We start from the raw sequence: 288,358 nt of genomic DNA, 5'->3' as shown, positions 1-288,358 counted from the left end.
AACCCTATTACAATTATAACCAATACCTAACAGATGACAATTAACCCTAAGAAAACAAAACCTTTTGGGAGAGGGGGTGTCATTTTCTTAAAATTCCTTCCTGCTGTCTAGGGAGCATCGGTATTTCTATGGGATCCTGTAAGAAAACTAAGATAATAAGGTTAAGTTTCATAAGAACTAGCTGTAATGTTTGTAGCCAGTCTTGGAGTAATGGATAAAGCTTATCTGAAGTTCTGGCTAGAGGTGTAAAATGATGGATTACCTTAGTTAGCCACCTTGGAACTGTTCTGAATAGTTTGTAGTCCAGAGCCAATCTTTAAATGGTGTTTATTAGCTCAATAGTATCATTATCAACCATATAGAATCGTTGTTGTGGGGCCCCATCTTCCTTCTGGAGACTTCAGAAATAGCTGTTAGGAAATTTATTGTTCACTGTGAAAAACTTAAACATTATTAATAGTAAAATGGAAAGTTTAAATTTTAGGATAGCACTAAATCTAAAAAAAGGTTCCAAAGAGTCAAGAATAAGTATGGGAAGAAATAGAATTTTGACAACAATAGTCCTAGATTTTTGGTTACCTTCTGTCCCACACCATGTGGCTCTTCTGATATGAGACAGAAACTCTTAATATTTTCTTTTAACAACATGCTTGGACTTAGAGAAGGAGAAAGCCACGCACCAACTCCAAAGTCAGCTTTGATTATAATTGAGTCAGGACTACAACTTTTCTTGGAAGTAAAGAGATATACATGTTTGGTTAGGTAGTGAGATTTTTACCCTGTAGATAATATAGGTACCATTAGGTCAGATTTTTCTTTGCTTTGTAATTTTTTCTAGAAGTTTTTCCTTCTTTAGATGTCTAGATGTCCAAAGTCTTTTGATTTCTAGAAGATGGGTATTTCTATTTTCCTGTAAAGACAACAAGACAAAAACAAAACCCTGCCCCAACCCTTGTGCATTGGTTCACCAAACTAGACTTGAGTTGGTTCTCTGTGTGTGTGTGTGTGTGTGTGTGTGTGTGTGTGTGTGTGTGTGTGTGTGATGTCAGAGTCTTATCTGGCGTATTTAAATGGTTGTTCATATATGCCCAGGGAAAGTCACAAAATAATGAAGGGTCAGTCAAAAACAGTGACCCTGCAGAGCAAACTAGCACTCTTAGATTAGGAGAGGCTGGTGAACTCAGAAGGATGGGGCCAAGATCTGATTAACTGGGTTCAAAGCAGCTGATGCCATAAACTCTAAGGAACAAACTGTGATGAAAACGATCTTCCAGAGGATGGACATGGGCTAGGCTGAGAGTTCCAAACTCCTTGCAGTTGCACATTCTTCTGACTTTTACCCCAAGAACACAACTGCATTCTCACAGTGAAGATCTAAGAAAGACCAGCTCTTCATTCTGGCAGGTGCAGGGGAAACAAAATCATCATGAAATATATCCAAAGCACACTCTGCAAGAACAGAAAGAAAACATCTCTAGAACCACATCCCAGTTAGGAGGAGTGCATTGACCCTGTCTGATCACCTCTACCTTGACTCTATTGCTTAGTGAGACATGAACTCTTCAAAGAACTACCTTATAACACCAAATCCAGGGGGGAAGATATGGGGGGGAAAGACAAAAATTATGTCACTAGATAAGCACTTGCAAAGTCACAGCCCCAAGACACAATGCCACTAAAACATTGGGATTTAATGAGATTAGGGAACACTCTTCCTGCCTTGAGAAGGTATCTGAAAAACACACTTTTGAAGGAGCATACTGAGGAGAAAACAAATTTTCAGAAACAAAAGAGGAAGCATCACTACAGCTCTATACACATTGAAGTCTGGGGATATTTACAAAATTATATGCCAAGAAATATGACATTTTAAATAAAATTTCAAATTCTTTGGTAAAAACTTAGCTTCTATAATTAAAATTACTCAGGGTTGGTGGAAGATATTACAGACATTTGAAGATGGAATAACCTTTCAGGTTCATGAACTACACTAAAATGTCTGTACTACAAAGAACTACAGACTGAACAAAACTCTTGTTAAAATACTAATGGCATTCTTCAAAGAAACAGGGGAATGTGCTTAGGATTCATATGGAAGCACAAAGACCCTTAATAGCCAATCCAGAAAAAAAGGAAAAGGTAGAGACCTCATAATACCAAATGAAATCAAAGCAGTGCACAGAGAGCCATGTGCTTCTAGGCTTGTTATAGCACTATTCACCTTAGCACAGATTTAGTTTCAATCAAAAATAGAAGCCTATCAATGAATGTATGGGTAGAGTAAATATAGTATATGTCCAAATAGTATTTAGCATTAAAAATAAAACTAAGTCATTTGCAACAAAATAAATGGAACTGTAAGACAATGTCTTATTTTCCTTTCTATTGCTGTGATAGATATCATGACCCAAAACAACTTGGAGAGGATTTATTTGGCTTACATATCCTGATCACACTCCATCTTGAAGGGAAGTCAGTGTGAGAACTCAAGAAAGATTCTGGAGGCAGAAACTGAGGCAGAAACCATGGAGAAGTACTGCTTACTGGCTTGCTCAGCCTGCTTTCTTGTACACCCCAAGAGCATTAGCCTAGGGATGTCACCATGCACAGTAGGGTGTGCCCTTCCACATCAATCATCAATCAAAAAATTCCTCACTGGCTTACCCACAAGCATATTTGATGGGGGCATTTTCTCAATTGAGATTCCTTCTTCTCAGATGACTTCAGTTTGTGTCAAGTTGACAAAAAATTAACTAGCACAGACATGACCTAAGTGACATGACCAAAACACAGAATGATAGATGCTACATGTGTTCCCTATTATATCGAAACTAAAAATGTCTACCTAAAAGTAGTATATTAATTACTACTGGCTGGGGAGTGCATATAGGGAGGCCAGAATACAGGAATGAAAACAGCTGGACAGAAGGAATAAATTCTAGTGCTCTGAGCACAGTAGGATGACTACAGTTATAATAACGTACATTTTATGAAGATGTAGAAGAAAGGATCTCAAAGGTCCTAAACAGAAAGAATTGATAAGGATCTGTAAATACTCATAACCTGTATTTGAAAGGTATACATTTTATGCTTGTACAAAAATATCATACTATGCCTTAGAAATGTATGTAATTATTATCAATCAAAGATTAAGTATAAAAGGAAATACTTCAACCTACTTTAAAAATCTTATGTAGCTATCAACAGAATTTGAGAAAATCTTTAACTTTCCCCCAATGGTATTATCTCTCTTGTGCATACACGTAACATATTAAGAAAAAAACAACAGATTGCTGACTCTCTTATCATGTGGAAATCATCAGGATCTTCATCCTTATCCCAGGAATAAAAGATCTAGAAACCAGTCAGTGTCATTTACTATATTTACCTAGTTGGAGAAGTACTATAATCATTTCAAAGGACTGTCAAGGCACTTTTAAGAACTTCAACACCCTGCCACAAAAAAAGCAAAACTTACCTCAGAAAACTAGTTCTAGACACAAAATTCCTTATGATGATGAAGCCTGAAGCCAATGTCACACTTAATGGTAAGGAAGGGGAGATTTCCTCTAGACAATGAGGGAAAGTCAAGAATACCCGTCAGCCACATCTACTCAGCATAATGTTAGAGACCTATAAATGGAAGGCACAAATATCCAAAAGGAAAAGGTAAAATGATCTCTAAAAATGCAAGTTTCCTTACAGCAAAAATACTAATAAATTCACAAAATACCCCAAATCAAAAATGAAAATGAAACAAGGTCAGATGTGAAACAAGTGAATATGAGTCAATTGCATTTTTACAAACTAGGAATAAACAACTGAAAGTATGTTAGTAAACATTATTTTTAACAGCATCGAAAGCATACAATGCTGAGAAATAAATGTACCTAGGAAACTGAAATGCACTATTAAGGAATTAAAGAAGTAAATGAATGGATACATGAAACAAGATTAAACTGTCAATGTTCTTTAATTGATATATGGACTGAATGTGATCTGTTATGGTTTCGAGATAAAGTACCTTTCCAAATGGCTTACCTTATGAAGGTTTGATCTCATACTGGTGGTTCTATTAAGAGATATTTTAATTATGAGGGCATTGACTAATAAATGGATTGAGCTATTGATAGATTCATAATTTCATGGCATTGTCAGAGTATGCTAGAAACAAAGAGATAGGACCTGGTTAGAGGCCATAGGTCAAAAGGAGATGTTCTTTAAAGAATCAATCTCTCTCTCTCTCTCTCTCTCTCTCTCTCTCTCTCTCTCTCTCTCTCTCTCTCTCTCTCCTTTAGGTGTCATGAAATCATCTCCACTCTTTCTACCATGAGATTCTACCACATCTGGAGATCAAAACAAAGAAGCCAGACAACCATGGACTCAATAGAAGACATCACAGATAAACTTTACTATCTTTAAAAGAAAAAACAATGTTTACATACCTATCACAGTAACGAGAAGCTGGCTGATATGCAGTTTCAAGAATGCCAGTACTCTTCTTTTGAAGAATTTGAATTCAATAAGCAGTTTCATTTTCTTTTGCTTTTTGAGATAGTATCTTGGGAAGTTGCCCAGTGTGGCCTCCAACATACTATATTCCTGCCTTGGCCTCCCAAGCAGGTGAGATTTCAGGTGTATGCTACCATGTCCAATTAATGTTCATCTGGTTTTTATCAAAGTCTCCTGACCAATCTAATCAGAAAAAGGAAACTGGTTTTTAATAAGTATTCAAAGAACTGATTAATCTGTGTGATAAAAAGAAAAAGTGAATACTGAGAGGAGAAGAGCTGAAAGCATGAACATAGCCTCAGTAACAAAGGGAAGAAGTTGAAGCCTTTATTGTATACATCATTGTATGTTACTTGGTAAAATACAACTTACTTCTTTTTAAAGATTAAAAAACTTACATTGATTTATTTTATGTGTATGGGTGTTTTCCTTGCATACTATGTATTGCATAATTTGCATTCAGTGCCCATGAATGCCAGAAGAGAGTGTCAAATTCCCTGGAACTGGAGTTACAGACAGTTATGAGCCACCAGCTGGGTGTCTGGCCAAACCCTGGTCCTCTGCAAGAGCAGCCAGTGCTCTGAATCACTGAGCAGCCTCTCCAGCCCCAAATATAACTTTCTTGGCAATTTCTGATATATTTTACAGAAGTACCAGATTGCTACAAATTGATGATTAACAAAGTAGTCTAGAGTCAAGAACAATGCTTCTGAATTTTGCTTCTCAACTACTCATGACATGAATGCTTCAGTCAGTCAGTATGAAAAATGTCACTAATGTCCCACTAATCACAAAGGTTCCATTACTTTCCTTGATCATAACAAACCATTCTATAACATTCAATAGATTTTACTTATTGACTGCTCATTATTTTCCAGGAAATATTTTAGATGTTGAATATTACATGATTAAATAGATCTAGAGAGATATGATAAAATAAATTAAATAAAGGATAAAAATGTACAAAAGCTTGGTTGTAAATATACAGTGGACAAAATAAAACAAAGATGTGACAATTTTCGGGTCATGCAGAGAGCTACAATTATATAGAATTGCTATGGGAGGTTTCTCTTAGAAGACAACACCAAGTAAATTTTTCTAGTTCTTCCTAGACTTTCACAACATCTTGATTTTCTTCATCATGGTTTCCCTCACATATTTCATATTGTTCTTACATAATTTCCTTTGCTGGATCATATTTTTCTTGTTACCATTTTGCCTTAGTTACTTTTCTATTGCCATTACAAGACACCATGACCAAGACAACTTAGAAAGAAAGTATGTAATTTGGGGGCCTAGGGTTCCAGTGGATTAGCCCACAACCATCACGGTGGGGATTGTGGCAGTTGGCAGGAAGGCGTGGCACTGGAGCAACAGCTAAGAGCTTGCATCTGATCCACAGGATGAAGCAGGGATAGAGAGAGAAAGCTTGCTAGTAATGGTATGGGATTTTGAAACTTCAAAGTCAACCCCAATGTGACACACCTCCTCCAACAAGGCCATACTTCCTCATCCTCAAACAGTTCCACTAACTGCAGACCAAGCTTTCAAATATGTAAGCCTATGGGGGCCATTGTCATTAAAACTACCAAATCTTTAGAAGTAGTATTCTTCACATTCGACCTTCAGATTTTCTGTGTACTCTGCATGCTCTCCCTTGAAGAGTGCTCACATTATCATGGCTTCATATTCACATATACTCCCCAAATAAGACCACTTTTCCACTTTCCTTTGTCACTATCCCATACCCTCGGACTAGTGGCCAGTTCTTATAAACCTTATAGACTCTTTGAGCTCAATATATGTGGAAATAACTTTAATATTGGACCTTCTAAGTCTTTTCCTTTCTTGGTACCAATATGCTTGAAAATCTTTCTAAATTCTCTTCATTTCCAAGATTGACTGGAGTTAAGGAGAACTCTAGTTGTATGCAGCATCACAGATATGATGAGGACCTGAATACAGACAGAAGTAAGTTTGAAGAAAAAAAAAAGCATGGATTTGAAAAATGTTCTCAGAACTCAGACAGAACTTATCACAATTTTATCTATCTCTGAAGAATAGAATGTGGACTTTGATAACTTGGAAGACTGAGCATAGAGGAGGAAACACAGATTAAAGATGGTTTTTGAAGTAATGAGATTGTTGTGGAGTTATTCTTGAGGTAGCTGTGTATGAACTATCTGTCCAAGTTAGCATTAGTAATTAACTCCAAGTTAGCATTAACTGTCAACTCCACACAGCTTAGACTCACCTGAAAAAAATTCTCATTTGAGTGATTGAGTTTATTAGGTTGGTGTGCAGGCATGTTTGTAAGGGATTCCCTTGTTTGTTAATTAATAGAGAAGGGTACACAGTTACATAGTGACCAGGAAGCCAAGGAACTATCCCTTGTAGGATGGAAAATTGTGATTCAAGGCCAGAATCTAAGGAGGATGGAAAACTTTGAAAATAGGCAATACAGTCTCACCACCACCCTGCTACCCACACAGCAGAGAATGGAGTTTCCGACACCTAGAGGAGACGGAAGACTTGCCAGGGGAGTTGGGTGGTGTCTGGAAGGACGGTTTGTACCCAATGAGAGACAGCATATGCTGCATTCACTGAGCAGAAGAGCACTGAGAGAAACAAATAGTGATGCTCAGACCATCACATACACAGAAAGCATGCATAGGTTAAGATCTTCCTCCAAATGCCATGAGCTACACAGTAATCAGAACCACAGTATTCCATTAGACCTGCAAATGTCCAGGAACTGGGTGACTCAGAAGACGTATCGTTTCTGTCCTTGAATTATATTAGCTTTCTTGTGTCTGTGATAAAATACAATGACAAAAACAACTTAAAGAACATAGTTTGGGGGGACTCACAGTCTGAGTGTATGGTTCACCATGCCAGGTAAGCCAAAGCAGCAGGAGCTGAGGCAGCTAGTAATGTTGTCTGCATTCAGGAAACAAAGAGCTGTGAATTGACTCTCAGTCAGAATCGTGCAACTTGAATCTATGTGGGTCGGGATCCAAGCCTAGCAAATGGTGCTGATCTTCTTCATGGTGATTGTCCGCTCAGTTACCCTAATCAGGGTATCCCTCACAGGCATGACCAGAAGCTGAAATCCTAGAAGAGTCTACACAAGGTCAAGCTGACAATAGTTATCATCACAGTCCTCAACAACAGACTCTAGAGGGTCAAGTCTCCCATGTAAGGATGGATTGGGTCACTGGTTTACCCATGCTCTTCTTTCCTCTGGATGGAATTCCTCTTCTGTGATGTTCATATATGGCTCAAAGTATATTCAATAACATGTGTATATTTCAGGTTTCTGAGAAGCATGAGCAAGAATATATTTGGGCCAACCTAAAATATAATCCAGGTCCCAGATTCCATGGCTGTTTATGATGAAAATGTATCTTGACTATCCAGAACTGAATATGGCTTTTCAGTCAAGCCAAGAATTATTTTAAAGATTTATTTATTATTTGTGTGTGCATGTGCATGCATGCATGTGTGTGTGTGTGTGTGTGTGAGAGAGAGAGAGAGAGAGAGAGAGAGAGAGAGAGAGAGAGAGAGAGAGAGAGAGTTTATGTGTTCCATATGCATGCAGTTGCCAGTTGCCCATAGACACTAGACCTTCTGGAATTGGAGTTACAAGAAGTCGTGAGCCACCTGAAGTGGGTGCTGTGACACTAATCCAGGCACTCTGAAAAAGCAGTAACACTCTTAACCACTGAGCCACCTTTCCAGCCAAGTTCAGTATTTTTCCCAGAAAAAAAAATTAACCTTGGCTTTCATTTTGGAGTCCTCCAAAAAATTTCTATTGCCACTTCACACACACCCAAGTATTTCACATCAAGCAGGACTTTGTCTTGCTAAAGACACAAGTTCAGGTCCCATATGTCTTCCAGTTGTGCTCAAATTCAGGCATACTGAGAAGCTAGCTGCAGCTATGGTAAAGGTACACAGTTTAGACGGATATTAATCCTCATCCAATTTAAATCTTAAAAATCTTAGGCTTCAGTCTTTACAGCTTTTATTCCTTCCATCCAGTTCTTCAAAAATAAGAAGTCTTTCTAAGCTTAGTGTCAATTGGAAAGTATTTGTGTATTCTGGCTGTTAAAATGGAAAGTGTGAATTTACAGAAACCCTCTATGTAGAGATGGTGGGAAACTTAACAGAGTAATGGAGGGCCAGTAGATGGTTGCGGGGTGCTTGCGAGACAAAGCCAAGAAAATGAGACTCACAGACTCAGAGTCGATTATGCTCAGGTTTCACTGCCTCGCCACTTTTGTGCCAAAGACAACGTGTTAGATGCTGGGTGAAAATGTTTTCATCTTAGCCAGAGATGAAAGACTACCAGAACACTAGTCTGCGTAGTGATGTAGCTGGAGCATTGGCCTCCACTGAGTCTTGGTGGCACTATCAAATGACACCATACTACATCTAAATGTTGTTCTAAAAATAATCTTTTGTGAGCTTTTTACAAGCATTCCTAGGAAGAATGCAAACAGAAAAAAAAATGAAATTAAAGCAACAATAATGAATTTCTTCTCCAGATGCCTAGATTCCCAAGATACCTAAGAAACTCTAGATCTCTACTCTCCAAAAATATGACCCAACAACCTGGATAAATATAAATAAGAATGGAGAAAATTAAGTTAACAACTTGGTTTTCTCAGATTCAAGTTTGGAGACAAAAGCCATTATCTAATAATCAGTGTCTTAAAGTTTGATTTTCCTTCTTAGTCTCAGACCCTTAGACAGTTTTTAAGATTCAGAAAGAGAAGTAGGCAATTAAAACAACAAGTGACTGTTTGCTTGAGGTCCGGGCCAACTGGCTCAAACTGCCCTCTTTGTGACCGAAAAATTAGTCTAGCTGCTTCATGTTTTAAGTACATGTATAGGCTTTATTTGACCATTTTTATCCAGTGGAATTTAATAAGCTTCAGAATTCAGCAATGGCTTTAATTGACTGTACTCATGTTCACAGAACCTATCTATTCCTTCTCACATTGACCATCCTCATCCATCCATCCCAGCATCCATGCCATTGTTATACCACCCCCAGCTCCAGAGCCACCCGATTGCCAATTCTGTGAGCTCACCCCACTCCAGGTTCTCACACAGAGGTCCTTCCAGGTCCTCTGCCAAGTCTAGAGCAATCTGGGTTGCTTTGGGGATCTACCTTACTGGGGTCACTGCTTTTCTAAAAATCCAAGTCCATAATGAAACATGAAGAGAAGGTAAGAAATAATATCCTAGAGTTCCCAAAGCACATACCAGTGCTATTACACAACATTTATTTATGAAATCCCTTTTGAACAGTTATGAGATGGAGCCAAGGTAGGAGCTGGTGGAGGGAGCATTCTGGGAGCAAACATTGGCAGTTTCACTTAAATCCACAAAACAATCTGCAACAACAGCAGTGAGTGCAATCATTGAACGTTCCTTCGAGCCAAGCTGTTTTTTCTTCTATGTCTCTTATATGTTAAATAGAAGCATGCTCGTTCTCGTTGTCATGCTGCAATATTGCAGTCATTAGATTAAGCAATATTGGTTTTTATTAAGCATTTTAGCATGTTTGATTAGTAGGAAAACAAAATAATAAAATTTCTTAAAGCTTACTATGGAGTTGTTTCTTTGGTATCAAATGACTGAAACCAGCACTGTCTACTGAAGTCACCCATAAATGGATGACCGAGAACTTCCCAGATGTTTGTGTTTTGTGTTCTAAATACGATAACCTATATAGAACCAGGTAAATATCTGTCTACTGTTATCTGAAGCCAATTCTCATCAACTATACTCTGTGCCTTGTGTGATGAGAAATGAAGGTACCAACAGGGGAGTGGTGGTCGCAGGAAGCTAACTAAAGCAGCAAGGAGCAAGGCTCAGTTTTGTTCTGCACATCTTTACCTCTGCAGTCAGGAGAAAGGTCTCCACACAGTCTGAACAAAGGACACCAATATCCATTCCTTTCATTTGGCTATCCTATGTAGTGTGCAGGTAGATGGCACCAGTCATTAGAGCTTCCAAATACTCAATTAATTTATTTTTTATTTTTATTTGATTATTGCTGCACATCAATTGTTTAAAAGATTGTTTCATTGTGATATTTTCATGCACATATGTAAGGCATTTGAATTATTCACTCTTTTATTAATTTCCCATGTCCACTTGCCTGTAATGTTGTTCTGCTACCCATATAATACGTTCAGGACATTTCACTCCAGATTCTATATGTAAGTTAAAGTGTGCTATGCTTCCCTTTCTATGTTTGCATCATTTCACTGAACATATCCATTTAAAAATCTCTGTCTTTGGGGCTCCAAGCTGATCCCATAAGTATTGTGAATAGTAGCACAGCAAACATGGCTAAGTAGCTATCTCCATAATATTCTGCCTTTATTTCACTTAGGTATGTCCCCAGGTGTGGCACATCTGGATCATAGGGTCAAATTATTTTCAGGTTTTTTGTTTTGTTTTGTTTTTCTTGAGGATCTGATTTTTAAGGTGGTTTTGCTTGTTTATACTTCTACCATTAGTAAATAAAGGTTCCTTTACCCTGCATCCTTAGCAGACTTTATTGCTGCTTGTTTTCTTGATCATAGGTAGACTGACTGAAGTGAGATGTAATCTCACTGTACTTTCCTATGATTTATATTTTATTTGTTGTTAAAGTCCCTACATTTTTATTTAATATCTTGCTTTATTCTTAATATCTAAAAAGATTTTTTTATTTTTAAATAAATACCCATCTTAATATTGAGATTTGTTTGTCTATTTTCATTGGATTGTTGTTTTGCTTTTTGAGAAAGGGTTTTTTTGTGTAGCCCTGGCTGTCCTGGATTTTGCTCTGTAGATCAGGCTGCCTGACTCTGCCTCCTGAGTGCTGGGATTAAAGGTATGCACTACCACCACCCAATTTTTTTTATTCTCTGTCATATCTTACATCCTGGCCACAATTTTCCCTCCCTCCACTCCTCTCTGTTCCCCTATACACACCTCCCCTCTCTCCATTCTTCCTCCATTTCCTTTCAGAAAAGAGCAGACCTTCCAGAGACATCAACCAAACACGGCGTAACAAGTTACAATAAGACTAGGTACAAACCCTCTCTGAGACTGTGGATTATAGCATGATTATCCTTTACTTAACAGCTAATATCCACATATAAATCAATACATATCATATTTGTCTTTCTAAATCTGGTTATCTCACTTAGGATGTTTTTTTTCCAGTACCATACATTTGCCTAAAAATTTCATGACGTCTTTGTTTTTAACAGCTGAGTAATACTCCATTGTGTAAATGTGCCACATTCTCTTCATCTGTTCTTTGGTTGAGGGGCATCTAGGTTGTTTCCAGGTTCTGCCTATTATGAATAAAGCTACTGACGACTAAAGTTATTAGACATTTCTCATGTGTTTATTAGTCATTTGTGCCACTTCTTTTAAAAAGTGCTTAATTCACTTTCCATTTATTTAATGGATTATTTGTAATTTTGTTATTACATTTTTGAGTACTTCAAATGTTCTGGACATAATCCACTTGTCAGAGGTATAGGTAACCCAACCCAAGAGTCAGATGGGTAGCTTTGGGGTTTATTTCTAGGTCATCTATGGTACTAAATTGGTTTGGATATCTTTCATGGTAGCACCATTATTTTGTTGTAAGGTTATAGATTATAATTTGAGGATTACATTTGAATTTTAATGAGGGTAACATTAAATTTATGATCATTTTTTGTAATACGGCCATTTTAACAACATAAATTTTGCCAACACATGAACATGGGGGATCTAATCACCCTCCAGTGTCTTTGATTTATTTCTTTAGTGTTTTATAGTTTTTATTGTAAGTCTTCTGATTCAATCATTAAGACAATGATGCTGATTTTTTGAGTGGATGTTTGAGCCTTTCTTAATTAGTTTTGTTCACCTGTTCTCACAATATTCATTCTTTCCTGAACTCTTGGGATCATATATATTTTGCTTTGTATTGATTTCCTTTACAATCTTCCACAATGTTGACTCAATGACATAAATTGTTTTAGTTTATGTTATCTGGGAGAACCTTCATTTTTTCCTGCAATTTTAAGTGATAGCTTTGATTGGTATAGTGATCTATTTTAATAGTTATTTTCTTACAGGACTTAAATAAATAATTTCAAACTTTCTTGGAATTTAGAATTTGTTCTGAGAAGTCTGATCTTACTAAAGTGATACATTTAGAGGAAATGTGTCACTCACTGTGTGGGTGGACTTTGAGGTTTCCTATGCTCAGTATGCCACCCAGTGTGACAGTCCACTTCATTTTGCCTTCTGATCAAGATGTAACCAGCACTATGTCTGCCTGCATGCCACCATGCTCCCCACTATGATGGTAATAAACTGAACCTCTGAACTATAAACTGCCACCTCAACTAAGTGTTTTCTTTTATAAGAGTTGTTGTGGTCATGGTGTCTCTTCACAGCAATAGAAACTCTAACTAAGATAACCACCAACTACTTAGCCACTCTGGACAAAGTCATCCATAACAACTTCAGGACTATCAAGGAACTCATGACCATAATTTATGTCACTACCATGACCCAGTAGAACACAGATAGCCTCTCTGGGAAATTATGGCCATAGGTATGCCCAAAACATCATCTTCACATCCACTGGTACTGCTAAGACTGTGGGGCAAGATCATCCCAGAGCTGACTCCAGTGTATCCATTGTGGATCTGCCCCTTGAGAAAGCTACCAAATATGAAGATGTCAAAAAGGTGATGAAGCAGGAGACAGATCATTTTTTCTCCTAAGATTTTACCCACTCTTCTACCTTTGGTGCTGAAGGTGGAATTATGTTCAGTGACTACTTTGCCAAGTTCATTTTTCTAGTATAAAAATAAATTTGGCTACAGCAACAGGATGGGAAACTTCATCATCTACATGGCCTCCAAGGAGTAATAAGCTCAGGAACAATAATCCAAACAAGAATATAAGAGGAAGAGTGAGGCTCTCAGCTTCTGGGAAGTCCCCACCCCAACTAAGTACTCAATACACACTTTTTCTTTATAGTTTCCATGACCAAGGGGTTGGATTTATGGAGCCCTACTTTATTGTATGCCATCAATAAAGTTCACTGCACCCAGAAAAAAAGCTAAAATTAAGATAACCAGCTATACCACTCTTAGTATATACCCAAAGAAATAATCAACACAGGTGGCCACCAGTGAATAAATATATAAAGTATTATATATACAGAATGAAGTATTATTTATCCATAAAGAAACATGAATTTTTATGTGAAGAAAAAAATGTATAGAATGGGAGTAGTAAATCATCCTCAGAAAGACAAATTTTGTATGTTTTCTTTCATAAGTGGAGTTTAGATTTGAGAGAGAGAGAGAGAGAGAGAGAGAGAGAGAGAGAGAGAGAGAGAGAGAGAGAGATCATAAAGTAGGGGGGGATTATTTGGAATGATGAAGATAACTAGAAAGAAGGGAAGGGAAGGAAAGAGACAGCAATAGGAAGGCTGGATCTGATAATTACATCAGTGGACAAGAATGTCTTAATGAAACCTATTGTCTTGTACGATTAATACAGGCCAATAAAAAAAAGCAAACCTTTTAAGACTATATACACAAAACCTTATTTCAGGATAGTGCATGTGGTGGCTGAATGAGAATGCCTCTCATAAATTGATATATTCAAATACTCGGCCCCCAGTTGGTAGAAATGTTTAGGAGGGATTGGGAAATGTGGCCGTTAGAGGAGGTGTGTCATTGGGGTCAGGCTTAAAGGCTTCAAAAGCCCATGTCATTCCCAGTTATCTCTGTCTCTCTTCCCCCCTTTGCCTTGTGCTTGGGAGTTAGATGTAAGCTCCAGTACCATTCCTGCCTGTCTGTTGCCATACTCCCCACCAGAATGTCATGGACTCTAGCCCCCTGGAACTGTCAGCCCTCTATAAATGTTTTCTTTTAGAAGTTGCCTTGGTTATCTCTTCACACCAGTAGAAAAGCCACTAAGACAGTGAATACACTTTCTAACACATTTTCTTTTAAATCATAGTCTTTTTCTTGCATTTTCATTGCCATTTTTTTTTTTTTTCGTTTTTCGAGACAGGGTTTCTCTGTGTAGCTTTGCGCCTTTCCTGGAACTCACTCGGTAGTCCAGGCTGGCCTCGAACTCACAGAGATCCGCCTGGCTCTGCCTCCCGAGTGCTGGGATTAAAGGCATGCGCCACCACCGCCCGGCCATTTTTAAAGCTAGAACTCACTTCTTCACACAGATTACTCCAGTGATGTATGTCCTGGTTAGCTTTGTGTCAACTGGATGCAAGCTAGAGTCCCATTGCAGTCCATCACTGGTGGAAGTCAGGCTACAGTGGTTGAGAAAATGCACCCATAATATCTGCCTATAAGTAAGTCTGTAGTGCAGTTTCTTCATTAATGATTGGTGTGGGTGGATGACTACATTAATCATTAATTAATGATTAATAATTGTGTGGTCCTGGGTGGTATAAGGAAGCAGGCTGAACAGGCCAAGGGAAGCAAGTCAGTAAGCAGCGTTCTTCTATGGCATCTGCATCAGCCCCTGCCTTCAGGTTTCTGCCTCAAGTTCCCACCCTGACTTCCCTCAGAGACGGACTGTAATATGGAACTGTAGGCTAAAGTATACCCCAAGTTTATTTTGGTCATCGTGTTTCATCACAGCAATAGAAACCCTAATCTAGCAGGGCAGTGGTGGCGCACGCCTTTAATCCCAGCACTCAGGAGACAGAGGCAGGTGGATCTCTGTGAGTTCGAGGCCAGCCTGGTCTACACAGTGAGTTCTAGGACAGTCAAAACTATACAAATAAACCCTGTCTTAAACAACCAAAACACAAAGAGAGAGAGAGAGAGAGAGAGAGAGAGAGAGAGAGAGAGAGAGAGAGAGAGAGAAACCCTAATCTAGACGCTCTACTGTTAAAGCCCATTCCTCATTTCAGAGAAAGCTCCTTTCCCTGAAAACACAGTTGTAATGACCACAACTCTGTGTAATAGCCCCATTAGCAGGAATTGTTGATTCATCTCATCACTTCAGTACTTAAACAAAAGCTGACCAGTCCTTCTAGTCCCCAGAGTTAGGTTTCAATATTTAATCACTGTATTAGTTACTTTCTCATTGCTATGTCTGAATACTTGATAGGAACAAAGAGAAAGAATTTATTTGGCTCATGTTTCAGGGGATATAGTCCATAAGGATGATGAAAGCATGTTTCTAGAATACTTTGCCTTGTTGTGGCAATAGCTTACAATGGGTTGTCAACATTTTGATAGATCAGGGAGCAGAGAGCAGCACCAGAAACATAGGTTGGTTTTAACCTTCAAATTCTAAGCCCCATAGTCCAATATATTAGCTAGTCCTCAAGCCCCAAATGCTTCAAAACCACTCAAACTTGTGGCACCAGCTGGGGGACAAAGTAGTCAAACTCCTAAACCTATAGAAGACACTACACATTCAAACACTAATATTTCATGCCCATCACCCATAGGCTCAAGGTCATCTCATAGTACAAATACCTTTAGTCCAACTTCAAGAATCTCCACAATCTTAATGGTCCAAACACTATTCTGAAGTTCAAAGTCAAAAGTGTTTTTTGAGATTCACGGCAAACGCTTAGTCATAACAAACACATTAGACACTTCTCATATGAATGGCAGAGTGAAAACCACCATTCCAAAAGAGAGAAATGAAACATAAAAAGAAAAGGTTTCACAAAATCAAAACCATAATCAAACAAGGCACACATCAAACCCTATTGCTCTATGTCCAGTATCCTGGGCCTCTGGTGGCATAATGTAGGTCCTGACAGGTTCAGGAAGCCCACTTTATAACCCTGCCATCTGGGGTACATGTGGCCTCTCTCTTGGACTGACTCTACATGGTACTTGAGCACTTGAGCTATTATCAGAAGATGTCACCTGTTTCTAACAACTCCTACTGTGACGTAGGTTCTAGGCTTCATACATTAGTCCCTCAAAAATCTCCCTTAGGGACTATAACCCTCTTACATATGGCCTGGCTTCATTAATTTCTCTCTGGAACCTTGGAACAAGCTTTGACGACCCCACAACACATTCACTATGGGTACCTAAAAATACAGCACTATGAGGAAAACACCAAGTTATACTGCCAGCTCAAGATGTAGCCTGTTCCTCTTTGGATCAAAGTTATAGCTGAGTCCTAGTGCCTGCCTAGTAAAAACAAGGAAGATATTTTCTTAGGTTGCCCTGTTTGACCAAGCCCTACCAGTTCAATTATTCTGTTTTCATGCATTCTTTTTATAAATAAATTTTTGATTTTAAATCCCCCTACACATACACACACACACACACACACACACACACACACACACACACACACACACACACAGAAGCACATTGTACAATAGTTAAAAAAGAAAGGATAACAAATTTGAGAGAGAGTGGTGGAAAACACAGAAGGAGCAGATCTGGGAGAGGTCAGGAGGGCTAGCAATTATGTAAATACACTACTCATGTATGAAACTCTCAAAACAATAAAATATAAATTGACCAAAAAAATATGAAACTGAAAGAGATATTCATCCCAGAAGATGTGCAAAATACAATGTAGAAACAAGAAATATCTAAAAATAAAAATATAAATAAATAAAGGCAAGAAAATGGGACTCCTCTAAATGCTCATAACTCTTTAATAACTGAATCTAAGTTTATGGAAGTAGTGTTAAGGCCAAACAAAAATTTCAAATTTTAAATTTTAAAAATTGTCCATGGCTCGAGATACAACCTGAACTGACCTACTCTGGTGATGGGATGGCCAAACACGTCGTGCTAGAAAACCCATCCAACTACTGAGGGATCTGGATGCAGAGATCCATTGCTAGGCCCTGGGTGGGTCTCTGGGAGTTCAATTAGTGAGAATGAAGAGGGTTTATATGAGCGAGAATTGTTGAGACCAAGACTGGAAAAAGCACAGGGACAAATAGCCAAACGAATGGAAGCACGTGAACTATGAACCAATGGCTGAGGGGTCACCAACTGGATCAGGCCCTCTGAATGGGTGAGACAGTTGATTGGCTTGATCTGTTTGGGAGGCATCCAGGCAGTGGGACCAGGTCCTGCACTCATTGCATGAGTCGGCTGTTTGAAACCTGGGGCCTATGCAGGGTCGCTTGGCTCGGCCTGGGAGGAGGGGACTGGACCTACCTGGACTGAGTCTACCAGGTTGATCTCAGTCCTTCGGGGAGGCTTTGCCCTGGAGGAGGTGGTAATGGGGGGTGGGCTGAGGGGAAGGTGAGGGGGGCCGGAGGGGGGAGAACAAGGGAATCCGTGGCTGATATGTAGAACTGAATTATATTGCAAAATAAAAATTAAAAAAAAAAAAGAAAAAAAATTATCCATGGCCAATGAGGAGACATAAGAGAGGTAAGTAAGTGTAATGAAGTAAAAAGGTCATTCCAAGAGTGGGGTGAGAAATTCAACAGAAAGGTAGACTCTGAAAATAAAAAGAAATTACAAGCTGAATAAGCCAAATAAAATTCAATAGAAATTATGACCATTAGACTACATAAAGGAGAATAAATGGTATTAGCTATTGAAGAAAAAGTTAATCACTACATTTAAGTACAATAAAGAATAAAAGCTATGGTGAGGAAAATATTCAAAAACACATTTAGGAGAACAAACTCTGTAGATATTGATTATAAAGGAGAGAGCTGGGATCCAAATTACAAATGAAAGAAGATTTTTAGTTAGTTCACTGCAGAACATTCTCCAAATCTGGAGAATGAAATGCAAATCTAAGCAGAGGAGGTATTTATAACCCGAATAGACATAGCCAGGACAAGTCATACCATACATAAAGCTCCAAGAGTATAGAACAAATGATAGTGAAAGCTGAGGAAAGTGCCCACTTGGCAACAGTAGAGTAATCAGAAGTATGCACATCTCTAATTAATGCTCTAGGGTCCGGAGAGCATGTATTCAAGCCCTGAGAGTGGAGACTGCCAACACAGATCCCTACTCTAGCAGAGGTACCCTTAAACTAAGTGGAGAAATAAAGACCTTTAGTCAGGATTACAGTGAGAAACTGGAAGGAGAGAGAGGGGTGAGAGGAGGAGGAGGAAGAGGAGGAGGAAGAAGAGAAAGAGGAAGAGGAAGAAGAAGAAGAAGAAGAAGAAGAAGAAGAAGAAGAAGAAGAAGAAGAAGAAGAAGAAGAAGAAGAAGGAGAAGGAGAAGAAGAAGAAGAAGAAGAAGAAGAAGAAGAAGAAGAAGAAGAAGAAGAAGAAGAAGAAGAAGAAGAAGAAGAAGAAGAAATTGAAAGTCATTATGGACAGGAGAGGTAATTGAGCTTGTTAAAGAGATTAGTGTCATTGTAGGTAACAATAAGAAGACTGCCTGGAGGGCATTTCCAGAATTAGTAGGACACTCCTCTCCATTCTGATTTCAAAATATAAAGCTACAATCTCATTTGATAGACTTTCTCTTAAGACAAAAGAACCCCTTAGGCAGTCTGCTTGTGTTGGGCTGACTAGAGAATTGTTTGTACTGGTTTTAGCTCCCTAGGTACTAAGTGGGTTACACTGTTGGCTCAAGATGGCCTATCTATGCTTGAGTTGGTAGCAAACCTTGCATCATCCATATGGTATTCAATATATAATGTAATAGTTACAGGATCATAAGGATTATAGCCAGGCATTTATGAAAGGCTCAGAAGCCCAGGCAATGTGTAGTGTAGCCACCTTTTCTGAGAGGGTGATGAAGCTGTGAGGGTCAAATGAAAGCTGAAAGAGAGACTCAGCAATGTTGGAGATGCTCAAACCATGGAATATCTGCTAAGAAAAGTTTCAGGAAATGAAGAAAGTTAGTCCATAAGAAAGGCCTTCTGAACCCACAGAACCACCTAACCTGAGCTCATAGAGGCTCACAGACAGAGACTGAACCAACAACCTGGGATCTTGCATGAAACTGACCGAGGCCTTCTGCATATATGTTATAGTTGTGTAATTTGGTCTTCTTGTGGGACTCCTAACAGTGGGAGCAGGGGCTGTCTCTGACTCTGTTACTTGCTTTGCTTTTGGGACCCTTTCCTCCTACCTGATTGCCTCTTCCAGCCTTAATAGAAGAGGAGATGCCTAGTCTCACTGAAACTTGATATACCACGGCTGGCTGATATCCATAGGAAGCATGCCCTTTTCTGAAGAGAAACTGAGGAGGAGGAGTGGATGGGGAGAGGGGGAATGGATTGGAAGGAGAAGAGGGAGGGGAAATAGTTGGGATGTAATGAACAAAAAAATAAATTTATAGAAAAAGAGAAAAAAACAGAAAAGGAAAGAAAACATCAAAAAAAGGAAAAAGAAGAAAGGCCCCTGGGTTGCAAGTTTCCAGTCTACAGAGACAGCGCTGCCCAAGCACTTTAGCACTCATATCATGATATCATGTGCAGCAGATATAAGACCTGGAGCTAGAAGGTTTGTTTGCCTTGCTGGGTCTCAGTTTTGCTTTGGTCTTGTTCTTCCTCTCTTGGTTCCCTGCCTACCTTTGGAGTGGGGATGTTTAGCTTATACCATTGTATATTGAGAGTATGCCATTTTCTCTTAGATTTTTGCTAAGCTTGTCTTGAGTTTCAGCAAAGACTTTGAAGCTTGGACTTCTAAGCAGTGTAGAAATATTTCTAAGACATTGTAGACTCTAGAAGTTGAGCTAAATCCATTTTTCATTAAGAAATGTCCATGAGAATTTGAGCCCCAGCATGGAATGCTGTGGTTTCCATATACAAGGTCCCCTATAGGCTCTTGATTTGAATGTTTAGTTCCCAGGTGTTAGCACTATTTAGAGAGGCTGTGGAAACTTGGGCTGAGGGGCTCTCTTGGAGGAAGTACATCAATGAATGTAGATTATTGGGGCTATGTTATCCCTGGCTTCTTCCTATCTTGTTCTGTGCTTCCTGGTCAACCTGCAGCATGATGCTGTTCCCAAACACTGGCTGAACTCACTGAAAGCTTGAGCTGAAATAAGTAAATTGGATCACAGTTACAAAACAGCTATCCATCAGGTCTCAAAGAAATCCAGGACAAATGGCTAGCTTTGGCATCTATTAGTATATCAAAGCACAAGTTTGGCCTCTAGGCTCACTCAGTACCTATGGCTCCTCTCAGTTCTTCTCATTTCACCCTCTACTCTCACCCTCTCCAGCCCAGGGGCTTCACTTACCTCTCCCCAGCTTCTCATTCCTACATAAACCTGCCATTTCAGCCACGCATTCTCTTGCCTTCCCTATGGCTCCTCTCTCAGCTTGTTCTCGGCCTCTTTATCCTGTTCTCTCTCTCTCTCTCTCTCTCTCTCTCTCTCTCTCTCTCTCTCTCTCTCTCTCTCTCTCTCTCCTCTCCTCTCCTCTCCTCTCCTCTCCTCTCCTCTCCTCTCCTCTCCTCTCCTCTCCACCCCCTCCTCTCATGGCTTGGTTCAGTCTGGACTCTTCCAGATGCCTCTGGCTATAGTCACCCTCATATCTACAATAAAATACATTAAAATCCTTCTCTTCAACCATACCTTGAAGCAGCATTTTCTTGTTTTCATTCATTAATACAAATTTCAACTTATAAATTAAATAGAAAAAAATCCTGCTAAAAGAAGGAAAGTCAAAAGCCTCAAACAATAAAGAATATTAATTTTCTTTTCTATGTTGGAGTAATTTTTCACCCATGTGAGTTTTGGTGCTAGTGGGAATTATTTCTCACTATAGAAGCTATACAATCCAAATGTTTTCTATTACAGCTTTTACTTAGGTATGATACAGGTATATTTATCCCAAGCCATATTTAGGGATCAGATCTTTCTGACTCAGACTTTGGGTATGTGTTCTGGTGACATACAGAAGTACGGTAGTAGTGATCCCTTCTGGAAACCCTGTGGGAATAATGGCTTCACTGCAGGAATCGGGGAGCAAGCTACAAACCACCATCTTTGAGCTCCCTAGAGGTAGCAGTGAAAGCTTTGTATACAGTGTATATCATGCTTCAGCTGCATGACCAACTTCATGCCTGCCTATCTGCCCACCACAGTCTTCTAGCTTCCTAAAGATCCTGTAAACCAAATAAGCCTTACTTTTCTGCCAAAATCTGCTTAAGTCAGCCGGATACATTTATTTGCTTGCAGTTATGAGCCCCAAATGACAGAGATGTATGGTGGTCTGCATTAATAGCTAAATAACACAGGACCAGTTTTCCCTGGCAGGAAATGTTGGGTGGTATTCCCTCTAAGTTAGGATATAGTCAATTTTGAAAATGACATTATGAAATGAAAAACCTTATGAAACAATGATTTGGATCAATTTATTCCTTTTCTTGCTATCATGATCACAATATTTTACACATTTATCTTTATACTTCATAAACACACACTTGTGTTCTGAAATTATGTACTTTTCTTCCCCTGACATTTTTCTCATTCTTCAGTTCTGACCCTGTGTGCAGGACAGCCAACACAGACCAGCAGTTTCCAAATGGGGTTTCCATCAGGGCTCCCCTGTGTAACAGCTCTTTAAAAGTGTAGAGTTACATTTTTATCTCCAGATCTGTTAAAAATGGAGCATTCAGAGGTAGGGTAGGGCAAAGAAAAAACCCATATAACCCCACTCCCATTCTGAAACACAGAAACACACACCCTCCTATAATTTCAACACATATTTGTGGTTTTTCTCTTCTATTTTTTAATTGAAAATAGATTTTTTTCATATAATATATTCTGATCCTTCTGCACTCATCCAAGTCCATACCCTTTCTTTCTCTTTCTCATTAGTCTACAAACAGGCATCAAAAAAAATAAATAAATGAAACAAATACAAACAAATCAGAATAGGACAAAAGAAATAAACAAGCTAAACAAAAAAGCCAAAGGAAAATCACAAGAAACACACACAAACACTGAGACACAAAACATTTGCTCACACAGGAAAAACAAAATCAGAAACCGTAACACACGAACAAAGACCTATAAGAAAAAAGAAAACAGCCCAGAGAAAGCACTGTGAAACAAAAAATCCTCCAAAAACACCATGGAGTTTGTTTTGTGTTGGCTATCTACTGCTGGGCATGGGGCCTGTCCTTAAGTGTGATTTGTATACCCAGGGAGATTCTGCTTGGGAAAACTAATTTTTCTGTTGCAAGTGGTTAGAAATTGGAGACAGCCTCTGAGTTAGCAGTGGAGACTTGTGTCTACTTTCCCTTTTAGTGCTGGGACTCCATTTTGCATAGATTGCGTAGGCCCTGTGCATGCTGCCACAGTCTGTGTGAATCCATATCTGCTTCAGTCCTGTTGGAGTCTAGGTCTCGTTTCCTTGTTGTCTTCCATGACCATTTTTAAATTGGGTTGTTTGTTTACCTGATGTCCAGGTTTTTTTTAGTTTTTTATATATTTTAAATATTAGCCCTCTATTAAAAGTGTAGTTGGCAAAAGTCTATTCCTATTCTGTAGGTTTCCATTATGTCCTAATGATGGTGTTCTTTGCCATACAGAAAGAAGCTTTTCATTTTAATGAGGTCGCATTTATTAACTGTTGTTCTGAGTGCCTGGGGGCTTGCTTACAGTTTCAGAGGATGAGTACATGTCCATCATGGCAGCGAACACGGCAGCAAGTGGATAGGCACGGTGCTGGAGTATAAGCTAAAATCTTACATCTGATCCACAAGCAAGAGGCAGATGGGGAGAAACTGGGTCCCCACGGGGTTTTGAAACCTCAAAGCCCACCCCCAGTTATACACTTCTTCCAACAAGGCCACACCTCCTAATTCTTCTAAACAGCCTGAAAAACAAATATCCAAATGTATGAGCCTATGGTGGCCATTCTCACTCAAACCACCACATTCTATGACTTTGTCCTGAAGGTTTTCAACTTTAGAAGATTGGAAAAACAAAAACAAAAAACAGATTTTTTTTTTGTAGAGCTTTCAAGTGTTCGAGGCAACCTCAGGAACTAAAGTACTGCCATTTCTTAAGCCAAAGTAATAAAAGTTGTAGAATATTATCCTCACTGAAGAGTGAAATGACAGTATTCTTAGACCAATCTGTTTAATGCAGAGTGTCTACAGAGGCCAAAGAGCTCCAAAAAAGCCATTTTTTTAGGGTAAAGAAAAGAAAGGAGGTCTTTGGAGAGGGCAGTTGTAGTGGCAATACTGGGAATTAGAAGGCTTAAGCAGAGAGACAGGTGGGAATAAAGGAGCAGGGAAGGCAGAAGGAAGAGACCAAAACTAAGGATGCAACTTGTGAGTATACACAGAAGTATTTAGAAAGTAGTTTAACAACACATCCATTTATCAAAACAGTCATAATAAATTTTCTAGGGCCTATGACCTCCACAGCAAGAGTCTTGACCTGATCTAGAAAAATCCCTGTGAAAACCTATAATTTTGTAAGTCTATTTAAAACCACAGTCAATTCTAGCAGGTGTATTCCTGAAGCTAAATGGAGAAATAAAGACTGGGTTGGAAGTTTCCCTTCTGCCAGCTAGCTTTCATGGTGCTGGAAGATGCTCTGTAGTCTGAGAGAGATAGGTGAAACATCTTTGATGGTCCTACCCAGCTGTGGATCCTGTGAGCTACAATAACAACCTGCCTAGCAAGATATTCCCATTGGTGCAATAGTGGCTTGATTATTATAGTGGTCACTAACCACTTTCTGGTTGGTTTTGTGAGGCCCACTCCACAAGGGATGACTTATGCCTGATACTGTAAACTTGATCAAGAGTCTATGGCTGAAGAATCATAAGCCCTAGAGGGAACCTACTACTATTGTTTTATGAAATGGACACATCATCAAATTGCCTTCTAAATATGGGTACACCCACAGATTAGTGCTGCTCTTGGTCTTCGTCAGAGAAGCAACTTTTTGTAGTGAGTGGTGGTTAATGCAGAGAGTTGTGACTAGTCAAAGTGCCAAGAATAAATGACTTTGAGTGCTCATCCCCAAGGGAAACATCTATATCAGCCCTCTCAAGCAGATTGTGGAAAGGGTGGATGGAGGTGAAGAGAATATAAGAGCTGGGGGATGGAGAGAAGTACTGTTATATGGTGTCTTCTGAATATGGCATGACCGTTGCATGCAAGAACTCATTGAAGCTTGTGGCTACAACACAAGATGTGTACAATGGTGTGCCTCTTAGCATTTCGTCATGCCCAAGGTAGATGATCCTGAAGATCCACTCCTCTTTGAAGAACATGGGCATTCTACTGTTTCTGGAGTATGGAGTCTCATTTTCTTCCACAGTATACACAGCGAGTAGTTCCCATGCCCTAGTAAATAACCACACACTTATGAAGCAAACACAATTAAACACAGTGGGTAACAAAAATGAAAAGAGACCAAAGTAGGAGGACATCTTTGAGGAAGAAGAAGGGTTTTAGTGTGAGAAGGAGGAGGATAAGTGAGATAATGGATTGAAAATGACCAGAATTCATAATATACATGAATGAAGTTGTCAGCAAATAAAATAATTAATTATAAAAAAGAATTACATCATCAGTACCATATGAGGTCTTTATATTACATTGCAAGATTCTAGTAAGTCTAAAGTGGCTTCTTCCACTGAAGGCAAGGCCACTTTGTGTCCTAAGAGTAACCTTCATGAAGCCTAGTAAATGTCATGGCCCTCACAAGGCAAACACACCCTTCCTCTTGCCTGACATGTACATTTCAGCCATGTTTCATACTATATTAACTCTCTCCAGAAAAGAAACTTTTCTCATAATAGTTGGGGCTCATGACCTGCCTATTTTTTACTGCTTCCTTCTGAGTGTAAAGTATTCCAATCTCATCCAACCATATGCCAACTGCAGTAAAGGATATGGTGATAAATATTTTCACTCTCTGGTGTTAGTTGTACATTGGTGTATTACACCACATCATAATACTTATTTTGAATAACTTATGTTATTGAATACTTATTTTTGAATAACTTATGCTATGGATATCGTTCTGTATAAATAAAACACTGATTGGCCAGTGGCCAGGCAGGAAGTAGGCAGGACAATGAGAGAGGAGAATTCTGGGAAGTGGAAGGCTGAGTGAGGGAGACACTGCCAGCTGCCGCCATGACAAGCAGCATGTGAAGATGCCGGTAAGCCACGAGCCACATGGCAAGGTATAGATTTATAGAAATGAGTTAATTTAAGATATAAGAACAGTTAGCAAGAAGCCTGCCACGGCCAGGCCATACAGTTTGTAAATAATATAAGCGTCTGTGTGTTTATTTTATAAGTGGGCTGTCAGACTGCTGGGGCTTGGCGGCACCCGGAGAGAAGCTCTCCAGCAACAGGGTGAGTTAAAAATTTATTACCATGTTTTTTTTTCTTTTTAAAAAATTTCAATAATATATGGACTCAACAGGCTATATTTAGAAACATATGTATATACAAATACATATATGCATGCAATAACTATTAATGAAAAAGGTCATGTATTTGAAAGAGAGAGAGAGGTGTATATGAGAGGGTTTGAATGGGGGAAATGGAAAGGAGAAATGTAATTAAATTACAAACTCAAAAATAAATTTTCAGCCAACATAAAAATTATTCTCACTGAGTACTTTCACATAAGGGCATTTTCATGCAAATATATAATGGATATTGTACATACCCCCTGCTCTACTCTTCCCCATCCTGTTCCCATTAATCCTCTTGTTCCGTAAACTGCTTTACTTTCATGCCATGTATACAGGCATTGTTTTATGATTCTATAAAAATTTAGGAATTGCAAATTAAAAAAAACATATATTTGTGTTTAGAAAACAGACTTAATTCACTTGATTTGATGGTCTTCAGTTGCCTCCAGTTTCTGAGAAAGAGTATAATTCATTCTTTATGCCTGAAAACATGCCATTGTGTAGACATACCGCATATCTTTTACCCATTTCTCTGTCATTAAACACCTAGGCTGGTTCTATAAGTTGACTATTATGCACAATAAATATGAATGTGCAGGTATATATTGTGATATATTGACTTGGATTCTTTCGGGTAAATGCCCAGGAGTGACATAGCTGGGTTATATGGTAGATCTATTTTTGAGAAACTTCTGTACTGACTTCTCTAATGGCTTAACTAAGACACATTTCCATCAGCAGTATATTAGCATTCTCTCTGGTACTAATCTTCATCAGCATTTGTTGTACTCTTGATAGTTGCTGTGATGAGACTGAATCTCAATGTAGTTTCAATTTACAATTCTCTAAGGGCCAGGGAAGTTGCACATTTTCTCATATGCTTCTTGGCCATTAGTGTTTCATCTTTTTGGAGCTATTTCTTCATTTTATGACCCATTTATTGACTGTTTTGCTTGATTTCTTGTTTAGTTTTTTAACTATTTGTATGCTTTGGATATGAATCCTCTGTCAGATGTATAGGTATCTGTCTTGGCTAGTTTTATGTCAACTTAACATAAGGTGGAGTTATCAGAGAGAGGGGAGAAAATGTCTGAGAAAATGTCTCTATAAGATTGAGCTATAGGCAAGCCTATAGGGCATTTTCTTAATTAGTGCTTGATGGGTGAGGGCTCAGCCCATTGTGAGTGATGTCACCCCTGTTCTTAGTCCTGGGTTCTATAAGAAAGCAGTCTGAACAAGCCATGAGGAGCAAGCCAGTAAGCAGCACCGCTCCATGGCCTCTGCATCAGTTCCTGCTTCTAGGTTCCTGCCCTGTTTGAGTTCCTGTCCTGACTTCCTTCTGTGATGGACTATGATGTGGAAGTGTAAGCCAAATAAACCCTTTCCTCCTCAGATTGCCTTGGGTCATAGGAAAAAATAAATGTTTTTGCAATTTCTTTAATACAGAATTATATACATTTTTTGAAATCCTGAGAATAATTATAAATTAGATACTGTGGAAAATTGGCAAAGAGAGAAAGGGAATGGTGAGAGTAACAAACAGGATTACATACCTTTGTGAAAGAGAAGCCACAGAGCATGGCATTATCCCAGGAATTACATGTGAACATCAATAGCCATTCACATTAGGGGGCTGGGACTTTTAGAGGCACTAAAGCCAGGCATGTATATAAAAGCAGAGAATACACTACACAATAGTCTTGGTATGGAAGCATCACAGTAAGGGTACATGTCTATAACTGTTGTGTGAGGTTGTGGAGGCCATTTGCCTTTGTGAATGTAGTGCTGAGTTGTGGAATCAAAGGTCGCCTTTTTAGAGAGATATATAAGTCCAGCCACACCTCAGGAGACACAGCAGACACGTGTGTACACATTTGGACATTTGATTTCAACTTCATTGCCCCGTGAGTTATTTTTATCCTCAGTACTAATTATACAAGCATGTGTAATTAAAGTTCTAAACAGAGAACTGTAGAGTTCTGAGTACAGCAGGCTAAAATCATTATAACCTTCAGTGATATCACACGATGACTTTGGACCTGTGGGCACAGAATACCGATTCACTGGAATTGCAATTAATTTGTGGTCACTGTAAATTTTTCATCAACTTATTCTTCATCAATTTATCTTTCATGAGATAAATAACCTTTTACTTTTTTCCATTGAGCTTATTATTTCACTACCAAGCTAGCTCTTTCTGTCTGCTATGCAATCTGTTTTAAAACTTTCCTACTTCAGATGTCTTCAAACATGCCCCAGCAGCCTCCAGATAACCCTGAAGTATTACCTAGAATCTCACTCATTCACTCACTCATTCAACACATCTAAGGACCTAAATGTTAAGTGAGGTACGTGGCTCAGTTTCACAAAGACAAGTTCAACATGGTTGCCTCGAGAGCATCTAGGTGGCTGAAGGTGGTGGGGTTAAATAAGAAAGTAATTCCAAAATTTAGAAGACAATCACAACATCAACAAAAACCTAAAACCACCTCCAGTATCTTACAATAGATATATTCAAAAGCTTGGGGTGATTTGGTAACCCTGAAGTAAGAAATCTAGGTAGAAGTGCGGGGAGCAAAGAACGCACTTAGGAAATGGGCGTACTAAGTGAAGATACTCGAAGAATAAGGATTCAGCCAGAAACATGAAGGATGGGAAAAACAAGTTACTGAGAGCAGAGGATCCACAGCACAGCAGGTTAGAAGAAGAAGAAGAAGAAGAAGAAGAAGAAGAAGAAGAAGAAGAAGAAGAAGAAGAAGAAGAAGAAGAAGAAGAAGAAGAAGAAGCAGCTGTGTGGAATGGGGCTGGAAGGACAGAACAGGCACAGGAGTGCTGGGTAGGGTTTCTTGTGCCAAACTAGGTGTTGGTCTTTAGCCTGAAATGTAGGAAAAGAGACTGAAGGATTTTAAGTAGGGGCTATCATGAAAATAAAGAAAGGAAGAGCGCTGGAGGGATAGCTCAGCCATTAAAGGCTAGGCTCACAATCAAAAATAAAGAAGAGAAGATACACAGGAGTAGGAAGGGTAGCAGGGTGAAGGCCTAAACAAACCCCTACCCAGACACTAGACAGTCTAAGAAGGAAGGAGGTCTGTTCAGGGTCAAGAGAGAGTAGGACCACAGAGTGTCCAGTAGTCGGGGTTTGGGGAAGCAGCACAAATTCCCCTTTCTGTTCTAACCGTGGGATAAGTTAGAAAGTAGGAGTGGTATTTCTTTATTCTATATCAAGTCTGACGATAGATATCTCCAGCAGAAAAACAATAATATGGACTTTCCATCACCAACAGTGTCTCACTGCATGGCTTTCCCCCACTCACAAGGTACCGCCAAAAAAAAAAAAAAATCCCTACTAATGTGGACGTGTTGCCTTCTCCTCAGGTATAGTATAATCGGCTTGTTTGCTTGTTTTGTTTTGTTTTGTTTTAATCCCCCTGAATTCAAGTCACTTCATGAGTTTACTACTGTAATCATAGTAAAAGCTTGAGTGTTATGGCTTGAGAACAAAAGTTAAAGAATGGAAGGAATCATGTCCCACAAAGCGAAAAGAAATAGCCTGATGCCTTGCTAAGAAATTCCTTTATTCTGTACATTACAGACTATGTGAGTCCCTGACAAGTTCAAAGGAAAGCAAAGCAGATTGACTTAAAGATTTGTTTATTTTATTTTATGAGGATGAGTGGTTTGCCTGCATGTATGTATGTATACCACCTGCATGCCCTCTGCTTAAGAGGCCAGAAGAAGGTGTCAGATCCCCCTGGAACTACAGTTACAGATGGTTATGAGCTTTCATATGGGTTTTGGAAGCCAAACCCAGGTCGTCTGTGAGAGCAATGTGTACTGTGTACTCTTATCCACTGAACCACCTGTCTGGTCTGAGCAACTTGATTTAAATAGCATGTAAGGGTCTGGACAGATGGTTCAACAGCGAATAGCTCCTATGGAGGACTGGAGCTCAATTTCCAACACCCATACTACACAGTTCACAACTGCCTGTAACACATCAACTCTAGGGTGAATGGCTGCCCTCCTCTGGCCTCCAAAGGCATATGCAAACACACACACACACACACACACACACACACACACACACACACACACACACACCACAAACCAAGTTTTAAAAAAATAATAAAGTAAAAATTAAACAACATTTGAGAAGGCCAATGCAGTTAAATGTTAGAAGAGAAAAATGGGTGTAATTAGAATTACTTGATCTGCTGTGGTGGTGTTAGCACACACCTTTAATCCCAGCACTCAGGAGGCAGAGGCAGGCGAATCTCTGAGTTCAAGACCAGCCTGGTCGATAGGGCAAATTCTAGGACTACTGTATTTGATCTGGATGAAATTTATTTATTTAATATTTATTATATTATAAATGATCAGGAAAAACATTGATTAAATAATAACTTTGAATTTTTTAAATATATACTTGTGGGTCATTGCCCTGCTGGATTAGTAGAGCTGGGTTTGTTTTTATATAGCTTGTATCACTGGACACATCTACTTATCAGAGTGACCTCTGATTGGGACCTCTCAGACCCAGAGGGAACTCAGGAGATTCAGTGAATCTTGATCCTAAAGGTGAGGCTGCAAGGTTCTGCCTAATGGTCACCGAGTTCACATGGGGCAACACTCCCAGGAGCCACACAACACTAGTTGATAGGTAAACACAGGCAGGGGACTCCCACTCCAGTCATTTACAGTGATGATGGCATTTACAATTTTCCTTTCACCAGGCGGGAGACATCAAATGTCCTGGCAGGACGGAGATGAAGTATTAGACTCAAATGAAAAACAATTAGCCAGCAGCCTCTAAGGTTCCTCTACAAGGGTCGCTATGACTACTAACAGCCAAGGGCTCATGAGTTTAAGTTTTATAATTTCTTAAGCGACACAGAAAGAAGACTTCGTCCATAGGTTAGCATTCAGAAGTGAAAAACTTGCCATTCCATAATTTGTACTGCCAACCCTTTCCTTAAGCTTGACCAACACCATTGACGACATTGGAAAATGTACACAAAGTCTCCTAGAATTTCTTCTACAATCCCTTCCTAAATAAAGTCATACTTGTTTTATTTGGCTTTATTTTCAATCTCATCTACATAAAAATATAGTCAAGAGATTTGGCAGCTCTAGTCTTTACCATGAAGCTCTTGATTTCCGTTTTCTCTGTGTTTGCACAAACACTAACTCAAATTTTAATGCTAAATACGGTGTGGTTTTGCCCTGATGCAGTAAGCTAACCCCGCTCCTTAACACAACTAGGAACTATTCCTGGCTATTATTGAGAAACAGGAAACGAACGGAGTAAGGGCAGCAGATGAGGTATTTCAGTGTTCTGAAAATGTCAAAACAATTTCATGTTTGTAGCAAGTACAGTGACTTGGCGTCTATTAGCTTCAGAGTGTGCCTTCTATTCTAGGGGCGCCTTTGAGTTTCTCTCCTGTCCCCCTCTCCTTTAGGATCCAGGCCCTTTGTGGTTACTGTGTCTCTCATCTGGAAATTTCCACTCATCTATGCAGCTGTGGCTGTTACTAATTCCTAAACATTGCTCAGAGCTCCACTCATGCATTGTCTCCCCGCAGTCACCTCCTTGAGGGATACTGCGTCCTTTCTTCCTCCGGTCACAGGCCCTGCTGAGCACCCTTCCAGCATCCCATGGTTCCTCTACACTGTAGTAAACAAAATAAATCATTTCATAAATAACTGTGTATTTCTTTCTCCTCGTGAAAGTGAGAACACCGTGGGGAGTGAGGCTTGGATTTTCCTCTCAGCTGCATCTTCGGGAGGAGAAATCGGCACTCTGCCAACCTTCCTGAGAATGTCCCGGAAGCCCAATCTAGAAGACCATCCTTCCCATGAAGGCGGAGCTTTCAGATCCTGAAGCTGCCTGTGCCCCCAGCTGCCCTAGTTTCTCTAGTTCTGTCCTTTGCAGCCCCATCCTCGCCGACACAGCCCCGCCCTCACATTTCAAGTCAACCTCTTCCTCCTTGTCTCCCATAGTTTGCTTTCACTCATACTGTGTTTTGCCTGTTACAAAATATTCCCAGAAATCTGAGTTTCTGTAGGATGTGTAGGTTAGGAGCATGTCCAGCTTCCGGAACCCAGAAACCATAACATGCCTGGGCTCCATCCACAACTCCCTTTCCTCCCATACCGTGAGACCCTTATGGACGACCATAGACTGCTACTGTTAAGATTGTGTGAGGCCTTTTCAACTCTGCTTATACTCCCCACATCTGCTACACAGGCCTTTGCGTCCTTTGATTCATGAGCTAAGAAGAGGTCCAACTTAAAGCCACTGGCTCAACTAATGAGAATGTGGACACTTGTACTTGAAAGATGTTGACTAAGAAGATTGAAGGTATACAATATAAATTTAAGAACATATATATCCAGATATAAGTTGCAGTGCAACCAGTGCTTAAGAAAATTATTATTATTATAAACTTTCTAATTGTTTTTTATCACACACATAGTGACATATTGTTGAATGCTACAGAAACAGAATGAAATGCAGTAAATAATCACACACACACACACACACACACACACACACACACACACACAAGAACTGTTCATGGCTGTTCAACTAGCAAAAAAAAAGGTTTTCTAAGGATTGCTATAACTTTGCACATTTGTTTTGTATAGTATAATTATAATGATTTGGGGGGTTGCCAATATGGACTTTATCTACAAAAAGTAATCTTTTCATCAACTGATATATCTTATGAGTACTAAGTTTTGCTTTTTATACAATAGGTCTTTCCCCCTAGTTCGAAGGTTTACAACCAAAATAACACTATGCATGTGTTCTAGTTTTAGTCTGTTGCTTCAATAAACACCATAACCAAAACAACTTGGAGAGGAAAAGGATTTATTTCATTTTATACTCCCAAGTCACAATCTATCACTGAGGGAAATCAGGGCAGGAACTCTAAAAGTAGGAACCAAAGGAGAATTCTGCTTGCTGACTCATTCTCTCTCTGGCTTTCTTGGCTTGCTTTTTTTTTTTTTTTTTTTTTTTTTTTTTAATACAGCCCAGGCCCACCTGCCAAGGAGCTACTCACAGTGGTCTAGGTCCCTATAGATCAATCATCAATCAAGACAATTTCCCACAGACATGCCTGTAGGCCAGTCTAATGGGGACAGTTCTTCACTTGAGGATCCCTCTTCCCAAGTGATTCTAGTATATGTCAAGTTGACAGTAAGAGCTACCCAGTATAACATGTGATCTGGAGACATGGATCATGAATAAGTGAAAATCACCTGATTGTTATGGCAACTATCACAATTGGATATCCATCTGGTGAGTCTGAATGACTGAAGGCCACAGCCACGGTCTATCCTGCACAAGTGTAATGGAGTATAAATTGTCAGCGTAAGGTGTGTGTGACTGTTCAGCACAAGAAAGTTAGGGGAGCTTCCTGTTGGACAGGTAGAGGAGCAGGACATAAATTTGCATTTTGAAATAAGGTGTGCTACTCTCTCTGTTACATATTTGAATACAGGAAAAAATAATGTGATATGAAGGATCTTCATACCCCAGTCTCATTAAAGCACCTAACAGTTATATATGAATGAGATGGGATCAATGCATCATGACTCCCAACGATTAATGTGGGAGTTATTAAATTGTCACCTTCAGCACTGGAGAAACATTTTAGGTCAAAAGATAAAGTCCAATGAAGGGCTACAGTGGTATAAATTATAAAGGAGATAGATTTTTCAACTGGGATACATCAGGCACTAACTCCAAAGCATCCATGTTATGATGCATTACTGACCAGCACAACACCGCAATTACAGGCATCCCTATTAGAGTAGAACTTTACAACCCAGAATCCTTAGGGAAGGAGCCAATACCATAGTAATGGTAATGGTCAGACATTTGGCAATAGTTGACTTTTTTGTTGTTCACATGATATTAGAGAAGTGAGAAATGGCCCCTTATGGGAAAGGGTTGTAAAGTATGCTCCTGTGGCCATTGATGCATGGTGATACTTAATTTGTGTGTCTTCCAGAAAAACCTATCAAAAACGCTATGCCACAAGAAACAACTTTGTAAATGTGACATCTTTCTATGAATGCTCTGGAAATGGAAGAAGCTGTGTAGTTTACTGCCTGGGAATCCTATGATCTCTTTCCTCATCAGGCCAATCATTATAGTCACTTTTCACAAAATAACTTTTAACACACACACACACACACACACACACACACACACACACACACACCATGTATCACAAGAGTAGAGACATGGTTCAGGCCAGCAAGCATGAGGTCTGATTTGAATCCCCTGAATCCATGTAAAGGGAAACACAACAGCACACATCTGTAATCCCAGTGCTACTCCAGCAAGTGGCAGGTGGAGACAAGAGCATCCCTATGAGCTCCTGGGCCAGCTAACCTGATATTTGTAGTGACCAAAACAAGAGACCCTGCCTCAAAAAAGGTGATAGAAGAGCTAACCAGTGCAACATGTAATCTGGAGACATATATCATGAATAAGTGAAAAGTTACCTGATTGTTGTGGCAACTCTCTCTCTCTCTCTCTCTCTCTCTCTCTCTCTCTCTCTCTCTCTCTCTCTCTCTCTCTCAGACTTTTTAAGTCATGTGGAAAACACAACTAAAATTAGTTTTGTTTTTTTTTATTTTACATACCTCTGGGTATTTTGTCTACATGTGTGTCTATTCCCTTAAAGGCCAGAAAAGGGTGTTGGATCTCCTGGAATGGAGGCATAGATGGTTGTGAGCTGCCATGAGGGTGCTGGAAGTTGAACCTGGCTCCTCTGTGAAAGTTCTCAGTGCTCTTAATCACTGAGCCATCTCTCCAGCTACCCCCAAATTAAATTTTTTTAAAAGTAAAAATTGTTTTCTAATTCTTCTCTCATACATTATTTCCTAACCACAGTTCTCCCCCCACACTCCTCCCAGTTCCCTCCCCCACTTCTCCTCTCCCTCAGATCCATTCCTTCTCCATATCCCTTCAGAAAAGATCAACCATCCCAGAGATATCAACTGAATGTGGCATAACAACTTACAATAAGGCTAGGCACAAACCCTCATGAGACTATAGATTTTTCTAATCTTAAAAACACACATGTTATTTATGAACAGAAAAGTTAATATATTCAAGTAACTGAAATAACACACATTCAATTTATTAAGCAGAACTTGAAACTTGCCTTTAAACTCCCATTTATGGTATTTATACAAATACCAAAACAAATCAAAACTATTCCTTAATGGAGAAAGAAAACCTCTTCCACAGACTTGACTTCTTTAAACCAAAAAACTGTCACTTCCTAATAGAACTAAAGGGAATCTGAGAGAATCCTGTTCTGTAATCTACCTGCTCACAAAACATGAAACCGTGGATCAAGGTGACCTATGTCAACAGTCAGATCACTGAACAAAACTTGTCTATGGAGCTTGTGTAAATAAATACATAAGCAAAACTCAATTTACCCTTAGGAAGAAATGAGCCTGTCTATATTTCAGTCTCCCAAGAGAACCCTAATACTGTATATACAGAAATAACAAAGTTCCAAATTCCATGTTGTAATAAGTAGTTTGGCATGCAGATGGTTACACTGTCCAAAGTTACTATTAGTTTTAAAAGAAAATAGTAAACACCTAACTGTAAACATGATAATCTCTCACTGAAAATTTCTCCTATTTTATAAGCTTGAGGTTTATATAAACTTCTCCTTAGCCAATAAGTTTCTTGTCATATTTATAGTTTCACCAACTTCAGAGTGTAAAAGTGTATCAGCAATACCTTAATTAGGGAGTGACATCAAAATTTTGAAGAAAGATGTCCCAAACTTGATTCCATCATAAAAGCAGTGATATAATATCAAGTTTTAGCCTGAAATATTCTTCTGAGAAATCAAGACTTTGACCCAGAAGTTGAGGTAGCCCTGAGGCGGAGAAAAATCACACCCATACAGGGAAGCAAACAAACTCCCATTACTCACGTCAGCCCTAAGATGCTTCCACACTAAGCTAAGATCCAAGAAGGTGTTCTTATCAAGGACTTCTCCTACAGGGCAAAAGTGAGTATTCCACTTGCTCTTTGGTGTTCTCCTTAAGGGGCTGAACCCTAAGAGTATATCCAATTAATTCTCATTCATTTATTTTTAAATTTTATGCTGAAATATTCATCCTCAAAATGATGGCACTAGGTAGTAGAGTCTTTGGGGAGGGAAGATAAGGTTATGGTGGCAGAGCCCTCGTGAATGGGATTAGTGTCATTATGAGAGAAAGAGAGACCTCTCACTGCTTCTAGCAATAGAAGTTGGGTGTATAGAGTTAGTTTTCTATGAGGAAATGGATTCTCAACAGATACTGAATATATCAACAGCTTTGGGATTTCCCAGCCTCCCAAATCATGAGAAATAATTTTTTGTTGCTTGTAAGTCACTCTGCCTATTGCGTTTTGTTAGAATAATAGAAGCAGTCCAAGACAATGAATATAAAGTTTTTCATTTTGGCTGTGCAACAAAATATCTAGTGTTAGCAGTATGGTGTGCTTTCAAGTATGTAAAGGGGATAGATTTCATGCTTAGTGTCCTTATCTCACATCCACACGGAAGAGCACAAAGGAGAACTTTAAGGTGATCAAGTGTTCACTGTGTCTTGATTGAGATGATGGCACATCTCGGTATCCAAATTTATCACTCATCTGCATGGAAACACTCGGTATATGTAGTGTTGTGTCAATGATGTCTAGCAAAGCTTTAAGAAGTCTAAAATTAAGACAGAAAGGATTGAAAAGGAAGAGAATTAGTACTCACAAATGGTGACTGTGACAGAAGGAAAGGGAGGCAGAAAGACAGACAGCTGTGTTACCAGTGTAGTCTCTGTTCATTATACAACCTGGGATTATTTGCATTCTTTTGTTGGTTTTGTTAAGTTTTCATTTCTCAGGTTACATTTGATTGGCAGTGCTGCATAGACTTGATGTGGGAATAACACAAAGAAGGATTCCTAGCTGGGATCTCCCGCTCACCCAAGCTCTCTTTCCCTCGACCCTCGCCCTTCACTACCCCCACTCATGTCCAGGCTGTTCATGTAGATCTCATTCCATTTCTCTGTCATTGGGCGGTTCCCGTGTCTTTCTTGGGGTCCTGTTTTCCAGGTAGCCTCCCTGGTGATGTGAGTAGCAGTCCAGTCATCCTTGTTCCACATCTAGTATCCTGCTATGAGTGAGTACATACCATGTTTGTCTTTCTGAGTCTGGGATACCTCACTCAGGATGATTTTTTCTAGATCCATCCATTTCTCTGCAAACCTCATGATGTCATTGTTTTTCTCTGCTGAGTAGTATTCCATTGTGTATATGTACCACATTTTGTTTATCCATTCTTCAGTTGAAGGGCATCTAGGTTGTTTCCATGTTCTGGCTATTACAAACAATGCTGATATGAACATCGCTGAACAAGTGCTCTTGTGGTGTGGTTGAGCATTCCTTGGGTATATGCCCAAGAGAGGGAGAACAAGGAATAGGAGACCATGGTAAATGAAGACCACATGAGAATAGGAAGAAGCAAAGTGCTAGAGAGGCCCACAGAAATCCACAAAGATACCTCCACAACAGACTGCTGGCAATGGTCAAGAGACAGTCCAAACTGACCTACTCTGGTGATGGGATGGCCAAACACCCTAATTGTCGTGCTAGAAAACTCATCCAACTACTGAGGGATCTGGATGCAGAGATCCATGACTAGGCCCCAAGTGGATCTCTGGGAGTCCAATTAGCGAGAATGAGAAGGGTTTATATGAGCGAGAATTGTTGAGACCAAGGTTAGATAAAGCACAGAGACAAATAGCCAAACGAATGGAAACACATGAACTATGAACCAATGGCTGAGGGGTCACCAACTGGATCAGGCCCTCTGAATGGGTGAGACAGTTGATTGGCCTGATCTGTTTGGGAAGCATCCAGGCAGTGGGACCGGGTCCTGTGCTCATTGCATGAGTGGGCTGTTTGAAACCTGGGGCCTATGCAGGGTCCCTTGGCTCGGCCTGGGAGGAGGGGACTGGACCTACCTGGACTAAGTCTACCAGGTTGATCTCAGTCTGTGGGGAAGGCTTTGCCCTGGAGGAGATGGGAATGGGGGGTGGGCTGGGGGGAAGGTGAGGGGGGTGGGAAGGGGGAGAAGAAGGAAATCTGTGGCTGATATGTAGAACTGAATTGTATTGCAAAATAAAAATTTAAAAAAAAAAGAAAGAAAAAAAAAGAAGGATTCCTAAGGAAGAAATAGTCCTCAAAAAGAAAATCCTAAATTTCAAGCCTGTTAGAATTCACAAAAAAAAAAAATGTATCTCATGGTGGATTTCATAACTAATGTATTTATTACAACTGAGGCCGACTTAAGCCTACACCAACAATAAAGTTACACTCTTACATAGTTATACTCTGCCAAATAGAACTTATTGGGTCAGACAAAGGTGTAGATCTAGATATTATCTGAAGATTATGAGGAAGTCATAGTACTGCTGTGTACATTACAAAAATAGTATGCAATGTGTAAACAATCAGCTGTTATGTGTTTGAACAGAAAATGTTTGACAAATACTGTTAATGTGCATGTTTGCTCTGATAAAAGTAATTCTGAACCCAGTAAAGAATCCAACAATCAAAGCTGTGTCTGTGCCATCAAAAGACTTTAGCTGCATCACTGCAGCCACATCTGCCAAGCTTTACCTCTTCTCCTCGTCCAACACTGATGCTACAGATCATCTGAAATCCTCAGGTCAGTCAGGAAAGTTTAAACTTTCTTTCACGGATTAAAGGGAATCTGAAAACTCAATAGTATTAATGACAGTGAGGTGGGTGTTCAAAAATCTAATCATCAAATTAATAAATAAATCTTAAAAAATTAAAATCCCTCTTGAGATCCTATTGTGGAGACCCACAGAGGTTTCCTAGTGAGAACTTACTCAGGGTCAGAGAATCTGAGCTTGCTTTACCCAGCAGGGCTGCATAAGGAGGTGATTCAGTCATGGGCTTGTTTACCAGGTGTTTGGAAGGGTCTACACTTGGCTGCACAGTGTGCTTTGATCCTGCAAATGGGAGGTCTTATGCCCCACCCCTTGGCATTGTTATAAAAAGCCCTTTTGAATAAACAGAAGGGGAGGTTGGGTAGTGATCCAGGCCCTCCTGAAGCTATCCTGTGTTTCTGTCTTTCTTCTTGTCAACTAGGTCTCTCTTTCTATCTAATACTTTCTTATCCCTCTCTCATAAGAACCCTTCAAAAGGAGGGAGCTGGTCTCCCACATTCTATCAAATACATGTATATCCAGAAATTTGGACAATCAATTTTAGAAGGCAAGGTAACACACAAATTATCCTTGAGCCTCTTGTCCTCATCTGCAGGGTCACAAAATGGGTAAGACATACAAAATGTTGTTATTGGCACAAAGCACCCAGGCAATAATTTAATACTTAACACCACAGTTATTACTATTACTCAACAGACAAAATCTATACTTAGGATCAAGGTATTGGTACCTACTAATGCTTGTTAGTCTATGAAGCTGATGCTCAGATGAAACCAACAGGTTAAATTTGATTCTAACACAACAGAAGACTATAAAATTTCACTGCGCTAAGTAGACTTCTGTTCTGTCTTGTTACCTTTCACCAACAATGTCAATATTTTAATTTGATATTGCAGTCTGTTGATAGGTGTTGCTCTATCTGGTGTTGATCATCAAGTTTCAACATTACCATCTTAGTTAATTTTTTTTTTTTATTGCTGTGAAGAGACTCCAGGCCCAAGGCAAGTTATAGAAGAAAGTATTTAATCTGGTGTTCTCAGGACTCCAGGGGATTAGCATCCATGACTGTCATGACAGGAAGCATGGCAACAGGCAGGCAGGCATGGCTCTGGCACAGTAACTAAGAGCTTACATCTGATACACAAGCAAGAAGCAGGAAGAGGGCTAACTGAGAATGGCAAGGTGTTTTTGAAACCTCTGAGTCCACCCCTAGTGACACACCTTCTCCAACATGGCCACACCTCCCAATTCTTCTAAAACAGTTCTACCAACTGGGGAACAAACATTCAGATATATGAGCCTATGGGGCCATTCTCATGCAAACCACCACAATTGCATTTCATATAGAGTCAATCTTGAGTGATAATTGCTAGAATTTTCTAGTTGCAACAAAAATGACCTTTATCCCACTCCCCAACTTACATGTAAACTTCAATGGTTCAGGAACAGTATCCACGGGCCCTCCCATCCCTAAATGAAACCAATAAAGAAAAAAGAATATGTGTAATTCAATTTATAAAAACAATTATGTTTTTAGCACTTTGCAGTACAGATCTTGGTAACTTTCCAACATTAATCATTTAGAAAAACAAAGTTTATACCATGCTTAAGCCATGGTGCTAAAGTATGAATTCATACCAACACTAGGAATACAGAAGATCTTTCTGTGATTGACAAGTACATTTATATGGTTCAATCCTTGGGGAGAAAATCGTAGGAGGTGTCAGGTCTATTTTCCTAAGAATCTAGCACTTGTAGCTAGAATTTAAAAAAAAAAATGTAAAGGGTGTGTATATGTCAGAAACTGTGGGAGAGGGTGAAGCATGGTGCTTAAGATATGGCAGAGAAATATCAAGTGCACAGCACTCAGGAAGGCATAGGAAATTATTACTCTTAAATTTATAAGTGAGACTCCATTATAAGATATCCAGTGGGGCTGGAGAGACAGTTCTGCTCCTGTAGAGGACCCGGATTTAGTGTCCACCACCCATGTCAGGAGGCTCATGGCCACCAGTAACTCTATCTCTAGGGGGATCTAAGGCCTCTAGACATATACATAATTAAAAGTAATAAAAATAACTCTTAAAAACCGTCATAATAAAGTCAGTCTGTATTTAAAAAAATACAACCCAAGGGCTCAAGGCAGATGAAGCTAAAAATTAAAAGTGATCTTTGTGCTCTGGGTTACTCATCAACCTCATAGTAATTTGGAGTGCAACAGCCATATATGGACAGAAAATAATACTTTGGACAAAAACTGAGGAAAGGGAACCCAGGGGATTATAGGAAGCTGGGTTTCCAGAAAAGACAATCATGCAAAGGGAGGGACTGGCAGCAAAGTCTACCCACTGTGTAAGAGAGATGGAAATTAATAGTGTGTGCTCCAGCCAGTGTCGCTCACCAGGGCTGATTGCTCTCATTCAGACTCGGATCCTAACCAAGGACAACAAGAAGAAAAGGACATGCTGCAGAAAATGCAGATGCACAACAAGTACAGGAAATCTAAAGAAATGCTAGCAGGACAGAGCAATGAGACCTGGCCGTAAGACCATCACTTAAAACACAGGGGAGTGTGAAGAAAATGGAGACAAGGGAACATAAACCATACGCCATGCAGTGCTGGGTAAAACAAAGCTGCAGTGAACAGATTGGCAGTAGACAGAATGTGCTTTAAGTCATGCATGGGACAGTTTCAGAAGTACAGGAAGTCAGGATGACAAGAGGAGAGCTCCCCAGGAAACTCCGTCAACCCTCTCACATGCAGATGATAACACAGTCCAGTTTTTAGCATGGGCAGCCATAGGGAGGAAAATGACAGGGCCAGATTCTCAGGGTGAGTGGCTTAAGCATGTCTCTGTCAGAAATGACAGGTTAGGCACGAAACTTGTTTGGGGACACAGGCTGTTTGAAGAGTGTGCTGAGTCATGTTAAATAAATGCACAGATCTAAAAATACCAAGTCGGCAGATGAAAGAAGTCATGAGGGAAATTAGAAAATATTTAGAAAGGAATGATAATGGAACTATTCATATGGAAACCTGTACGAGGCAGCTAAAATGAGAAATGCAGCACTCTGTAGTTACATGGGAGTGTTAAAATTAATTTTTTTAAAAATAAAATTAAAATACTTTAAACCAAATATAATTAAAATAACTATATATTATTTATATGTTATATATAATATACAATATGTATCTTAATATATATTACTTATAATATATGCTATATCACATATAATTGTGTATGATATAATTAAAAATAATTATATCAGAGAAAAGTAAATGTTAGCCAAAAAAAAATCTCAAAAAGAAATCAGTTAAGAGTCTATGATAATTTAAAAAATTGTATCAATGACGTGGTATTAATAAATGGCATTACTTCTTCAAAAATTCATGCTGGGTGTTTTTTCACCAAACTCCCTAGGGGATGGAGCCTACTTCCTCATGCTGACCTCAGGCTTGACCACATGACTCCTCTCGCTCAATGGATGTAAACAGAAGTAACAAAAAACCTTTCCTTCACCTTGTCTTTCTGTGCTTTTCCTTTTTCTCATCTAAGTGTGCTTGGTGCTCAGAAATAAAGATGGATCTGACTTTCTTCCCATGAGTCTGTAGAAAGATCCTTTCAATCAAGGTGTCTCCAATCTCAACCTTCCTTTGCCAGGAGTATTCTAGTTTCTCTGTCTTGCTACAACTACTGCTGTACCTACTTCCCATTATCACATAAATATTTCCATTTGAAAAACAACTACATATCAGAGAAAGCCACTTACTCTCAGGCAAATGCTCAGGTATTTCTCTCTACTGACGTTCCCAAGTCAAATCCACTCTTACCGTGGATCTGTCTCCTTTTACAGCAGTTAATTCCCCAGCAATTCACAATATAGCTTTCTTCTCGTCAGTTGGGCAGCTGCGTGACACACCCTGCCATTAATTTTTACGAGTCGTAGATGTTAGTTTTCCATTTGTTCTTCCACGTGGCTTTCCAATGCCGACTGGTTTTCTCATGCTGGTTAGTTTATTTTCCCACTTTGTAGAAACAGGTCAAAAATCATTCAAGGGGAAAATCATAGAAGGTTATAATTTCAGTTTTAGTCACACACACACAAATGAAAAGTTAAGGCTCCAAAGGCACACACTCCATTTTTCCTGGAGATTTACTTCTCAAATCAAAGCCAGAATTCAGATCATGAGGGTTTCAGCTCATCTCTAACGAAGGAGGTTTTCCATGATGAAGCTGAACCCGAGCCAGAAAGCATCTTATGGTCTTGAGTAGAAAGAAACTTATGGTGGCACACATCATCTGGCGCCGAGCATCTGCTATTGCTGTGAAAGGGGAAAGGAAGCTGCTGCCAGGGTTGGAGTGAGCCACAGACTCTGGCTGTCTGAGGACCATGGAGAACACGCTCAGAACTGTCTGTACACATTCTTTATGGCCCTTGCCACAACTAACTGGTTAACTAACACACATTCAAATTTGAGCCTCAACTACAAGTAACTCTTTGCTCTGCATTCTGGTTAAACATGGGAAAATATACTTCAAAATAATTATATTAGGCCAGACGGTGGAGGTGCATGCCTTTAATCCCAGCACTCAGGAGGCAGAGGCAGGTGGATCACTGTGAGTTCGAGGCCAGCCTGAGCTACAGAGTGAGTTCTAGGATAGGCTCCAAAGCTACACAGAGAAACCCTGTCTCAAACAAACAAACAAACAAACAAAAACAAATAATAATAATAATAATTGTATAGTATACATTCTTGGTCTTGAAATGGGAAAATAAAACGCACACATCCTAAAAGCCAAAGATTCTACATATTTTTAAAGAAAGCTAAATTTTGGAATGGCCTCTGCTACCAGGAAGCTAGGCTCTGTGTCTCTTTCCATCCCTTCTGTGGTGATTTCCACCTCAGCTTTATTAATTGAACCCAGCCTTTCCATTGCCATGAACCAGCATGTAAACTTCTGGTCACTATTTTCCGACTGCCAAGGCAAGTATCAGTCCATAATGGAAATCATCTCACTGAATAAGGCATGCATTGACAACAGGCAGCTGTAGAGTTAGCAAAGCATACGTGAGTACTAAACCTCCTTGACTACCAAACTCTGCGAACTGAACTCGTCAGATAAGAGCCAAATACATGTTAAAGGAACTACAAGTCTGGTTAATTATATCATCCTCATTATGGAGAGTTGAAATGCTGCAGATCCAGAACTGAATTATCTTGGGCTATCTTCAGGTCTTTACTAGGCATTCATTGCTCAACCCCTGTGTCTGACCTTATGACCTTGCCATTATCATATAAAACCTTTACAGATTTATTAGCCTAACAGGCGACTAGCCGAGAAAGATATCAACAGAGTCTTGGCTGCAACTCAGCCACCCGCTGTTTCCAGTAATGGTTTGAAAAAATGTCTTGATTACAACTTTCCTTCATCATATAACTACAAAAACTTCACTGGTGCTGGGGAGATCATACAACAGCTAAGAGCACTTGCCACTCTTGCTAAGGACTTGTTTGGTTCTCGGCACCCACATGGTAACTCACAGCCACCTGTACCTCTAGTTCCAAGGCATCTGATACCATTTTATTGATTCCATAGGCACCAGGCACACACATGGTGCACATATCCATATCCATATACATATGAAGACAAAACTCAGACATATAAAGTGAAAATAAATAAATCTTAAAAACACAAACGTCTCAGAGTTTAGGGAAATGGCTCAGGGGGTAAGAGCTAAAAGTATGAAGACTTGAGTTCAAGTCTCCATCACCTCACGTAGTAAAAAGCCAGTGTGGCTGCTTGTGCCTGTACCCCAAGCATGAGAGAACAGACCCAGACACATCCCAAAAGTGGGTAGGAGGCACGTGGTTGGCTTCTCATTCACTAAGAGACCCTATCTCAGGGCAGTAAGGTGGAGAGTGATAGAAGAAGGCATTTAGCATACTGTTTTGGCTTCTACATGTGTGCAAATGAACACATGTACCCACACACTTACATGTGTGCAACACTTGTACACACACATACGTCTTCTATTCAGACTGCCAAGGCAAGCATCAGTCCATAACAGAAGTCATCTCACCAAGCCAGGCATAAGTTGATAATTAAGTTGCTATTGGAGGCAACCTGAATCCATGTTCCTGGACCACAGTCACTCATATGTGGCTACAGAACAATTTCCTCTTCTTCTCCATTGAGACATAAACTGTGTTTTGCATTGACAACTTCATAGGTCAGAGAAAAGATACTTAACACATCCTTCTCTCCTTCATTTACACATTAGTAAAATGCTAGCATGCCTGCTCAGCTTCCATCACATTCCTCTTCTTGTGACAGTCACAGCTTTCCCTTCCCCATCCCCCTGGCCTTGCCAAGGGATGGGGACATTAAGAAAACAAAGCCAATTGATTGCCTTTACTTTCCCTCTAGAACCTAAATGGAGAACTGTCAAGTCACCTGCAGGGCAGCATTCCACAAGGACAGCTCATCTCATCGGTTCTTTTCCCAAAGACCACTGGAGCTGCTGAGTCCTCTAGTCTATTTGCCCAACTTTCCCCTTGTCTCTGGGAGCTCTCATGTGGTTTTCCCAGAAGCTTGCTGCACCTCATCCTGTAAAGCTTCATTTTCTCTTCAGATAACCAGCTCCTTCTAGTTCACAATGGTCAGGGAGGAAAAACTCATTTGTTTCCTCTGACCATACTGGCGGCCTCGCCAGGCTGGCTTTATGAGCAGGCAGAGCAGGTATCTAGAACATGGATAGTACCCTTACTGAGCCCGAAAGTGTGCTTTTAACTGAATATGCTACCTGGTTGTCTTAATTTAGTATTAAACTTGGGCCTTTTAACATGAAGTTATCAACAAATTCACCCTTAATGTCAAATTGGTTGCTTGCTCCAATGTCTAATAAAGACAGGCTTTGCTGGATAGAAACATGAGGAGAGGAGGAAGGGCAGGCCTGAAATACAGGCAGAATGAGACAAATGAAATAAATGGCTGGAGGTAACACAGGTGTATCTAGTACAAAAGGGAGTGGCACCATGTCCCTGTAGTCTAGGTATAACTTCTATCTACCTAAGGATCTCTTCCAGCCTCACTGAGATGTTTCTGATGCTTCCAGACCTATGAATGGGAGCCTCTGTCTTCAGTCCAACACTCCTTCCCAAAACCACCTTTCCTCTAGAAGTCTGTAATATATTTTGAAGACAAATGTTATCACGACTCAGTCCACTTGATCAATGAATCCTCATCTCAGCCACAAAATAAACCCCAAATTCCTTAGCATGACCTAGGATGTCCTTCATTGGCCTACTTTTCAACCTGCTCCTTGCCATTACTCTGTGTTCACCTCACACTCCAGCTATCCCTAAGCACTTGTGTTTCCCCACACCTGCCTCCACCCTCTGCTTGTCCTGTCTGTATGCCTTTGTATGGGTTTTCCCTCTATATAGAATAGCCCTTCCTTTCATCTCTCTGCACTCACAGTGTTCCCACTGTAAGCTTAGTATTGCTACAGCCTGCAGGAGTCCTGAGACCCTTCACCACAATCAGAGTCTTTGTCCCCCGTCTTATGCATCAGTGCATAATCTACCTAAAGCTTATGCAACATACTTTGATTGTCCGTGTATAGCTCTAGACGTTGTATCTTCAAGACTAGGACTGTGATATTTCTGTAATGACCTCCTAGGACCCAGAATACAGTGAACTTTCAGGAAATGAAACCCATTGCTCACAATTGAGATTAATTTACTTATTTCTTTTATTAAAAGAGGAACAAATCATTATTCCTAAGTATATAATTGTTCATGCCATTGATCATGATGAGAGTTCTTAGATCTGACTCTTCTGCATCTATCACTACTTGTAAGTATGGGCTAAACATTCTAACAAAAGAATTTTGAATGTTCATATGATAAAAAACGATTCTCCTCTTGGATATTTCCACACAAGTTCACCACCAATCTGTGACATCAATGTGCTCATCCTTGGAATCTTGCGATTTGAGCTTAGGTTTATTAAAAATAGTAAGTTACGATGGCATCCATCTGTTAAGGGGACCATGAAATCCCAGGGTTAGTGATAAAGGCTTTAAATGGAAACATGCACCTCAAAGCTGAGAACATCCGCTGCAATAAAATTATCACCTCAGACTCGAGGAAGGGGCAATGCCTAAATTGGAGCTGGTAAGGATTACCCCAGGGGAAGGCAGCAGCAGCTGGCCCACATTCTACCTCAAGCATTCGGAGTTTAAGATTAGCATGTCGGGGACCTTCCTGAAAACCACAAGTCCCTTTTCACTTCTTTCAACAGCTGAGACTTCCCGCTGAGAAACAGAACTCATGCATGTCTTAGACATCTTCCTGCATGGAGGCAGGGGGTGGGGGGGCAGGGGGGGAATATGTTTTCTGCTACTGGGATGAGGGACAAAATGAGTACTTTTATACATCACTAGAAAAAGTGTATTACTACAGTCTTTTTGGACAACTACTGGTGATTTCTTTTAAAATTAGAAAAGCACACGCTGTTGAACACAGCAATCATTCACTGAGGAATCTATCCTGCAGCGGCAAACACATGGGGTATGTAAGGAAATGGCATAGCCAATACTCAATGAGCACATACTGGCACCCTGTACCAGCCAGTGCCTGTTCTGATTGCTCTGCAGCTGGGCCATACCAAACATTAAATATTTTTAATGGCACCTCTAGATGCATAGATAAAATTCTACGTAAGTGAGATGTTTTTGTTATGAATACTTTTCTCCTTACTCACTGTATGTGTACCTTGCACCATTGCATTTATCTGCATCCATAGCTCTTCAAGTGATGGTGTTCTGCAGTTTTTGTGATTAGGTAGTTTACATATAAATACCCACATTTCTTAAAGATGTACTCATTTCTATTTTGCATATATGTGTGAATGTCTGTCTGTATGTGTGTGTGCCACAGGAGTGTCTGGTGCCCACTGAGGCCAGAAGAAGGTACCAGATCTCTGGAACTGGAGTTAGAAACACTTGTGAGCCACGAGATGGGTCTTAGGAACCTAACTCTAGTCCAATACAAAAGCAGCAAGTGCTCTTAACTGATGAGTCTCCCCCACCCCAGCACATCTCCTTTCTTCATATCAGACTTTCAGAACTGTTATATTTACAAACAGTTAATTTTTTTAAAAAAATGTATTCCTCTATGGATAAATAAAGTCATTATTTTAAAAATTAAATACCAATTCAAAAGTAAATAAAACTAATAAGTAACAAAAATATTCTGGTGGATTTAAAACTACTTGTTATTGGTACTCTGTTTTCTAATCTTGTTCCCTTTCCATATCCATAAACAAAATAGCTAAGTTTCATTTTCCCAAGTAAATTCAGACAAAATATAACTCAAGTCAAACACTAAACACTGAATATCTTATGATCTGATTTTGAAGCATAAAACTGAAAAATAAAAATCTATCACCTTCAAAATAGAAATGATCTCTGGGCTTTTTCTTCAGTTGTGCTGAACTTTTTTATTTTTAAAAAGAAACTATTCCTACGCAGTTGCATTTCCAGTTAATCTCTGCTCGTTTTCACTCTATTATAGACATTGTATTTGTATGTTGTCAATTTATTTTTTTACCTAGTGATATGGTATGTTATGTCAGTCCTTAAAATCAGGAGTCAGCAACCTAGAATTTATGGATCAAATTTGGTCATGCCCCATCACTGACATATGGCCTGAGGCTGTGGTTCACTGTGGGGGAGATGGACCGACATGACAGACACTATGTGTTACAAAGTCCAAAGGATCCACTCTCTGGACCTTAAAGAAAGTTTTGTCTTTTTAAAAGTGTGTGTGAGAGAGCGTGCATGTGCTTGTGCCATGCACAAGCATTAAAGTGAGAGGACAGCTTGCAGGAGTCAGCTCTCTCCTTCCACCATGTGGGTCCCAGAGATCAAACTCAGGCCATCAGGCTTGGCAGCAAGTGCCTTTACCCACTGAGCCGTCTAATCTCATCAGCCCCAGAAAAGGATTGTGACAAATGATTAAATAAACAATTGATACCCCTTAATAAAATGTTATGGTTCTAATTTAAACATCTTTCAGTCAAATGTGGTTCTAAGTATTGTACTCTCTGTCACAATAGTGTTGTTTAAATAGAAAAATTCCCTGTGTTTATTTCTGATTGTTATCATGTATGATAATAAGAATACATTATTTTGTTTATAATGGGTTCATCCAGTTCCAAGTTTTAGTTAATCCAGTTTCTAATGTTTTAGCATATATTGATTATATAGAATCAATATATGTATTTTTTCATATTTGAATATGAACACATATTCTGTTTCTCTTCCTTGTCCTCTTCTGTTCCCATTTTCTTCTGTATCCCCAGTATTTAACTTTCCTATTTCATATTTTTTTCTTTTCCACCTAGCTCCCACATATGAGAAAAATACCATGTGATATCTGCTGTTTATAGAGATGGCCCAAGTGTTTTTTATATAGGAAAGCTCATTCAATCCTCACAGTGAGGCCCACCAGCAATCAGGAGCATCAGCATCCACAGGCTATAGCAGCTTCCCTCTTGGTACTGTTCATGCTTCTCTCTGATCCTTCATTTTCCTGTCTGAAGTCCATCCCCCCAACTTTTCCCACATTCTGCATGGCCTCGTGTGTCCCAGCTGCACTGCTTTCATAGTCAGAGGCTGAGTGTTGAATATGTCTCCATTTGTCTTCTTGGACTCTTTCTGGAATTTTGTGTGCCTAGCTCATTTATTCAACCCTTCTTGTATCCTAATAAATAGTTTAAGGCTATTTAATTCCTCAGGCACACTAAAGCAGTGTCTCAGATATTTGGAGATGTGTGGCTTACATTTTTCTTTAGTTATAATTATTGCTTGTAGATAAAGTACAACTGGGTTTTATTTTTTTAACTAAAATAGATTATTTCTGTCTTTGAATAAGATGATCCACCTTTTTCCATTTAGTAAAACAACTGCTGTATGTATTGGCTTTGTTTCCCATAATGTATTATGTATGATATTTATTTTACTTTGCAGTTTCATCTTGAGTAGCTGTTTTAAAGAAAATATATATACTTAATTTTAACTAGGGTGGAACTTAGAACCTACAAAATAAAGACCCCAAACTCCTGAGATCTGGCAGAGACACAGACTCCTGAAGTTCACTGGCTTCTTCTGCCTCTTTCCTGCACTCCTCAACTCTGTTGGCCTCTGCCAAACAGCAAAACCATTATAGTTCACTTGCTCTAGAATCTGAGTACTTAACCATTTGAAGATGGGCACTTGCTTTAAAGAGACAGAGCCAACTATAACACATTATCAGGGCCTCTTTCCCAAAGTTAGACAACTGTGACAATTAAAGATTCTTCTTTACTGTTATTTCATACTTCATATAATAGTAATGGTGCTTACTCACTTGGCACTTATACACATTGGCTAATTGTCTAAGCACTTTACATCTGTTAACTCATCTGATTTTTACAGTGACCCTGTGAGGTAGGCATTGCTAGCTCCATTTAACACATGCAGAAACTAAGGCCCAATTAGATTAAAGAATGTGCCCCATATTTTTATTCCTAATATGAGAATTCAAGAAAGGAATTACAGAGAAAGATGGATTCGGGTCATGGTCATACAAAAAAGAAAATGAGACTTGCTACCATGTAACTTGTGGATTCTGGCTCACAAATATTAATTTGAGACCTCTGCTCTCTCCTTACAACCTATGAAGTCAGAAGTGTCTCCATTTGTCCTCTGTGTATTTTCTTGAGAGATCTGATGGAAAGTACACAATGACCAAAGACCAAAAATAGAGTTTCTGAGTCTCTTGGACAAGTGTTAGATGAAAAAGTTAAATTTTCAAATGTTCACAGAACAGGAGATGATGGTTAGTAATGGACAGAGGTAAATACAGCAGTAGGAGAAAACCATCTAGTCAGACAGCATCTCAACAAAACACTTTTCCTGTCTATCTGTCTTCAACTTTGTGTTAGGAAAACTTGCAAAGCTAACATTCAGTTTCTTGTCTTTTCAGAGTTCACAAAACAAGAAATGCATGCACATCAGCACTACATATGAGAATGAAGCAAATAACAGATGCCAAGAGAAAATAGCTAACACATATTGTATTTCTCTTACGCCAGCACTTTGCTTGAGTGGAATGAGGGAGGGATTCTCTGACTGGATATTCCAATGGAAATCAAGTGGTTGCTGGCCTACTTTATCATCCTTAACAGTATTTTGCTTATTTTGAAAGCACCTTCATTCAAGAGCACTGTACAGCAATAGCTGTTTGCAATCACTCTGAATCTTACTGGTTTAATAAAACTTTAACAATGGGAATACCAATTTCCTTACTGTTCTGTTTCCTCTGGCAAGGGGACACTGGGAGGCTCATAAAAGCTTCTCTTGTAATACTCACTGCCCTTCCTTGTGGAAGGCAGCTTAAGCAGTTATCTTGAAGCAAGGAAATAAAAAGGGAGAAACTTCCAGGCTCTTGAGAGCATTAAATGCAGGACTAGGACAGTGATGAGGTACTACAGAAATTTGCCTACAATTAATGGAGAGAAGGGAAGCAGTAGACACTCTAATGTGATGATTTGAAAGACATCATAAAGTAATAAAGTTTGATTTTTCTGTCAACTCAATGATGAATCCTAATCCTCAGCCTAAACAGTGTTCTTTGAGTAACAGCCATGAAGTAAATATCTATTGTGATGGTGGTGGTGGTGGTGGTGGTGGTGGTGGTGGTGGTGGTGGTGGTGGATGACGATGATGAATTTAAAGAAATCAGAATGATGTGCCCTAGTGATAAATGTGCCTTTTCCTTTAGAGTCCATTAAAGAAACAAATCTAGAGCCCATTAAGGAAACAAACATTTATTACAAAGCATTTTTAACGCAAGCATGTAGGTCTTTAAAAATGTAAAGCAGAACTGGTTCAGAAATAGACAGGACTAAAGGTTGTGGTATCGGGTGTGAGTTCACATGGGTCCATGGAAAGAAGACACAGAGGCACTCTTGGATGAATTTTTAGCCTTTCCAGTTGCACTGGGGTCAGTCTTTGGCAAACTGACTCACTGTAGCTAAGCAAAGGGCTTTTTTAATGTTATACAAGTCAATTTCCATATACTAAAGCCCCTTATCTAAGGTCCCCAAAGAGACAAGGGCAATATAAATTCTCAGTTAAGAGACATCTCAGTGCTGTGGGATGTTCTGTATGGCAAATGTGTTGCTAATTAGTCGATAAGTAAAACACTGATTGGCCATTGGCTAGGCAGGAAGTGTAGGCGGGACAAGGAGGAGAATAAAGCTGGGAAGTGGAAGGCTGAGTCAGAGAGACACTGCCAGCCACCACAATGACAAACAGCATGTGAAGATGCTGGTAAGCCACAAGCCATGTGGCAAGGTATAGATTAATGAAAATGGATTAATTTAAGCTGTAAGAACAGTTAGCAAGAAGCCTGCCACGGCCATACAGTTTGTAAGCAATATAAGTCTCTGTGTTTTCTTGGTCGGGTCTGAGTGGCTGTGGGACTGGCAGGTGAGAGAGATTTGCCCTGACCGTGGGCCAGGCAGGAAAACTTTAGCTACATCTCAGTTTGCTGAATCCTCCACAACCAAGTTTTACAGAGCCTTTGAAACCTTTGTAAACTCTCAAATACGATTTACATACTTTTTTATTAAGAAAAAAATTTTTTTCATTTTATACACCCATCAAAGATCCCCCTCTTCCCTCCTCCCACCCCCCCAGCCTCCTCCCAACCCACCTCCCACTCCCCCTCACAAGAAGACAAGGCCTCACAGAAGGTACCAGACACAAAAGGTAGCAATCACAAAAGGCAGATCAAAGCTAGGTGCTAACACTCTGGAATCAAACCAACTACAGAATTCTGCAGGAACTCTTGCCACAAATCCCCCTTTTGTTTATGTTGAAATTAATTACGCTGAAGATTGCTGGGGGATATCTTTCTGTACACTGTGTATATAAGTTGTTCCCATTGGTTAATAAATAAGCTGCTTTGGCCTATGTCAAGGCAGCTTGGAGGCAGATGAGAAATGCAAGCAAAGATACAGGAAAGAGAAAGGTGGGATGAGAGAGATACCACCAGCTGCCCAAGGAGTAACATGTCAGCAGACAGATAGTGCCACAGCACTGTGGCAAAACAGATTAATAGAAATGGGTTGATTTAAGATAAAAGAGCTAGCTAGCAAGAAGTCTGAGCCATAGACCAAACAGTTTGCAATTAATATAAGTCTCTGTGTGCTTATTTTATAAGCTGTTACAGGCCAGGCAGGACATAGGAAAACTTCCATCTACAGAAGATTATGTAGCTTTACAGCAAATGCAGCTTTATCTCTATCTTTCTGTTTTACAATCTTAAGTAAGTAAGCCAAAACACATTTTAAAGCCAAAAAGGTTACTATTGCTAGCACAAGAGTAATAATTGCTAAAACAGAAAATCTGTTCCTTCAATATTTCTAACTGATCTCCCTACAGTATAACAGCTTGTCTCAAATCAGCTATTTCATTTACTATCTATTTTACCTTGTTGAGTCTAAAGTTCTGTAGAATGTTTAAGCTAGTCTCTAACAAACTCAGCAGTTTGAATTTCTTTATGAAGTGCCACTCTGGCCATTGCAGTCACAGAAGTCAATGCAATAATTCCCATTAATAACTGCAATAATCACTCCAAGCATTTGATGTAATCTTCTTAATATTCTTTCAGTGAGCTTCTGTACCAGGATCATCACAGGTGAGTCTTGTCATGGCCTTGACAATGTCACCAGTATCCAGATTGCTGGCCTTGCTCTAAGAACATATAAACTTTCAGAAGTTACATTTAAAGACATACTAGAATTAACACAGGTGTGAAAGTTACAGCATTTACAAGTAATGCTATAATTATTAGGGTGCCATTGTACAAGTTCCTTCAGTAGCAGGTAAGGTAATGGTACACATGCCATAAAAGAAAGGCTTTGATTTAGTCTAAAAGACAAAGTATATTTATCACCCTTAATGTTTAATGCTTTAAGAGGGTAGAAGGCACTTCTTAATTTCCACAAGTTAGTCTGAATTGAATTGTCATATTGTAGAAGAGGACTTGACATTCCAACTCCATACCATTGGATGGGTCCAATGAAATTAATTTCTACAGTTCCATTCAAACTATACCATTATCATTTTAATTCTGAATGAGAATATTTTCCTTGAGAGGAGTCAAAAGGGCTCCAATCAATGATGTCTTCATGGGAGATATTAATTAACACTTGAGGTGTCTCACTCTTATATTATTGCCAGTGTACCCAGTCAGATTCCTTGTTGGTAATCCATATCGCTCAGAACGGTAGATTTATAGAACTAGTACCGTTAATCTCTTGTCCTGTAAAACCAGATGCATGAAGCATATAAAACTTATTATGATAATCTTGGGTAGTATTGATTATAGATAGCCACATTTGAAAGGTTGTATTTAGACATTGAATTCCATTTCCCATACAAATAGGAATTCCTTGTACTCCCACGGTATAATTTTTAATCTCTTTACCCTCCTCCATTGGCTGAGTAGGATCTCAGTTATTGTAAGGACCAGGTAGCCCAGAAGGGCACCATTAACCACCACAAGAATATCCATGTCTTCCAAACTTACTGCTAAGGTCATTAGAGGATTAGAAATATAGGCCCTGTATGAACAGTTGGCCCCTGTTACCTGTATGGTTACCACAGACAGCATGGCAAGGAACAAATTTGTAGCATTCAGAGGTTTCTGATTCATTCAAATTATTGCCTCCCCTTTGTCATACCAATTCTTAAACTGTCCCAGGTGAGAGGCTCAGCTGTCTGCTCCAAAGGCCTTCTGTATCTTTTTTTTCCCAGAGGCAACTTAGCAGTGGAAGCATCCAAGAGATTCCTCTTGCTCATGCCAGAATTATACCAATTTTGATGGGATCCATAACTTCTTGTCTCCTGTAGAAAAATAAGCATTTTAACACTTTCCCTGGACTCCATAAAGATGTTAAGACATCTTTATAATATACTGGCTGACTCAATTCAGCAATTTTTTCCACAATCCAATGTCTTTCAGCAGCTGTTGTCCCTGTTTCATTAGTGTTTAAAAAATTTAAAGTTGGTAAAGCAGTATGTAGTCTGTCCCTGGGGTCTTCATATCCCCATTCTGTTTAACAAGCATCTCCTTTACAACGCTATTAGATCTTTCAACAATTATTTGTCCTGTAGGATTACATAGTATCTATATAATGTGTTTTATGTTGTAATATGCAAACAAATTGTTTCATTTTATTGGAAATATAAGCTGGGATATTATCAGTTTTAATTTGTATCAGTATACCCATTATAGCCATTGTTTCTGTAAATGTGTAATTATAGAATCAGCCTTTTCATATCTTAAGGCAGATGTCCATTGAAATCCAGAGTATGTATCAATGGTATGATGACTATATTTTAATTTTCCAAAGTCTTCTACATGAAATACATCCATTTGACAAATTTAATTTTTTTATATACCTTTAGGACTAGTTTCTGCAGGTAAAGAAATTTGATTATATAAAGAACAAGTGGGACAGTTTTTTATAATTTTCTTAGCTTTTTGTGAAGTAATGGAATTTTTTTCTTAAGCCCCTATTACTAATATCATGTTTCTTATGAAATTCTGAAGCTTCCAACACATTCCCTATCAGTAACTGATCAATTTCTCCATTTCCTTTTGCTAATTGCCCAGACTATCCAGTGTGAGACCTAATATGAGTGATATATAGTGGGTAATTTCTGTCCTGGATTGCTTGTGGCAGTTGCATGAATAGCAAGGTCAATTCTGAATTTGTTATCAGTAATAAATTCGGAAGTTTCTATAGGCAATACAACCCTTTCTACATATTGAGAATCAGTAATTATATTAAGAGATTCATTAAAGTCTAATAAAACCATCAGAATGGCATATACCACTGATTTTTTAATTGAATCATAAGGACTTTGAACTACTTTACAGATGTTTCCTGCTTTATAACCAGTCATTGTTAATTTATTTGCATCAGTATAAAATGTAAGAGCCCCAGAAATAGGGGCTCTTACATTTGCATATTTTTTCACTATGCAGGAAAGAATCCGTTCAGTTCTTTCTATAAACTGAAGTCGCTTACTTTTTGGATATTTGTTGTTAATTTCTCCTAAGAAATTACTACAAACTCTTTGCCAATTTTCATTAATCATGCATAACTGCACAATTTCAACATTAGTATAGGGTACTATAATCACAGCTGGATCCATTTCTGACAATTGATGGAGTCTTATTCTTCCCTTTATAATTAATGCAGAAACCCTTTTTATATAGGTCTCTAACTTTTTACTCTGTTTGTGAGTTAGGAAAATCCATTCTAAAATATTATTCTTTGTCTGCATAATGAATCCAGTAGGGGAATGATTGGAAGGAATAATTATGGAAATACATTTAGTTGTGAGATCTAATAGATCCACATAGGCATTCTGTATGTTTTGTTCTACTTGGGCTAATTCCCTTTCAGCTTCAGCTGTTAATTGTCTTGGACTGTTTAAATCCGAGCCATCTTCAAAATTTGAAACAAATTACTTAATTCTTAAGTGGACAATCCAATGGCAGGCTGTAACCAATAAATGTCATCCAATAATTTTTGAAAATCATTAAGAGTATGTAACTAATCTCTTCTAATCTGTACCTTTTGTGGCTGGACTCTCTGTTTACTCAATTTAAATCTTAAATAATTAAGAGAATCTCCTCTTTGTATTTTTAGGAGAAATTTGTAACCCCAACAGAGTAAAATTTTTGTACCACATTAAATATTTTTTCTAAGGTATCTATATCAGAAGAAGCCAATAAAATATCATCCATATAATGATATGTAATAGATTGAGGAAACTGTTTACAAATCGTTTCTAGTAGTTGGTGTACAAAACATTGACACAAGGTTGGACTAGTTAACATTCCTTGTAGGAGGACCTTCCAGTGATATCTCTTTACAGGCTGGGCATTATTATATGTAGGCATTGTAAAGGCAAGTTTTTCTCTATCTTGTTCTTATAAATAGATAGTGAAGAAATAATCTTGTAAATCGGTAACTATAATAGGCCAATCTTTAAGTAATAAAGAAGGTAAAGGAATTTTAGGTTGTAAAGATCCCATAGGTTGAATTATCTTATAGCTCTCAAATCAGTTAACATTCTCCATTTTCCAGATTTCTTTATTTTTTATTACAAATATAGGAGAATTCCAAGGACTAGTAGTTTATTCAATGTGCTCAGCATCTAATTGTTCTTTTACTAGTTGTTCCAGTGCCTGTAATTTTTTTTTTTTAGACAAGGGCCATTGCTCCATCCATACAGGCTTATTAGTTAGCCATTTTAAAGGCAGAGCAGTTGGGTTACCAGCAGTAGCCCCTACTCCAAATTTGGATAGCTAATTTCTATTTTGTCGTGCTGTTGGACAACCTGTATAGCCCGTGATTTTTCTTGATAATTTTTTCCAATACTTTTTCCAGGAAAATCTCCCATTTTTAAAATCATTTTATGAGTTGTTTCTGAAATTGTAGAAATATTAACTTGAGTATTGTTGTAACAAATCTCTCCCCCATAAGTTCATGGCTGTATCAGCTATGTAAGGCTTTAATATCTCTATTTGTCCTTCGGTCCCTGTACATTTTATCCATTATACATTCTGTTTTACCTGAGATAAGATTCCAATACATACAAATTGAATGGAAACTTCTTTTAAAGGCCAATTGGGATTTTAAGGTTCTTGAGAAATTATAGATTTATCAGCTTTACTGTCTAGTAGATCTGAAATCTCAGTGTCACTTATTTGTAATTTTAGCTTTGGCCTCTCATCATTAATAACAGCTTGTCAAAATACTTTCTTTCCAGTACTTTTAAAACCTCCTGCCTACAATTGGAGCTCTTTACCTTTAAAATATGAGAGTAATAACAATTGAGCAACTTTACCACCAGCATTTATTTGCACAGTCCTTTTCATATAAGCCATCTATAAAAGCATTGAAAACAATCTCTAGAGGATTTTAAGAAGTAACTTTAGGCAATACTCTGGAGTATTTTTATAAATATTTAGAAAAAGGATTCCTTTTTATAAATCCCATGTAAGATGTTAATGCAACTTGTCAATTATTTATAATGTGGATCAAACAATTTACCTATATTTTATTTAGCGGAGAAAAACAATTTTTGTAAGCTCTTTATCAGAAAGAGATTTTTTTATGAGTTTACCTTAGTAGCCATATTATTTAATAAGCTAACAACTTGTTCTGTTTCAGATATTACGTTTTTTATAGAATTTAACCAAGAATTTTGAGAAAGCAACTTAAAGAGCAGAGTCAAATTTTCAGTAATGATAAACAAACAACAGCATAATATATAGTTTAAAATCATGAATTTTGTTCTTTTAGTTCATTTACTATGAAAATTAAACCTTTATTTAAATATTAATTAGACAATCAAAAGAAGAGAACATCCTCTATACAATGAATGACTAATATCTCTGGAAATTTAAACAGCATTGACTTAGTACTTTATGCCCTGACTGCAATTGTTTTTTACTAGAAGTTGGGTGTGTTTAAAATTTTCTCTTCCACCCTTGAAGGGACTATTAGTGAATTATTCCCACTATTAGGGAAAATAAAAAAAAAATTCTCATGATGGGACCTTTAATATTGAGTTATCCCTGTTCTGAGGTATGGTACTAGTGTCTAAGAAATAGAAGCCCAAGACACAGCTAAGCACACAACAATGTGCAAGATAACTGTGGACAAACAGCTACCCAGCTCGAAATGCCACAGTGTTGACATGGAGAAACCCTAGTTTAAAGTTATTCTCTTCTCCCTGGTTTTCATAAACTGGCACTGAAGACTAGATTTGCTTCACACAAGAAGAACTGTTTTTTTTTTTTTTTTTTTTTTTTTTTTTTTTTTTAAGAAAAGAACATTCCCCCCAAAAGAGAAAGGTTAAACACGAAAGTCTAAGGCAGGGATTGGTCTTGTTGCAATAACTGAGAAGATATCCGTATCTTTCGAGAACTGTGCCCCCACTTACTTTGATTACATTCTGTCATTGAAATAACCTACTAGATAAATAATCTTCCTTCAGGAACAGATTCTCTACAGTAATTAACATGCACCTTGGAACTTGTAGACAGCTCTATAGAGAGGGCAGACCTGAGTGATAAGGGTGAAAGACTTACTAAGGTCCTATAAGAAAATAAGTCCATCCAGTTAGAAGAGAAAGCCACCAAGACATGAATTTCCACACACAGTCCTCAGCCTGGTGGTATGGCTTAATTTTCTTCTTGTTGTTTTGACTTTGTGTTTGGTTTGTTGTTGTTTTCCCCTGCTGCCTTTTTTGTTGTTGTAGTGGTGGTCACGGTGCTCAGGGTCAAACCCAGCGCCTACTGCAAGCACTCTACCTATGAGGCCACACACACACCACCTTTAAAATAGGCTCTTTCCTCATGCAACTAAAGTCCTTTTTTTGCTTAATCACAAGAGCAGCTGACTTCTCAGACTGCCATATGTCTCTAAGCCAGTGGCACACCCATTCTGAGAGCTGTCCTTATTTCTGACCTGTGGCCTAAAGAAGACCATGAGAGGGGAATTAAAAACACATTTGTTAGTGCATATGACATTAGTCTTAACCACCCTGCAAGAGAACAAAGACTGTTGGTGCCAGGCATCTGCAAACCCACAACCACCAGGCTGCCAGGACACTTTTCCTGGCTAATGAGGAAGCTCTACATTTTTCAAGTTTATATGTAAAATGTGTCCAGCAGTGACGTTGCCTCTAGCGATGCTCTATGAAAATCATGGTACCATACTTGCTAATTAGACTTGCACACTGAGCCTAAGAGCTGTAAGCCTTGCTCTGTTACCACTGTCTCCCTAATTCTTGAGCTGCCTGGAAGAGAACAGTCTGTGATTTGTGAATCTAAGTCCAACATCCTAGCAATGTGTGAAGCAGAGGAGAAAACTCAATGGTCGCATTATTTTTTATAAAGTTACTACTGTTCAAGTGATTCTTCATAACTGACTGTGAGAAAGCAAATGCCACCCGGTTGTATTCCACTGCCTGCTCTCAGTCTTAGCCTCTAGTTGATAATTTTAGCTTCCTCCTCACCCTCTCTCAGGGACACATTCTCTATATACCTGATGCCTTATCTTCCCGGCTTTCTGCACTTCTTTGGGTGATATTTTGCTGTAGGATGAAGACAGAGTGAAGTTATAGAAGTTCACCAGTTTAAGCCCATGTTTTCACACCCGTGATGCCTTGCTTCCATCTCTTCTTTGGCTGAACTTGATAGCTTTTCCTGTGTTCCAGGCTGTGCTTGCTCTCTGAATGCTACCACTCACTTTTTGGGTCAGAAACCTGCTCAGTTCTCCTCTCCACATTCAGTCCTCACTCATCTTTAGTGGAGCAGACCCAGACCTCAAGCACAGGGAAATCTTATTGGAGGCAGGTGGATCGCATACCTGTCAGTGGAGCTTCCTCCCAGAAGGTGGCGGGCTTATTGACATTCCAAAATCTCTGCTCCTGGTGACTCTTCACCCTCATACTCAGAGCTAGCCTGTGCTTGCTCTACTTCTTTTTCCATATATATACAGAGAGAGAGAGAGAACTCTCCATTCCCACAGTCTAAAATACAAATTCTTTTTTCCTTTTCAGCAACCTGCTAAATTAAAGTGTGAAGGGGAAATTAGGTAATTTAAGCTGTTGCAAGTTCCTTTTCAATTGAATCCACAGGAAAAAGTAAATGACTCATGAGCAGGGTTGATTTTTACCTCTGCACAAAATGGGGGCCTGCCAACAGAAGTGTGATTTGAGAGTTTCCAGAAGGTTACTTACCTAAAATCCAAATCTCCCTCAGTAATCTGCTGGAGCGCTCTTAACACTGGCATGAGGGCTTGAATTTTTCTTTAAAGAAAACATTATGAAGTGTAAGATGCCTCTTAAAACGTCAATGGCCCTGAAAGATGAATGCATTGAAAACCTCTGAGCATTAATATATATAAACAGACCTGAGGAGCAGGTTGTAACTCAAAGACAGGGCACTAAAGCAATGAGATATTTGATAAGCAGCAGTGGAGCTAAAAATCTAAATACAGATGAAGGGAACCATGCTGGCTCTGGAGAGTGAGGAGGGTGGGGGCACTATAAAAAGCCTGGCTGAGGAGGCAAAGATGTGATAAAAGAGGTAGCAGGAAGAGGAAGTAAGGAAAAACACAGAGATGAAAATACACACTTTATTATTTTCCAGACTCTGGAAAAGGATTATTCTCCACAGCTTTCTTCCTCTTCTGTCATTGAGCCTCTGAAACCTTCTAGGCGAAGAGCAACTTTTCCTTAGATTCCTCCTAATGCTCCAATTAAATCCAGATTAGCACACTGCCTGGCACATAGTAAGCACTCAATAAATATTTGATTGATTGATACTCACTTTCCTGTTGGCTTGCATGTCCTGTACCCGACACGACACCTCAAAGGGCTCTGCAGATGAAGGAAACTGTTCATGTTGAGTGTAAAGGCACAGTTGTTACCCCAGAGTTAATACAGCAGCTAGATATAGTAGACCCATATGCCTGAAGTTTATTGAGATGGATAAGAAATGAATATAGCCTTACCTGTCTTGAGAATAATTATCAAGAGAATATCCTGGCATAGGTGTTTGTGCTCAGGAAAAAACAACTTAATAATTCTATGCCACAGATGTAAGACACCAGTTAACAGAGAGTTACAATGTTCTAGGAATGTAAGTGAGTCAAACAGGTGAGCAACCAAGCCTGGACTCTTAAAATTGTCCACCCATTCCATAGTCTAGCTTCAGTGAACTGGATCAAGAATTAGTCAATGCCAGTTGGTCATTATGGAAGTCCTAGAAAGAATGCTGCAATCCTTCCATATGCAAGAGTATTATGATGCCTGTGCCATTCTGGACATTTTCCTCCAATGATGCAAATGAATCCATAAGCTGCTGTTAGTGAGTAAAACCAGACTGTTCGGCACACAGAGCCACCCAATCCAGACCTAATGTCTCAACCAGAACTGAGTATGGTGGGTCACTTCTGCAGGGCTACTGAGATGCCCACAGCATCCCTCTATATGGGCAACTCACTCTGCCTATGAGTTATCCAAGAGTATGGGTGGGGAAGAAACATGGAGGCCCATAAGGAGTGGCACTGACCGGAGCCGGGAAAGACATGATGATGGCTTCAAGTCAAATGGTGCAGCAGAACTGGAAAGAATTCCAGATTCAGTTCAAACCGGAACCGAAGACTGTGCCAGACCATTTAAAGTGACGTAGACACAGAGGAGGTAATGACGATGGTATTTTTTGTCTTGTGTGCTGGCCAAGTGATAAATGATTTAAAAAAAAGATATTTATTGAAATGCAAGGTTTGTTTGGAGAGCTGAGCTTGTCACACTTGAAATACCTTATACTTATCTCAGAGATGTCAAGGAAACAAAGGGACATGTACATTTGGTTTTTGTTTAGAGTGGTGGTATAAATTTAGGCACTGACAGCATTTAAATATTGTTGAAAATCATGGTCAGATGAGAGTCCTTAGGAGGCAAATGTTGGGAGAAATGGTGATAGACAGAAACCCTAGCCCAGGGAGGCTTCAGTAAAGGTCTTGGTTGTGTTGAAGGAGCTGCTATAAGGTGGTTACAAGAAGCAATGTGAGCCTCCTCATCCACAAAGGGCCAGGTTGACATGAGGATATCCAAAGACAGAAAGTCTGATTCAAATTACTTCTATATCCAAATATTCTGTTATTTAAAGTTGAAGAAAATCAATTACTCTATAAAAACTGGGCCAGCTTTACTCACTCTATTCCCCACACTTCCAGTGTATTGATTTGTTCTGTTCTGTTTTGACTTGTTTGAGACAGGGTCTCGTTATATAGCTCAGACTGGCCTCAAAATAGTGATCCTCCTGTCTCAGCCTCCCAAGTGCCAGGATCACGAGAAAAAGCCACAATGCCTGACTTTCCAACTTTTTAAAATTCCTACTTTTTTTTTTGAAAGGGGGACTTTGAGAGCTAAATTGAATTAATTCTCGTGGTATAGATTCAGACTTGCCAATATCCAAATGTTAGGCTGTTCATTATAAGATTAATTTAACTAGTTTAAGTAAAGAAAACTTTTTTAAAAAAATTATTATTTTGTGCAAATGATGTAAGGGGAGGCATGCATGTTGAGATCAGAGTGTAACTTTTGGTGATTGGGTTTTTTTTTTCTATCTTTATGTGGATTCTAGGGATCCAACTTAGATTGTGGAACTGAACTCTAGTTATCAAGCTTACTTAGTGAGCATTTTACTACTGAGCTATCTTGCCAGGCCCCAAACTTCTAACTAGATATTTTATTTTTACCTGAAGCTTAATCATAATAATCAGTTCCTATTTTTCTCTATATAAAAATGCATTGCACTCATATGTCCGCTTTTATTATTACTTTATGCTTATGAATGTTTAGCCTATGTGTATGTCTGTGTATCACGAGTATGCTTGCTGCCCACAGAGGCCAAAAGAGGGAGTTAATTCCCTGGTACTGGAGGTACAGAAGTTTGTGAACCTCCATGTGGGTGCTGGGAATTGAATCTGAATCCTCTGGACAAGTTACCAGTGTTCTTATCTGCTGACATGTCACTCCAGCCCTCTACATATCCATTTTTGAGGACGGATTGGTTGTGTTGGATACATGGAAAAACATTAACTTCCATGAGACAAGTTTCACATGGATGAATATAGATGCGTGAGTGCTGTGGGATATTCTGTATGGCAAATGTGTTGCTAATAAGTCAATAAATAAAACACTGATTGGCCATTGGCTAGGCAGGAAGTGTAGGTGGGACAAGGAGGAGAATAAAGCTGGGAAGTGGAAGGCTGAGTCAGAGAGACAATGCCAGCCACCAAGATGACAAACAGCATGTGAAGATGCCAGTAAGCCACGAGCCATGTGGCAAGGTATAGATTAATGGAAATGGATTAATTTAAGCTGTAAGAACAATTAGCAAGAAGCCTGCCACGGCCATACAGTTTGTAACCAATATAAGTCTCTGTGTTTACTTGGTCGGGTTTGAGCGGCTGTGGGACTGGCAGGGGAGAGAGATTTGTCCTGACTGTGGGCCAGGCAGGAAAACTTAAGCTACACGTGAATGTATAGATGTATGATTACATGTGAGAAGGATGAAAGAGTTAAGTACATTACACAAACTATGATTCCTAGTAATGAAATTGAGGCTTTCCTTGACCTTATCTATGATCTTATCTTAATGGAAAGAATGAAAAGCTTTGGTGCCCATACTGAAGCAGTTGGTTAGTGGAAGTCATCTACTGTCTCAGGAGAAGTTCCTGTCTGCCCTCCTCCAAGAATGAAGTGGGCAGACAGCACAGATAAAAACAAAAATAACTCTATTTGCCTCATGAGAATAATTATTTGAATGGAAACTAACTCAGAGTCTTCAGTGGCAAAAGGATGTCAATTGAGAGATCACAAGTGTTCCATCTCTAAGCCCTGGGCAAGCTTTGGGGTGCCAGTTGGGAGAAGTTCCTTGTAGAACAAGTCTGCAAGTCACCAACAAAAGTAGAAGGAGCCAGTCTCAAAGGCAGGAGGAATAGGTCTCTTAGGCTGAGGCAGGAATGAGTCTCTCTACCTGTAATCACTGGTTGTGCCCTAAAGGCTGACTCCAAAGAACAACCTGGCCAGGGAAGAAGCCTTAGATGTGGGGAACCTTCTCCATCTCAGGTGAACTCTCTGCCCGAGGCAAAAGCCTCAGGCTCTAGAAACTGGTGAGTACCCATCTCCAGAGAACTCCCTGTCCTGTCTGGAAGTCTCAAGTTAGAACCTAAATGTACTGCAAAATCAGCTGAGTTTTGGTTGGCTGAATGTGGTCATGCATACACCCCTACTCTACACACATACACATAATTTTAAAAATAAAATAAATCTTTAAAAAAAGAATTAGCACACTATGCACACCCAGCAGGGGTTCAGTAGGAGTAAAGACAGTGGTTTGTAGGAGAGAGATTTTAGAGGCCACAGACTGATCAGTGTAGGTCATCCTCTGTATGTAACTGATCTCTGAAGACTGAAAGAAGTGACAGGGATTTGTTTTCTTTTGCTGATGTTTATAGCTCAACACAAAAGAATGGAGGAAATGAAGAAACAAGAAATATATGTAAACCAAAGAAGAAAATAAAACTATGCAAAGCAGCCCTAAAGAGACCGGAGATACATAAATCACATGGCAAAACATTCAAGATAGTTTTTTATTGAAAACAAAAAGTGAGTTCATGAGGATATTCTATAAACAAAGAATTTCCCCCCAAAAAAAGATTTTTTAAAGCTTTTAAAGAATTAAGATAGGTACTGGGAAGATGGCTCAGTGGTGAAGTGCTTGCCTCACAAGCGTGAGGACTTGAGTGTGTATCCCCAACACACACACAGAGAGCCAGATGTGAGTGGATGCTTCTGTGTTAGAGAGGAAGACACAGGTGGCAAGCTCAGTAAAGAGAAGGTGGTGGAATGTTATTCAACGATTCAACAACTGAAAATTTCAAAATGAAGAAGGAAATGGACATTCAGATACAGGACTCCTAAAGACCTTAAATAAAATAAACCTAAAGGTTCATTTTTGAGACAGACCAGAAGCAAATTGTCAAAACTTCAAAAAAAAAAAAAAAACCCAAGAGTTTCAAAAGCAGCAATAGAAAGCATATGTTCAGGGGAATCTGATTAGAATACCAGTGAATTTTTCAGCAGAAACCTTGCAGGGTAGAAGAGAGTGAAATGACTGAAGGCATTCAAAGAAAAAGATTTCAACCTACCATGTGGTACCTAGGAAATGATCCTTCCGGAAGGAAAATGAGATGAAGGCTTACCTATGCAAACAAAAGTTGAAGAAGATTCTGGCAAGATGGTGGAATAAGAAGCATGAGGAATCATGTCCCCACCTCCATAACAACTGACTGAAAGAATGGGTCAAGGGTTAAACACAACAGTCTATAGGGGAGGATAGTAAGGTGCAGTTGAATTCTGTAAATTTAATCTTAGTATAGTCATAGCAACTTGCCTTCTACTGCCAGCTCCAGGATGGTAGCTGTTTAAGAGAAGACCATAGACAGCATGCAGGAAGTAGAGTGAGCAAAGAACTCCTTGTCCTACCAATGTTGGTGGTCTGTGCTCTGGCTGTCAGTTGCTGCTTCTGACCACAGAGAAATTATCAAGCAGATGGACATTCGTTGTCACTACACCTCTCTCCGTTGTTTCAAGTTCATATCCCCAGAGGTGAGTAAAAGGCAATCTATGAGATGGTAGAGCATATTTGCAAACTATATGCCTGATTAGAGATTAATCTCTAAATTCTATGAGAAAATATAATTAGATAGTAAAATAGTTCTACATATTTTAAAATAATCCCATTCAACTGGGCTAAGAACATGATATTTTTTTCAAAAGTGGGAGTATAGGTGAGTAATATTTATACAAAACAATGCACAACATCACTAATCATCAGGGATATGTAACCAATTAATCACACTTATTAAGATAGCTACTATTAAGAAACAAAAGTCAAGTGTTTGTGGTGATTGTGGAGAAAATGGGATTCTGCCATGCTGTTAGTGAGAGTAGACATTGACAGACCCATTATGAAAAGCAATGTGGAGGTTCCCCTGAAGATTGGAATCAGAACAGTCCCCCACCACAAACACACACACACACACACACACACACACACACACACACACATACACACACACACAAGATCTAGCAATTTCACTTTGAATTTTTTGTTTAAGATGAAAATCAGGTTCTCATACTATTGTGAGGCAACATTCAAATAACCAAGAAAGAGAAACCATGTAAAGGTCAGCAAAAAGGGTAGGGACAAGATGGTGGGAACATACACTCAGACACTGTATATGTCCTTTACAAGGAGGGAAATTCCACCACTCCCAACAATGTAGATGAACTTTCAGAGCTTTCTACTAAGTGAAGTAAGCCAACAACAAAGCAAGATCTGCATATGTCTACTAATGTGTAACATCGAAAACAGCCACGGTCAGGCTGGGGAGAGAGTCCCACTAGTAAACTACTTGTCCTGCGAGCAGGAGTGCCTCAGTTTGATCCCCAGAACCCATGTTTAAAAACAAAAAGCTAGGCATAGTGGTGCATATTTATAGTCCTAGTGCTGCAAAGGCAAAGACAGGCATATCCCTGGGACTCTCTGGCAAGCTAGTCTAGGCTACTTGGCAAGCCCCAGACCAGTGGCAGACCCAGTTTCAAAACTAAATGAAAAAGTTCCTTAAGCAGTGCATAAGGAAGAATATCAGAAGCTGGTCTCTGGCCTCTATCTATACCCATGCACACGTGTGGATACACACACACACACACACACACACACACACACACACACACACACGAAATTAAGTAAGTCAAAACAGAAAGTGGAAGGATGTTCACTGGGTAACTGGGGCAGAAGGAAGCAGAGTTATTTAAACCAAGGTTATAAAACTTTAGATACACAAAACTAGCAATACTCAGAAATCTGCTATATAAAATGTGCCTTGAGTAACTATATTAAATGGAGAAAGACTGATTAACAATAGATGCCAAGATATTCTTACATCATAAAATAAAAATACGGTCATATTTTCTTACATACAGTGTGAACACATATATGTCCATTGACTTTTCCTATTTGTCTGAACACAAGATCAAAATCCTGTGACCTTACTATTCAAGGTCTTCCTCATCTTACCGATATCCTTAGCTCCCACCCTGGACATTCCTCCTCTGCTGTCATTGTCTATTCATTGTCACAGACACCATCTCAGTCTGTGCTTCTCTGACACGAATTTCCTACTGAGCTCTCATCGACACATATTTAGAATTTTTTTAATAACAAACTAAGGTATTTCTTTATCCACAAAACTACTTCTGAACACCACAAATGAAATGAAACTTCTTTTATCTGATGTTGCAGAGTAGCCATATTTAAAGGTATTCATCACTTCCTGTCCTGATCTATACTTATTTTTTTTATTAGACACCAAGTGCCTTGAAAGCAAAATCTAACTGCCATACTTATTCATGGCATCTTAAGTGGCAAGGGTAGTCCTGAAATATTCTGGATACTCAGGAAGAATTTTTTAAGCGAATGAAGCCATCCTAGAAAAATACACACAATAAAAGCACGGAAAAAAAAAATAGCCGGGCGGTGGTGGCGCACACCTTTAATCCCAGCACTCGGGAGGCAGAGCCAGGCAGATCTCTGTGAGTTTGAGGCCAGCCTGGGCTACCAAGTGAGTCCCAGGAAAAGCACAAAGCTACACAGAGAAACCCTGTCTCGAAAAACCAAAAAAAAAAAAAAAAAAAAAAAAGAAAAAAAGCACGGAAAAAAAAAAAAAACCAATTGCTGACAGAAATGACTTTATGCCTGGCTTGGCAAGCGTAGGTAGGCATAAAGGACATGAAAAAATTTGACCAATTTTTTTTTCACCATAGAAACTTCTTTAATTATCAGTGATTTTTCACTGTCCCCCCACACAAAAAGGCAATTGTGTATCATATATTTATAGCAATCATGATAGCAAAAAGAGTAGATAACTATTTTAGATTCTATATTTGCTTTTGAATATACATAACCTATACATCATAAACTACAAGCTTAAACTTATAGACACCTCTTCCTTGGGGTATGCCCCACGTTTCTTCACCTCTGTTGGCTACCTCACACAGAGAAAGGAAGCTTCAGTTCTCCAGCATAATTAGCCCAGTACAAATCAGTCCTACAGGAAGGAATACTCAGCAATTCTGCCCTTCAACACTGTAGTCAAACCATCACAGATCACACAAAGCCTTGATGTAGTGAAATGTTATAGCCACTGGTGCCAGGCTCTGCTCTACCCTCCTCCACTTTTCCCTGGCCCTGCACTTTTGCCTGCCAACGAGATTTGCAGAAGGGTTTTTCTTACTCCCATTGTATTTGTTATTTTTCCATCTTCTCACTTGGAACAGAGGCTTTCTACGGTCTTTTTTAAATTTTGTGTTGGACCAAGGTGGCCATTGCTCAAAGTGGAACAAAGTGAAATTCAATCTGGAAAATGATAACGATGCTTTCCAACTTCTCATCACTGCATATTCTGCCTGCCTTGGCTCCAGAAAATGCTCCAGTTATTTCCTTTTGGCAGCATCTTTTAGTGCACTTAATAAATTTGAACTTATGAGGGTGGGGAGTACTGGGTAGCAGTGGCCAGCCCAGCATTTTTTAATATTATGGACATTGCTGTGTCCCTTTGAGAGAGCTAAGGGAAGCACTGCCTACTCTCAGTCGTTTGTGCCTCTGGTTTAACCACTCCCTATGTGGCTTCGAAGCAGGCAAAGCAAGACTTTCATCTTTGGGAGAGCTTCCTAGAGTCCAGGGGAATCCTAAGGCCCAGAACTCTTGCCCATCCCAGACACTGCCATGTCTCTTTCTTCAAATGCATTGTATGTTTACATGTCCCATTATTATTACCTTGCTAGACCATTTGACTCAGATGCCACTTTCCTCATGAAGCTTCTGATTTCCTCCACTTTATTTAGTCTTTCGGTCCATGTGAACTAAATCAGCAGATCACCTCGATTCTGTGACTGAAATTTATCATGATCTAATTATACAGTTGCTTTTATATGTTTCTCCTCTCGTGTGAAATAGTGACCATCTCAAAATCTAGGGAAATTGCTTACCAATGTTCACTTCTCTAACAACAAAGACATAGCAGAGCATCCATCGACATTCAACAAATGAGCATAATGTCTTAGCTTCTACGTGCAAATGTGTTTAAATTCCTTTAGTAAGAAGCACTTCCAATGGAAATTCTCTCTGATGGAAAATCATGCGATAACCAGCAATTATTACTGATAAACTATTAAAATGTGTCTTTAAAGAGGGATGCAGATCAGAATTAAAATATTGGAGACTGAAGAATATGCTGAGGAATTATATTAAGATGGGAGAAATAACTCAAAAAGCTAGATAATACAAATTATGTAGTTGAGGACTGATCTTAAGGCCATCTCTCCCTCAACTCAGTCTGTCCACTGAAGATCTTGAGTCTTTCAGAAGTCCTGCAGAGAGGGTGGAGGAGTTGATTGTCATGCTGAATCCAAACATGTGCAGCCTAACAGGGGACATGAAACCTTGCCCACAGCCAGTACGACTTTGCTGGAACTCCATAATGATGCGCCTATAAAAATGTTCCAGCTATTACAGAAAATCCTGGCAAGCTGAGGGGTACATTCACAGCCAGCCCTCTGGGGTTCTCCAGTGACTCAGTGTGCCTCTCTCTGCTGCACCCCACCTCATTAAGCCGCTGAGTTATTCAGACAGACATTAATTACTCAGAATTAAGTGCCTGTGTGTAAATGCTTATTTTGGATAATTCAGAAGTGCCATTAACTCCCTCATAATTTTTACTTATGCTCAAAACACTTGCCTCAGGAAGTCTAGTAACTCCAATTGGAGGACAATTTATTAAAAGTATGTCATACTTGACTGAGCCGGTTTCCTTCCCACTCTACAAGATCCTCGGCATCTACCAACAACTCTAGGAGCACCCCTGAAAAGTCTTGATAAATATCTGGATTTCCTCCAACTGGCTATTGTGTTGCTGGTATGACCCTTCTGAGCAACCACAGAGAGCTCAAGTTAGAAGCAGGACAAGTGGATGTGGAGATGGGAAGGATGGAGGAGGAGCTCAAGGAGGGGAACCATAATCAGAATATATTGTTTGAAAAAAGTCTATTTTGAATAAAAAAGAAAAAGCAAGACAAGTGGTGAGATAGTGTGCTCAATATATGACAGGGAAGCTGTACTCATGCAATTGCAACAATATGATTGCCTATACAAGACCTAGATTGATAACACCAATTGATGTCAATATGAATGGGGAGATCTCACAAGGCCCCATGCCCAGGTGATGAGCTACAGGTCACTGAGCTGCTGAGAGAGGGGAAATCAGTTTGCTCCAGAGAAGAGCCCCATGATAGGTTAGCCAATCCCGAGTTGTCAGCCCTAAATCTATAAGCATATAGACAACACTAAATGAACTCAGCATGTTAAATTTGCAAACAAATATGTAACAATAACTATTAAAGAATAAAAGGCCACGAATTTGAAAAGGGGGGCATGGGAGACATTGGAGGGAGGAGAGGGAGGGTTAAGTAAACGTGTACTCATATATTAGATTCTCAAAATTTAATAGAATAGTTTTTAAAAGAAGCATGGCAAGGGTGCTGAGCACACTTCTATTCTCACCATAATGATCTCGGCCAAGCAGCAGGCTTCCTGGGCTGAGAGACTTAGAGGTTTAAACAAAATTATTTTAAATACTAACTCCATCATTTGTACACACACACACACACACACACACACACACACACACACACACACCCCTGAGGTAAAGAGAGGTTTTCATTGAAACCTACATCAAATTTAAAGTTTTCTTATAAACATTACCCTTCAATCCCACCCCTTACTAAGATATTGACTTTAAGATTAGTGTCTAAGAATTAAAATGTCAAAGTCGTGTCAAAAAAGGCTCTGAAGATTACAATGGTAAGATGAGGGTCGCCGAGCTTGTGACACTTACTGCTGTAAATCTGACTTACCTGGATGTGGTCTGCAATCAGAAAGCTCTTGCCTTCTTCTTTATCTGACTTTGTTTTCATACCTCAGTTTCCTCCTCCCTAAAATGATGACTATAGCAGAATCTATCTCAGGATCATGTCAGAGAAATGGCCTCTGATTCATAACAATTACATCATTCAATAAAATTTATGAATTATTATCTATATCTCTAGGTAGAGTATGTGTCTAAACAGAGACACCACCATTCCCTGGACTATAAATGAGATTTTGACATAATATGAAATTACAGAATATACAGAGGAGAAATCCAGATTATGTACTAATACTGGAAATCCAAACAGTATCACACTTCTCACTAATAACCACAATGAAATATTGCTTTAAAATTTCTGGAAGAAAGTGAATTCAACAGGGAATTCTGTGTAGAAACAATCTAGCCATTAAATGGATAGGAGAATAATCACTATCATAAATATCCTAAAAAGCTCAAAGATTCTGATAATTCATCTTAATGCTGTGAAAGGGGTGACTGAGAAAACAAACAGAGATTCAAAATAAATCATTTTTAAAATATTGAATAAATATAATGCCATAATTTAAATAAAATTAGCACAATACTAAGCTAAGTTATCCTTAGAAAATAGGAGAAATTTTATGTTAAAATAGAATATAAAAAATTAATCTAAGAATGGCATTTAACTAATAATAGCTTGAGAGAAAAGACTCAAAATTAGGAATGTGAAACAGTTAAATAAAAGGTAGACATCCTGATAAATGAAAATCATGATTATCTAAAGTAGAATGCTCCCATCTTATACTTTATGGCTGGAAAAAAACAAACAAACAAAATCCCAGTGCTGTAAAATGGCATATCATCAAGGGAAACCCACAGATGACATACAATAGGAAACGGAGTGACTACTCAGTGGTAGCCACTGGAATGAAAGAAATAACAATATGTTCTTTTTCTGGCTCACAGTTCCAGGGTATCGTCCAGGATTGTGATGAAGTCATGGCCACAAAAGCTTGAAACTGCCAGTCATACTGCATCAGCAAGAAAGAAGCAGGGGAAGACAATTGCTGGTGCACATCCAGCTTGCTCCTTTCCGTGTGGTCCAGTACCCAATCAAGACATTCTAGATCCTGTCAAGATAGCATTCAACGTTAACCATCGCAAGTCCACTCCTTGTCAACTTGACACCCAAACAATCATTTCCAAACAACAACTTTTCATCCTTTACCCCCATAAGCTTATGACCATCTCATAGTGCAAAATAAACTCAGTCCAATATTAAAAGCCCCCACAGTCTTTAACAATTCTAGCACTACTTAAAAGGTTAAAGTCTCTTCTGACGCTCAACACAGATTTTCCTCCTCCTCCTCCCCCCTCCTTCTCCCCCTCCTCCTCCTTCTCCTCATCCTCCTTCTCCCCCTGCTCCTTCTTCTTCTTTTTGTTTTTCAAGACAGGGTTTTTCATAGCCCTGTCTTTCCTGGAACTCACTCTCTAGACCAGATTGGCCTCGAACTCGGAGATCCACCTGCCTCTGCCTCCTGAGCTCTGGGATTAAAGGCATGCGCCACCACCGCCCAGTCCAAAACAGTTTCTTAACTGTGAGTTCTTTAAAATAAAATTCACATGTTAAAAAGTTTCTAATGTACAACATTGTGAAGTAAGGATTCTATGCCAAGTGGGAAGGATGGGGAATAGTAAGGAATAATTAAACTGAAATCCAGCAGGGAAGATACCAAATCCTGCAGTTCCAGGCTGGGCATCTAGAGCTCAGATGGAAACATCCAGGCTCCTAAGGAATTGGGTAGCCCCACTCTTCCAACTCTGATGCCTGCAGCACAGATGGCTTCTCTCAGACAAGCTCCATTGCATGCCTTCAGCTTTCATCAGCCGTGTCCTGTAGTCCTGTCCTGGCATCTCCAATATCATGGCATTTCCACTGTTTCACTGCCACCGCTTTACACAGTGGGCTCTCAAGATTTCCATATAGGACCACACATTTTCTGGCCCTAGTGGCTCTTGGCAATTTTCGTATAATACTCTGGGACTGACTCTAATCTTCATCTTTTATGATGATAAAACCAGTACCACAAGGAGGAGGATACCGAATTCTGCCAGTGGGATAGAGCCTAGCCCAATACGACCATCATTAGCTTCTGTGTGGTAAACCTGGAGAAACACTTCCCTAGAGAATTTCTTTCGAGGAGAGGAAACCCCTTCAGTTGCAAGCTTAGTTCAGCTTGTTTCCTTTCAAATAAGTTTAGATTTGATGAAAGTAAGAATTTTGATGGAGGGTTCTTGCCCATAAGGCACCTTTCCTACTGTCCCAGTACAGAGCCACATGTTGCCATTTAAATTTGTAGCCTATGTTCCAGCACGAACCTTGGCTGCAACTTTTAACTTGCTTGAGATTTTTGCCTCCATAACAAACTGAACATTTTTCATCTTTCTGCATACATTTTTGCTCTTTCTCACTGTGGACCTGAATACATGTAGTAAAAGGTAGCCATGACACACCTGGGATTCTCTCCTGTATAGAAATTTCCTCTGCCAAGTAAATTAGTTCATCACCTTTAAACTCAACTTTGCTGAAATTCTCAGGTCATGGGCAGAATAAAGTTAGATTCTTTGCCAAAATATCTTAGATCCAATCCAGTTCCTGATAGAGTGCCCATTCCCCTCTGAAAATTCATGAGCCAGATGGCCATAGTCTGCATTTCTCTTGGCCTTCTGGTCTACCAAACTTCCATCATAGTAGCTCACTAAGCTCAGATTACAGCATCTAAGAGTATTTCTTGCCCAAAGTTCCAAATTCTTTCACATTTCTCCTGCAAACTATTTTCTAAGTCCTAAGAGCCATGTGGTCAGATTTATCATACAACTACTTCTTAACATCATTAGTTACTCATCTTGTTGCTGTGATAATATACTCATACAGAAGCAGCTTAAAGGAGAGAGGGGGTTTTTGATTGTATGTTTGTTTGTTTGTTTGGGCTCATAGTTCTAAAGGACAGTACATCATGTTAGGAAAGTCACTATAGCATGAGCTGGAGGTAGCTGGTCACATTGTATCCACAATCTAGAAATAGGAGAAGATGAATGCTGATGCTCAACATCTTTCTCCATGGTATTTAGTCCAGATTCCAAATCCAGGAAATGGTACTGTCCACTTCTGGGATGGACATAGGTGTACCAACCTCAGTTAACCTAATCAAGATAATCCTTCAGAAACATGCCCAAAGCCATGTCTTTACACTGTCAACATTGATTGATTTTCATGTATGAAAACAATTTGGTTCCATGAGTAAATCCTGCGTGTTCTGATGTGTTATTGGCTTCTCTTTGCTAATATTTCATTAAAGATCTGATCCTCCTTGCTTCTTGCTTGAGTCTTGAATAAGCTTCATCACTCAACTCTCTGACTCCTGTCTTTTACCAGATTTGATTGATTTGAATTCTCAGACAATTCTTCCTGGGATGTATAATTAGATTATGTTACTTTTTAGCTCAGAAGTCTTTTTTCAAGAAACCTTTCCTACCTTTAGCACCCAGCCTAAATATACAACTTCTTTTTTTCTTAAACATTTACAACATAACTCACCTAAACCCTGTATCCCACCACTTTCAAGGATTTGATAAGCAGATCATTTTATATGATACTCTTTCCCCCATATCCACTCACTGACATAAATGCCAGCTCAAAGACCACTTTCTCCTTGAATCCTTTATTTCACCCGTACATCCTATCAATGAATTTCATTGAATACTTCTCACATATTAGCTACTATCCTATTGCCGAGCCTCATTAGAATAGTTGGTCATGCAGCAATCCCATACTGAAGAGTCAAGATCTACTTGGGCTGTGGGAGTCATTTAAAAGTTTTTAACAGGGGTAGTAAAATTAGTTTAGTTTTAAAAACATACTGTTTTCTGGCAATAGGACAAAGGACAAACTGGAAAGGACATCATGGCTAAGGTGGATGGAATCATTAGGGTTCTGTTTCTACTGTTCAGTGAGAGATAAGAAAGACCAAGATAAAGTAATGCCCAAGGGTACAGAACATGGTCAGCAAACTGGAGAATAACAGAAGGAGAGCTAGACATGGCTTCATTTGGATACCAAAGAGTAATAGAACCAGGTGTGGCAGTGCACACACACATACATAATTGCAGCACTTGAGACCACGAGTTTGAGGTCAGCCTGAACCACATGGCACCCTGTCTACAAAGGTCTATCTTCTAAGTGAGGAGAGAAGTATTTGATAAATCCTAAGAAGTAACATAGAAAGGGAAAGGCAGCAGGTTCGTATCAGTGTTATGCTTTTATAATTAAGAAGAGCAACTTCAGCGACCTCTTCAACCCAGGCCAAGGTCAGCATAACCTTCTAAGTTTATACAAGGCTAAGGTTTAAGTCTCCTTGAAGTTCAAGGGCTACCTCTTCAAATATCCTGTTAAAATATCCATTCCTTAATGAAGACAGCTGTGTCCTGTCCACTTTAGCTCCTTCATGCTATTTCATCCATGAATTTAACTTTTTTCAAATCAAATTGGCAAGAAAATATATAAAGTCATAGATTTAATTATTTACACATGTCAAATGCATTACTTTACAAAAATTTTGACTGTTGTTTAGTTTTATCAATTACAACAACTTGTGTTGGTAAGTCTAAGGAAAGCCCAGCATAATGTGTCACCAGCACATGTAACATGCATCATGAATTGAATCTTCACTAGCTCCCATACACAGCATCATGGTACCACATCCCTCTAAGATGAATTTAATGGCATGTGAGGTTCATGTTATAAGCTTGTCTGAGATTCAATAACAAGGAATGGATGATAGATTATGAATTCAAACCCATCTATTATTTTAGTTCCAAAGTGTATATTCTGCTGGGGGCCTATGGTTTCTGAAGTGCCAGTACCATGAAAGTGAAGGCACATGGATGTTCTTGAAGAACAGGCCATGTAAATCAGGTGGCAGATCAGAAAGCAGGAACAGGCTAATCCCTGTAGGGAGCAAATGTTTACCACTCTAGAGATGGTGGGACCTGAGAGAATGGAGCTGATAAATGAGGCAGACTAATGTCTCACACAATAGCCAACTTTATTCAGAGCATCAGACTTGGGAGTTTCTATATTAACTGCTGTCGGTTACACAAAGATGTTTCTCTGATCTGATGGAGACTGGAAACTGCATTTATCTATGGATACAACACTGCTAATTTTGATGGCAGTTTGATACTGTGTCCACTTAGCAGAACAGTAGCAGTAGGTTCAGTCCTAGGTCCTATGAGATTCCCCAACTGTGGGTTCTTGAACATAATTACAGTATCATGTAATTGATTCACTCCCATAATTTTTGTGACTATGGCACCCATGTGCATATCTTGTCAGCCTGGTTATTATTGTAGCTCATAGGTGTCGTGGAGTATTATTTTAAGATGTGTTACATTCATTTATACTGTGGAACATTTGTTTAATGATGCAAAGATATGTTGCATTCTTTTATGTTGCATTTGTTTAACTCTGTGAAGCTGTGTTACTTTGCCTGTCTAAAACACCTGATTAGTCTAATAAAGATCTGAATGGCCAATAGCTAGGCAGGAGAAAGAATAGTTGAGGCTGGCAGGCAGAGAGAATAAATAGGAGGGGAAATCTTAGAGAAGAGACTGGGGAATGAGAAAAAAAGGAGGAGAGGAGGACATCAGGGGCCAGCCACCCAGCTATATAACAAGCCACAAAATAAGAAACAAAGAAAGATATATAGAATAAACAAAGATAAAATCCCAGAGGCAAAAGGTAGATGGGATAATTTAAGTTAAGGAAAGCTGGCAAGAAACAAGCCAAGCTAAGGCTGGGAATTTATAAGTAAGAACTCTGTATATTTATTTGGGAGCTGAGTGTTGGGCCTCTCTAAAGAGCAAAAGAGTAAAATGACCAACAACACAGGGGTAAGGCTGTTGATGACTTTTCTCCCTCAGCAGCCTTCATAGCACTTTTATGAATGCTAGCTAAAAGGAAGGAAGCTTCCAGGTAAGTATCAGCTTGATTTTTTTTTCTAAGTCCTGTGACAGAAGTGTGTGGTATCCTCACAATAAGGACTTACAATCAAGTTCTGACGGACAACCAAGAGTGATGGCAGTACCCTACATTGTGTCTGAGGTCTCTGGAAACTTTCTGATAAACAACTTAAGAGGAGATAGCCCACACATGGCCTTGGATTTTTTTTATTTGTCAGCTTGTGGCTTGGTTGGGAGGAGTAGTAGCTCTCAGATAGAGTAATTGCATTGAAACTCCTAGATTGGGGGCAGGCATGGAGAATAATGGGAGAGTAAGTTTAGATGGGCAGGAAGATGGTAGGGTAGGAAAGAAGAAAGGTCAGGGAAGGATAACTAACATGAAGGATGTTTGACAAATCAATATGGAAACCTAGTATTTTATAACTTCCTAATAAAAGTACATTAGAAATTTAAGTGGTACACATTTCTTTATAAATATATGATAAAGGAATTTGTAGATCTGGACTGGTGAGAGAAGCCTCCAATCCCAGATACTTGGAATGATACAAAAAGATTATAAATTTAAGGCCTATCTGGGCAACAAAGTAATTCCATTTCATTTCCTTTCTCTTTTTCCATAATATGAAGTTTTTAATATAACAATCATCTAAATGAAACAGATATTAGCTTATTTTGGTCAATATCAACAAAATCCATGTATCCTAAACTCTTTATGCTATTGACTATATAAGACCCAATGAATAAAATAAAAATTAAGTAGGTAGAAATATTGGCCGTACTGCTCCACTGCTCAGTGCTTCAAGAGGGCTTTTCTACTGTAGCAGAGATATGTAGATGAGAGTTAATGTGGGATGAGCAGAATTGGCCTTTGCCATTCACATGGAATTATCATATCTATGCCAATTGTGTTCTAGCAAGGTCATCACTGAATTCTTATTTGGGGTAACATATTGGCAATTTACAATTATCCATCTTTAAAGTTTTGACCAAAAAGTAATAGAATAGCACTTATGAGCGAGGTATTATTTGTAGTACTAAAGTTACAAAAAGCTCAAGTGAATCAGACCCTCCTACCTCCTGCCTTGTACCCTCTCTCCTTCCCTGCTTCCCTCCCTCCCTTATGCTATTTCTCTCTGTATTTCTGCTCATCTCCTTTTCTTTGTCCAAATGGCTGAGTAATATTGATTTCTCACTGCTTGGATTGGGATCTAGACCTTCTGCTGTTTTGAGTTTCTTTCACTGAGGAAGATATGTTGGTCATTTTTTGCTCTTTAGTCATGGTCTTTTGGGGGTCCACCACCCAGCTCCCAAATAAATCACACACAGAGACTTATTCTTAACTTTATAATTAATTTTGTATTCTATATGCCTGGCCTTAGCTTGGCTTACTGCTAGCCAGCTTTTCTTAACTTAAACTATCACATCTACCTTTTGCCTCTAGGCTTTTAGCTTTCTCTTACTTCTGTATATCTTACTTTCACTCTAACTCTCTGGCTAGCTGAGTGGCTGGGTGGCTGGCCCATGATGTCCTCTCTTTGTTCTCTTGCTCTTTCCTCTTTTCCTCCCAGAGTTCTCCTTCTATTTATTCTCTCTGCCTGCCAGCACCAACTATTCTTTCTCCTGCCTCACTATTGGCTGTTCAGCTCTTTATTAGACCGATCGGGTGTTTCAAACAGGCAAAGTAACACAGCTTCACAGAGTTAAACAAATGCAACATAAAAGAATGCAGCACATCTGTGCATCATTAAACAAATGTTCCACAGCATTCTACAACAAAGATATATAAATAAAAATAAGTACTGTGAGAGAAATCTGATCTCTCATGAGGCTAATGTACTGATTTCTATTGTGGGTGTTTACAAAAGCTGTACTCTGAATGAGTCTTCATGCTTTGAGAGGAAAAACAAACAAAACTCCCCCAAAATCTACCCCAGTTGTTTGTAGATGAATGAGCTTCAAGAAGAAATGGAACTGATTGGGGCAATGTTTGACAATCCCCAAATTTCAAGATAAATGCAGTTTTAATGAGGATAATTGGATGCCATGGACACCTGGCTGACAAACAGGGGCTCTAGGCAGGAAGAATTAGGCAGGATCTCAGAACATTACGCTTGCTCAGCAGCAACGGCATCTTTTCTTCAAAGATTATTTGAGCTGTAGATAGAAATATTTGAGTTCACTTCGAACTTTGTGTTGTGTTTGAGAAACACAACATGAGCCTCCCCCAAAACTTTCTTAAAAATACAAGATTGATGTGATCTTAAAGCAGGCCATGTGGTTTGAAATGTTAATGCATCTATAGATGATCGCAAAGAACAAAATCTGATTCAGAAGCTAGGTGTTGACTCTAAACATGGCACAGGGGCTTAATCAGACTGGCAGGTCAAAGCCATCAATCGGGCATGTTTGTGTTCTGTATTTGTACTCCTACTGAAGAACTGTACAAAATATTAGAAATTCAACGTTATGAATTCATCATAAAAAGTATGAGACATTTTAAATATGGTTCAAATACTAAGGTCTGAGATGGTTCAGGATTAAGGACACTAGCTGTTCTTCCAAAGGACACAAGTTCAGTTCCTATCACCCACATGGCAGCTCACAACTGTTTGTAACTCCAGTTCCAGGAAATCTGAACCCTCTTCTGGTCTCTATGAGTATCAGGTAGGCATATGGTGTGCAAACATACATTCAGGCAAAATAGTTGTACACATAAAATTGAAGAGTAAAAATTAAAAAATTAATCCAAATACTGTGTAAATCAGACCTGGATTTTTATCAAATCATATACAATGGGAAAGATAAAGCACACACAAAAAAAATAATAATGAGCATGATGCAAAACAATGAAAATGCTGTGACTGGGTTCTCCAGGAGCTCAGGATGAGAATTTCCTTACTGTGCAAGAGTAGATGAGCCACCAAGGAAAAAGCCTTTGATCTGGCCCTTGAAGACTAGCATTATTTAATACATGGAAAGAGGAGTAAAGAGGAAAAGGCAAGCAAAGGACGAGGGAAGCCATGAGCTACATAGAGAGAAGGTTCTTTGACCAGATTGGAAGGTGTATGAAGAAGATTACGGGGACTTGGTACAAGTCATTGGGCTGAAATAAATCCCACAGGAATCACAGCCTGGTCTCAGCAGAGCCCACAGTGGCGCCCTCCCGGTTCCTCGGTGCCTCTACTCTTCTTCTGCGCCTGTCAGAATTCCTTCCAGAAAGTTACCATTTAGGGCTCCCCCATTCAATGCAGCACCCTTATTTAAATCAGATCTGACACCGCATGCATTTCTCTCTCTTTTTCTCTTTTTTTTTTTCCTTTCCCAAGATATTTCTCTTCCAGCTTTGACAAAATCTACAGCCCTAAGTACCAAGTTCTCACTATTGTGTATCTTTTGGAGAAATGTGTGGTATGGCAGCATTCCAGCCCCTGATCATTGAGCCAGGGGAGCCCACCACAGGGAGTTAATCTGACAGGCAGAATCAGGAGCAACCCTCCCTCTCCAAAGGTACTGCTAGACCATCAGTGTTAAATTGTATCTGACATTTAATTCCAGCTTTGGGCAGTTTTGTGTGAAACCTGACTTCAGTGAGACATTGATCAGCCCACAGCTCTTCATGAGTTTTGACAAAATCAATTTTCTCCAGTTGATTGGGCGATCATTAGCTGACTTACAGAAAGGCCTGGGTCATTCACAGCTTTCTGCAGGCCTTGAAGCTACATGCATTGAAAAAATGATGAAAAATTGCTGCTGCCAGTCAGTGCCCCTTTCCCCACAGAAAGGATCCAACCCAAATCTACAAAGAACACACCCATCTTTAATCTCATTGCCTCAGAAACATGGGCCTTTGAGAGAATTATCTAGTCAGTTCAGGAAATCATATATTCAACTTAAGAAAAGGAGACAAAGCTGGATGAGATTGATTACTGGAGCTTCCTTGAGAACTGTGTCTTACCTTTATATGCCTTTACCTCATGACCATATCTTTATTTACCTAGAGATGCTTTGAAGGAGAAACACCTGCCAAATGTGGGGCCATATGACTTATTGGGAAATTTTGTTCAGTGAATCAGTTCAAAATATTCTAAAAGAAAAACAGGATTTCAATTCACTGAAGCCACTTTTACATACAGAACTACCCTGTAACAATCATTAGTTTCTTACATGATTTGTAACATTCAAAAAACCTTTTGCTCTCAAAACATGAACTAAACTATAAGACTACATTTGTTCCCAGCAGCCAGCTCAACACTAGCCACATAGTCAGTGCTTGTTAACACACTGTTGAATATACTAATGAATAATTCATCTATCATATTTTCGCATTGGAGTATTTTTCTGTGGGGAATGTGTTACTAAAAGTGTGTCTTAAATATCCCCATTTTACAAAAGTATCTAAGTACTGATTTATTTATACACCTGCATGTGTTCGCACAGCATAGCATGCATTAAATATTTCTGGACCAATTGGACTTTGTTCATTCAGTCATTTTGGAATGTGAAGTAGAATTTTTCAGGTGAGAGCAGTGTTAGCTGTGTCTCTAGAGACACAGTTTCAATTATCAAAAAGCTGGGTCATCTAGCTGTGGTATTCTCCAGGGAACTTGTGTACCACCATCACTCCCTGGGCAACAGTGAGCTTTGTAACCACACAAACAGTCCCTACCCATGGCGTGAATGACTGATAACAGGCCTGTGGCCTTAGCCTGCCTTTCTTCTCCTCTTCTGAAACCTGCATCTTCATGAAGAGAGACGCTCTTTAATCTTCACTGAGAAGTATAAACTAAGTGGGCTTTGCACGAACCTCTCAAGGAAATCTGGAATCTGCCTAAAGAGGCATTAACCTTCCACAAACTGGCAAGATACCTTAGGGTAGCTCTGTCATATAATAGGCACTTAGGAGAAAGACATACATTTAATAGATACTCAATAAAATCTGACAATAGGATTATATTAAGTTTGTTGACTTTTATTCGATTTTAGTCTGTGTTGCCGTGGTGTGAAAGTGTGTCCTTCCTTCCCACACTTCATCTGTTGAAATCCCCACACCCATAGTGTTGATATTGGGAACTTTTGGAGGTGTTCTAGTTTGTTCTCTGTTACTGTGCTAGGACACTGGCCAAAAGCAACTTAGGGGAGGAAAAGATGTGTTTGGTTTAGCTTCCAGGTCACAATTCCCTTGGAGGGACATTCCCAGGGAATCTAAAACATCTCACTAGACTCCCTCATTAACCATGCCTCACTTGTAACAGGTGAAAACTGATAGAGGCAGCCAGCCATTGACCATAACTCCTCCAAGTGTGAGCTAACACAAATCTTTTCTCTTATTGATCAATTGCCTTAGGCATTTTGTTATAATAAAGAATCGCAGGCTCACACAGAAAATTGGTACCAAGAAGCAGAATCATTAGCAAGCTACAAGATGATGTAGTTCGAAAGCCCTGGGAATTGATTTACAGGCAAGGTTTGGGTTTTCAAGCTAGAGAAAGCCTAGAATGTTAAGTCAAGCGTAAAGGACAACCTCAGCCAGCAAGAGGTCAGAACATAATGTTAATAGAAATCCATACAGTAAAAGCCCAAGGCTTTGGGGGTTAAATCAGACTAAAAGCTGTGTGAAATCCTGACTAAAGATTTATCTAGACTTTTGTCTACACCCTGAAACTTTGTGGGATAGTAAATGATAGTCTAGAGTAGCAGAGACATGAAACTTCAGGGCAAGGAAGCATCGGGGCAACATGGAAGCATCAGGGCAACATGACTGCTGCTGTCTTATTTTAGCAAATTTTATAGTGAGAAACAGAAACAAAGCACAGAAAGCAAAATTTTGAGCAATTTATAGCTTGGCAGAAAATGGAGTTGTTTAAAGATGCTGTCAGGAAGGGTGCAATTGCCAGAGAGATGGGCACCATCAAAAAAGCCAAGTAGCTTGCACTGGGATAATGGGAATGATGCCATCAGGACATATCAGAATTGGACAATTCCCAACCTATAGCAAGATCAAGGGTGCAGGGGGTGTGAATTTGCTTCATTCACTTTAATAAGAAGGACTCAGAATGGACCACACACCCTGAACCAGATCAGGTGTCATTTCCTTAGAACTCAACAAAGCAAGGTCCTCAAAACACTACCATTATGGTCCAAGCAGGTCCAGGTACAGCTCACATTGGCAGCAGACCTTTGTGGAATCCATGTGATGTTGCTTTCTCAAGTATGCACAACACAAGAGTTACAGCTTTATAGTGGTTTCCACCAAGAAAAAGAATAGGGGACCAGTCAGGAGCTCTGCAAGCAGCCTGTGATAGAGTGGTATGTGGAGCTGTGAAAAATGATGCCAAAGTTGACATGGAGACAAGAGGGGGGTGGAGATATCAGGAATATGAATGCTGGCAAGGAAGCTCCAGGTACTGTGCAGAGCTAGCACAAGAGAATACGAATATAAGCTGCAACCAGGAAAGTTGTAGAAGAGGCCCTGATGGTCTACACCTACACTACCCAATATGATAGCCAACAATTGACCTCTTGCCATTAAGCACTGGAATTATGACCAGTCAGAATAGAGATATGTTAGTTTAAAACACAGGTTAGGTTTTAAAGACTTAATGAAACTGACATAAAATATTTTAATAATTTCTGTTCTCGTTCTATGCTGAAATGATAATGGTTTGATTAGATTGAGTTAGGTAAGATATATTAAAATTAAATGAAAACTTTTTCCTTATTAATTTATTCTTCTTAAAGGAGTATGTATAGTACATAAAATAGAATATAGGTCTTTGGTCTATGTAACAGTGTTTTCACGTATCACAGCACTACTTACTTTGCTTTATCCATCTGTCTCTTGCATGTTGGCTTGTTTGAACATTATGATGCTTCATTTCAAATGTCAACTGATAAGACCTAGAACTGCCTGGGAGGCAGGTCTCTGGGCACACCTGTGGGTACTATCTTTAATTGGGTTAACTGGAATAGGAAGACCCACTCACTGTGGATGACACCACTCCCTTCCTAAAATCCTGAACTATGCATACGAAGATGGAGAATTGAGACACAGCTGTCAGTCATTTATACTCTCTGTTTCTTTCGGGGGTGATGGGAATAGAGGTGTTTATTTCAGCTTACAGCTCTCAGCTCACACTCTATTACTGAGGAAAGTCAAGGCAGGAACCTGGAACCAGGAGCTGCTGCAGAGGCCATAGAGGAGTGCTGCTTACTGGCTTGCTCCACACAGCTTGCCTAAGCTGCTCCCTTCTTCTTCTTCTCCTTCTTCTTCTTCCTATTATTATTATTATTATTATTATTATTAAAAATAGACTTTTTATTTAGTATATTTTGATTACAGTTTCCCCTCCCCATACTTTTTCCAGTTCTTCCCCCTCCCATCTGGATCCACATCCTAAACAGGCATGCAAGGAATAATAATAAAATAAGATAAAACAAAAACAAACAAATCTGAATAGGACAAAACAATCAAACAAGAAAAAATCACAAGAAACACATATAGATACAGAGTCACACATGTTCACATATATAAGAATCCCATAAAAACACTAAACTGGAAGCCTTAATATAAATGCAAAGGCTCTGTAAAGTTAAAAAAGTTGCCTGATATAACATTATGAGACAAAGAACCTACAAAGATGTGATTGAGTTCACTTTGTGTTGGCCATCTACTGTTGGGCAAGAGGCCTATCCTTAAGAGTCATTTGTTTCCCCAGTGAGACTCCATTGAAGAAAATGCTGTGGAACAATCTTTTTCTACAGAATGAATATGTATTACTCTCACTGGCTAATAAAAAGCTGATTGGCTGATAGCTGGGCAGGAAGAGATTTAGCTTGAGAGTCAGACTAGGAGAATTCTGGGAAGGGGAAGGGTAGAATAGGAGAGTCTCCTGCAGATGCAGAAAAGCAAGATGAGAATGCCATCCTGAGAAAAGGTACCAAGCCACATGGCTAAACATGGATAAGAATTATGGGTTAATTTAAATGTAAGAGTTAGCTAGTAACAAGCCTGAGCTATCAGCCAATCATTTATAAGTAATATTAAGCCTCTGAATTAATCATTGGGGAAGCAAAGGTATTTGGGAACAGGTGAGTGGGAGAGAAACATCTGATTACAAGAAAACTAATTTTTCTATTGCAAGTAGCTAGTAAGCTAGCAAGAGATAGCTTCTGGGTTAGGGGTGAGGACTAGTGTCCACTTTCAGCTCTAGAACCCCATGTGATGCAGACCTATGCAGAGCCTGTGCATGCTGCCACAGTGTCTGTGAGTTCATATATGTGCTGCTCTGTTTAGTCTAGAAAGACTTAATTTCTTGGTATCCTCCTTCTCTTCTGGCTCTTTAATACTCTTTATGCCTTCTTTTTTCCTGGATGGGAGGGATTTGATGGAGGTATCCTTTTTTGGGCTGATACTCTGTTTATCAATTATGGAAACAATGTGACCAGAAGCTTCAAGTTCCTGTTGCCATGACTGCACCACCATGGTGGACCTCATCCTAAACTATGAGTTGAAGTAAACCCTTTCTCCCTTAAATTGCTTTTGTCAAGACATTTTATGACAGCAATGGGGGGGGGGAACAAAGACAAACATTTTCTCAAGTACCGACTGAAGCCCAGTCAGGACCTTTTCTCTTTTGTTAGTCTTTAATCAGAAGAAATGGAAGTTTCTTCTCTGCAGAGACATCATTCCTGTGTACCCTATAGCATTCTCATTTTGTCCACTGAGGTGTAGATGGCCAGAGAGCAGAAGCTTCATCTTTTTTTTTTTTTTTTTTTTTTTTTTTGGTTTTTTCGAGACAGGGTTTCTCTGTGTAGCTTTGCGCCTTTCCTGGATCTCACTTGGTAGCCCAGGCTGGCCTCGAACTCACAGAGATCCACCTGGCTCTGCCTCCCGAGTGCTGGGATTAAAGGCGTGTGCCACCACCGCCCAGCAGAAGCTTCATCTTTTAAGCATCCATATATGTCAGTATAAGGCCAGGTCAAGTATGGACTAACTCAGTGATGGCTCCAGTATAGGTCAGGACTCTAGCAAATGCCAAGGCTGTCAATCGCCCCCATTAAAAAACAAAAAATAAAACAAAACAAAACAAAAAAACAGCTTTATGAATTGCGTTATAGGTACCTTTTGAGTTTTCCTTTTTTCCACTCTTTAATGACTCTTTTATTTCTGCATTGAGTTCAAATGAGAAAGTTTTTCTTGAGATGCATTCTAAAACTTGTGCAAGAAGCCAGGGCATGATTACCAAAGAAAAATTTTCTTCTTCTTGAGGATTCATTCAGTGAAAACACAAAGGCTGTTCATTTAACAACTATTTCTACCTTTGACCCAAGAAGTTAGGAACAGAGTTGAATCTAGTAGAAGAAAGAGAACCAGCCCTTTTTCATGTCTTGTTGCTTATCCAAAGTCTACACCCTAAGAATAAATTTAAATCCTGTCCTTAAGACATTGTCAGAAAATACAGGCTATCAAAATCATAGCTGTCATCTGACCTCCTACTTTCAACCTCCCTCCGCCGACCCCAGGTTCTATATACCATCTTGGGTGGTCATAGGACACCTATCTGGTTCAAAGGGTTCCCCAAAAACATCCCCCTGGAAATTCTGTCACATCTGCCTCAAGTGCATTTGTGGTAGTTTGAATGTAATTGGCCCCCATAAGCTCACAGGCAGTGGCACTATTAGGAGGTGTGGCTTTGTTGGAGTGGGTATGGCCTTGTTGGGGGGAAATGTGTCACTATGGGGGCAGGTTTTGAGGTTTCCTATGCTCAGGATACTGCCCAGCAAGTCAGTTGACTTCCTGCTGCCTTCTGGTCAAGATGTAGCCTGCGCCATACCTGCCTGCATGCCACCATGCTCCCCACCATGATGATAATGGACTGAATCTATGAAACTGTAAGCAAGCACCTCAATTAAATGTTTTCATTTATAAGACTTGCCATGGTCATGGTGTCTCTTCACAGTAATAAGAACTTAACTAAGACAGCATCTATTTGGGGGTGTAGGGAGTTCACTTAAATTCCAACCAATTTCCTCCATCATTACACCAAATGAGAACAAAGATGGAAAAAGAAGAGATGAAAAGACAGGTTTGTAGCAGAAAGCAGAGACAATCATATGCATACATTAAGGTATATCTGTCTCAAAGAGGGTAAGAAGGATAAGTTGGGGGCTGGTATGGAACCCCAGTTAGCTGCTTTGCTGTTACCATTCAGAGGAAGGCCAGGAGTCCATCTTTGAGGATACTATTTAGGAAATAAATTCTCTTATCATCTATATTAGTTTTGTTACTATAAAACAATTTTTTGCAAAACTTGAGGCTTAAAATAGCCAACTTGTATCACATCATAATCTCTGTAAACTGGGTGGGCACAGATGAGTCCAGCTCACACAGGCTCTCTCAGGGGTGGTGGTGCAACGCTGTCTCATCCAGGACTCTGGTTCTATCTTGGTGTTTAACTTAGAGCGATGACTTGCAGATTCATTCATGTGCTTGTGAGCAGCATGTAATTTCCCTCACTAAGGATTGTGCTGGACCTGGTATCTGTTGACTAAAGAAAAACTTATTTTCAGGTCAAAACAGCAGTGGAAATGGGAATTCCTACTAAGAAACTGTGACTGCAAAGACTGATTGACTGATTATAACTGCAGTGATATGGAAAGGTTGGAACATTGCAGGTTACGAGGCTGTTCACCTGGTCTTGGGCTAGCTTTAGCTCCCTGAATAGTCATTCCCTGCGCAGCTCTGTGTCAGAACTAACACACTGTGACTAATAGATTAAAAACCTCTTGAAATCTGTTAACTTAGCAGAATAGTAGCTTCCACCAACCTCAAAGCTAAGAATGTCAGTAGATAATATCTGAGGCCTATAGAAAAGTTTCAACCATCTTGCAGTACCCCCTTCCCTGATGGACCTACTATTGTAATTTAAAATTACCTTGATTTATGATTTTTTTATTCTATAAAACTGTAAAACTGCCTCCACATAAATATGGAATTTGAGGTAACCTAAATCTGTGTTCCCAGGCCGTGGTCAATCAAATTTGTCTCTAGAATAAACGCTTGTTTCCATTTTAAGGTGAGAGCTGTGGGATTTGTTTTTTGTTTGATTTGGTTTGGGGTTTTTTTTTTCACCAATACCAGCAAACACCAAGGCTTCCACAGATCCTCAGAAGACCTGGCATGACCATGATTTTATTGTTAAAACAGAGAAACACTGATAACCAGTTGCTATGTCTACTTTCCTGTCTAAATTTGAGTTTTATATGAACTTAATTGTAGGGAGGCCTTTCCATAGTGCTTCCTACATAACAGGACAGCTTGCTCTCCCAGCAGTGTGTATTCCCAAATAAGAACATTACTATCTTCCCAAAAATTGAAGCCACATTGTTCTCATATCCTAATTTTAGATAGTTATAAAAGACCAAGGTAATTTAAGAGTTATATCCCAACATTTCCACCATATTTTCTTCAGAACTAGATCAGTTACTCCAGGATTCATTCAGCAACATAAGGTAGTGCAAGAGCATAAAGAGCAGAAATGACCACACTCACCTTGGGGGCTGCCCATGCTTTTCCCCATTGTGGATTCACCTCAGTGCAGCAATGTGTTGTGTTTTTAATAGTGTTACAGAATATGTTTCTTAATGTTTTATAGATCAATTAGAGGTGAGGAATAAAAAAAATACTACCACATGATGAATTATTTTGCCAGAAACAATTTGACTGAAAGCAATTTTGTGGAAACAAGAATGATCCAAAATCAATTTGGTCAAAACATATCCTAGTCACCAGAGGAATAGAAATATAAAAACAAAATACAAGTAAAAGTTCCCCCAAATCCTGAAAGGCAGATGAAAATTACTAAAGACTCATAAAAAGTTACAAAAGCACTTTCTGTCATGAACCAAAATAAACAATGTCATGAAACTGGAGACAGACTATTAATATTCCACAAATTATCATATTGGTCAGCTTGTTTTATAAGAAATTGTATTGAGCCAAATTGCTCTCAGCTGAATTGCCCTACCCAATTAGAAAACACAACAGCTTCTAACAACGTGGTAGTAAGGCTATGGCCAGCTTTCATATTGATTTCTAAGAGAAGCGATTAGTGCTAGGAGGCCAAGGGATGGTTTTAAATGATCGATTACCCTGGAACTTAGTGTTTTAAGATAACAATAATTTATCTTTTTATAGTTTCTTTGAGTCAGGAATTAATGAATATCTTAACTGAAAATGGTTAGAATCTATCATGAAACTAATCAAATGCCAGCTGAGGCTATAATCAATTGAAGGCTTGACCTACTGGAGCCACTTCCTAAGTGATCCAATAGCATGGCTGTCAGGTTAGTCTCTTCACATGAACCTCCCCAGACAGGCATCTGGTGTGGATCATTATTGGCATGTCAAAGAGCATCCCCCAAAGTGAAAGACCCAGGAGAGGAAGATGGGAACTGAGATGCCTTAAGGCCTTAGCATAGGAAGCCACATACTCTCACTCCACCACAGTCTATTAGTGACATAGATCCATCTGATCTAAAGAGACAGCACACTACAGAGGTGCAAATTCTACAAAGCATTGGCCATTGGATGTCTTCTTGGAATTTAGCTATCATATAAACAAAAAAGATAAACCACTTGCAGTCTGGTTTCCACAGCATTTTCTCTCTAAACCTTCTTTCTTATTTTAAAGATGATGGCTGATCTCCCCATGGTCCATAAAAACCCTGAATCAAAGAAAGTTCAGGTGTCAACTTCATCCAAGATGGATAGTTTAAGCACCGTGTATGGAAAGAGCCAGCCCTCTATACTAGAGCTGCCTTGCTCAGTCAAATACTGAGTCTACTGCTTTGTAACTAGAACTTAAATTCCTCTAGAATTCTGCAGGGGAAAGTGCTGTTGTGTATTTAAAGGAGGAAAATCATCAAACGCAAATACCCTGGGGAGAGGTAACATGCTAGCCTAAATTTGAATTGAGGTGTGAATGATGTGTGACAGATCATTTCCTGAGCCACTTTCATAAAGGCTGGGCAACAAATAGAAAGTGGAAAGAGCCCTACGAGAAACATGGGCGAGGCATCCAGGGAAGTGGAAGTAAGAGCTATGACATCATCATTTTTCCAGAGCCCACACTTATCCTACAGCAGTTCAAAGAGAGAATTATAGAAAGTTAGACCCACTAGCCAAAGCATAGTAATGAACCCTAAAATAGAGTACAGTTAGGAATCAGCAATTGAAAGAAACGTCATTTTTAGAGTGGGGTCCAAAGCCTATATTTTATACTGTAATCTATTTGTGCCTTTGGATTAATGACCTCTCCATATGTGTAACTCTGCACATTAGGGCTTTAACAACTTACTTAGGGCAGTATCAATAGGAGAGGGTTAGGGACTAAAGCAATGGCACAGAATGAAGACACACTCGTAAAAGCACACTTGGACCAGGAATGAATCACCACTGCCATGCTTGTGCTGTTCCTTTACACCACCTGGCATTGCCCCAAATAGACAGAAGAAAAAAAAGTCTGTCAATGTGGATTTGTATTTCCAGGAATGACTAAGAGCTGGCTATGTAAAGAGTGCTTTAGGCCAAATTGCATGACAATGACCTTCAAAAAGCAAGAAGGGGTGTTCAAATGTCTCCATGACCTGCAATTTGATTACACCAAATTGTTCAGGGTCTCTCCCAAATATCTGAAAATCATTCCAAAAAAATAGTTTTATTCAAGTCAATTATGACTTAAGCACATGGGTTAGAATTTTGGGGAAAAAAATCAGGGGCACTACAATTCATAATTCTCTTGCTGAGACCACTTTCTATTCTATCAGACCCAGCTATGCTATCACATTCTCTCTCTCTACTAAGAAAGTTCTGCTGCTTCCCTCTCCTTCCCCTTGAACATCCACAACCTCAAGGTAGCAGTGCTCCCATTACTACTAATGCTCCTACAGTCCATTGCTTTCCTACCATACTAGGCAATCTATATGCTTTGTATTTTGACTTTAGAGGGAAATCCATTAGTTCAACAACAAATGCTACACACACACACAGAGAGAGAGAGAGAGAGAGAGAGAGAGAGAGAGAGAGAGAGAGAGAGAGAAGAATGCCCATATGCATAAAGGTACTTTTAGCAAAGCCTTTCACAGATGAGACCCAGCTTATGAACTATTGTCTCCAGCAAGAGTATGAAATGACTAGTTGATGTAGGAACCAAAGACTCTAAAATGGCATCTGCCTACTTTCTTTCTGGTTACCTCAAAGGATTATGTGTATCTTGCTCAGTGTTGTGAGTGATGTGTTAACTAATATATAATAGACACTCAACAAATACTCATAAAATGTAATTAATAATAAATTGTTCAAGGGGTAAAGGAAGTATATTATGATTCTTCCCCTAATGATTAGGGCCTAAAGGGCCTAACCTATGACCTAACATCCCATAAATATTGTGTATTTTTTAAGCCCTAAATCTAATTCTGTTCTTCAGATTCATCTGAATTCCCTGTACTCTTTTCTTACTAGCTGGTCATGATGTACAAATGCCTAGATACCTACTCTCTATCAATGCCTCTCCAGCCCTTACTGGTTGCCATGATTTAGACAGATAGTTTTCTATTTCTAATCACAAAACAAAATTAAAATCTCATCTAAAAGAAATGAAAGTTTAGAGAAAAAAGTATCTTATCTTACTATACCCACTCAAACACTGATCTCAATTGTTCATACATTCATGGATTAACCCATTTACTATTGCACCAAAATAAATGAGTGACTTCTGATACAAAGATACATTCAACACAGTCTCTAGGAGTTGCAATTCAGTAATCTCCATTTGGAGAGAGAGAGAGAGAGAGAGAGAGAGAGAGAGAGAGAGAGAGAGAGAGAGAGAGAGAGAAAGAGAGAGAGAAATTCCTGATGCTGAAGTGCCAAGTTCCTGCTATGGCCAAAGCCGATTTTAGTGATGATGATTATAGGCAAACCAACATTAGAAGTCTGTCCTGTGTGCCAGGCACTGTACTGGACACTTTCCATGTGTCATGAAGAATCGTCACTACGGAGCTTGAGTGATGTCCTCAGGTTCTGTTTTATTACACTGGAGCGGGAGAGCAACCCACACTTCCAGGATCCCCTGGCTGCTGTTAGGCCAACAACAGAGTCCCAGGTAACACAAGCAACTGTAACTGTCAAGTCTCAGATCTTGCCTCTGTTTATAGAGCTATAATCCCACCAGAGGGAACTTGGACTTTGGGTGTTATTAAGTGTCGGGTTAAACTTGTATCATTACCAAACTTCTCAAAAACTTTACTTCAAGTTAGTCAAAAAGGATGTGACTAAGTCTCTGAGAATAAACATTAAGGAAACCAAGAATGGACCACTGGGAAAGGTTTTGGGCCTTATTAAACTTTGATCAAAATAATATATTCTTGTCTTTATTTTTTCTATCATGAGATCTGCTTTCTTCTCCACTATCTGGTCCTCAGTCTCATCTCTCCCTGCTCAGATATAATTTTTTTACATGCATTGGCTTTGGGCATTTTACAACAGCAGACCCTCCAAAATACTTCTGAGTTTAAAGACGTCCTGAGCATCAGCAGAACAGAGATAACTTGCCATGTGTGTGAGTTCTCAGTATGAGTCAAAAGTAGTCTGCCAGATCATTGGGGACAGGCTATAAGACTTTGCAGCATCCCGATGAGCCAACGGACTATGGTTTAAATGGCTGAAATATAAATTGACTCCGTTTTGTGAAAAGATTCTCTGTTATAACTGAAACCTGGCAGGAGGGCCAGCAAACTGAGGAAACTTTCTCCTCTCTCTAAGTCGAAACCCCCAGGGATATGGAGTTTCACTTTTAAGCAGGTTTGGTTGCCAATGAATTCAGTATTATTGAACTTTACATTTTATATTCCAGAAAATGTCCACTGGAAAGAGACTTGAGCATTTATGTTTTTAAAATTCCATGCCATTTAGTGCATTTACTAGTACGTGGAGTGACGAGTGAACATCTTGATTCAGTTTAGCATAGTAAGCGTCTGATAAAGCAGCGTCCTTAGGAGCACTTCTGGGGTTTCATAATTAAGCATGAATTGTCATAATTGTTCTAGCAAATCTACTGTGGGTAAAATGGTGGAAAAGGAAATATCTGCATATCCCTTTGGATAGTTAAAGAGAATTAAAAAGGGCACCTAACATCGTTGTAATGATTGCCAACTTGAAAGGATCTAGATCATCTAGGAGTCAGTCTTCTGCGCATGTCTGTCAGAGAGTTTACAGGTTGGATGATTGAAGTGGAAAGACCCACCCTAAACGTGAGTGGCACCATCCGATGGCCTGAGGTCTCAGACTGAATGCAAAGGTAAAGGCAAGCCACGCATCGGCATTTATCCCTCTCTGCTTCCTGACTGTGGACACTGTGAGACCACCTGCCTCAGGCCCCTGCCACTATCACTTCTCTCATGAGGACTGTACCCTCAACTAAAACAAATCTTTAAAACAAAATGCCAGGCATTTTGTCACAGCAGTTGTAAAACTAGTTATAAAACCAGCAGTCGAGAGGCAGAGGTGGGCAGATCTCTATGAGTTCAAGGCCAGCCTCCTGTACACAGTGAGTTCCAGGACATACAGAGCTACATAGTGAGACCCTGAACTGAAACAAACAAACAAGAAGAGTGACTAGTACAGTGGATAAAATTTAAATAATAAATTTAGATGACTAGAACCACCCTCCATGATATTCTGTTTCATTTGAAAAAACAAAAAAACAAAAACAAAAACAAAACTATTCCATATCATCTTCTGTTCCAAAAGGGCAAAATGTCAAAAAGGAAGTCAGACTAAAAGAGTGATGGATCGGGAAATTTAGTAATTATGCTGATGTTTATTTGCGCTAAATAAAAACAGTAATTTACCAAATATTTCAGAGTTTCAAAATAGTCTAGTCTTATTTTTCTCCCAATCCCTAATCCGTAAATTTTTATCATTAGAGAGGTCTATTACATGGAACTGAGGAACTGAGGAAATTCTCCAGAAACTCACTGTGGCTTGTTATCATCAATAACATGTTCTAACGTCCCATACTGTCTTCTCCAAAGGAGCATGTTGTAATGCAGGAATGGCGATGAACCACACAACCCCAACTGCATTCTGTTCTTAGTGCCTGGGAAGATCACAAATAGCAAAGATTTTTCTTGTCCCTTCTTTTCCTCATCTATAAATAAGTCCTATAAGAACATTCATCCAAAGAGCAGTTATGGATGGTGGAATAGGGATACATTTTAAATTTTTTATTTTTGGCTAGAATAATCCATGAACTATCAAATAAGAGGTGACTAGTGACAAAAGACATAATAAGGAAAAGGAGAAGAAATAACAAGAAGTTTAAGGGGATGTTGTAGGTCCCAATTCCCACTGGAATGGATTTTCACCATAAAATGGACAGGACTCAATTCCTTGAGTTCTGCTACAGTGCTTCATTTATGTTGCATTGGACAAAGTACTCCCAAATCCTTGTATGCACAACTGACATTCTTTTGGGGGTCTTTTCTCTACTAGTGCTTGCATGTTGAGTACATGGAATTTGCTTCTGAATTGCTTCTGGATCCCACATGCTTCCTCAGTAGAGATATAGGTAAGTAGCTACCACCCCCTTCCAAGATGGAGAGCAAGACCCTGACTATAAGATCTTTCTTGTTTGTGTTTACACAGCTCCTCCTGATGGGGTCAGACTAACGTAAAGGGCTTGGTAGACACTAATCTGATTACATTACTCTAACTCTGCTTCTTGGTACCAAAGAGAGTAGAATACACGTTCCTTCACTCCCTGTCTTCAAGTTCTAGTGAGCCTCTCAGGTTATGCAGCTGCTAGACTCTACACTGAATATAGTCACATGTCATAGGACATAAAATGAGCCTAATTATTTTGATAAATATGGTTCTTTATATGCCTAGTAGGCATTTATAAATCCTGTTCTGTTTTGGTTTTCTTTTCCTTCACTCTTCTCTTCCCATCTCTGTCTGAATTGTCTTTACTCCCACCAAAGAAAGCCATTTTCCTAGTTAATGTTACTATTGCTGTGATGAAACACCATGATCTAAACAAGTTGAGGAGGAAAGGGTTTATTTGACTTATAGTTCCACATCACTATTCAGCATTGAAGGAAGTCAGGACAGGAACTCCAACAAGTCAAGAACTGGAGGCAGGAGATGATGCAGAGACCATGGAAGGATGATGCTTACTGGCTTGCTTCCCATGGCTAGCTCAGCCTGCTTTCTTGTAGAACCTAGGATCCCCAGCTCAGGCGTGGCCCCACTCACAATTGGTTCGACACTCCCCCATCAATCACTAATTAATAAAATTTTATAAAGGCTTCTGTACAGACTGATTTCATGAAGGTGTTGTCTTATTTCATGTTCCTTCCTTTCAGATGATTTTAGCTTGTGTCAAATGGACATAAAACTATCCAGCACAGCCATATTTTTAACATTTTTTAGGCTTGTATAATTTGATGAGGCATACGTAGACATATGCATGCACATCCACAAGGAATCTTTTAAACATTTCTTTTTCTTTATGGTACTAAATATTGAACCCAGGGCCTTAACCATGGTAGTCAAGTGCTCCACCACAAGTGACAGTCCAGCCTCTATCTATTTTGTAAATAAAGATGGGATTCAAGATTTTTCCTGTATCTTGTTTTCATTCTCACACATTCATTTACTAAGATTTGTTTTTTATTATATGTATGTACATGTACGTGTATATGTACACATATTTGTGATGTGCTTGGAAGCCAGAAAAAGATGTAGGATCCCCTGAAGCTAGAGTTGCAGGTATTTGTGACCCACCCAACCATGGGTACTGAGAACTGAACTTTGGTCCCCTGGAAGAATAGCAAATGCTCTAAACTACTGAGCTAACTCTTCAGTTCCAATCAAATGGTACTCAGCATTGCTAATAGAGTTTTAGTTCATTTTGTTATTGTACAATATGCCAGCATGTAAATATACAACTCATTTTAAAATACCTCTAAGAGTAATTATTTGTCTTGTTTCCATATTTTTCTTGTGTTGACATTGTTGCTCTGCTCACAATAGCTAGAAAATGGAACCAACCCTAGACGTTCATCAACAGATGAATGAATAATGAAGATGTGGTACATTTATCCAGTGGAATTCTACTCAGCATTAAAGAAAAGGGAAATCATGGGATTTATGGGAAAATATATATGGAACTGGAAAATATGATACTGAACAAGATAGTCTAGGCCCAGAAAGACAAATGTCTTATATTCTTTCTCATATGCGGATCTTAGCTTTGAATTTTAGATTTCTCTGTTTAAATTTCAATGTGTCTATAGAAAGCAGAGAGGGAAAAAAAAGGAGCCCTAAGAGATGGGTGAGAACTTGGGGTTAGCCAATCACATGTGATATGAAAGTACAAGGGAGGAATAACATTGCAGTTGGGAAGGTTTAAACATGGATGATTAATTCAGAGATGCATAACTTGTAACATGAATTACTAAACAGTCTTATTAATAAAAAAAAAATTCAGAGCCAGATATTGGGTAATTTCTGAAAGACCCAAGAAACTGAACAAGTCACAGCCAACCTCACCTCGACAACTCCTCAATTGATCTTGTTTCCTCAGGCTGAAAGCCTATGAGTCCTCATCCTAATGGATCTCAGTTGAACTGCTTAAAAGCCTCTAGTTCCTCGTCCTCATGCCTTATATACTTTTCTGCTTCCTGCCATGACTTCCTGGGATTAAAGGTGTGTGCCACCATGCCTGGCTCTGTTCCCAGTGTGGCCTTGAACTCACAGAGATCCAGATGGATAGCTGTCTCCCAAGTGATAAGATTAAAGGTGTGTGTGCCATCATTTTCTGGCCTGTATGTCTAATCTGTTCTGTTCTCTGATGGCCAGATAAGTTTATTAGGGTACACAATATATCAACCACAATAACTGGTCAAACTTCTGAAAATAAAAGACTGTCAAGTGCTCAGCCCTAAAGAAGACATCTACAGCACCCTACCCAAGACTGGGAGAGCATCACAAGAAAGGGAACAGGAATACTGCAAAGAGGGTGGGGAGAAGTCTTAGGAAACTTTGTCTTCTGGATGCAACATGGCTGTTGTAATCAGGAATGCACAGTAGCTATGGCCACCTGCACAAGCAGACATAAAAGTAAGAGGGATACAGATGTGGGCGGTGCATACTTTTAATGCCAGCATTCTGAAGGCACAGACAGGGGGATCCCTGTGAAATCTAGTCCAGCCTGATCTACACAACAAGTTCCAGGGCAGCCAGGGCTACATAATGAGACCCTGTCTCAAAAACAAACAAATAAATAAATGTAGGAAGAGGAATGTCTATGAAGGCAATCTCCAGGAAAGGGAGGGACATGAGAGACAGTGGTGGGGGTTGAATATGTTCACCTCAGGGTATGTGAGTATGCAATTGTCAACAATTAATTTAAAGAATAGATAGAATACAGCAGGTGTGGTTGATAGTCCTCTCTCCAACCATTTTGCTTTCTTCTAGAGGGTTACCAGTAACCTGAAATTGATACATGTTCTTTCTATTTTTCTTTATCCTTTTAACAAACACATATTGATTCTAATTTACATTTTAAGTGTTTTACTGGTTTGGGAATTATGCCTTCTGCCACTATTCTTTTAATAGATATTTTTTATTTTCAATTTACCTATTTGACATGAAATGTAAAATTGATCATTATTTACTCCCTCCAGAAATATACAGGACCTTCTGAACACCTCTTATATTGTCCTCCCTTACTTCATGATGTTTTTAAATTAGTGTTTACTTAAATTCATCTACTTTTAAAAGTCTTTACACTAGGACTGGAAAGATGGCTCAGCAGCTAAGAGCACTTACTGCTCTTCCACGGGGTTTAAGTTAGGTTCCCAGCACCCACATTGGGCAGCTGATAACCACTAATCCAGGGCATCCAATGCCCTCATCTGACCTCCCAGGTCACCCACATACATGTCACACACACACAAAGAGAGAGAGAGAGAGAGAGAGAGAGAGAGAGAGAGAGAGAGAGAGAGAGAGAGAGAGAGAGAGAGAGAAAGAGAGAGAGAAGGGAGGAGAAAGGGGGAGGGAGATCTCTGAATAAAAATAAATTTTAAATTTTGCTTTAAACATCTAAACACATACTGACACCTTTGTATTCTAGTCCTTTATAGCATTTCCCTCATTTGGGTCCCTTCCTTCTGAAAAGCGACCTCCAAGTGTTTTCTCCATGAGATTTGTGAATGGTCAGCATTCACCCTTGGAAAAAACTTGGAAATTCTAGTTTGTTAGGACTTAGATTTTTGTCCCTGGTTGCATTTGTCTTTTTCTTCTACTCTTTATGAAACAGTTTAGCTAAAAGTTACAAACATATTTTTCTTAGTGTTGTTTGGGTCTCACTGTGTTTCTTCAAATAAGTATTTACATCTGAAATTTTTGTTCTAAAATACTATATACCTTGACTATTACCTTTGTTTTAATCTTTTCATTTTCCCATTATAACTCCTATTGCTTATATGTTAGCTTTTTACCTTGTGTTTGTTTGTGTGTCCATCTTCATGGGTGTGCTTAATGTGTGCCTGTGCACGCAGTAGGCCCCAGGGGATAATCTCAGGCGTAGTCCACCTTTTAATTTTAATTCCTATTGAGATACCCTATCACAATTGCCTAGAACTCACCAAACAAGCCAGGTTGGTTGGCCAGAGAGCTCCGGAAATCTGTCTATCTCACCTCCCCAGTCCTGGAATTACAAGTGCATGCCTCCCACCTAGATTTCTGTTTCTTTTTAACTTGGGTTCTGGAGAATTCAGGTTCTCATGCTTGCAAACACTTTATCAACCAAACTATCTCTCCTGCCCTTAGCCCTTTACTTTTAGCTTTCCAATTTCTTAACCTTCACTGTATAACCTGTGTATAGCTACAATGCCTACTTACACCTCATCTCTGCTATTCCGAGCACTTGCCTTGCATGAAATTCACATTCCAGATCTTCCTCCTCTGGAGTCTATAGCTGGTGTTTCCTGGTGTTCTAATAGCACTCAGTTTTCATTTTCCAGTTTCTTTGTTCTCTAATATGTAAGACTTGGGAGCATCCTTATATTTCTAGTGACCTTTGCGTGTAGATATATAATATAAATGATGGGAGTGTTCAAGATAGGCCAGAGTATAGAGAAGCCTCAAAGGCATGTCCAGTGGGGGATTTGTCTACAGATGCCTTTATCTCATTCTGACTCTTGTTAGTAAGTTAATAATTGAGTAAAGGATCCTAGATTTGTATCTAGGAGAGGCTTGGAGTTCTGGGGAGTTTGGCATAAGAAGTGAGCCTAATGTGCATAATATATATTTTTTTAAATACCTGAAGAGATTTCCTATGGAATAATAAAACTTTCTGCATCACCTTGTGACACACAACTAGAGCTACTATGTGCCTTCCCCAGGGAATGGCTTCATACTCACATAGAGAAGAATCTTCCAGCATTCAGAACTGCTAAGAATGCTATAGTCACTCTCAAAACATACTGAGTTCCACATAAATAGAAAGATTTTCAAGTCTAGAGAGATTCATCACATAATTGTAGAAGTTACTGGGCTTCTGGGTTTCCAGGCCTGAGACTCACATGATTCTTCTGTCTCATCTAGAGATTATTTCACCAACATGTCTGTGCACAAACAATTGTGCAGTGTTTATTGATTGAATGAAATAAGATCCAGATCCTAAAGCCTCAGCACCTTCTAACAACAAACTTTGACTGCTCTTGGTGCACAGTCCATGAGACTTGTCAATTGACTATGGCTTTGCCACACTACACTGAAAACAGCTACATTTAGGAAGTTCCATGTGTCCTTTCATTGTGTCACCCAGGATAAAGGATTAACCACTAACTAGAGCATGTTGTTCAAAAAGTAGGGCAAAGAAACTCAGAAGCTCAGAGAGGGTAGGGAAAACAGAGCCAAACCATCAGGCACATAAACCTTTGCTTGGAAATAGTCTGTGCCATTTACTCATATCCCAAAAGGCAACACAACCTACACAGCCCATTATAAAGGCAATGGAACAGGGAAGCAAGTCCCTTCTATAGATAAAGCTTGATGTGGACAGGAAAATCCCAAGGGAATGCTAGAATCAGCTCACAGGGGCTTCCAACAGACAATTCTTTGAAGTTCATGGAATGGCCAGTCAGTCATTAAACCAACGATATTGTGAACTGGAAATACATCATAGAAGTTGGAATAAGACCAAACTTTCTTAGCTCACCTGCCTCCCCCCTGGCTAGTTTTAACATTAACCAGCACACCACTAGAGGGAACCAGTAGCTGTAAACAAATACAACTGGCTACCATTGTTTCCTAGGCAACCAGAACCTCAAGGAGTCCAGCAGTAATAACAGATTAATAGCACTTAGAAGGGAGGGGGGTAGTTGGGAGGAGTGGAGAGGTGGGGGGTGAACTGTGGTTGGGATGTACTGTATAAGAGAAGAATCGTGTGTGTGTGTGTGTGTGTGTGTGTGTGTGTGTCCTTCAAGATGAATCTCTTCTCTGTACCCTAAAGGACTCTGTACTTATTTTAGCTCAGAGGAAAGAATCAGCATCTGTTACACCTTCTTGACTCACCTTCTGGCACAGCAAGATGAAGTAAAACCAAGGAGGTAGTGCTGTCATCCTCCCTCTTATATGAGCTCCATTTAGGGTCTTGTTTCCTTGGCAACACACCTGACACTAAAACTACTTCCAGTTCCCTCTCCTCTCACCTACTTTGAGTATTCAATGAAACATTCCCTCTTGGCACCCCACATGAGCCCATGGGATGGTTTCCAGACGAGGCCCCTACTTTAGCACGAAGTCCCTTCCTTAAACCAAGCTTTAATTGAGTCCAACATTTTCTTTCCTGCAGTGTGGGCTGGATAGTGCAAAGTGCTGTCACTTAAGGAACCCCAGGTGCAAAAGCTGGGCTTCCCCTAGCCCCATGCTGTCATCCGCCCACCTCCCACATTAGCCAATTGACCTCTACTGTCAAGATTTTCCTCCTAAGCCAGTGGTGAAATCAGGGGTATTTGCAGATTCCTCCTGGACACTGTCCCATTTGAAAGGACGATGAAAGGATTAAGGAGAAACCAACTTGAAAGGATACCAATAGGTTTCTGTGGAACTGCCTCTGGAAAGCACAGGGCTGTGTTTCTTCAGAAAACCATGGCCATTCCCACCCTTTGTCCTTCCCTTATTGCTACCAATTTTCCTCCCTCACCCTCCACTTCCACCTCCCACCCTCCTCCCTTCCACCCCCTCCTATGCTCAGATCCACTACTTCAGAGGGCTGGTTCCAATTGCAAGGCTATTCCTGCACCAGTCTCTGGCAACCAGAGTGAAAGGTGCCGACAAAGAGGCCCTCTCCACAGCTCCCTTTTCACAAGAAGCATGTATCCAATTAAAGGATTTTAATTAAAATGCTTTCTGTAGCATCCTGTTTCTACTCACTATTATAAATTCAACTTGACATTCTCTGATTTAACAGGTGGGTGAGATTATTCTGAAAGCTGCCAGATGAGAGGAAATAGAAGCTAGGCTAAAGGAAGCTGTGTGCTGGTGTTGAGTGTGTGTGTGTGTGTGTGTGTGTGTGTGTGTGTGTGTGTGTGTGTTCATGTACATATGCACTCACATGCTGATGTGAGTGCACAGTTATGTATGCATATGGTTGTTTTTAAATGAGTTTTTTAAACATTTGGCTTTAAATAAAGAAATCATGATACAGCCAAGGGGCCACAAGAAGAAAATACAACTGCAATCTTCAAAAACTAGAATCTCATGCAAATTCTCTTAAAATCCAAGCCCATGGCCTCTATTTCTTTAAATGTGTGTACATGTGTGCATGTATTTCTAATGTTATAAATATTCCTAAATATATAAATACAACCTGTTCAGTCTGCAAAATGCATAAAACTTGTATGATGAATAATGAACTTGTATTAAAAAACAAAAACAAAAAAAAAACAAGTCCAGCAGTTCCATTTGTGCATTTTTCATTAGTGTGGTTTTATTTCTAAAATATCAGCTGAAAAATAGCTGTACCCTCATTTTTTATGAAGGATATTTTACTTGCTACTTACACAAGGGAATAAGGGGGAGGTTTCAGTGTTGGTGTTGCCAATGACAGGTTTTACATCTTAAATACTGGGAAATTCTGTCAGTTTAATGTCTCAAGAAGTTCTTATAGAACCATGTCTTATGCCTTCAGGTATGAGTTGACCAGTTGTTGAATGCTCCCTTTGTTCCCAAACAGACAGTTTATTTACAAAGCCAGTACTCACAGGGCTTTATCTGGATTCTGTGCGGGAGTGATGCTATCCTCCAAGCCTGGACCTCTGCTCTCTCAAGCCTCTTCCTTCTAGATTCTGCTTCTATCTCTCCTCCCCACAACACTCTTTACCACTCTAACACAAACTCCCACTTTAAATGTCTTCCATATTTGCAATTCATTCACTTTGTCAACAAGACCAACCAGGGTTGTAGCTATTAAAGGTTCATCAATGAACAATAAGAAAATAAACAAATATGCAAAATACATTTAATAATGAGAACATGTTGGAAAGAAAAGGTTGAGGTAGGCAGTGTTGTTTGCATTTATCTACAACAATCATAATCTTAAATTTTATGTTTATACTCCTTTTTCTCATTTGAGCTGCTAGTCCCTGTGGGTAAGGATTGTGTCTTAATACCTTTAGATAGTAATCAAAGTATTTAACAGCTAATGCAGCAGAAGGGCCAGCTAGTGAAAGCAGAACTAGGCAATCCTCACATGCCCCAATTGGATATTACCTCTGCAAAACCTCACTGCACCCTCCAGATTTCAATGTAACTGAATTTGATCCAATGCTGATTTCATAAAACAACTGTTTCCTTATACTATATTAATATTACTATAGTGGCCTGAAAGAGTAAATGTCCTTCAAAGGGTCTAATTTAACGTTAAAGAGTGTACATGTATTCAGCTGCAAAGCCAGCATTTGGGAGGCTGAGTTCAAGGCCATTCACAGCCACAGGACAGTTAGGGATCACTCTTGTTTACTAGGAATCTGACTGGCTGAGGGTGGGGTGTGGAGGAGAGGGAGAGAGAGGAGGAGAAGGAGGAGAGAAAGGAGAAATGAGGGGGGAAAGAAAGGGGAGAAAGGGAATATGTTAGGGGATTTTTAATTGGGGCCAGACAGCCACCATGAAACATTAGGGTGAATGTCCTTGCCACTCCTAGCAATGCATTAGCTCTCTTACCCATGTAGGAAAGACTTTACAGGACAAACTAGCTCTTTAGAAGTTTGCTTCTTCTACAGGAAAAGTCCTAAGACTTCAGCTTCATTGTTTAAGTTCTGAAGCTCAACAAAGTTAGAAAAGTACATGATACCCACCTGCCGCCTTCTCTGTGCTCTGTGAACAAGAGCTGTTCCATCATGGTTATCTGTGGTATCTATAATGTCTAATCCCACTTGAACACAGGTTATATAGTGTACAGATAGACTCACCTCATCTGCTGTGGACACCTAGTGAATAGCTTATTCCACAAAGGCTTGAAGACCCACTTTTGCCTTCAACCCACCACTCAATGTTCAGGAAGGAGAAGGAGACACATTTCAAGTGCAGGAAGCATCTTCACAAAATGACTAGCCTCTTCAGGGTATGCCTGTCAACTTCCCTTTCTTCTGAGTCTTTCCTTCCTTTATTTCCAAGGCTCCATTCATAAAATAACACAAAAAGAATTGAAGAGAAGTCATCTCTGTGGTTCAAATAACTAGTGGGCTTTGGGAACTGGGTAGTAGTTAAACCTGCAGCCAGACTGTAAGGGGCATGTTAGAAGTCTACCATCTCTCAAGCCCATCTGTGGATACATTATCTCACTAGAAGACAGCTGCCTCAAGCTGAAAGAGGAAAGCCTAGAAGGAAAAAAGAAACATGTCATTTTCCACTATGGATTTCACAATTATGGAATTCATTACCCAAGTAGAGTGATGCAAGCTGAAACTATAAATGGTTGCAAGTCTGAGTAAGAAAAACACATCACAGAGTTCATTAGAAGACTGAAGAGCACTTGGCATGAAGTGTGAACAATCAAAAGTCACTGATGTATCCCCATGTCCAGGATTGTGTTAAGTACAGATGGGAAGGGAAAAAAGAAAGGACCTTGGTACCAGGCCTGAAGGACTTTACACAGCAGGGGAGTGAGATTCACCTACAAGTGGCTGCATGTAGAAGCTGATTGTGGACAGCAATGAAATGCTCTGGAAAATGAGAGCCCTATGCCTTCTCTGCCTTCTTCAGCATGTGTCCCAAATGTTCCATAACCCTTGGCACCTTCAAGCTTCAAGAATTTTGGTAGTGGGAACTAGAACTGATGCCACTGTAGGAAATGTAGCCCCTGAGTGAAGATGGTTGAGTTGACATGGGTTGCTGGGGTCAAAGATTCCTTTCCACCTCCTATACTACAGGTGAGCAGGGAAGGAGAATAGTAGAAAAGTTAAGCAAAGACATGAAAGATAAATGACAAAATGGTCATCTGTCTATCAAATAACAGAGAGAGGAAGTTACAAAATCAGACAACTGAAATCTCTGCCAGCTCCAGAAATTCCTTGATTTATACCCGACTTGATCTAAGTGGAGTCAGTACCCAATACATTTGCCCTTCTGAGATGCTTAGGATACGGCCCCACCAGTGGAAAGGCACTAGAGAAGGATTTCCCACATTATAAAGCACACAGGAACTGACAGGATACAAAGGCGAAACTGAACATTAGACAGATGTGTTTCTGATGATCCAGGTATGGGCAGGACGTCTCCAGGTTCATGTTTCCAGGCTCTTGGCCTCTTTTCTAGGATCTGAAACCGAGTCTTTTTCTTTTTTAATTGCTTCATTTATTTTAATTATTGAATTTATATTTTTTTAAATTTAACTTTTTATTTTTATTTTGCAATATAATTCAGTTCTACATATCAGCCACGGATTCCCTTGTACTCCCCCCTCCCGCCCCCCTCATCTTCTCCCCAGCCCATCCCCCATTCCCACCTCCTCCAGGGCAAAGCCTTCCCCGAGGACTGAAATCAACCTGGTAGACTCAGTCCAGGCAGGTCCAGTCCCCTCCTCCCAGGCCGAGCCAAGCGATCCTGCATAGGCCCCAGGTTTCAAACAGCCAACTCATGCAATGAGCACAGGACCTGGTCCCACTGCCTGGATGCCTCCCAAACAGATCAAGCCAATCCACTGTCTCACCCACTCAGTGGGCCTGATCCAGTTGGTGACCCCTCAGCCATTGGTTCATAGTTCATGTGTTTCCATTCGTTTGGCTATTTGTCCCTGTGCTTTATCCATCCTTGGTCTCAAAACCCTCCTCATTCTTGCTAACTGGACTCCCAGAGATCCACCCGGGGCCTAGCCATGGATGTCTGCATCCAGATCCCTCAGTAGTTGGATGAGGCTGAAACCGAGTCTTACACAAATTACGAGAGTAACAAGAAGACATTTCAGAGACTAGCAGGTGAAGGTGAGAAAGAAAATGCACTGCCGAGATTGACAGGGAGCACAGAAATGAGGTCACTCAGAGGCCCCAATTTTTATAGGGCCTTCCCTTTATAGGGTTCAAGAAAAGGAGTTTGGTTGCTAAGGGGTGTAGCACAAGTGTTTCTCTGTTTTGATAGACAGTTTCAAGTTACAGAATCTCTTTCCTATTGTATGTATCCATTCCCAAATTGCATATGATTTCAAGCATTTGCATTCTCAGTTATATGTAAAATTCTCCCTACCAAAAAAAAAAAGAACTCAGAAGATCTGCTTGTCTTGTTGCATATGTACCCCCAAACCAGTTCACAGTAGATCAGCCCCATTTCTCTTGGTTTCACAAACTGTTCTAGGACATATTTGAATAGAAATAGGGTGTTGCCAAGGGGTTGCTAAGCAGAGTAACTTATTCCCATCACTTAAATCCGATATACATGCAGGCTTAAGCAGCGAGATCCCAGAGTACTAGGTAGGTTATTAGGGAATGGGTACATACCTAGCCAAGCCAAGGAAAATCCGAAGTTGCTAAGCTCTTCCCGATGCTTTCCTACCTCAATTACTATTTACAACTGAATCCACAGGAAGAGATCATAGTACAATAAATGAGAAAAGTATGATGCCTGACATGTGAAACAGATTCTCTTTGTTCCTGAGAGATGTCTAATTTACCTCAAACATCACACTTGGATTCTCAGATGATTTCCTGGCACTTTACTATTTTTAAAATGCTGTATGGATTTATGTATAGATACAATTTAAAAACATATAAAAGAATGTAGGGAATATATAGAAATGCAGCTTAGAAAACTATTGTTGTAAAACTGAAAACCAAATTTAAACACACAAATGGTCACTTTCTGTCTAAGCAGTCACCCTTTATGTCCCTAGGGTGAAATCGATACATGGGTCAAATCATTTTCCTTCAAAACACCCAATGAAATGAACTTTCCCAAGAACTCTCCCCAGATGTAACATGTTTTTTTATTTTGGAAGGAGCCTACTTATGAGAGTCTGTGCCTGCTCTGTTAGAAAAAGATGAATTTGTCAAGTCTTTTGGCATTGAATAAGGCCATAAAATATGTCCATATTTCCTCAAGTGATTGAGTTATTACACATCAAATTCTTGCTATGAAAACACTGGCAGCAAAAGAAAAAAAATCTAGTTCCTGAGTATCGGGACCAAGCAGAATAGTTCAAACCTCAACTAAAGCTTTTACCCAGTGGCTCTGCAGTTAAAACACATGCAGCACTGTGGGAAAGTCCTGAAATCAAAATAGAAAGTGGTTACTTATGACCTTCATACAGAGATACACTGAGAAACTTGGTTTTAGTCCTCGGTTGAAGAGGAGAAGAGGTTCCATTCAGGCCCACTTGTCTGCCTACACATGCAAGCCAGTCAGGCTGAAAATGCAAAGCTATCCTTCCTCGATAGAACCTGGCGACAGCATCTGAGGAAGAGGAAGAGGATAGCATTTCTGCTGGTCCTCTGGGTAAATCTCGGGTACAGTGGCTAACATCCTCAGTTCTGACTCAGTCTTATCACAAGAAACTCCACACCCACAAAGCCCTAGATCCCAGGTGGAACACAAAGTTCGGTCCCCAAACGGGAACCAACCACATTAAACCTCAGGTTCCTAGGGGTCAGGCATGGACTGGGAGCGACAGTGAAGTGTGTAGCGGAGTCATCAACAGGCCAACCAAGAAAGATAGAAAACACAAACAATATCCAAACCTTTCCCATATTTTCTACATAAATGAGAATGCTTTTGGCAAGAAAATCTAGGGCTGAAAAACCACATCATTTAGTTTGTTCCAAATAGTAATGACTGACTTCGGTGGTGTAACATTAGATTTTTTTCCACTGGGTTTGGCTCTATTTTGCAGTACAGAAATCAGCCCCGCCTTGTAGGCGTGACCGTTATCGAAGCCCGGATGGGGGTTGGAACTTCCAGGTCAAGGCTGGAATGGCTACCCACTACAAGACATCACTGAAATCGAGGCTCTGTCAAATCAATACTGCATTGCAGCAGGTCAATACCTGGGATAAAAGATATTTCTCTATTTTACCTGCTTTGCCGGAGGGCTCCTTTCCCCTTCTCAGCAATTGTAGTAGGTTAAAATACCGCACACAGGCTTCCTTCAAACAACTCCTTAAGTCTGAAATTTGGGTAGAAGTTCACATACACATAAACAAAATATATGACTGTACTGTGTGGGCCCTACTGGAAAACTTTGAACGTTTTTCTAAACCAAGGGTGATTCAGTTTAGACTCCTGATACAGAATGACACAAACTGTATAGATCCGGCTCTTGAGCAGAGGCCCACAATCACAGGGGCTACACTGATTAAAAGATGCAAACACTGTATCAAGTTCTCTGTATCAATATCAATATTTGTTTAAAACAACTCCTTCACTAGAAAAAAAAAAGCCAGTCTGACTAACTTGAATAGAACCCAAGCAATTCTGACTCGCCATTCCATGAAAACCTGTTAATGTATGGTATTAAAAAAGTGAAGGAAAGAAATATTCACTGGTATAGCACTCTTCAATCTCCATTTTGACCATAAAATAGGGCTTACAATTTTTGTTTCACACAATATACATTGGTTGCCAAATTTTAAGTTTGTCCTAATTGCATATATACTGCTGTTAATCTGCTGTTAATCTGCTCCATAAATGTCTTCCTTCTTGTGCTTCATTTCTTCAAAGTCAAACTCAGATCCTGTAATCCTCTTATAGATATCTTTAATGTCATCACAGATTGTCTTGGAGTGAGTGATAGCAGAGGGGAAATAAAGATCTGGCTATATGTTCCCGAATCTTTAGGTACAAAGAGGTCACTGATGTTGGTATATTTTTGTTCCATTAGTTACAAGAGCTCCAAAGTTGGTTCATTTTCTTTCTCAGGTTCCTTGGTCTCCACAGTTGTATTTAACAATGGCAATATATTTGCCCTGGTGTTGCCCACATTATGTGCAAGAGAGATCATGCAAACACAGATGTCTGACTTCCTGTTGGATGATAATCCGGCAGGAGTTGGCATCATTGGTGGTCTTGATAGGGCGGCTAAAGACACAGGTCACTATGATTGCCTGGACCACTTTTTCAACCCTAACTTTTACATGGCCATGGTCACAGATGAGGTGATTTCAGCAAGTAATCTCTCAGATTTTACATTAACCACTTTTCCATTTTGCACAATGATTTCTTCAATTGGTTTATTCAACATGTAAGCACCTCCATATATAGCACTTAATCTTGCAAATCTTTGTGGCGATCTTCCAAAATCATAGAGCAGATAAAGGTATGGACTTTTACCATGGCTTAAGGAAAACTTGCTGTAAAGTTTAATTCTGTTAATGGTATCACAACATGGCTGATCCAAGTCGTCATCTGTTCTGTGCCATGCAAAAGAATGACCAGTAAAACGTATAACATCTTGGCTCAACTTCTTATCCACATCTCTCACTGAGGTCTTCTCAGGGTCAAGGCCCTCAAAAGCTCCAGGGTCTTTTTCCTCAATGTTGGCAACATAAACAATGAACTTCTGGAAGTAGCATTTTTCAAACAGCCCCATTAAGCTGGGTGCCACGGCTTCTGCTTCAGTGGAAGGAACCTTGTAGATCTTTCATACCATATAGAACACAGCTCCCTTCAATCACTTGAAATCCATATAGCAGGTGACCTCTGTGTAAAGCCTCATCTTCATCAACTGACTATTGAACATAAGGAACTTGGGGATTAAATCAACATTCCAGATGACTTAAGTCATCTCCCCATTGAGGCCAGTGGTTGACCTGGTAATTTAAATCGTTTGTGTAAGTCTTCCAGTGGCATTATAGATGTGTTTTCTCCTGTTTAGCATGGGTTTTGGTCCACATGAAGAACCTACTTTCCGTTCACTGACATTATTCCTGACAGATACATTCCATTGGGCTGGTGCCCAAGCACATCACATAGTATGCCTCTTTCGTGGCAAGGGTGGGGAAAGTGCACACAAGGGGCTTTGGGGCCACCATAGAGAAGGGAGCAAGAAGTTTGGCAGCTCTCTGCCCCCCCCACCCCACCCCAGCTGTTGTGTGTAGAGGGGGAAGTAGACCTGAGGAAAGGAAAAACGGAGCCAACTAGGAAGTGAGGCCGGCCACCACCTCAGCAACATTAGATTTTCAGGTTTAAAAAAATCTTAGTGATTTTATGAAACTTGTGAAGGATAACGGGTTTTCCTGACCTCAGTCCTGCCACCTGTTAATGTGAATGGATCAGGGAATGATATTTTAGTGAGCTATCTAGGTGATTATGATGTGCAGTTAGCTTTGGGAATGTTAATTTAGACAGTTAAAACTCATCATTAGCAAATTCACGTGGATTGTTCTCCAACCATTTCCAAGAGGCGATAAGACTGAACAGTCAAGATATTATGTTCGTGTGTGTGTGTGTGTGTGTGTGTGTGTGTGTGTGTGTAGACTAGAGGATGATATTTGGGGTCTTCCTCTGTTACTATCCACCTTATATTTTTGAAATAAGGTCTCTTGCTGAAGCAGGAGCTCGTTGATCTGGCTAGACTGACTGGCCAAGAATCTGCCAGTTCCCAACAACAGCCTTAGCTCTGGGCTTATAGGCAAGCTACAATGTGCAGCTTTTAGGTGCATGTTGAGGATCTGACTGTGTTCTTTTAGCATCTAGCAGATGTTGACAATTTACAATATAATACTTATTCTGTCTTTCTGTTCTAAGAAAAATGAACTCTTGTTCTCAGTTTTTCCATATAAAATGGAACTCATAAAAGTAACATCCAAGAGGTGCTATGAGGATTAAATAAATAAATTCATTCCTGCTCTTAAAAATGGGCATGCTGCATACGTGCTCAGTACAGGGGCATCATCCTCACTAATGTTAAAGAGACTGATTGAGAGCAACCAGAATCACCATAATGATTTCATATACTTAAAAATGTGAGAAAGGAGGCAGAAAGCGACACAACTACACTAACTCACAAAAAGAGCAAAACTGCCTTATAAAGAAACTTCCTTGATTTCTTACATAATCATTCTTGTGAGTACTCAGTGAAAACAGAGTCATTGGAATCCAGTGCATAATGCATAGTGTGTGTACACCTGAGTTCAAACACTTTGGTTCTCACTCATAGCTGTTCCTTTTCTGTCAGACAGAGCTGCTCCTAACATACTTGAGGACTTGATGACAGGAGCTCACAGCAGCAGTAACTCAAGATAAACATACTTAGAATATAACTCTTAATCCATCCTACTTAATTTTACCCAACTCTCCTCATTTCAGAAACAGAGCCACCATCTATGCAGACACCTGGGGATCACAATGACCTCCAGTCTCACATAGACATGCATGCAACTGATCAGACAAGTCTCATAAAATTTGCCTCCAAAGAGTATCTTGAATCTGTCCACCTGTCTTCATAACCTTCTCCCATCTAGAATCTCTTGGCCTCTTCTAAATCCCTATGGGTATTCCCCATACAGCAGCCATTGCAATACTATAAAACTCAGCTTCATGCTTCTCCCAAAAAATAAACTACTATGATAATGAATTTCATGACTTAACATGATTGAGCCTCTGGAAACTCAATTATTTGATTACACATTATTTCTCGGTACATCTGTGAGAGTCTTTCTAGATGAGATTGACATTTGAATGGGTATAACCAAGTGTTGCCTTATATGTTTTATGCTGCTATAGTAAAATACAATGGACAGTTGGTTAAGGACAAAGAAATTTGTTATTCTTATGCTAGATGATGGCCTTAGACATTCAAGATCAAGGTAGCAGTAGGTTTAAATGAGAACTAATTCTTCACAAATGTCTATAGGGTTGGTTTTCTTTGTTGTTTGTTTGTTTGTTTGGTTGGTTGGTTGGTTGGTTGGTTGGTTGGTTGGTTGGTTGTTTGGTTGGTTGGTTGTTTGGTTGGTTGGTTGATTGGTTGGTTGGTTAGTTGGTTACTTGGTTGGTTGATTGAATTTTTCCCTATGTCCTAAGTGGCTGAAAAGGCTTATAAGTTCTCTTGGTTCCATTTTTAATATCATTATTTAATTACTCTTCCTTTATTGTAATAAGGAGTTGAGACATCCTACTGAAAGAGAGAAGCTTTATGTTTCCTCTCATAGCTCAGGAGTCCAAGCTTGGTTGGCCTGATTGCTTTGGGGAAATAATGAAACAGCGCACCATGGGAGGAACGTGTAATAGAACAAAATTACTCACTCCATAGGGAAGGAGGGAGGAAGAAACATTCAAGGAGACTGAAGTCTCACAAACCTCTTCCTGGGAACACTCCAGTGTCCTAAACACTTATCCCACAAGTGGATTTCTGAAAGGTTCCGCCACCTTCCATAGTTCCCATGCTGGGGACCAACCCTTTTCTAAATGTCAATCCTGGCATGGCAGCATAAATCTATGAGCCCAGGTACTGGGGTAACTTAAGTAGGAGAATCATTTAAATACCTGAATTAGAGACTAGCCTAAGTAACATGCTGAGACCCTAAACCAAAAAGTAAAAAGAGAAAGAAAAAACTTTAATTAGAAGATCTAACAATATTAGCTGCAATCCCATTTGTAAGGAAAGATTCCCTCAAATCTAGTAACTTATCAAAAGCACAACTTCGCCCAGGACCAATCCTGCAAGAAATGCTCAACTTTTCTATTCACTCTGATCCTGGGCAGTACTTGGGAAGACACACAAATAGTGTTGACTAAATTGGCCACCAGTGGAATGTATAAAAGTGAATAAAACAACTGTGGAGCAGGAGAGGCATTAATGCAACTAACGATTCATGATTTGTGGCATCAGATCATGTGGGGTGTGTTGGGAGTGGTTGAGACTAACAGCAAGTAACAGAGCTGAATAAAGCCCCCATGTGCCAGGGGTCCACTTGTCTTGTTTCTAGGTTTCTCCTCCCAACAAAATCCACACAAGAGTTCTTGGCCTGAAGCCAGAGGGGCTGATGAGACTTCCACACCCATTCACTCCTTTCTAAGCTAGGTCCCTGGACAAGGTGCTAATGAGCAGTAAAGGGCCAGAAGGTAATGAGGAGGAGGAGGAGGGAGAAACAGGGTCTGGATTATCCATGACCTGTATAATCGGCCCCTTAAGATCTGGATTAATAGAATTAATTATTAGAATTATTAATTAATTAGAACTATTAATTAATAGAATTAATAGATTCACAGAATCCCCTTTCCACCCAAGAGTGTGAGGGAGATTTGGAAGAGATGCTAAGGTACCAGGAAATGAAATGTGGTCTTGTTAGGAATCTGCAGGCATTGATACAGCCTCCACTAAAAGTGCCTTTGAGGGCACTGAGAGTGGTTTTGAGTGCTTGTCAGTGGGCTCTCAGCCTGTGGGGGGTTTTTATAGCTCATTCAGGCACAAAACTATTATATTTCAGAAAAGTTTCTGAAAACCATTTCCTTTCATCACTCCCATGGCTTTAGTCTGTGCATTTCCCCTACAGAGAAGCCATTGATCAAAGTCCAACCCAGGGAGGGTGGAAGCCAGGTTCCCCAAAGTGACACACATTCTGATTTGTACAATCTGTGCATTCTAAGTAATGAAATGACTTCACTGAAGGTTGAGTTAGGAAGAGATGTGCAAATTCATGGTCGTGTGTTGGCTTCAGGGTCTGAGGGATTCGCACATGGATCCTGGGAGTCAAACACATTAGGTTAAATCAAGGTTCAGCTTTTACCAGCTAATGTTGCCTTGGAAAAGTCAATATCTCTAGGCCTCATGTCTCTCGGCTTTTAAACAAGAATAGTTTAGATAAATGCTTTGGTATAGATAAAACACGTGGCAGGTGTGTGTCAAATGATAAAAGATGGTGATGGAGTATTGTTGATAATGATTGACTGCTACTGAAATAGCCATGACTACCATAGGGAGTTGATTGGTATCCAAAGGTTCCTGCATCAAAGGACTCACCTAGATTCCATGTTGAGTCATAAAAGTCACAACTCCAAGTCACTTACATAGAAGGACTTAAAAACAAAATATACACTATAATTTCTTATTAGAAATATAAGGTGAGTTGATACAGCAAACTTTAACTTATATCTTTTGTTTGTTTGTTTGTTTGTTTTTCGAGACAGAGTTTCTTTGTGTAGCTTTGCACCTTTCCCGGAACTCACTTTGTAGACCAGGCTGGCCTCGAACTCACACAGATCTGCCTGCCTCTGCCTCTCGAGTGCTAGGATTAAAAGCATGCGCCACCGCCACCACCGACAACTTATATCTTATATGTATAATTGTTTTTAAGCTCAAGAAAACTTAAAGATCTCAGAGTGGTGGCACACTTTAGTCTCTGCACTCAGGAGGCAGAGATGGATCTCTATGAGTTCAAGGCCAGTCTGTTCTACATAGCAAGCTCCAGACCAGTCAGGGCTGTATAGTGAGAGACTGTCTTAAAAATAAGGCTATAGAGAAAAGGTTTAGAGGAGTAGAGATAGTTTAAACTTTAAAATTATCCACATCTTATATATTGGAGGTTCATGTATAGACCCAGAGATAATATTAGAGAAAATCTTATTAGAGCTGGTGGAATCAGAGAGCAGGGTATGACACAGATGCCCCATACTAAGGACTGGGCTTGCATAAAAATAACTAGGGACAGGTAGGATTAAGAAAATGAATGTAAGGAATTTAAATTTTAATTTAAATTTAAATCTAAATCTATTTAAAAGATAAACTGGTTAAACTATTATTGTCAAAAGCAGAATCTTTAATATTCAGATTATAATCATTTTTACATACTCCACTCTTGGTTGCTAAGACTAATTCACAAAACTTTGTCTAGTTACCTTTCATTGACCGTAGTTTTGCATGAGTATGATAGCTGAATTTAATGAATGAAACATGAGTTTAGTTCATGTTCTGTTTGGGTAACACTGATACAGTGCTTCAAGAATTCTCATGTATAAATTCTAATTCAGACTGACTATTTAGTAGTGTTTTCCTTTCTTAGGTAAAATATCTAGGTTTTTAGAGGTTCCTTGTTTTTGTAAAAGGGGCTTCACTGAAAATTGCAGGAAAAATTATAACTGATTTTGGCTTTGAGTTCTGCAGTTCAGCCAGAGATTCCTGATTTAGTTAAACACCAGCCTTTTGTAACTGTATGTGCTGCAAATATGGATATATTCATATTAAGCATACATGTGTACAGAGAAATCAAATCTTGTGTTTTGCTCTGTCATACCCTGTCACTAAACACTTGGTCCCTGGCTTTTGGATAGGAACTTGAGTGCACAGGAATGTAAGCTCTACAGGGGGAAGCATGGCTCCTCAGACTTGAGTAGGAGTGGGGAGAGACTCCAGGGGTGCCACTTAGAATAAAAGTCTCAGATGGCTGCTTATATAATTTTTTTTATTATTTCTTTGAGAATTTCACACATGCATACAATGTATTTTGATCATATTCATTCTCATATCCTCCCGACAACACCCCTCAGGTCAACCCTTAAATCCCCCCACACTTATAAATTTATGTCCATATACATGTTATATATATATATATAAAATCCCTCACTAAGTTCATATACTCATAGGATTATGACCATACACTGGAGAATGGTTAAGCCACTAGAAGCCACAACCTTAAAGAAAACTGACTCATTCTTCTGGAAGCTATCAACTGTCCATAGCACCTCAGTTAGGAGTAGGAGTGCATGAATCATTTCACACTCCATTCTGAAATGTAAACTGTCAAAGCTAGTGCCTAAATAGAGCCTTCACTGTTGTGTTCTAGTGTCTTTGGCTCAGGAAGGTACTCTGGATACTACCAAAAGAGAAATGTAAACACCAAGCCAGCCACAAATTCTTTGATCTACAATGGTATCTCTTGCCTTGTAAGACACACAGGTACCACAAAGCTTGTGGGAATAACCAACCAATATATGGTATGACATAAGGCCCACTCTGTGAGATGGAACCCATACCTAACACTGCTTGGGTTAAGATAGCGCAGGGACCTAGAGTAAAACCAAATACTACTTTTTTTTTAAGTAGCAATAAAATGACTCCTAACAAAAATCAATCAAAAAAATGTTGACTGGCTTGATTTTGTGCAGATCTTATGCAGACAAACTCAACTACTGTGAGTTCATGAGTGTAGTTGTCCTGGCATGCCTAGAAGATGCTGTTACACTCTAGTCCTCTCCAGCTTCTGACTTCTAAATAAATCTTTCCACTCTGTCTTCTACAATGGTACCTAAACCTTGTAGGAAGGGAATATGGATGTTCCATTTGTGACTAAGCATTCCACAGTTACTCATTCTCTATACTTTGACAGTTGTGAGGTCTGTATTAACTACCATCCACTGTACAAAGAAACTTCTTCTAAGTTCTTCTAAGAACTACACTAATCTATTGATATAGAGATATGAATTTAGAAGGCAGCTTCATTCTGTGTCCATTTAGAAAAAAAAAAAAGAATAGTACATTCACCTCTGGGGTCTATGAGTTCCACAACCATAGGTTCTTGGCCAGATTGAGAAGTGTTAAGCATATTTCCTTCTATGACGTGGATCTTAAATCCAATCAGAAAATGGTTGATTATCCCTTCAGCATTCTTGACACTATTACAGCTATGGGCATATGCCAGTAGTTTATGTAGCTCACAAAGTTCACAGCTGTATGATACCATTGATGACCTGGGCTCCTATGTCTACTTTGACAAGAGAAGGCAAGGCAGTGGCCTGAATCAAATTCATTGATTAGACAGGTCTTTGAGCTTGTCTTACAAGTAGTCTTTATTCTATTAGCCAGGAGTCAACACTGAATAAGACATGTCTAGTCACATGTATCTCAGGGTCCTTCACCAAGATACATACCTTTTAAGCTATAATAATTTCCAGCAATTGGAAAAGATGAATAATGTATCTATTCAAATATTAAGTTTGCTGCTATTTAGGGTATAGTTTAAAAATCTTGTCCCTCTCTAGTCAGAATAACTGTTAAAATGCCATAATGAAACCCACAACTTTGCATTCTAACTTTAAAGATTACTAATTTAAAAATCCAGAGATGGCCATATTTTCATGTTTGCTATAAAATTAAAGAATTCTAGAAAGATGGACCTTGAAATGACCTTCATGAAAGGAAATCTTTAGGCGGTTTTGTTTTAGAGAGAAGCTTATACGTTCAAAGGAGGAAACTTGGGGGAGCAGGGGACTCCTGTGTAGCAGGAAGGATCTCATTAAACAGGGTAGAATCGAGCTCCTAGTCTGGTTGCTTTTTAAAGGACACATGGCAGAAACTGGATGGAGCATGTGAGGGATGAGAACATTGGTCCAGTTGGCCCCATCATATACCCAGGTACCTCCTCTCAATTACTACCATATAGTCTCTGGGCAGAGATAATCATTTAGGGGAGTAACAAAACAGGAGTCAGAGTTCCCTTGTGGTATCCCTGGCCTCCAGCAAGAACTTCTCAGAACTGCCACATGGGCTCTCTGCCTTACCCAGCAAGCTTATTCATATAGCTATTACTACATCAGTTATAATGCTGGCCTTCAAGAGTTAGTGTGTGGTAAAGTACCAGGTAAGTAAACAATGCATGGGTCAGTAGGTCAGCTGGTAAAGAGCTTGCCACTGTGTCTGCTAATCTGAGTTTGGTCCCTGGGACCTCACATGGTTGAAAAGGAGAACCTACCTCCTCAGGTTGTCTTCTGATGTCCATATGTATGCCATGATGTGTGTGCCCATACATATATACAAACACACATACAAATAAAATAAAGGTAATAAAGATGTAGTAGACTGGGGAGAATCATTCTTCAGGAGTCACCTATGCAGGAGATACTGAGTCAAAACTCTGAGTGAGGCATTTCTTCAGGTAAACATATGTGTCATAGGCCTCTGGATTTATTACAAATGTTTTTGTACTCCTTATCTGAAATATTCCTGATAATTGTCATGTGGCTTAGATGAAGAACTCATTGATATTTTTGCTCTCATCAGCATCCTAAGTGCCCAGGGCCAAGGGTCCAAAATATCCTTCTCCATTTTGCACAGCTGGGGAGCAGTAGCTACCATGCAGAGGTTAAGGACACAGGGCCAGAGCTATACACTGTGGCTCAAGCCCAGGCGCTGATGTATGACCTTAGGCAAGTCATACCACTCTGCTTTCCTCATTGGCAATGGGGAAAAATAATCATCTTTACTCCATGGGATTGTTGCAGAAATTAAATAAACCAGTATAGACACTGAGAACAGTGTCTGGCAGCCAGTAAGTGTTGAATAAGCCTTCACCGTTCTCATCTAACTTGTCCTCTAGGGCCAAAGTGCCTGCCTGCTACATTTGCCTGTAACTTCTATCTGATTATGTTTAGCTCAGGGCTTTCACTCTCTCCAATCAGAAGCATTTATATCTCAAAATCTCGAATTCTGGCCAGCCTAATCAGAACTACGGTGATAAAGCCTTAAGACTGGTGGCTGTGAACCAATACAAACAGGTTGGCACTTTGCACAGGAAAAGCAGTTATGTATTCCAAGTCCATCCACCACCCCCATCATCAAAATTAAACCACCTGAGACTCTGGCAAGCATGCTACACTTAGCTTGAAGCACTAAGTTTTTCTCTGGGTGTAATAGAAGTAAACTTGTCTCAAGGAACCGAGACATGCTTTATTATATATTCAGACAGGGATCTCTTGAGAATATTACAAAAAAGTTTAATTCATTCTAGTTAAAGAAAAATCCTGTGGCTCTTATTTTCCATCCTGGCCCCTCAGCCAGCAGGGAGCCAATAACCATTTGCTGAGTACTTACCTTGTACAGCAAACACCGTTGATTCTGAGTAGTGAGAGGCAGTTCCTGACATCATAGCCAGAGAGAAACCAGAAAAGCAGCTATTCTCCAAGTGAGGGACACCCTTGTCCCTGGGGGTTTGCTTATTTGGAGAAACCTGATTTGGAGGGGGATGTTTAAAAACTGTTGCACCCTCTGGTGCTTTTAGCAAGTGGTGGTGTCAACCCAGTCAACACCAGAGATGCAAGGACCACAGCAACTCCAGAGATGCAAAGACCACCGAGAGAAAGACAGAAAGAAAATGCCTGCATCCATTCTATCCATAAAGTCACAGAACTGGGGAGAACCCTGGCAATTTTTAGTCCAGAATAGAGACGCTTTGCTAGGTGTGGAGCCTGTGGAGCTGGCAGGATACCCTGCAAGAGAGCTCAGAGCACAGCTCAGAAACCTTGTTGGCAAAATAGTTACATCCTGCTAAGGGTAAATAGTTTTAGAAGTCTTAGGTAAATGGTCCTAAAGGCTGGTTGGCTACCCCGATGCTTACAAAAAGTTTTGATAAATGTGAAAGACTCAGAAACAAATGGATTAAGTTGCCCACAAAATACTCAGTGTAGTAATTACACACACACACACACACACACACACACACACACACACACACACACACAGCTTAAAAGCCGAAAAGGGAAACCAAATTTGGCAATTTTCCAAGGCAGAACTCAGAAGGGCTCAGACTGTACTGCCAAGCACCCAGCTCTGCCAGGCCCTGCACTTTCTACAGCTGTGTATCCTCAGGTAAGGTTAACACACTGGGTACCCTCACCTGGGTACTGCTTCCCCTACATGTGCCCTAAGCACCACTGCCACAAGATGCAAGATGCACCACTGCTTCTGAAGGTGCATATGCCCATGAGCTTGCTCTTACCATCCTCTGCCAAGGAAGCTTCTTACTAGTGAAGTAAACCTTTCAGCACCCTCAAGGCCCACTTTTAGATAAGGGGAGAGACTCGGGACTTCAAAGAAAGGCAAATTCTCTATCAAGCTTGCCTTCAAAACCTTGGTGTAAGGTCAAGGAAGAAGGAAAGGGCATCTTCTTGTACCAGGAACACAATGTTCGCCTTAATACTATCTTCCACTAGTCCTTATCAAGGAAATTGAGGTTAATTTAGTCACCAGTCTTTTCTCAACAGGGTGTAGAATTCTCATTTTGAAAGGTCTGATTGGGCATTGAGCCTCATGAAGAGAATTCTGGTTTCCAAGGCCCTTGACCTCCACCATCCCACTGACAGAATGTCCAGCAAGGGCATAGATAACAAATCCAATGGAGGGGCCCAGATGCCTTCAGGCACAACAGAAAAGGGTCTCGTGGTACAGGAAAGGGATCCAAGATAAAACAAGAGAGTTCAAAAGATCAGGATGCCTTTTCATTGATCTTGGACTTGTAAGAGCGGCACCATCAATCATAGTCGTTCAAAAATTCCTATTAATGGCCCCAAGTGCTGGGGTTCCCATATGGTTTGTCTTTGTAACATTTGGTCTTGGGCATCTCTTTGGAAACAACATGAGAATCTGTCAGTGTCAGATCCAGACCCGTGTTAGCTGCCTCACTCCCTGCAGCAGAGAAAGAAGAGTGTGTGCCTATGCACATGCTTCAGGAGATGGACATTCGAGCTCAGCTAATGAGCAGAAGACTGACAATCCCTTGTCCCTGGAAGAAAGCTAAAGAAAGAGTTGGCCAAGCCAGTCTGAAAAGGAGTTCTTTCCCATTCTTACCTATCTCAGCTATACGGGGTGGGGAGCAGGGGAGGTCCTTGGTAAAGAAGGAATGAGAATGTGTGGGCATTGTGTTTATCACAAATCAATAGGCATTTAGAGAGAACAACAAAATACATTTGTAGAGCAGTGGAAAGACCTTCCTTCTTGCTCTTTCTTCTGACCTCACTGAAGCCATGAAGGTATGCCAATAAGACATAGCAACAAGGAACTCCAGTGTGACATTATCTAGTATGGAAGCCCCTAGTCCTGTGTGGCAGACATTTAAGGACCCAGAATGACTAAGAGATTCAAGAGGTACTGCACAATTAAAATACACATTGGAATCAAAGAATAGACACAAAAAATACTATAAAATACAGTATTACTATGTTTACATGGGTTACATGTTAAAATGACGACATTTCATGTGGGTAAAATTAAGTATATTACTGCAACTGATATCCTGTGTAACATAGCTGCTAAATATTCAAAAGCACATTGTATTTCTATTAGAGAGTGCTGTTGCAAAGTATGTCTACATCAGTTGGGGTGGGGTTGCTGTACTAAAGACCAGCTGGTTTAAACCAATAGGGATTTGTTTTCTCAAGTTTCATAAACCTAAAGTCCATATTAAGGTGTCTGGAAGGTCAGTTGCTTCCAAAAGCCCCTGGGGAAGAGTGTGTTCCATGTAGTGTTCCCAGATTTTGCTGCTTGTTGGCAGACCATGGAGCTTTGTGACTTGTAGATACATCACTTCAGTCTCTGTCTCTACTCACACGGCATTCGCTGTGTGTCTGTGTCTCTTTGAGAAAAAAAAAGATTTATTTTATTTTTAATTGTGTGTGTGTGTGTGTGTGTGTGTGTGTGTGTGTGTGTGTGTTTAGGAGGTGGGGTATATGCATGTGAGTATGTGTAAGTGCCCGGGGAAGACAGAGGCATTGGATCCCCTGGATCTTGAGTTACAGGTGGTTGTGAGGTGCTGGATGTGGGTTCTTGGGACCAAACAGCAAATACTCTTAGCTGCTGTGCCATCCCTCTAACACCATCTCATCTCTTTTCATAACGGAGCAGTCATATTGGTTTAGAGCCTGATGCTCTAGTGTGACATCATCCTAACCAACTTAGCAAAGACCCTAAGTCTGAAGTCACACTCTTGAGGTTCCAGAAAGGACATGAATTTGGAGACACTATTGAGCCCAATATAATGGCCAAACAGTCCTTCTAAGGAAAAAGGAGAGAGGCCTCGATTCATGGAAACAACACACTATCTCAGCTTCCAGTGGTGAGGCACGTCCACCACGCTTCCTCCCAGATGTGCCTCACATACTTTGAACCTCCGAAATGTTGCTACCTGGTGAGGAGCTTGCTGAAATAAAATGCAGAATGGAATGAAAATGAAGAGAGTTGTGATCAAGCTATGACTCTACCAATAACATCGCAGCAGCTATCAGAAGAAATGATAAAGTGCTCTGAACCTCAGAACTTCCATGCCTTTGCAGTAGAAATAAAACCCTTGAACTTTCAAACTCAGAAAATAGCTTTAGAATTTAAATAGGGTAATTTATGAAAGTGCTTTTAAGGATACAAATACCAGTCACTGTGAAAGGATGCTGCAGCCTGGCCCTCTCTCTGTAATGGGAGTCAGTGTCTCAGGATTCTGCAGTCCAGCCTTTCCGCTATCATTTTGAGAGAAACAGAAGAATGACTGAACGCTGGAGGGTCTGGGATCACACAGCTTCTTGCCCAGACACATGGAGATTTGTGGAAAATGCCTCCTGCACAACTCAGTGGCCTCCGTGGTTGTTTACAGTCTAAGCTCCTCATTTAGCCAAAGAACTATTTGTAAGTGTAGAAAAATCCTACTCATGTTAGTCACCCTATACTTAAAATCTTTTACCAAACACAGTTGTATCTAAATAATGAACAGATGGCATGGAGTTTGGTCCCAATGGCCTTCAGCTGGATCCTTCTGTTGAGATCCTAGATTGAAAGTCTGGAAAAGCAGAAGATCATACTTCAGAGATTTGTGGAAGTGAGTGACGCCACACTTAGGATGTTTTAAAATACCCTTGTCACTACTGAATGCATCAGAAGCTTGATTTTCAGTGTAATGATGATGGTGAAAGCTTTAAGAGGTAGAACCCAAGGTGAAGGGTTTTTTTAATGCTTCATTTATCTTTTAATGTGCATTGGTGTTTTGCCTGTACGTATGTCTGTGTGAGGCTGTTGGATTCCCTGGAACTGGAGTTATAGACAGTTGTGAGCTGCCATGTGGGTGCTGGGAATTGAACTCAGTCCTCTGCAAGAGCAGCCAATGCTCACACTGCTGAGCCATCGCTCCAACCCCTAAAGTAAAGTACTTAAGTTAATTGCAGGCCTGCCCTCAAAAGTTACCGTGGACCCCAGCCTCTGTGGCTTCCTGTTTTGCAGCTTCCTCCCTCCCGTGGGGTCTCCAGTCCTACCCACCAACAGCAGCAATTACCAGAACTGGTGTTATGTGGATTTTTAGCCTCCATCACTGTGCACTAAATACGTCAGCCACCAGATGCAAACTTGATAGTGGTGTCTCCTGTGTCACAGAAAATGTCATCAGTGTCTGTCTTCCTAAAGGCCCTGGTGCTTCAAGAGTCTCCTGCCCAAGCTGTCCCAGAAGAAACAAGGTTGTGTCTTCTAAGTGGAATGAGCAGGTGCCCCATGTCATCTGAAGCAATTATTCTTTACCTTCTTTAGGATGCTATAAATGGTACCCCTTTTCATTCAGTTATGCCTGGATAGCAACCTAAAAAGACAACATTTCCACTACCGCTACACCATTTCTACTACCTTTACACCATTTCCACTCCTCTACTTCTCTAGTGAGTTCCTTTGAATGGTAGGACCCAAACATACCCAAAGCAGGATGCCTCCTTGGGTAATATGTTTAAAATGCATCACATTTTGTTTTAGAAAATCAGAACAAAATTTTGTCCATAAAGGTGTCTGCTTAATTTCACTTAATACTTCATAGTTCCAAGATAAGCCATGGCCCCTGGGGGTCTTTTTGTTGTTTTGGTTTGTTTTGCTTTTCTTTAATTTTTTTTTAAATTTTTATTTTGCAATACAATTCAGTTCTACATATCAGCCACAGATTCCCTTGTTCTCCCCCCTCCCGCCCCCCTCACCTTCCCCCCACCCCGCCCCCCATTCCAATCTCCTCCAGGGCAAAGCCTTCCCCACAGACTGAGATCAACCTGGTGGACTCAGTCCAGGTAGGTCCAGTCCCCTCCTCCCAGGCCGAGCCAAGCGACCCTGCATAGGCCCCAGGTTTCAAACAGCCGACTCATGCAATGAGCACAGGACCCGGTGCCACTGCCTAGATGCCTCCCAAACAGATCAGGCCAATCAACTGTCTCACCCACTCAGAGGGCCTGATCCAGTTGGTTTTGAGACTATAATTTTGTTTTGTTTTGTTAGACAAGGTCTCACTATGTAGCCCTAGCTGTCCTAGAATTCACTTTGTGAGTCAGACTGGCCTCAAACTCACAGAGATCTACCTGCCTTCCACATTTCTCCCTTTCTTTTACTCCTTTTAAACCCTCCCAAATAAGTCTTCCTACTCTTCTTCAAATTCATTTCCTCCTTTAAAAAAAAAAAACTAATTGTTATTATATGCAAAAAAGTATATGTACATACATATACATTCCTAAATATAACCTGTTCATTCCATATAATGCTACCTGTATGTGTGTTTTCAGGGATGATGTCTTTTAATAAGTATATAATTACAGATTATCAGAAAGCAGTTCACAAATGCTTCCCTGCAGTGTAAGACTCTGAGTTCTGCTTTTCTCCGATCCCAGATTTCAGAGCTCACTCACCAAGATGTGTATGATCATCCCTCCACCTAGAACCCTTCCTGAATTACCTGTGTTGGACACAACCAGATTTTTCTCGTAAAAAAAAAAAAAAAAAAAAAACAGAAAATGGGTCAGCAGGTAAAGGAACTTGCTATCAAATCTGACAAGCTGAGTTCAAACCCCAGAACCCACATAATGGAAGGAGAGAACCAACTCCTGTAAGTTGTCCTCCAACCTCCACTTACTTCCACGTGTGCCCTGTGGCATTCCCATATACATATACATATACATATACATATACATATACATATACACACAATTGGATACATATAATTTTAAATTTCAAAAATAAACATTTTTAAGAAGCAGATGATGTGGCTGTATATATTGTCTTATGTGTTCTAAAACTGAGATGGGGTGTTTTAAGTCAGGATAGACTTAAGGGAACTCTCCTGTCTCCATTCTCCCTAATGATTAACCTAAGGGCAGGTTTCAGCCCTTCATCAGAGACTTGGAGGCTTGAGCAAATCAGCTAACTACTGATATTTCTTAGAAACATTTAAAAGAGAGAGAAGTTCATTGGCTCAACATACAATATATATGTGTCCAGAAGTTCAAAAATAAAAGAAGCAGAAGTAACTCAGATAGCAAGTTCATCACAGAAATAAGGTGGATGAGGACCCTTGGGATGGTTAAATGATTGCCACAAAACTAAAAAGTGTAAAACATTACAGCACCATTTAGAACTAAGAACAAATGAGGAACTGGTGAGAGATGGGAACGGTGCTAGAATGCCCGAAGGCATACGCGTAGACAACTGAGGTCTTACTACTTAATAACTTCAAGATTCATGACCATTTTCCTCCAGGTTGTCACCAGCTTTCATGCCATAAAATGATAGAGCGTCTCTTAGTCCCCATGTCAAAGGCTCAAAGTGGAGGGTCAAACCTAAGCAGGAATGAGAACAGTGCTGATGAATTTCCCTGCCCTGTCTAAGAGGATCCGTATGCTCCCAGAGAGTAGCTGTACCCGGGGGCAGTAGAGTATATATGTACCTCACCCGGCCTTACATGAGACTCACAAAGGATTTTCCATCAAATGGACATTTGATCCAGCCCTCAGTAGCCCCGCCCCCAGGAGGAATCATACTGGTCACTAGCTCAGCTTAATATGCCTTGACCATACCTCATCCAAGCAGACTTTATGAGTCTAACTTGCAGCAGAAGCCTGCAAAGAATCATGGTGTCACCTGATTAACCAAATTGGTGTCAGCTTGTGGGTTTCTGCTGGGCTGAAATCAGTGTTTCTCCAAGCTTAAAGACAGAAGCGCTGAGAGCAAGCTGCCTGAAATTTGACAACTATCACTTGATATAGCTTGTCAGGGAAAGCAGTGGGGTGGTGTGTTTCCAATAGCTAACACTCTGAGCAGAAAACCCAGATGTTGCCATAAACACAGGAGCTGGTAAGAAACTGGTTGTAGGCACGTCCCACCCCTCACTGCCCACTCAAAAGTCACTTTTTAAATAACACATACAAAAACATCTGCAAAGCCAGAGCTAACTTCTGTGGCACTGAGTCTCACAAATACAGGAATTTCTTTTCTGTATTATTACCTGGATACTTTTTTTAAATTATTTATTCTCCCAGAAAAAAATCTTCCAAGATCAATTTGATTGCCCTTGTACTAACAATTCTGCTGTTACCAAGACTGGCTCCATGAGTCATATACTTAGGTGACCTCACATTTGGTTTAATCCTCTGCTACTATCATCTTAAATTTTTGATAAATTTGAGCAAAGGTCCCTACATTTTCATTGTCCACTGGTCTTGATATTACATCATGGTCCTTTATGCAACCCAACTACCATAATCTCTGGCTTTGGAAGAGTGTTCTTTCATTTTCAATGGGATTTAACGTTTATTTTCTCATTTTGATCTTCATGATAAAGCATTCAGAAATGGGGAGAGAGAGAGAGAAAAGACAAAACCTCAAAGTTAGGAAAGACCTGCTTCCAATCCAGGTTCAGCAGATGTTATGTAACCTTAGACTAATTATATAATTTCTTTGACTTCTCATGCCAGGGCAGGTGTGAATACATCTCTGTTCCCTCCTTTTCTTCTAGATCATCTTTCTGTTTTCCAGTGTATAGAGTACACAAATTGAAGCCAAAATGTTCAGAAAGTCTTCCCAGTGTTTTATTCTGGATCCAGTGAAAATCAAAAGTCAAGCTTGGATTGAATATGCAATGATTTATTAGAGGAAATGTCTATACTAGTAAAATGAGAGTCATCAACCCCGGAAGTCCGACCCTGACAGAAGGAGAAACTATTGTGTATTGTGTGTTGTGCCATCTAAGGAAGATTGGGAAGGGCCCCTGGAGAGTCCATGAGCCAGCCGGGGTCATCTCTAAGAGGAGCCCCACATCTCCCAGAATGGTCTAGCCTTAGTTTCTCGGCAGCATCCTTATTAACTGGAGCAGCTCATTGGAGGTATGAACTTCCAGCAGAGACTGTGCTTTTTAAGGGTTGGTACCTAACTGCTAGCTCTATTCTGTCTGAATTTGCTGGTCTATGGTATACATTTTCATGTCCACCACATCCGACTTCACATGGAGTTGGTGACAAAAAAACAAAAAACAAAAAAAAACAAAAAAAAAAACCAGATCCCCTCCATCCACTCTTACTTAAGGAATTCATTTAGCCCAGTGTCATCCTTTAATGTAAAGAAAATTTCTCTTGAGTGATTGCTTTGTTCAACAGCAGAAGGGTGTTCACTGAAACTGGCAATTCTACCTGGTCCGGGACACAGAGAGTATGCCTGTTGAACGGCCTTTTACCTGTCTCTCTAAGGATGTGAGAAAAATTGTTGAGAATGGATTGCTCAGCTCCAGGGTCCAGAACTCCCCTCCATAACCTCCAGTTGTGAGACATTAAGGGTAGTACAACTCTGAAAAAGTTAAGTCTCCACTGCTTATCATGATCCATGAAATAATTGTAAAGGAAACAGGGGAAATGAAATGATAAAGGAGGAGGGACTGAGGAAGAAGGACACTTTTTACTCCCAAAGAACTTCCACATAAGTTGTGATGCTGATGCATTTGTTGGGAAATGAGTGGAGATGAGCTAGCTAATCTTACTGCCCCCCCTTTTTCTTAAAAGGTGGAAACTTAAACTGAAAGTTTGAACCACTTGCCCATATTTTCATAATTTTAAGAAAGGCAGAACTGAAACTGTACCCTGTGCCCTCTGCCTGCCTCCAGGACACCTGGGTTCCCAGAACACCAGCAAACTCTTCGAACAAGTCACAGGAAATGTTAGGCAGGGAACTGATCTGCCATGTGGAGGCCCTTTCCCTGCTCCCAACACTTCTTCCTAAGCTTTTTCGGTGTCTCTAGAGCTCAGGTCACATCATCTCTGCCAGCATTTATGGAATAGAGAAAGAGGTCACAAGAAACCACAAAGTTTATTAATCAAGGGTAAGCAGACATGTGCAGAGAAAGAGATACCTGATCCTATGAGGAATTACTCCAAAGAAGAGAATTTTTAAGTAAATTCACTTTGTTCTTATCATCCTAATAAGAGTGTAGTGTACATTTTGGAAACAAAAATTATTTGTAATATCCATTTCTCAGTAACCCTATTTCAGGGTTTTAATTCTTAGGAGGAGACCTAAAATCTGACTTTCATTTTTAACATTTAACTAAAGGAGATGAATTAAACCAATTAGTATAATAATAGCTAATAATAATAATAATAATAATATGAGATAATGCTATCTATGAGATATACTATCCCACTTGAATGAAAAACAAAAGCCGTTTACACCATTTACAAGCATAGATTTATTTGCAAAAAAAAAAAAAAAATGCACTATAGACAGTAGTCAGGTTTACTCATTAGAAGTAGACCTGAAAAGGAAGTAAGATTAATCTGGTTGAAAACAATGGAATAAAGTGAATTTTCTTCTTTTAACACATTGTTATGTTCATTCTTAACAGCCAGTCCAGGCCAGATTTTTTTATATTCTACCTCCTCTCTACCACCACCTCCACAAATTCACACTTACACACCCTGCCCTGTTTAGACATTTTATTATGTTTGCATGGTAAATTTGTCAAAGCCTATTTCCATGCAGGATGCCAAGTGAAAAAAAATGAATGCCAATGACAGAAGGTTTTAAAGGCACAATGCCTTTTTTACCTCTCATCAGAGAACCAGAGCTTCTACCCAGTTTGCATCCCCTCAACAATAAAAGAAAAAAATTAGACAAAGAGCTCTCTGCATTAGCTCCAACTTCCAGAAAATCACTTCTTCACACCAAGTTTAAAAGTCAACTCTTCAACAAGGTCAAAGGTATTATTGTACCATGTATCCATCATATGTTTATGAGAGCATACATAATTCCATTGAAGATTCTCTATAAAGCTTCCATTTCATATATAGAGAACCTCATGACATTTATAAAGACCCCCTCTTTTTGAAGTTTTTAAGTGTAACATAAAGATTTGGACTGTGCCAAACTGAAACTGTTTTCCCTTCAAATAGGGGTGAGCTGTGTTATCTAACTTGTAGGCTCGCATTAGGTATTAAAAGAAATAATTGAGATTGTGAGTTCTTTCAGCACATTTGCTTCATCCATCGTCTTGGAGACACGATGGGAGTGGATCCAGACTCTTGTCCTTTGGAAAAAGCCACATGATAGAGCTGTAGGCCATGAGATGTGAGAAGGTGTGACACATACCTTTCCCAAAGGTTTCTTGTGTGGGATCCTCCCTCTCTTTCTCTGTCAACCTGCTCAATAGAAACAGCTCCAAGGACCAGAGAGAAGAACCACAAAATAAAAACCTAGTTTTTGTATGGCTGTCTCCTTCACCTCCATCAGTCCCCTGATCTACAGCATGTGTAAAATAGGCAATGGTCATGTATTATATTACATCACTGAGATCTGGGAGTTGCCATAGCCATTCCTAACATGGCTGTGTATATTAGGTTGATATGTAAAGCACATTGCCAAGCATAAAGACGTCTGTCAGTGACCAATGCCACTAACAGTCCCCCAGCACTACTGCTACCACATAGTCTGACTGGAGTCCATCATGCTAATCTGAACTAATCTAGCCATTTCCACATAGAACTGAACACACTGTTTCGGGACACACAAGTAACTGAATTACTTCACTTTTGACATTAAATTGTTTGAGTTCTTTGCATATTCTGAATATCAAGCCTTGATCCAATGAATAGTCCGAAAATACTTCCTCCCACTCTGAAAGTTGTCTCTGCACTCTGTTAGTTGCCTCCCCAGGTTAGGACTCATATGTAGAAAATCATGCCAAAGGCAGTGTTCTGAAGAATTTCTTCCATGTTTCTTTCCTAGCAGTTTCACACTTATATTAAAGTGGTTGGCCCATTTGAATTGATACTTGTAACCTGGAAAAGACAGGAATCTAGATCCATTTTGCTGTGAATAGGTAAGTTTTCCCAGCATCATTTATTACAGAAATGGTCCTTTCCACGCTCTGTGTTCAGGGTGTCTTTTTGAAAAATAATCAGTTGGTTATGAATATCATGTTATTTCTAGGCTCTCTGTTCTATTATGCTGATCTATATATCTGTTTTTATGACAGTACCATGCTGTCTTGATTATTAAAACTTTATAGTGTATTTTGAAATCAGGGTACATGATATGACTAGCTTTGTTCTTTTTGTTCCAGGTCACATTGGCTACTTGAAATTATTTATAATTCCATATGAACTTGAACATTGTTTTTTCTGTGTCTGAAGGATATGGTGTTTTTAGCAAAAGGACCTTACCTTCAAATTTTGAGAGGCAACCAAGGGAAATAGAAATAGACCATTTTGTTTTAGGAGACTCTTAGATTCCTCTGACCAACAACTCAAGGAGAACTTTCTCATACCTGTCACTTGGTTTTGCCAAATAATGCATGACTGTTGGGGGTTACATTATCACTCATGTAGTATAACTGCACATGCATACATACATACACACACACATTTTTAAATAATATCAGTACAGGGTATGTTTCTCTGTGGGTTTTTCAAACATCCTTGGTGTTATTATCTCTCTTCCCTCCCTTTCTCCCTCCTTCTGGTTCTTCCACATCCCCCCACAGTTAAAGTCCCCTCCTCATTTTTTATTACCCCATTCATAAAACCTACCTCCACTATCACCCTACCTAAAGCCTCTTCTCCCACAGGCTCTCTAACCCTTTCTCTTTGCTGGCTTCTTCTATTACTTTAGGTTATATATTTAAATCTAAGTATCTGGAGCTAGAATACACAAATAAGAGAGAACATGTGGCAGTTGTCTTTCTGGGTCTGGGTTACCACACTTGATATAATATTTTGCAGTTCCATCCATTTATCTAAAGACTTCATGATTTTAATTTTCTTTACACCTGAATAGAGTTCCATTGTATATTCCTAGAGCTAGAACTGACCTGGAAGCCTCCTCTCTGGAGACTGGCTTCATAGTATGGGAAGGTGCTATGTTAAAGGGTAGAAGCAGTTGGTAGTCCTGCCCAGCTGCAAAGTCTACAATCCACAACAATGACTTGCTTGGCCAGATGTGCAACATTGTTGCCAATGGTGCAACAGTGGCACTTGGGAGTAACCAACGGCTGTCTAATTAGAGTCAAAGCCCACTCAATGGGAGAGCATTTGTGCCTCCCTAGCACTATAAACTTAGCCAACTCCCTAAGGCTGGAGAGGACATAGACTCTAGGGGAGAACCTCCTACATTCATTTTCATAAACTAATGTAATTTCTAACTGTATTCCAAATATTCATTGCTATCATTACCAGGGCATCACCCAAAAAGACAGCAATGTCCGTGGGTCTGTAAATGGTGCAGAGATAAACAACTCAGGCAACTGTTTTGGGGAGCCGTGTCTGCTTTATTGCACATGAACAAATGTTTATATAGTGGAAGCCTGTGGACTGTGATTGGTTATCACATTACCTCAGATTGGACAATGAGCACTCATACCACCAGGATCTCTATGTGAGAGAAGCACATAAAAGAAGATGTGGAGAGTGCAGACTGGTCAGCAGGCCAACTATTGGCTATGCACACTACTCCAGAATTCAGCGTTCTGACTTCCGGAATACTCAGGAGTATTATGTACCATGCTTCTTATTTAGGAGCTCAGTGTGTCAGGTGGGCTGGCCTCCAGCTCATGCCTGCATTTTCTCCTATAATTTATCCTTATACACATAGAGAAGTGTAGCTCTCCCCCCTAATCAAAGAGGCTTCTTTTAGTAATAGTTGGAGACTATTGCAGAGGATCACAATGGATCAAAATGCAGAGACTAAGGGTCTCTTAGGTGCCCAACCCCATTTGATACATCTACAATACAACTCATACACATAAGGCTTAGGGAAAATCACAGAAGACAGCAGAAAGTTTGCAATAATCATAGAAACAGGTTACCTACTGCTTGATAATGTGCCTAAGACATGGCAAAAAAAAATGCATCCATGAAATCTCAACAACACATTGTCTGAATGAGGAAGACCTGTGTAACAACAATGCTAGTTAACACACCAGAATAGATGGAGTAAATTCCATGGAGTTTCACCTCTAGATGAAGAGCCACAGTTGACCAGTTGACCAATGGCTGCTGAAAGATGAAGAACCAGTCTCCTCTAAGGATGAGTTTCTTCACAGGTTGTCCAGTTCCAAGTGGTCAGCCTGGGCACATGTACATAGAAGCAATGCTAGATGGACTCAATAGGGTGTGGGGAGTGTGAGGAGAACACAGAAGTGTTAAAGGAAAGGGTAGGAGTAGTGTAAATTCAGTGTCCACATATGAAGTTCTCAAAATATTTTCAGAGATTATTTCTTCTAATTTGGTGAAGAACAACATGAATATTTTGATGGATCAGGACTTCTTTTAATTTATATAAATATCAGATCTCTCTATCCATGAACATAGGATATCTTTCCATTTATTTGTATCATCTTTATTTCATCAAAGTTTTCTAGTTTTTGTTGCAAAGATCATCTACTTTACTTGTTGATGTTGTTTTTATGTATTTTAATTTTTATAACTATTGTATAAAAGATTGTTCCATTGATTTCTTTTTCAGTAGCTTACTCACTATTTACATATAAAAAATTGCCGAGTTTTCTATTCTACTACTTTATTAAATTACTTTATTTATTACAATGGGTTTTGGGAGTTAGCTAGGGTTCCCTGTATATGAGATTATTGCCTTTGCAAACAAACACAGTTTTATGTTTCCCCTTCTAATTTGGAAGTTCTTTCTATTTCATTCCTTGCCTAACTTCTATGGCTAGGACTACTAGGGATAACATCAATAACAGTGGCGAAAGTGAGCATTCTTCTCTTGTTCTGGATTTTAGAGAAAAACTTTCACTACTTGGCCATTCAGTATATTGGCTGTAGGTGTGTCATCTATGGCCTTCAGTGTATTGTCTCTCAGTGATATAGATTGACCCACATAGCCAGTATTAGAATTTTGTAAACTTTAACTATACTGTAATCCAACCATGTGTCTTATGTGACCTTTCCTGAGGATACATGAACAAATCTCTCTTTACCATAGATAAAAGTACCAATGAACGACCAAAAAATTTATCCCAACCAAGTCTAAGTTAGAAAAACAATGAGTTTACTGGGTTACTTATAAGAGTGTCAGAGAGAGATTTTGGATCATGGGAGACCCAAGGCTTTGCTTCATCAAAAATGTTACCACAGCATGGCTGATGATTTACAAAATCTTCTTCTTTGGAGTTCACTGTAGAAATTGCAGATAGCTTTTGGGTAATTAGAAAGCTTCATTTCTAAGTATTGTATACTGTTTTCCTAATCATAGGGAGGGGCCTTGTGAATCCTTTAACTTTTTGAAGTTCCTGATCCTTGTATGTTTGTTTCATTAACTTATGAGTCTCCCTGAGTCCTGCAGGAGGGAATGCTTCAATTTGAAGGAGGTTACTATAGAACATCATGTCTCACTAACTTGTCCACAAAATTATTTGAAGTGTCACATTGTGTTATTAGTCAGGTCACAGAATTCTCCTATTCAATTATAATTTAGTAATATTTTAAGATAGATTTTTGGTATGTTGCCTAGACTGGCTTCAACCTTGCTATTTAGCCAAGGCTGATCTCCAACTTTCAATTACCCTGCCTTCAGCTCCCAAAAGCTAGGATTACAGACATGTGGCACCACATCTGCACATCTATAATAGTTTTTGACAAAACAAAACAAAACAAAAAAAACAAGTAGTTTCTTGGAACAACTTTTTCTGAACAGTCCTTCACCGACTCTTTGGTAATTATTTCTGTATTCTTAAAAACACTCTTAAATATTGTTCATTAAAGTATTCCGGAACATTCCTTGGATTTGACAAGTCTGCATTCTTTCTCCCAATTCTTATTTTGAAACAATGACATCTGTCTACCCTGATTTTTCTGAGACTTCTCAATATCTACCGTTTCTTAGTACTACCAATTATTTCCTCATCTCGTCTACAGATTTACTCAAATAAAGAATCATCTTTAAAATTTAGAGTCTGGGGAGATGGATGGGAGGTTGAAAGTGCCTACTTCTCTCACAAAGGGCCTAAGATTGGTCCCTAGCATCCACACTGAATGACCTGTAACTCTAGTTCCAGAGTGTCAGACAATGTATTTCGGTCTCTACGGGTATCTGCATCCACACACACAAACTCCCACCTAAGCATACACATTAGACACGTAGTTAAAAGTCAAAATAAAAAGATTTGAATTGAATGAAATCTGAAGCACCTACCATTCAACACACGCACCACTTGCAGCTACCAACAACTACCACCACGACTACCAATAATTTTAATAATAGATCCTGAAAGTTTGTCATGAAACTTGCCAAGCCTACCCAGGTATGAACTAAAAGCCTGCCATGTCTAAACACTTAATAATAGATATAAAACATTTAATTCTAATCAAATTTCTACAAAAAGAAATAAGATGCAGAAAAGAAAACTGGCCACGGCTACAGAGATAGTCAGGTGGAGGCAAGTGTCAATCGGGTGTTCCTAAACCTAAAATATAGATTCTTCTCACTGAGTCACACACACACCTACCACACAAGGTCACCCCTCTTGGATTTTGTTTTAAATTATGTCTGTGCTACAATTTTCAGTATTGAGATACTCCTTGATGAAGAAATAGAATGGGTCAAACACTGAGGTGGTTATCCCACCGCCGTGCCTGTCAGACTTCATGAATATTCCCCAAGAGAGTCAGGATGCCACAGCAAAAGATTGGTCATTTCTCACCAGCTGCAGGGTCTCCTATGTCTTCACTGTAACTTCACCACTATCCCCACTGTTTAGCCTACAACCCCACTGGTCATGCTGTGGGCCTCAGTTCTATTGGGTGCTCAGGACCACACCCTGCACTTCATCTGAAGGGCATTTTTCTTTATCCACATTGTTCTTTGAATTTATTTTTAATATGTAATACTTTCATTTTTTGAAATTATGGTTTAATTATATCATTTCACCTTCCCTTCCCTCCCTTCAACCTGATGTGGTGAGATAATGTGATTTCAGACACAACTTCTGGGGAAAGATCACCTACAGCCAAATACTAACTCTACCACTAAAGTCTTTAGCAAACCTAGGTGGTTTACTTGGCCTCTCTGGGCCTGAGTTTATGAATCGGTATGGTGGCAATTCCAACACTGATAGGAAAGATACTGGAATTGGAATTTTTGTTGTTTGCTAGATGAAGAAGAAATGCTTGAGGGCTGAGAACTCTGAAGGTTGCCACAAAGTGCACCCTCAGCTTGTGGTTGCCTCTTCCACTCAACAACAAGCAGAGACAGAGTTTCCGAGCTGTCAATGTTATCACATCTAAACCTGGAGTTACAAACTCCCATGCCAGTGACACAGACCGGATGAAGCCTGTCCAACTGGAAAGCCCACAACCTTCCTTAAGAGGAAAGACCCACTTAGCTTCTTATAAAGTTGTGCCTGTGACAAATCTGCTTCTTATATGAGAGATACTAGAAATTCAAACTTTTTGGGAAAAAGAAACTCTCTATTTTTAAATGTTGACCAATTATTTCCAACTGTATCATATTGTATGTGTCTGTTAATACTGTACCATCAGTTTGCCCCTTCTAACTGGAAGCCTGAAGCCTGAAGCTCGGCTCTCTAGTCATAGGACAGACTTGTGCCCTGAGCATGTGGTGACCATGGCTACAGATAATCTGAGATAGGTCAGGAAACTTTATCTTATTTATGGAGCAATTCCAGGCTGGGAAAACTGTGTGTCTACTCAGCTATGTGCTATGGTCACCACTTTTTGCCACAGATATTGATTTACCACAGGACTATCCTTGTCAGATCCCCCAGAATCTACAGGTCAAATTCCTGGCCCATCCCAAGATTCCAACCACTCACCGGTGATCTTAGCTATGGTGTCAGTTACTAATGGTCCTGAGATTAAGAACTTGATGAAACAGATGGCAGGAAAGCTGCTGCTAAAATTGTCTATGTATGGTAAGAGAAGGAAAGCAGCCTTCCCTGCCCTGTGTCTGTGGAAGATAAAGGGGGGTTATTGGAGGCAGTATCCATCTAATCTGCTCATGGTCAAGTCTGCTGAAGTTCACATGATTACCCCTTGGGGAAAATGGAGCTGGTAGCAGCTGTGGTGTAAGCTTTAGTCATTTTAAGATTACGAGAGGGCTAGAGAAGCCTTGATAAGTTGCTAAGAGCCGTATCTATCTATGGAATCCAAATAATTTTCCAGTGGCTTCACTTTCATCTATAAAGAGCCAGAGGTAAGCCAAGGTAAAGTCTACTAAGGAGTTAAAATATATATTTAAAAGTTTTAGCTTGGGAAAGGTAGCATGTGCCTATAAGCCCAGCACTTCGAAGGCAGGGTGATCATGAGCTCAAGGCTATCTTGTGTTATATAGTGAGTTCTAATCATGCCTGGTTTATATAGCAAGATATTGTTTTTAAAAAATCATGTTTTATGGTGCTGAAGAAATTGCTCAGAAGCTGGGAGCACTTACTGCTCTTACATAGGACTCATGTTTGGTTCCCAGGACCCAGATGCTGACCCAAAGCCATCTCTAACTCTAGTTCTTAGGGGTCTGACATCTTCTTCTGGCCTCTGGGGGCACCAGGCACACACGTGTGGTACAGATGCATGCATACATGTAGGCAAAATGCTCACACACAGAAAATAGAAATGGACGAATCATTTTATATTGTAAAATTTGAATTAAATGAGTAAAAACAAGTTACATATTTGTTTTCAGAGAAAGACATAAAATTGTGATAGATCAGCCAAGCATGGCGGCTTACACCTGAGGAGAATTGCTGTGGTTTTTGAGGTTGGCTTAGGCTGTAGAAGATGACTCTGTCTTAAAAGATTCCCCTAAAATTATGGCATATCTTTATTGTAAATAATATGCAATTATCTATGGAATAAATAAGATTAATTTTAAAGGCTACTCATAAAATACTATGTAGCCTGGCGGTAGTGGAGCAAGCCTTTAATCACTGCACTCAGGAGGCAGAGGCTGGAGGATCTCTGAATTTGAAGCCAGTGCGGTCTACAGAGTTCTAAATCAGCTAGGGCCACAGAGAAACTCTATCTTGGAAAAAAAAAAAAACGAACAAAAAACAAACAATAAGTAAAAAGAACCATATGTGGTGGTATTGGGTTCCCGAAATATTGTGCACACTAATAAACTTATCTGGGTCAGAGAACAGAACAGCCACAATATTAAACATAGAGGATAGGCAGTGGTAGCACACGCCTTTAATCCTAGCATTCCAGAGGCAGAGATCTACCTTGATCTCTGCGTGTTCAAGGATACAGCCAAGCATGGTGACTCACGCCTTTAATCCCAGGGAGTGATGGCAGAAAACAGAAAGGTATATAAGGCGTGAAGGCCAGAAACTAGACGCTTTTGGCTGGTTAAGCTTTTAGGCTTTTGAGCAACAGTTCAGCTGAGATTCATTCTGGATGAGGACTGAGAGGCTTCCAGTCTGAGGAAACAGGATCAGCTGAGGAATTGGCGGGGTGAGGTGGCTGTGGCCTGTTCTGCTTCTCTGATCTTCCATCGTTGACCCATCACCTGGCTCCAGGTTTGTTTTTATTAATAAGACTCTTTAAGATTCCTGCTACAACCATAAGCATGCTATATTTCTTTTTAAATAAAGAATGAGTGGAAAGAAATGAAACCGCTGTAAGTGGACGCTATCAGGTCTCCACACTTGTGTGGCAAGCTCTTCACCTGCTGATCCCTCTCCCTAGCCTCCACGCCTCTTTTGAACCAGTGCCTGCTGTCACGTTGTCTGCGACATGAAGAGGAACGAAAGACAGAAGGGAGATGGACAAGCACCGGTACAAGCCCTGCCTATCAAGTTCCTCTTTTGTCACCTCGAAGAGATGAGGCCTTTGTTGCATGTGAACGTTATCCTTAACAATCTGGGAGGCGGATTATAACCCCTTTATTATTGTTGATAAAGGATTAAGCCAAACACCCAAACTCAGACCTTTTAAAAGTAGTTTCTCGGCTTTTTCCCTTTGTGCTGCTTTCCCTGGTGTGGAAGAAAAAGCACTGGATTTTGTCCAAAGACTGTAGCTTCTTTTGAAACAAAACATGCTAATAAAACCTCGGCTTCCAGGGAGAAGTCGATGGAAATCAAGTAAGAGTGCATTTCATTCTGTCATCTCCTAATCTGTAAGACTGAGAAGACTAAACTCCTTGAGAGTCGCTGCCCCGGGCCTTCCAGGAGTCTGCTCAGTTCTCGCTGTTCTCTGACTCTGGTCCTCAGCCTGCTTCCTTGCCTCCTGTCTCGGCAGCCCTCCACCCCGCGCTCGGACAGCCTGTGGAAACAACGCTCCTCTTTCGGAGCAAATGGAAAATCTCAGGCTTAAAAATTCTGCAAACTTTGTGCTTTGGGTTTCTTGCGGAGGGTATTGAGGAGAGCTGAAGCAAATAATAGATGTCCATTTTTGGCTGGAGAAATGACTGAGCGATTAAGAAAATTCACTACTCTTCCTGGGGACCCAAGTTCAACTCCCAGCATCCACATGGGATAGCTCACAACCTCCTGTAAATCTATCTCCAGAGGATGTGATGCCTCTGAAGTCACCTGTACTGATGTGTACAGACACATACATACGCAGCATTCTTAAAATAGTAAATAAACCGATTTTAAAAACAGATGTTCATGTAAGCCTAGGGGTTATTCTGCTAACTTCTTTTATTTTTTAAATAACTTCTTCTTTTAATGTTTAATTTTTGGGGGTACTTGGGATTAACCCAGACTCTTGAGCATGCTGGGCTAATCCACTACAACCATGCTACATTCACAGACCTCTTTTGAGGAATAGAGGAAGACATGATCTGTTAAGTTACCCAAGCTGGTTCTAGCCTCCCTCTGTAGTCCAGATAGGCTTTGAACTGTGAATCTCCTGCCTCAGCTTCTGTAGTAGCTGGGATAACAGGAATTTCATCTCCAGACCTAGCCCCCATCTCCTTCTTACCACCACCCACTTCAGAACAGCGTTTTAGTGTGGTGAAAAGAAAAGGTATAGTGTGCCTACGTTAGGAGGCCCTGGTCAAACTGCACACCTGTTGTATAACTTGTCTCACAGCAATATTGTCCAGAAGATAGCAGCTTTGCTGCATTCACAACCCCCCCCCGCTATTGGGTCTTCTTTAGTTATTACTCCAAACAGAAAAGATTATGTCATTGGAAGCATAAAATTCACCTTAAAAATATTCTACAGCAAAGCTAATAGAATCAAGGTGTGACATCCCCAAGAACAGCCAAGTCACAAAAGAGCTAGTCATACTGAAAGCCAAGTTAAATAACTCATAATTTTGGATCTCTGGGTCCCACTAACAACCTCAAGTGCGGGCCTGTGAAATGCCTGACAGCCCCTATTGAATCTTGCTTGACTTGGCCCTCACAGGGGTAGCTAGCTCTTCTGTGATTTGGCTTTCCCTGTGGATCTCACACCTTCCCACACGTGACCTTTGCACTCTGCTTGGATTTTTCTAGTGCAGGTTAAGTGTCCACACACATTCACATTATCAGGCTCCCTGTGTGGAGATGACATGGTCATACATGAAACTGTTCTTAAGATAAAAAAAATCGAGATCCAATTTCTCCTGAGGATCCTGATATAATTATGGTTCTGAAAATATGGCCCAAAGCTGAGGGTACTTCTTGCAGTCTCTTGAGTTGAACAGCACTGTTTATCAGGCTAAACCTGCACTTATCATATAGTGTCTAGTTGCTCAGACTGCTAACCACAGACCATTGTTGTCATTCCCTTAAACTTTAGGAGCTATTTCACTAGACGTGAAATTCCCCAATTCTGAAACACATGCAGCATGGTGCACCAGTGGACTGCTGCAAGTCTTTGGAGCATGACTACAGATAGTTCTCAGTTTATTCTGTGTCAATATAAAGCAATCTTATTTCAGCTGCTCAGTGTCATCTCCAGGTAGGCTTATGTGAACTCTGAGTTGACCCATTTGCACCCGTCGTGTCCACATTTATTTCTGTGGCATCATTCCTCACCACGGTAGTGGATGTTTCCTGTGGCTGCACTAGATTATGGTTTTCAGACTTTTATGGACTAGCTCCCACCTATATCTATATTACCATCACTCGGCAATAAAGTCCCGTGTAAAACAGATGTTCGTGTTGATGAACCATTGTTGAAGGTTGAGTTGGATGTGTTAAAGTAGAAATTGTTTCCAGACCTGTGAATTAGTTCTATTTCAGAAACTCTCTTGCTTGTCAGTATTCCTTGTCATGAAATATTAAGTATGGCTAGTGTTGACACTTAGATAGGACATCCTCTCACATAGAATTGTCACTATAGGAAGGCCGATTAATTTGTTCCTCAAAGGACAACTTTATATAGCATTTCTTGGGGAAAGGGAAACTGACACAAACGCACGTGTTTTTACCTTGTATTAAGTAAGTACTTAGAAGTCACTAGATTGACCTCTGTAGCTCTATGTGCTCTAGAACATCTTCCTCAGACCCACACAAGTGACTGTGCTGGGTTTCCTAGGCTTTACCAAAACCAACTGCCTGGTAGGAGGGACAGCAACACTGCAACTCAAATTTCTAGTCACATTTCCTGTGGTGGTTTGAGTAAGATTGGCTGTCATAGCTGAGACATTTGAATGGTTGGTTTCCAGTTTATGGAACTGTTTGGGAAGGATTAGGAAGGGTGGGCTTGTTGGAAGTGGTGTGTCACTTGGGGTGGGCTTTGAGTTTTGAAAAGCTCACACCATGCTCAGTTAGTTCTCTCTGATCTGTGCTTATGAATCAGATCTGTAGCTCTCAGCTACTGCTCCAGCTCATGCCTGCCTGCCTACTGCCATGCTCCCTGCCATGATGGTCATACACTCTAACTCTCTAGAAGGAACTGTAAGCCCCAAATTAACACATTCTTTTATAAGTTACCTTGCCATAGGGTGTTATTTCGGCAATAGAAAATTAACTGAGATACTCCCTGACCTCCAAGCATTAGCCTGTCTCAGGTGTAGACAGAGCCCCAGAGATCATCTTCGCCAGTCTCAAATTGGCACTTCATATGTGACAGCTCTGCTCAGTCATACAACCTAGGATGTCCCTGAGAAGAGTATCTGGAGAATATTGAATCCTTGTGGTTTCAGAAACTCTAGAGCATCTGTCCTTTCCCCCGATTATTTTACCAGGGCCTTAGTCATCTGCAGTACTAAATAGTGAAGGAAGCCCTTCTTGCATCATGATTAAGGAGAATGAACCTTTTACAGGTGAGGTTTGGGGAGCGTTGATGAGAAGATATACGCAAGCCAGTGTCACACACATACAAAACAAGCATGTAGGAAAGGGAACAAAAGAAAGAAAGAATTAGAAAGAAAGAAAGAAAGAAAGAAAGAAAGAAAGAAAGAAAGAAAGAAAGAAAGAAAGAAAGAAAGGATACAACTGATGAGAAGTGAAACTCTCCTCAGACAGTTGTCTATGGATCTGGGAAATGGACTGTGGATTATTTTACCTGCCTGCTTCTGGGAACCCTTCTGAGGGAAAAGATGATGCATTTTCCCCTAGAAAACCAATTGATTAATTGCTGAGGTGATCTGAAGTGCTGGTTTACAGATAGGTTTCTGACTCTGTGTTTCCTCTCTGAGGGACACCTGAGGCCACAGGCTAGAGCACTGTCACAGGGTTTGAGAAAACCATTTCCGGCAACTCATTTCAGAAGTCATTTAGGAATGTGACTGCTAAACAGATTGCATCGTTGGGTAATGGAGAGTATACTACATGGCCATCTTTCCATACTATTACTTTGGGATATCAAGTGTCATCCAAAGACCTGCCGAAGTGACACCCTGTATAGAGGGTGATCCAGACATCCTAGAGTTGACATTCACATGAATCTCATGATTGCTTCTGGATGAAATTGAATGAGAGGTGATTCCTGTTACACTAAAAGTAATTTCCTGATTAGTTCATGATTAGGCTGTTTCTGGATGAAACTGAATGAGAGGTGATTCCTCCCTGTTACACTAAACCTCAGGTGAAATTGACTGAGGGTCTCCTAAAACCTACCCAGTGTCTAAGAGTTATGTTTCTTTTCTCCTGGACACTCGGCTAAGCTATATTTCTTCCTTCCCTTTCAGTTGGAAGTGGTCATTAGAGTCCCAATCATTGGAATAGAGAACAGGTCATCCACCCAATTCTAGATCTGGCTTGTAAACGTAGCCCAGGTGCAAGTTTTCACTCATTCTCCATGTGTTAGCTGAAATGGAGAGTTACCATTGTGTGGAAGATAGCAGAGCTATAAAGTGTAAGGTGCCTGGTTTCCAGAATCAGTCTTCCACCCAGGTACCTCATGATGAAGTGTCAGGATGAGAAATCAGCACCAATAGGGTAAGATTTGAAGGTTCATCCATTACAGCCAGTTTCAGGCAGTTGAGGAAGGATGCACAGTGTGAAAGAGGGGAGAACTCCATTCATCCTTGTCATGGAGTACCAAACTCCCCCTAGAATGAGAACCATTCAAGGCTGCCATGGCAACCCGTTTCCAGCCCCATGTCCACTCTGGTTTCACAGGGTGAAAATAATGCTAAAAGAACCCAACTGCTTTTGGTTTTCTGTGCGTGGGCGGGACTTGCGTGTGAGTCTAATAAAATCGACCCTGTGAGAAGAAATCATCTCAAGTGGGAAATGCCGCTAGGCTCCCCCATAAAAGATGAGTGCTGTGGGTAGTAAAATGAGCTCAGAAGGAAAACATGATGAATGTTTTCTTGGCTTGAAGAAGCAAAGTCCCCTTTCACCATCCCACATGGCTGGAGAGAGCAAGAGGCCCTGTGGAGAGCCTGACTCAGGGAATGTGGAGGCTGAACTCTCCCTGGAGCCCCGGCAAGGGACATGGGTGGAGGTGTTAGAGACATAGCTTGACTCCTCCACCACCTCCCAGACACCACAAGTCTTTTTGAGGTTGAGGTTTCCACTCAGACATGAGATGAAATCCTGAACTTCCCAGGTTTCACAGCCAAGGTACATCCCATAAGAAATGGCCATCCAACGTCACATAGCAGCAAGGAGGGCATGATGAAATTTGACCTGTGAGGATGGACATCTTCTTCTCCCTCAACCAGAGCTCATCTCAGAAGTATATATCTTCTCTGTGTTGCCCACCACCATAAAAACCTCTTTTTTCTTCAAGTTTACCATTCTCACATTTTTTTTTCAAAGTAAAATTTAAGATACTTTTCGCAAAGACCTATCTCTCTTTACTTTATTTTCTGTAACTCTTGGTTTGGGCCTGGGTTGGAATCCTGTCTTTGTCACTTGCCAGTTCTGTCATTTTTTTGTGAGGTTCAGTTTCCTCAACTATAAAATAGAGACTGCAGTACAAATCCTACAGGGTGGTTACAAGGATTATAGGATATTGCCTTGCATAAGGTAGAACACGTAATAAACACTCAATAAAAATTAGTTCCCTCCTGAAAGTCGGCAGCATATATGCTCTTTACCGCCAATTTAACACATGTCTTGTTCACTCTTTCATATGATGTCTTAACTCCTCAGACAAACTGAAATCCTCCAGCGTAGAAATTTTCTGTATCTGAAGAATACATAGAATAGTTCTGAGAGCATTGTTGAATATTAAACCATCTTCCTATAAATGTTTGTACTAATCTGAACAAAGAAAAAAAGATGACGCTCATTCTCTACCAAAGAAGCCATGAAAATACCGCTTTAGAGAGGCTATGTGGGTTACGGATCCAGACTTGAAAAGTCCTGAAGGCTTTTCCAAGTGAGAATACTAGAAAGGCAGTGTAGGGACAAAAATGTCTGGTCTCAACTGAGCACATCATCTAGTGAAGCTGTCACTGTCCCCAGCAGGAACACAAGCAAACACGTATGTGATATCTACATTTGTACTGCTTTACCTGTCACCTGCTTAGGGAGTCCTTCTGCAAAGTTCTATGTCCAGGAGCATCATCCTCGTGCCTCAGTCACTCCTTAACATCCTGGAACCTTTATTTTCCTCAGGGTCACTATCCCAAGCTAGAATTATGCTATTATACTATTTAATCAGGCACTAGTGTGGTCAATGTCAGTCTCACTTCATGTCCTGGGCTCCTTAAAGACAGGAAGGTATCTATCTGGTGGTTCCCTACCACGCTGTACTGCCTAAAGCAGCGTTTGGAAGAATAGTCACAGAATAAACCTTTCCTGCATTCAACCAGATGAGTTAGTTGAGCTGGATATGGGTGTGGAGACCAAATCTCCAATAATTACTGATCATAAGTAAAAGAGGTTTGGGGAAAGGTATCTGTGGTGGGCTTCCTTGAAGAGACCATCTCCTGAAGCTTAGAGAGGGCAAATCAGTGAAACAGAGCATCTCTGGAATCATTAGAACTAGAACTAAGACACTAATCAAACGCTGGCATCAGTTCAGCTGTGTTCTTGGTTGTCAGCTCTCAACATACTCACTAATAAGAAAACTGTTTGTGGAAAGGAAAATATTGATCTCTAGTATCCAGGAGCCTTCTGGGAGGCTGAGGCTATACATTGGTGGTAGATGACTGGGAATGAGGATCTGCATTTGATCTCTGCAAAAAGAAAGGAGGATGAGGAGGAAGGGAAGGGAGGGGAGGGGAATGAGGGAAGAAAAAGTAAAAAGTTTTTGACTATCTCTGCCTTGATTAAATTGCCCATGTTTAGTTGAAATACCACATTTGTGGTTCAAGAGATATTTTCTTGCCTTTTAAAGTTGATATTTCATTCTTAAAGCCACTATTTCTTTATACCTACAAGAACTCTGAGCATTCTCCTAAGTTCAATTAAGTCCAACTTCTTTAATGAAAGAATCCTGACCCGACTCTCTTATCCTGGGCATCTTCTCTGAATTTTCAGCATTTTTTTACAGCATTTGCCACATATGAATGACTAAAAAGGGAGTCCTTTCAAGAGAGAAATCATGGGGACTGAAGAGATGGCTCAGTGGGTAAGATCTAGAGCTATGCCAGATTCCAGCATCCATACAACAAGCCAGTTGTGGTCCCTGCTGACTGCTAGCCCAGCCAAAAAACAAGAGGTCTAGGTTCAGGGAGATACTTTGGCTCAAAGGAATAAGACAGAAAGTGATAGGAAGACATATGATGCCATCCTCTTGTCTCCATAGACACATATTCTGTCCACATCTACAATCACACATGCACATGCACATACACACTAAATAAATCAATCATGACACATGTTTGTTTTTTACACTCCATTATATACAATGGTGCTAGCTGGTATATAAATTAAATTTATAGTTATCTACAACAGAATACTTTATGAAAGAACAACATCTCTTTAATAATTTAACTTACCTTATTGTGATTCAGCCATGAAATCATTCTGCACTATCCCCAAAAAAACTAATCTGGTTGACAAATTCAGCATCGGAAATGTTTATGTACTGAGCATCAGTGATAGCCTAGGATCTGTCCTATGGATTGAGAATTTACAAATAAACAAAATGGGCTTTCCCTTGGGAAAAAATAGCTGAGTGAATCATCTCAACCTATAAAAGAATAATCCTTATAAGAAATACCTTTTTGTAGATAACTAGGGTATAAAATATAATAATGTTTTATAATTTTATTAAAAACTGTAAGAATATGTTCTTTTTATTTTTGAGATATGATTTAGTTATAACATTTATTCCTTCCCTTTCCTCCCTCCAAATCCTTCCATATGCCCCTCCCTTCTCTCCTTTAAATTCATTGTCTCTTCAATCACTAAGTGTTATTACATGTATGTGTACACGTATACATATATATCCCTAAGTATAGTCTGTCCAGCTCCTCTGTTATTTGTATGTATGTTTCCATTTGGCATTGGACAACTAATTAGTGTGCTCTTCCCTGGAGAAGACCACTTCTCCTGCTCCCAGAATTCTTTTTTGGCCTATATTCTTTTTTTTGTGTAGGGTTGAGGTCTCATGGGCCTTTCTCCAACTAGTTTGGCATTAGAATATGTTCTTGACAAATTTTTTAAATTACATTTTTATTCATTTTATGTATGTTTTTCCAGTGTTTAAGTATGTGCACCACATTCATGTATGGTTCTCACAGAAGTCAGAAGAGGGTATCAAATCCCCTTCAACTAGAGTTTCTGGATGGTTGTGATCTAACATATGGGTGCTTCAAATCAAACCTGGATCCTCTGTAAGAGCAACAAGTGCTCTTGACTGCTGAACCAGCTCTCCAGCTCCTTCTTAAAAAATTCTTTGTCCAGTGTATGCTATCCTTTCTATTACATCCTCAGGTGCAGATGAAACCTGCACTATGGTATGGCCATAAGTGGTTTAGGTTATTCTAAAAAAAGCCAAAATTACAAAAATATTTATTTAGTGCTCTAAAATTTAGAGTAGAAATTATTGTTTAAATTATTATTCTTTCTAAATAAAAGCATGGAAATGTCTATGCCAAGCTTGTTGCATGCTATATTATGGTTACTACCTAGGTCTTCAGAGAGCATTAAACCAATGAACAGTGCTTGGTCTACTAATAAATCAGAAAGAAATAACCAAACGCTTCACATGTAGTTAGTTTTGTCTCACCATTCTGGGGAGAAGTAACTTAAGGTTTCCTAATAAGAGTGTCTTTTGTGTTTTGAGACAGGCCATGCCCAGCCTAAAACTTGTGGAGATCTTGAGTTGGCCATTGTGTCAACTAGTTTGGCAACAATTTGATGGCTAATGGGATTAACTGACATGCCACTTTCTCAGTTCTTTATACGATCAAAGCAATGATTAAGATCTTGTTCCCTCAAACCTAGCTCCAATTCCAGAGAATGAATGCAATAGGCAGCATCCCAAGCTGCCCACGTACACCACCAGTAAAATGAGTCCGTGGGTAACCAGTGTGACTATCCAGTAGGACACAGTGCAGTGTGGAGATAAGAGTAGATTTTTATGCTCCTGCTCTGTTGTTTTTTAATTGCATAAGCAGGTCAGGTCACAGGTGTCATAGTTCCACTTCTTGTTTACAAGAAAGACTTTCTCCCCCGTTCACCCTTTATGGATATTGTGGGGCTTGCCTGATAGAGCACATGAAAGTGCTTGGAAATGGCACAGTGCTCACACTTCATTGGTTTTTATAAGTTGAACTTCTGCACGACAGATCCAAACCACTCCTCCCATGCTTCAGCGACGCATTCAAAGGAAGTATAAATTTATTATCAAACATATGAAGCAAAATCGAGCCTCAGGGGCATTCTTGCCTCGGGCTCTCAGAGTAGATCTTTGTTTCTGATTCTCCAAATGGCACGATGCTCTGGCATAATAACATAGTGCTAATTGCACAGATTTTAGATTAGCCTACCAGTTCTGTCACTTGCTAGCTGAGGAACTTGGCCAAGTATTTGACCTTCTATAAAACTGCTTTCAAATCTACAAATATAATTATTAAAATCACACCCATCTCACAGAATTGTTGGAGGATGAGTCATTATAAAAGAAATAGAAATAGGGTTCCTGGCACACAGCAACCTCAAAGGTTGCTGACCATATTTGTACAGCTAAAATGCAAGTGAACATCCTGTTAAATGTGAAAATCCAGTTCCAGGTCTTAGTTCCCTCTCTGACAGCTTGTGTAATCCTGGATAATTGACCCAACCTTTGAGTAGTTCAGCTACTAACCATAAAATGAGGACAATATTGACCTTATGATGTCTACAAAAAAACTCACAGATAACACATGTGAAAGCATTTGACTGACTGTAAGACAGAACACAAATGCACATGGCTGTTATTTAATTTTTCTGTATGAACACACACGTGGAAAACAATTGCAAAGATTTTATTTAGCGGCTTTCTGTGCTTGGCACTCAGAAACAGTTCCGTGCATAAGGGCAAACTTTTATGCACCTTTTCTTCATACATATTTTACATACCCTTTTTATTGCCCCCTTTTTAATATTCATAATATTGAATACCCCACTAGGCATATAAATACATTTATCTACAACACCTCAAAACCAAAAAAAATCTTAATAATATCTGTATTATCTTACTCGGCATCATTTGCGTTTCCACTTCACTTAAAAATTTTAGCTTGCAGCAAGCTTCACTTGTTTTCTTATCATTAAAGGATTTGAAAGGAAAAGGAAAGAAAAAACAATCCCCAAACTTCAGAATGCAATGAACTATTTGATTAAAAAAAAAAAAGGAGAGCTACAGATAGGTAGAAAAAGGGCAGAAGACCCATCTGCAATTCTTTCTGGTGTGTCAGGGTTTCTCTTGCATGGGACCAGGGGAAGATCGTCCAGGTCAGGGCTTTGCATCTGGCATTTGAGGCCAGGCCTGTCTTCCATGACTGTTTTTGGTATCACCTGGGAAATAAAACCATTCTTCATTCTCCACACCCATTTCCCTCACCCTGCCAGGCTGAATGCCGTAGAACAGAACTCCCATACAGTGCACCTCTCTCCTGGGTCATTATTGAGAGCTGTGGAATCAAGCATTCCTTGTCCTAGCCCTTCTCATTGGTACCCTTGACTATATGCTGGGTCCCAAAGAGGCTTACTCTCCAATAACACCATCATTCTTTCTATAACTTTAGGGGCTAAACAAACCCAAACAATTCTCCTTGGTGAATTACATCTCCTCGTTTGTTCACATCTTCTCAGTCTTGCTGTCCACTCTCTCCTGCTCTCGATTCTCTTTCTCTCTCCCAGCTTTTCTCACCCTGTCCTTCCACAGGCACCATTAGAACATCAATGATGGCACACTGAATGAAGAGAGCCAAAAGTTTAAAAGCAACCTTTCTCAGGAAGCCAAGTCCAGTTGTACCACCGATGTCTTTCCACCTCAGTGATGTGGAGAGGTTCTAGGGTACACGGTTCATTCCAGAAACATGGTAAGCTGCAAGGGAGAAAGGCTAATGGCTAATGATGACCCAATCCGTCTAGGGTTGTATACAGACAGATTTTTGGTGAAAGCACCCACTCTGGGCCTCCCTTCATAGAGTTCACCCAGTTCAAAGTCAGTGTATAGAATGTCTGTGTTTGTGTTATTTTGTATATGCATGTGTGTGCATGAATATATGTGTGTAAGTGTGTGTGTGTCTGTGTGTGTGTGTGCATGTGCCTGTATGTGTAACTTTTCTTGGCTGCTACATACGAGCATCTCCTTCAACATTATTATAAAATTATTATTCAGTCTCTTCAAGGCCACTCTGTCATACACAATGCTTTTATAGAACTAAGAGTTTGGAAGGCAGAAGAATGACCACTGAGTTATGGATGATGCACTCGAAGGATCCTTCAGTGGTATCTATTGCTGTTCTCTGTTTTCCTTATCCAGAAAAAAAACAAAAACAAAAACAAAAACAAAAACAAAAACAAATGCACAATTCCTATTTTCCCAAGGCACGGGTTTCCCAAAGAGGAAGATCCACCCACAGAGATTCTGGAGTCTTGACTGCCATGACCTCCATGGTATTTAGACTGCTCTTTAAACCATGTGTACTGACATCTGGGAGGAGGAGCCTGGAACTGCCCCATACTGTCGGCCATCACAGGTGTTGGTAGCCTGCTGATTATTAGCTGAAGGGCTGATCATGTGCATGCTGTGCTCCATCCCTGTGGGCAGGTACTGCCTCTCTCCAAAGGCCCCATTGGAAGGAGAAGAGCAGAGTAAAGTGCTTTGAGATGCGCTCAGTTTTTCTGGGCTTGCAGCTAGCCTGGGGGAGGTGGGGAAATTGTATCCATACAGATTGTAGGGATTGTGAAGGGAGAAGGCATTGTAGGAGCTCTGCTGCATGTGGCTGCCACCAAACATGTGCGGTGATGAGGAGCTGGAGGCCGCATTGCCTGCCTGCATGACATACTGAAACTGGGAAGTGGGGAAGGACCCCAACTGGCCACTGTAGGCTTCCATCTTGCTGTTGCTAGGCAACGAGGGAGGCGTTGGTATTCCTGAGATCAGAGATGGAGTCCTTTGAGGCATGAAGGTTTCAGAGGGCTGAGTGGCTGAAGCTGTGCCACTCTGGAGCCTGTTGTAACCACTGTCACTCAGCCCTGGATAGCTCTGTAAGGCAGCCATGTTGCTGCGGGCACATGGTGGATAATCAGAGAGGTTTAGATTACACAACTGGCTTTCTCGACAGCCCACGTTGAAAGTATTGGGGGCCAAATGAAAAGTTGGAGGAGAACAGGATGGAGATAAGAGATGAGAAGAAGCCGACGGGGATGGTGTCCCGGTACTGGAGGTGGTTGGGGAAGTACCTGTACTGCCTCCTGAAAAATAAAACATAAATTCCATTGATTAAGATTAGTCTGTCTAGGCCAAAAGTCCTATATTTTTACAGAGCAATTGCTTCTTTTTACATCAGAAGATGATGTCACATGTTTGAGTGCACATTTCAAAAGAGAGGACAAAGGATGACACCAATCACTAGTCTTTGCATTTCTTTCTGTAATAGTTTTAGTCATACTTTAAAAATTTAGAACAAACCTCTGATGTTTTTTTTTTGTTTGTTTGTTTTTGTTTTGTTTTGTTTTTTTATTCTCACCATCAAAGTTACTTCCTAATAAGACTTACAGTGATCAGCAGTAGAAACTACTAGCTCAGCCCTTCCCATGCTCAGGGCAAATGTGTAAGGTGTAGATTTTATCCAGTGACTGTTTCCTATCTTGCAATCTTTAATAGTATACCAAAGCAGGTCAGTAATCTCATGGGGATGGAGCAGAGTACCAAGTCAGGACTTAGGCCTGAGAAGGCACAGAAAAACGACCTGGGTGGTGGGATCTGGGATATTAAATTGGAGATCTGGCATATCGTATCAAAGACACTTGGTAAGCATAATTATAAGATATAGAGTAAAGTGAATCAGGACTAACTTGAAACAAAATCACAGTCCTGGGGATCTACTGATATTTTACTGGAGCCCACCAAACCTGAGAGACTGGAAGAAAAGTTGTATATGAAGCCAAACTAGCCATAAACTAAGCCAAATGTTAGCTGATGGATTCTGCTCTCAGCTCTGCACACTAACCCTACTTGCCTCCATTATATCCATAGCTTTCAGTTTCTTCATGAGAGATGAGGAATCCAGTAAGAACAGTGGTTCTGAAGCTGAAAGGTCCTGCCAATTTTAAATGCTGCTATGCCAGGATTCCACCTCAAACCAACTAATGGAGAGTCTCTGGGTATGACAATTCCATGTCAGCATTATTTCAAAGCTCTTCTAATGTGCAGCCAGGGTTGAAAGCTCATGATGCAATATGAGTTCCTACTTCACAGTATGAAGACCAGTGATTCTGAAACTTTGTTGCACATGTGAATCAGCTGGAGGGCCTATGAAAACAAGTTGCTGGCTCCATCTGGTTCCTGAATCTATGTATATGGAGCAGAGCTTGAAGACGTACATTTCAGGTTCAGATGTTGCATTTTCTATTGAATAACTCCAAAATCCTATTTCCAAATGACCCTGAATCTGTCTTGCAAGGTGTTGATCACTGGCCATGTAGATGGCAGGCTGTATAAATGGTTGAGGCTCCAATGGACTAAGAACCAGTCCAAGTCAACCTTTTTTAAAGATATTCTCCAGATAAGAAAGCCAAAGGTGGCCTTTGCAAGACCTATCTTTCTCGGGCAGGAAGCATCCACTCTCTACCTCTTTCAATGGACTTCAAAGGCAATAAGTGCTTGGAGTAGCTGAACCTTCACTGAATTCCAGATTATTTGGCTGCTTTGTCCTCTCTAGAATCGTTCTTGATGAATTCCCTTCTATGCACCATTATGGTACTTCTCCTAATTGTTGAGAAACATAGTCCTTCAAGGCAGCATGTCTTAGGTTACCGATAACTCTCATTGAGGCTCCAAGAAACTAAGCATTATAAGGAGGGAAGGACTTTTCAGGTGAAAAAAAAAACAGCAATGAGTTTTGTTTTGTTTTAATCAATGAAGAAAACTAGAAGCATTCCAGATGTATTGAGAAAATATCTATAATATTCTCTGAAGGGAAGGTGTGGGTAGAGGGAACAAAAAGCCTCAGCCTAGATCCACAAGCAAAGTGAGAGTATTGGTAGCAGAAGCAAAGATTTGGCTTTCTTAGTATTTTGTTCAGAACTAAATTTTTATAGCTCAATTAATATCATCTCTTCCATGACCAAAGGAATTTCCCTCAGTGAACATTCAGAACCAATTGGAATTTAAAGACAACCCAATCAGCTAATTTTAGAGCCATACCAGAAAAAAAATCTCTTTTCATAACAAATTCCTATAAAAGAACTAAAATGATCTTTGTTCAACAGTCTATGATAAGGCTAACATTGTCCAAGACTACAAGCAGCTGGTCACAGTGGGAGGAGCTTCTCTTAAGTTTACTATCACATACTGTGAAGTCTACCTGAGTTCTCCACAGCTGTGGAACCAAGGGTGTGAACCAGTGAGCCTCACTTTCCCTCCTTTCCATGCTGTAGCTGTGTCTAAGGATTAAAGGAAGTGTGAATAGTCAACTCCAAGTGCTTTCCAAGGAATCATTTTAATATAATGAGGGAGTCCTGGAAAGGAAAGATTCCAGAAGCAGAAGTAGACCACCTCATGCTTCCTGCTGCTGAGTAGCTGGATGGCCTCCTCTGCCTCTATAACCTACAGAAAGCTCAGAGATTGATTTTTTTCCCCCTCTTTGAGGCATCTTATATGCATTTTCTGCTTTCCCACCCTGAATGCCATGAACTTTACTGCAGTAAATGTCATGGCACAATGGAGAAACTTGACTCCAGCTGTAAAGAGATTGGTGCTTTACGAGATATGAATATAGTCTCCTGTCTTTGAAAACTAGTCCTGCTCCCCCTAGCCTGGTGTTTATGTGGCCCCCGAGGAGACCACCTGTTCTGCACACTGTCCTATCCTGTTGTAGGTGAGCTCCATCAGGCGCTGGCCTCAGCCCTGCCACCGGAAGTGCATGATGAAGCAGATGACGTTCTACAACTCTAAATGGTTTTCTCAGATGGCCCAAGATGGAACGAATGGTACTGATTTAAGGCCTCAATTGGTTTCACTACAAAAAAAAAAAAAAAGAGAAGAAGAAGAAGGGAACTATTAACAAGTTACAGGGGTTTCTGCTGAGCAGATGAGAGGCACATGTTAAAAAGTTTGTAGTCAGCTTGCTTCGGCTTTTAAATGACATTCACTGGAAATGAGACTTGGTGGCCTGCTGAGTTGCAGGGGGGTGGGAGCTTCCATATGAGCTAGTGTTTGAAGGAGAGAGGAAGCCTGTCCAAAAGAGGGTCCCGTTGCTTCCAACCACTTTGAAGAAACATTGTTATGCACTTAAAGTACTCAATACAGATAATAACTAGTTCTCAAAGTCCACATAGAGAGAGGGGGCTGTGGTATTCATTTTGTAGAAAAGCAAACTGAGATACTGAGAAGTCTTTATTCTCTTATGATCTAATGGCTTGTCAAATGTTAAACAAGATTGGGAGTGCCAGCCAAGTGCTAAATAAGCTTAAGGAGGCAGCCCACCCTCCCTGTGCATTTCAACACTTGGCTAAGCAGAGACCTCTCATCACAAAAAAGCCAGGGCAATGTGGGAAGCCAGGCTGGGCTGATCAGGACTGCCTCTCAAGTAAAGCTTGCCTCTCCGTCCACTGTAGTTTCCCCTTCTTCACCCTGTCTCCTCTGTCCCTGCGAGGTCATGGGTTCTCTGAGCATCTTGATATAAATTTGCTTAATAGACAAATGTGGACTGTAGACACGAATGACCCTGATTCCAGTTCCTGCTATCTTACAATGGGGCCCTGGTTAATTAGCCTCTCCAAACTTTAGGCTCCATAGTTATATAAGTGGGATTTCTCATAACTACCTTTCCCGGGATGTTTTGAGAAATTACAAAGTGACCATATTTTGGCATGTAGACATTAAATGTGTTCTCTCATGGGAAAACGAGTAAAGAATGGGAAAAGAAACCTTGAAGAATGTTCACTCCAATGGAGATGGCTCACAAGTGTTGGCTTCTGTCCAGGGAGAGCAGGGCATCTTGGCCTCTATACACACTAATGAGCATGATGTCACAAGATGTATGTGCCATATTATTTCAGGCTGATGTGTGGAATAATGTGTGGATGATGGAAGACATAGCTAATTGACAGCTCTGGGCCCACCTGAGCTATGTTCCCAAAAGTACTCTAGTTCCTCCTTGAATGGACTGTCCATTCTCCCTACTCCGTGAGCCCATGAAGGAAATGAGCTGTTCCATGGCTCTATTTCTTCTCAGATCAAGCAAAGCAGAACTGATTGAATACAAGTAAGTACACTGGTGCCTTCCCCATTGTCCTCAGAGATCGTAGCCCACTTCTGAGAGAGGATTAAAACATAATGCCATTAATAACTTCATATTCTTAGGTAATCCAGAATTAATCTCCACCATTCCAGCTCCCTACATCCTATTTTTCTCAGGAACCAAAGTGAGGAGGCACACATTAAAATGCATATCCCACATTAACTTATGCCAATATTCAAGGCTAAGAGCCAAAACAACCAAGAATGCATATTTAGTGGTGAGCCCATATGAGGACAATAACCTAGAATACACTTGTGTACCATGAAGACAAGTTAAATGTGTCCGTGAAAATCCTGAATACCAAACCTGCTGACTTTTGCATCTTTAAATTGATCACTTCCAGATTGTAACATGGGGGTTTTCACATGCAGCTTCCTTTTGAGTTTATTTTGTTGTGCTACACACACGCACGTGCACATACACACACACACACACACACACACATGCACGCACGCACACAACCAATAAGATAAAACCCCATCTGGATGAATAAAGAATAAATTTCCATGTAATTACTTGTTTTGTTGTGCTACACACACGCACGTGCACATACACACACACACACACACACACACACACACACGCACGCACGCACGCACACAACCAATAAGATAAAACCCCATCTGGATGAATAAAGAATAAATTTCCATGTAATTACTTGTTCTACCGGCTAGACTCTTCTCTCCTTATAACTTGATGGCATCTGTCCCTGAAGAGTGCTGATTCCCAATGTATTCAGACATGTATGAGGTAAAACATCAGCAGCCCATGAACTGATCCCAGTGAAGAAGCCCATAGGCCATAAAGTTTAATGAGCATGGCAACTGAGAAATTATCATCAGCTGAAATGAGAACTTTTCTCATGATGCAAATGTGAGCATCATGGTCCTAATGGGAATTGTCTGGTTTCTATCATAGAAAGATGAAAAACTCCTTCATCCTTTTCTGTAAAATGTAAAGTCCTGCTCAGCTCCAAGTTTATTCTCGTTCAAGTAGCCTCATCCAATCACTCTGCTCTGTACCAGGTCCTATTTTGCTCCATTCCCTAGACATACCACCCCCATTTCCTAGCCTCCCTCACTTGTTTTCCATGCTCATTTTCAGCCTTGCTGGTTGTCACATGCATCTATTGTTATTGTCATTTAATCTGCTTCTCTGGAGGGAACAATGCTTGCTTCCTTGCTTGCTTGCTTGCTTGCTTGCTTGCTTTCATTCTTTCCAGGAACCCAGCTTTCTTCCACTCTCACACTTTATCTCCAGGAAAGGCCTGGAAAGCAAAGTGTCAGATTTCCCCCACCACTACAGTAATTGATTCTGAGGGGACCTAATTAGAATCAATGAGATGTGGTGAGATTTTGCTAAAAGCCCTTGATCAGAGGCACATGCCCTTTCCCCTTAGAGATGAAGCAAAAATATCTACAGCCAAGGATATTTTCTAAGCTATCACAGGGGACAATTGGGAATAAAGTCACCATGGAGGAAAGCAGAGTGTAAAGAAATGGGGCACATTCTGGCCAGAGTGAACTTGCTTAAGCCCTTTACTTAGGCTTTGCCTAAAGAACTTGCTAAAGTCCTTCTTGAATCTTTTCTGTTTTACAAGCCAATGAATTGCTTTTTAATTCGCTATGTTTTTCTATTTACATAAAGTTCTAATTGATATGTATCTCTCATTCTATGGGGTTTTTTTTTGTTTTTTTTTACTATGAATCTGAAGGTCTGGGAATATTAGGGTAAATCTGGAGAAGAGCATAGAAATCCTTTTGTCAGATGGAAGCTGTGGATGAAGCCCTTGACCAGCAGTTGCTGTGGGATGGTCTTCCTGTATGCTGTGAATATGCGTTGCTATAGTTGTTTAAAGAATTTTTGTATATTGATACAAAGTTAAGGTTATTTTTGTTACAACATATTGTGTATGTGTTTCTATTTTTGCTTAAGGTATTGTACCTATGCAGTTCATTTAAAGTATAAGGTAAAGTTCTAATTTTTAAAGCTATTATTATAGACTATTTAGAATAATCAAAAAACATAGGTTAGTAGTTAGTCATTTATAACAATCAAATTTGTAGATATGTGAAGTATGTTTTCAGGATCATATAGAGATACATTTTAGATAGAGGGTCTTCAAATACTGCAAAGACCTATAAAATATGGCATTTAAATATTTTGTTAACATAGGGCTTTTCATGAAAATGAGATACATCTGCTCCTGGCAGCACCAATTTACTTCAAAGATGATGGGCATCAAAGAAACTCCTTACGGAGTTGCTTTCAATGTGGCAAGCCCAGCCATTTGGGCAAGAAACTGCTCTTGCTTGGACTGCTTGACAGTATGTTGTATGAACTGGACATGCAGGACCCATGAGAAAATGACCACCAAACTCTGCCAAAAAAGGGTGAGATGGTCCTTTAGGTTCCTGCTTCACAAAAGAAACTGCCAGACATTCTGCAGGTCGTAGAGAAAAGTGACTGACGAACTTTGCCAAGATAGGTGAAATGGTCCTTCAATTTCCTGCTTCACGGAAAAGTATGCCAGAGACTATAGACCTGTAAGCTGAAGATAGATGTCCCAATGTTACAGAGGAACTTTGGGTGACTATCCAGGCAACAGATATCTCTGTCATTTCTAGAATTTTGGAAGTTGCTTACAATGCACTTCCTGTTTATTCAGGTAATATTATATCCTTCTGGGGTCTTTGATGGAGTTGAAGACTAAATAATTATAATTATAGTTTTCCTTAGTTATGACAAAGGTAAATTAGATACAAAACTTTAGACTCAGTAAGATAGGATAGATGATAGAATATTTTCTTTAATTTTGTCAAATACAAATAGACTAAATATTGTAATTGTAATTCTTGCTTGATAACTGTTTTGTTATACGTAATTTTACTATGTTAAAAGGAAAACTTTCCTTTTTGATTAGACAGAAAAGGGGAGGGCTGTGGGATGGTCTTTCTGTATGCTGTGAATATGTGTTGCTACCATTGGTTAATAAAGAAGCTGCTATGGCCTATGGTAAGGTAGAATAGAGCCAGGTGGAAAATCCAAGCAAAGATACAGGGAGAAAGAAGGCAGAGTGAGGAGAGACACTGAGCACTGCCTGGGGGAGCAAGATGTAATGGGACATGGATAATGCCACAGCCATGTGGCAAAACATAGATTAATATAAATGGGTTAATTTAAGCTGAAAGAGCTAGCTAGCAAGAAGCCTGAGCCATATACCAAACAGTTTGTAATTAATATTAAGCCTCTGAGTGATGGTTTTAAAAGTGGCTGTGGGACGGCAAGACCAGGGCAGGGCAGAGAAAAGTTTCTGGCTACAAGCAGTAACAAGGTATTTGAACTGTTTGGGTGCCTGACAAATACCTGGCTCTGCTAAAAAGAAGGTATGATGAGCTACTTGCCTTCATTTCAAAATACACAATCTCTTAAATGATGATGCAAAGTAGAGGAGTTTCTGTCCTTTCCTGGTTCTCCTCAATAAGATCAAATTAAATAACTAGATACAAGGGCAGGAGGTTTTTCAAAAAGATGACTTTTCACATATGCACACTTATACCAAACAAGAAATGCAATGTAGAGAATAGAAAAACAGCCACTGTTTAAAAAAAATGTCTAAGACTGGGCAAGATGGTTCAGCAAGTGTAGGGTCTTGCCACCAAGCCTGATGACCTTGACCTAAGTTGGATTACCAGGGTTCAAATGATAGAAGGAGAAGACAGACTCCCAAAGTTGTCCAAAATGATGTGGATATGATTATGGGTGCATATGTGCGCGTGCATACACACACACACACACACACACACACACACACACACACACACACAGACACACACAATAAACATAACAAAAGAATTTTTTAAATATTTCTAAGTCCATGGGAAAGATATATGGAAATATATCTGAAAAATGATTACAACAGGAAAGTGATTCTGAGAACCAAGTGCAAACTCACAAGTGATATGAAGATAAAAAAAGGAGCAAGTTACAATATCAAGGTGCTATATTCTGTTGGGTTTATGAGGCATGGCCAAATAGCTAAAAGATGTAAAGAAAGTTATATTTCAAAAGATAGAAATAAACAATGGCAAGGTCTTGACAGGGTGACATTGGGAAGCCCAGGATAAAGTGGGGTTCATAGATTACCAAGATGGTAGTGACCATCTTCTCCTTCTGGGCCAAACACCTGCAGACAAATATGATCACTTCACTTTCCTATTCTTTGTGTTCACCAATACGAACATTATGTTTTGATACATGTCTATGTTCTATAATTTTTAAATCATGATTAACACATATATTTCCTCAAACATTCATTTTGTCGTGGTGGTTTTTGTCTTGTTTATTTCTTTTGATTTTACTTTATCTTTTGGGGCTTTGTGGGAGGTTTTTTTTTTTTAGAGGAAAAGAGAGAGGAAGAACATGAACTTGGGTAGGAAAGGAGATAGGCAGGAACTGGGAGGGTTGAGGGAGGGGAAATATGTTTAAAATACATAATTTTTAAATAAGAACCAAATTTTAAAAAATTAATAATCCTTCTGTTTAGTGTTTAGTACAAAGTACATTGACATCATCTGTAGTCTCCCTACAGTGCTATGGGACAACTAGATTTTCACCATCCTTCCTCCACCAACTAATTAGTTATTATTATTTTTGTTTTTCACTAATCTCCTTTCTCTTTGAATTTGAACATAAAGTTGATGAATCCTTGGCAAGCACATTAACAATATTCCCCAACATAGCACCTAAAAGAGTTTGTGTACTCATTCTATCCCTATGCGAGTTTCAAATGCGAATTAGATATTATGCCTGGACCCAGGAATTTAATCATGTGGGGAAAGTACTGAGAAAAACATCAGTAAAAGATGTTAAACGAAGAATGAAACAGGTAGGGGGTTGCCCTAGAAGGCTTTAGCCTACTGCGAATGGCAGAGAAAATTCCCCAAGGAAATGCTACTTGAGCTGAGATTTCAAACAGGGATAGTACTAAGAAAGCAAGTGAGTGAAAATGAGCCTTCAAGGCAGGGAAACAGCATGTGACAGGAAAGAGCACAGCATGTCAGAAAAATGAAAGCAGAAACAATGACTCGGGGCGGAGGGGGGGGGAGGTGGGATAGGCTAAAGGATGTATGGAACAGCCTTGAGTACTTTGTAAAGCCTAGGTGCTTTTGTAAATAGTTTATCCTAAGGTACCAGTTTCTCCAATCTTCATTCTCTATCTCTATTTTAGAGGTCACTAGATCTACATTAAGCAGACAAAAATAAATTGTGGCCGCTGAAGAATTTTAAGCAAGAAAGGGTATAGAGTTGGTATGAGTAGATGTCTGCTTTGAAACACAGACCAGAACCATGATATGAAGAATGTCTTAGAGCAGAATATAGATGCTATGGAGGACATCATAATCAGTCAGGTGAGAGATGATGATACATCAGAGCCAGGTGGTGGCATGAGAGATTAGAGATGTGAACAGATTTGAGAACATTAACCATAGGCTATGAGGATGGGGCAGGGAGAAACATTCTTGATGACAAGTCATTGTGGGATCCTTCTCTCAAGAGAGGGTCTTACATCAGTTTTGAACACATTAAGCTTAAGTAAATTTAGGGCAGTGGTTCCCAACCTGTGGATCGCAGCTCCCTTGGGGGCCAAATAACCAGTTCACAGGGGTTGTATACAAGATATCCTGCATATCAGATATTTACATTATGGTTAGTAACTAGCAAAATTACAGTTATGAAGTAACAATGAAAATAATTTTATGGTTGGGGGTCACCACAACATGAGGAACTGTATTAAAGGGTTGCAGCATTAGGAAGGTTGAGAACCACTGCTTTAGAGAGTAAAAGTACAATGTGTTATCAATTACAGGTTGAGTATCTTTGATCTGAAATTCTTGGGACCAGAAGTATTCTAAATTTGAAGAATTTTCAGATTTTCAGAATATTTATATATACCTCTGAGACATTCTAGGAATAAAACTCTAACCTTAAAACATAAAATCCATGTTTTGTTTTACATATACCTACCAATACACATAACCTAAAAGTAAATGCATGCAGTATTTTTTAATAATCGTGTGCCAGAGGATCTGCATTATTCCTACACTCAAAAGGATCTGTGTAAATTAGTCATCTTTGAATCATTGCAATGACTTCACAATTCAAAAATTAATGTCCATTAAGCTATTTTCTCAATATTTCAAATATTTTTATCTTTAATTATATGTATATGTAGGGATAGGGTATGTGCTCATATGAGTGCTGAGTCAGATCTCATGAAGCTGGAGTTATAGACAGTTGTGGGTCATATAACATGGTGTTGGGAACCAAGTTTGGGTCCCCTGCAAGAGCAGTACATGTTCTTAACTGATGAGCATTCTCCCCAGCCCCTCAATATCTAACTAATATGATTTGTCAAGTATATAAACTCTTCCACTAGCCAGCTTCTAACTACTACCAATCAAATGAATGAAAATCCGGTCACCTACAGGACCCCTCCATAATTCTAATGCTTTCATTACTGACCAACATTGAAACATCCACTGGTGTTGAAATCTGCCATGATGTTTGCTAGCCCTTGAGCAGAAGGGAGGCTTCTGAAATGCTAGGTCTCCATGTTTCCACCGAGGGAGATAAAATACTAACTGTGGTGCAATCAGGATCATTCCTTTCAGAACAACAGCTGTCAAATCACTTGGATCAGTACTCATGAAAGTTCAGTTTTATCATACAGATATCTCTACTGCATATATGGGGGAAACAAGGCACAAATTATGTTTAAAATATCCATCAGAGAATGACAGGACCACTTATATTTGGCTATAACAGACCTTAGTTTTCTGTCTATTGTTTCGGTCACCTTCTTCACATGTGATGGTCAATCCTGGCTGTCAGATTGATTAGACTCAAACATACCCATTTGTGCACATTTTCGGGCATCCGTGAGGTTGTTTCTAGGGACAATTAGGCCCTGCTGTTCTTGACCAAGTCAGTTATTTAATCCGTGGATGGATTCCGAATCTGAACGGACTATTCGGATGTGGTAGAACCATGGAAGAATGAGAAGGGAATGCTGGTTTGCTTATGCTAACAGAGCCCTGTCAAAAGTTGTTATCATGTTTCAAATACTTAATCATCAGAGAAACAAGTTACCATTCACTTTCATGTCAGACACTTTTGTACAAAGGAAGTAAGACATAAGGATGTCAAGGACAGTGATCATCAAGTCATGACAACTATTTAGCATACACTGAGAGCTTACTAGGATTTTAAATACCTGGTCTCAGTAAATATTTACAAGAATTTGTTATGTTCTTCAGTAGCATGCAGAAGAAAAACTCAGCCAAAAAGGCTGAGAAACTGAAAGAAGGTTAACACAAGAAGAAGTAATGCTAAGAACTTGATTCAAACTGCCTAACTTGAGTCATGTTTGTTGGGGATTGAAGCTGAGTCCTCAAGCACCCTATACAAATGCTCCAGAACTTAATCAAATCCCCAGTCCCCTTTTTACTTGTGCATGGGTGTGGGGTGCTGATTAATTTTTGCCAACTTGACACAAACTCAAGTCACCTGGGAAGAGGGAACCTCAAGTGAGGAATTGCCTCCATCAGATTGGCTTATGAGCATCTTGTAGGGCATTTTCTTGATTAATGAGTGATGTGGGTAGTGCCAGCCCGAGTTGTATAAGGGTGGTCCTGAGTTATATAAGAAGGAGATCAGTGTATGAGCTTCTGTGTGAGCAAGTAAGTAGAGTTCATGGTCTCTACTTCAATTCCTGCCTCCAGGTTCCTGCCTTGAGTTACCTTCCTCCATGATGGACTATAACCTGTCTGAAATATACCCTTTCCTCCCCACATTCCTTTTAGTTCATGTTTTAGCATAGCAACAAAAGCAAAATGGGACAGATAGGGTCTTGCTAAGTTGTACAAGCTGGCCTTGAACTTGCTCTGTAACCCAGGCAGGCTTTATACGTGTGATCCTCCTGACCCAGCCTTGCAAGCAGCTGTACCAGGAGGCACTCTGACATGAGTCTATGCTACAATTATATCCATCTTTAAAACTCAAAATATTTCAGCAATGTTGGTCACAAACCGACATCAGTGTGCAAAGTATTAGCTTCTCCCATGAGAAGGGCGTGGTATCAGATATTATAGAGTCCTGGAATGGCCTCCCAAGTAACTAGAAATTCAAAAATTAGGCTTCTGTCGATGATGAGAATTTCCTGGAACAGAATGAACTCAATCTGAAAATTGTGCCCAGTGTCACCTTTTGGAAGGGGAAGGCTGGAAAAAGAAATATAAACAATCCTATGCTCTGGGAGACTTCAACTTAAGAACCCAGGTGGATGGGCCTCAGAATATGGCTGAACTTACAGAAGGAGTCGAAATCCTCTGAGCCTTTTGTACACCTCACCGAAATTTTCTAACCTGAGCTACAAGGGGAGGGAGATTGGGAATTTGAGGGAAAAAAATCACAAGTGGGACAAAATCCACATAACCCACCAATGTGACAGGGCTGTTATTTCAAACAGGGGGGAAAAAGGCTAGCTTACATGTAACCAAGTTATGAAGGGCTCTAAGCAGCCCCTTCTCATGTGAGACTTCATTCCATTCAGTTGAGAACTGAAGCTTTTGGCACTAAAAATCTAGAATAAGAAAACTGATGAGGTCTCCATGAGGAGTAAATGAAGATATTATTATGGTCTCCTTAAATGATAAGGCCTATGTGAATGCTTAGCAGTAGTTACAATGATTCAATTGTGATCACTATCATAGATAAATAACCATTGGGCAGCAGATATGGTTTACAGCAGAGTATTTGCTTAGCATGCACAGGACTTTAGGTTATATTCCTAGTACCACTGGGAAGGAAGGAAGGAAGGAAGGAAGGAAGGAGGGAGGGAGAGAGGGATGGAGGGAGGGAGAGAGGGAGGGAGGGAGAGAGGAAGGGAGGGAGGGAGGGAGGGAGGAAGGAAGAAGCCATGCATGGTGGTTTAAATGAGAAATATTTCCTGTAGGCTCATGTATTTGAACAGATCATCACCAGTTTATAACATTCTTTGGAGAGGTTGTGGAACTTTCAAGTGGTACAGCCTTGGTGGAAGACACACATCACTGGAAGCAGGCTTTGAGCCTTTTCCTCTCTGCCTGTCCTTACCTCTGCTTCCTGTGTGTGGTTGAGAGCTGACCTCCCCCACATGCCATGTCTTCTCTGCTATTATGGACTCTGGCTCCCCGAAACCATTAGCCAAAGCAAACTCTTTTCTTCCTTGAGTTATTTTTGATCATGGTATGTTATCAACAGCAAAGGAAAGGTAATATCACACAAATCTATAGTTTTAGGAAAGAATTCTGAATACAAAGGACATGCTGACTCTGGGTCCAGCTCATTTTGCAGGACCAGTGGTGATTTTTGTTATTCATGGAGCTATAAGGTTTTTTTTTGTTTCCAGAGAGTCCATGTAAGTCCTGTGTTGGCTTAGGACCAGCTGTGCCATGATCAGTCCAGCTCCCCCATCCCTAGTCATCTGCACAGCAGAGGCCTCACCCAAAGCTTTACCTTGCTGCTTTTGCATGGTGGTGAAGTCCTCAAAAGTCAGTGTGCGCACAGGAGGTCTCCAGAATGCATAGGTCTCCATGATGGCTTCAAGTCCAGTTCTGGAAGGAGAACAGCCAGAAAATCAACTTGTAAGTAACCACAAACATACCCTGACATTTGAAGATGCAAGGTGAGTTGTCTGACATACGACAGGCATTGAGACGCACACCACTAGGCTAAATCAGTCTGGCAAAGTCCAAGGTCCGGATGCTGCTACATTGCTGAAGGAAGAACAGAGGAAACTAATTCAGATCAATCACAAACAAGTCCCTAACCACAGTGAAATTCAGCTCTGGTTTTCCTTCCAAAGAAGCTCAATGGGCATGATAATAAAGTGTATTTAAGGTCAAGGCTATCATGAGTACAGTTGAGCAAAGAGTAGCACTGACTGCTTCTCATGCCACCACCATTACCTCATCATGGCTGACACATCCTGCCCCAGAGCCAACTCCACATCCAGAGTGTGGAAGGCTCAATGAAGCTGTCAAGCTGATGTGACTTCAAAGGTCTCCCAAGTCAACAGAGAAGAGTGGGGCAACAGAAATAGGAGGAGAGTAAACAAGTACACTCAAGTTTTTACTATAGTGAGAAATACCCACCCAAAGGAAAAAGAAAGTATACAACAGGCAAAAAGAACACTCCATATCACCAAATGTTTATCCTCATTTGCAACCCAATAAATAAATGACCAGGGAGAACCATAAACTGTCAGATTTTAGAAAATACCTAATATTTTTAAATTACATTTATTTACAGCTTCTGGTTTATTCATGCTGGATGATCTGTAAATCGGACTGTACGCACTCTATCTCTTTACCATTCAACTATGTCCCTATATGAAGTACTGAAATAACTACCCGGGGGACTTCCAGCATATTGTTGATGATATGCAATATCCTTAAAACAGAATGTTGTTTTGGAGCTCTGTTAAAAGTTGTGAGTAAAGTTTTTGAGTATTTACTATTTTAAAGCTGTTTCTTTTGTGTCAGGAAGTGGAGGCTCGGGGACTGTGGGGAGAAAGTTGAATGGAATCACAGTGGCATATGTCCCTCTATCATGAAGTCATCCCAAAGGGCATGAGGTGCCTCTCAGCAAGCAGATCTTTCCTACTGAAAAAGGTATGCTCTCTGACCTTCTACTTAACTAATCCACTTGTTCAGCTCTGTTATATGCTAAGAATAAAGTGGGAGGTTTTATTTTAAGTGAAAACAAATACCTTCTCCCTTTAAGTGATGATAATCCCCCTGGCATTCTTGTCAGATGAGCCACTGATACGTTGACGGTCTCTTTGTGTTGGAAAATTTGCTTTCTGAATAGGCTTTACTTGTACATTTCTCTTTCTAAAGGCTTCCCTGGATCTTGGAGGCTTTAAATACACTAATGTTGGCAAACCGAACTCTGTATTTTAAGAAGAGGTCTGCAGGAGAGAGCAGTGCATGGTGTTTATTAGCTGTTAATCTGTGAGAAGCAGGAATAGATGAGATCTCTACTTGGTCTACATTGGTCTTGAATACAGTTCATGGAACTATTTGTGGGTAGAAAGAGCTCAGGCAATTAAGGGAGTTCGGAATAATAAGGGGATAGGCAGATAAAGCCATGTTGAGCCTGGGTGGATAGAAGAAATAGATAGGCCCAGCTTAGATCTGACTGCTTTGTCCTGGAATGTTGGCAGCCCACCAGAACAGCCTAGGATTCCCTTTAATGGCACAGGAGGCTCACCACAGATGGCAAGGGTTTATTATTCCACCTTCCAGTCCATCTTTTCCAGGGACAAGTGTACAGCATAAGGACAAAAGCTAGCACAAGGACAAAGAACAATCCCTTCTCGTTTCATAATAAAGTGCTAGGAAACTGTGAAGTTTTAACAGTACCACAGTATAATGCCAACACTGTATTTTTTTAGTAAGTAGAACTGGGTTGATTTCTTTTTCATAATACTATTTCTAAACACTATGGCATGGAATGATTTATTTTATTTGAGCCATCAGTTTTATACTATCATATAATGACTGTATGTCAACTATCAAATTTAACTTCAAAACAGTGATAGAATCATAGATTTAAAACATGGGGAGATCCATGATGCTCTGTTCCTATCTTTTCTGGCATTTTCTTCAGTGCGTATCCAGCCTTTGTTGATGCATTTCCTTGGGAAGGCATTTTGAGTTTTTTGTTAGATCTGTTATTAAGCTGCTTCTGACGTTTGGCTGAAATTTCTGATGTAAATCTCATCCTCTGGTGAAGTGATGAGAGTCTCATACATCGGCACCAAAGCTGCTGTCTTTCATATTCTCCTCAAGGAGACCTTCCTTAGCCTAAGAACACAGCATGCCATACATAGACGCACCTGTGGCCATTCAGGAGTTCATATAGCAAAGGTTATTCTCATGGCAAATCAGTGACAAAGGCTATAACATTATTACTCACACCTTACTATTAAGCTACATCTTCTATAGATTTTTTATGTAAATTAATTGTAATTAATTTAAAAAAATGTTAATTAAATGTAAATTAGCCTTTAATATGTATTCTCCTACACAGAATGGTAGAAATTGCATGTGTTTATGTTACTTAGTCTGTTTTTAGATTTTGAATGTTTCCATTTTTAGAAAAATTAATCCTGTTTATTTGCTATATGCCTTATATTCTATTTGTCTCAAACTCTATCAAGCTTCACTGACTAGATCTATATATTAGAAATCACTAGTAACGTATCTCAGAATTTGGTATGGGGCCATGGCACAATTTAATAATCCACCTCTTTCTACAGCTAGCTTGTATGTACTTCAAGGAGTCAGAACCAATGTTTTTCTTTGCTCAAGTGCCTAGCATAATGCTTGCTGTACAGTATGTCCCAATTTATATGCATTGAATTAGTAAACAAGTGTCATTAGTTCATAAATTTAACAAGACAATTTTCTCAATCGACACATGTTGAATTAATTAAGTAGAGGAACTATTTCATAAATTTTAACTAGTATCCATTCTATTTTCTTTTTTTAAACAAGTTTTTTTGTTTTTTTCAATTTGTTTAACTTTATTTTATGTGCATTGGTGTGAAGGTGTCAGATCCCCTAGAACTGGAGTTACAGACAGTTGTGAGCTGCCATGTGGGTGCTCCTCTGGAAGAGCAGCCAATGCTCTTAACCACTGAGCCATCTCTCCAGCCCCCATTCTATTTTCTAAGCTTAACAATTTTAAAAACAACTTAGTTTAAAAATAAAATATCTGAGGATAGAAAGAGTCCTCTAGTGCCAGAGATTGGGGCCTTTTACTCTCTATCTAACTGGGCTTGTGCCTGTTTTGACTTAGGTCTTAGGAAGTTTCCATTCCCTTCTGGCTTCTTTAGTCCTAGACTTAGGATGTTTGACCTTCCATAGAGTCTGAGTGCCCTATCAGAGTTCAGGTACTTCCATCCTTTGTCTTCTATAAGAATGTTTGTCAACTATTCATCAAGGTCTTCTGCTACGAGATGACTACTCAAGGTTTATCTTGTGCTAACTATTGTTTGTTTGCTGTTATTTTGCCCTAATTTTGTGAATTTTTATCTTCAGGCTTAACAAAATGGACTAATTATTCCACGAATGTAAAAAGCTGCTTTGGGTAGTGTCTGGTTAACACGTTCCACATGGTGGGCCTCTGTGGGCTGTGGCACAGCAGAGACCTAGTGTCATCTCTGGGGCTTCCAATCAGAAAACAGTCAAATTGGCAATTATTCCCTCTTGCTGACTTTTCCTTGTTAGTCCAGTGACAACAGAGGCCACATCTAAACCCTCTTTGTTTAGTCTTTTGGCTGTAACTTCCTCTCTGGTTTCCAAGCCAATTCTCTTTTGACTTGGTCAAGCCAAAAAATATGCTGAAAGCGAAGAAGAGGAAGGAGGCAGAGCTAGCCAAAGAGCTCCTTCACAAATTGATGATGCCTCAAGATCAACTGATCTGGAATTGCAACCAGATTGGAAAGAAATACCCTCCCAATTGCATTTGAAAAAGAAAGAGAGACTTCTTTTGAAGTTCAGCAAATGCCAGACAATAATTATTATTATTATTAAAATATCTGTGGTCCTATTTATGTATCTCTATGCAGAGTTTTCACATTATCCTTGTCTTGAGATAGAAAACTGCTTCTTCATCATCTTCTGTTTATTTTCTCTTTATCTCTAAATTATTTTTACTTAAGTTTAACTTCTCCCTATACCATGTGCTGAGACTATTGTGAACAAGAAGAGCATATGCTGTAGGTTGATACGGCCACTGGTCTTCTCTCAACAGAAGGAAGTTCATGACTAAAATTATCCTAAGGCAGCAGGGATTTTGAAAACACAAGGAGTATTTGGACTCTAAAAAAATCTTAGGTGATATAAAAGCAAAACAGACACATAGTTATTGCCCTTAAGGAGTATCCTGTTTAATAAAGACAGAGACAGAGAGAGAGAGAGAGAGAGAGAGAGAGAGAGAGAGAGAGAGAGAGAGAGAGAGAGAGAACAATATGAAAAGGACTATTTTACAAACTGTTCGATACACTGAAGATATGCAACTGTGCTATGAAGCATTGAACAAGAGATGTTCACTATACGTGGGAAACTAAAGATTCCACAAAAGGTCATCTATTTAACCTAAGTATTAAGTGACACTCTCAGGCAACCTTCCATTCAGAACAAGAGGTAGCTTTTGCAGCAGAGTGAACAGTATGTGCAAAGACTCAGCAGTGTTGAAGCAAAGGTATGTTCTGGGCACTTAACAAACACCCACAGGGTTACTGAAGCTCTGTATGTACATTGGGGGTGTACACAGTGGACACCCAGCCCAGATCTAATTACCTTATTTCTAAGTTCTTAATCTATCCTTGCTCTCTTGAAGAAAGGTCAAACCTTCTACACTTCCCTCTCTTTCAAACTTCTGTGGAATCAGCTCCAACCTCCAGTTGTTTAAGACATTTTCTGTTTAGATGCTTTAAAGAACCTTAAATCAGAAGCCTACAGTTTGCTTAAGGACAAATGCATCGTGTAAAATTTGGCTTCTCGGGGTACAGCAATTATATCTACCCAATGAAGAAGCTGTTGTCAATAAGCCTCCTTCACTGGTTTTGGAAGAATGAGTAATCAATGAAAATGTGTTTGGAATTGAATTAAAATTGCTCATCACCTGGTGGTCCCCAGGCATTCCTTTCCCACTATCCTTCTTAGAGTTTGGATAAGTTGTAATTGCAGTTCCTGGGCATTTTCAATGTCTCAAGCATAATAAAAATTTGTAACAATACTAAACAGGCTAACTAAAACATTAAGTTACTTTGCATTTGACTGGAATAGTCTAGCTTTGGTATTATGAATGTCACACAAGGGACAGATGAACATTCTAGTTAAGAGCATAGACTCTAAATATAGATTGCCTGGCTTCTAATTAAGGCACCTTTGACCAAAGTATGTAACTTCTTCATGCTTAAGTCTCTGTAGTTTTAAGATAGAGAAATCTGTACTATCTTATAATAACTGTGACTTAATAAACACAGCTTAATTGAAAACAAAACTTCTCAAGGCAAATGAGAAAATAAAATGAAAGGCTTATGATCATTACTCCAATTCAAGCAAAAGAAAGCCAGTCATTCTGCTCAAGTGGCAGCCTATTCTAGCAGATACAGTCCTACTTCCCTGGAATTCACAGCTCTGGCAGTCCTCTGGCTCTAGATAAAATGTAGAAGGAGCACCATGTTACCTAATTCCATTTCTCATTTTCTCATCACAAAACGAAAAGCGTGTCCCTCAAGCCCCTGTAGGCCTCATTATCTTGCAGATATTTCAGACTCCAATATACTAGCCATTAAAAAGACGTCACTGTGTTCAATGACATCATCCTTGAGCAGGAGCCACAGATAATAAAACAATTGCCAACATTCCCTGGCAAATCCATATGGCCAAGAGGACAATGGTGGAAACAGTTCATGACAAGAGAGGAGGAAGAAATAATAAGGCAGAGAAAAGTATTAAGTCCTGGCTAAAAGGCTACACCATGGGACGTGACAAACAGCTAAGGCTTGGGTGAATAGGAGGAGTACAACTGCCAATAGGAGGAGGAGGAGGATGTCAGAATCTAGGACAGGGCCAGCTACCTTGAACGACAAATGCAACAGTCCCTGAGAAGTCCAACACTGATTGCTTCCATAGACCTGCTGAATGGCAGAAGTCACCCACGCCAGGGATAACAAGAAAGTATGCAAAAATCTACAGGGGCCTTTAAGACTGCCAGGAAAGAGCAGGATGAGGTTGGCTGGGAAACTGCAGCCAAAGGCCCTTGAGGGGACAAATGAAAACACAGCAATTGAGCATGAGGGGGACACTTGGGACATACTGACAGTTGAGAAAAGGCAAGTGGTCAGCTCATTGGCTCTAAGCTTGCTACTTGAGACTCATGAACAACGGGGAGCCAGAAGTGGTTAGAGGCATGGTTTCTGCTGCCTGGCCAGCTGCGCCTGCAGAGGACAGGGAAATCATTCTCTGGACTCTGCGACAGGCTGGATCTGCAAATTCTGAAGCCAGTAGCTCAAAATTCAGATTGCCATCAGTGTAAAGGGAAGCACTGGGAGGGTACCTCGACTCTGAGGCAAAAATGGACAACGTGGACCTCAGTTAATGTATGAAGTAATTATTACCATTATTTGAGACTTACAATTTGATTAGCAAGAAATAACTGTAAGATTGAATTAATTGAAGTCGCTGGTGTTTTGTCTTTTAAACCTGAAAACAGTCATTTCATCTGTTTAGCTTAATAGATAGATAAAGGTGCAGGTAAGACACGTTAGTTGTCTCTGACAGAGCACTCTATTACCAGATGACAGCTAGAGTACATCTACTGGTACCTTCCTCCCAATTCTCCAGGGAAAGTCATTTTAGATCAGCAAAAATGAACCAGGCTGGGGGTAATGTATAGCTGACTTCTCTTTGTCTCTCCATTCAGTTAACTGGGAAATTCCTCACTTTACACTCCTCTTTCTACTGAGCATTATGAACCTGTAACAGGAGAGGGGTCCTGTCGGAAACCAGAAAGTCATTCTTCACTCCATAGGCATGGCCTTGGGACAGCAGCTGCTGAGAGTGGGTTTGAGGAAAATCTTTACTCTTGGAAAGGGGCCATAAGATCTGCCTCAGAGCTCAGGCAGGCCTGTGTTTCCTAGATCCCTGGAGAAGGACACCCACAAAATTTCAGTGTCTGTAAGTCTTAGACAAGGAGGAGTTCCCAGAGGCAGAGTTAAGGCAGAATGAAGTTTCTCTATCACCATTCAAGAATAATTCCTTCAGTGAAGTAGTGACGTCACTGAACATCCTTTTCAACACTCAGATCTCTCCACTCTCATGCTGCAATGTCTAGCATCCCCTGAAATATGTATATAGGAACAAAATTACAAAAGACTTCCACCGACCACACTCACAGCAAACATAGCTAGCTCAGAACATTCAGAGAGCAGGCACAGACCCAGAATTCCTCTTGTACCTCATGTCTTCCTACAGGTCCTATGAGTAACAATCTGCTAAAGAAACTACTTCCGTGTGTAAATCAGCCTCCATGACACATGACCCCTCTCCAACTCCTCCTGAGTGTAGAATTAAGGTGCCCTGACTCAAGCTTCCAATGATGGACTCCACGGAGAAGAACATAACCTCCTCAAGTACCACACAACTCCAAGGGCTGCAGAAGGGTCAGTCTACCTGGGACCTGGCATGGGATCAGCAGCAGTAGCTTCTGGAATGCCATGTAAGCTAGACATAAATGGAGGAAATCATGAGGCGTGCGTTGCCGTAAATACAATGGGCTTGGCAGTAAAGATCAAATCCAAGGTCAAAGACAGGAATGAAGGGTACTAAGGGGAGAAACCAGTCTGTCACCACACAGTGCTTTCAAGAAAACTTCAATAGAAGAACCCCTCATTCTCCAGGCAGATCCTAACTGTAATCCTCTCTTTTTTATGGATGTATTTGTTTCTGAGAAAGTCTCTGGGAATTCCATAGAATTCCCCAAGCACACTTGGGCTTTTTGTAAAGTCTTGGCAGCCACCTCTGAGAGATGAGGGTTTCTCATCAGATGGGCTTCAGAGACCCACAGAGTTCTCTTTCCCTTCATTTCCTTGGCTCCTCCTAACAGGCAGCATCTGAAGAGCTGTCTTTCCCTCTGGCTGAGCAATGAGGGCTCTTGAGAGCAGATGTGTCTCCCAAGTCTACTTCTGGATAGCGAGACTCTGCAGAGGTACCTCTTCTCTTCAGCTTCACGACCCTTTTCTTGCCTTTGGTTCATGCTTCCCGGTACTGTAGTCACTCCCCAAGGCATAATTTCACTTCTCAGTTTACTCCTAGGTGGCCTTGTTCAACCAAACTTTATTACACCTTTACTCTGCCTCTGGGAACTCCTCCTTGTCTAAGACTTACAGACACTGAAATTTTGTGGGTGTCCTTCTCTAGGGGCCTAGGAAACACAGGCCTGCCTGAGTTCTGAGGCAGATCGTATGGCCCCTGGATGTGTGTGGCTATGCAACAACTTGGTCAAATCAGAGTCTAACAGAAGTAAACGAGCTCAGATATGCATCTGAATTGTCCTTAGTTTTTCTAACTAGTCACATACTCTTTATTCTTCCTTCTCCTTCTGTATCCAAATGTAGCCCATGGCTTCTGGTCTCCTTGATTTGCCACTGGTTGGAATGAGGCCTTCTTAAGTTCCCTTTTTAATTTATCTCCCACTCATCAATTCTGTTCTGTAACTAATGAACAATTTCTATTTTATTCTGTACACCTGGCACTGAGAGGGAAGGGATACCTAAGAGAATAAACTTGAAAGTACAATTCTGGATTCTTGACTCAATCAAGAGAACAATATAGGAATCTAACACAGTGGAGACCAAAGTACCAATCTTATGGCTGGTAAAATTGGCTGGAGATCACAGGACAGGTGTAGAGCTGAGTGAAGAGATCAGGACTCCCCTGGAAGGTGCTGACTCCCAACTTTACAGGCACCCTCTGCTAGGTTTACCACCCAACAGGAAACCTGAGATGTGCACTCAGGGTGCAAGCAGGTCCTGGGGGTGGGGTCCTCTTTCCAGACCCAGCCATTACATCAGCCACTGGTTCTGATAAGAAGTCAAAGAAAAATACAGTTCTAGAAGCCAGGAGCACTTTTTTCTAGAGATCTCTTTTTTAAAAAAGACAAAGAATGGAAGCCAGAGTGTTTAGCCATTGCGCTTTACTCTTCTGAATATTTTAGAAGGAGCCTGTCATCTGGGCCACACTCTGATGGGACTCAGTGTGAGAGCCTCACAGGCTGAGAGACACTGCCAGAGGCATCAGTGGAGAGTGCAGTGGGTGGTTGCATCCTCCCATCGTTCCTCTCCTCCCTACTCCAGCCTCTGGACTTTGCTGGGATGGATTGAGATCGACAAGCCTGAACGTGTTTTGGTTTGAGGTTTGGCAAACTCTGTAACTCCAAAGTATTTCACAAATGTTTTGTGTTCTGCGAAACCAAAAAACATTGGCCAAGCACTTTCCCCTCTAATTTTTAAGCCCATGTGTTTTTAAAGGAAATGTAATCCGTATGTTTTAGTAACATTTCTATGCAACTCATCAAGCCATGCTCCTCCGCATGAGTCATTTGATGTCTAAAATGCATGGGGAAAAACAGAGGTTGAGAAGAACTGTGTGAGCATGAGAAAGGCCACAGATGAGATGCTGGACAGAAGATGGTATGCTGGTCCTGATGCTAGCTCAGAGCCACCAGGCAGGTCCCAGATTTGCAAATGACTCTCCGTATACTCACCCATCCATTTTTCCCATCTACATAATGACATTAAAAGTCCTTGCCTACATCGGATCCTGCAGCCAGCTAGTGAGAATTAAATCACTAGGCAGCTAATGATATAATTAGGTAATTTTGGATTTTCGAAAGAGGAAAAAACATTCAAAACTTTTATAATTGCCTTAGCAAGTCTATTGTAATGTAGTTTCCCAGAGTGCTGGAGAAAGAAGCCATACATTCTTCCCTCATTGTAAGACATCAGGAGGGCATCCCGGATTCACCTGCTAGAAAGGTTCATCTTGGTTTTGTGTCTCCAGATAGGAGATACTTGTTTATAGAGGGTATAAATTAGATGGTGAAGCTATGAGCAGTAGTCTACAAACACAGGCTAAGAGTGCACGGGTGGCTTTATTTGAAACTGAAACAGTTCTGGGTGGTTGGATAATGTTTTTTGAGGAAGGATTCCGTTCTCAGTATTGGAAGTGAGTCAAGTCAAGGATGGGATGCTAGCATGATAGCCAGCTCTGTAGTCAGGCAGGCACAGTTGTTCATCAGCAGTTTGCTCTGGAATGGTGGAAAAGCTGCTTAACTCCTGCATGCCTCAAACCTTTTTAAGATGCAGGTTTGAAAATTAGAGAAAAATGAAGGATGAGCCCCCCCAAAAAAAATTTTAAGTGTTCATTTGCAGTTAACTGAGACAGTTACTAATTGTCCTTAAAGCAACCTGTGCTCTGGGGGTGGGGGTGTAAATTTTTTTAATCAAAACATAGCATATAGCTGTTTATGTGCTGCAGTATGATAACTCAACATGTATGCCCAATAAGTAATAGTCAAATCAAAACAATATTTCCTTCTCCTTAAACACTTCATTTCATTGGATTGGGAAGTTTTGAACTCTTCTAAAGCTTTACAAAATATATGGTAAACTGTGAGCTTCAGTTATCCTAAAATGCTATGGCATATTAGGACTTTTTCCTTTGTGTATTTCTGTATTTCCAGTCCTGCTTTCTCCTGTCCCTCCTGACTCTCTCCCTCTAACTTCCAATCACAACTGTTCTCCTCCTCAGTTCTACAAAACCAACCATTTTAAGTTCTGGATATGCAATGAGCCACTTGGCTTTTCATGATGGTTTATTTCACTTAATGTCCTTCAGTCCCATTGATTCACAAATGACAGGACTCTATTTTTTTTTAATGTAGCTTGCAGGCTTTGTATGACACTAAAAAAAAAAAAAAGAAAGAAAGAAATTTTCACACTATAAGGAATAAATTAAGCATTGAAATGGGCTAGTGCCTGACTTCAGAGCTGTGCACTGTGCACTATTTTGTGCTAGGCCATCTGTCCTTGATTTACCCATAGTTCCACTTTCAAGGAGTCTTACAGAGAAGAGGAACCCACCAAGCAGGCCAAAAAAATAAGCATCCTCATTGAACAGCACAACATTCACTGGCCTCCAGGAGGACCTCCTTCTGGGACTCCAGCTAAGAAGTCCTCAAAACTTCCTAGCCAGTGGTAAATCCTTCACTAGGCATCCTAGTCTGCTGTGGGATGTTCTGTATGGCAAATGTGTTGCTGATTAGTCAATAAAACACTGATTGGCCATTGGCTAGGCAGGAAGTGTAGGCGGGACAAGGAAGAGAATAAAGCTGGGAAGTGGAAGGCTGAGTCAGAGAGACACTGCCAGCCGCCACGATGACAAACAGCATGTGAAGATGCCGGTAAGCCACGAGCCATGTGGCAAGGTATAGATTAATGGAAATGGATTAATTTAAGCTGTAAGAACAGTTAGCAAGAAGCCTGCCACGGCCATACAGTTTGTAACCAATATAAGTCTCTGTGTTTACTTGGTTGGGTCTGAGCGGTTGTGGGACTGGCAGGTGAGAGAGATTTGTCCTGACTGTGGGCCAGGCAGGAAAACTCTAGCTACACTAGTCTAGTGGAAATGGGCTTCAGTTCCTGGAGCATTGATTCAATGTTGATCAACACACACTATTTTGTCATACCTAGGCACCTCCCATTCCATGCTGCTGAGACACAGTTACAGAGGGCCTCACTCTGGAGCCACAGGGCCTCCTCGATAGTCAAACATAGCAAACGCATACTTGTCTTTACATCTGCTTTCTGCAAACCCCCCCCCACACACACACACCTAATCATAGCATTTTATCATCGACACTAACCCCAGCCACCCTATAGAAACAGTTTTGACTCCCACTGGACCTCCTGATTGAATGTTTTTATCAAAAATTGACATATTTTTCTTGCTTTCAATGAAACATAGGCATGAACAGTCTAAGAGGGCAATTTCCAAGGGTGTTTACCTTCTACTGTAGCTTCCAAGAGTAGGGTGCCTACCAACAGGAAGCACTAGCTGAGTAATTAAAATCAACTTTAGGAAAGTAATTTGACCAAATGCTCCAGGTTACAGGGTCTCCAGTGGAAGACAAAGGGAGAAAGAGGAGAGCATGCACTATGCATCTGTAAGAAAAATAAACAAATACTAAATACTACTCGAGACAACTCCCCAAAAACAAAGGAACAGATGAATAAATAGGATGGACGTGTTTGGCCCTGGAGACATGTATCTGGGTATAGAAAAGAAATTCTTACCCTGGGAGATAAGATTTCTCCAAAAATATAAAGAAAACTGCAGGCTTATTAAGAAAAATGTGCAGCTGCTCATGTATCCAGCCACACTTACATATTAGGAGCCCACAGAACCCTGAAAGGTCATCCATGGACTCCAAGCTACAGGTTTTGAATGCCCTTACCATACATGGCCTCCCTACCATGAGTGACCGGTCACTTTTTAACAACTTATCACTAACCAGGTCTTCAAGGGGCTCAGAGTAAAGAATCTTAGAAATGAAGAAAAGGAAGGCGCTGTTGTGACCTGGAATATGAGTTAATGGTGGGGAACATCTGAGACAGAATGAATGTATGTTTGTTCTTTATTGGTTAGGCTTTGAAGATGAAGTCCTTTGTGGAATAGGAAATCATTTGACCAGGAGTCACTCGCTCACTGAGTTCTACAGTGCTTTACCATTAATGTGTTACCTAGAACATGTTACTTAATGTTGCCATCTAAAAACTGAAAGGTTGACTGAATTTTATATTACTCAACTGATATGACCTTATGGATTTTGAGACAAACAAATTTTATAGGAACCTAGATGTGTGTTGAACATAAAATAAGAGTCTAGTAAAGAAGTGCTTTTACAAAGCATTTTATGAAAGAAATGATCACCATAGGTGGTTTGTAACATATGTCTATGGTATAGTGATGCATTGCTTGGTGAAAGCACATCTTTAGGAATGTCATTATGTTGTTTAGTCATTGTGTACACATTATACAATGTCCTCACACAAATCTCGACATACACCCACTATACACCTTTACTGTTAAGTTAGATCCCATCACACATGGGGTCTGTTCATGCTGAAACATTGGTCTGTAGTACTTGATTAGATAATGCATCACATATTTTATGGAGTAGTTCTAAATATAAATTGTTGGTTTACCCAAAAACTGCTGTAGAGAGAATACCAAAGATAATTCCTGACAATCTGTTGTCCAGATGTAAAGCAGTCCTTGCCGATTATGAAAGAAGTCTGATGCCTGATGAAAGTCAATTGCATTGCAATGCCTGTGCTACACCAGACAGATGCACCACACTCGCTCAGGCTGTACTGTCTGTAGCTGATGAATTTGCCTACTTGGAGACTGTGGATATGTCTAGTTTCCCTAGCCATCTCAGGTGTCTCCTAACTTGCCATAGATAACAGATTTTCATTTTATGTAGGAAGTCATTTGGAGAAAAGAAAACCTTATCAGTCAGAAAAGCAGTACAGTCTCTAAGGCATTTGACAACAGGACAAAAGGATCCTGTGAACATCTGCAACTCCTGGAACTGATGGAGCAGGTCATAAAGAAAGGTGGGGTTCCCCTTCATCACTGAAACTTCCCTTTGCTGTAACAGATGGAGACTATTGCAGAAAACCACAACTGACCAAAAGACAGAGTTGGGAAGCAAAGCCCCTGCTTATATATATATCCCAACTTATATATATATATATAACTCCCATATCCAAGGCTTGGTGATCAGCTTGGAAAAGGGGACTGAAAGATTTTAAGAGTCAGAAGAACAGGAAATTTGCTTTGAGATTGTGTCTCCTAGAGATATCAGAGAAGTTACACACATGAAGTCTCATCAACATAGGTACCTAAACATGACCTGAACAAGGATAACACAAATAGGCTTGCTAATGTAGAAGAAAAAAAAGCTCATAGCCCTAAATCAAGAACTATAGGCCAGTAAGGAATGCTGAGCGAGGGAGATATAGTCCTCTTGCAGAGAAGAGCACACCAATTGGTTATCCAATACCAAACAGTCAGCATAGAAACATCCATATACATAACTTTATACAGACTGAACAGGTTGTACTTGTATACTTACGAATATAACACACAATGCACATGCACATTCACGTGTGTGCACACATGAGCACAACCAAGAAAAGAGACAAAGAATTTTAAAGAGAGCAAGGGGAGAGTGCATGGAAGGATTTGGAGGATGGAAAGGAATGGGAGGAAATGATGTAATTATGTTATAATCTTAGAAAATAGAAAAGCTATTTTTACAAAAGGAAAAAAGAAAGGTGGTATTCTAGAAACACTCCCCTTTAATGAAGTCAAAAGTGTACGTGTCTTAGGGGACTATTTCCTAGTAATAAAATGATTACATTTGTTTTTACAAATTTCAACCCATAAAGGTAGTAATTTTCTGAAAACTTTTATTTTTCAAAAGTGTAAAGTGCCTGAGACACTATTGCAACCAATACAGCCATCTTCAGATACCAGAAAAATACACCAATCCACTAGTAACAATAAGTGACCGTGTGGCTTGCTTTACATGGACGGAATCACACAGCGTAATGTAGGGGGTAAAACAGCATGAAGGATTTGTTATGGTGATTTAAGTTGTGTAAGAAAGAATTTGGAAGATGTGCCTTTTGTGGGAGAGGAGTTGGGGATTCTTGGATAAGCCACCAATTTCTCTTTCCCTGAGTTAATGTGGTTCCAGATATGCAAGCATTCTCTGGGAATCCGGAGCCAAGGGCCACCAACGAGATATGGAAAAAATAATTTCAAAAAGAAAAGAAGCCAGTGAGTCTCTTGTCCTGCTGTTCTTACCTGTTTCTTCCAGAATCTCTGAATCCTTTAGCAAATGGATTTCGGTCAATTTTTAATCTGGTGATCTGGAAATAAACAAATAAATATCAATTGTTTTCATATTAGCCAATTTCCTTTTGTGTTACTCCTAGAAAATTAACAAAATGCACTCTATTAATAACATCTGTTGTTTTTATTTCGTTTCCTTTTAGTTAGAGATTTAAATTTCAGCTTGTCATAGGGCTTGGGCCTGGCACCCAGATGTGTGACTCACTTTTTTCTGACGACCAAGGTTTGCCCTGTGTGTGACTCTGATCTCACTTCTCCTCCCTGTCCTTGCCCCAAACTAATGATAAACTTTGTGTGTAGATGGACCCAGAAAAAGGAAAATTGAATGATGGTGAGGTCCATGGCTGGTGACACACGGGAGGTACTTCGGGAACGCTTGTTGAATGAACACTGTAAGGGAACGAGTGATGGATAGATGGTTACATTCATCGATTCAGTCCAGTAAACTACCAGCAGACAATCAACTTCAGCCTGAGGGAACCAAATAATGGGCTGCATTTCCCATGTAACATAATACGTGCCTTTCCTGCCACCAGAAACTGCTCATTTAATGACCTGAAATGTTTGTAGAAATGACACAAAAAGCAGCTCAAAGTAGGGCGGTTCCTCAAATATGAATGGAGCCACATGAAATACATCTTATTCAGTCTCCAAGACTCGTTAGCCAATGAGAAAGAGCGAAGAAGAGGCTGTGCAGCCTGGGCAAAGCCAGCACATACACTTGTGCCACCCTCTTGGCCAGGTCCTCAGAGGCCATCCACTTTTTACCTCCTCTGAGTGCATCAGACCCCTCCACTGAATCCTGTCTTAGTCCCAGCAAACCCTGACACAGTTGGATATATCACCCTAATGCTTCTAGACTAGAAAAAGCCTGAACAACATATTCCATATGAGTCCTAGTGTTTTTACTTCCAGTCGTGGTCACGGGAGGCATTTTGATACCTTTGTGTCTGAACCAAATGTAAATGACTTGCTCTACCCAAGACACAGACACTCGGGCTTCCAGAGGCCAGCAAGCTTTATGGCCCATTTTAAAAATTAAATTATACACATTCTTCAAGGTCTGACTCTCCTACTATCTCCAAAGTAAAAACACAGAGTCTTTCAACTTGTTGATTTCTCAGAATTTTCAGGCTATTTTGAAATTTCAGGCTAATTTAAAAATGCTTTATGAAATTACTTTTCCAGTATCTCATTGAGGGTCCTTGGCTCCTGATTCCCAGAGAGTGCTCGGTCCTGTACTCTGATCTTATACTCTGCAATCACATTGATTCATAGGAAGAGAAATGGGTAATTTAGTCAAGAATCCCCAAGTCCCCTTTGCACAAAAGGCACATCTTCCAAATTCTTTACTACACAACTTGAAGGCTGGGGAACTCAAAAGAATGAAAGAGACTCTGAAAAGCCAATCTAGAAATATGAAAATCTCGTTTAAGGGCAGACTTAGATTGCTGCTAACTGCAAAACACATTCTCACTAAGACAATGGAAGCTGGCTCCTCTGCTGCAGCTCTTTTCCTAGTCCTTCTTTCTTCTCACCTCGTCAGAATGGAATTTCCCCAAGCCACAGACTTTAACATGTCTTTAAAATGCAATGTGAGATTCTCAAAAACTTACTCTGACTTGAAAGCACCATGCTGGTTTCAAGGTTACTTGGCTCCCTAAACATGCCATGCCTCTAGAATGGTGCACTAATAATGTAGCAAAGGCAATTTTACATCTATTTTATAGACCAGAGCAGGAGCCTAAAGGTTTGGCTTTCTGAAGTCCAGTGTCTACCATGTGAATACTGTATTGAATTTAAAGAGTGCCACTGCCTTTCTGTGTTTGACTTAAAATCGGTTCTTTCTTCCCCCATAACCCACCGCAATAAACCACACGCCATATTTTCTTTTCAAGTTGGGGTTATAATATTTTATTTTCTCTTTCAAGTTGGCTTATCCTGTCCAACTCATTTATGATAGTGGTTTCTGATATACAATTGCACTGCCATGTTCGGGGTACCTCCACAGACCCCTGTAAATATAATGACATTCAAGTTCATGGCCTGGGAGAAATAGTTGAAAATCTGGTTCCCCCAGCCGAGTGTAGCCCAGACCAAGGGATCTGTATGGAAATTTAATAGAAAGGGTCCAAAGATGTTGGGAAAAATAGAACTCCTGTACTTGTTCCAACAATTTTAATGAGAGGTCTAGAGATTTATGAAGAGTATAGTGGTGATGGTCATTATTCATCAAATATCTTTTGTGTGCTAAAGGTGACAGGTGACACCGGTGACACTTTGGTGAATAGTCAGCATGTGGCTGTGTTGCTTCTTTGCTCTTAAGAAGCTTATAATATAGAACAAAAGGCAGACATGCACAATAGTAACCCCAGAAAGCAGATCATAATTAGATCCACAACCAAAGCAAATTAGCCTGAACTTCTGAGGGATCAGCAAGTTCCAAGACTCCAAGTCTTTACCTTAGAGGTAGAAGAAGAGCCTGACCTCAAAGAATGTGCACAATTTCATTTTTATTCATAAATTGGCCATGAGGTTTGCTGTCCTCTGGAGGACAAGAATGAGTAGAAGGTGAGTGTTCATCAAGTAGAAGTTGAGAATTCTCTTTCTCCTTCCGCAGTGGAGACAAAGAGTAAGTATACAGTTGGATCGCCTGTGCCTGTTTTCCCATTCAGATTGAAACTTAGAGGGTGTGCTGGGGAAACTCAGAGAGCCTGGCAAGGTGACACAGTATGTATATATGTATGTATGTGGAGGTGGCTAACAATGATACAAACATGCTACAGACTACAGAGCTAAACAGAGGTGTTGGATGAGTCCTGGTGGAAAGCCGGATGAAGAAAGGGACCCAAGAGGCAAGAAAACAATGTTTCACTTCAGCATTTTTCTCACAGACTATCAGCTCCAGGGACCCAGAAACAGACCCAGCAGCTGCTCCACAGCACTACAGTGAGCCCAGAGACTATATAGGAACCCACAAGCAGCCATAAGAACACGTAAACCTCTCACTTTCACCTCTATGTATGCACCATACAACCAGAGGCCAGAAGTCCACTGGGGGAAGAGGAAACTAACCTATGCACTCAAATAAAATCAAGTGTGCTAAGAGATATAAACTTCAAATAGAAATGCAGAAATGCAAAAGTATGTATTCCCCTACCCTACTCCATTACAGGTGAGGGTCTTTTAGGGAAAAAGACTACACAAAATTATATGTATATATAAAAATTATGTATGTATATATATAGATACATATATAAATATATATATATATCATGCAAAGAGGAATGAGAGAACATTTCAGTGATTTCCAACTCCATGTCATATTATGTTTTACCAGTGAGAGACAAATATGTCTTCTCACCTCTCTGCCACAGGCCAGCTATATTCTTGACTAAACTACTCTAAATGGTCTTAGAACTGACCTCCTTCCTTGTACTTCCTATCCAGTCTAAACAGCAGCCTGAGTGATATGCATTTGCACATTCCTACAGTGTGCTGGTTTTTTCCCAATGACTACCCCTGTACAGAATTCAATCCATCCTCCTTGACCAGCCTTGCAGGGCCAGTAAGCTCTGGCTCCAGCCCATGCTCCAACGCTAGCACATTCCTCTACCCTTGTCTACAGGCTCCAGCCAAACTGAACTGCAATCAATGCCATAATGTTCCAAGCCCTTCCCCAGAGAGGCCTTTCACAGTGCTCCACTCCTTCACTCTACCTTACACAGAGCTGACTTCATACTAAACCTCAGACTAACACTCTAGGCTCAGGAGACAACTCCCCTGATTGTCTCTGCTGGTCTCTTCAACTGTGCTGTCTTTAATCCGTGTTTCCTCTTAATCCAACTGTTTGGATTAACCATACATTTATTACTTATTTCCATATTTACTGTCTCTTTCCCTGTGTGACAAATAAGGCCCATACCTATTTTAAGTACTACCTTATTAAGTACAGCCTAGAATGACATGCCTTTAGCACCCAATGGGTTTTTGTCAATGAAGGGTGAATGAATGGGTGGTAATGTAGGGTGGTTCATCAAACCCAAAGCAAGGACAAGACTGAGCAACTCTTCACCAAGCCCCCCTTCAACTCCCTGTTTTTTCACTTCTGCATCACAGACAAAGATCATTAGTGTCTTTCAAGCTAGGATCAGCTCTATTAGTAACTGCCTGTGAAGTTGAAGCTGTTAACAGCAATCGTGGTCAAACCTGGCCCTGTGATAAGAAGGCATGGAAAAGGTAAAGGCCATCAAAGCAGTAGCCTTCACTGATGGTATTTTCCTAATCTTAATATTCTTCTGTCTGAGGCATTGAAGACTGGAAGAAAACAAGTGCTTGTGAAATAAATTAAGTATACCTCACAATGCATGGTATGGATGAAAATAGTACAGGTTCTAGACATGAATCCTGAAGATGAGTATTTTAAGTAGAACCCAGGCCAAAAGAGCTTCCCTTATTACTGCTCTTGTTTGTTCTTATTTTTTAACCATACAGATTGGAAGACTTTCCATAAAAAATGAAAAAAATGTTTGAGCTGGTGTGTCCAAAATAAAAAAGAAAAATCTGCATTGGTCTAATTGCAAATTAGAGGAAAACTGGCTGGGCAGTGTAGGATACAAGAAGTGGCTCAGAATCCTGCTTGATTTGGTTCCTCAAACCTGGCAATGGTTTCAGGCATTCTTTCTGCTTCCTATAGCCAGTTCTCACCGAGAATAAGCCTGTTACCTGGGGAGAGCAAGGCTATGTCTTTTTGAAATCTAATTTCCTGCTTTGAAAAAAAAAGATCAAAATTCAGCAGTCTTTTCCCTCAGAGAAGACAAAGATGCAGTGGAATTTCCTGCTAATTACACAAGGATATGCTGGCATCAAAATCTTCCAAGAAAACGGATAGAGTATTGCATCACCTTTATTCCCAGTCTACCAACTTACTCTCCACGAAGAGATTCTGGGCATGGTGTACCACTCTCTTTCGCAGACCTGCCAAGTTGGCATTCTGTGAGCAAATATTAGCAATAATAACTTCAGTGTGTTAGGAACACTGAGAGTCTATAGGTTGGGAAGACAAATGTGAGGAAGAAATGGAAAGGGAGAAGAAAAGCATAAAATATTCCATGAAAATAAAAATGTTTAATTCGTACTTCACAGCCAAAGAAGCAGGGCTATGAGTGTATAATGAAACCAACATCTTAAGTCATGATGGTTAATTCTCTCAGGGATGTGGACACTTGTAAAACACATGTCCAATGCCATGCCACCAAACAGATGCAAATATCTTAAATCTATGGAAGCATCCTTCATCTTAACTCATGGCTTCTAGACTTCAGAATTTCATAAGCTGGTCTAATCCCTCCACCCAACATTTGAGGAATCAACATTTATATCCCAATTTTTATTCTATTGACTGGAAAAAATGAACACCTATCTACTCTACAAGTATGATTATTTCATAAAATAAGTAACATTTTGCCTCAAAAAGCAGACAGGCCAAAATAGAACAACGTAAGTGAGTGTTTGCAGCTGTATTTTTCAGTGAACTTCCAAATGCTTCTCCCCAGTCACTGACACTGATTCACACTCAGCTATCAGACTGCAAATTAGAGTGCAGCAGAACAGTGACTTATCAAAGCTGTATGCTCCACCAGTGGCAGATTCCAGAACTCATACCTATAACCTTCCAGTTAGCATTCGCTACCATATCACAGGGCAATGTTTAATTGTTCTCAAAATAAGGCACCCTCAAGTTGGAGGAAGATAAAATAATTAGACCGTGGATCTAACATGATGAATGTCATGAAAGAGGTGCAGTGCCCTAGTAGGACTATGAAGGCTGAGTTCATGTGCAACCAGGAAAGAAGGCTATAGGCAGAGGTTAGTATTTTCACCTAACTTGAAGAGAAGCAACACAAACAGAAAACATGGAAAGAGAGTGGGCAATCCTGTGAAACTACCTGTAATAGCAAGACAGTGCAAGTTCAACAATAAAATTTCAGCTAGATCCCACACTCTTGCAAGTATGCTATGGGAGTAACAGGAAGTGAGTCTAGAAATAAAGCCAGTGATTTAAGACATCAATGGAGAGACTTGAGGTCCTGGACTTTGTATCTCAGGCTCTGAGGCATCATTGCCAATTTGTGATGGATAAATGGTGGCATCAGCATTGTGCTTTCTCGAGATCCTTCTAGAGATGATGTGAGACAGTTGGGGAGACATTCTGATTGACATCTACAAAACCAATAAGAAGCTATCTTCAGAGCCAAGGTGAAGGGGTGGCAGGGCAGAACAAGGGAAAAGCAGTGAGATTAGAAAGAAGAAAATGTGTCAATAGAAGCAACAGAGTCAAAAGGAAGATTTGTGAGGAGGTTCTGATGTCTCACTTGAAAGACCAAAAACAAGTCACCAAGGATGTTAGTGAACTGAAGACCATAGAGGAGTTTACAGTGTTTTTGTTTGTCAACAGCAAAATGCAAAGTTCCTACCTCTCAAGAGTGGATCTGCTTAAAATATGATCTAGAATATTACAGGAATCTTTTAAAATGTTACAAACATGAAAATGTTAGGCTGCCTCAGGTGGGTGACAGGATATTGCTCTCAATACTCACTGTGGGGGGAAAGGAGGAAAAAATTATAATTACCCATCTTCTCAACCATCCTTGGAAAGCATAAGACAACCCATTTTCTAGAAGAAACTGAAGTCCAGACAGAGAAAGTCACTTTCTTGTGGTGACTTAGATGCTCATAGAGGTGTAAGACTCTGATCCAGCCCTCCAAATGTCTGGTCTGTTACTGTCTGAGCAACCGGACAGATCTCTTCATGAGAAAGACCTGCTGATACTTCAGCTGAGTTCTGCTCCTTCCACTGGGCTTCCTTTCCTGTGTTCCTCCAGATATGTTTCTAAGAACACTGAAGACCTGCTATACTGGCTCTTACCCTACACAGGCCTCCTATTTCCTTTAAAAGATAGATAATAAACAACTTTATCAGAAAAGATTGCTTCTCATTCTGGACCACAGAGGTTAATAACAACATAGCAATTAGAAAATATATCTTACAAATGAACAATTTCTACTCCCCAGAATCTTCAGGAAAAGTCTGAAAATCACCACTATGTAGCAAGCCCTGATATGTAGGATACAAGCTTCATGATGCCCAATGGGAAAGACCTGAGGTTGCGGTGTTTTATTAGAAGGCACTGTATTATATTAAATCACATCTACACAGCCAAAGGGAGTATTAAACAATCATGCTGGTTGATTTATGCAGCAACTGGGGACTTGTTAAATAGGCAAAGGCTGTTACCTTGATCTCAAAACAAGCAGAACTGAGTATGACCCATCTATTTTGAACATCATCACATCATGAATTCATCAGCTTTTCATGAAGACAGAGATCAAAGTAGTAACCTATTCACCATAATCCCTTCATGAGCCAATGCACGTTGTTCAATTCCCAACCATCTACTTTTCCCTAATGAACGATTTATTCTTTAAACCTGCCTCTATCCCCTGCTTTCCTCTGTCTTTCTAGGCCCAGCCATATGGCAATGCTGACTGATTCATATACACTCTCTACCTACCCCCCACGTAATTCCATGAGGCAGGCATATTTGTGGATACAGAAGGCACAAACTGAAAGAAGTTAAGAAACCTATTCCAGGTCACACAATTTGTCAGTGTTTCAGTCAGATTCAAACAGGTGGACTTGCTGTGGAATCTCCCACTCTTAACCATGACCCTTGTCCTGCCCCCACCCACCTGCAGACAAAATATATGTCTGAGTGAAGTGCACTACGACAGTGGACGCTTCTATGAGAGAAAATGAAGTAATGAAAGAGGTATCATGTGCTTGTGTTGAATCCCCCTTCATTGTCAAAGTAAACTGAAGCCCTGGCTTTCCGGTGGGTTACAGTAATGGCTCTTGTAGCCTGTAAAATCAACCGGTGAAACAGTACTATGCTCATTGTTTAGCATTCTGTGTTTTTCTACCATAAGTATCCTGAAGTTCAAATGCATATTACCACAGCACTGCCTTAAAAAAAACACAAATTAAAGCAGTAGCTGGCCTCCTACTCCCTCTCTTCTGAAACACAGTGAGCTTCAGGTTCTAATTGTTCAAAGGGCCATGTGCATATCACTGCTATATTTTGCATTGAAATTTAAAAACTTTACTGAAGATTTCTGTGCAGCCCCGCTCAGACTGCTGCAGCCTTCCTATGTAAGAAGCTTGGGGGGACTTGGTAATTTAAACGGCACCCAAAACAAATTCATGTTTTCCTCTACCTTACATAAAACATAGCATCAACGAAGAAAATCTGAACTTAGGAGCACTTTCCACATGCTGAAAAAGTCTGACAATCAGATGCTTAATCTCCTCAGGAGATAAAGAAGAACTTCTAAGGAATGTTACCCAGATAGACCACGACAGAGAGAAATATCCTTTCCATGTGAGATATAGATTATTTTAAATAAAAAAAAACACCATCACCTAGCTAGTACAGAGAAAGTACCTGATAAATATCAAATGTTTCCCTCAATTGCTTTGCGCTCAGAATAGAGCAGCTGATTCAAAAGGCAACAAGTGTCATAATATTGTAAGTTCATTTTGCTTGCAGTTGATCCCAAATGAAAGAATGCTAATGTACAGGCTTAATAATCTAAAATCCTTGTTTCAGCAAAGGATTCACTCACTGCAAGTATTCTACTAATTATACAATTTGACAAATATATGATTATGGTACAAAATGGGTTTGATTGCACATTTTAGGGAACTTCATAAAGTAAGATTACTTATAAATCCATCTAGCTACCCTCTTCAAAAAACAAAACTGAGTAATGTTTAAAATAAGACAGTAATGCCCTGTCACTGTCTCTGCCCTTCTCCTAGCCACATGTCTTCTATGTGAGTCTGGCTGGTTTCTGTGTATGTGTCTAATTCAGAAAATGAATCAACACTTCCAAGAAACCTCCAAGAATCCTCTGGCTGTTACCTTGATCTCAAAACAAGCAGAACTGAGTATGACCCATCTATTTTGAACATCATCACATCATGAATTCATCAGCTTTTCATGAAGACAGAGATCAAAGTAGTAACCTATTCACCATAATCCCTTCATGAGCCAATGCACCTTGTTCAATTCCCAACCTCTGGCCCTATGTTTGCTGTTGAACTATTCCACTTTGTTATCACTGTGTTTACACATTTTTCTCTTAACTAACACTCTCAAGGAGAACCATCATCCTAATTACTCCATTAGCCAGCTCTGTTTCTCTACAAAGGCTAGAACCTAATAACTTCTCAATACCCATTTAATAAATGAATATATATGCCAGAAACAAAATGCTACAGATCCCTAGTCTGCTTGCTGATCACATGAAAGTGTACAGAGTCTGGAAAGGAAGCAATGAGTCTTACAGTTTAGAGGCCTGGTGGCTTTGAGGTCACATGGAAGAGAGATGCACATAGAAATCTTCAGACCTGGGAGGGAGCAAGACTCAATCCTGCACAGTGAGGACTGTCAGGATGTGGAAGAGACCCCGAACACAGGAAGACACGAAGACAACATAGGAGCTTGGTGCTCTTGATGAGGGAGCTTGTGTTTGAGCTAAATGTAGACCATGTCAGCTGTCACTGGGCATCACCACACTGTCAACAACGTTTCATGTGTGCTGCAAGACTGGCGTCTCTCATTCTGACTTTTCTGTGTCATTGAGAAGAACTAAGCATTCCTCACCAATAACAAGACAAAGGTTCTTTGAAATCTGGGAGGCAGCAGGCTATCCACAGTGGCCTCTTACCTGCTGGTTCTGATAGGCTGTGACCGTGGTGAACACCGTCTCAGGAAAGTTGAATGTTTTCACCCCATCCCCTACAGGCACAGGTTTGGTGGGTGAAAGATCACTGCTGAAGTCTTTGCGGATCACATGGACTCGAGGCTGGTATTTATGCATAGAGTGCAGAATGATCTGAAACAAGAAGAGGAAACGTTATGCTAGGTGTGACTTAGAGGTCCTTGCATCTTTTCAAACTCTCACACACACAAAAAAAAAAAATAAATAAATCACAAGATGGAAGCATTGTAGGAGGAGGACAGGTTAAGGGTAGGATGCACAGGGGCCTAGAAATCAGTGCTTCTACTCCTCAGGGCAAGAACTAAGCCGCTGGCTAGCATTACCTGGAAATGTATAACAGGGTATACCTATTGTGGACGGTAGATGTGGTTCACTTGTTTAACTGGAAAAATGCTGGCCACCCATTCTCGTGTTAAGACAGCACTCGACTAAACCTTCTCAACCTCTGCCACGTCTCATATTTTCCCCTCTACCTTCAATTTTTCAGCAGGTACCCATGTTTCCTTTCAACTCTACACTTAGTTCTTCACACTCATTGAATTTGTGGGCTTCATTTCATGTCACAGAAGTGTAAATGGCATATTTGTGACCTTACCACCTCAGAAAATTACTATTTCCTTGAAGAAAATAGCCGTAGCCACCAGGACAAATGCTGGCATTGACTGAACATTCAGTACATCCTTTATTGCCAGAGATAAGTCAATAGCATCAGTTGTTCCAATTGTTCCAGCAAAGCTTGAGGCTTCTTTTGTAAATTCACAGCTTTCTTCACCGATCAGCCAAAATGGTCATTCATTTGATTCTCATAGGTATTGTCTTGTGAGCTACTCTACTGAATATTGTGGTTTCTTTTACCAGTGTTTAATCTGCCCTGTGTTTCTGTCTTACCTCCTTGACCGGGCTATGGGTCCCTAGAGCAAAAAGGACTTTGTCTGATAAATATAAGCTGATACATAGCAGATGGTTGCTAAATGTTAGATTTGTAATAAATGAAACTTAAGTGGATAAAAAAAAAGTTTATGCTTAGTTGCTTAAAACGGCATACAGATTCTTATTTTACCTATTAGAAAAGGCCTGGGGCTAATTAGCTCTAAAGCAAAAGGGAAAAGAGGGATTGGGGAGTAAATGGAGTTCTTTAACTCACATGTCCTTGATCATCCAGTTCATTGTTGGTCAGCTTGAGTTTGTCGAAACTCACCACCTGTCTCATCCAGGTGTCTCCAGAAGCTAGGGAATCCGGGTGTATATAAACCCTTGGAGGCACGGGGGAGTCCGCATTGCCAGCCACCATCCACTTGGAGCTATGGTACACATATCTGAGACACAGAAGGAGGGGGAGAATTTAGAGACAGATGCACAGAAGAATGGAGACCCAAGAAACAAATGAAGAAAGGAACGGGAAAGATGAAGGGATGACAAGAATGGAGAAATAATGAGAATGACGTGGAGACTACAAAAGAGGAGAACAGAAATGTGGACAATCAGGAAAATGAAACTGCCCTGATAATGACAATAGGAGGGAATGGGGGCCGACGGAGAACTGTTGTTTTTGATGATCAAAGCCACAGCTCTGACGAGGAAAACATTCTCAGAGTCCCTTTTCTTCCTCCTCTTTCTCTGTGCCATGCACCCCTGTGTGCACACAGGCATCCTGAATCCCTGAGTCTAGCTAAAGAAAAGGTATTTTACTGCAACCTTTCACCTTTCAAATGCAAACCATATAATCTTTAGCCACTTGTTCAGGATTTTGCTCCTTATTAAAAACATCTTCCATATTGTCCTATAAAAAGCAGCCATGTGCAGATACCCTCCAGGCTTCTGACTCATTAACCATTTCCTTGCTAACTGTCTGAATTCTGCGAGGCCTTTCTATGAGAATGGGGGTTTTTTTGCATTAGTGTAACTACTCCAAGAATCGCCATCAAATATTCCTAGTGTTCGCTTTAATGAACTTGGTTTGGAAAATTTTCATTGTTCACATCATTTTCCCATGATGCCCCTGTACATGAGATATTGATTGTAGCAAAGGAAGTCTGTTTTCCCCAAGCTCAACAATTGTCCTGTGGTCCTCACCCATCCCAGGTATGTGGCACCTCCTTAAGTTTGGGTTCTAAAGGACTACATGGGCACAGAACTCTAGCAAATAGAAGCACTCAGCCAGAATTATAGCTTCCAAGATTCTCTTTAACTTACTGGAAGCATTTTCTCACCTAAACCCTACAATATAGACCATGCCTCTCTTGGACGGCTCCCTCTTCGTATTATTATTGTTCTGGCTTCCGCATCCATATCTCACCTCCAAATTCAGAGGCTTACAGCCAAATTCTCATACGTTAGACATTTTTAAAATGCACCACTGATTTTACTGGGATCTCAAGACACTAAGCAAGCCACCATGTTTTTTATAATAACAATATAAATGCCATCAAAGAGACTTGGAGAATACATTGAGATAAATCTGAGATAAAGTTATTTATCAAACTCACTTGCACCCATATTAAGGACAGTTAAGTTATAGTTAAGTTATTATTACCCTAATAAGATTCTCTTCTTACATTCTTTCCAATCCTTCAATTTGTTCTTCTCTATCTTTTCAAGAGTTGCATGTTAGATGTGCAATTGAATATATTGCACTTGCCTACTTCCTTCCCCCCAAAATGCCTTAAATTCCAATTCATTTATCATTTCACAAGACAGATCATTCAATGTGTTCATCCTTTTAACATTACCTCAGTTAATTCCAGATTCAAGAAAGAGCCACTTAATTTTTGGTCCTATAGAGGACACTGTAAAATCCTATTCTGTCCAGAGACATACGGAGGATTTGAAAACACACTTAGTAAACCCTGGTTTCCTATCTTTAGTTACTGTTTCCTGCCTGGTATTCTACCACACAGACCACTGGCATACCCTCTGCCCTTATTCATGTAAGGAGTTTAAGGAACTGCCCTGGGATACTGGTGATTTCTACAATTCCAGATTCCAGAGTTCTTACCTGTATCTTTTATTGTCCACAGGCACAATGTCCATTGCTATATAGTATTGTTGGTGTGGATCCAGGCCAGTGATTTTCACTCTCATGGCAGGAAACATCCTCCTGTGAAAATAAACAAGGGCATGAGCTCAAGAGAGGAGGAAGATAAACTGGAGTACAAGCTTAAAGTGTCTTCTCATTGGGTATTTTAAGCACATCCAAGTCCGATATCCACTAATTCCCCAAGTTGGCTAATTACTATTTCACTGTAAATGATCACTGCAAATGATCAAGACTAATATTGCCAAAATTTCATCTCTTCTTAGCTTAAATTTATTGTACCTCATGATTCATACACTCAAACAGTTCATACCTGACTCTGCTTTATATTTTAATTAACCTTTTAGTAGTATATATCAAACATTTCACTGAGTTTATTTGGAAATTGTCACTGAAAATTAATTTCCCAAGAAAATAATGAAACAAAATGAATTGCTGCTGGTCTCCAAACAAAAGACCACTAAAGATTTTTTTCAATGCATAAAACTGAACAAAAATTTCTGCAATTTCTCAGGCTGTCAACGTGTGTGTCAGAGGAAGGACCCTGTGGAATAAGGAGCAAATACCAAATGAAGTCTAGTGGCCTCTGGGCAATACCTTGCTTCCACCACAATGGCTTGTTAAACTTGCCAAAACAAGTGAGGTCAGGATGTGGCACTTTACAGCTTCTCTCATAACTGAAAGGAGGAGAGGGCACAGCTCAAAAGAGGTATTGGATTTCAACAAGTCTAGAATAAAGTTTGCCATTCTCTTCAAAAACTCCAAGAAGAAAGGAAAGACACCAAGCTTATTTGCATCAAACCAGACATTAAAAAGTGATCAGTTTAAAAATATAGATTGCCCTTAGAGTGCTCTAGGGTACTTGTACACAAAATACTACATTAAGCTTAACCATCTGGGGCTAGTTAATGGAGCTGAGCCGACCACGGTGCTAATGAGGTCAAGGTCACAAGCTTGATCCACATATGGCCTAATTGGCTTTGCTCCATTTCACGGCCATAGACCATGCCCTGACCTCAGACAGCCATCTTGCAAATGTGTGCAAGGCTTTTTATACAAGTCTCAAATTCAATCCTTATCCAGCAAAAGTAACCCATAAAGCAAATGTCTGTCTGGCAGCAAGTCTGTACTATAAGAATCAATTTTGAGAGACAAGAGATCTTTGACAAGGATGGTGGTGAATTCTGAAATAGTTGCACCAAATGCATAGCCATTCCTCCTCCACACTTGATCATTTTCCAGTCATTTTATATTTTCTCTTCTCATCCTCACAATTTTAATGAGGAGGCTTGAATTTTGGTCTTACCAATAAAATGTGATGAGTAGCTACACTCAATAACATTCACTGTGAGTTACATACTTTGATCTACACTAATTCTTCCAAACATCTGAGAGCCTTAGTCTATACTTTTGAACACAGACCAGTAATTGCCTTCTTAACAGCAAGAATTACTATTCTCCTCTATGTTTTAATTACTAGGAAGCATCTGGTGAGAGACAGAGAGAAAGCTTACTAATGGAGGCGAGAAGATGTGCCTCCTCTTGGTCACCTACAAGGGCTATGCTACACTGAAAGAAATGGATTTATTTTTGCTTTAATAACTTCAAAGAAAGGGCACTAGATATTTTTAATTTGATATTTTCATTGTGACAGTTATATAATCCTAAGTACTCAAATTATAAAATTACTTTGGGTAAATCATTCCATTCCTATCATCTATAAGACAAAGCAAGGCAACTTATGGACTGTCCACCTGCTTTCAATATCTCCATGTATCTTCTGAACTCTCCAGATACTGCCCAATTTTTGTGTTAGTATTTTAATACTTTATACAACATAAGTCGTAACACAATGAAAAAGAAATTATCTTTCATATCTCATAAAATAAGTCATGTTTGGTATTAATTTTATGGTTAAATTTAGGTCAATTCTGTCTTCTAAATCCATTAATCCCAAAAGGCACCTCTGTCCATGGTGCTGATTACACGAATTGGTTGGTGTTCCCCAAATTGAGGGCTCTGTACAGCTGGATGTGCAGGAAGATATAAATGGTGAATAGTATTTCCCTAGTTGTAATAAGACATACAGTCTTACCTACCTACCTAAGAAAAACAGAACTTCAATGTGACTAAAGAAGAAACTGCTAGGGAGTATGTTGGTATTGTCAAGAATAGAGAGGATTTTTGTAAAAATATATGTGCAGAATTTCTGAACTTAAACACTGAAATATTGGAGGTGCACCAATGAACTGAGTTCCAATGTTTGTAGAGTGAGGGATGGCATTAGGAACAAGACTGCATGGCAAACATAGACCCAACAACACAAATATGAAAACCAAAACCAAAAACCATTCTAGACAAAAAGTAGGTGTAATATTTTGCCTCTCTCTATTCAACCTCTCTATTAAAATAAAGTTCCTTTAATTTCTTTGTTTTCCTCCAATTTTCAACACCATGAAAAGCAGAAAAGGAGAACACTAAAATCCAAGTAATGAGGTGGCACTGAAGATAATTCTCCTTCAAAGCTGAGCTACACAACAAGCCTTTCACCACTATGAAAAGTTACAGTGCAATAAGAGTACCAGAATAGAAACAAGAAGGGATTCAAGTTCATTTCATTCATGGTTTTTAGATTTTTTTATTGAATGTGTTTGTTTCTCTATATCCATTGAGATGTAGAGAAAATATAAACTAAACATAATGAGTATTTCCATGAAAATAGTGTGGAAGCAACTAGTTAGATGGAGCCTTTTCACTCTGATGATGTATATAACTATATAATATATATATGCTTTGAGAAAATAAAATAGTATAGTCATGATTAATTTCAATAGCTATTCCTATATACGTAAAGGCCTAATCCAAATTCAGTTTTATCTAAATCATTTTCATTTTGAGTCAGAGACAAGAACTACAACTTTTAATGGGGAGGATTGATAAAATTATTATATATTTTAAAGCACCCCAGATGCATGAAGTTTGGAGTTACTGCTCAATAGCCCTTGCCCTCATGAAGCTGATTAGCCTTTTCCAGTCTTCCTTTCCTTGAATCCACACAGAAGAGTCACATCTCATGTTGCAGGATTCTTGTGAAGTTCAAGTACTACGTATGTTCAGTGCCCAGCACAAAATAGACACATAGTTATGGAAAACTGAAGGATGCCGGTAAAGTCATGGTTTAACTAAAGGTGCCTCTTTTAAGAGAGACAGTGGTTTCCATACTTTCATTATCTTGGGTAACTAGTTTCATGAGAGACTCTCCTAATCATAATGAAGTTATATAATAATTTCAAGTCAACAACAAACACTATGGATCAATAACCTTGGCTCAACAGCTGCACCAAGCCTCATTCTTAAAAAGGCATATGATTACTTTAGTCTTCAAAGATGTAAACTGTTGGTTTTAGAAAAGGTTTCTTGAAAATATTACATGGAGGAATAAGTATTTGCTTTGGACCTAACTTTACTCTATTATGTGTCAAGAATTAGATGAAGAAGTATGTTTGAGGATGAAAAATGTTGTTTGTGAGAGCAGACACAGTAAGACCACATTAGCAAATTCAGTTGCAGAAGAGGAAGTTCAAGGTGCTTGAGCTTTGCTGACTCTACCACAGGTCAGTACAAATGGGAGTAACAGGGCCCACTTCTGTAGTGCCTTTGAGTTTGGTCACTCAACAGAACATCCTTACCTGCCTGCTTTGGTGATGATCATCTCCGTTCCAATATCATGGAACCTCTTCCAGAGGTCAGCACATTGTAACTCCACCTGAATCTCCTCCATGGTAGACATGGCAGCAGGCACTGGGCCTGTGGCACCAGATGCCAGGTCAGTGTGAGTGCTGAAGGAACAGGAGGTCCGCTCAGTGAGCACCTCGGAGTCGGACCCAGTGCTCTGCTCAGAATCTGCAACGTGAACAATCAAGGCCAAGGTGAGAAACTGCCCAGTTGCCCTCATGCCTGGCTGTAAAAGAAAGGGGTTGGGAGACATGGTGGGCTTGGGAGAGGAGTGAACAAAAGAGACTTGAAGCTGGGAAGCTCCAGAGCCCAGCACTCATGGAATTTTATTATTTATTTTATGGTTTGTTTTTGTGATTTACGACCTTCCTTTGGGTTTCATGTTTCCAACGTGACATCTGGCATTTTAGTAAGTTTTAGCAACAGCTGAAGAAATTCGGTCTGAAACAGGCAAAATAAAGAGTACCAATGTCACCGTGTTGAAGGGAATGAGGCCAAACTGGAGTGACAAAATAAATGCCACATGAAATGAAAGTCACAAACACAGACTCCATCTCTGGGCCTTGATTGGACTGTTTGACTTCTTGCTTCCAGCATCATGTCCTCTCACTCCCTGACACTCAGCATCTCTGCCCACCACTCAGTTATTTTTAAACATAGAAATATTTCCTCCACCTCTCTATTCTCTGACCGTCAACGTAATAAAAAGAAGTGCATCTTTAAAAGCAGTATGTGACACATTTGAGTAAACAGTTTTTCCTATAACCCCAATCGGACCTTTTTTGATAGAGGGGAAAAAAAACAAAAACCTCTTTTGTGAGGCAAGGATATAACCAAGGAAAAAGTTTCTAAAGAAAGCAGTTGAAACAAAAAGAATAGATGGGGTCAGGAGACACCTTGATTGGTTTCTGAAATATGGGTGAGGGGAGGAGTGATCCAAACAAGAAGGTGGGATCCAAAGCAACCAAATAAAAGCTGAATCTGATGTCCTGGGCCATACGGGATTTTCTTGTACCTTCTCTCCTCAGACACAGGAGGGGGGTAAAGGGACTGGGAGGTACTAAGTGGGGGAGTGGAAGGCTGAAATCAGATTTTTCTGAGACGTTTAAGCTTTACTTTCAGGAACCTGATATCAAACTTCTAAATCCTAAAACTGCACACATTCAAGTCATTTTAGTATACTCTTCTTAGGTCAAATGATATCAAGCCTTGGAGACCTGTTTATCTAACTCACCACTTAATAAGAAAGATTCTGATTATATTCCCTAGAAATAAATACATAAGTAGAGGTTACAGGAACAACATAATGCTTAGATAAATGACATTTCTACTTTTCTTCCAAGAAGACTGTTTATTTGTTTATTTATTTATTTAGGTTTTTTGAGACAAGGTTTCTCTGTATAACAGCCCTGGCTCTCCTGGAACTCACTCTGTAGACCAGGCTGGCCTTGAACTTACAGAGATTCACCTGCTTCTGCCTCCCAAGTTCTGGGATTAACGGCATATTCCATCACTGCCCAGCTGCAGACTGTGTATTTTGACCATGTGAATTCCCCCATATCTTCTCATTTCTTCCCCTCTCTCTTTCTTGTCCTTTTCCTTCCTCCATCCATATATATATATGGATGTGTGTGTGTGTATATATGTGTGTGTGTATGTATATATGTATATATGTGTGTATATATGTGTGTATACATATACATATAAATCCATATATAAGATCCACAAATGAGCAAAATATACAATACTTGGCTTTCTGAGTCTAGTTTATTTTCCTTAATATGATGATTGTCTTCAATTGCATCCATTTTTCAACATACAAGATGATTTCACTCTTCATTATGACTGATTAAATCCCATTGTGTATATAGGCCACATTTTCTTCATTTATTCATCTGTTGATAAATGGTGCTGCAATAAGCATGGACTTGCAAGTATCTGCGTGGTGTTGTGGCTTCCCATCCTTTGGGCATATACCCAGAGGGGATACAGCTAGGTCATATGGTATTCCATTTTTAGATTTTTGGAGGAACCTCCATACTGATTTCTATGTTGAGTAGGCTAATTCCCATTCCCACCAGCAGTATATAAATGCTGTTTTTCCTTCACATCCTTGCCACAATGTGTTCTTATTTTTTTCTTATTTAATTGAAATATAATCACATCATTTCTCTCCTTCCACTCCTCCCTCCCATGCATTCCATACCCCCAAATCCCTCTCAAATTTATGACCTCTTTTTTCTATTGTTGATATATATTGATAGATATGCATAAATAAATATATAAATACAGCCTGCAGAGTCCATTTAGTGTTGCTTATATGTATATGTTTTTAGGGCTGACTACTTGGTATTCAATAACATTTAGGGGACTTGCTGTGGAATAATGCTTTTGTACACCGGTTTAATAAAATGCTGATTGGCCAGTAGCCAGGCAGAAAGTATAAGCAGGATAAACAGACAAGGAGAATTCTGGGAAGAGGAAGGCTGAGTCAGGAGATGTCAGCCCACCGTCCAGGGAGCAGCACGTAACAGCACACAGGTAAAGCCACGGAACCTGTGGCAACATATAGATTAACAGAAATGGGCTGAGTTTAAGTGCAAGAGCTAGTCAGTGGTAGGCCTGAGCTAATGGCTGAGCAGTTTTAATTAATATAAGCCTGTGTGTGTTTACTTGGGTCTGACTGACTGCAGACCATAGGGTCGCAGGAGTGGGACAGAACCAGGAAAACTTTCAGCTACAGGGGCTTATCCCTAGGGAAGACTGTATCTCTCCCCCTGCAGTTGTTAATTACTCATAGCTCTTCATCTAGAGGCAGAACTCTGTGAGATGTCACCTATCCATGTTGGCATGTCAACTTGTGTTGTCATTGTTCAGGTCTTGTTTAGGCAGCCACATTGTTGCGATTTCATGGGTGTAGCTTCTCTATCATGTCTGTCAAACACAATCTTGCAACAGACTTCCTAGTCCAGACAGCCATTGTGACTCAGGTAAGATGGAACCTCAGTATTATTGTATTTGTATTCCCCTGATGGTCAAGTATGTTGAACATTTTTTTTCAGGTTTACTGGCCATGTGTACTTCACCTTTTGAGAACTTCCTGTTCACTTCATTAGCCCATTTATTAATTGGGTGGTTGGAAAATGTTTGGATGGGTGACACCTTGTTTTCAGAGTTCTTTATATATTATGTGTATTAATCCTCTGTCAAATGTATAGGAGCAAAGATTTACTCCACCCTGTAGGATGTCTCTTCACTCAATTATTGTTTCCTTTGTTATGCAGAAGCTTTTTATTTTCACAAAATTCCATCTGTCATTTCTTTGTATCATTTCCAGAGTTGTTAGAGTCCTTTTCAGAAAGTCCTTGCTTCTGCCTGTGTGTTTAAATATCTTTCCTATCTTTGCCTCTAATAGTTTCAGACTGTTGTGTCTCTGATACACTTTAAATTGATTTTGTACAAGTTGAAAAATATCAATCTAGTTTGATTCCTCTACATGTGTATATCCACTTTCTCAGCAACATTTGTTAGAGAGCTTGACTTTACACAAATGTATGTTTTAGGCATCTTTGTCAAATATCAAGTCATGCTAGCTATGTGAATTAATTCTGGGTCCTCTATTCTATTCCATTGACCTGTGTGTATAATTTTGTGCCAGTGTTATTATGTTTTTCTTACTATGGCTCTGTAGTACCATTTTAACACAGTTTTACAGCTGTGACATATTCTGCATTGTTCTTTTAGCTCATGGTCGCTTTGACTATCCAGAGTCTTCTATACTCCTATATTAATTTTAGGATTGTTTTTTCTATTTCTGTGAAGAATGTCATTGGTATTCCTACATGGGTTACATTAAATCTGTAGATTGTCTTTGGTAATATAGTGATTTTCACAGTATTAACTCTTGTCAATACATGAGAATAGCATAATGTTTTGATATACTTACAAATTTCATGGTGTGTAAATCAGGTTAAACATGTTCTTGGGCATCTGTCATTTCTTCATGGTGAAAAATTTCAAGTTCCTCTTCATACCTTGTGGAAGTGTGTGTGTGTGTGTGTGTGTGTGTGTGTGTGTGTGTGTGTTAAATTCTTATCTCTAGTCACCCTACTATACATTAGAACACCTGAATTGGGGCTGAAGAGATGACTCAGAGGCTAAGAGTACTTTCTGCTCTTCCAGAGGACCTGAGTTCAATTCCCAGCACCCATGTTAGACAGTTAACAATCACCTGTAACTCTAGCTCCAGGGGTCCTTTGGCCTCTTCTGGCCTCTGAGGAAGCTGCACGTACATGGCATACATTCATACAAACACACACACACACACACACACACACACACACACACACACACACATAATAAACATGTTTTTAAAATCTGAAACAACAGAACTTACTGTTCCTCTCAGAGTGTAGTAGCCATTGATGGAGTTTCCCATCCCTCTTTACCTCTACTCTTAGGAGCTTCAGATAACCACCATTTGACATTCCATTTCTAAGACACCAGCTTTCTTTAGATGGCACGTATAAGTGAGAATATGTAGTGCTTGTCTTCCTGAATCTGGATTCTTTTAGTGAAACTAATGATCTCCAGATCTATCTGTGTTGCTGCAAATGGCAGGATTTCATTCTCCTTATGGTGATATAGTATTTCATTGTGTAAATGTATCACATTCTCTGTACTCATTTGTCAGTTGATGGACATTTAGGTTGTTTCTATTTCTTGCCTATTGTGAATAAGTACAGATGTCTCTTTGACATGCTGACTTAATTTCTTTGTATCTATACCTAATAGTGAGATTAGGTATAGATTAGTGAGATCATATGGTAATTCCCCTTTAAAATTATTAAGACCTTCCATACCATTCTTCACAATAGCTATACTAATTTACATTCTCACTAACATGTATGCAGAAGTTCTCTTTTCTCTGTGTCTTGCTAGCATTTGTTATCTCTTGTCTTTTTTAGAATAATCATTCTTGCTGGAATAAATAATATGTCACTATAGTTTTGATCTCTAATTATTAACAATGTTGAGTCTTTTTTCACATACTCTTTGGCCATTTTTGCCTCCTTTTGAAGATACCTGTTTACATCTATTGACAAATGGCTTGTCAGCATTGTCATGGGTCAGATTTTGGCACTAGTAAAATGGGAAAAGGATGAGACAGCAAGCCAGACCGTCTTGTTGCCATCCACATTTACCTATAACTGATTCCTAGACCAGTGAATAACACATCCTATTCTCTCCAGCCCCAGATTTTTCCTCTTCTAAATCCAAACATCATCTCTGGCAACAACCACAGCTTTGTCATCATCCTAAGGGAAGATAGTGTCCACAGGAATCAAAGTGTCATTTCTACCCAATCTCCCCAAGTCCTCATCCATCACTTCTGAACAGAATCAAGTGCTGCAGCATCAACCTACTTCTTACATAAAAGTTGTTTCTGACAAAAAAAAGTTAGTTTATCCATAATCTTTAGTCCAGTAACTATCCTCATTAAAAATCATTGAAAGTTTTTTAAATATTTTTATAATAAATTTAATTTTACGTATCAGCCTCAGATTCCCCTATCCTCCCTCCTCTCACCTCCCAGCCTTTCCCCCCAACCCGCCCCCCATTCCCATCTCCTCCAAGTCAAGGTCTCCCCTGGGGAGTCAGCCCAGCCTTCTAGATTCAGTTGAGGTAGGTCCAGTCCCCTCCTCCCTATACCAAGGTTGGGCTTTCACTATTTGCAGATGACGTGATAGTATACATAATTGACCCCAAAAATTTGACCAAGGAACTCATACAGCTTATAAACACCTTCAGCAATGTAGCAGGATACAAGATTAACTCAAAAAAAATCAGTAGCCCTCCTATATACAAATGACAAACAGTCTGAGAAAGAAATCTAACTAAGCAAGTGAAGGACCTGCATGAAAAGTTTTATAGACAGACTCTACATGTCTGAGTACAGTTTTATGCCTTGGGCTAACCAGAGCTGTTTTTTTAAATCTTCTTCCAGCACAGGTCTAAGATAAGAGAGCAGCTGCTGAGTGACAAATGTCCATCCTAGCTTGATTTAGATGTCATTCATAAACAGAGCCATTGTAATGCCACGCACTCAGCCACAGACAGAGATGGGTTTCTGAAGCCCACTTGTCTCTATGATACCAAAAGCTCCTTATTTATTATGAATAGTGTAACATGTTCAAAAACTTCTCAAAACAAGATTTCTCAAATAGCTTTAACATATTTAACTTATGATCAAAGTGTTAAAATGTCTTCACCACTAAATGATATAATTATAAAATAAAAAGGGGAGTAGACACTAAAAGGGGGTTCAGCAGAAGTTTTAGATGTGTGGTTTCATGGCTGCGTGTTCAGTAAGGGGAACAACAATAGTCCAAGTTAATGAACTGAAATGAGGACCATGGCTGGGAACTAGGAAATAAGAGATTCATCCCTTAACACACTGTCAGGAACAAGACAAGGACTCAAAATGTGATACTAAGTGGATTAACACATAGGCTTGGCCAAGTCACTTGACCACAAAGGAACTGCTTTCCCATCATGCCCTGGAAAGGGCAAAACTGAAAACTTTTAGAAACTCTTCTGTCTCTGATGACTTGGAGAATGTAAGAATCCTCTTGAATGCCCAGGAAGGTTCAATTAGAAGCAAGTATAAAAGTAACTTGAACAAACCAGGTTAGTTGAAGAAAAAGAATGAAGGCCCAAGTTTGCATTGCAGAAATTAAAAGGTTGACTTCGGATTCAGTGGGTAGCTACGGTTTCAACCAGGCTAATCAATTAGCACCTATGAGCATATGGCCCCAGATTATATACTACATAGATAATTAGAAACAGAATACAGACTGTGAGAGTTTTTTAGTTAATGTTGATTAACTGTGGGTTCACGGAGTGATTACTGTGTGCCTAACATTGTGCTAGAATTTGAAAAGTACCAAAGAGAAAGAAAAATTCTCTCCAGTGTACTACAAAGCAGTTAGACATTGGAAGAATCAGAACTATTCAGAGACCAACACATGTAAATACAACAGTTTTCCATTCCGTTACACAGAGTCTCATATGTCTTATGGAAATCTAGAAGACAAAGAGGTTTGAGAGAGTTGGGAGAGAACTTTGGAGAACCTGTTGCTACTAAATAAATGGTCAAGTTTATGGTAGCATAAGCAGTGTTGATCTATGAAGGGGATTTTCAGAAACAGCTATTGGTGTTACTAGAAATATTCTAAACTCCCAGAGTCCCATGTTCACATAAAAAAAGAGCCGATGAGCTTTTATTACAAACTGTAGGCTCCAGCCTACAAGTGAAATTATTTGAATGCATCCTTTAATGTTCAGTTCTCAGTTGTTTTGTAGCTATCATAATTTGAAAATAAAAGTGTTCCAGTACGTTCAACAGTTTAAAAAAAGATAGAGAGGAGTAAAAGCCACCTGTGAGATCAGCTACCATACAAGAACCTTAAAATAGTAATCTTAGAGTCAAGATCAAGACCAATAGTCTGAAGAAAAGTAAAGTTTAACCCTTTGTATAAATACATTTCTAAACCAGAAGCACATAAAACATTTAGGGACCCAGCAAGATGGCTCAGCAGTAAATGTGTGTGCTTCCATGGCTGGCAACCTGAGTTCAATGCCTGGAAGCCATGTAAAGGTGAAAGGAAAAAACCAACTTCACAAAGTTGTCCTCTGACCTCTACATGTGCACCATGGCAGACTCGCCCTCCCTCTACTTGATAAATAAATATATTCTAAAGAACATTTAAACTATTTGAATCAGTATTTTTCTCTACTAACCAGAATATATAACCATGTTACCGAAGTGATGCATTTAAGAAGCACATAGTCAATTATATCAATCAAATCAGATCATCCATTCAAAACCCTGACAACCCTCTGTAACTCCAGCCCCAGGGAATCTCTTTTGGCCTCCTCAGGCACCAGGCATGCATGTGGTACATAGACATACATGAAGGCAGAACACTCAAACACATAAAATAAAAATAAAGGAAAAAATTTAATGGTTAATCCCTTCAAGATTAAAAACACCTCTGGTTATTTTGTTTTGGCAACTTTTGGCTTTCATTCTTCAATAAATAAATAAATAAACATTAGAAACTAATCTAAATGATCCAGATAATTTCTTCTTAAAAATAGTATTTCAACAAATGGTATTTCAGTAAATCAGGAGCACAAATGATAAATTTACACTCAAAGAAGGTAAAGAAGAAAATTCAGGAAATCCATATTGTGTCAGCTACATCGTATGGCTCACAGGGCAAAACCAACATACATGTGTAAGTAACTGTTCCTGTCCAAAATGGCTGCTTCAAAAACAGATCCTAGCCACAGCTCAGAGTGTCACTCATTTTTTACATCTAACCAATTTTGCTTTATTAACCTGAATACCATGACACTAAGTTCCCATAGGAAACTGAGTTTAGTTTAAGAATCATAGCAATAAGCGTGTAGTTTATGCTTCTAATGTGTGTGTGTGTGTGTGTGTGTGTGTGTGTGAGAGAGAGAGAGAGAGAGAGAGAGAGAGAGAGACAGACAGACAGACAGACAGACAGACAGACAGACAGAGACAGAAAGAGAGAGAGGTAGAACACATATATAGTCTCTCCATTTTGAAGATTAGCAAATTAAAACCAAGAGAAATTGAAAGCCAACAAAGCAGAACACGGTTCTTCTGCCTCCTGATTCAGTGACCTGCCCTCCCAAGATCATACTAAGTTTTTCCCTGACCAAAGCAGCTGACATCTGTGTAATGTTTCTTAACTATCTTAACTATGCACAACTGAAATGACTTCAACAAGTCAATCTTGGCTAAGACGCATAACCTCTCAAGGTGCTCAGCTTCCTTGGTCTCCATAGCACAGCACAAGCACACTAATTAGAGGGGCCATGAAGTCCCTTCTAACACTAATGTCTAATGGATGGATTAAGAGAGCACCAGGGACTAAGAACAGAAAAATGCCACAATAAGTTGATTTGGTTACCATAGACACAAAGTTGCATACACTTTAGCTTTTAATGGTTCATAATACTAAATTTAGGTATTACTGAAATATTTTATAGTGAATTGATTTTCTTCCACTCTAAATTTACAAAAACTGCACATAGATATATATACATGTATATATATATGTGTGTGTGTGTGTGTGTGTGTGTGTATGTATATACATGTACACATATTTTTTAAGACAAGACCTCATTCTGTAGCCCATACCAGCCTGGGACCCAATTAATAGTTTCATTTGGCCTTGAACTCACAGCAATCCTCCTGCCTTACCCTCCCAAGTACTGGGATTACAGACATGAACTACCACACCCAACTTTAATTTTCTTGATTCTTTCATTGTATGGTGAACAAAGCATATTTACTCCTGTGCTCCCCTATCCCCAGCTGTGGGACCTTCAGAAGTTTCTCTTGGTTCACTGGGCCTCAGTTACCTTAGCTTTATGATTAGAAGCTAAGGTTTTAAAATATAGTGCCACATTTAAAATTATATTTATTTATGTCCTGATGATAAAACAATCTATTGTTTCTGTTGATAGCAATTCAGTCTTTGATTTGGAGCACTGAGGTGACCATGGGATCATGAGAACTGTCCCAAAGCATTCAGGTTTAACACCTCTCATTAGGTGCCAAGTACTCTGGTAAGTCCTTACGTATAAAATACATAATTTGATACCAAAAAATAAGAGTTACCATCTCCATATTATATACTATTAATTCTAAATTCAATTGTCAGTTGTCTTACCAAGGATTTCAGGTATATGAGACTTTATTTAATTTCATTTTATTTTCCCAAACACTCTGTTTCATATAGATAAGATTGTGTTAATGGACAAAGACAAATAAACCACATTTCTGATCTTGAGCCACCAGAATCTGGTAGGGAGGACATACAAAGTGTTAAAGACTGACTGTGCTAGATGTTCCAACAAACTTAGAGAGAAAGTTTTCGGAGCTTTGAACTGAAGACAAAGCAAATTAATATCAAAAGACATTGGGAAATGATATTTGAGTAGGACAAACTTAAAATGTAGGTTCAACAGCATCAAACAAATACTTAGGTAGTGAAAATAGCAAGAATAAGGATTTGGGTGTTTTCAGAACACATATAATGGCCAGACTTCAGTGTGTGTAAGGGCAGAGAGTGAAGAACATGAGAGGTGAAGACAGAAAGTTGGGTTCAACTAAACTAAACAACTGTTTACTGAACATTTACTATATGCTTGCCACACTCCTAAAATCTTAGGATGAGATAAGCAAAATATGTGGCCATGTGGAGCTTAGAACTTGTAACGACCATGGATATCAGAATGTAGACCTCAGCCTTCATTCTCTACAAACCCAAAACTTGATTTTACACGAGCATGATGGTTCTCTTTCACGTCCAGATTATAAGCCAAGTTGAATTCTTTGTCCTGGGTCCTGTGTAAATGAAGGGTGTGTGGTAGTCTAGTTTCTGTATGGAAACTGGTAATAGAAGACAGCCACAGAAGTAGAATTTTCTGAGATTAGATGCAAAACATCACTTCCATGGGACTACGTATGAGTTGTCATATTTCCCCTAATGGAAACAAGTTTGAACTGATTACAAGAGAAAGGTGCAACCTAGATATTAATAAGCACTTAAGCACTTACTGAGTTTTTTTCTACCAAGTACTAATGCATGACCACACTGAATGTATTTCCTACGTGATATTGGCAAGGCAGTCACTCCTTGTTCTTTTTCCTAAGTTCAAAACCTTCTAAAATCAAGACTCCTTGGCAATCTCAGGAGTCTCATTCCTACCAGAACAGATATCAGAATCATATAATCCAGATAGTTCTCTCTGTATTAGGCACAAGGAAACTATCCCAGAGTCTGGAGTGGAGGTTGGTCCTGGGTTGCCAAATTTCAAGGTAGCTTACGGAGAAATCTGGTGATGAAATTTTTCATAGAGTAATTCTAAACTAAACAACTGGAAAAAGCACAGTATTTGGCACTGACCTGAGTACGGACTGAGCCCAAATTTGATACTCCATCCTGAGCTTCAAGAGACTGACCTGTAACCCAGGTTGGATTAAACTAAAATCATGATGATAGCAAACACTCAAATGAGCCTGTTAGATGGCTTCGGTAATGGAATGGAGTCCCCAAGCTCTCCATGCCTTCCAAGTTCTATTTGGGAGAAAGGGGAAGGTAACTTGAAGCCTGCAATTCCTGTGCCAATAAGCCAATTAAGGAGACTAAGAGCTCTTATCTCTTTAGCTGCCCAAAGCATTCTCCACCTAATAAGCAGCAGCTCTCCCCGTGACACATAGAACCATGTTAAGGCACAGTTACCTCTAGGGTGCAAGGCTTGTGAAGGAGCTTCACAGCAGCCGCAGCAGTCACTATTTTTTGATCTATTTCTTGTTGAGTAGGCAAAGACTCAATGCCATGGGAGCTTCAACCTTTCAACCCTAAGGGTGCTTCAAAGTGAAGAGGGAAATGCACCCATCTGACACCATGCTAGATGCAAACCTACGTTGTTTCATAAATTTTCACAAGAACTCTATGAAGTAGGGTTTTGTGGGGTTTCGTTGTTGTTGTTATTTGGTTGGTTTTTTTTTTTGGCTAAGATATTTTACAAGCAGAAATTAAGGCTTGCTTGTGAATAAAGGCTCTTCTTATATATCATGACTGGTGTTAGAATGTGACATGAGTCAGTCTGACATTTGGGTTGATGTTCTTTCCAGCCTACACTGTTACCCATGTGAAGATCTGGAACTTTCTAAGCTGTTCAGTCACAAGACAGTTCTCCAGCAACAAAAATATTGCCAATTCTTCTGGGAGAGGAAGAAGCCAAACAAAGTCACATGGGAATTTTCCCCCTCCACCACTAAGATAGTCATAATCAGCAACATTTAACTTCTCTTCATTCATTTAAACATTATTTTATCTGGAAGCACAAGTGTAAATGGCCTCTGGTATTCCACTTCCTATCTCCAGTCTGTCTAAAAGATCCAAATAAGGCAGACAGTGAAGGTCACTGTCAATATCAGGTCATCCTTTTGCTGATAAGCAAAGTAACAGAAGTTACGGTGGTTGGAAGCTGTTTGGATTTTGAAAGAAAAATCAATGACAACATTGAAAGACGTGGCAAGGAAGTGGGAAGAGTTCCTATTTATGCAAATTCTGGTTTATTTAGATTTAATTCAGGTCACATTTCAGGACCTAGACGTTTCCCACAGTCCTAAGTGGATAACTGTGCTTGAAGAGAAGTTAGCCGGTGATAACAACTGTGAAAGAACTTCATAAATAGACAAGTGTCCAAAGAGCATGCGAGAGTTCACCAATGCTGGGAAAACAAAGACAAGATAAGAGACACACATGGGTCTTGGATTTATTGTTTGTTTGTTTGTTTGTTTGTTTGTTTGTTTTTAGAGACAGGGTTTCTCTGTGTAGCTTGGCTACTCAGCTCTATAGACAAGGCTAGTCTCGAACTCACAGAGTTCACAGAACTCACAGAGGCCCGCCTCTGCCTCCCGAGTACTGGGATTAAAGAAGTGGTCAACCACGCCCAACTGGATCTTGGATTTTCTAAAATAGCCTTAATTTTAGATTTGTTTTACTGTCTGCTGTGGGATGGTCTGTATGTCAAATGTGTTGTTGATTGGTCAATAAATAAATCACTGATTGGTCAGTGGCCAGGCAGGAAGTATAGGCGGGACTAACAGAGAGGAGAATTGAGAGAACAGGAAGCTGGGTGAAGGAGACACTGCCAGCCGCCATCAGGACAAGGAAGATGTAAAGTACCGGTAAGCCACAAGCCACGTGGCAAGGTATAGATGAATAGAAATGGATTAATTTAAGCTGTAAGAACAGTTAGCAAGAAGCCTGCCACGGCCATACAGTTTGTAAGCAATATAAGTCTCTGTGTTTACTTGGTCGGGTCTGAGTGGCTGTGGGACTGGCGGGTGAGAGAGATTTGCCCTGACCGTGGGCCAGGCAGGAAAACTCTAGCTACAACTGTCCCTATAAAATTAAGTCTTGGGAGACTGATTTTTAGTTCAGGTAATATTCATGAAATATAATGCACACAAAAATGGGCCACAAGTCACATGACAACATCCAAGTTAAACACCTTGCATCAAAAGTCCTTCACAAGTTGATTCTGACCAACTGGGTAGTCTTCAAAACTTACCAGTAAATTTTAGGCTAGCTGATCTCAACACCGGGGCCCCTTCCTGGGGCTCTTGGCATTTTTCCTGGCTAAAGTGACATATCAGCTCATACCCAAGCCAGCTCATCTTTGCTCTTTGCAACCGTGACTTCCATCCACTCACCAACACTCCCAATGCCAGACACTGCTATTGCATCTCTTCCATCAGCCACTATGATGCTTTACTTCCTGTGAATTGAAAAACGGACTTTCCTCAAAAGGCCCCAGAAGCACTTGCCTTAAAACATCTTGGAATGTTCCCACTCGGCACAAATTAACATACAAACATACTAATGTGCTAAAGGAAGAACTAAACATCCGATTTCTAAGCAGTAAGTGTAACTTAACCATGACTTCTGGGGACAGTGTCCTTAGTGGTGCTGATTTCCAACACATGAATAGGGTAGACATTTGAACATATGCAGGAACACACAGAGCCCTTCAAATGACACTCAGGAGAACTCCAACTACACATTTAAGACTCAATAACCTCATCACGTAAACACTATTACCTCTACAGTACTCTGATCTATCCGTTTATTCAATCATGTATTTGTCTAGCAAATAATTAATGATTATATGGTCTGCATTGGTGATGTGTAGAAGTGAGTGAGTTGGGTTTTTATGATCATTCAGAAAGGGAGGGTAGATCCACGGACAAGTGTAAAAAAACAGAGTACCCCAAACCCAACATGGCAATTAGGGCTTAGGACCCAAAGGACAACATTCTAGAGTTCATCTCTCCTCCTTCCAACTGTCTCTCTTAAGGAAGGACTTTATCTCAATTATTTTCATCATCTATAGAATGTTATATCATTAGTAACCACTTTGTAAAACTTTTATCAACTGCTGGCAATATGTGTGTATATGAGCATTTTCATAATTATACTATCAATATTTTTAAATGGTCTGGATACAATACTACTTTCCTCGTGTTTTCAACTGGAAAAAAAAAAGCACCAAAATGTCATGGGAATTTAGAGGTAAGAGGAACCTCTTCACCCAAGACATTTTTCTGAGCAAAGACACAGTGGCAAAAGAGAATGAAGATCTTCCAGAGCAGGGGATTTAAAGGCAAAGGTGTGGCAGTAAAACCCACCAGAAATGTATGAAGAAGAACAGCCTTTGTCATCCAGATCACACCTGTATTAGTCCCTGGAACATTGTCTGGCACCTGCTGTATTCTCTTGTTACTGAACGGATGGATGGATGAAATGCTATATTTTAACAGAGCAATATAAGACAAATAGGTAGAAGAGAGGGTAGAAAGTGGTTTGGTACCAAATTAAAAGTCTTAATGTTATTCTTCTCATCTTCTTTCAGAAGACAAATGTATCCCTAATAGTTAGCTGTCTTTATTGCATACCATACTCGAAGCAAAATCTCTCCATTAAATCCTAAGGTTGCCTGCCTCCTGACTTCACAATCTGAACTTTGCCTTTGTGCTGTGTTAAACAGACTGGTGAAATCTGACTTGAAACATTTCAGGGGCGTCAAAGGAAGGCAGTGAGTCCAGCTGCTTCTGGGAAGGAGCAACCATTGTCAAGCACCTAGAAAGTACTCAGATACTAACTCTCTTCCACAAGAACCTGCCAAGAAAAGATACCTTCAGTCATACAGATAAAATGGATGGAGAACTGAGACAGGAGAATCAAGTCCTACAAATATTAGACATAGTGGGGCTGATGGTGAAATACAAAGACAGAGATAGCCCCTTCCTTTGGGCTCTCTTCAGTTTCCAGTTTGACAACCACACCAAGAATATTCACCCCTGATTCAAGATGAGGAAAATACATACTGTAGAGGGGGAGGAAGATCAGTGTGTAAGTGAGATTCCTGTTGGGAGACAGGGGAGGCCAAGAATGGACATTCTACATCTTTGAAAGATGGACAAAGTAGCCTGCCTAGTGCCCCCAACTCAGAAGTACTAAAGAGAAAAGGTCCTACAAGGTTCTTAATAAAAATGCTAATTCATCTGCTATCCCATGTGCAAACATCAGGAAGCCAGCCAGATGTAGTAGAAGTGTGTACCTGTGATCCCAACACTGGGGAGGTTGAGGTAAGTTCTAGACAAACCTGAGATGGACTACACAGCAAGACAGAGACAGAAAGAAAGAAACAAAGAAAAAAGATGTAGGAAGTGAAGGAGGGAGGAAAGAAGGAAAACGGGAGTAAGGGAGGAAGATGGAATAGGGGATAAAAGGAGAGAGAGGGTGGAAATGGGGGAGGAGAGTGAGATAAGATCAAATGTTTTGATAGCAGAAAAAAGCTCCCTTTGTGGACACGGGGCAAACTCTGGAGGCAAGAGCAATATTCTAGATTTATGTATGGTTTGTCTGTGTCTTTATAACTTCCTGACTGAGCTTAAGACACTTGCAAATCTTGAATTCTACCCTCACACCTCATGTCCCTGAGCCTCTGGGGCAAGCTCAGCCCCTTGAGTCTTCCCTACCTTTCTTTCCCCCTTCCCAAAAGGGAATGCACCATTAAAGGTCCCTAACCCAAGGGTGGACACTAGGTGATGGCCAAGAAGCAGCAGGTGGAGTGAGTTAGGAATTGCTGATCTGTCCTCTGTGTAGAAGACTGATTTTGGGGATCTCAGAGTCAACGTGTTGTCCCTAACCCTATCCCTGACTCCTTGAGTGATCTCTACAAGGTCACTTGATTCCACCTGCTCCTCACCCAACAACGTGGCTCTGGCACTCTCAGTCTTTCCCCAGACCTACCTACCTTGAAGGGTCAGAATAACCTTTGAAGAGACAGCGTCCTCCAAGTATGTCAGCAATTCAGAAGCTGACAGCTTCTAAAATAGCTGGTGCGTTTGCGGGTGTCTGTTGCTCTCTGAAGGAGTGGCTGCTGCAGGATTTCCATGCCAAAGTCACTTCTTCCCTTCTCCCCACAAGGCTCCACACTGCCTCTTGCCTCCTGGCCTAGGAAGACTTGGAGCTCAGAGGCCATGGCATTTAAGCACTGTCAGAGTTCCCACTTCAATTCCCGTAATGGTGCCAATTTAGCAACTGTCATGATGACCCAGCCTGAACTGTATTTAGAAGCTTCAGACACGGCACCATGTTCCAACCCATCTCAGAGTGACAAGAGATTTCCTGAGCACCTGGGCTTGTGATTCAAATGCTCCTCCTCCAAGGGAGTGGGGTCAAAACGACTTTCTGCTGATGATCTGTTTTCTCCTCAGGAAGGGAACCCCCGTTGGAGTCTTGTCTCGGAGTTACCTTCTGTGGATGTTATTATATAATACTATTTTGAAAGCCCGTACTTTTTAAAGTTTGTGATAGATGTCAAAAGAAAGAGAGAATAGTGACAAAATCATTTAGAAAACGAGTTTAGTGCTGTGCTCATGGACAACTAACACAAAGATAAATGTCCTCGGCATCCAGATCTTTCCAGTGCGTAAGGACACCAGCTGTGGTTTGACTTCATGGGACAGTGGTAATAACTCAGTTTATCCTTTTAGCAGCTTTTAAGTCTTCCTAAAATATCCTAGTAGAGTCCCACAATAATTACAAGATAATTCCTTTAGTGATAAGAGAAAGTCTTACACATTTACACTTTAATGTAGAATCTTACACACTTATACTTTAATATAGAGTCATGCACACTTACACTTAGTCTTACACATTTATACTCTAATGTAGTGTCTTACTCATTTACACATAGTCTTATACATTTATACTTTAATGTAGTGTCTTACACACTTGCACTTTAATGTAGTCTTACACACTTATACTTTAATGTAGTGTCTTACACATTCACACTTTAATGTAGAGTCTTACACACTTATACTTTAAAGTAGTGTCTTACACACTAACACTTTAATGTAGAGTCTTACACACTTAGTCTTACACACTTATATTTTAATGTGGAGTTTTATACACTTATACTTAGTCTTACACACTTACACTTTAATGTAGACTCTTACACACTTATACACTAATGTAGAGTCTTACACACTTATACTTTAATGTATTATACTTTACTGTAGTAAAGCAGTCTGATTCCTCATACCACTAACTGGGTGGGCTGTCAGTTTGGGGGATTGCTGCATACAGAATGGCTCTAGGCTCTCACTGCTGATAGATCACAAGAGAAAGGAAGATTGACCCCCATCTCTCCACCCGCTGTCTCTGACCAGAGTCCCTTAGAGATACCCTGTCATTTAAAAGGCAAGAGTGTTTGGCCTTTCCCCATTTCTGGGCAAGGAACCAACACTCAGAGAATGTGGTTTTAGGATCCTGGCATCTAATCCATTTGAGGATTATCCCCCCTAGTACCGTTCAGATGGGTGTTAGTCATCACCTCCCTTTGTTCCGTAATAAATTCAACCCTGGCTAATTCCAAGCCTCTATGCATCACTGAAGTTTAAAGATGGCATTTTGACAGGTCAGCTATTTAGAACCAATGGACCACCAACCACTCAAAAATTTTAAGTCGTTTTAGAAACACGTGGAAATAATTTTCCCCAAGAATTCACAAGTCTGGAGGATGAGATCTTATTGATGGCATATGAGGAGTTGTGTATGTTAAAATTTTATTGTATGTATTATATTCTCTGTATAATCTAAGTTGACTTAACAATGAAGGTGGGTTTTCCATATTATATGAAGTATTATACAAGTGTTATCAAATACAAATGCGGTACCATGTAGAGCATGTTTATAAAAGCAATAAAGGACTAAAATAAGATTATAAATAAATGTACAATGAGTACTTATCTAAAACTTCAAATGTCATAGGTAAGATTATAGAGATCAGATTCATTCATAGAGATCAGATATTCAACTACAGTTTTTTTGAGGCAGTATCTCATGTAGCCCAGGCTGGCCTTGAATTCCTGATCTTCCTGCCTCAATCTCCCAAAGAAACACAGGTAGTTTCTCTACCTATGTCTTTCCTTTCCCTTCATCTTTATGGTAACCACACATGCATGTTGCACACAAGTCAGGTCCTTCAGGGGAGTCAGGGAAATGCACTCTGAATGTGGGGACTTTTTCCTCCAGACTCTGCAACTACTCACACTTTCTTACTCTCCTTCCCTATGTCTCAGAAAAACATTAGTGGCACAGGAGCCCCATGCTCACTAGGCTTTTGGCTTCTCATTTGCAAAAACCACATCAAGTTTGCTGTTGTGAGGTGAGCAGTCTAGTTCACTGGTCAGGGATATGTTCTTGGTCAATGGCCCCAAGACCTTAGAAGAAGCCCCTACCCTGTGTTGTCCCTGAGGCTGTGTGTGTGTGTGTGTGTGTGTGTGTGTGTGTGTGTGTGTGTGACATTAAGGAGCTGCAGCTCCCTGGGGAAAGCTGGGCACAACAGGTGGTGAGGCTGCCTCTGCCAAGTCTTTCCTAAAGGCTGTGATGGCTGAGTCTGCCAGAGGAAAGAACACTGTGGTGAGCTCAGTTTGTTTGCTGCTGAGAACCTCCTTGCCCTGGTGGCTCAAGTTCTATTTTTACCACTCGGTGACACTGGAGACTCTTTGCTGTCAACAAAGCAAATGATAAATAGAGTCAACTCTGAATTATTCATCATTTTGTTGTAAAAGGGGACCTTGGATTTTTGAATCTGAAAGCAAAAGTGCAAGCCTCAGTTCTTTCTCTTCAGAAAGATGTCACCTGAAAGAAGCCACCTTCCCTTGCCAGTGCTCGGCTGACCCAGCTGTGAGATGTGGACAAGGAATCCTACCACTTGTCCATTGTAATAAGTCACCAGAAGAGTACAATAATGCACATGAAAGCACTTTATAAACTATAAAGTACTCACAAGCATATGTCAACATCGAAGCTAATCTTTGCATGCACAGCAATCTCTTGATGTTCTTCAAACCCTGCTAATTCCAAATGCCATGCCCATTAGAGGTAAGGAAACAGAGACAAAGAAGCAAGGTAGTTTAGTGGGCAGCCAGCTTTCTGTATCCTGTCTCCTCACTCATCCTCACACCACTCATTCTCCCTCCTCATCACGCCTCCCTCATGCGAGGTGCATCATTTCCTATGGCTAGCTAACTGTTGCCCAGTATTTATGATGGAAATGATAACCATTTGCTCCTCTGAGGCCAAGATCTAGACAAAATGATCTCCCCAGTGTTTTATTCCACCACCTACGATTTCATAAGGTGTAAACCAGTCACAAGTCAACTTGTGGTAGACTGGAGACAAGAGGCCAGGTCTGTGGAGCAACAGACTTACTCACATTAGTTTCATTGGCCTCCAAACCATCTTCCCAGTGATGACCCATTGAAGAAACCATGGTGCAAAAAGGCTCTGTTCTACTCTGAGTGCATTTTGTTTTAATCTGATTTTCTATTATATTTGTCCACGTGCAAAGCAGCCATTCACTGATAAGGAAAGTACCCCATTACTCAATGGGAACAACCTGGTACCTCTTCTAAGTAGGGGCCAAGTGTCTACTAACACACAAGTCATCTGATCATTGATGGTGGCAGTTGGGGGCCCATAATTGAGACCCAAGTAGCCAAATTTAAGATCAGAGGGGAGAGTACCAGATTGGTTAGTGATGTCTGTCAAGAACAGAGGAGGAAAGAACAGCATTTTGTGCCAGGGTGTTCACTATGACAGTCTTCCTAAGGTTCTACTAAAGGCCTACCTAAGTTGTCACAATGTTCCCTTTACCTGATTTCAGAGAATAAAGTCCCTAGTGTCACTGTCCATATTGTGTGCTGCTCTTTCCAAGTGGTCCAGGTTTTTCAGGGACCTCGGAGAGGCCACTAATCTTTCTTCTCTGGTGATAAGGTCATCACGTTAACAAACTTCTGCTCTGACACAGTTGTGGTTTTAATGGAGAACTAATGTCTTCATCAGTATCTATGCTATTTCACACTTCATTTCCTCCCAAACTCTTGGATGAAAACCATCCGGTCCTGATGATTTACTTTGTGGGAGTTTCTTTCAAGTGAGTTTCCTTCTCTGGGGATGCCACGCAAGCATTTCTTAGGGCTCCAGCTGGGGAGAACCCAGCCTTGAAACATCAGTGTGTGTACAAGTCATTCAAGAAAGCCAAAGGCCTTGGCAGCAAACTGGCCGTGAGTCCCTTAGTCCTTCAAGTATGAGGCTAACAGAAGCAACTGCTGTGCTTTCTGCCCCTCTGTCAGTGCTGGGTGGGTAGTTCAAGGTGATCCAGACTGCCAGAGCTAAAAAGTGGGAGGAGATGGGGAGAAAACAGATGTTCTGAACTCATGATCCATAATTCATTCTCTAGACCTCTCTGTGAGTTTCAAAATTGCTAAGGCAAGAATAGTCTTACATTTCTTTCATTTAACACACAGACTACCTATCATCCAGTCCAGATCCCCCAAGAAAGTTTTAATATCTGCTCATCTGTGCTCAGGATACACCTGCACTCAAAGTATCTGCTAACAACTGGCTTGAAATACTGGCCCTTAAAATGAGTACATAATAAACACTTTGTTTTTTACTTAATAAAAGTCTAGTTACATAGCACTTAGAGGAGTGGGTTGGGAGGAATGAATAGTAAGTACTACAGCTCCAACAGAGTCAGCCTTGGGCTGCTCTTCCAGGGCAAAAGATACAAGGTCTAGGTATACTGGTTTGTGAAAGAGAGGTTCTGTTGATGACTTGAGACCTATGACTTTATCAGTGAAAGCTCTCCACTGGGAGGGGCAAAGTAAATATTAGGAGGAAGGATTCAAGATGGCACATCCAAGTCTCACAGGTATGAAGATGACTCATTCTTCAGGCAGCATCAAAGAAGTCCTAACAATATGGTTTCAATTTTAGTCTTCAGCAAAGTGAATTGAGGAAAAGAGATAAACTGGACCATTGATGTACATGCCAAGAGCATCAAAAACTGATGGATAAGAACCCTGTCACAGAGTGAGCTATAGATGCAGCTCAAGGGGCAGCTTTCCTAGAGAAGCCTATGTGAAGGTGCTGGCCTGGGAACTATGACCTGTGAGGTCATTTTGTCATCACTGCTGTCACTGCTGCTGTTTTAAATGAGTATTGGGGTGTAGCTCAGTAGTACAGCACTTGCCTAGCATGCGGAAGACCCTGACTTTGAACCACAGCACTGCAAGAAGGAAGAAATGAAAGAAATGGGGGAGAGAGAATGAGCTTTATTTTCTCCAAACTTGCTGGTACCCCAGCACAGTACCTCAATATGTTTCCTATTTCTCACAAGAGGAGCAGCTGGGTCAGTCAATGTGTGATCTTGGTTCCTTGCCAATGAGACAGTGAGACTAGAAAATCCCAGCAGATCGTGATGGCACCCTGAAAAGCACTGGCACCAGTTACCACCACCACCCCCAACACAACATGTGGCAACTTTCATACTGCCATAAATTTAAACTTGTTAGAAGAGATAGAAACATGACTCAGTTCAGGGGCCGAGTGGTTGCAAGCAATGACAATAGCATACTTCAGATAACAAATAACCAGAAATTACAAGCTGATTACATCTGTAATGGCATAAGACACCTAGTTTGAAATAAATTTTCTCAGCAGGGAGAAAAAAAAATAGGCTCATGACCCAGTGATTTGAAATCAAACCCCAACTGTATGGGTAGCAACATAATAGGAAAGACACTTCTCTCCCCAGCAATATGAGATTCCTCCTCCAGTTGGCTAAACTCTTTTTTTTTTTATTGTTTTTGTTTTTGTTTTTTTCGAGACAGGGTTTCTCTGTGTACCTTTGCGCCTTTCCTGGAACTCACTCTGTAGACCAGGCTGGCCTCGAACTCACAGAGATCCGCCTGCCTCTGCCTCCCGAGTGCTGGGATTAAAGGCGTGCGCCACCACCGCCCGGCTGGCTAAACTCTTAAACTGGTCCTACATTCATTTCTGTAGAGTTCCACGCAAGCAACAACTACATGTGGGTCCCCTCCCCGGAAATCAGGGACAACCCTCTGCTGAGAAATAAGAGTGACTTGGGTGTCCGAACTTCTCCCAGCTGGAGAAAGGCCACTGAGGCGTTTGGGCAACAATAATAACAGCTGTTGGCTCCCTGCCCAGGGCAGGTCTGTGGAATCCCGGGCCTTTGCCCTCCCCCTCCTGCTGGCACAGTCTCCAGACTCTCTGAGGCATTCATTAAAGTTCACCTGCCCCGGCCGCAGGTGCTATTTTCTGCCTTGCCTCATGGCCTGGGTGGTAGCACGCTGCGGTTCCTAAGGACAGGTAGGAAAGCACACCAAGGTTATCATGACCCTGGGCTCAAGCTGTGCTGCCACCCTTGACAGACTACACTGTACAAGGAGCAAGGTTGCCGACTTGATACGTCAGTGCCCCTTGTCCCTCTAAGGACCTCACTCTTGCTCCACTCCCGCAGCCTTGACTGGGTTATAACTCTTCTTTCTCCCTCCTATGCTGTGCTGCCAGTGTGAGAGAGCCCAGTGTCGCCACCAGTGTCACATATCAGGGTGTGGCTCCGGACTTTCAGCTCACAGGAATGTAGGTCTCCAGTGGAAAGTGATACAAGCATACTATTAGGCTACAAGGAAAAAAAATACTGATTTTTCTGTTAAAACTGACCATGTCTTTAAGCTGAAATGAAGATTCCATTCTCAAAACTTTGGGGTGCAAGTTTCCATCTTACCAAGAGCAACAGTCTCTACCTACTCTTTTTATAGGGCCTTTTACATTCCTTAGCAGCAGGTGTCTCTGCTCTTCTTTCTCCTGAGCCAACTTCCCGAAACCACACCCTCCTGCAGAGTGGCTGACCTTCCCAGGGCGGGCTTAGCCATAGGCATTTCAACACATAGGAGCTCAACAGTACCTCTGTTTTGCTCAGAAAGATAAGAAGCCCCTGCCTTGAAGGAGGTGGGAATGGGGGGGGGGAGGATTGGGGGTAAAAGCTGGGGGGTGGGAGGAGGGAGGACAGGGCAATTGGTGGCTGATATGTAAAATTAAATTAATTATAAAATAAAAATATTTATTTAAAAAAAAGATAGGAAGCGAAGAACTGTTTCCTTGTTGCTAGGACCCACAAAAGGTAGAAACCAAGTGGTATGTTGTTGTTGTTTGTTGTGGTGGTGGTTTTACTTGAAATTCTGTCCTCTGAGAAAGTGAGGTGCATAAAACCACTAGGAAAAATTTGCCATGAACCAAAGGCGTCTTGTGTTTCCATGTTTAGATTCTCCTTCAGCTCAGGACTCTTACTGAAGTGTATAAATAGGAAAAGCAGCCATGAACATGGGCTGGAAGAAAGGGAGCCATTTCATTTTTTTGTTTTGTTTTGTTTTTTGTTTTTTGGTTTTTGGTTTTTCGAGACAGGGTTTCTCTGTGTAGCTTTGCGCCTTTCCTGGGACTCACTTGGTAGCCCAGGCTGGCCTCAAACTCACAGAGATCCTCCTGGCTCTGCCTCCCGAGTGCTGGGATTAAAGGCGTGCGCCACCACCACCCGGCTCATTATTTTTTTTTATTTTTTTTTTTTTTTAATTTTTATTTTGCAATACAATTCAGTTCTACATATCAGCCACAGATTCCCTTGTTCCCCTTGTTCTCCCCCCTCCCGCCCCCCTCACCTTCCCCCCAGCCCGCCCCCCATTCCAATCTCCTCCAGGGCAAAGCCTTCCCCACAGACTGAGATCAACCTGGTGGACTCAGTCCAGGTAGGTCCAGTCCCCTCCTCCCATGCTGAGCCAAGGGACCCTGCATAGGCCCCAGGTTTCAAACAGCCAACTCATGCAATGAGCACAGGACCCGGTCCCACTGCCTGGATGCCTCCCAAACAGATCAGGCCAATCAACTGTCTCACCCACTCAGAGGGCCTGATCCAGTTGGTGACCCCTCAGCCATTGGTTCATATTTCATGTGTTTCCGTTTGTTTGGCTATTTGTCTCTGTGCTTTATCCGACCTTGGTCTCAACAATTCTCTCTCATATAAACCCTCCTCATTCTCGCTAATTGGACTCCCAGAGATCCACCTGGGGCCTAGTCATGGATCTCTGCCTCCAGATCCATCAGTAGTTGGATGAGGTTTCTAGCACGACAATTAGGGTGTTTGGCCATCCCATCACCAGAGTAGGTCAGTTCGGATTGTCTCTCGAGCATTGCCAGCAGTCTGTTGTGGGGGTATCTTTGTGGATTTCTGTGGGCCTCTCTAGCACTTTGTTTCTTCCTATTCTCATGTGGTCTTCATTTACCATGGTCTCCTATTCCTTCATGGTGCCAGGCACTGGTTTCTAGGGAGAACCTGTGGCTACTGTAGCTAAGGGGTTTTCCATTAAGATTTGATTCCGTCACTAAAGTCGTTGTGGGTATTGATATCCTTTCCAGATTAGCAAATTTTAACCTTACTCCTCATAAATGAGTTGCTGAAGTTTAACTCATTCTAAACGCCCCCTTTGTTTTAACCCCCTTATTCAGTCACCCAGCCAAATAGAAAAGGCGAGATATGACATAAATGTGGAACAGAATATTAAAATGAGGAGGTAAAGGACTGAGATTGCTGCCTCCCTAGTAAGAACACTTCCTAATGTATGAGAGGCCCTGTTCTGTCCACAGGACCACAGATAAACAAACACAATAAAAAAGAGACACAAAACAGAGCATGAGTAAACTCTACACTCCCACACAGCCCTGACTGAAACACAAAGTCTTCCCTCCTCTCACTTCTCTCTGAATCCCCAACTCAGAGACACGGGACCCTCGGCACCTCATTCCTACTAGAAAGAACGACGAAGATGGGCAGCTCAGAATTCTAATTATAAAATATAATTTTAATTAAAGTCTCACTATTTCATAGTCCACACAACAAGATTTTAAATGAGACTGGAAAATAGTCAAGAAAAGGCCATGTGCTGGGGCTGGAGAGATCTTTCAATGGTTAGGAGCATTTGTTGCTCTTATGGCAGATCTGAGGCTCCATTGCCAACACCCACATGGTGGCTCACAACTATCTGTAACTCCAATTCCAAGGGATTCAACACCCTCTTATTAGCTGTAGGTATGCAAATGTGCATTCATACATACAGGTAAAACACACATACACATAAAATAATCAGTTTTAAATTTATTAATTATGTGTATGGGTGTTTCTGTACACTACCTGCATGCAGTGCCCATGGAGGCCAGTAGAGGGCATCAGATGCCCTGGGACTGGAGTAACAGATTGTTGTGAACCACCTTGTTGGTGCTGTGTATTGAACCTAGGTTCTCTGGAAGAACAGCCATTGCACTTAACTGTTGAGCCATCTCTCCAGCCCCTAAGACAAACAAATCCTTTTTTTTTTTTAATTAAGGTCATGTGCTTATAATATGTGTGACGTCACACATAGGGGAATTATCTAAAACCTGTGTCTTCCTAACCTAGAGCTCACACTTTATACACAGGATTTGTTTCAAAATTGTTTTGAATCAACTGACCTCCACTCAAAAACTTAAGCCCAATTTTCAAATGATTTTTTTGTTCCCTACAAAGGTAGACATTATTTCAAAATATCTTAATTGGTTCTAAATAGGAATTCTGAAACCAGCAGAACTAAAGTGTTGTCTGTTTTAGAAGTGGGAGTATATGTAACAGGAGCATTCCAAGTTGTTTACAGCAGCCTTTGTCCACCCTTTAAAGTTCTCAAAACCTGAAAGCGCAGATAAGGTATAGATTCTAACTCTCAAAAATTGTCACCAGCCAGGCAGTGGCTGAGGTCACTAATATGCATGTGAACACCTGGAAAAAACGGCAGCCTGATCAGATACCTTGCAGAGGGTTTTCAAAGGCCCAAGCTGCCATCAAGTCAAATGGTAAAGAGAAGACTAAATATCACAAAGTAACAAAGTCAGATGAACTCTGGGGACCCAGGAACACTAGAGTTCTCCTACTTGGCTTGCCAAAGCAAGGATCAAAGGAAGCTTGGAATAGGTGCAATATCACAGTCCTGGAACAGAGGTCAGGTATTTGGCCTTTTCCTGGCTTCCAATGATATTGAATACAACAGATAAATTAAGATCAAGGCATAAGGCAGTTCTAAAAAGCACCAGCTTGTCCCCGGGAGATCCCAGAGGTGGAGCTACCATCCACCATGAGCCACCTTGTATCCTCATTGGGAAGAATGCCTGTCAACATGGTAACATGGGGGTACATTACATACAGCACTATCTAATCAAAAGCCCCAGAGTGTGATCACAGATGTGAACAAACTCTTTAAGAGCATTCTCTTGGCCTAGTAAGACACTCTAATGCAGGGCAGCACAAGGTCAATGGAATTCACTGTGCCCTGCTTCTTGATTAAGCATATGTGTGTGGAGAGAGTGATTACCTAAAATAGCAAGAGAGCTCATGTGCTTAAAGAAAAGTCTAACCCTCTCACTTAAGGCAAGCATGCCTACCAGCAAATCTCAAAGACAGAAAACATTCTGGGATTAATAACTCAAGCTGATATTCATTTCACCGTGCGGGAGTGCCCTCATCCAACTGTTGGTTTCCACAGTTGAGTGACAGGGGAATCTCAGCTGGGTGTTCTGCATCAGTTGATAGCTCTTTGCACAGTACATCATCCTCAAGTTGCTTCAGAACCTGTCCTCACCACAGTGAGGGAAGGTCCCAGCATCTCAAGATTTTGTGCCTTGGACTTCATCAGGCCCAAAAGTAGGAACCAATGAAAGAAACAAAGCATGTAAGACATATTTCCAGAGTCCATTTTCACAAGACACAGACAACACTGAAGTCACTTGTGTATTGTCATTTTAGGATTCTGAGGGGGAATCTCCTTGCTCTAATTTTGCCCAGTAGCCCACTAATGGAGACCATCTGAACCACAGCCTTTTTTCCATCTAATATGAATTTTTGTTGCTGTTTTGTTTTATTTTGTTTTGTTCAAGATAGGGTTTCTCTCGGTAGCCCTAGCTGTCATGGAATTCAGTAAACCAGGTTGGACTCAACCTGAAGATGGGCCTTCCAAGTGCTGGGATTAAAGCCATGTGCTACCACCGCCCGGCTTGAACTTCTTACTATACAGAAGCCTCTTCCTTTTAAAGGGATTTTCTACCTTTTAAATAGAATGTTGTAAAGAGAGAGAGAGAGAGAGAGAGAGAGAGAGAAAGAGACAGACAGACAGACAGACAGACAGACACAGAGACAGAGAGAGAGACAGAGAGAGGTGGGGTTGATGAAAAGTGAACTCTGGAATTGCTTTCATGATTTCTGACTCTTAATTCCAGACCAATTCCAAAGAGTGTAAGTTAACACAGCAAAGACTATATTTCCAGGAGTCAACAAATCTCATCCATTCCAAAGCAATTGGAGCTGCTCCAGAGAAGCAATCAATGAATAACTACTCAACATATCCAATGGGGAATGCTAATAAGTATAATTCAGGTCTTTACCCACAAGGCAATTGTAATATAGTGTAGACAGTGTGAAAATATCAAACTATTAGACCAGGGGAAAACATGACATATCTTCTGCTGTCAGAGAACAAAAAGAGCCCCTGCTCTACAGCCTTTGGGGGGAAAATAGAGAATTATGTAAGCTCAGTCTTTTCTGACTTAATTGTATATATGAACCTACCCTAGTCTCTAAGGAAATTTGTGGCAATGTAGTGGACCCAGGGCTTATTCATGGCAACCCATACTTCTCTAAGTATGCCATGTAGAGATCTACAGTGCAGATATAAAAACATCATTTATAAAACAATCTATCTTTCCAAGAAAGGTAAATGTGCACAGATTTCCATTAAAAAAATCAAAGATCACCAACAAACAGATGTACCAATAGAAGTATGTTGAGTGAACAGGAAGGTTTGCTTCAGTTATTAACAAATATACCCAAATACCACAATTAAATCAAAATGATGCTCTAAGACAGCTGTGTAAGTCACATCTAGACTTGCAATATAAAACAGTGGATCCACAAAGGGCTTTCTGGGGCAAATATGGATACCATCTCATATAGCAAATGTGCATAGAGCAGTGACTGTGTTAAATGGCATTCAAACTGTCAGTTTTCCATGTGGAATTCAAACTACATCTCCAATTAGAATCCAAAGAAAGCAGATAATAAATTAAAATAAAATCCCACTGCTCTTGGAACAGCCTGATGCACCAGAAGGAATAAAATTGCTCAAAGAATGGACAGTGTCACAAATGAACACACAATAGCAATTTTAGAAGGATTCCCCCAGACCAAATCAAGGATGATAGATAGATAGATAGATAGATAGATAGATAGATAGATAGATAGATAGATAGACAGATGGATAGACAGATAGATAGATAGACAGACAGATAGGAGAATGAAATAAAATGGGTAGCATTCATTCCACAATAAGTGAATGAATGAATGAATGAATGAATGAATGAAAAATTATTCCTTGTAACACAACTTAAATTTAAACTGGAGACAAAAATGACCAATGAATACTAAAAGAGGTAAGTGAAAATGTGATTAGGAACAAGATTTCATGAGGTATTAAAATCTCTCCCCAGAGAGTAGTTGCAAGTTTCCTGGAGTAGCAAATTACTTTTGCACAGAGGAGAGACTCTGATGATACCAGTTAATCAAGTGATCAGAGTTAACATCACCAAAACTAAGATAACCAACATTACCAGCTTTTGATAGAGTACACTTCATCCTTATGTTATTGCTGTCACACAAGCCCTAGCCAATGGGCAATCTGTCCGCAAAGCAGCTCATCCATGCACCTCATAAGTTAACAAGGTCAATAAAGAAGACTGAGTAAGAGTAACAGATTAAAGGGGATTAAAGGGACTTTCCACCATAGGACCCTGCTAGAACCCAAATGATAATGAGAGAACAGGCCCGCATCAGATCCTGACTCCATCGCTGCCTTGATACAAGACTTCCCAGCCTTCAGAACCATGAGAAAGACTACACCCTTTACAGCATTTTAGTTGGAGACTGAAGTAAATCAGACAGTGATCCTGGATTAGGGTTTGGATGAGGAAAAATGGGACTAGTAAGGAATGTTTGGGCCAAGAGTAAATTTATAGAGTGTGGGGAGATAAGCTGTGGAAATGCACATGAGGTCTGCATTTTACTAACAATCTGGGAAATGCTTAACTGTGAATATGTGCACACTCTCTTACACAGGGTAACAAATGGAGGAGGCTGGGACTGACGAAGCAAAGTACAGGGGGTGGGAGTTCAGAGACAGTTTCCAAACTTCTGTGAATTTAAAATCACATCACAATAATCATTTTGAAAAAATAACTATATCAGAGAACTGAAGGGCATTTGTACTCTCTAAATATGTTGATAGCCCAAAATTTCAGAAGTCACACCAAAAATTTGCCTAACAAAGCTGAAGGTTTAGAATTTTGGGTTCTCTGGCTCTCAGATTATCCCATTCATAGGAAAAATCTGGGGAAGCAGACTTGGTTACAGAGTACTGTGTTTAATTTATTATATTGGTATTAAGTAAAACTCAAATTGCTTACAGAAAAACAAAAGTGTGTTGTAAACGTAATCATGCACTAAAAGATAACCAAGAAAGAAAAAAGGAGTGAAATAAACGATCAGTGTTGGGCCAATCCAGTGAATGACCAGACCTCATACCTCCAACTCAGAGTGATGTTTTAGCTGCCACATCCCAAGCGTAGATTTTCCCTAGAAGAAAGTCTGAGTAAGGCCCTGAGCTTAGAACATAATATTCAGTATTTGAGATAAATAGTATCTCAATGCAACATTCCAAAAAAAGTCAAAATTAGTAAAAACTTATTAACAAAATCAGGAAATAAAAGACAGTACTATGACAGTCTTCCCCTCCAAAGACGCATTACCAATGAGTAGGGTTAGATAAAATTACAAGGATGGGGCCCTAGTCTGATTGAATTAGTGCCCTTTAATAAATACCAGAGAGTTTGTGTTCTCTCTTTTTGCCAAGGGGGCGGGGACAGGAAGAAGGTTTGTATTTAAATGTCAGGAAAAGAGCAGATCTCCACCATTATGCTTTAATGGTTTAAACAATGAGAAATTTATGTTCTCAGTTTGGGGTGCTAAGTCCCAGGTCAATGTGTGGTAGGGTTGGTGTCTAGTGAGAATTGGCTTCACATATCTACTTTCTTGCTGTATCTTCACATAGCATAAAAAGAGAGCACAACCTCTCTGATATATTTTCGTATATGGGCATTAATCCCGCCAAGCCAATGCCCCATGATTTACTAATATTTTGACTTGTTGGGCCTTGTTGAGGTGCTAACCAACTCCCTAACAATTCTAGCTGGCTTTCTCATCCTGAAAAAGCAAACAGCAGTTCAAATAGTAATCACAAAGAAAGACTGTCAAGGCCTTGATGGAACAACATGTTTAGTGTTCCAATATTGTAAATATTAGTAGGAAATATAATTCCAAGAGTAGATACCCGAGCATTTATCAAATGGTTTAACAACTTCCATCAGATAGATAATAAGTAGGTGGTAGGTAGTAGGTAGGTAGGTAATAGAGAAGTTAAATACATCTTCTGGTCAATTTTCTTGTAGGAGAGGGAGAGAAGTGTTTTGTAAGAGAAAGGAAGGAGCTAGGGACTCCTCTATGTCAGAATCTGGGCTAGTTGCTTCCTGTATTACCATATCATCCCACTCCAAGAGCTGGGCTGTGCAGGATGTCTCTGCTCATATGCCAGAAAACCTTCAGATAAATAAGGTCTGTATTTAGACATCTGCAGGAGACCATCCACTCTCCCTCAGAAGGCAGAAAACTGTATGCTGCAGGTGTCCAAGGCTCCTTCATTAAATGTGAAATGTATGAGCTGTCTTGGGCTGGTGCTGGGGAGACGATGTTTCTTGATGTTGCTAGTCCCTGCCCTCTGTCAACACTGTTGGGGCTCCAGTCCTTGGATATGGGGGGGAACAAACACCATCCTTGGCAATCTGGGCTGAGCCCTCCCTGGGGGTTACTCACGGGCACCCCCTGATTCACTACAATTGCCTTTACCTGTCTCCTAAAATCACCTTAGCATGCAGAATACCAGCAAAGCACACAGCTCTGTTTTCCAGAACAATGTCAGTTCTGCTCCAGCCCCATAATTCATCATTATCAAATCGTGAATGAGTTCAGCACGCAGTGCAGTAAGAACTACCTATAGACTGAATGAGAAATTGACAGCATCCAGAGGCAAAGCCAGAAGAAGCACACATATCTGTAATAAAGTCAACACATCTAAAAACACTGATTGAAACTGGAGTTAGGGAGTTGCTCCTGCTTGTACAGACACCTGCAAAATGTTGCCTCGGAGTGCAATAAAGTGGCATGTTTCCTGTAGCTTCCCCAGAAGGAGCAGCCCTCAGTGGGGGCCAGCTTCCCTCACTTTCTCCTGTACTCCCAGAAAAGGCCCAGCAGCTTGCAGATTGGCGAGACAATTGTAGCCCAGTATAGTGGCTTAAGAGTCCCTGGAGCCAAAGGAAGCTTGGAGTGAAAGAATCGAGGAGAAACAGGGAAGGCCAAGCAAGGGAGAGCATCTGGCAGGAGCGGTGATCTGAGAGAGGCAGGACAGGGGACCCCCAGCTATTTCTGCCTCTGCATTTGGCAGTCTCTCCATCTTGCCGTGTTTATGGCCCCGACGTGACTTTCTGCCCAAGTACACCCACTAGGCTTGCACTGAGAAAAACTTACCACCTTCCACACAGTTCAAGTTTCATCTGATTCGCACCCATGACGCTCTGGTTTCAAGAGCTCTGTGCATTTTTGCAGCCGAGTGGAAACAACTGGATACAGAGCAGACTTAGAGAACACCTGCAGTACTTCATCCTTGACACCAGTTCCAATTTCAACGTGTGTGTGTGTGTGTGTGTGCGTGTGTATGTGTGTGTGTGCACACATGCGTGCGTGCGTGCGTGTGTGTGCGCGCGCGCGTGTGTATGTGTGTGTGTGCGTGTGCGTGTGCGTGTGTGTGTGTGTGTGTGTGTGTGTGTGTGTGTGTGGAGGGGTGATGTGCACCTGTGTAGGTAGAGACCACAGGTAAGTATTGGATGTCCATGGTGACAGATACAGATCTATTTGCAGCCTTCTACATGTTGACATCCAGTTATGCCAGCACCATTTGTTGAAGATGCTTTCTTTTTTCCATTGTATAGTTTTGGCTTCTTTGTCAAAAATCAGATGTTCATATGTGTGCAGATTAAGGTCAGGGTCTTCAATTCGATTCCATTGGTCTGTATGTCAGTTTTTATGCCAGTACCAAGCTGTTTTTATTGCTATAGCTCTATAGTAGAGCTTGAGGTCTTTAAAAGGGCTTATTGGGAAATGTTATCATTTTTACTATTTTCTACAGAGAAAATATTTTCTAGTTTCAAATAACTCTGGACTTTGAAATTATAACCTGTTTTTATGTTCAAAAAAAATTTAAGTGGAAAATGCTGAAGGACCACTGAACTCGATGTTGTACTTACATATCTATATCTGTATAAAATAATGATTATAAATGTTTGCTTAAAAAAAAGTATTGCATGTCTCCCTCTATTCCTCTCCACACACTCTCTCAGACTGGCTGGCCCGCAAGCCCTGGGAGCCTCCTCTCTCCACATCCCAGCCCTGGAATTGCAAATGCTCACCACCACACAGAGCTGTCCCTATGGGTGCTCGGAATTTCGAAGGCAGATCCTTATACTTTCACAGAAAACACTTGACTCACTGAGCCACCTCCCCAAACTCCCCATCTCCTTTCTTTTGAAGTGACTGATTTGAGTGGCCAGACTTGGTGACCCACTTTCTCCAGGGTTTGATGTCCACAACTGCAAGCTTCCTAGGTCACTAGAAAAGGAAACTAATCCCAAGAAGTTCCAACGTTTTCACAACATGGTAGGTTGACCAGGGCGCCAGTGCGGATAAAGAAGGGAAGGGCCTCTGAGAAGGCATGCCAGGCAGAGAGCGCAGGTTGTAATTTATAGGAGATGACACAGCCTCCCAAGCAGGCTTCTGAGTGAGCCCGCAGTTTCTCTCGGGATTGGGGCTGCATATTCTGAAGCTGAGAGGGTGTGAGGGAGCAAGGACAAGTGGTCACTCTGGCTCCATCATCCCAAATGCTACTTGTTGCTTTGAAGGGAGGAGGGAGGGAGGAATCTGAGGTCTGGTCAACACAGCAATGACTTGAAGTGCAATTTAATCATCCTGGACGTCACCCAGCCCAGCCCGTCGGTGTGAGAGAGGAGCAATTTGTTACTTCTGCTGTCATCGACACTGAGAGGCCACAGCCAGAGATCTGCAGACAGCATTGGAGAAAAGAGAAGTGGGGGTGGCTGTTCCTCTAGGCTGAAGGGACAGTAGGAGAGTGGTGGCCTCCTGGGTCCCCCTTCATTACAGGTCCTACTGTAGGGAACCAAGTAGGAGTCAGGCAATGAAAAATTACTTTTTGTCTTGGCTTTCCTAAACCAGGCCATTCTCCTAGCTTCTGTCCACAACCTTCCAGGATACTCATCAGTCTGTATTTCATTTATCTGATTACGTTATCTCCTTAAGACAAAGATGGCACTTATTCAACCTTATCCCTCCCAGCATCTAGTACTCTGTTTGTTGAATGGGCGAGGGAAACACTGATATGATGAAAGTGTGATTTGCTTTCTCCACTGAAACTGAAGGATATGCCTGGGCTACAGATCAGTCTCCCTGTCTACACAGCACAGATAAGATATCTGTCTTCCTTAGGGCAACAGATCTTTGTTTGAAGAATGTGGGGAAAGGCAAAGTATCAGAATAAAACCCCATTCCATATTTAAAAGTCAGATTCTTAGCTGTCCTAGTAACTGCCTCATGGCAGTGGGGTGGGAAGAGCTCTTTAACTGAGCTCTGAGAGAGGCATGCAAGGATGGGGAAAGCTCCATCCCTCTCCTTAATGTATGTCTAGTCGAAATGTCCAGAAACAAGCACCAGCCTTCCCATGTATTAAAATGGCAATGGTTCTTTGTCCCAAGGGCCTTGAAGTCATCTACAGGGGCAAGAGAACTGATGAGATTCTATGTCAGGTATGAAATACAGATGCATCAAAAGTGGGGGAGGACTCTCAGAAAGAACCATGCCAAGTGCTAAACTACAGTCTTCATAGTCCCATAAAATATAAGCTTGTAAGGCTCTTCACTCTGTGTCTCTGCACAGTGGAGGCACAGTACCCATTGCTACATCAAAGCAAATCTGTAAGATTGATGCCAAGGATGATCTTCAGGGAGCCATAAACACATATGTGTTATCTTTGTAAATTTAGGCATGGTTATGTTTAGGAGGACAGATCTCAGAAGCAGAACTAGTTCATCAGGCCTTTAGTTCCATTAAGACTAAAACTTTCTACAAAAGAGATAAGAGGTTACTGTTCAGCAAGATGAGTTTAGTGAGGATGCAGTTAGAATTCTGTGCTAGAAGCTTAGGGAAGCTACCTGGGGAACCAAGGGGACCACCCAACATTGAGATGAAAGGCACACATCTGCTGTTGCTCTGTCTCAGTCATTCTTGGGTGGCACCCCAGAGGAAGCTCATGGTACTTTGGAGCACATCCTGCTGCATCATGGATGCCTGGCCCATAGAATCATGAGCAGACAGAGCAGTGATTTTTGAGCTGTGGGTGTTTGGAATCAGTAAGCACTTAAAATTGGTAACGAGAACAGTGAGCATGGTTTGTCAGTGCTAAGAGACATAACTGTGGCTGCCCCATCCCTTCAACCTCCTTCATGCTTTGGCATCTTACTCACTAGTGTTGCATGAAGTTTTCTTAAGGAACCATGACCTCAAGGTACCAGTGATTTTAGATCACTGGCTGTGATGACATAATGCAATTCTTTCTTTCTTTCTTTCTTTCTTTCTTTCTTTTCTTTTTTTTTTTTTTTTTTTTTTTTTTTTTTGAGACAAGATCTCTCTACATAGCCCTGGTTGTCTTAGGACTCACTGTGTGAACCAATCTGGCCTCCAACTCTCCAACTCACATTAATCAGTATCCTCCTGCCTCTGCCTCCCAGGTAAAAGGTGTATGTCACCACACCTAGTGACTTCCTAGAATTCTTAGAATAAATAAGGACATTGAACTTAGGAGAAGTGAAAAACCTACCCAGGTTTTGTGAACTTGTAAGGGACAGAGTCACAGTTCAAGTCCACCTTATGTTCTTACCACTGTCATCGAAAACTTTCAGTAGCTCCAGACAACCACTGAATTAACTTGACATCTAAACTTTTAAATCTTTAAAGGAGGCTGCTGCTTACTCAGTTACATACAGTAAATGTCCAGCAAATACTTGCTGACTTTAACTGAATGGACTGCTTGTCTCGGGCTCTTATAAAATGAGTGGATGCATGTGTGCATGGGTCAAAGGAAGCTTAAGCACTGGGTCAAACACAGCATGGCTCATAACTTCTCACAGCCATTCTTTAGAGTGGGGTGGCCAGAGTCAGTTGCAGTCATTGTCTGGGTCCCCCTCCAGGCTTTCCAGCAGTTCCAATTCTTTCCTACTACAGGAAGGGATAAACACCCTTCATGTATTTCCTCTCACCCCCAACTGCAAGGAAAACAGTAACACTAATTAGTTGTAACAGGGTGTTCATTTCACACAGTTCTCAGCAGGTCGCCCTGCCGTTCTTTGAAATGGTCTGGAAACAGCCTTGATTTTAAACATCTGAAGATAATTGAACCAAAGTTGCAGTCACTCAAAAAACTCTGAGTGACATGCCTTTTATTCTCTCCCTTGCTAATAAGAAATGGTTGGTGCCATTTCTTATTTACTCAACACCTTGACAGCCTCTGGCAATGAAGACTTGAACCCCAGGATCCTAAAAGAATATGTTAAAGTCATGATTGGTAATAAATAGAGGAGCAGGGAAGCCTGAGCAACATTAAACAGTTTAAAGGAAAGAAGGAATTGCCCTGGACATCTATAAACTTAAGCTCCATACCTAGAAAAACATGGGAAACTGGTGGAAGAATTGAAGGTTTGTGACCAAAAAAAAAAATTGCTTTGCAAGCACTTTTGAAATGCAAGAACATTACCTAGCAAATATGTGACATTTTTTAATACAGTGTTGGCAGAGTAGGAAGATAGATGGCCATACACAATGGGCAGAAGTGTTGATTGACATACCATTTGGAGAGTGATCTGGAATACCCATCAAAATGTTAAATGTCATAACTTCAACCACACAATTCATCTTCTAGAATTCATTCTATGAATGCCAACGCAACAATACCCAAAGGTAACCATGGAGCTTTATTTAAAATACCCTAAAGGCTCATTAAAAATAAGTTTGAGATGAGATGTGGTGGATCCATGAAGCACAATGCCTATGTGACTTTAAGTTACAGGGAAGAGGGGACCTGCAGGTCTTCAATACAACATTTCTAAAGTAGAACCATGAAATCCAAAGCACCATGTGTCTCACAGCACAATCTTGTTTTGTGAGGTTTGCAAACACATAGGTATGGATGTGCATATGATCACTCACATGACTCATTAATGCGATGACATATAAAAACTTCTGAAGTGAAGAAAATGAAACTTGTGGTAGTTATTTTGAGATAATAAGCTGGGAGTTTGGGGGTGGGAGTTGGGACCGTTGGAGTGTGTGTGTGTGTGTGTGTGTGTGTGTGTGTGTGTGTGTGTGACACCTTGGGTGTGTGACCTTGGATGTCAATCCTCACCTTCCATCTTGTTTGAGACAGGTCTCTCATTGCTCATCATTGTGTATGGCAGGTAGCTAGCCCATGAGCTTCCAGGTATTCTCCTGCCTCCACTTACTATCCTGCCACAGGAGCACTAAGATTATGGCTATGCACTCTCTGGTTTATGTGGGCTTTGAGTATCTGAACTCAGTCTTCCCATATGCCTGAAGTGCTTTACCTACTGACCTATCTCCTCAGACATCATTTTTAATATGTGTACAAATGATCTGAATTGTTAAGTTTCTAATTAAAGCAGAGATGAATAGCAATTATTAATATCACAGCCTGGTAGAAAGTAGAAACTTAGAGACCACCTTGATTAAGACACAGAGACAGCAGTAACTCGTTCAGAGAAATGGAAGAGAGGTCATCATGTGATTCGAGGCTGTGAGTACTTTGCTACTCAGATATTGTTTCAATAGATGTGGAGGTCAGCAGAGACCCATCCCCAGGAGATACCTAATGACAGTTGTCACTTCTCAAGGATTTGGTAAAAGGTAAAATGCAGAACAACAGATGCTCCTCAAACTATTGGCAGCAGCAAGAGAAACACACAGGTAAACACCCTAGGCTCAGACACACTGGCTCCTTGAAAAGACTAGGGTGGGAGGCACTCCCCTATACCACACACCTCAGACCTGGCCTTGGGTCAGAGCCCATATGACTAAGAGAAACCCACTGCACATTCAGATGGCCTCAGAGTAGAAAACAGTATTCTGTCTACTGGAACACATCCTTTTTTCCTCCCTTCCCATCGTCTAGGGTAAGGCAAGGAGATTGACAGCCTTAGCAGGAAAGCAATGTGCTGGCCCATCTACCCGATGGTGACCTTGAACAAATTGTCCTCATTTGTTTTCACATATCTAAGATAAGATGACTTCATTTTTTATGGCTTTAAATGTAATTTTTAATGTGATTTTTTTTTCCATTCTGGGACAGACAGTACTTTGAGAAAACAAACTGGTACACAAACATGAAATATTAGCAGTATTACACAAGTGATCTTTTTGGTAGAAAACCAACAATTTGTCTTAATTTTCCAAGCAGTTGGATCAATCACAGTAGTTACTATGATAACCCAGCACAAACAAAACTCAAAATATGATGGATTCATCTATTGCCACATATATTTATTGAGCATTTATTACAAGCCAAGTGTGATATGAAGAGTAGAGATACACAGACCAAAAGAAAAAAAAATAGACTCCTGTTATGTAGGAAAAACGGGGCTTAGCAAACAGTCTAGACATAAATAACCATGTTCTGATACCATCACTGTGGTATTCTATTAGCATTATAGACAAAGAGCCACCACCAAAAGAAGAATTGACCCTGTGGTGCCTGAGATTTTGACCTCCACACTCAGACACACCAAATATCAAGGTACAAGGACTCACCATGTTGCACACTTAATTGCTGATGAATCTGCAAGCCATTAGCACTAATTTTTATAACTGGATACTAATCAACGTGTTTGGTGGCATTGTTTTGAGTTAGTCAAGCATCTAATTGAATAATTGCAAAACTAGAGGACTAAAATAACTCAGTTAATTGATGGTTATTTCAGATTTCACAGTGGCAGAACACTGTGTATAAATTATGGATGTAACTTGTAAATAGCAACAGCATTCGATAATATTTCTGCAGAGATGATTTTTAAAAATGTGTTCCCCATCACCCACCTCAGATTCTGTTATCTGTGTGCCTACTCAATGTAACTCTAGTCCATCAAAACAATTAGCTGGTCTATCCACCCAGTGAATTGAACCCATCAGTCAAAAGCCATGGGGCACAACAGTGAACACCACGGAGACAAGAGAAGAGAGGAATTGAGTATCGCTCTTTCACGCAAATGTTCCACTTGGTGCCTCATTCAGACCTAAATAGCCCGAGAGTTGCAGACACTGGGCAGAGTTTCCCAAGTTAACCTGCATAAAATTAAATTTCATTCTAATGTAATTTCACTTCCAGCATGATATTCTGTTGTCATTGTGAAAACCCTGAAGGAGTTTCGTTTTCCAGGACCTCTGTAAAATAACAAGATGCATTTGCCACAAGCACAAAAACATTCTGCACTTCATTCGCCTAGGGAGCCTGTAATCAATAGCGTTTACTGCCCTGCACTAGTTCAACAGCCACAAATCATACCTATTAAAACAAAAATTAATGTTCTGACCTTGCTCCAGAATGCATGTTCTCAGCTATGACATTTGTTTGGGTTGCTGGAAGAACTTCTGCCATAGTCCTAGAATTTTGGATTCCAGAGCACTCTGACCAGACATGCACTTTTCAGCTTGTTTTCTCACAGGCATTCCTAAGACACGGTTATCGGGATTCGAGGCCAGCTTCCAACAAACTGAGCTTCCCAACAAATTACCTAAGGACTGTCCTAAAATGTAGGCTGCAGCCATCGTACTCCATTTGAACACCCTGGAAAGAGTATTGGAGGGTGGGGTAGCATACCCTTTCAGGCACATTAAGTAATGAACCTAACACCGACCCTTGTTGAGTGTAGTGATGTGCTTCAAAAAACTGTGTAGACTGATCAGAGAAATGTTGGGGTCAGTGAGAGTTTTGCAGTTTCTGAATAAATCAGAAATAGCTGACTAAGGACCATCAAAGATGGTATCAAGAAAATTAGTATAAATTGTATCATATGTGATGATGGTATTGTGTATTGGTCAAAAAAAACACCTTTTTTTCAGGACAACTTGACTCAAATTTTTAATAGTGAAATGGCATGATACCCCAGGTTTATTCTCAAATGCACCAAGAAATATAAAGGACAATAAGTATCTGTGGCATTGAAGGTAAATGGCAGGATCTGGACAGTCTGGGGTACTTTCATAGTTGAGTTTCAGGACAGCTTTTTTAACTGTCTGAAAGATGGCAACATGACAATTTATTGCTGTTATGCAAGGCTATTTGTCTGCTGTTGTTGTTGTATGTTTGGGCTTTTTGTTTGGTTGATTTTGCTTTTTCCAGACAGGGTTTCCCGTGAAGCTCTGGCTGTCCTAGAACTCACTCTGTAGTACAGGATGACCGTGAACTCAGAGGTCCACCTGCCTCTACACCACCACCCCCACCTCCAGTGACAGGATTAAAGGCGTGTGCTACTACTGCCATGCCAAGCCATTTATTTTCTACACCTCTGAAAGAGCTCATCATCCTGCTGCATTCTCCCCATGAACATTGACAAATGATGACTCAGATGAGAGAAATGATTCATCTATGTTGCCAGCTTTTGGCTTCTAGAAGATACCTGACACTTTTCTTTATGAAGTCCTTTCAATATTCTCTGAAAACAGAGTTGGAGTTTTTCCTTAGTCATGATTTATGGACTGCTGTAGAAGATGACCTCAATAAACTATTTTAATTTTTTTTTAAAGAAATGTCCTGACTTTAATCCCAGCACTCTGGAGGCAGAAGCAGATGGATCTCTGAATTTGAGGCTAGCCTGGTCTACTGAGTGAGTTCCAAGACAGCCAGAGCTATACAGAGAAACCCTGTCTCAAAAAAAAAAAAGAAAGAAAGTAAAAAAGAAAGAGAGAGACAGAGAGGAGGGAGGGAGGGAGAGAGAAAAGGAAGGAAGGAAGGGAAGGAGGGGGAGGGAGCGAGGGAGGGAGGGAGAGAGAGAGAGAGGGAGAGAGGGAAAGAGAGAGAGAGAGAGAGAGAGAGAGAGAGAGAGAGAGAGAGAGAGAGAGAGAGAGAGAGAGAAGGAAAGGAAATCTCTTAAAATGAGATATTTTTAAATTTCAAGCCGAGGTACACAGAATCTGAGGGCTAAGCAAAATGGGAGGTAAAAGTTAAACCAAGTGTACATGGTTTTCCAGCCTGAACTAAAACACATAACTCATTGTAAGAAGATGCAACTGGTAATAAATCTGATATGTGATAATCCAGGCATGTATTTGTCCCCCCTTCATCATTGAAAATGTCTCTCTGCCATCCTGTGTCTTTAGAACAACACACCTAAAAGCAACAAAATGTTCTTTTTACAAAGAAAATTAATTTGTCACCCCAAAAAAGTTATTTATACACATTTGGTGAAAACTCATATACTTCAAAAAGTGAAGCTCTGGTAATAATGTAACTATAAATCCCATCACTGAATATAAAATACAGCTATATTCATTGAGATTGCTCAGAATATCTGAAGAATGGTATAAATATATTTTACACTTATAATGAAAAATCTGAATTGCTGAATGAAGGGCAGACTCGGAGGCTCTCTGCATGGAAACTAGTTTGAGGTTCTGATTTGGGCTTTCAAAACACGTTGTTAGTGCCACGTTCATGTCTAAAGAAGCCCACAGGGTATGAGTCTAGCCCATGCTGACCATACCCCAGATCCAGGCAGAGGGAGTTTGCCTCTTTACCCAGACTCCTTTCAGACATCAAACTCCACTTTGATTATCAAGCACATTAAGCTTTGTTTGAAAACCATAAATGCTATTGGGACTAAGAAGTCAGTTTTCAGGTTTCCTAGGATAGAATGGTTATAACGTGTTGTCAGTACATGACAGCTAGCGTGGGTTATGAACCAGATCCTGATTAAAGAGATGCCCTCCTGAAAGTTACAAAAGGCAACTGGCACATCAGCCAGAGAATCTTTCTTCTGAGTACTTATTCCAAGGTCCTTAGCATCCTGGACAAATTACTCATTTCCTTTAGTTCATGCAGCTTAAGGAATAAGCTTTTCCCTAAGTCCTATGGCTGCAAGTCATCCCATCTCCCTTGCCCAACAGACAGCATGGTCTGTGTGCTAACCTCAAGACATTGGGCTCCTGGAGTTACACTCTGTGGATATTTATCCTTACCTTCTCACCTCTGAATACCTGAAGGAAAGCCCATAGTTTAATTGTGAATCAGGCTGCTAAATAATGAGTGGGAGCTCCCAGATCTTTATGGATAATGTATACTCCTCACCGTGAGCAGTACTTCACTATCTAGACACTTGCAAATGAAGTTTTTGATGATTTAGAACTAGATCTTAGGGAGTTATCATGTGCCTCCCTCCTAAAAAGGATAATGAAAAGCACTGTGTTGAAGTTGTACGCTTCCCGCGCGCCCCCCCCCCCGCCCCCCGCAAATTACTAAGACATATTACCCTCCATGGAGTCTTCTGGGCATTAATCATGAGTGGCCCACAAATACATGTTGAAAAAGTATCTTCATGATTCAGGATTAAAGATGTTTAATTAGAGAAAGACTCAAAAAGAAGAGAAGGAAGGAAAGGAAGGAGAGAGAGAGAGAGAGAGAGAGAGAGAGAGAGAGAGAGAGAGAGAGAGAGAAGAAAAAGCAAAGACTTGGCCATCTTGTTGTTTGTAGGAAAAAACACATAGAATTCTTGCGCTCACGACAAGAGCTGCCCCCAGCTCTGTCAGGCTGCCTTGGAAGTTTCACACTCGGATTCCTTCCCGCTGTTTCCACTCTTCAATGTTTCAAATATATGGCAATGGCCGAAAGTCACCATTTCCAAAGAATCTGCAGTGACACTGCGTGAGCCCTAGTAATGCACCACCCATGTGGGCATAGTAGCAGAGTCCAAACAAAACAAGTGTGGATGTCTTTTTTTCCTATAGCAACCCCCATGACAAACAGTAGGAAGGAAGGTCAGAGGATACACTGGACAAAAGGAAATAGTAAAGTGATGCTGTTTGCCTCCTTGTTATCTAAGTCAGGCCCAGGACAATGCTAAGGGGTATATATGTATACATACATACATACATACATACATACATACATACATACATACATATATAAATGTCACCTGGCACATGTGTATCTCCGTCCCTGACCATTTATGATGATGTCTGAACTGTGTGGTGAAACAGCTGCCTTCTATTGCTCAGCCCTCCAGCTTGCTCAGAGATTTATGTTTCTAGACGGTTCTCATCTCCTCTGTTAACCATCTGCCTTCTCCCCCATCATGAGGCTGGGACTTCCTGCCGGTTCACTTGCATATTCCTCACAACTCAAGGGAAGGAAAAATCAGAAAACTTCCTATTGCTCTGCTTGAGCTCAACCCATTTCCATTTCTCAAGCATACATAGTCTGTCTTTCACTGACAGATATGTTTTTGCACTTCTCTTTAATGCTACAGATTTTTGAGTTTCCTATTACTTCATTTCTTTATCTCCTCTGGTGGACAGAAACATAGACTGCTAGGGACACAAATCCTGAAACCTATAAAGAATGGTAGGTCAAAGAAACTCACTCAAACTAATCACGCCTTTAAATATTAGTATCTCTTCAGGCAAAACAAAGTCCACGACAAGTTTCTCCATGCAGCAGGCACTCGGCAGTTTTTGGACTACAGAAGTGCCTTATTGATAGTACGATTAAATAATATTTTATCTCCTTACTCAAATCCAATGTTCTCATCCCCATTAGAGACTCCAGAGTACAGAAAGATCCACTGACTTGTCTGAAGTCAAACCTAGAAGCAACAGGCAGACACCTCACGCTAGGCCATCTTGAAGCCACGCCATGCTCACAATGGCTGTATTGGTTACGAAACACATCACCAAAGAGGGGCAAGCACTGATTCTGTTTTGGGAATTTTGTTCATAAGAATCCAAAGATGAGTAAGACAGTGTTCTCCAGTTAAAGTGGGGCTTGCAAGATACGATTTTGATATTTTGTGGGGATTGTTTGTTTGATTAATGTATTGATTTTTGTTTTATGGATAAAGGTCTCACTATGTAGCCCAGACAGACTTTGAACTCATAATCCTCCTGCTTCAATCTCCTTCTCCTTTACTTGTTCTCCTAAATGACCAGTTCCACATTGTGGGTAAAGATCAAGAAAAAGTACTATGTGGGTGTACAGATGTATTTATATGTATGTACTCAAAAATGTCCACAGGGCAGAGAGACCACAAAACCATCTCCTTGGGTACATGCATCAATTGCCCAAAGGTCTGAGGTTAATATCAATTTAATAGGGCAGAAGAACCCAGTGTGTGTATGTATGTGTGTGTGTGTGTGTGTGTGTGTTGATTGACAGTGTGCAGCCTGAAAGTATTCTGTGAAGACAAATGTAGGGGAGGAGCTTGCTCAGAAATGGTTTCCTCAGATTACTGGATGAAGATCTCCCAGGAAGAGCAGCTTGCTAACAGCAACAGCCAAAGGCAGGCGCCCACCTTCGTATGGTCCTTGTTACCCCGTGACAGCTGCAGATGATTTTGCTGGGATCTCTTGTCACCACTAAGTCACAGAAGCACACTGGCATCAGGCTGAGATGAAACCATGCAAATGTCTCTAAAAGAGACGCTCCCTACAGCAGATACCAAGTAAAGGTAAATTGGTGGCATCCATCCAAGTACTCCACCCTCTGTGGTAAGGCCCACGGGTGTGAGCTCTGCACTGGCAGGTCTCTTTTATTATTATTATTATTATTTTTATCTGTCACAGGTCTGAGTTGAGTAGACATCATGTCCACTAACATCTGTATCAGTTGTCCTTTTCTAACTTAAAATAGCCCTGCATCTGGGGAGTTTAAGATGAGACTTGAGGGGGCTGGAGAGATGGTTGGGAGGGCTGGCTGCTCTTCCGGAGGACCCGGGTTCAATTCCCAGCAACCACATGGTAGCTCACAACTGTGACTCCAGTTCCAGGGGCTCTGACACCCTCACACAGACACACACGTGGGCAAAACACCAATGCACATAAATAAATAATAAATAAATGAATAATTTAAAAAAAAAAGAGATGAGGCTGGAAAGTAGGGTGAACATCCTTCAGAAAAAAACTTTAGAAGAGACGTGTACTCCAAACAGAAACAACGGCTGGAAAACTAGAGACAGAATCAGGTTCAAGTCAGAACCCTCTCACCCCCAAACCCACAACATGTCTGTGCTGTGCAGTGCTGTGCTGTGTGCTTACCTTCTGTGTGGGCCAGCTTTCTGTCACTATGACAAAGGGCCTGAGAAAATCAACTTAAAGAATAAAAAGTTATATTGACTCATAGTCTCAGAAGTCTCCATGCTGTGTCATTGTCTCTGAGCCTAGGATGAAAAAGAACATCACCCAAGGGAGGGCAGGGCATGACATACAAAAGATGCTTACCTCACGACAACCAGGAAGCAGGGAGAAAGGAAGGAGTCAAGGCCCTCTAAAAGCATGTCTCCAAGGACCTAACTTCCTCCAATTAGGCCTCACCTACTAAATGTTCTACCTCTCAAGCAACACAGGCTAGCACCCAAACCTTTAATATATGGCCTCTGGGCCCAACCTATAACAGCCTTCACGTTATGTCTTGGTTTCCCACATCATCCAATGTCTTCTGCTTGTAGAGTGTCAGAGCTTGTCTGCTTTCCAGAACATTCCACACTCATCTCCCAGAGGAGGCTCCAAAGTACTACAGAGTTAATATGATACACAGAAAAAGTCCTCAAAATCTAGAAAAGAATTCAGGTGAAAACTCAAACATCTGTAACTATACATGTCCCCAAAACTTACCTTTGTAATAAAGTATAACTTTCATTCTCAATACTCACTTAGCAGGGTTGGAGATTTGGCTCAATGGTAGAGTGCCTGCCTAGCAAGCACAAGGCCATGGGTTTGGTCCCCACCCAAGGACAGGGGGAAAAAAATCTCAGTATTCACTAGCAATGAGCCACACAGCTGTGGAGGCCCAACAATGTGGGCAGAAAAACAGACAGGCAAAGAAAAAGAAGAATTTAGTCAAGCCCCAAGGAAAAAATGTTAACATCCGGAACCAATTCACCCACACAGGCTAAGGAGCATTTCACCCAGATCTCCATAACACCCCTCATCACTCCAGCCCTACACACACACACACACACACACACACACACACACACACACATGCATGAACCAAGGCTTCATTTACTATCTGCTCAGACTGGCCTTGCATATGGAGGAAGCCCCTTCAGCAGTACCTACCACCTAGTCAGAATATCACAGAGCCTTAAATCTCTGTGATGTCACAGTCTAACCTGGGTAATGGACAAATGTACCAGATGGCATCTAATGTTCCCTGAATTCAAACTGGTTCTGCAGCTAGTGCTCTGAATGCTGGAGGAGAGATGAGAAGATAAAATGGCCAAAGCCAGGCTAGGGACCCATCTTGCAGAATCTCTATTTCTGCTTGGACAGATCTCAAGGATGAGGTCCAGACAAGCAGCAAGAATGCAGCATTCACCTCATCATTTGCATCTTGCGAATCTGTGCATTCCTTGGGAAAGGAAGTGGATCCGGAGCTTCATGTGCTTCTGTTGCCGAAAGAGCGTATCAAATCCCCTCAGTTAGCTGCCTGCCTGGAGTAAGGCTGGCAGTGGGAGAAAGCAAAGTTATAAAGCAGAGATGGACTTTACATCGTACCCATTTCAGCTTGTAAAAGCCACTTTTCTGTCCTCGGGCACAGCAGACAGGAATATAACAGACTGTATAATTAAACAGCCAAGAAATGCATTAATGGTAAAAAAATCTATACATGGAAATCAGGGAGGTAAGTGGGTGTAGATTTTCTCCAAATCCCTGTTGGAGACATCTGACTCTTTAAGAGAGGAAAGTTACATAGAGTGGGAGGGAACATGGTGGAGAGACAGTGAACAGGTGGAAAGAAGAAGAAGGAGAAGAAGAAGAAGAAGAAGAAGAAGAAGAAGAAGAAGAAGAAGAAGAAGAAGAAGAAGAAGAAGAAGAAGAAGAAGAAGAGGCAGCAAAAGAAACACCCTGATAAGTTCTTTGTGGGCATCTCATCCAGTTACAGCAGGAAAGGAGAAACAGAGTGTGAATGTAAGTGTTTATCGGGATGACAGATCCCTGTGAGAAACAGACCTCGTAGCAAACGAGGCTGTTCGAAATAGAGCTGTTACAAACAAATGAATCAGAGCAGTCACTGAGAGGTTAAAGTTAAAGCCATGACTGGAAGAGTGGGTGTACTTGCAGTGGGTCCTCAAGGCTGTTTCCTAATCCTCTGGCATTAAAAAGAAGCCACTGTGGAAATCAGAATCTCTTCCTTTGTAAATTCAATCCATGGCAAAGGGATTTCAGCTGTGATTGCTGAGTTTGAGAAAATCAACAGTACTTAGGATCGCGGGAATTGCCTGTCGCTGCAACTGATACCTTCCTAAGCTGTTCCATTTTGAATCAATTACCAATAAGACTCCATCCACCCCGTTGTGAGCAGAGAAGGGGAATGGGTAAAACAGAGCAGTTAGTTGTCCCTGAATCTCACTGCAGGAGAGGATTTAGGATGAGGAGGCTTTAGGTCGAATTCAATATGTAGCCACCACCCTTCAGACTTGAAATTTCTGTTCCTTACAGTAAAAAAAAAAAAAAAAAAAAGAACACAGTGGGAAGTCTGATCATGTCCCATTCCAAAGATCATGGCTTAGAAACTCACCGACGCCGCTGTCACTGGAGCCCTCTATAGTGGGTGCCATTACAGCCACCTGAAGGCAGGAGGGCAGAGACCTAAAAATGTAAATAAGCTCTTACTCCGATCCATGATCTGTTTGGGGTATAGCAGGCAGCAAGCTCGGGATGCTCTTCCTAAAGCAGTTAAGAATCATCTGCAGAGGAAGCCATTGGGAGTAGTAGCCCTGGCAGCATAGCTGGGTTCAGAATCTAGCCAGACAGGTTAGAGTAAACTGGAGTTATAGGGTTGTAGGTATGATGTTTAATCTTTTGAGCCTTTATTTCCTGGTCTGCACAATGACAATGGAAAAAAAATTCTTTTTCTCTGAGAAACTAGCTCTCTAAGTGTAATAAGAGAATGATTAAGGCCTGGATAGGTGGCTCAGTGGTTAGGAGCACTTGCTGTTCTTGCAGACGACCTGAGTTCCAGTCACAGCACACACAAGGGGCCACTCAGAAGCCCTTGTAACTCCAGCTCTAGGGAATCTGACACTCTCTTCTGGTCTCTGAGGGCACCTGCACACACACACACACACACACACACACACACACACACATACACACACACACACACATACACACACACACACACACACACACACACACACACACACACACACACACACATTTTAAAAATATTTAGAGAGAGAGAGAGAGTGTGGACAAAACTACCTGGCTTGAAAAGCCTTTCAAAAACCTGACTTGCTATAGGAGCAGCTAACTCCCTTGTCTACAGTGCCAGGGCCTGAGAGCTTGTCCTTAAAGGTCCTGGACTGCCTGAATGAGGCTCAGAAAGGCTTCACTTCTCTGTCCCTCTTCCTCGGGGAAGCTGCCTTCTCCCACCACTGCCAGGGAATGATCGAGAGAAGGCTTAGGATGCAGCAACTTTAAAATCAAAAAGAGCAAATGATGAGCTTCTAACATCTGGAAGCAAGAAAAATGGGCAAATGGGGCAGTCAGATGTGGGTTCGAGTCCAGCCTGGGCCTCCACTACTTCTCTTTTAAAAGATTCCCAAGCTCTTTCCCCCTCACTGGCAGGTTTTCCTTTAAGCTAATCTCTTGGTGCTGCAGAAGTGGCTCAGCATTTAAAAGCACAGGTTGCCCTCCTAAGGTCTGGGGTTCAAATCCCAGTGCCCACAGGTGGCTCACAACTGTCTGTAAGTCCAGTTCTAGGTGATCCAGTGGTCTCTTATGGCCTCCATGGGCTCTGCACACATGTGGTTCACAGATATACATGCAGGCAAAAAACACATGCACATAAGATAAAAAATAAATGAATCTTTAAGTTATCCCTTCAACGTACCCCTTAAACCCTTCCCCACCACCTCTTCTGCCTCTCCTCTCCTCTCTTCTTTTCACTCCCTCTGCTATCTTTCTCTCTCTCTTCCTCTCTCATCTTCTCTCTCTTCTCCTCCCTATACACTTATTCCAGCTCAGATTTCTTAACTCAACCAAATAGCACAGTAATCCTAAATCACCATATCCTTAACTAATTGTTGCAACCTTGGGGTTCCATCAGAATCTGTTTTTGTAAAGTAATAGTCAATCCTCCTACTTCCTGTCAGGCAAGGGTTAACCTTCTAAAGACTCTGGACGGCAGGTGGATACCAGCCAGAGAGCTCTACCTCACTGCCTCTAGACACCTGCTCTGTCCCCCTCCAGAACTGAGTTCTTAGGGGAGTCAGGCAGTTTGAGTAGCGCAGATATACCTTCCTACCTACCTTCCTACCCACCATTCCCCCCTACTGCATGGCAGCCATGGATCTCCATCCTTGAACACCTCCACTTTCTCCCTTTGAACTCATCACATTCTGGCGTTTTGTCTCAGTGGAATACTGAGTAGCTCAGTTCTCCTTAAATTTATTTACCAAACATACTCGGACTCTGTACTGCTTACTTTTCATAGACTGTAAATGGGGTGAGGAACCAACTCTTAGAGAACAATGGGGAAATGTACACTGTCTGTCTGCAGATTATAACTTTCAGTCACTGCTCATTCACGCTAATCACTAAGGTCCAACCACAGTCAACTCGTGGGAAGAATGACAGACAGTGAGCTACATCCTTCTTCCTGTATGTGTGCTATCTCAGCTGATCCTAGCAACAACCACTGGATGAATATATTTATTGCTGCTATTCCACAGATGCAAACACTTGTGTTAAAGAGCATTAAGGTGTCCAAGGTCATACGATTAGGAAGTGTTAGGACCAGAGCTCTAAAGCAAGCAATGTGAACCCAAGAAGCTGAGCTTAGAACCAGCATCCTGTGTAACTGATGCATTCATTGCACCACACAGAAATAATAACAAAGGGCTGGAGAGATGGCTCAGGGGTTAAGAGCACTGACTGCTCTTCCAGAGGTCCTGAGTTCAATTCCCAGCAACCACTTGGTGGCTTACAACCGTCTATAATGAGATCTGATGCCCTCTCTGGCATGCGGGTATACATGCAGACAGAGCACTCATATAGATAAATAAATAGATCTCTTTTTTAAAAAAAGAAATAATAACACAATAAGAGTAACTCTGTTTTCATATATGTACTTGCTGTATGTAAATAATTAGAAAGTGTTCTGTAAGTGTGCGTATGTATGTATGTATACTTTAAATACCAACACAATGGCTGGCACAGTTACATCCAATGAATGCTGCTACTTGTTATCGTTTGTATTGGGCTATGATTATCATCATCGTATTTTTATTATTTACTAAATGCTAAGCTCTCAAGGAACAAAAGCAGTGAAAACAAGGCCCTTCTCCTTCAGTGATTCTAGAGCAGTAATGGGTCAAGGGGAAGCAATAGAATTTACATATCCCAGGATTATATGAGTCCAAACAGGGTCCGTGCAAAATGAGGTCATAGATGAGGGTGGGAAGCCAGCCCTGGGGTGCAGACATCTGTAAGGAAACAGGATCTCACAAGATAGAAACATGAGAAACACTGTTAGGTGTGCCCTGGGCCCAGTTTTTGCCTCTGACCCTGCCCTCAAATTCAACTGCTATGAATAGAGGTCTTGAATGCTAAGCCGTCTTCTGATCTGTCTTGTTGACAAGCCTTTTGCCTGTTACTAAGTTATCCTTTTAGCATTCTCACATCCCTGCCAGATCGAGATCTCAGCTTAGCAAGCTAGACATGGAAAATAGTTACTAGTGCTTTCCTTCAGGCTCCAGTAGTGATATAGAGGGCAAGCGATTTTCCCCCCATTTCAATTCACCAGTGATACATTACTTTTCTCAATCTTTATTTTTCAGACGCCTAGTTTTTCTGATTATTTCTGGGAAGTGAATGAAACATAGTCAAAGTATGAATAGTTTGCATTTCCTTTCAACTCACTAGTGCCCTGGAGCCCTTGCTGGGTTTTTTCGCTTAGGCATCAAACACGTAGGACTGGAAATCACCGATCTCTGATTTCTGAACATGTGATATTAATATAATATAATTTCAAGAGCTCCATGAAAGCACCTAATTTTAGCTCTAAATTTTTTTGACCTTAGGTTGGTACTACTGCAACGTTCCACAAATGCAGTAAAATTTCCCTCATTCCAATGATGTAAAGGGTGGGTCAAGTATTGGCCAAGGTGCATTAGGAGAAAGTGTTAATATTTTCAAAACAAAAGCTAATAGGGGCAGTGGAATCTTGTAGCTAAAGGGGCTTCATGTTTCATTTGAAACTGGCCCTCTCATCTCACAAGCCAGAAATCGAGGCCTCACTAGCCGCTATGAAACAACTTTAAAACTTTCTTTCAACATTAATATGTCTGCTTTTATATCCCTATTTCCACATTAATACCAAAGCCAGAGCTAGAATTTAAGCCCCCTGCTTTAAATGAGTCCCACCCTCTTCCTACCGTAATACAGGGACATAGAATGGAATATGGAGACTGTGTTTAAGTAAGTAAGGCTTTGTCGTAAAGTCTTTGAAAAGAATCACAGACAGCATCCTTACTTTGGATTCTGAACCTTCTGGTCCCTTTGTCTTGGAGCCATATTACTCTGACATATACCTTCTCTAAACCTCTAAATTTCAAACTAAACCTTTTCTCTCTCTCTAAATGTACTCTAGATACAACCCTTCTGGGCTACACTATTAACAACAGCAACAACAACAAATCAAACGACTGACCAAGCTTCTGAGTTGAAAAATGTTGAATTCGGGGAAAGCATGGCTGTGTACACAGTCATCGACCCAAAATGCTTTGCCCCTTCCCACCGAGAAGACCAGTTACGTTTTTAGGACACACCCAAGCTACCTAACGCCAGGCTTAGGTCCAGGCCAAGGTTTGCCTAAGGCAGGATTTCCTTTTACCCACTAAGGCTGAGCCCTTCCTACTGATTTGGTGATTTCTAGTAGTCACTTCTCAGCCTGCTTTGTAAAGTTGAGTAAGTTCTCTTTTAAGAAAGTCACTACTTCTGTGTTCACAGTCTTCCCAAGAACAGCTGAAGGACAGTCATTTTCCCGCCCCTCTGTGCGCAGTGGGTGGAGGGAGGCGCAACGCAGGGTTCAGAAAAGAATCTACCTATCGTAGGCAACATAACCCACAGTATGATTTTCTTCCTTTTTAAGAGACTGGCTACAATATTTACTGACCCTAGAATCACCCATTTGGAAATGGTTAAGGATTAAAAGTTCTTCAGGCCGAGGGACTCTTGGTTTCTAATTGCTAATGTTTGAAGTCAGTTTGATTCCTCGGAAATTTGTTCAGCCTGATGAAAGCAAAACTCAAATTCCCCTCAGGGCGCGAGGTGTAAGATCTTTGGGTTCCGTTGTTTCTCCTTCGTTGTTTGGGGAGGGGTCTGATTGTTTTGAGGGATGGCTTTTCCCAAGAGCCCTCTCACTTCTCCCGTATGTAATTAGAGAGACAACGCGCAAGGCCCATCACTGGAGATTCTGGACTCCACAGTTTCAAAGGCTCAGAGCTGCTCCCCCTCACCCGACCGACCCTCGACTCCCGACCTCCGGCGCCTGCAGCCCCGGGCCCCGCAGGCCCGCGCACCGCAGCAGAGTGCACCGGTCCCAGAGCTGTGCAGAGGACCCTGCGATCCTCAACCCTCAGCACCACCGAGGCGTGATCGGCTAGCCCAGTGTGACCGATGCGGCCACTGCACACTTGTGAAGGTCACCCGAACTGCCGCAGACACGGGTTCACAGGGAAGGATCCAATCCAGTTCCTTCCCTGGTGAAATATCAGCTGAAATTTCTCAAGAGGCTCGAAAAACCGCCGTTTTCCCTGTGGTGGGGAGGCTGGGGCCGTGAAGTGAAGTTCAAGAGGCAAGATTAACTGTCCCCAAACCTCTAGGTGAGGCCTTATCCTTATGCTAGGGGGACAAGGAATAGCAGGGAAAGCCGCAGCTACCGGATTCAGGAAAGTTGTCCATTTGGTTAGAAGTATACTGATGCTCCCAGGCTCCCACTAGCATAAGGACCTCTGAGGATGGGTTTATTTTCAAGTTTTTGTTTCTTTGTTTTGTTGTATTTGTTTAGTTGAGACAATGTCTCACTATGTAGCCCCGGCCGGCCCAGAATATATAAAGACCACACTGGCCTTGAACTCAGGTAGGTCTGACTGCCTCTGCCTCCGGATTACTGGGATGAAAGGCGAACATCCCCATGCTGATATATCCAGGAGTTTGTTCGCTTGCTTGCTTGTTTTCTTAAGGTCTCATCCTATAAAGTATGTGGCAGTTTTCTGCACCATCTCAGCTAAGCCTTGACAACTATGTAGAAAGAAAGGAAGGGAGAAAGAGGAAGGGAGGGAGAGAGGGAGGGAGAGAGGGGGAGAGAGAGAGAGAGAGAGAAGAAGAAGAAGAAGAAGAAGAAGAAGAAGAAGAAGAAGAAGAAAGAAAAGAAGTAGAAGACAACTAGGGGATACATTTCTACATGTGTTTCATGAGTTTTTTTAATTAATTTTCCCAATTTGCAATGCTTATCTCAACTCAATAAAGTATAATTATTATCCAGACTTCTCTTATTCCATTTGCTTCCTACTTGGGTAGGGAGTTGAAATTATTCTTGAGAACTGAAAGTAACATTCTGTCCATACAAATGAAGAAAAGGCATATTCACACAATTAAATGACTGAGGAAGAAAACTTGCTGTTGGTGGCTGGTGTTGTTTTTAATCACATTTATACAATTTCATTTTCTGATATTTCTCTTCGAATTTGTTCAAAATCGTTGGGTGGGTCTAAGAAATAAATGAAAACACTCAGTATCTAGAAGTTTCAAGTCTCAAATTCTCTAGAATTTAAAATATAGATAAAACTTTTCTTTCCCAAATGTTGTGTTTCCAATCTGTTAAACTGGCTATACCCACACACATGCACATACACACACACACACACACACACACACACACACACACACACACACACGTGTGCATGGGGGTGGAGGGAGAGAGAAGCTTTTTTCCCTAAAATATTATCAATATCCCACCATTCAGGGATGGGTCTGAGGTTTATTGTGGTCACAGAGTTCACAGGGTGCTGTGGTATTCATATGCATAAACTTGTACTTTTTTTACACCTTTATAAAAGGGCAAAGCTGGATAGTAGTTTGTTTGTTCATTTGTTTTAAACACAGAGTCCATGTAGAGATTGCCTGTTTTCACTTCTGATATCAAAAGCTGCTTAGCAGTTTGTACTCAACAAAACACCCAGCCTCTAAGTGAGGCCATTAATGGTGCTGAATAAATGTTGATTAGTCCTCTCCAGTTGCTTAAATTCCGCACCTCTTCCATTTCACAGCAGGTCCTCCCCCACCAAGTCTCATTTTCCACCCGGATGCTTGGAGCAAGGGCCTCACTTAAATTAACTAATGATTATCTTTCCCCAAAGAAGTGTAAACAGACCTGATTTATAAATTTGCTAATTGCCGTTCCCAGTGCAGAGCCGGGGAGTATCTCAGTCATGTGCATATAAAATTCCAGGCTTACTAGAAACCAGAAAAGGCAGAATCAAAATAAAGCCCCGTGCCTGAGAGGGGGCAAAGAGATTCATTCCACAGTCAACAGTTCCCTGGCTTGCCCTTCTTTTGCAAAAAGTCTAAACTTAAGCCTTAGACGGGAGAGTGGTTTCAATAATATCTATTGAATTGGTTTGGCTTTTGAAAGTTAAAAAAAAAAAGAATCAGCTATACTTCCAGGGCACTCATCAGATGGATTTCTGTATTTCCAAGTTGGAGAAAGAAAAGTGACATACACATATTTTTAAAGTAACTCCATTTGTTCTAAATATCAGAACCGCGCTCTACTGGGGTCCATGGTTAAAATCGCCAAAGAATTTACCTCTCCTGTTAATACTGTGATTTTTGTTTTTTGTTTTGTTTGTTTGTTTTTTGCTAATAGTCTTGCTGTGGTAGATCTGGAATATTCGAGCGTGTTAATGAAAGCCATGAATGTCACAGGGTGGGCTGGAGCAAACAGCAGTTAGGTCTTCTGTACTGGCTTGCGTTTGCTTTGCCTTTCCCTCTGCCTTTGTCTAGTTCTATGGGTGCGATTAAAGATGAGGGGTGCGCTTCCGTTAGGTTTGTGGCCACGTGCAAAGAAACTGTACGGAGAAGCAGGGAACACACCTCTCTAACACTGAGTTTCGTCGGGTTGACCCCTCAGATTGGGCGCTTCAGCTCCTTCTTCACTCGCTCCACACAGGCTATATTTATTAAAGATATTTTATACCAACAATTTTCTTTCATAATTAAAATTTTACAGCTTTGGGGGTTATTGATATGAGGATGCACGGGGTGTAAGAAAAACGTCGTCATGGGGTCTATGTCAGCATAGTTTCTGCCTGAGTTCCACCCCGAAAAATTTAATTCCTCCCTCCTTGCAAAAAACGTCACCCTATCTATGCACTTTTCTTTCTGAGAATTTCATCTACCAAATCAGTAAACCCAAAGTGACTAGCTGTAAACTCCAAAGCATTGTTCGACGAGAACCGTAAGAAACCCGGCGATGGAGAATCCAGGGAAAACTGAATTCAGAGTTTCAAAGGCCCTAGCTTGTGCGCGGATTTGCATAGGGAAGTCTTTGTCCGTCATTAGGTTTGCACTGGGCGGGGAGCGGGGTCTGAGATGCCCTGTGGGCTGTAGGCTAGAGGTGTTTGGCCGACTCTTCCGAATCCGGTGGCGGTGGTGTAGTGGCTGTGTTGTGCAGATCAGTTGGTCAGCCCTGAGCCTAGCGGACTAGTTTGGGAAGCTTGAGGATGGGGGTAACTACTAAGGAATTAACCACAGCAAGATCCATTTGGCTGCCAGTCACAGGAAACTCTGGCCATCTAAATTTCCCCATTCTCCGGCCTCGCGGCTGCCTAGCACTTCACTATTGTTATTTCTTTGAGATGGACTGAGTTAGGATTACTCTGCTTTTTCCGATGACTTCTCCCACCGCTGGGATTTAACATAGCGTCCCCAAAAACAATGCCTATTGCGTAGGAGCGAATAACCGGACGCGCTCTCCAAGCCCGGTGCATCCACAGACGCTGGCCTTAGTCACTGTCTGACCCGCATTCGGAAAAAAAAAAAAAAAAAAAACACTCTTCGCCCTCGTTCTCCAGTGAACAATTATCCTCTCCAACCAATGACAGATTCGGTCCTTACCTTCTCCTTTGCTTCTTCACAAAAGATCACTTACCAAAGCGGCAGCCTCCGAGGAAGGCCGTTTTGACCCGCAAACTTTCAGGCCCGCTTAACTCCTCGTCTGGTGCGGGGCCGCACCCTGGATGCCCGCTTGTGTGTCAGGAGCAGCGAGAACAGCCAGCGCAGCACGGAGGAGTTACAGTCCCCTGCGCAGGCCTCTACTCCAGTCAGACCCTCAGCAGCTCCTTAGGGTTCTGCCCACCTTACCCCGGCCATCTGAACCTGGGTTGGGTCTTGGCTGGTGCTTGACATTAATATTCTCTCCGCTGACATCCAGCTCATCCCTCTATCTTTTTCTTAAACGTCAGTGCACAGTCACTTCCTCCCTTTCCATTTCCCTGTTGGGAATGGGGTGGGTACCGTCGGGATGGAAGTCTCAGTTTTGTTCTGAGCCAACAAACAGTACACTAGGAGACTAATTCATGTGACCGGTTGGTCTCGGTGGTAACTCGAAGGGAACTAGGAACAAAAATAAAATACTCTAAGGGCAGCGGAAGTTTCCGCTTGGGGCTTCTCTCCTGTCTCGTTTCACGGGGGTTTGAGCGCGTGGATGCAAACGAAAAGGTTAAGAAGTTCTGCTTATCTACGTGTGCCCGGAGTGTCTGCCCGCCCGAGTGTGCTTGAGTGGGCCTGCTTGTACCTGCCCACCCGCGAGGGATGCCACCTCCTTAGGCCGGTAGAACCCGGGCTGGCCGCAAGGCCTTGGGCCTGAAGGCTGGAAAAGGAGAAATTCCTTCCCAGAAGGTTTGAATTATTTCGCTCCGCAGGAGACCGGGCCTTAGCCGCACGCCGCTGAAGATTCGGGCGGGAAATGTCCGGGCCAGACGTGGGGGGAAGGAAGGCCAGTGGAGCGTCGGATGGGTCCCAGCGAGCGCAGAGGGCGCCGCCGCGCGCCCGAAATACATTTTCAAGGCCGCAGCCATAGCAGCTGTTCAGCCCATCCTAGGTGAAAAGTTTCTTCGGTTGAGCTTAGCCAGAGGCCAGGGCTTTGAGACTCCCTCCTGTTGGTGGCCTCTAAGTCCTAGAGGCTTCTCCAAAAGACAGGGTGTGAGGGAGCTAGTGCCAACCGGAGAACAAGGCAAGAGTGTACCGAAGCCCCGCAGGCCTAGAGATCTGGGAGGCTACAAGCCTTCGGTGGAAGTTTTTAAAATAAATATCGTGTCCCCTGACCAGTGAGTTGCCTGCCCCAGTGGAGGCCTTGGCGGGCTGGTCCCCCCACTGCTACATATTGGCGCCCCAGGCTTTGGGTGCTCAGGCGCCAACTAAAGCCAATTTTGTCCAGGCCCGGACACAAAAGAAAATCCGAGTTGTGAAAGAGCAAACGGTCGGTCGGCGACCCTCCGAATTAAAGTTTGCTTTACAGTTCAACTTTTCCAGTTCAAGGTGGGCTCCGGGCTGTCTTAGGGTCCTGTTGGTTTCAGGCTCGGTCAAAGAGAAGATGGTGAGAACAACATACATAGCTACTTTGGCCTGATGCGTATTTAATCATGCCCCAGGCCCGGGGCAGTTTTGGTTTTATTTTGTATTTATTTTCTCCCTTTGCCTAAGACTAGCGACCAACACAGCAACCTCTCCCGCCCTAACAGAGAAAAGAATAATTGTGAAACCCAGTAGGGGAAAGACCCTGCTCTGGACAGGGTAGGTCGCCTAAACAATTCCTCTGCATGTCTCTAAAGGTGGCCCTTGCCGGGCTCAGAGGAGGGGAAGGCTACAGTGCCCCCAATTTCTGCTCACGATTTCTACAGTTGGGTCCAGAGTGGGCAGCTCTGACAGCAGGGCTCAGCACATCTCCACACCAAGGGGCCCCTTTTCCTGAAGGATGGTTTCTCATCCCAAGTTCAGAGAAGAAGAAACCCTTGAAGCCAGAGTTCCAACCGAGGGCCCTGTCTGCCCAAGGCCATGCTGGGGCGCTTGGTGCTCTTAGTTTGGGATTCCTGCTCCTGAAACCTTGCCCATAAATACACTTCACTGTTTTCTAACCCCGGTGTATCCCGTGCCTTTTTAAAAACAAGTGATAAAATAGTGGGGCAGACCAAGTGAATCGTTAGCTCTAGAGTGCGTCTCCCCGCGCATTTTTGCCAGGCAGGAATGACTGACTACTAAACAAAATTCTGGAGACTGGCTCCCCACACGTTCATGTGTCTGGGTCTGGAATAGTCTCTTTTCCAGATCCCCTCTCCTTGCTCCCCTCACTTCCGGCTGAGAAGGAGAGCAGAAGGGGAAAGCTGTGAACTATGTCCGTGCTTTTGACCCCACATGCTGGCCCTTTTGAACATAAGACCCTAGACACACTCCCAGCAACCTAGATCCTCCCCCAGAGAAAAGCACCTTTGACAAGACATCAGTCTTGCTAAGCCGAGTAATTTCTCCCTTCTCCTCTGTCAGGGAAATAAAATAAAAGTGACTCCCAAATCGAAAGTTGTCAGAAGGCCTGCAAGACATTCCACTAACTATACGCTGCCTTAGCGAAATTCTCACAACAGATACATTCAGAGAGGAACCGGGCTCTCGCAAAAGCAGAGATGCACATTAGCCATGCGTTGCATCCTGTGTTGGCCACGCAGCAGTCCGAGTGGACCTGCCCTCTCTCCCAAACAGAGAAAGTCGTGGATGGACGAAATAAATCTCCTTTTAATTTTCTTTTCATCGACTAATAAAAATAATTCCCCAGCACTAAACCGAAATTCCGTAACGGGCCGCAAGAACACGGAGAATTCATAAAACGCTGTCTCCGCGGGTCTCTGGCTAATCGCGTTATTATTAGCCTCGGGAGCGTGGAAACCGAACTGTCAGTGCCGAAGGAGAAAATGTAAGCGACAGCTGTCTCTCTTCGGGCTTTGGCCAGCTTTTAGGCCAGGATCCCCAAGCTCTTGAGCCTTGTGGCTGCTCCTATCCCTGTGTGGGCGACTGCCGACTCTACCCCCTCTCCCAAGTCATAGGACCTGGGGTCTACTCCTGGATCCTAGCTGGTACGCAGGGACACCTCCTGCACGGCTTTAGAATTCTGGACTGAATATGCTATTTGCTGAAAATACTCTCAAGCGGCTAACCCAAGTTGTGTTTGTGTGCGCAAGCTTACAGGCTTCTGACAACAGCTGTTCCCCCAGGCTGCTTCGCACTGCTGAAATCTTGGCACTTAATACAAATGTGAGGTTGTTTTCCCCCTCCCAGAGTTCTGTTAAAATACACACACTGACATCCGCCTTGAGTTTTAGGTATTATGTGCCTATTATATGTGTATAATATGGATAGATCCAAGACAAATTAATTGAAACACCCACCCACCCAAATACAGAGATGTGAGCACTGAATAAAGACCTAAGTCTCAGGATACAGTGTCTAATATGTCTTCAGTGGGGGCAGAAATACAGTTATACTCCACCATCTAAGCTTAGTTGGGACAGAAACTAAGTGAGAAAAACGGAGCATTTCCCATGGCGGCAGCATGGGCTTCACCAGCCAGCGCTCGGGAGCTCTTAAAAGCAGGTCTCAAATCTACTGGGCTCTTTCCCCAGGGTCTTTGCGTTCTTCGGAACCCAAGGGCCCCCGCAGCCCTGCAGAGTGGGCGCCTCAAAATGCTGCTTGCTCTCTGCTACAAGAGAACGGAATGAACGCAAGCAGGCCTGCTTGAAATTGGCGATTAAAATGCAAGGCTCGGGCCAGCCCCCCAAATTGGTTCCGGCGAATTTAGGGAGGCTCAAGGCATTTATGCCAAGAAAAAGAAACCCACGTCGGAGCGAGGCAGGGAGTCAGCGGGCAGGGCCTCTCTCCACACGCGGGGATATCATTTGGTGTTTCCTCGTCCACCCGCCTCCCGTCGTCCGACCCCACACACTCACCCGGGTGGGGCTCCAGGCCGTGTGTCGCCGGGTCGTCTGTGTCTCCGAGTGGGCCTGCGGGACTCAGCGCCTCCATGGACAGGTCCAGCCCCTTCTCCTCCCAGTCTCGCAGCTTCCGCTTTTTATTTGAGCCGATCAAGGCTTCAACGGAGAAGGCATGTGCTCGGGAGCTCAGGGCGACTGCAGATCTTCTCCTTTCACTCATTTTAGCCGCCCGCACCCGGGTCCCCTCTCGCCCGCGCTCTACTGAGCTGGCAGCCCCGCGGCCGCACGCTCCGAGCGCCTGCCCGGCCGGGCCCTAAAGAGGCGGCGGCGCGGCGGCCGAAGCTGGGGCGGAGGCTCCGCGGGTGATCTGCGCCCTCCCTCGGTGTCCTCCCCCGCCCTCGACTGCCGGATCAGACCGGTGCCCCCAGCTACCCTAGCCTCTAGGAACTAGCGCCCGGAACGCCGCCCGCTCGCTGCATGGGCGCTGAGTCCAGTTTCCCACCCACCCGGGCAGGCGCTCACAAGCCTTGCAGACAGGACTTCATCTTTCTTTCTTTTTTCTTTTTCTTTCTTTTTTTTTATTTTCTCCCTCTCTCTCCTCCCGTTTCCCTTTTCTCCTCCCTCTCCCCCCTTCCCCTCTCGGTCTTCCCGTCCTTCCCCTGATCCAAACTTCTGGGAAACTTTTTCCCCCCTGAATTCCTCCCTTCCCGAGGAACAGGGGGTAGGCAGTGAGCTCCTGTCCGAGGGGTGAGGGAGAAGGGAGGGGGAGGAAGAAAAAGACAGAGAGGAGGGAAAGCCAGCCCCCAACCAATGGCAAGAAGGGAACAAGAGAAACCTCGAGAGCTCCCGCCAATGAGCAGGAGGGAGAGACTGAGGCTGGGGCCAAGGCTGAGCGCTGGCTATCCCGGGGATGCTTCCCCGCCAGCTTTAACCCCTGGCTTCCCGGTGCCGGACCGGTTTCTCTGGGGGAGGAGGGCAGTCGGAACAGCTGAAAGTCAAGCTCTGACCTTGGCCTTTATCGACTCGACTAAACTACAAATCCAGATTACAAATCTGTGCGTTTTCCTTCCGAATTCTCTGCGTCCCCTCCCGTAGACCTGGCTACTCGTGGTCAACTTAGCTGCAAATCTGGAAAGTGGGCGCTGTGACAAAATGCTAAGCTGACCCCCTCCCCAACAAAAAGGCAGAGTAGGTTTCTGATCACGGCACCATTGCCCCCCAGGGGTTTTGAGATCTGCCCAAATTGGTCCACACAGGTTCCTACTCTGTTCCAGATCAATATTTTCTGAGCGGTCCTAGTTCCGGCAAAACGAAACAAACAAAAAAGTCCTGTTGCCATCCTAAGTCTTAGAAGCGACCATTTCAAGACTTTACCCTCCTTCCTGCTCTACCTGACGAAGGGAGGAGAAGGGCCGCTGAGGCGTAAGAGACCAGCTTGGTGCGCTGAGTTTACCGCGGGTTCTGCAAGCTTACACTGCAGGACTGGGCCCGCACCACACAAATAGTAACTTTCCTAGCGCAGCACACTCTGAGCTGCGCTTCGCCTATTCCGGGCTCTTATTCCAGAGAACTCATAGCGGGTACCGGAAGAGAGCAGCTAAGAATTTTGATGGCTGAGAAAGAAGCCTTTCAAAATCCCCCTCAGCTCCAGAACTTGGCTCTCATCTCTTCCTATCTACCTTCGCGCATCCCTCCCCCACCTTAAATCTTTCAGGACAGTTCATTCACCACAGATAGCCAAGGAACTTAAAATACAGCATTCCCCACCACTCACTGTCCACTGCTTCACAAGTTATTACGAATGGCATAACCCCACCCTACCCCCTACCCCCAACACAGACTTATAATGAGCAAGCTCGGAGTCCTGCCAGGCAAATAAATAAATAAACAAACAAATAAATAAAAGTCTCATATTTCGGGGGCAGAGGCCTAAAAGCCTCATTTTCCCATTCCAAAGTACTGGTCAAAACAGTTCAGTCCTGGGGCTATGACTGTGGAAAAGGCTGAAAGCTTAGCACTGCACTGGGAGACCCAGCAAAAAGAGTCTAGCCAGGCACTGAGAAAGGTCTGAAGATTTAAGTTTAGATGAAGGGCTTGTGAGTAGCTCCGAAGAACCACTTACTGAGGCAAGAAGTGAAGGAAGGCTGTGTCACTTCTAAAAGGCCACACTCTCCCGCCTGCCACAAGGACCAAGGAAATTTAGTTCCTGCTGTTATCACTGAGAGCCCATGCTGCTGCTGCTGCATGCCACAACCACGTGGTGAATGTGATGTGCATTGGCCTTTTGAGAGGTAAGCTTAAAGTTCATTTTTTTGAATTTCCCTCGAGTTGTGCTCCAGCCTGGACAAGAGCAAGCCTGGACAAGAGCACAAAGCAAATACAGAAGGCCCTGGTGGGTGTGTTTCCATCAGTCCTGTGCTCCAGGACCTTCCTGGAGTCTTCCTCTCTGGCTTGGAAGTCCGTCTGCAGGCAGCCAGGAGAAGAATTTACCAAGTCTGGAAAGCCAGGCCTCCTGTGGTTGTCCCTGCAGATTCTGAGAAGCAGGGTCAAGGTGCCCTTACCAACCAGCATTTCTTGCAGGAACTGTGGCTGAAAGTGACCAGAGATAAGGCAAGCCAGGAGTCCTGTGCATCCCTTCCCCAGCAGCCTATGCCTTGCTCTAGGCTTCTGGTCTCATAGGGCCTCTCAGAACCCCTCATGGTGCCTCTCAGAACCCTATGGCTAGGAGCCAGCCTAGATCAGGCTTAGTGTGAAAGCCATGTGTCACCTTCTGGACTTTCCCAGCTCTTTCCTCCACTCCACTGTCCCCCCATCTCTCTTTGAAAGCCTCTTTCTATTCTTTGAAAGGCCTGGCTTGGACTGAGAAATGGTTATACCATACAGGGCAGATACCCTCTGTGAACTCACATGGCCCCCTCCCACTACCTTGGGCCAAAAAGAGGCCTTGGAGTGATGAGCTGACTCAGTCATTAGGGTGCTGGCCATCACCAGGCCCAACAACCTGTGTTTGATCCCTGCGGCCTCCAGGGTGAGAGGAGAGTGCCAACTTCTGCAATGTTGTCCTCTGACCTCCCTGTGTGCACCGTGGCATGTGCATGTGTGAGTACACATGTGTGGGCACACTCACAGAGCCCGCATAAATGCAATTTTAAAAAATTTAAAGAGGTCCTTTAATCATTCATCAATCCAAATGTAGGTCCAACAGCATGAGCCCACCCATATGGCAAGCCACAGGGGGAAAAATGTCCCAGAAACAAAGAAGTAGCATCAGTGCCTTCAAGGTACGAATCTACACCCCACTCCATAGCTTATGCTCAGTAGTCACTGTGCCTCCTCTTCAAGCCACAACAACCCTATCCTATATTCACTTACATTCTAGAGTCGCAAATGAAGCCACAAAAACCAATCCCATAAAAGTGAAGACAAGCAGATTTGGAACCAATGAGAAAACTGACGTTTCTCCCCGAAGTAACCGGGAGAGTCTATCACATTCTGTGTCCCCACTGGATTTAATCTAATCTACCCCCTTAGGGGTGTGCACTCCTTAGTGTAAAAATCAGGTTGATGAGGGGAATGTGGGGGGAAATTAAACAAGGTGGTTTGATATGCTTGGCTTGGATACACACTGAAGAGTCAACAGGAGAGGAGAGGGAGTTGTGGGGTTAACTAATTTGGACATGGGCTGCTGCGTGTTTTTCTTCTATTGATTGTTCAAAGGGCTTCGAAAACCTTTTTTTGTTGCCTTAGTTTCTTTCTCTTTTAACCTTTAGGGATAAGAACGGGCCCCCAGTTTTGAGCTGGTATCTAGGCATTCTCCAGGCATCCCAGCTGCAGGCTCCACCTTGTGACCTGAGCAGATTCAGCAGGCTGTAATTCCACCTCAGGTCTATTTCAGGCCCAAAACCAAGCCAGAGGGACTAGCCCAGCTCCTGCTTGAGTGCAAGAAAGAAGAAAAGGTGTTAAACCCTGAAAAGCCAGAGGAGCTTCCCTAGGAGTCACTGAACAGCAGAAGGGACGTATGTGGAAATGAGCTCTAGGCCTAGCCTTGACAAGGGACACCAGGAAGGAAAGGGCACCACAGAGACTGCTCTCCTCAAACTGACCCAGCCCAGCCACCGAAATTTCAAAGGTAAAACCAGAGCTCAGCAGCAACAGGACAAGAATCATAAAGAAAAACCGGGCATCCCCAGAAATGGAGCGCCCCGCCCCCACGCACATTCTCGGAGCACATTTCTCTTCCTCTTGTTACAGCACACTAAATACCACCTTAAATCGCTCTCCTCTCTTCCTCCTGTTACAGCACACTAAATACCACCTTAAACGGCTCTCTACTAATGCTTCGGTGCTGAGGTGACCCACCAGCCGGCTTTGATTTCGGGGAATTTTGAGTGAGTAATTGAAAACAAAGTTAAGAACAACTGGCCAGCAGGACAAGTTAGGCTTCCCCTAAACACGTGGGAAGGACATTCTGTGCGGGCAAGGGGATTGTAATGAACTTGGCCATCAGGGGAGGTGTAAAATATTATGAGGCGACTATGGGGTGGGAAAAAATCATGGAGACTCTAAGGTAAGGTATGCCTGGAGATCGGACCCACTTCAACCCCAAACTGTGTGACCTTGGGCAAGTCGATTAACAGGCTAGGACCTCAGTTTCCCTTCTCCAGAGTGCAGAGATCTAAATGATTTGCAGCTAAGAATATATACTAAGGGGGCAGAAGCCCAGCAAACCTATTCTGGCTGAGATAAAATCTTCTGGAAATCTGCAGCCCATGTTTACCTCTTTTCACTTCTGCTTTCAAACTGGCACCCCAAAGCAACAGGAAAGCACAGAATGGGACAGAATAAATGGCCCGGAGCCCTAAGGTGCAGCGGGAGGGAGAAGAGTACAGTGTGAGAAGCCAAGCTCAAGGCAGCCTGGGCTTTCTCCTGTAGCGAGCACCTCCAATCGCCTGGGCTGGCTTTGGTCCACAGCTAAGACACTGCCTTGAGTCCTTGGCTATCCTGAGAGTCCCCCCACCCACCCCCCACAACACACAATTTTTAAAAATAAAAGTCCATGGGGGCAAAAGGTCTTTAATGATGTTTTTTTGTTTTCGCGAAATAAAAATCGTCTATTTTTATTTTAACCCAGCAGCGTGCCCACCTCTCGGTCCTTCCAGATGTTTGCAATAAAATCGCAGGTTTTGCCTTTGGGACTTGAAATAAAATTTAACGGCCTTCACCCCGTAATTATTCTCTTAGCTCGCCCTTCATAAATTTATCTGCTTTCTATCGGCGTTGGGGCAAGAGGCGAGCGAAAGGGGGGGAAGCCCCGATTTTATATTTGTGACTATAAAAAAGCGCCACCCGGTTTCCTCGCCTTCGGCCGCCGCCGCAGTGTGGCCCGGCAGGCCGGGCAGGAGGGCCGCAACATTGCTCTATTGTTCCCGGGACTTGGGTCTGCTCAGGAGCTCAGTCCCTCCACAAAGGGGGCCTTGTGTGGCCCTGCCCGCTGCGGCCGCGCCCAAGAGGCGAGGAAATCCTGTTCCCTCAGGCTCAGCTCCTCTATCCCTCCACGGTTGGAGCTACCCGGCAGCCGGGTTTGCGCCTTCCTTGGGCTTCGCAGGAAGCGGAACTTCCATCCTGTGCAAAGCTCCTGACTGAGAAGGAGGAACCTGCCTGAGGATTCCCAGGCAGGCTAGGTAGGGTTGCTTGTCTACAGGAGAACACAGACAATGCCAAAGTGGAGGGGACCACTGAGGCCCCAAATTTGGGGCAGTGTGCACCCCAAATTAAATGTGTACACATCAGGAGCTGCCATATGCTGGCGTGTGAAGCTGTCTCGCCACACAAATCCTTGTTTGCACCATATACATCCCTGTATCCACCCACATGCCTTTCTAGACTTAAACATAGGCACGGATATAGCTCTTTGGTAGAGTAGATAACATCACGCGCAGACATACTGGGAAGCGTCCTGACCTCACACTCCTTTGCTCCCAGAGTCTACAGAGGCCAATCTGCCTTTGGCGTCTCTTTACCCAAACCCCAGCCACAAGCTCTCCCTGATCTGAAGGTTAATCCATGCGTTGTCTTTTAACCCCTTCTCCTTCACCTCTGTGAGACACCTTCATGTTCAAATGGTCAGAGCCAGTTGACAAAAGGAAGAAGTGAGCCCAGCATTCTGCCTCCGGGGCTCACTCCTTACGGGAGTCACCAGTTGCCTAGGGAAGACTCTGGCTTTTGGCAAAGCTCCAAGAACCCCACCAAGGACTGGGAAGCAGAAGGAGGAGAAGCTGGAGCTCCAGCTGAGAGCAGCAAAGCTTTGCTTGCTTTCAATCACATGCCTTGGGATTCTGGCTTGAGCCAGCAGGCCTGAAGCCAGAAAAGCCGAATCCAGGAGCCACACACTGATGCAGAAAGTTCTTTGGGTGTTCTTTCTGGTCCCAGGACTCCAGGCTCTTCTAGGTTTACCTCCTAAATGTAACTTCACCTCCTTCCTGGTAGTTTCGCAGGTGCTTGGTCAAACAGCTCCCTTTATGTTTTTTGTTTGTTTGTTGTTTGTTGTTTTTGTTTTCTTGTTTGTTCCTTTATATGAAGAGGGTGAACCATCTGAAAGCTTATTGGATGAACAGGTAAAGAAATACCGGGTTTGGCAGCCTAACTCTATAGCAAATTTGAGATATAAAGATGGTGTTCCAGGTATTTGGGGTGAGGGTGAGATGGTCAGAAATGCAGCAAGCCAGGGGCACAGCTAAGACATTTAGTATTAAAACTTGTTGGAGCTCAAAGATCAGCAGCTAAATGTAAACAAACACTTGGAGGTATTAACATGTTGAGTATTGATGCCCCTGCCCTCCACCTTGCCAGAAGTGGTTGGATTTCATTTGTCATCAATAAAATAGCCACCTAGGAGCAAAAAGTCCTCTGTGGAACTGTGGGAGTCTACTCCTAGAGACAATCACCCATAGAGGCTGGCTGGTGAATTCTTAACGCCCTTGAGAACTTTCCCCCTTCCCCTGCCAGTGGAGGAAGAGCTATCATTCAGGAGTGGACAAAAATTCTCCATAGTGGACAACTGTACTGCTGGATGGTTAGATCATCTTGCCTGTCAAGGTCAGTGAGGCCAGCACTACTAGACTTCCACTTATATTGCTTTTGAAATCAGGTGGAGTTGCAGGAGCTACTTAAGGTGTGAACTAAGTCACGGGGAGAGCTTTGATTTTTGTCTCAAATCTGTGGACTACTTTGTGGCCTCGAGATCAAATTAAAGAAGGTGGGAAGGAACCCAACACTCTAGTATGGTATGTATAACATCCTTGGCAATGCAAAAATGGATAGATTACTACCACCAGCAGTCTGGATGTCCACCCAGAAAAAAATGAGCCTTCAAAATGGTTGATATTTTCTTTTATAGCCTGGACAGCCTTTCCGAGTAGAAACACATATGTAGGTATATATGGAGAGGCATCATTGCCATTGTGGGCCTGCTGCTGGGGAAAGGGCAAACCATTCCATCAATGATGGCATCCCATGAGGCTTTGCTCTCTGGCCCAAAGCATCAGGAGTGAGGAAGGTAGTCTATCTCTAACCGGGTACTTTACACTTAATTCACGTTCTTCCCAAGGACTTCATATAGACAACCAACTGATCCAGGCAGACAAAGGCCTTCTCCAAGTGGAACATAAACGAATTCATATTACTAATTCTCAACGGTGTCTGCCATACCAAGTGATAAGGGAGACTGATGACTCTTTGAAGCAAGGATTGGTGGCACTGGTGGGGGCCAGAACCATATTGCAGTCTATCATCAGTATTCCTGGCGTTTTCACTATTGGAAAGTTCTGACACACCCAGAAAACAAGAAAAAGCAAGGTTATGCATAGACCACAGCTTCCAGGAAAGCCATCGAAAGGAAGAAGTGCAGCTCCACAGCCTTTCTCTCTCCACCCACTCTCATCCCCATCTCTTCTTTCTGGTCTGCATCACTTATAATAAAGAACTAAAGCTTATTAAGCCTTTCGGGGTCCTGTGCTAAGTGCTTAGCATGGACCAACTCACTCCACCCACTTTGACTTCTGTGAGCCAAGAACTGGTATTACCAGCCACATTTTATACACGGGGAAACTGTGAATTGAAAAGGAGTTATGTAACTTGGCAAGGATCACACAGCTTTTAGTGCAGGTAATGCCACTCCAGAGCCAGAATTCTTAACCCCATACACCCTCAGCCTCTCTTCTTGCACGTGTTACATAAGCAGCTTGCACACCTAGGTTCTCTCTGCCTGTAAGAGACCCAAGTAAAGTTGCTGGAAATTGGGAGGCACCAATGAAATTGTCTTATAACAGGATGAAGAACGTCCTCCCAGTTATAAATACACATGGGAGCCCTTCCCAGTTTCAGCAGGGCATCTATTTTAACATGGGGCGAAGAGGCAGGCGCTCACTTTGCATCTTTTCCCAATGGGAGGTGCAGCCAGGTGCTAGGCTAAGTGGATGTCATTGTGCAAGTACCCACGGTTTCTTCCAGAAAGGTAACCCAAGGCAGTCAATCTCAGGCTGGGCTCAGTCAAGTAAGATCATGCTGGAAAGCTTGCTTTTGGCTTCTTGGACTCCAGGCAACTCAGTAGCTGGGGCCTGGGGCTTGAGCAAAGTCTCATTTCCATAGCAGTAACCCTTCAGTGACCCAATCTCAGAACAACTATTCCCTGCCTCCCACCCACCCAAATCCACTAATAAGCAACCTTTGGGGAATCAGAATCAGCAATCAGAACTCTTCTCAGGCTCTACCTCAGCCTGAAGAATCTGTCCATCTCAGAAGTGTGGAGGGCTGTACCTCACCCCCAGCAGACAGGCTATACTGCCAGAGGGGCTACTTCTTGAGGACAGATGTGCTCATGCAGCTTGAGGGCCACCTTTGAAACTCCATGGTCACCAAAGAGGTGCCTCCGCCTTTGGAGGAGCCTTCAGTACTACCAGAGCTCTCCCCTTGCTCACTGACCCTGGCCCTGATACATGGGATTGAACTGGAAAAACCATGGTGTATTTTGTCTTGTCTACAACCTAGATCCACTTAAAATGCCAATGAAGAGCAAGTCTGGTTGCTCTTGTGAGTACCAACCATTTATATTTGAGTATCTGAAGCCTCAGGAAGTCAGATTTGGTATGGGAGGGAAGACCCAGAGAGAAAAACCCTCTGTTGTTGGTCTCAAGAATAAAGAAAAAACTTTGATGAAGGCAGGGGAGGTGGTTTAGTGAAAAGCAGGAGAAAGGCAGAGGTCTGATGGTCTGATTGCCAAATGGACTCTTGTAAAGCAGGATCAACCTGGGTAACCCATTTGGGCAGGAGCATCCTCAAGGATGCAGCAGTCTCTTCCTGGTCTCTGGATAGTGATACTTCCCTAGTTGATTATTTGGCCACGTTGCAGCATCCAAGTACTGCTGGCCTCCATCCCTTTCAGAGCTTAGTTCTCCTTCCACCTCTAGCCTCCAGCAAGGGTGGGGGAAGCTGCCAGTGAAACAAAGCCGGTCCCAGGGACAGCCTGTACTCAGTGGCAACCAGCTTTTGCCTGTGCTGTCCAGAGAAGAGAGAAGAGAGCAAAATGCAAGAAGAGAGAGACTCCCTCTCCCCGTCTCCCACCTCGTGTTTCTTGGGAGAATGTTGGCAGCCTCACTTGTTGGGAGACTATATATATATATATATGAAATATATATATAAGATATATATTTCTCCCCTTGACTGAAAATCCTGTTTCACTGGAGGACCAGTTTTGTTCCAAGTGATTAAAACATCACTTCTTGTCAAGGCAAAGTAATGCTGTCCCAGGGGTGAGCTTGGTGCTGACCCTTGACCCTGTGGCATCCTGGTTTGCTCCTGAAGGGAGATCTCCTCACCTCAGCAGATGTTATCTCACCCACCCTACCTTTGCACCTGCTCCCTTACTGCCTGGTAATTCTATTTGCCTCTTCATCAAATTTGCTTGCATTTCAATGTGCCACTGTATCATGGTAAGCCCAGCTCCCACATATCTCCTGAGACAAGAAAAAGTGTGTCCTGGGAGAGCCTCTCCTGGACTCCAGAGGACATTAAAACCCTCAAATTCGCTTTGCTGGCTTTCCCCGGTGCCCCTTGTGAATTCTGTCCAAGTACACCATAGCATGTGAGTAAGCAGGGTCATTAGCAGCTCCCTCAAAGGCAACCTGAAGAAGGTGAGCTGTGGGCTTTTAGGAATAAGGAAGGCTTGAGAAAATAAAAGCTAGGGGAACATTAAAGAGACAGAAGAACTTAATGGAGAACAATAAAAAGGAAATAAAAAAAGGAAAATTAACAAAGTAAAAGAAAGAAAAATAAATGCGTTTGGGGGTATGATCCCAGCCCAGCATAAAACACATGTTTTCAACCTTCACCTACTTCCCTCCCCCAACCCCCACCGAGAAGCTGGGCATAATAGAAATTTAGGGTGAGTCTATCTGTCCCAAGGGACTAGGAGTCCTGCAAGAGTGCTTGTGGAAAGCAACAAATGTCAAAATGTCAGCTATGGCAAAGCAGTGGTGCCCCAAGGCAGCCGAAAGTGCTCCACCTAGGGTTATTAGCGCTGTCAGACTCCTGCTGTGACCTTGCTAGACTGCACTGTGAGCCTACTGAATGACTGGTAAGGCGGACCTCTTGCTCTCCTTCAAGCACTGATGTGCTGCATCTCTGGACAGAAGGAGACGGCGGTGGGGAGAACAGAAGAGAAAGACAGAGGGATTGAGGGTCTCTGGGAAATGGGCGCCACGAAACCAGGTTTTGCCAATTTGGCCTAGCAGAAAATAGAGAGCCCCTGAGCTTCGCTTGAAGGGGGTGGAGGGTAGTGAGAAGTGTTGGAGAGAAATCAGTAGTGAGCGTCTGTTGTTTTACATGTCTGCCCCCCCCCTTCCAATCTTGAATCCAATTTGCGGTTATTAAGTAAAGTGTGGAGAAAGGTTTCACGTTGGTCTAATTCTCAGCAAGCTCTTGGCAGCAATGGAATTGGATGAGAGCTCGCTGGAGATGGACCTCCGTAACCCGTGCCCTAACCCTCCCCTCCAAGGAGAGAAGTGCTCTGAACTCTGTCCCTCAGCTCTCTTCCAATTCAGCTTTAGCCTTTCCTCAAGTTCCTCACGCCACCCCTCCACACCTTCTCTCCCCGAATGTCACGGTCAAAGACAAATAGAGCCTAGCTTCCTGCCTGAGGGTCAATCACTCCACCGGTTCTCCTGGAGCGGAGAATCAAAATTCACTCGCAAGGAGGAATGCACGGCAGGCAAACCCGGGTGAACAGATGTGCCTGGTGCCCTGGACCCTCAGTAAACGGCCTGGGCCTGGAAGCTCTTCTCGGATCTGCACCCGCGGAATTACATTATTTTCCCCCAGTCCAATCATTTTTTAACAGAAAAAAAAATTAAAGAAATATAAATTGCTGCTTTGAGGGATCAAAGTGTCTGTTTCTGGTGCATCTGGGAGTGTGTGTGTGTGTGTGTGTGTGGTGTGAGTGTGTGTGTGTGTGTGTGTGTGTGTGTGCGTGTAGGGGGGTGGTAAGCGGTCATGGTTGCCCGACTTCAAAGTGTTCGGTTCAGCGAATTTGGGCCTTAGTATTTAAATTCTCTTCCCTTCTGACTTCGTGGGTTGCGCGAAAGAGAAGCCATTCTCCGCTCTGGTTCTGGGCACTCTAAGAGTCGTCGGGACTCCCGGCGCTTTTGCATCTAAGCTCAGAGCCCCGAGGCTCCTGCAGGTCCCTGGGACACTGAGGGCGCAGGGGGCGTGGTGAGGGAGAGGAAGAGGGCTGGCTGATCCGAGACTGTCGAGTTAACCAAATACTCCAATAAATAGTCGAAAACCCGGGGGTCGCCAAGCGGGGGCCGATCTAGCTGTCAGGGGTTCCAGTCAGCTTCCCGAAGCTCGGCCAAATGCTGCGCCCGAGGGACTAGGGAGAACCAGGTTAGGATTCACGCTATTCGGACCACCCGGGTCAGTTCCGGGCTGAGGGTTACCGGACTCTCCTTAGCGTTTTGTTTCCACGTGACCCAGTCTTCTGGTCGACTGACAACGCGGTACTGATGGGCGGGCGAGGCCAGACTTCCCTGGGACCCCCGGGTAGTACCTTCCATTCTCAACCCGAAAGCCACACGCAGGGAGAGCAGGTAGCCGGGTCGCCAGAGTTAGAGGCCTCGCGGGGAGCTCAGGCACTTCGCAGGATTAGGGAGTTTGGGCGACCGAATAAGCTGGCCGCAAATCGTACTGAGGGTCCGGGAGAAGTTAGTCACCTCCCGATTTTGCTAGGGAAATTATCTGGGGACCGAGGACCAAGGGCACAGAAGAGGATTCTTTACCGCGCGCGCTTCCGGCAGACCTGCCTCCAGGCAAGGCTCGGAGCAAGACCTGCCTCCGAGCAATCCCGTGCGCTAGGACCGCTACATCCCCACCGAGCTCCTAGCGACCTTGGGGCCCCGCCCGCAAGAGAGCCACGGGCTAGACCTTGTTTCGCTGATAGCGCACGCTGTGTCCTTTCCGAGAAAGACCGGAGGAGCGATCTCGGTCCCAGTGCGCTTGATCTGAATGGACTTCCTGGGTGGCCGCTTCTGATGTTTTAAATTTCAGAGTTGGGTACTTCCCCCCTCCCACTAAAATAGGGTATATTAAAACAACCGAAAGTGCTCCCTATCGTTCGTGTCCAGGAATTCATAACTCCTCAACCTCCCACTAGATCTTTCCTTAGACCAGAGAGACTTGTCGTCCTTTTGGGAGGGAGGGGACAGTACCATGTTATTACTCTCCTTTCTCAGTGAGGAAAACAGTCTCTACAACTTCGTTGACTAGTCCTAAGTTTCAGAGCTTATCGGCGTCACCTAAACCTTCTTGCTTTCCCACTCCAGTGGTGCATCCACCCGCCGCTGCTGTCCCTTCTCCCGCCCGTCACTGGAGGCCATCGACCCCTGGCAGCCCAGCAGCTGGGCGCTGGCGGGTGAGCACCACCCTCACCATGCCGGGCATCTCACCTCAGCCAGGCAGGTGCAGGGGTGGTGGGCCAGGCAGCCACAGGTCCTCCGGCCGGCCGAGGGGCAGAAGTAGGCTGGGTGCCTGCCTCCTTCTGCTGCCCGGTGGCTGAGGGGCAGGGGAGGGGGGACGGGGCCGGAGAAACCGCCGTCAGCGGGTCCCAGCCCCGCCTCCTGAGCACCACGTCCAGGAAAACTCGGGAACTTTCCATTGTCTTTGGAGCGTCACCATAAACAAATTGTCCCCGCAGCTATAGGGCTGCTGAGAGGAGATGACCAAGGCAAGCCTTTTTGCTCAATACACGTCTTCTGAGGGTTGTGACTGGAAGCCCTCTGCTGTCCCCCGCACACAGACTGAGGCACAGTCTCACTACCTACTGACACGAGGTCAGGAAGCTGGATTCATGTCATCAAGAACTTCGGTGGAAGGAGGTGGATGTCTGGACTCTTGGGACCAAAAGGGGCAAAAGGTCATAGTCTGCGGCTGGCCCCTGAGGCTAACCCGACAGCCAGGGAAGACCCTGGCTAGGCAACTGATCCCAAGGCCCAGGTTTCCTCCGCTAGGTTGCAATTGTCACGATACTAGCCCCCAACCCCACTACCATCATCCTAGACCACTTCCTGGTCTGCACCACACGCCCCCCCCCCCCACACACACACTGCAAATCTTTTACATTTCACTGTTCCTAGGACAAGACTTCCCACAATGTGCACCACCCTTAGCCCCAATCCACTCTTAGAGGAACTTTTAGAGGTACACTTAGAGGACTCGCTGAATCCGAAACTTTATTCTTATCACCATCTCGGGTGAGAAATGAACCACCTTCCGCTGAGAGTGCAGACCGGATTCTCTGTGGCCACCGGGTCGGAGTTGACTTTACACAGGTCTCTTAATAACTGAGAGTACATTCCTCATTTATGAGGGACAGGACAGCCCATTCGTTCCGAGAACCTGTCAACTGCAGGCCTGAGTGTCCTTCTGAGCCTGTAGGACCTGTCTCTACCTTTGAGTCCTGCCACCCGCACACCTTGCAGACACAGACCTACACAACTCCTTTCCTGCTTGCTGTTTCTGCTCCGTGATTAACGACCCCAGATAGTGTAAGGAATTCGACTTCTCAAGCTCAGCATTTTCAGTTTCTTAATTTGTCCCCAGGTAACCGTTAGCAATCGGGGCTGTAGATCACGTCGGGCCGGGCCAGGTAGAGTGAGCAGCTGATTCAACACTGTTGAGTTGGGATTTGGTTTCGTTTTTTTAAAGGGGATATTCTGAAAAGTAGCCCCCGGAGTACTTCTAGAAGGCAGCGGGCTGCAGCCTGTAGAGGTTCCCGCTCCTGGGCTAGATCTTTTCGGGTTGTCCCCACTCTGCTTCATTATAAATAGCAAAGCAGGGGCAAGTCCTGACGCTCCTCCGGGTCGGGTCTTAGCCTCCGATGTGGGTGGAGCAGGTGCTTGAGGAAGCCCAGCGGAGGAGCTTTCCTGCTTCTGGGCTCATTAGCAGAGCTTCTCTGCGTCCAGCCCATTTTCCAGAGCAGATTCTGGGATAAATTGTCCTGGGGGCTAACCCGGTAAACAAAGTGGAAGTGAAATGCTCACTTAAGGGCTTCGCCAGTGCTTCCCGCAGCTTGGCATTCTGGTAAGCCTTTGGGTTGGGAAGTGAGGCGGCCTCACCCTCTACCTCCTCTCCGCCCAACTGAGTCCTGACCATCACCCCATTTCATCTGATGAAGGGAAAGACTCCTAAGCTCAGGAGTCACAGAGTCTGAAGCATTCTATCACTGGCTACAACATTTCCCTTGGCACTTCCGGATCTAAGTGGAGTTTTAAGAACACTTTTTCCCCCCTGTTCCCGAGCACTCTGCTGATCAAGCAGGCAGATGATCTAGAGGCAAACCCTTTAAAGAAGGGTCCTTTAACGAGTCTTTGGATTTCCAAAAATGCTAGGAAGGTGGGAGATTGGGGAAAGGAGAACAGAGTAGAAACGAAAGGTGGGCATCACTGTTTTTCTGGGTCTTCCTGGCTTCCGTAGATGGATTCTGCCCCCAGGAGCAGACATTTGCTTCCTTCCTCTTTCCCGTTACACCTTCCAGAAAAGCCTTGGAGAGATGGGAAGAGGTTATCTGTATGCCAGCGAGGTGGCAGCAGGCCTGGCTGAGGACTTTCCTGAGAACTTTAACCACTGCATAAACGCTGGCTGAGACTGAAGTTCGACCCTAGACGGAGCCAACCTGTCCATCTGCAGGCTGTGTGAAGCCCACACAGCGTACCTCCTGCAGGGCTGTGTGTGTACCAGAATGTGGGTGGGTGTGTACAGGATGAAATCGGCCGAGGAGCCTTTGGAGAAACATGAGATCTGGAAGGGACATGGGAATAGGCTGTAAGTAAGTCATTTAGTTTTTCTAACCGGTTGACAGGTTTTGGTGGGGGTGTCTAATGGCTCCTAACTGGTTGCAGAGACCCAAGCTCCTTGCTGAGACATAGAAAAGTGAAGAGAAAAGCATTTTAAAAAACAACAAACCGTCCCTGTCCTGTGCATATCACCCCCCTCCCCACCCCCAACACACAGAGGTTTAGTCTTAAAAAAGTTTTTGTTTTGCTTTGTTTTGTTTTTAGCCAGAATAGATATGCATGTAATGTCTCCGTTCAGTAGTTATTGGATTCCCACCACTAGAAGGGCACTTTACTACACTCTCCTCTATACATTTGTGTGTGGGGAGCAGACTGAGTGAGCAGTTTGCAAGCTGGCCTCTTCCAGGTTTGCAAGAATCTCAACTATCAGAGCTCTAGGGCTCAGATGTGGGGATATTCACACTTTGGGTCACTGTGAAACACAGTAAGAAGGCTGTTCACACCCTGGGAGTTCACACTTTTCATTCTGCATTGTGGAAATAGAAAAGGAGCAGCCTTGGGCTCCAACTTCAGGTCCCACCTTTGAGGATAATGCTGAGCAACCATTTAAATAAACCCCTTTCAATGAATGCTTTCCCTTCCTAAAGGCTGATCTTCTAGGAGTGTGCTAAGGAGCTTGGGGATAATAAACCTAGCAATCAGTGAATTTTTTTTTTAAAATCTTATGGCAGAGAGAAGGAAAGATTGATTTAAGGCTATTTCCACAATTACACACTTCATCAGCATGCATGCACACAGATACGTGGACAAACTAATGTACATGCAACTCTGCAAATCCACTCACATAACTCAGAAAAGGGACTGAACAAGGGTTCCCCAAATCCAGAAACTCCACAAATACACATAAAATGTCACTTAGGTTTCAAAAAGTTATTGGAAAAAATTCTGGGTTTTATGTATGTACTATGAAATACTTATGTGTCATAAAATGGCTTGATTTATGTGGCTTTGCCTTATATACTTATTTTTGTGGTGAAAATTTCCTAACAATTTTCAGGACTAAAACTACAGTTGCCACACTGTATTATAGATCTCCTAAACTTACCCGCACTTCAAGTTTTGTATCACCTGACCAAACACTCGATTTTATTTCCCCTTCTTGCAGGTCTTCCTTCCTTTATTTTATTTATTTTTGAGTCAGGATCCTACTACATAGCTCAGGCTGGGCTTGAACTCTTCAGGCTCCTGCCTCCACCTCCAGAATGCTGGAATATCATGTCTGTGGTCAAAACAAAAAAACAAACAAAAACTAATTTTCACATGCCATATATATATATATATATATATATATATATATATATATATATATATATATATATTACTGTATAATCAGAGCAGTAGACACCAGCCTGGAAAAGCAAATGAGCTAGTTGTCTTGTGGCTCCATGGAAAAACCCAATTGATTCTCCCCAGTGAGGAATCCTTGTTTAGACTGCCTAACTGAGCTAGAGGATGAGCCTCAAAGGGTTTTGTGTAAGCATCTGCTAGTTCAAACATATTCCAAGGCTCTAACATTGAATTTTACTATCCCAGCCACAACTACCCGTGGAAAACATTGCCGCTGGAAGAGTGGGACGTGGATAGTGGCCTGCACGGGCAAAGGTGATGGTGGAGGTTGAATACCTCTGGATCTCATTCAGATGCCTGTTTGGTTCAAGCACAGCGGAAGAGCCAGCACCTTGCTAGATAAAGTTCTCCTAAGGCGAAAGCAGTGAAGCATGGGCCATGCTAACGGGATACTTTCCTTTTACAGATTCAGTGGACCTTCTAAAGCATACACGACCCCCTGATGGTTCATTTAACCAAGGTTTGTCTAGGGAAATACGTTCTGGAGAAAACCATCCAGCGCAGCCAGGCTGAAAGCCGTCTCTTTCACCTTATTGGTGGACCAAGCAGGTTTGCCTTTGCTGAACCTTTGCACCACTTAGTTTAGGATCGTTTCCACCCGCAGAGGTGGGGCGAGCTCACACCCTTTGCAGTGTCGGCTCATTGAAGTTACTTAACCGGGCATCTACCACTTAGGGAGAGCTCTACCTGCGAGCTTTCTCTCTTGGCCGGACTTCATCAGCAGGACCAAGAGATGCTGGCCGGCGAGGGAGGCCGGTCGTGGGGGTAGTGGGCTGTCCGAGCGTTGGACCTAGGTGGGGAGTGGAGTCTAGACTCTCATTGCTTCGGGGTAGGAATCAGGAATGCCTTGTGCACAGCGGGCAGCTCAGCTCTCACTGCTGGTTTTGAGGAAGAGCCTAGCCTTCGGTCTGCACCCAATGCAGCCGAAAGCGCAGGCCGTGCAACTCTTGAGAGTCCTTGAGATTCAGACGCCCACAGAAGGGAACTGCCTTTGTTCCAGGCGGGCTGCAGCTGCTTGGAGCTCCGGTGGGGGTGTGAGAGAGGGGAAGAAAAAAAAAAATTGCGGGGCTGAGTTTCTAGCCAGGCCCTGCTGAAGCCTGAAGCAAGCTTTAGCATGCGGCTGAGTTTCCAGGCTTCTTCAAGTCTGAGGCTCCAAGCCGAGGCCCGCAACCGGTTCCTCAGTATGGATGTGCTCGCCTCTCCAGCACCAAGCGAGACATCATCTTGTTTACAGACAAAGAAGGGCTGAGTCTCTTGGCTCCTCTATCTTACTTGGTGTTGCATTCTTCTCAGTTTTCTGGAGGGGAGAAAGTATCACATTCAATGTTAATGATTCTCTTTTATTACATTTCCCCCAGACAATTGCCCTTTCCTTTCTAGAAGGGCCTAAGCCTACAGCACAAGGGCCGGGCTGGACCGAAGGGGAGCTCATGTGATTTCCTTGGACCTCGGAGCTCTAATGCAGTTGTGCCTGAATGGACCCCGAAGGGCGGCGGCGGACTGGAGGTGGCCTAGGTGACAAGTGTGTGCTGAAGACTGAGGCCAGACCAACCGCAGAGCTAAGTTCTCACCCTGACCTTTCCCATCTTCCTGACTATTGAGGGTGTACCCTATCTTGCCTGATAGGTCTGTAGAAGAAGACCGTTTTTTCCTTCACACATCAGCGCTGGGATAGTCTCCATCTCGGTTTTGGGAAGCAAGAGTCTGGCTGTTTGCTCTTACAGCTCTCTGGGTTTTACTTTGCTCTTAGCTATTCTGAAATGCCCCAACGCCCAAGTACACAAACAGGCAACTTCTCTCCGGTTTTAGGGTTCTGGGCCAGCACTCCCATCTCATGGGTAAAGGAGAGGCCACATGTTGCTTCTCTTCGATGGGTTTTAATCTCCGGGTACACAAAGATCTAAGACATTAACTCCTTCGAATGTGAAACAAAACCAGATAGAAAGGTACAGATACCGTAGTGTCTTGGACCGTTTTGAGGTGTGTGGTCTAAGAGCTGGAGTCAGCTTCGCCACAGCCCTCCTCACACCACCGCCATTGGCCACCTGGTCCTGCAACAAGGGAGGAGGCCAGGATGCTCAGATTTAGGCTGGGAAATGATTGCCAGACTTCAGCGAGTTAGAGAGCAGCGTCCGGGAATCCACACTGTCTCTGCTAGTCTCTTCACAACCAGATTGTTAGGTTACGAGAGTCACAGATTAGGCCCTGCAGCGCAGGGCTAGGAGCCCTTGGCACGCGTGCACAGTGATGCAGGTCCAACCCGGACCCCTTACCCACTGTGGTGTCCGTGCTCCGTGGTCCCCACTCTGCCGGCCTCCTCAGCTTTGGAAAATTTCCGTTTCCAAGACCCAAAGAAAAGCTGTAGTGACTGTTCACCCGTCTGAGCAGCCTAGTGGCATCACCTGGTTGACGCAGTAGTGTGTAAAGCCTATTTCCCAAGCCGCCTTTCCCTTTGCCCCCCTACCCACTTGTCAACCTCAGATAAAGAAACCGATTACAAGGAGAAAGAGTAGTAAAATCTACCGTGGTAACACAGGACATTTAACAGTCACAAGACTGCCCCCAAGTGATTGTTTCCAGAATGACATCCCCGGGCTACTTCGGGTTGCTTTATCTTTGGAGCTAATGCTATCTATCAGTGGCAGGACAATTATTGAATCCACTTGCTTTCATTAATTCCGTAAGGAAAGGAGGAACGGCGGAGAAAACCCGCTGTCCGAAGACTCGGATAATTCGTTCATTTGTCTTTCAGCTTTCCCACCGTTAGCCTTTTTAACGGCACTTTCAAAATTAAACTCCTCCCCAAGAGGCAGCATTGCCCCGACCCATCCACTTTCTCCCCCATCTTCTTCCTGGTTTCCTCCTTTTTGAAACAATAGCACGGGCTTCTGGAGTCGGTCTGATGATATAATCCTTAAGGCATTCACAAGCAGACCGGGGGCCAAGTTATCAAAGGCCTGAGCTTTTTCTTCTGCTTTTTAAAAAAGCTGTTTACTATTCAGGAAATTTGGTAATTATTTTTTTTTCTCCCCATGTAGTGGTATTGGCCTCTTCCTTTTGATATTAGATCCTCCATGGGCCCCTAGCTTCATGCCGTAGAAAGAGGAGAAAGATGAAGGGACTGAATTCATTTTTCCTTTATGTCATCATTGCTGCTAAAGGCCAGCTGAGGGCTTCCGAGGCACAGGAAGCCCGAGCTTGAGGGCACAGCTCCCAGGGCCTCTGTACATCACCCCACCAGGTACTTTCAGTACCTTTATAGTAGGATTGAAAAGTCATGAGGGGGGAAGGGAAGTTGATAGATAATTTTTAAAACTCTTTTGTTTGGAATGTTCCACACAGAAACATATGAGGGATGTCGACCCCCAGGAGAGTGTGGTGTGTGAAGGTTACTGATCAGTTTTCATATCCTGGGTAGCTCACCATGTTTACTATGGGGTGGGTTCCCTGCGACAGAGAGTTCCCTGTGACAGTGTCCTACTCATCACAAGTGACACTCAGTCAATATTTGTCTGTGGAATTTGGGGGAAGAGCAAAAGCAAAGGAGCTCCCAAAGAACTGGATATTCAATTCAATTCAGTTTTAAAAAATCTTTCTTTGATACATTTCTTGAGCTAATACATTTTTCTTTCTTTCTTTCTTTCTTTCTTTCTTTCTTTCTTTCTTTCTTTCTTTCTTTTTCTTTTGGTTTTTCAAGACAGGGTTTCTCTGTGTAGCTTTGCGCCTTTCCTGGGACTCACTTGGTAGCCCAGGCTGGCCTCGAACTCACAGAGATCCGCCTGGCTCTGCCTCCCGAGTGCTGGGATTAAAGGCGTGCGCCACCACCGCCCGGCTTAATACATTTTTCAAAGCAAGATTAACTTACGCTGGATAGTGAGTGACTGATTACATTTAATGAGTTCAAGTTTTGTCTCCCCCATTAAATTGTAATATAGAGATCAGAGACTCACTGTTAATACTTTCATTGTAAACAACATCTTACATATTACTGGGCAGTTGATCATGTTGGAGAATGGTAAAGATAACACTCAGCTTAAAATGGAGCATATTCAGTGAAATTTAACGTTCAGGCATCCTCTTGGAATGTCAGGTATCCTAGGAGGTGAGCTTGCTTGAGGATATTATCCCGATTTGGGGGTTTCCCAGATGTTCTGGGATGATCTCAGAATTGAACCAAGCTGAAAGTTACTTCCTCTTTCCAACTTCCTCACACAAATAAAAATAACAAAAAGAAAACTAAGACAAATATATTAAAATAGGAATCAGACTAGTAGAGACATACAGTAAGTTTACCAAAGCTTGCTCATGAGTTAAATGATGGCAGAATATCTATAGGTTAAGAATTAGCTTCCCAATAGCCAATTACAGATTTAGGAGTGCCCTTACCCAAATCTTCCAGGATACAGACCAAGGAAGGACTCTGTCCATACTCATGAGCCAGCCCAGGCCCATTACCTAGTGCCAGATGTGAGGTAATTATCTGCTGAAGTCTAGCCCAGCCAATGGTAGTTGCTTATAGAGGTGTCTCCTTTATTATCAGTGAGTCTTCATTTCATTATCCCCCCTTTCCCCTAAAGTCTTATGAACTGGGGACACACACTACGAGCCTATGATCTAGCAAGACCACTTTCCCTCACTTCCTGAAGACCTTATTTCTGGCTCTCACTGATGGCCTTCAGAGAGTCTCCTGGCATACTTTCTGTGGCTTCACATTGAAGCAAATGATCTCCTAGCCTTTGACCCTCTTTTCTCTAGACATACAGTGTTTTCTTTACTATATCAATGATTACTTTTTGCCACAACCAAACTTTGTCATGACCAAACGTTTTTGCCTACAATTTTGATTCCAAGCTCTGATTGACATCACTCATTGTGGTGGTTTGAAAGAATGGCCCCATAGGCTCATATGTTAGAATAATTGGCCCCCAGTTGGTAGAAATTTGGTTTCTAATCATTTGCCCAAACTGTTCTGATCAAGTTTTCCAGTGACTCCCACATCACTGAATCTACTGATCTTTCCTACTTATTGGACACAGACTAGTTTTCTGCCTGAAAACAGATTTCCCACTTGGTTTTTGGGGTGGCAGTCTCCCCTTATTCTCCTTTGGTCACAGTAGCTTTATTTTACATGTATATTTTCTGCGTTCTTTCTAATTTCCTATACTTCTAAGTATACTTTTAGTCCTTTGGCTTCATTTTTCTCTGTCCACACACCCACTTAGAGATTTCATTAACATTCTCAGGCTTAAATACTATTAATGATTTACAAATTACTGTCTCTGACCTGGATCACTTCCTGATTTCTGACTTCAAATGCTCACTTGTCCACTCAGCATCTCCAAATAGCTCAACTCGAAATCTCAGTCTTTGTAGATATGTTCCTCTTACAATCTCCTCCTACTTCAATAGTTGGCAGTTCCATCTAACTTCTCAAGCCCAAAACCTTTAAATTATCATGATCTCTCTCTCTCTCTCTCTCTCTCTCTCTCTCTCTCTCTCTCTCTCTCTCTCTCTCTCTCATCACAACCAAACCTATCAGCAAATCTTTTCTGTTCTACGTTAAAAGCATTTTGTAAATCTGACTTTATCTGTTGACCACTTCATTCTTGCACTGATGACTAAAATTAAAGTAGCATATCTGCTCTCCCTGCTTCCATCCTTGACCTTTACAGTCTATTTCCCAACAACGGCCAGCATGAACCTTTTATAACTTTGGCTCCACAGTTTCTCAGTTCCATACGCTATACAACAAAGCTGGACATCCTTCCACTGGCCTATACAGCCTTAGCCTCGCTGCTTTTCTCCTCTGACCTCATCTCCTGTCACACTCCTTCTCTTTGGCCCTCTTCTAACCACAGCAGCTTCCTTCTCTCCCTGATTTGTATATCTAGTGAGACTCCATAGGAGAAAACTAACTTTTATGTACACTGAGAAGATGTGTCTTTGCCAAGGTGCCTTCTGATTGGTTTAATAAAGAACTGAATGGCCAATAGCTAGGCAGGAAGAAGTTAGGCAGGACTTCCAGGCAGAGAGAAGAGGAGGAGATGAATTGAGGAGAGAGAGATGCCAGAGGACACAGAGAGGAAACAGGAGGTGAAAGATGGAAGAGAGGCAAAACAGAGATTAATATAAATGGGTTGATTTAAGTCAGAAGAGCTAGTGGGACAAGCCTAAGCTACAGATCAAGCTTTCATAATTAATAATAAGTCTCCATATCATTTTTTTGTGAGCTAGTGCCCCCCCCCAAAAAAAAGCCCATCTGCCCTAAGTTTTCCTTTTTGAGTGCTTATCAGTTGAAAATGGCTTCTAGGTTAGGGATGGGGCTTTGTGTCCCTTTCCCCTCTTAGTGTTGGGACCCCATCTTGCTCAGGTCTATGCAGGCTCTGTGCATGCTGCCAGTGTCTCTGTGAGTTTATGTGTGTTAGTCCTGCTGTGCCCATGAGGCTTGTTCCCTTGCTATCTTCCATCCCCTCTGGCTCTCACAATCTGTCTCCCCCTCTTCTGCAGAGTTCCCTAAGCCCTGAAGGGAGGGCTTTGATAGAGACAATCCATTCAAGACTGAGTGTTCCAAAGTCTCTCACTCTTCCCACACTGCCCAGTTGTGGGTCTCTGTATTTGTTCCCATCTACTGCAGGAGGAAGCTGATGATGGCTGAACAAGACACTGATCTATGGGGATAGCAGAACATGCTTGGAGTCACTTTATTTGCAACTCTACCTTAAAAAAAAAGCACACTCTGTATTAGTTAGCCAGGGCTGCCATAACAAAATATTATAGGCTGGGTGGTTCGACTGACATTGTTTCACAGTTGTGGAGGCTAGAAGTCTGAGATTAATTTCTGGGCAGGTCTGACTTTCTCTGAGGATGACTTCTGCCTGTGTTCTCATGTTCCCCTTTTCCATGTCACACTCCTGGTGACTTTCTGAGCATCCTACTTTACTCTTCTTATGAAGAAAGTTACCATATATATATATGGTATACAAATATATATATTTTGTGTGCATGGGTATTCTGCTTGCATTTATGTCTGTGCACCAGGTGTGTGTCTGGTGCCCTTGGAGGCCAGAAGAGGGTATTGAGTCCCCTGGAACTAGAGTTATAAATGGGGTTATTAGCTGCCATGTGGGTTCTGGGAATCAAATCCAGGTCTCCTAGTACAGCAACCAATGATCTTAATCACTGACCCATCTCTCCAGCTCCCCCCACCCCAACTCACTCAGCAAATTCATTTTAAGTGTAATTTTCTCTTTAGAGGGTCAATCTCCCCCAAATAGTCCCAGTATAAGGGTAAGACTTTGGTCTCTTTTTTTCTCATTGCCGTACAGCCAGTGCCTAGCATAGTGGCCAGCACACATAGCAGGCACTGAACAAACATTTGTAAAATGATGTAATACATTTGCACACTTCTCTGCCCCCTGGAACCATTTGACTTGGCAACTTCTAACCTCTCTCCAGTCAGGGTTATTTTCAGTCAATAAGCCTCACTTTTGCATCGATCCAATGTGCTGTGGTGTGCTTCATACGGGAATGATCTAACAAACAAAAACAAAAATAAAAAGAAACCAACTCTTTTTTTTTGCAACAATTTATGCCCAAAGGTAATTAAAGTAAGTACATACAAAAGTGGCAAAAAGAATAGTAGCATGTAGTGCAAACTTAAACTGCAATAAACAGGGTAGTTGGCAACACAGCAATCAGGGAAAGATTATCTATAAGGAGGGAATAATGATTCTGACATAGCAAACAAAAGAGAAAATCGAATATCAGGATTGTATTTGAAAGTTATGAGAAGAAAGACAGAGATCTCTGGAAGCTCGATGAGGCCTCCAATGGATGATTTTGAGGCTCAGGAAGGAGTTAATCTGCCTGGTAGTGCCCAAGGCATGAAGGTCCTGGGCAGCAAGTGGAAGCAGACCAGAGATGTAATTCCTGTAACATGAGTGCTTGTTGGGGTGCAACAGGGGGGCACGGCAGAGCCTTATAGAGGAGCCCCTCTCTAGCCTGCCCACTAAGTTCAACTCACTCTCCATAAAAATGCAATAAAAATCTCACTTGCCTCCAGACTGTGGAATACTTTTGACTCCAAATTATTTGGAATAGAGATTGTAATTAACAATATTTTTGGAAAGAACTTAGATGAAGTTCTTGAAAAGAAAAAGAAGTAGAGGAAGGAGACAAAACAGCACAATTTTACCAGAATGGATAGTAGTTTAATGACACTGCAAGACTTAAAAAAAAACATAAAGTCAGGGCTAAAATGATTTGTAGCAGCAAATCGCAGACACACACAGCAAGTTTTGAGTTCCTAATAGTGGGTGGGAGAATTTAACATATGTGTAGTTCAGAAGGAAGCCAGGCAATGTTATCTGCCACCTTGTCATTATCACAGCTTAGATTCAAGGACTGTCCCATGCTTGGCTAGTTTTTGATGCACAGAACACTTCTTATGCACTGAGCCATCTCTCCAGCCCCTTTTCACCGAACACTTCTATATGTTACTCTATCCAAAGTGTAAAGCTCTCGTGCTAAAGACAGAAAATGATTTTGCTTTGTACTATACTAATAATAGCACTTTTTGTTTTGTTTTTGTTTTTCCAGACAGGGTTTCTTTGTGTAGCCATCCTGGCTGTCCTGGAACTTGCTTTGTAGACCAGACTAGCCTCTAACTCAAAGAGATCCTCCTGCCTCTGCCTCCTGAGTGCTGGCATTAAAGGCATGAGCCACCACCGCTGCCTGGCTAATAACAACATTTAAAATTTTAATTAATTAATTAATTAATTAATTTATGTTTCATGTATGAGTGCTCTGCATGTATACCTGCATGTCAGAAGAGGGCATAAGATCCTATTATAAATGTTTGTGAGCTACCATGTGGTTGCTGGGAATTGAACTCAGGAACTCTGGAAGAGCAGCCAGTGGTCTTAATTGCTGAGCCATCTCTCTACTCCTAATAACGGCATTTTACTAGGTTTTGAGTTTGTTACTTTTCTGTTACTATAAGAAAACATCTGACATAATCAATGAATAAGGAGGGAAGGTTTATTTTGGATCTCAGCTTTGGAAATTTCAGCCCATGGTCAGTTGGACCCATCAGAATTAGCAAGTCAACTCATCAGGGCAGAAATATGGAGAAAAGCTGTTCACCTCATGGCTGAGACACAAAAGCAGAGAAAGAGGAAGGGATTGGGCTCATGTCATTCTATTCAAGAACATTCTCCCAATGACTAGAAGACCACTGCCCCCCCCAAGCTCTACTTCTTACATAAATATCACAACAATACCATGAGCTGGGACCAACCTAAGTTTGGGGGGGGGACAGTTATCCAAACCAAAGCAGATTTACTTAATGATTTCAGTTGTCTAGTTGTTTCTTGCTAATGAGAACAATGACATTAGAATAACTTTATTCTCAAAACATCATTCTTTTATGAATTGCATTTACTGTATCCCTTCCATTAAATCACCCATTGAATCTAAAATGTGAAGAGATTTTACATGAAATATGCTAAGCACAAGAGTCTTTACTCTTACACAGTCTACTTTCCAGATCATTACCTGCACATTAATCTAGTCTGGTCTAGAGTTCTGAACACTGAATGGTATAGAAGTTTCCTTCTGTGATGTTCATGTCAGTCACTTTTAGAAATAATGTGAACATTCCCAACTTGTGCTTAATACAATTTTATGACTTTCTCACTCATAAATTTAATCCATGCTCAACTGTTTTTATTTCTAGACCATATAACTCTTTATAGGCTAATAAGTACTGTAATTTTACTACCCACTGTGTAAATAACTACCTCTTCTTATTTGTCTCTCTTGGCTTCAGGAACTCTTCATTAATTCCAGTATTGGGGATCGAGGGTCTGTTCACTCTATCTACAACTGTAACCAATTATTTCCCCTTTTATGATTTGCATACACTCAAATGACCCTAGGTTTTAAAATGTCTGTAATCACATTTATAAACAAAAACAATCTAAGATAAATTGTTCTGAATGAATCTGATTTTTCTAAAAGGAAAAGACAGGAAATAGCAGAGAGTCAAGATAACAAGTGTTTTTATGACTGATTAACTCTCACCAATGTAAACATGTTGAAGACAGAGACTGGCTTTTATTAATTTTTTTGTGGGGGGGCCTTCATCCTCAGTACAGTGATTCTTAAATGTCTATATATCCATTTCACCTCAAATTAAAAACTCATAGTTAAGCTTCATTGCCAGTTTCTCATTCAGTAGCTTCTAGGTGGAGACAGGATTTGAATAGTTAACAAGTATGTGCCCAGGAGATCTTGGCACATCTGGTCTGGGGGACATAGTTGCTGGACCTCTGCCTTAGCACAAGAAATGTTACCTGCACAAGGTTAAATAAAACAAGCTGTAGAGGGGCCATTACGCAAGAAACTAGCATGGTTAGCGCCCAGCATACTGTAACACAGAGAGCCCAAGAGGAAGCTGCTTAAGTGTGACAAAGGTTATTAATCATATAGAGGAGCCAGTGTGGTGGGTAAGACAGGCATAGAAGGCAGCAGGGCTGACTGAGTCCAGGCACCCAGGCTGCAGGGCTGACTCCTTCCATCTTTCTTTTCTGTTTTCTATCAGTAAGTCAAATGTGCTGCTCTAGAAAGAAAAGCAGTTTCCTTTGAAAAAGATTAGATCCGGAAGTTGCTCGTCACCTTTAATTTTCTTGGCTATTGGCTAGAACAAATTCATTGTGTTGGATAGTTTTATGTCAACTCGACACGAGCAAAAGTCATTTGAGAGGAGGGAGCCTCAATTAAGAAAATGCCTCTGACAGAACTTGTGGGAGTAGCCAACCAATGACTGGTCTAATTTGAGGCCTACTGCCACGAAAGGGAGCCCACGCCTGACACTCACTGCCTGGATGACCAGGAACCGGAACCTGGATAGCCCAGCGACCTAGGATAGAAAAAAAATCAATAAAATATTATTCCTAATGCTATTCTACTATAGTCACAGGTGGGTGCCTAGCCCAATCATCATCAGAGAAGTTCCCACCATCAACTGATTGAAGCAGATGTAGAGACCTATAAAGAATATTTTTCTGTCCCACCAGCCAGCTCCTAAATAATGATAGAGACACTATTAATTATAAAAGCTTGGTCTGAGCTTAGCCTTGTTTTTAACCAGCTCTTATAACTTAAATTAACCCATTTCTATTAATCTATGTTCTGTCACATACCGCCCATCCTGCTTCTTCCGTGTCTCTTGGCATCTCTGTCTTTCTTCTTCCTAGGGTCCTCTCTGTCACTGGAAGTCCTGCCTAACTTCCTGTCTAGCTATTAGCCATTCAGCTCTTTATTACACCAATCACAGCAAATACATCTTCACACAGTGTATAAATATCCCACAACAGAGACCCACAGCCAAACATTAGGCAGAGAGAGAGAGAGAGCCCAAATTAGAGATCACCATTGGGTTCCTCCCCTTGGAGACTGGAGAATGCCACAGAAGAGGGTTCAGGAGAGACTGGGGGCTCACAGAGACTGGAGTGGTAATCATGGAGCCTGCATGGGTCTGTGCTTGGTCCTCTGCATTATATATATATATAATGGTTGTTTAGCTTGGTGTTTTTGTGAGACTCCTAACAGTGGGTTGGAAAGGGGTGTCTCTGACTCTTTTGCATAATCTTGGGATCATTTTCCTCCTACTGGGTTGCTTCACCCAGCCCTTACATGAGGGTTTTTGCCTAGTCTTATTGTAACTAGTTATGCTGTGTTGGATTGATATCCCTAGGAGGCCTGCTCTTTTCTGAGGGGAAACAGAGGAAGAGTAGATGTGAAGGAGAGGAGAGAAGGTGGGGCAAGGCTGGGAGGAGTGGAGGGAGGGGAAACTGCAGTTGGTATGTATTGTATGAGAGAAGAATTAAAAAAAATTGCCTCCATAAGATTGGGCTGTAGGCAAGCCTTTAGGGTATTTTCTTAATTAGTGACTGATGAGGGGAGGACCCCAGCACACTGTGGGTGGTTTCATCCCTGGGCTGGAGGTCCTGAATTCTGTAAGCAGGAGGAGTAAGCCAGTAAGCAACAAAAACCTTCCTTCTTCCATGTCCTTACATCTGTTTCCAGCAGAAGGTGTGGCCCAGATTAGAGATAGGTCTTTCCACCCCCAAAGTTCTGGATTAAAGGCTTGTCTTCCCACCTCAAAGATCTGGGTTAGAAATAGACCTTCCCACTTCAAATTATGCACAAATCCCTCACAGGTGTGTCCCTCTATTTTGGGGTTTTAGTTAATTTCAGATGCAATCAAATTGATAACCAAGAACAGCCATCACACTTACCTCACTGCAAGTTGGGAAATGGAGGACCTACCTGGGGCTGAGATCTCTGCTGAAATTCAGAGAGATGGTCCTATTACTAACAAGAACGAAGGGAAGGGTGAATGCTCAAAGAGAGTTAGCAGTTACTAAAAATCTATGATAAATCTCTGAACGAAGTAGTGAAAACCTGAGCAGTAAATACAATAAGGCTTTTTATGTACATGTATGCATTCTTTCTAAAAGGAGAAAAGGAAAAAATTATGCTTAATACTAATCAGTACTGAGGTTGTTAATTTGGCGTTGATACAGATCAAACAATACAATCTTTTCTGTTGACTTCAATGTGGCCAGCATGTCACAGTGCACCTGAGAACTCTTTTCTTAATAGATGGATGTGGGGCAACAGATGGTTTGATGGTTATCTAGTTGTAGACTATGGCATGGAAATCATGATAGTGGCTGCCACAGAAATGACCATAGGGCTGAGAGTAGGTGAGGTATACGAGGACAGTTGCTATAGAATGGTGGGAAGGACACAGGAGTTCAGACATACCATGACTACACAGAGGTCACGCGTGTTTGATTTCAGTAGCGTCGAGTATCAAGGGAGTAATAATCAAGACAGTAATAATCTACGAAAATTTCACGAAAGAACTTCCCTTTGGTGACAAGTGGCAGTGTATAAGTTATAACGTGCTCAACTAGAAGGGTTGCTTGGCCTTGGGGATGTATTTGTTTGGTTTGCTTGTTAAAGAGAAGCAGGGGTGGTAGCCTGGTCTGGCATCATCTTAGATGTGGGGAAGAGAAGCAAGTGTGGGAAGCTTCAGGGGCAGATGTTCATGACCATGCTGCACACTTATCAGAGAACTGTTGTTGAGCTGAGCTTGCAGCTGAGCAGGATTGAGGCTGAATGAACACCAGCAAGCAAAGAGGGCGGGGCTAACAAAGAAGAATCTGCCAAAAGGTCAACAACTTTTGGAATCTCATTATTCATTCATTTTCTCTGTAGAGACCCAGTGAAGAAACCATCCTAAAGCATGAGTAGACCTCCTCTTCCAGTACAAACATTTTCTTCTGGAATAGTGCTTAGGAACAGGACACTCCTTGCTCACTGACTGTCCATGACCAGAACACTTCTATCCCCAGGGCTAGCTCCCATTGCCATGTCTTGATAACTCACAAAGTTTAATTTAAAAAATCATCACATAACCCCCTCTTATTGGGAGCAGGTTTTGAAAATTCAAGGCACTCTCTGGATAGCCCATTTATTTGAATTGACAATGCTCACAGGGCTTTACTGTGGGATATGCTATTGTGGTAAGACCCTGTAGAAAGAGCCAGCACACAGCATTTATTCTTCACAGCATCCATGTACCTAAAACAGGACATGGCTTTCTTCCAAGGTAGAGCCTGTATCTTTAAATATTACTCAAAAAAGTGAAATCTGTTAAATCAGAGTTCAAAATAGAATCTTAAGTCACATCATCTGCTTTTTAGAAATACCTTTTGAAAATAATTGTGGGCCTGATGTATATGTGGGTTAGGGTGGGGAGCTCATAGGGAAGAGTGTATTCTATAGAACCGACACAGTTATATTAGATATGAAATATTTTATTTATGTGAAGACCACTGAGTGTGACATTTTGTATGGTTTGAATGTGGTTTAACGCTGAAGCTTCTGGTGGAATGTAATCCCAGTTGCGAGGTATTAAGAATGTAGAAACACAGGCTGGAGAGATGGCTTGCAGAGGATCTGGGTTGGATTCCTAACACCCACATGGTGGTTCACAAACATCTATAACTCCAGTTCCAGGGGATTTGATGCCATCTTCTGACCTCTGTGGTCACCAAGCATGTAAGTAGTGGACACATACACATGAAGGAAAAACACTCACACAGAAAATAAAAAAATAACAAACAAACAAACAACAAAAAAAGAAAAGAAAATCCTTTCTCCTATCCCTGATACGTGGCATCTTTCCCCCTGAGTATCCATGTTAATTGCTCATTCCCAAGCTGATCCAGTATTTGCTAACTTGCATCTCTGTGTGTCTTCTGCTAAATAATAGGTATATTGCATTTCCGTCGTTGCTCTCACAAGGTAGAGCCATCATAAACTTGAACACAGTGTTGGACTGCATATCTGAAGACAAATTTGTAATGAACTGGACCCCAGTCTCCTTCCTAGACAAAGAAACAATCCCTATGTAATCAACAAAACAGGATTGTTGAGAGTTAACATATGAGAGCTTAAAATGATAAGCAGTAAAGCCTCCTGGCTGTTGTGCCCCAGGGTGCTGGAAAATCCTAATTGCTAATGATAGGCAATCTGTTTTCAGATCAGTTTCAGGCAGGAACTGACTCTTCCTGTGCAAAAAATTTCAAAAGAGCCACCACATTGACAGAATGAAAAAAAGTGATCACACAGGGATAGCACATAGTTAATGACGACACAGATGAATCCTCATGTTAAGGAGACCAAGAACTGCCACATGGCACAGTCATTCCTTTTAACTCCGAACAGATACAGGCCACTTGGCTGGGAACAAAGGCTAAGGGCTGTACTGTGTGCATGAATGAAGTTTTTGGGAATAATTATAAGAACAGTGAAACAAGCAGGAAGAACAGGAGAAGCAGAGGGGGCAGAACAGGAAAATATAAGGACTGAGAATATAATGGAGTACAGAAGAGAAGACTGTGGACTAGCAAGGTCAGCCCACTGCTTAGGGCTTGCTAGTCAAGGTATACCTCAGACTCCAAATAAGAAGAAACTTGAAGCTAATAATAAGCATGTGGCTTTAGACATATTCCTGAGTAGGCTTTCTCACTTTAAAGAGTGGAATTAAGAATTTCTATCTTTAGGGTTGATACAAATGCGATATTGCATCGAAGTATACTTAATTCCCAGTGTATGGCAATATATAATGCTTGATAGCGCATTATGTTTATTTTTCTTTTAAAACTATATGGAGAAACTATACTGTCCTCAGGAGGACCCCTCCAGGAAGAGTCCCATTCCATGTTCTTGATCTATTTCAATCACAGGTAAACTCCATGCCTCACAGCAGCATTGTCCAATAAACAGGTCCATGATGGGCAAGTCCTCTGCACTGTCTGGCACCCACTAGCCATATGGAATTTGAAAACACTGACAAGGAAGCAATTTTTAAATTTAATTTTAATTAATTTAAATTTACATGGAAATATCCAACAGTGTTGTCTTTAGGGCACACAGTAGTCATGTGTACCAGAACATGTTGTGCAAGGGGACCTAGTGGCTTTGCAAGACTCTGGATCCTAATTCTACCCCTTAGAAGTTGTGTTGGAATCCTGTCTCTACCATTATCAGGAACTGAACAATGCTGGGTGCACTTCCCAACCATGACAGATAGCTTATTGTCAGCCTTAGTCATATGTAGTCTGGATGCACTGTCCTGAGGCAAGCACAAAAGAAAATGGACCAACCAATCATGGACTGAAACCTCAAAACTGAAAGAAAATAAAAGTACATGGTTTTCAACAACCAGAGAGCCTGCAAGGGACCGACTTAGGCCCTCTGCATATGTGTGACAGTTGTGTAGAGTGGTCTATTTGTGGGACTCCTGGCAATGGGAGCAGGGCTGTCCCTGGTGCTTTGGCTGGCTCTTGGGATCCTATTCCTCATGCTGGATTACTTTGCCCAGCCTGAATACAGGGGGAGGTGCTTGGTCTTATGGCAGCTTGATATGCCATGCTTTGCAGATGCCCATAGAAAGCCCGCCCCTTTCTGAGTGAATATGAAAGAGGGGTGGATTGAGAAGGGAGAAGGAGAGAAAGAGAGGGGAAGAGAGTGGGAGGGAAGGAGAGAGTGGAGCCTGCTACGGTCAGGATGTAAAGTAAGTAAGTAAGTAAGTAAGTAAGTAAGTAAGTAAGTAAGTAAGTAAAGTTTTCTTTATATAATTACAGTGATGGACTGTCTTATCGTCTTAAGACATTTAGTACGGTGCCTAATAGACAGTGAGAACCCAACAGTTTTGGTAGTTGTGTTGTGATAACCATGCTTATGGTGAGCATCAAGAAGGATTGGGGGGTGGGGAGGACAGAAATCATACTTCTTTAGAAGTCTCTAGCCCATTTGCTGACATTACTCTGATAACTGTTTATGAAGTGCCTGTGAAGATAAACCTACCATTGTGTTTGTCAGTAGGCAAAGTTACAGAGCACCAAGATGCCTGACCACTACTATCTGAAACATTTTACCATTCCCATTCTCCACAAAAAAACAGGAAACAACCACCAAAATTA

At 41.3% G+C, this 288,358-nt stretch overlaps 1 protein-coding gene and 1 pseudogene across 1 annotated transcript; both read right to left on the bottom strand.

Annotated features, from left to right (window-relative positions):
- Positions 1–108,629: 108,629 nt before the first annotated feature.
- Positions 108,630–109,988, bottom strand: LOC131913833 (rab GDP dissociation inhibitor beta-like; annotated as a pseudogene).
- A 39,376-nt stretch (positions 109,989–149,364) lies between these two features.
- Tbx15 (T-box transcription factor 15) lies at positions 149,365–255,265 on the bottom strand. The gene is made up of 8 exons (XM_059264918.1): positions 255,061–255,265; positions 195,379–195,592; positions 191,651–191,752; positions 189,800–189,971; positions 188,602–188,769; positions 178,762–178,826; positions 163,760–163,857; positions 149,365–150,149 (listed from the first exon to the last, which is right to left on the bottom strand). The coding sequence occupies exons 1-8, from the start codon at positions 255,263–255,265 to the stop codon at positions 149,365–149,367; spliced, it is 1,809 nt and encodes a 602-aa protein (XP_059120901.1).
- Positions 255,266–288,358: the final 33,093 nt, after the last annotated feature.

Source organism: Peromyscus eremicus, chromosome 6 (genome assembly GCF_949786415.1).
Source record: "Peromyscus eremicus chromosome 6, PerEre_H2_v1, whole genome shotgun sequence".
NCBI lineage: Eukaryota > Metazoa > Chordata > Mammalia > Rodentia > Cricetidae > Peromyscus > Peromyscus eremicus.
This window is presented reverse-complemented; position numbering and strand designations above follow the sequence as displayed.

Bases quoted from the DNA above. Each gene is read 5' to 3' on its own strand.
- Tbx15 (XM_059264918.1), bottom strand. From the start codon at position 255,265: ATGAGTGAAAGGAGAAGATCTGCAGTCGCCCTGAGCTCCCGAGCACAT. The intron at 163,858-178,761 runs GTAAGAACAGCA...TTCTCCTTCCAG, and splicing joins AGAGATTCTGGAAGAAACAG to AACTGGACTTGAAGCCATCA. The intron at 150,150-163,759 runs GTAAAGCTTTGG...TTTATTTTTCAG, and splicing joins CACCATGCAAAAGCAGCAAG to GAGGCAGTACAGGTACTTCC.